The sequence below is a fragment of the Enhydra lutris genome, unplaced genomic scaffold, assembly GCF_002288905.1.
Source record: "Enhydra lutris kenyoni isolate GAN:26980312 unplaced genomic scaffold, ASM228890v2 scaffoldscaffold21, whole genome shotgun sequence".
Taxonomy (NCBI): Eukaryota; Metazoa; Chordata; class Mammalia; order Carnivora; family Mustelidae; genus Enhydra; species Enhydra lutris.
Window position 1 is genome coordinate 48,505,319 of NW_019154105.1, and position 247,187 is coordinate 48,752,505.

At 44.8% G+C, this 247,187-nt stretch overlaps 2 protein-coding genes across 2 annotated transcripts; one reads left to right on the forward strand and one right to left on the reverse strand.

Annotated features, from left to right (window-relative positions):
• Positions 1–71,162: 71,162 nt before the first annotated feature.
• LOC111149173 (small integral membrane protein 20) lies at positions 71,163–71,353 on the reverse strand. Its single transcript, XM_022506113.1, has one exon. The coding sequence runs from the start codon at positions 71,277–71,279 to the stop codon at positions 71,163–71,165; it is 117 nt and encodes a 38-aa protein (XP_022361821.1). The 5' UTR covers positions 71,280–71,353.
• A 50,708-nt stretch (positions 71,354–122,061) lies between these two features.
• On the forward strand, positions 122,062–221,934 carry LOC111149097 (SEL1L family member 3). Its single transcript, XM_022506013.1, has 24 exons — positions 122,062–122,226; positions 134,396–134,966; positions 145,387–145,513; positions 147,152–147,273; positions 147,654–147,769; positions 150,362–150,420; positions 157,975–158,107; positions 160,344–160,476; positions 162,010–162,150; positions 174,116–174,327; positions 175,569–175,748; positions 184,190–184,309; positions 186,028–186,168; positions 189,749–189,811; positions 193,754–193,930; positions 196,067–196,194; positions 198,530–198,613; positions 206,117–206,207; positions 206,342–206,426; positions 207,431–207,540; positions 212,217–212,344; positions 213,153–213,255; positions 213,336–213,408; positions 221,680–221,934. The coding sequence occupies exons 1-24, from the start codon at positions 122,062–122,064 to the stop codon at positions 221,817–221,819; spliced, it is 3,402 nt and encodes a 1,133-aa protein (XP_022361721.1). The 3' UTR covers positions 221,820–221,934.
• The last annotated feature ends 25,253 nt before the right edge of the window (positions 221,935–247,187 follow it).

The following is a 247,187-nucleotide window of genomic DNA, read 5'->3' on the forward strand; positions in this document are numbered from 1 at the left end:
TCATCTTTGTATGCCAAAACATTTCTTAATTTAGCTGGGGATAAAATTGAGGTTGTTAGTTATTTTCCCTCAATACCTTGCACGGTACCTCTTTTTAGTGAGAAGCAATATAGAGTAGTGGTTGTGAGCATTTGGAGCCAGATAACTATGCTTGGCTTCCAACTCCTGGTCTTACTACATGTGAGACCTTGGAGAGGAAGTGCCGCGCTTCTCTTCTGCTCAGTTTCCTCCCATAAGATGGGTACAGTAGGAGTCCTGTCTCGTAGAATTCTTGTGAGGATTAAATTAGTGGGTACACCTGGTGCAGTGCCTGGCACATCATGCCATTCAAGTGATAGCTCTTACAATTTCCACCCCTGACTTCCTCTGTTGCTAATGAGAAAACTATCGTTGGGCTAATTGTGGCTCTTTTTAAAGTAATATCACTCTTCGTCCTGATTGCCTCTAAGATTTTCTTTCTATCTTGGATGCTCTGCAACTTTACTCAGGATGCACTTTTCAGTCCGGGATTAGGCAAAGTCTTTCTACTGTTCTAGAAAATTCTGTACCATCATTCCTTTATTTTCTCTACTATCTTTCTCTCTGAAACTTCTTTATGCTGTATGTTGTCACCTCTCAAACTACCCTCCATATGTTTTAATTGTTTTTACATACTTTTAAACTTTTGTCCCTCTGTGCCATGTTTTGGGTGAACACTTTCAATTCTTTTCGAGACTGCATCAAGTTTAGATTCTGTCCCAGTTCATTAGATTTTTTTGCAGGGATTACAATTTATATTTTTAAGATGCCTAACTAATTCTTATAATTTATAAAATATATATAAATATATTTATACTATATTTATACTAGAGAATATAGATTATTAATTTTAATAACTAAAATTATTTTTCATAGCCATCTTTTAAATTTATATTTAATTCAAATCCATCTTTTTAATTCATTTAATTTATATTTAATTTGTATCATCTCTTTAATTAAAAAATCTATCTTTTAAAATTTAATTTAAAGAATAATTTAATTCATTCCTGCCTAGTTTTGTTTCACAATTTTTAATTCTTATTTATTTCTTATTATTCCTTCACTTTCTTAAATAAATGCCTTAAAATAGTTAACTTATTTTTCAGACTGCTTTATTATTTTAGTTTCACCTGAGGTGAACAATTTATCAGTAGTCGATTTATTGGTTATTATCAATTAAAGATAGATTTCTTTGTGTCTTTCAGCCTTGTGGTTGACAGAGTCATTTAAGCTTGATACTTTTCTCTCGTCTCCCTTTTCTTCTTTTTTTCTCTCCACTCTTTTTCTTTCCCTAAGTTTTATAATTTCTTCCATCACCACTATCTCCATTTGAACCTTATATTGATGAGTGAGGGTGGCTCACTCAGCCAGTATGAGGCTCACTTCAGGTCCTGGTTCCTGTGTTGTGCTGATCACTGTCCACCAAGGCATTCAGAGAATAGATAGACCTGAGCAGTGGTTAGGAGGAGCATTTATCAGTCTCTTGTCCTAAGTGAATAAAACTCAAGTTCTACCTTCAACCTTAAGTTTTGTCCTGGCGCATGCCTCACCTGGATGATGTTTGCTGTTTTCTGAGAGCCAGACTAGCTCAGTTACACACAGGAGCCAGAGCTTGTCCACCTCTGCGTGCTTCTGTCCAGGAGCCACCGGGACCAGGGCTCAGCCTTGTTCCCTGCTGTACGTTTCTCTTCTGTTTCTGGTCTACAGAAATGATCTCTTATTTGTGAGTTCAGTTACACCTTTTGAAATCTTCAGTTTTTAAAACCTTTACCTGTAGCTGCTACATGTTGACAGCAGAATGCATGCCCCAAATGGTTGTTTATACTAACACCATCTTGACCAGAAGTGCTTTCCTAATCTTTTTTTAAAAACAATGAACAATTACTACTGTGTTACAACAAATACACAGATGTAAGGGCCACATCTACTGGCTTTCATAATAGCGACATCATCTGTGACCTTAGTCAACATGGATTCCTCGTTACGCTAGAGGTTGACACCAAGATGCTGTGGGTTGAAGAAGGATACGAACTGGAAACACTAAGAACAGGCAACTCTTTTGAAGACATTTCCTTAGGAAGCAGAGGAAAGAGATAATGACAAGTCTTTGTTTTGTTTAATTAGAGAGATTTTAATGTGTACAACCACAGAGCAAAAATAGGGAATATGGAGAACAGTGGGGAGGTGATGTAGATTACAGATTAAGAGCATAATCTTCTAATTTAGTCAAACCTAGCTTTGGATAAGAGCTCTGCCACTAATGGTGTCACTTAATGTCATTCTGTAAAATGGGAATAACAATAGGGTCTGCCTCATGGGGTTACTGGGAGGATTAAATAAGATATTGTATGAAGTGGTGTATAAGTTGTATAAATGCTGAACCTAGAATGATGACTGGCACTTAGTAAACACACAGTGAATGTTGACAATGGTTATGACTGGTGGTGTGATGGTTCATATTTTATGTGTAAACCTGGCTAGGCCATGGTACCCAGATACTTGGTCAAACACCAGTCTAGATGGCACCGTGAAGATATTTTTTATATAAAATTAATAAATTAATAAATTAATATTTGAAACAGTGGACTTTGCGTAGAGGTTACTCTCCATAATATGGGTGGGTCTCATCCACTCAGTTGAAGGCCTTAAGAGGAAGAGAGTGAAGTCCCTTAAGGAAGAAGGAATTCTGCCTCCAGACTACCTTCAGTGACATCAGGTCTTTCCTGGGTTTCCAGCCTGATGCCTGCCTTATAAATGTCACACATGCCATCTCCCACAATGACATGAGCTGGTTCCTTCACATAAACTTCTCTGTAGACACAGATAGATGGGAATAGATACCAATCAGATATAGATATAGATATATGTACACACACACACACACACACACACACACACACACACACACACAGGCTACTGGTGGCTCTGTTTCTCTGGAAAACTCTGATAATACAAATGGTGTAAGAGGGAGATAATACAAATGGTGTAAGAAGAGGGGAAATCATAAATAACAGCTGGCTTTCCTGAGAAGTCAGAGCACTGGCATCTTAGACAAGAAGAGGAGCTCCCTAGATGGAGCTCTGGGATGGAAGGGAAGCCAGGAGGGGTGGGTAAACAGCTTGTAGAGGCTTGTGGGAAACCAGGAGGTGCTGGTGCTCAGAAGATTCCCTGGAAGCACTGAGACCATACTGAGGTCATGAACCATGATCTGTGATGTGCCCATCGAGGGAACTTGGGACCTGGGTGTGAGGACAGGACAGCCTAAATTGAGGGCTGGTTTCTACAGCAGAGGGAGCTGCAAGTCTGTTAGCAGGTAAGGAAGGAGGGTTGGCAGGAGGGTGGAGGCTGGAGCATGGCCCTCCTTGTCAGTACTGTCCTGAAGGCCTGCTTGCTCTTTGGGACAGAAGGAGAGCCAGAAAGAGGACTGCCATGGAGGGTTGATGACTGGTCATCCTTGGCATAGACAAGGTGTTCCTCAGCTGTTTCCCTCACATGCAAACTGGGAAGGTTGTCAAACACTAACTGAGGCGTGGGGAGCCAGGTGACTGCCTCCATGGTTACAAATCCAAGGAATCATATCTGCTCAGAGTGCTTGGGCTAGAAAAGTCTGGCAAAAGCCAGAGAGGTCTCACAGGCAAATCCCAGATCTAGCGAGTCCCAGGCCTCTATAATCAGGAATCAGAGTTCCAGTCCTTGGGTTTGAATCTGGAGGGTCATGAGTGACCCAGAAAATTCCCCTGGGAGGGGTTTGATGGGATGGTGCAGTATTCCAGCCTCTGTGAGCAGCTTGAGGACATTTGCCTCCCTATTCTTGGCTCTTTGACCACTGAGGCAGCCCTCAGCTAAGGAGCAGCTGCCTGAGAGAGTCTGTCTCCTCTAGTTATGGCCATCTCCCTTCACCTTCCACACTCTGGGCAGGCTTTTCCCCTGGGCCTCCTACCAAGTGTATGTCCCCTCACTTCAGGGATGTCTTCATTTATCCTTGTGCCTGGGGAGGCCTTGGAGCTCAGCTGGTACTTATGAGCCTGTGTCCTCTGCCCCTCTGAAGGGGGCAGATGCAGGGTCCCCTCATCCTATCTCCTTGGCCCAGCAGATGGCAGCGAGGGCCAGTCAAAGCAAAGATGCTGGCTGTGTGGAATTGAGGCAGGGGTCCTGCTCAGCCCCTACTTCCAGGACTATAAACATTTCACAGATTACTTCTTTGAAATAGAGCTCTGAAATATTAGTTGATACTCAAATACAGAAATATAGGAATTTTTAAATATAGGAATGTTTAATCTACGTAGATGGAGATAGGTTTGCATACTGGCTCTTCTATTTCTTCCATTTGTGACAACCCTGAGCAAGTTAGCATGAGTGACCATTACTTATTATATTTAGGCTTAATGTAGGAGGAATTGTGAGTTCTAGATTGTGTTTAAAGGGATTTCATCATTTGGCAAAGCTATGATGCCAGACTTGGACCTGGTGGCCTAGGGATTGGTTTGCATATGTTGGTTTGCTTAGGGGTAGCTATTTTAATGTGACTATGGGAGAAAGAAGTTTTGTGCACAATATCTGAAGAAGAAAGAACAGTGCAGGTGCTAGGACACTTTGTGTTGCCAAAAATCAAAGACTAAGTAAAGTGAGCTTCGCCAACTATTGGGGGTTGATTGCATGGATTCCAACGTGTCCACTGAAGTCCAAGGTCAGGTCAGGGTTGCAGCAGAACTTCAGGAAAGATCTAGACCCAGGAACTACATGGGCTGTTGCTAAGATTCTGTCTCTTCTCTCTGGTCCTCTCTGTGCATCTTTTCCAACCTGATCCTCTGTAAACCAGCTTTCTTGGTGCCTCCATCCACTTGATAAAACACAGGTGATTCACAGCTCCTGGATTTTCTTATTAGAGACAGAGCCCCACAAGTGCCAGTTTAAAAACCATAATGAATAAAGAGTATGGAGCTTCTGAGTTGATGAACATATGGAGGTTTGGGGGGAGTGGTGCAGTTAGAGAGGGCATGAGAGCTGTGCATCATTTCTGCCTACATTTTGCCTAATGCATCTCTCCCATCTGACTCTTCCTGAGTTATATCTTTTTATAATAAACCAGTAATCTAAAGTTAAAAAAAAAAAAGCAAGAGAAAGAGTATTTTTCTCCCCAGGTCTCAGGGTTCAGTCCCAGGAAAGGGGCCTGGTGTGTCCTGCTTCAGTCCCATGTCACTACCACCCACTGCTGTCAGGAGAGAGGGAGCTCTGACTGACCAGCCCTGGGTTCTGGATCTCCTCCTATGGCCTGAGTCATGGAATCTATTAGCAGAAGAAAGGAAATGGGGAAACTTGTTGAAAAGAGAAGGAAACACAAATACTACACCCTCTGTAGGGTGACTCCCTTCCCTGCTTCTCCCACCCCCACAGGCCTAGCCTAGCTCTGATGTCCAAGGTCAGGGCAGCTACTGCAAAGGACAGTTTCAAGCAGAGGACCAGTATTTCCCCACAGAGTCCAGGGCAGTTGTGAAGTCTCCAGAAGGAAGCCAGAGCTGAAAAATATAAGTGGGCCTGTGCTTGAACTTACATGGGAACCACCGTGGGGACCCCCAGACATAACTATGAGGAACTCTGGATGGAGATGAACTCCTGACCGAGGATCAGAGTCATGGCATTAATATTATTAGGCCACAAACTCATCAGACCTGGGAACACTAGGGTAGCGTACAGATGAACAGTCCATTTGTAAAAGAACATCCAAGTTTCTTCTGAAGTTTTTTCCATAGTAAATAGCTCTGCAGTCAGTCTCCTTGTAGTTAGATCGTCACGTGTATTCTTGATTTATTACTATTATTTGTGAAAGTCACAAGTGAGAAAAGCCAGAGCAACAAGCGGATAATAACGTCTTTGGAAGTGGGAGCAAGTCTTAGCCAGAACTCATTGGGTTGCAAGCAACAGAAACTCAAGACAAGCCAGTTTCAGCAAAAAGAATATTTATTGACTCTAGAAACTGGGAGATCCTGAAATGGAATTGATTTCAGGCATGACTGGATGCTGAGACTCAATATTATTCTATCTGTGTGTATCTTTCTGTGTCCATTTCTCATCATGCCTTTCTTGGGATATTGGGCTCATTCCTATTGCAGAAGATAAACTTCCTCCCTGTGGCTTTGACAGGGGAGGGGTGCATATAATCACAGATAGGTTCAGCTTCACATCATCCAATCTCAGTAACAGGTAAGCTCCTCTCTCCTAATGCCAGACATGAAATTCCAGAAGAGTTTGATTAACCTTACTAGGGTGACATTCCCACCCCATGAACCCATCACTAGATTCCTGGCCGGAGGAAGTGGGCCTTGAGATCAGTAGCCTCATACAGACCCATGAGGAATGCAGGAGTGTCAGTGGCCAAAGGGAGGAGGACTATGACCAGAATAAATAGGTAAGGGTTGGGGGCACCTGGGTGACTCAGTCATTAAGCATTTGCCTTTGGCTCAGGTCATGATCCCAGGGTCCTGGGATCGAGACCCGCATCGGACTCCCTGATCAGTGGAGAGCCTGCTTTTCCCTCTCCCTCTGCCTGCCGCTCTGCCTACTTTTGCTCTCTATCTCTCTGTCAAATAAATACATAAATAAATAAATATCTTTTTTTTTTTTTTAAAAGTAAGGGTTGTTGGCAATTCAAAAGAAAAGATATGCAAAAATTGAATTCTGTAGGCTGGCCACCAGTGTGTCCTGCTGTAAGGGACCCAGGGTGGGGACAAACAGGAAGTTCTCTCCCTAAAAACAGAAATGAAACCTACTTCTGGGCATCATGGCACACAATGTAAACCACACTAATGTGTGGCCTCTGGTGGGTGGATATAGGGATATGTTCTTGCCCTCTGGTCAGTGTAAATACAGTGAGGGACCCATCCCTTACTTGAAACATGATATGATTTTGATGAGAATGTTATTCCCCTCCCACCCAAAGCCATTCCATGGCTTCTGATTTCCTGTAAAATCCAAATCTAACTCTACTATAACGTGCAATTGCATTATGATGCCAAGGGAAGAGCTTGAGCTCTGGGGTCAGGCAGACCAGTTCGGATTGTCTTATAGGACCTGAAAGCAAGGGACCTTAAACCTTCTGAAGGGAAAGCTGGCAATGTGGTATTAGATTAGGGTACTTGTTTCTGAAGTCACCCTATCTCCACCACTTCCTGGCCACACGCTCTTGAGCACATTATTTAACTTCTCTGTACCTCAATTTCCTCACCCATAGAATGGGTATGATGATAAGAGTTACTTCACAGGCATGCTTAGAACAGTGTCTGGCACACCATAAGCACTCAATAAATGTTACTTATTAATAATAATAATACATAATTCAAATATATTATACATTTGAATATATATAATATTGAATATATTATATATTTGAATATATATATTATATATAATAAAAATATATAATATAATATTATTATTGCTCTTATCTTTGAATTCTCATGACCTATCAGAGTACCCAGCCCAGAATGAAACGTTTGTTGAATCAACCAGTGTGCTTCCGCTGTGCATAACCTCGTTTTCCTTATGTATAACATGTGAATAGTATTCACCTATTAAAATGATTAAATGAGATGATGTATGTAGAGCCTCTGGCACAAAGCCTGCCTTACAACAGGCAGTTTATGTTGGTTCCTTTTCATGCTCTCTCTTCTAGTACCTCTGGGACTCAAGGTCTGCCATAATTGTATGGGTCAAGTCTCTTTGAGTTGCAAAGTGCTGAGATCCAATTTAAATTGGCTTGTACTAATAAAGGAAAGATATTGGCTCAAGAAAGAAAAAACCCTAAGGTAGAGCTGGATCCAGGGACTCAGATCCAGAAACTGGAATGACATCATCAGGAATTGGTCTCCTTGCAACTATTTTTTCCTTTAATGTTGACTTCACCTCAGACAGAATTTCTCTCTCTAGTGGCCTCCAGATGCTCCAGATCTTCACCTCTTTGCACCTCAGTGTTGTTTTGTGTTTTTTTTTAAGATTTTGTTAATTTGTTTAACAGAAGGAGACACAGCAAGAGAGGGAACACAGCAGGGAGAGTGGGAGAGGGAGAAGCAGGTTTCCTGCCGAACAGGGAGCCCAAAGCGGGGCTTGATCCCAGCACCCTGGGATCATGACCTGAGCCAAAGGCAGAGGCTTAACAACTGAGCCACCCAGGCACCCCTGCACCTCAGGGTTCTTATCTATAAAAAGGGGGATAATTGATAATAGATTATTAAATAATAAATTGGTTATTATGCATAAGGTGTGTACAACACTGTGTAGCACCCAGTAAGCTTTGGTATCTGTTATTCTTACTGTTGCTGTTATTCTTTAGCAATTCCAGAGGAAAAAGAGCTTCTCCGTCTACTTCTGGAAAACCTCAAGGATGAATCTTATTGGATCAACTCAGCTCTCCTGCCCTTCTTTGAGCCAACCACCATGAGCAAACGAGGTAATAATTTGATTCATCTGGAGCTCCAGCCAGACTTGGGGTCAGCTACTCTTTTACATGGACTAAGAATTGGAGAGAGGGGTCTCCCTAAAAAGGTCACAGCACTGCTAACAGAAGAAAGTGAACCCTGGACAGGGGGGAACCGTCAGTGTTCCAGTGGTTAACCCTGGCTCCAGGGTTGGAATTGCTGTGACTTCCACTTCTGCCCCCAACCATCTGTGAGACCCCAGACATGTTACTTAATCTCCCAAAGCCTCAGGTCTCCCATTTTAGAAAGGGGACACTACTTCTTTATAGGTATTTGCTTTTCAGCTTTTTATTGTAGAAATTTTCAAGGATATTCAAAAGTAGACAAGATAGTAAAATGAGCCCTAGACACCCATCAACCAGCTGTAATAATTATCAACACATGGCTGATCTTTTTTGATCTATATCCCCCACTTACTCTCCCCACCCCTTGCTCTTGGAATAGTTTGAATATTGCAGATATCGTATCATTCCACCTATAAAATGTTTCAGTATGCATCTCTGAAAAATAGGTACTCCTCTTTTCCTTAAACATAACTACTATACCATCATACACATAAAAAATATTAACAATATTTTCTTAATATCATTCAAAAGCGCAGAGTTCAAGTTTCCCTTATTGTCTCTGGCATTGTTTCTGCCTCTTGAAATCATTTGTATCAGGATCAAACAAGGTTTGTACATTACATTTGGTTGCTAGTCTCATAAATCTGGTTCAATCTCTAGGTTCCAACAACTATCAACACAAACTCAATCTTATTTCATTACCTTACCCCTTGCTCCTTACCCCTTGCTCACCCATCCCCTCTTCTGGAGTTTTTTGAAGTAAATTCTAGACACCAGCATCATAAATTTCATCTCTAAATATTTCAGTTTGTACTGTTAAGACTCTCACTCTCTCCTTTTAAAACACAACCACAATACCGTTAGTATGTGGTTACTATATTATTATAAAATAATAATAACAGCAATAATTTAATATCATCAGAGGTTACCCAGCCATTGTTCAAATCTCTCTAATTGCTTTTGCGAAGAGTTGATTTTTTTCAAATCAGGATGCAAACAAACACAATCATTTCATTTGGTTGATTCATCTGTTAAGTCTCTTTCCCTCTTTGGACTCCCTTCCTTTTTTTTTCTTCCCTTTCCATTTTATGTGTTGAAGAGGCTGGGTCATTCATCCTGTGGTGTTCCACTTGGGATTTTGCTAAATTTGTTACTGTGATGCCTCTTAAAGCATGGGATGGGAAGCCTCTAGTCTCTGGCACCACATAGCCCTGGGAGGGAATCTGAACCTGCAGCTCACTTGTTGGGTGACTGGGGGAAATTCCTTAATTTTTCCAAGCCTCAATTTTTTCAACCTAAAAGAAGAGGTTAGTCTTAAAGATATTCCTAAAGATATTGGGAAGTTTAATTATATAATGCATGCTAGGAATTGAGTACTCTGCCTGCTACATAGTGAGTGCTAAATTAATTTTTTTTCTTAAAAAGGGCTGTTGGGGGTGCCTGGGTGGCTCAGTGGATTAAGCCTTTGCCTTCGGCTCAGGTCATGATCTCAGGGTACTAGGATCAAGTCCTGCATCGGGCTCTCTGCTCAGCGGGGAGCTTGTGTCCCCCTCTCTCTCTGCCTGTCTCTCTGCCTACTTGTGATCTCTCTCTCTCTGTCAAATAAATAAATAAAATCTTTTTTTTTTAAAGAGCTGTTTGTGGAAGCAATCCAAGTGTTCACTAAGAGATGAATGAATAAACAAAATGTGGTATATTATAATGGAATATTATTCAGCTCTAAAAAGGAAGGAAATGTTGACACAGGCTGCATGGATGAACCTCGAAATGATTATGCTAAGTGAAATAAAAGCCAGTCACAAAAAGACAAATATTGTGTGATTCGTCCTATATGAGGTACCTAGAGTAGTCAACTGTATAGAAACAAAAAGCAGGGTGGTGGTTGCCAACGCTGAAAGGAGAGAGGAGGGAGGGGGGCTAGTGTTTAATGGGTACAGAGTTTCAGCTGGGAGAGATGAGGTGGACATGGATGGTGGTGATGGTTGCACAGCAATGTGAATGTACTTAATGCCACTAAATGTACACTTAAAAACTGTTAAAATGGTAAATTTTTGTTACGTATATTTTACCACATTAAAGAAAATACATAGCTGTTAAGTCAGTTCATGTTGTAGAGAACCATTGCCTCCAGCCCCACCCCTGCCTTTCATTTCCTATGACTTAGAGACCGTTGGCACACTTTACGTGACGGGCTGTGATCACAGCTGGAAATGAATGTAACCCATCTGAAACCCTGGCCCCCATCCTTGAATCCACAAATGTTCACTGAGCATCAGCTCTGAGCTGGGGCCATGGTTCAGGTGCAGAGGACAAAGGGAGAATGCAGAGAAGGCTGATGCACAGTCCCTGGGTTTCAAGACCTGTAATTCTCATCAAATTGAGGAAATGAGCAATAACAACACAAGCTAGCACAAGACAAGTGCCTCCTGATAGTAAACGGGAATGAACAGTGTGTCCTAGGCTTCCATTTTGGCTTCAGTAAAATGCCAAAGAGTTGACGCAGACTGGTGGCCTGGAGCACCTCACCACATGTCCTTTCCTCCCCCACTGCGCCACCTAGAGGCCTGGCGGAGGCCCACCCCTGACCACTTGGGCGCTCAATTTCTTGAGATTTTGAATGAAGAAACCTAGAATGGAATGGCCAAAAAGGGATGACTAGCGTCTTAGGCTGGGTAGGACTGGTCCTCTTGAAGGCACCTGCAAAGAAGAGACTACAGAGAGAATAGGTCTTCAGGGAGAATCTGCAGACTGAAGCCAATGTTCAGAGAGAAGTGAAGGTAAGAGAGGAAGTAGAGGAAGACAGACAGTTAGGCAGGCACTAGAGACCAAAGACACTGTTCCCTATTAGCTTCCACTCCCAATTTCAGTCCATGAAGCCTGTGAACTCCTCACCCTCCCGTATCTGAGATCTCTCCCCCATATCATCCCAATAGCCCCCACTGTCCCTCAGCTAGAGTGAGTGGAGGCCCGGATGGGGTCCCTAGAAGCCGACTCTGAGATGGAGGTAAGGAGGTGCCATGTTTTCCAAGGACTTTTCTTGGGATGGACACAGTGGCAGGAAGGGAAGGAAGCAGAAGTGGTCAGAGGGAGGAGCCATGCTGGGATGCAGGCTCACAGCCTCAGCCAACACATGTGTATTAGTTGGCTGGACCACCATAATAAAACAAAGACTGGGGGGCTTAAGCAATAGAAATTTATTTTTTAGATTTTTGGAGGCTCAGATTTCTGAGATCAAGGCACCAGCAAAGTTGGTTTCTTCTGAGGCTTCTTTTCTTGGCTTGTAGATGGCCACCTTCCTCGTATCTTCACACAGCCTTCCCTCTATGTGTGTCTGTATCTTCATCTCCTCTTTTTATAAAGACACCTGTCATATTAAATAAAGGCCTGCCCATAAAGCCCTCTTAAAAGGTCCAATCTCCAAACATAGTCACAGTCTGAGATTCCAGAGTTAGGGCTTCAACATGTGCATGGGGACAGCTGAGGGGGAGATGTTTATGCATAATTCAGTGCATAACACTGTGGGAGGTTCAGGAGTTGGAATGAGCTTTCAGAATTGTTTACTTGGGCCAAAATGGCCAGATCTATATAGACCAGTCATTGGGTATGGGACTATCTGGGCATGGCATGACTTTGGATGAGGCCACTCTCTGCAGCTGAGTCAATCCACAAGGGGTCTGACCACTGAAGACAATCTGCTAACTGGCCCAGCAGCTGGGACAGCAGATCCTGCACTGAAGAAGGCTCTGGGTAGTGCATCTCAGGGTCTACTACACTTGGGTTCCACTTCTTACAACCAAACAAACCTCAAGACAGGGTTGTTATGAGGGTGAAGTGAGACAGTAATGCTCAGCTTCCTGAGGTCAGGAACCGTGTGTCAGTCACTGTGTGTGTACCCCTGCCCATGATAGACATGGGTGACTACCCAACCCAACATTCACACCTAATCCTCTACTGCCTCACCCACCTCTACCTCAGAAGCAGGAAAACTCAAGTCTCATAGTCTCAGTCTTTCCTCCAGAGGAGGAGATGTCTGCTGGGTGTCCATGACCTGCAACCTGTGAATGTTACCTTATTTGGAAGAAGGAACTTTGCAGATGTAGTTAAGTTAGAGATCTCGAGCTAAGGGTGATTGATTAGGGTGGGTCCTAAAGCCAAAGATTAGTGTCACAACAGGAGAAGGAGAGAAGACACAGAGAAGTTGATATGAAGATGAGGCAGAGATTGGAGCAGTCCATCTACAGGCCAAAGGATGCCAAGGATTGCCTGCAGTCCCAAGAACCTGGGAGAGGGACATGAGATGGATCTCTTCTGGAGAGCCTCCAGAACAACCCAACTCTGCTGAAACCTTGATCTCAGACTTCCGGCTCCTGAACAATGAGAGAATACATTTCTGCTGTCTTAAGTCATTGAATCAGTGGTACCTTGTTATAGCAGCCACAGGAAACTAATACACACTGCATACTATATTGTGTTTTATGTGTAGCCTGTCTTTGTCTGTTGAGGCTGTTCTAACAAAAATACCAGAGACTGGGTGGCTTACAAGCAGATCTGGATGCTGGAAGTCCAAGATCAGTGTGCCAGCATGGTCAGGTTCTGACAAAGGCCTTCTTTTTGTGTAGCCTGCCAACTTTGTTATAACTTACCTGCCAGAAGGAGGGAGGGAGGTCTATGGGATCCCATTCATAAGGGATCAACCTTCATGACCTAAACACTTCCCAAAGACCCTACCTCCTAATACCACACATTGGACATTATGATTTTAGCATGCAAATGTGGGGGGACACACACACTCAAAACATGGCACAGCCCAAGTCCCAATAACCTAGCAGTGCATAGCATACAGTAAGCATTAAATGAATGAACAAACATACTTAGAGCATGTGTGGAAGGTGGAGAAGGTCATGTTGGAAAGGCAGGCCCTGAGGGCTGACTAGGAGGACATTGATACAATTTCAAATGTGGCATTTGGCCTTTTCCCTGTGGGTAATGGGCTGTCATTGCAGGGTTTCAATCCAGGAGCAACATGATGGAAATGGTGCTTCAGGAAAATGAATCTGCTCTCATTAGCATCGACTCTAGACCTGCTGAGACAACAAGGCATAGATAAATGGTCCACATCCATCGTTGGAAATGCAAGCAGTTGCCCAAATGAACCATAATCTACACTGGCTGAGCCAATGAATTAGTTCAGATCTTCCGGTTGGAGAAGTCTCAAGAGCTTTCAATTACAAAATGCAATCATTTACAAAGACACAATGGGGCATTACAGTAATCACTCAATGAACTCCTATAAAGCTGCCAACTATCTGTCCTCCCACCAAGACCTTGGACCTGTGAGCCTGCTTCTCCCACCCACCAGCCTTGCCCTGGGGCAAGGATTCCCAGCATCTCCCTGGCTGGTTCCAGACCTGGAGTCACTTCTCACACACTCTTGGCTCTGACTCCATCTCAGTTTCTGTCTGTGGCCCTCTCTGGTTGTCTGCGACAGATTCAGGCCCTTCTCACCCAAGCTTCAGGCCCACAGAATCAACCCATGCTCCCAGCTGTAAGTGAAAAGTGACTCCTCACCCCATGGGTCGGGCTCGCTGCTAGTGCCTTAAGAGAAGCCGTACAGTGGAATGACCTAGCCCAGACTTGAATTCAACCCTGGCTCAGCCACTGAGAGGTTTTTTTAAGTCCTGTGAACCTCAGCTTCCCCAACTGATCACAATGGCCCACTCACAGAGCCACTGTGGGTATCCGGAGGGGTTCAATCCGTGAGATGAGACGTGGACTCTACCCTTACAGAACTTACACTGACACAGAAGAATAGAACCAAGTTATTTTCATTTATGAAAAGGTCAAATTGAGTCAAGTGCATTATACCAAGGGCCTTTGGTCCAAATCTCATTGACAAATCCTTCAAAGTAAGCCGGCTTTTAAGCTGACCCTACAGGTGCCATCCTGGATTTCAGTCTACTCTCATGCAGAAGTTACACGCAGCCCTCTGACTTTGTTCCTGAAATATGATCTTTGCTTAATTCAACACATATCTACCACTCCCGCCAACCCAAATGAAACGAAAGTGGACAGAGGATTGGCATTTTTCTCAAGCTTCCTTGGAGAAATGAGATGTGGCGGGCACACCCCATGGGAACATGCAGTGAACGGTATGCACCTGCATGTAACCTGGACAAGTCCTTAAAAAACATAGTATATGAGACTGAATGCTTACTCTGTGCCAGCCAGCATTCTAAGTACTTGACATGGACTAACTCACTCAGTCTTTACAAATTCCAGCAAACACACAGACATCCTTATTATCCCCAAAGCACAGAGGCACGGAGACGTTCAGTACGTTGTCCATGTTATATAGCTAGTAAATGGAGCTGAGATGTGAAACAGGAAGTCTACACTTCATCTTAATACAGTACTCAATATGCACACACATGCACACACACTCACCCCGAGGTCTTTAGCACATCACCATTCTGCCCATGAACTGCCAGTTTGTTCTCAATCCATCTCAGCTCTTTCCTGAGCTCTCTATGTCACTGGGAATGACAAATTCCAGGTTCATTTGCCTCCAGCTTCCAGGTCGGTCCAATAGGAAACTCTGACAGAAGATCGGGGGTGGGGGTGTGGAGGAAGGGAGACCCAGGGTGCTCCTCCTCTGTTTCCTGTAGTATCTCCCAAAGCCCCTGTGCCTTTCCTGTGGTTGTGGCTCCTTCCAGATGGTCCCTCGGCCATTGTTTCACATGCTCCAGGCAGTACCCCTTGGAGCCCAGCCAGAAGCCGGAGCTCCAGGCCATTAACATCATTCATGCTTTTGTCCTGCCAGCCCCAACCTGGCAGTGGTGGTTTCCTGTGGTAGATAATCCCTGGGTCCCCTCATCACCATGGTTATCTTCTCTCTCTCTCATCACTAGTCAAATCAGTTCCCTGTATTAAATTACCTCTGTGTGAAAGACCTAGAATTGTTTCTGATTTTCCTCTTAGATCCTAATAAATTATTTATGTGAATTAAAAATATATGCTCCAGTGGAAGAACTGGCCCATGAGTCAAGATGCCTGGTATGAAGGCCATGTTTTCACCCAACCTCATGTGAAACCTTGAGCTCTTTGTCTATCCTCCTCAAGGTTTGGATTTCTAATTCACAATGTTGATGTTGGATTAGGGGTGTGTAAGCATGCGTGCATGTGTGTGCATGTGTGTGTGTGTTTTAAGCATATTCCTCCTCAAATGCATAAATATACACATACATATTCAAGAATACAACACATTTTCCACGGATAATGTGAATTCAACGGTATCTGTGAAACACCACAGTTGCCCATGGAGAATGAGGATAAATAACAGACAAACAGAGAGCCCTAGTACTGATCAAGAAAGATAAGATGACATAATTACTATCTGAACTTGAGGTCTCATACACATAACTCTCTATGCCCCATTGTGCATGGAGACCCCTCCCAAGTTTGGGGAATAATGTCTGAAACCAGACCCAGCATTCATACCACAGATAGGAAGCTGAGAACTGGGAGGTGGGCAAGCTGCCCCCGTTGAGCCTTCCACAGAGCCTCTCAGAACCTCTCCCTGTCCCGTGGGTGGTGACTCCCAGGTGCTGTGTGAACCCTGGTTGCTTGAAGCCCCAAACAGGGGAGAAAGAGAAAATACCTATTAGAGGACACCAAACAGTTTCTACCAAAGAGCGTGGAGACCTTCCTGCAGGGAAGATCTCTGGTAGCTGGGGGAGAGTAGGCTATGCTGCTGAGGAGACAGACAAGATAAAAAGAGTCTTGGGGAGGAAACCTGTCCTTCCTGGCAAGGGTCTTAGCAACAGGAAAGCAATGCATGGCAGTGGAAAGCAGTGGTTCTTCACCTGCCGCCCAGGACACATCACTGATCACCTTACACACCCACCCTGCGTCCTCCGGAAGCAAAGGGAAGTCCTTGGGGGCTTGGATTCACAGTGGCTTCTTGATGGACAGCCCCCCACCTCTGCCCCCCGCCCTGAGAAAGCCTGCTCCTCTGATCTCGTGGAAGGAGGCAGTTCGGCCTGGTAGGCTGCTGGCGCCATCTAGTGCCCGAATGCAGAACCGGCTGGGCGCGCAGCCCCGAGCTGGGGTTTCCAGCCACCACCTCTCTGGGCTGTCCCACACCCATAGGCCTTCTCGACAAGTTCACAGCTTGCCAATTTGCAAATATTGGGAAATCACTTTGCCTTGCAATCTTCAAGGAGTAAACCTCCTGAGCCCATTGCCAGGAGAGCCTGAAAAGGCTGCCAGACCATCATCTAGCCCCCAAGGGGCTCCCTGCAAATTGGACATTCTGGGTGTGTAAAACCCACCATTCACACGCACGGAATCACTGGAAACTTGGCATCCAGATTTCATCTCCAGGATCTCTCGGTTGCTTACCTGAGCTGCTTCTAAGAGGAAAAATAATCTCTCTCCTGAGGTGTGAAGCCAACGGCTTTCCAGAGTGCCCCCCCCATCTCTAAATAACAATTTCACAACCAGTTTTTGGCTCACACTTGAAACTTAGAGCCCTGTGTTCTCTTCTCCTTGTCGGGAAGAAGAGGACAGCTGTTTCAGGGTTCATTAAGCCCCAGTTTCTTCACCAGGATTCTGAGCGTAAATGGCTTAGCTGTTCCACCTTGCTTGTTAAGACACTCAGCAATCAGGCTTAATCTTGAAAACGAATTTTCAGCTGCAACTGCTGGAAAGCGCCTTGATTTACTTATAATCAGCTAATATTGTCATTCAACAGGAAAGAGTAATAATAATGGGAGGAAAAAACTTGAGCACCAAGGCAGTGTGCAAAATTTGGAAGCCCACAATTCTTTGTTCGCGTGGTTCAGAAATGGATGAATTTGTACCTATCAAAACAACTTATTTTGCCACTGTTCTTCCAGGCGAGGAAATAGGATTTTTGTGCGTGTGCCTTTTTCATCAAAGACCTTATTGCTATTTTGACCATCCAAAATGTGTCAGCACCATCTATCCCTAACACAGGCAGTGATTTCATTTGGTCCCAAGGCCACGCTCACTTAGCAGTCCATCCGCCTGCTCTCCAGTACCCCTCCCCCAACAGGAAAAGGGAGGCATAGGTAGGGCTGGAAGTGGGAGAGACTTCCCTCTCCCCTTTCCAGCATCAGGAACATGCTCAAGATGCTAGAAGGAATTGCCTTTTGTCTCTGGGTTTAGGTTGGGCTTTGATAGACCCGTTTTACTTTCCCGTCAGCTTCTCAATTCAGGCAATTTCACGGCTCCTGTTCTGCTGCTGAGATGTGTGTGGCAGCCGGGTTGTTAGAAGCAGCCGTGGGCTGGGGAGCAGTTCAGTTGCTAAAGGGCCTCCCTTTGACTGCAGCCCAGCCCCGCTCTCACTCCGGGAGGTGGTGCTGGCAAACTGAGAACAGCCCAGAGTTAATGGGGTGATCTGGGCAGCCTGAAGGGGAGCAGTGTGTCCTGGTTAATTATTCAGCACAATTGGACAGCTGAGAGCTGTCCGTATACTTACTTTCAATGAATTGAAATATAATAAAGGAGAGCTCATTCATTCATTTAACGGGAGTTTATTGAGATCCACGCTACAGCTTGCTGCATGTCATTAGCCAATTATAGGGAACTTTGCTAGAGGGGAGGAGAGTTCCAGGCAGAGGGAGCGTCAAGTCCAAGGTCTAGGTCTCATGCTTGGCCTGTTTAAGGAAGAGCAGGACAGCAGTTACAGCGAGGGCTGGGGGGAGCTGGAGGGGGTGAAGGGTGGAGGGGGTGGGGGTGTGGAGGAGGGGGGGTAGCCAGCGAGAACAGAGGAACAGAGGAGTGGGAGATAAGGCAGGGAGTAGGACCCCCGGCTGAGAGGCTTCATCGTCGTGGACAGCATTCCACGCTACTGCAGACACTTGGGATTTTGGTCTCAGTAGGAGGAGCAGGTATTACAGAGCTGGAAGATCAAGTTGCTTTCAGTCTCATAGGGGCCTTAAAATGCCATGGTCTCTCAGGTGAACCCCCCCCCCCACCACTTCGTAGCTTGGCACCCCCAACTCCTCCTCCGGACTCTCCTCCTACCCGCCCTACCCCCCAGCTCTACACACACCAGTGGTGAAATACCTTTCCTTGCCCAGCAAACTCCTGTTCCTTCAAGACCCACCATATACATCACTGCTCCTCTCCAGTCTCCCTTGACTTCTGCAGATGGGGAATGCCCCCCTTGACTTCCACAGACAGGGAATTCCTCTCCTTGTCCCAGAGCATTGGGACACACTCCTGTTATGCAGGGTCTGTACTGTCTCTTTAAGGGCTCTCCTGCCCTCCATGACTAGAGGCCCTAGAAGGAGGAGCCAGGTGCTGGCCTGGGCCATGACAAACAGAGGAGGTGCCCGAAGTTCTCAGTGGACAGATGACAGATGAACAGTGAAGGAGTCATAGGGAAGAGGTCGGCCACTAACTCACTGTCAGCTGTGCCCCTCCCAGGGTGCAGGAGGAGACCTAATCTTAGGCTGGGAGCCAGCTGCCTGGGTTTCCATCCAGCCTCCACCAAATCCTCCCTCAGGGATTCCGGCCAATTGCCATGCCTTGATTCAGTGCTATATAAAATAGGGGTGATAATAATGCCATCCCGTGACCTGTAGAGTCACTCAGAGGATTAAAGAAACGAACACATAAAAATGCTTAGCACACAGTCATCATTCAGAAAGTGCTAGTATTATTATGGCAGCTCTTGCTGTGGCAAGGCAAGAGGGCAGCAGGTAGCAGGGCGAGGGAATCTTGGAGGGAGGTGAACTCTGCTTCCTTCTTCCCAGCTTTGCCTGGGGCAGCTCTGAACCACAAGAACCATTCATAAAAGGCTCCTGTCAGAGGCTCTGGAGGGAACCACATTTTCATTAACCTCCCTGTAATGTCAATGTAAAAACTGTTGTATTCCAAGACTTGCCCTTGACTTCGTGGGACCAATTACCAGCCCCTTTTCCTACAGAAAGAGCTGCTTTAGAGAGACAGAGGTGGGGTGGGGCCATGGAAAGACATTGGACCCCCGAGCAAGAATACTGGGGTTAGAGTTCTCACTCCATCACCTGTTGGCTAAGTGGCCTTGGGCAATTTGTTTCACCCCTGATTTCCTCCTGGAAGAAAGAGAGAGGCTAATGGCCAACACAACCTCTGCTGGCTGTGGTGGGGTAGGGACAGCACCCTCTGTTAGCTGTGGGCCTCGGTGAGTTCCCCAGTCTCCCTGCACCTCAGTTTCTTCAACTGAAAAATGGGATGATAACAGCACCTACCTGGTTATGGGCTGAATTGTGTTCCCCTCCCCCAAGTTCAGCCTTTAAGTCCTAACCCTTAGGGTTTCAAAATGTGACTGTATTTGGAGACAAAGTCTTCAAAGAAGTAATTAAGGTAAAACAAGGTCATTGGGGTGGAACGTCTTCCAATATGACAGGTATCCTTATAAGAGGAGGAAATTGGGCCATACACAGAGGGAAGACATGTGAAGACACAATGACAAGCATGCCATTCACAAACCAAGGAGAGAGGCCTCTGAAGAAATCAACCCTGCCAACACCTTGACCTTGGACTTCCAGCCTCCAGAACTGTGAGAAAATACATTTCTGTTGTTTAGGGCTCCCAGGCTAGATCTTTCATTACGGTGGCCCTCGCAGGTGAAGATGCATCCCATTGGATGGTTGTGAGGGTAAGTGAGAAGATGCATGTCATATGCTTTGAGTCGGGCCTGGCAGGCAGTGAAGGCCCACCCATGCCAGCTCTGCTCATCATAGGAAAGTCCCCGTGCACACAGGGCTCACTGGAGGTCTGCCATATCTGAAGGAGAATCCCTTCTCTTAGTTCTACTCAGACCTGAGGACACTTTCGATATTTATCACATGCCTACTGTGTTCCGGGCATCCACGGGGCAGGTGGGGGGACACTGCCAGCATGGAGCTTGCAGTCCAACCTGCAGAAAGAGAGAAAACAAGGAAACCCTGGAATAGATCCTCACTGAAGGAACTAGAGCACACACAGAAACGGGGGCTGTGTGACAGAGAAATAGGGGTCTGACAGGGGCTGAGAAGGTGCCCAGGTGTGTTGAAATGAATCTGGGGGGCAAGGCAGACCAAGGCAGCAGCATTTTAAAAGCCTGAGGTGGGAAGGGGCCGAGAATGCTGGGGTAAGATTAGACCAGTAGTCAGTAAGGAGTCAGGATGCCCTCCTTTCTCCTTTTTCATGGGTGTGGGGCAGAAGCCAGGGTTGGGGCCCAAATGTGTCTCATTCTCCTTGTCAATAAAATGGGGAGATAACAGTAGTAGCCCTCGGATTGTAAGGATAAAGACTTTATACATGTTGGAGACTTAGCACAATGCTTAGCATGCAGGGAGGTCTCTAAGTGTTAACTGTATTATTATTACTCCATAACAATAATAACAAACAACATTTATTGAGTACTTACCAGGTGCTGGGAATCTAAAAGTTTTACCCAGAATATATCGTTTAGTCTTTATAACAGCCTTTGGAGACAGCCATTGTCAAAATTTCTATTTCACTGGTGGGAAGCTGAGGCACACAATATTGTACCCAAGATCACATAACAGCACATTACCCAAGGCAGCCAGACACCAGGAAAGGGCACCTGGCAGCTGAAGCTAACACAGTCCTGGCAGGTAATGACACCTGTTGGTGTCTTCATTCAAGGAGTCTCAAAGCACACACGCGCGCACACACACACACACACACACCACCACCACCACCACCACCACCACCACCACCAACCGATGTCCTCTCCCAAACCTCCAAAGTTTGCTCTACATCTGCAAGGGAAGCATATCTTTCTCTTTCTCTTTTTCCAGAGGCTTAGGAGAAGGCAAAGCTGAATTTTAAATCTCTAGCAAGAACAGAGCCTCTGCACCTTGCCTTATCAGTCTCTGTTGAAGAGATCGGCGTGTTTTATTCTTGCACTGCCAATGGGCAAAACCCGGAGGAGCAGAACAGAAGGTATTTCCTCCTCATGCTCACCGAGAAGAGAACTCAGTGCTTGACAGATTCCCTCATTATGGTTTTGGTGACGTGCCATTTCTTTACACTGAGAAGAGGAGAGATTGGGAATGGCTGTGTGGAGCCTTGATGTCTTTGCTGGCAGCTCCTGTTAATGCCATAAACTCAGTGAGCAGGGCCGGCCTGGCAGAAGGGGCAATGACGCAAGTCGGGGTGAGTCGTGGCTGGCAGAACCCATTCAACGTCGGTCTCCCTGACAGTTCCAACTGCTAGGCTCTCCAGGGTCTTTCTGTTTGGTTCTTAGAAGCAAGGCCATCCCTGGGCACTTCTGTGAAAAAGGCCAACTTTGCTTCTGACACTCCATCTTCATTCTTGTACTGTATCAGTTAGGATTACATTTGGCTGAAACAACAGAGACCCAAAAGAGTAGTGGCTAACATTAGACAACTAATTATTTCTCTCTCACATAAAAGCCGGGAAGCCGGAAGTCCAGGGCTGGTGTGGTACTTGGCCAAGCCCCCAGGGACCCATGCTTTTTTCAGTTTATTCCTTAAACTTCTCAAGGGCCAGGATCATCCCCATGGCGCAAGACCACAACTAGAGCTCCAGACATCACACTTGTGTTACTGGAAGGTAGATGGAGGAAGGCATAGAGAAAAAGGGGCTCATTAACCACATTTTAAGCAAGGTTCCTAAAAGAGCCACATGACAATTTCACTTAATTACAAGGCCACATGCTCTTGCCAAGCAGACTAGGAAACATCACCTTTATTTGGGACAGTCATGGCCCCGCTAAACATGGTGGGATCTATGTTACAGAAGAAGGGAAAAATGATTATAATTTCATGGGGCAATGTATCAATCTCAACCTCACGTCGTCACCACCAAACTTCCCAACAGAAACAAAACTAACATTTTGTGTAATGTGCTAGGCATCATGAACTTTCCCATGAGCTAAGTCACACTGGGTCAATGAAGAAGTGTAGAGTGGTAGGTAAGTGCTGGATTTCTAATCCCGACCTAGCCATTTACATATGGTGATACCTTGGGCAGATAATTAAACCTTAGTGTTCTAATAGACAAAGTGGGTATTATGAAACTCTATGAAACGTCCTTGGGTCGTCATGAGGATTGAACAAAAGGGCAGGTAAAGTTCTTGGCACACAATATGCGACCCTGGCTTTGCCAAGCTTCTGCATCATCCGAGCCCGAGATTCTTCACTGATAAAATAAAGACCTGCTTCATAGGGTTTCGAGGATTAAATGAGATGAAAGATATAAAGCATTGGCATAATGCTTAGCTCTTAAGAAAACAGGTGGGGGTTGCTATTGTTTGGAACACTCAAAATTCCTGCAAGATGTCAAAATACGATGTTTACGGAGTTAAAAACATGACTCTTAAAAAAAAATTCCTCTTAGAAAATATAGAATGAGCACAAGTCAAAGTGTTACTGAACTCATTAAATACTGAGGGAACCAGTATGGTGACAAAGCTGATTTATAGATTATTTGAGGTATTTGTAGGCAAGAAAGAAAGAAAGAAAAAGGATATAGAATAAGATCATCCGGTTAGGTACAAATGGTTAATGTGGCCGTGAAGTCCTAGGTTGTCTTTTCTACAAGGAAGAAGTCACCTCAACCATCATCTCTACTGGGCAGAAATCTACAAGTTAATGTGCAACATTTAGTGTCTGGGCTCCCTTCAACAGCAAACAGCAAAGTCAAATGTGGGCACGTTTTCCCAGGGAACTGAATCATCCTTGAGGAAACTGGGTGCCTCGGCACGACACTGAAAGGGGATGCAGTCGTTTTCTTGCTTTCTTTCCATGTTTTGGAAACTTTTTTTTCACAGAAGTAATTCTCAATGATTGGAGAAACAATTGCTGAGTCCCTAACGGTGACCTGGAGGAGAGCAAGAAGGAACCTTTGCCCTCCAGGTTCTCCTTGTCTGGTGTGTGTACGTGGCGGGGAGAGGGGTGTGAATTGTTGAGTCGACTATGTGAACACAGTTGGCCATCTGACCCCGGGCAGACATCCAGGGCAACCGAAAGATGAGAAGGAGTCAGGTGGAAAAAAGGGAGAAGAACTTTCCAGACCAAAAGGTCCCTGAGAAATGGCACGACGATGGGGGTGGGGATGGGCACCTGGGGGCAGCTGTAGGCAGCGGAGTCTGGTCAAAGCAGAGCTCTCGTGTTTTTACAGATGAGAGGTTAATTAACTTGTTCAAAGTCCCACGGGGAGTAAGAGGAAGAACTGGGCTTGGATAAAGTCCATTCATTTCCCCACACCTCTTCTCCTCTCCTGGCTTTTTAAAAATCTGTCCTCAAGGGACCAAAGGTCTGTGCTAGTCATTTGCACTTTGGTATTAATTCAAACCAGTATATTGCTTCTCCTGAGGCAGTTTGAATTCTAGGCCTGTCCTTCTGCAATGAAATGAAAGGTGCTGACCTGCATTAAAGGAATCCCTGGCATCCCAGGGGGCTAGAGGAGAGGGAGCGTCCCCCTGCCCCTGAAATCCCAGCACCCCCAGAGGGTCAGACCCAAGCTGCTCGGCAACCAGAAACCAGAGCCAGGAGCCAGGAGACTGTATGTCTGTTTATTTGTCATATGGAGAGAGATCACAAGTAGGCAGAGAGGCAGGCGGGGAGGAGGGGCGTCGGGGGGGTGGGAAGCAGGACCCCTGCTGAGCAGAGCCCGATGCGGGGCTCGATCCTAGGACCCTGAGATCATGACCTGAGGTGAAGGCAGAGGCTTAACCCACTGAGCCACCCAGGCACCACTCCACCGTTTTGTTTTTACTCTAATGCGCTGCCTCTCAGTCAGCCCCGGGACCCATCCCAACGCGGCATCCAGCCTGGGGAATCTGGGAGGGCTCCACAGCCTGGCGTATAGGCACCTGCCAGGGTCCTCCCCCAGCTACCAGAGATCTTCCCTGCAGGAAGGTCTCCATGCTCTTTGGTAGAAACTACCCAGATGTCAGCTCCTCTTACAAGCCCGTTAGGTTTCATGAGATGTTGGCCTCCGGGTCCAAAGATGGAGGTAACAGAATCCTCTGACATATTCAGGCTGATAAAATTGGATGTGGTTTAGTTGCCTGAGAAGTTATTTCAAGACGTGCCCTGGCCTTTGCAGAGCCTGAGATCGCGGGTGATACTGGAGGGGTAGGGGCGGGGAAGCAAGCTAAACCAAGTAGCTCTTATCGTTCCACACCTTACATCATTTGTTTATTAGTGGTGTATTAGTGAAGTCCCTGATGCACATGGCTGGGAAGAAACTGTGTTTCATTTCACCTGGCATTTAAGTAATTCATAATCAGATGCAACCAATCTGCACCTTTGCCTCTGGGTGCTAACCTTGTTCAAAGAAGTCAGCTCTCCTCATTTTGCAAACAAGCCTCGCTCATTGTCACCGCACTTGCATGCGCAGCCCATCTCTGTCTCTCTGAGCTAGAAAGCACCCCCTTCCTTCTCCCACCATCCCAAATCCTCGCAGGTCCAGTTCAGGTGCAACCCCAGCCTTCCACAGCCATTCATTTTGCAGAGCAGGGGACAGTGGGGTCTCCATCTATCCAGCAGCCTTTTCCTCACCCCATTCATTTAACAGATTTTTTTTTTTAAGATTATTTATTTATTTATTTGACAGTAGAGATCACAAGTAGGCAGAGAGGCAGGCAGAGACAGGAAGGGAAGCAGTCTCCCCGCGGAGCAGAGAGCCTGATTCGGGGCTCCATCCCAGGACCCTGGGATCATGACCTGAGCCGAAGGCAGGGGCTTAACCCACTGAGCCACCCAGGTGCCCCTCATTTAACAAAAGTTTATCAAGCACCTTGTTTGGTGCCCGGCAAAAAAATGGGAATGTGGCAATGAATCAAAAGACCGTGATCCCTGGCTTTCACAGAGCTTAGTTCCAGTGGAAAACCTGTTCCCACTCCAACCGTGAGAAGGAACTGCCAACTTTATGTTAAGCTTCTCATTTATTCAGTTGATGAATATTAATGAGTGCCTGCTATGTGTCAGGCACTGTTGTCGGCACTGGGGCTGCAAAAGGGAAGAGAACAGACGAAGCTCTTGCTCCCTCCAAGTTTACATTCTAAACTAGGTGGGCTAGACCATAAGCCAATAAATGCATCAATTAGTCAGAAATCAAGGGAATGAGATAAGGGGGATGTCAAGGTGCATGGCTAGTTTAAAGGCGGTAATCTGGGAAGCTTGCTCTGATGTGGTGGCATTTGAGCAAAGAGCTAAAGGAAGGGCGGGCTGGGTGGATGGGCGGTGATAGCACTTGTGCACAGGGCTTCTGAGGGGCGCAAGTCCGGGAGTGGACCCTCCCAGGTATTCCTTGAGAGAAGGAGGGCAGCTTCCATGACCTTGTCTCTTATGGATGAGGAAACTGGGTTTCAGAGAAATGATCTCACATGAAGGAAAGGAGTCCGCAGCCAGGCCGTCCAGCCCAGATCCTGCATGTCCCTCTGTAGAATTGCTGAGTTGTTTCAGAGTGCCCTGGTCTCAACAGGTGGGCTCAGACTTCTTTTTTTCCCCGCTCACCGCATCCTGTGAACAGTGCTGCTTTGTGTCCTGGGTGTGGGTGCCAGCTCTGCTCTCCGTAGCTGTGTGTGACTTTGGCCAAGCTTAACCTCTCCGGCTGTCTGATTTCTCATGTGTCCAATGGAGATGGTAGAACCTACTTCCTTGGGTCAAGGTGAGGCTCACAGGACGAACAGAGCCAATGCACTGGAAATGGTACCTTACATGTCCCTAGCAGTATCCTGATGGAGATATGGGGGATACTGCGGGTTGAACTATGTCCCCTAGAAAAGGTACGTTGAAGTGTTAACTCTCAGTACTTGTAAATGTGATCTTATTTGATAACAGGGTCTTGTTTGTAATTAAGTTAAGATGAGGTCATGTTCAGTTAGGATAGGCCTTCAGCCAGTAGGATGGTGTCCACAGAAGAGGATAAGAGACAGAGATGAACAAGGTGAACCCCGTGGGACCCTGAGGCGGAGACTGAAAAGCTGTGTCTACAAGCCAAGGAATACCATGGATTTCTGGCAGCAGAAGCTAGGAGGAGGGCGTGGAACAGATTCTCCTCCAGAGCCTTTAGAGAGAGCATGGCTCCGTGGACACCTCGACGTCGGGTTTCTGGGCTCCAGAACTGAGAGAGAATATATTTCTCTCATTTTAAGCTACCCGGTGGTGGTACTTTGTGAAGGCTGGTACGGGAAGCTAACGCAGGTAAGACGGCGAGTCTCTGGAAGAGCTGGGTATCCAGATGGGGATGGGTGAGCTGGAGCCTGGCACGTGTGTTTGGGGATCAGTTCCTTAAGAATCTGCTGGTATGTGAGGCTTTGGTGCCAGATAATTGCATCCTTGGGGTCGGTTTGGAAGTGGAGAGAGAAACCTGGAAAAGGTTCTAGTTAAATCCTAAACCAAAGCTCCGTCAACCTGGGGCTTTTGCCCACAGCTTCAAGGGTAGAATCTTGGGGTTCAGTCCGAGTGCAGGGACTGCCACAGACTTCTTGGATCAGAGAAGGTGAGAGTCCATGAGCTTTTCTGGACATGAGGCCAGAACTCACAAAGCCGTCTGTTTCAATGCAGATGAAATCAGAAGCATGGGCTCTCAGCAGCGCTTACATAAAACCCAGATTGTCAAATTCGAGAGAGAAAGAGTCAGAACAGCCTGGCCAGGGTCTGCGCCAACATTCCAGAGGACTGATTCAAGATAGGGAACAGATTCTGGGGGCCCCTGGCCATCTCTAAACTGTCTGTAAAAGTATCAACACGAGCTCGGAGTGAAATCGTCCAGGCAGACACGGTATCATATCCCTGTGAAGATTCAGAGTTACAGCATCTTGGGGTGGGAGGGACCTTAACAATCAGTCTGTCTGGTATGGCTGTTGGAAGCGAGGGTTTTGGAAGCAGCTGGACTTGGGTTCAAGTTCCGTCTCCTTGACTCTGAGGAGTGTCAGCTTCAAGATCCATGATCTTGTTCTTCTCTCCTTCTCCTCCTTCTCTGTGGAACAGGCACCAGCTACTGGCATCCCGGGATCCAATGACGCTGGTATGGCACTTAGCTGAGACCCATGACAAAGACCAAGAGAGATGTGACTTGTGTGACTCTGATTGTTATTTAACTCCACTCCACAGCGGTGTTGGGTTTTCCTCTATGAAGGGCTCTCCTGCCTGCTTCCAGTGTCTCCAAGCCGTGCGTCTCCTAATACCTCTGTTAGAACATTCTTTGCTACAGAGAGATGGATCCTTGTAAAGAAGTGTCCCTTTGATGGGATGTGCTCTATGTTTACAGTCAAATGGCTTGGGGTTCAGGCCACTGGGCCTGCATGCAAACCTGTCTCCAAGTTAGGAGCTCCATGCCTTTGAGCAAATTACTAAGGCTGTTGCTTAACTAAGGGTCATGAAGGTGACATTCCTTTCCTTTACCTTCCAATAACTTGGTGTCCTCCTCTGGGAGATGAGGATGATGATGATAGTCCCTGCCCCCTACAGTCATCCTAAGATTGAACTGGAGAACATACACTTCATTAGAAGAAAGCCTGATGTATAGGAGGGGCTCTATAATTAGCTATTACAGAGATAACATCCATCCCTGGGCTTAATCTGATCGTGTCCCTCTGCCAGGTTTGTTTGTTTGTTTGTTTGTTTGTTTGTTTTTAAGGATTTTATTTGTTTATTTGTCACACGGAGAGAGATCACAAGTAGGCAGAGAGGCAGGCGGGGAGGAGGGGAGGGGCGTGGGTGGGGTGGGAAGCAGGACCCCTGCTGAGCAGAGAGCCGATACGGGGCTCAATCCTAGGACCCTGAGATCATGACCTGAGGTGAAGGCAGAGGCTTAACCCACTGAGCCACCCAGGCACCACTCCACCGTTTTGTTTTTACTCTAATGCGCTGCCTCTCAGTCAGCCCCGGGACCCATCCCAACGCGGCATCCAGCCTGGGGAATCTGGGAGAGCTCCACAGCCTGGCGTATAGGCACCTGCCAAGGCCCCACACTTGGTTCAGTACTCTGCAGTCTCCATTTGGAAGTTCCTAACAAGTTTTGAACACCGGGCCCCGCAGTTTCATTTTGCAGTGGCTCTACCTTGTTGGTCCTGCCTGGGAAATTGGCCGTATTGACCCCTTGCCTTCCCGAGTAGGCAGAGCTGGGCAGGGTCTGCTCCTCCCCCCCACCCCTGCCATTTCCCACTGCATGCAGCAGGACTGGTGAATTTGGGATTTGGTTGTCCAGTATACCCCCTCTATTCTTTCCTCACTCAACACTCCTCGCCATATCCCTGGCTCTCCACCCTGTCCTCCAACTTTCCCTGCTTCTGCTTGGCCACCAAGGTCAGAACCCCCTTGTGCCAGATCAGGTGCCCCTGGCCTGTGAAGAGGCATCCCCCTTCCTTCAGAGGGGCCTCTCTCTTTTCTCCACCGTGACGGTGGGAACAGTCTATGTGGGTCGGCTTGCTGGGGTGAAAATAGACACTGTCTTTGGCAGAGTGGGAGTCACAGCATCCTTTTAAAATTCATAAAGATGGTAGAGTAAGAATTCCAGTTTCTGAGCCTGGACGTCAGGTGTGAGGCTCAGCAAAGGGCTCCAGACTGAGGGACGCCCGAGAGAAGATTGGTGGGCATCGAGCTTTGCATCCAGTCATCAGGGAAATCAGGAAGGATCTATCCCTGTGCTTTCAACTGGAGAGCTGGCCCATCTCTCATGTCCCCAGGGTCCGGCATTATCTCACTTCCCTTGCCTGTTAGAGGATCAGAAACTGGGTTAGCGCTTAGCAAATGAAGTGGCCACCAGGAATGTTCTGGTCCCGCTTACCACATAAGATGTGCATGGAAGCAAGCAGATTGAAGAAACAAGGCAGCGTGTGCCTTAAGCAGAAAAATAGCGAATGGGTCTGAAGTCGCAGAAAACTCCTATCCCACCAGATGGGTCCCCCTGGAAGAAAGACCCCACCCAGCTAGACGACGGGGTAAAGGCAGCCTGTATCCCTAAAGCAGGGCAGAGGGTGGGAAGGAGACTCCTCGCTTGCTGTCAGGATGCGGAGAGCACTTGGCCCAGCTCTGCCTCAGTCCTGGGCCTTGGGGGAATCTCTGAGGCTGGGGTTCAAGCTCTGCAAAGGGGGGACATAAGGCCTGGAAGTCCACTTGTGCTGCTTCGGATCAAGGCCCCCAGGCTCCTGCGATCAGGCACAGAGCGCGCAAGATGCCTGAGAATGGCAGATGGGGTGCTGGGATAAACCTTCTTCCATTTCACACATAGGGAACTGGCTTTCAGCTGGATGAACTGCTCCCCAAGGGCTCACTCCTCCTTTAATCATGCTGGGCCAGAGCCTCCTCTGGGTTGCCCTAGTAACCAGAGACTCCTACAGGGGTGAGGGCAACTGGCCTAGGCTGGTCAGGCCCGAGGGCATCTCCGAAGGGCAGTGCATCTGAAAAGCTGGGGTGTCCCTGTCCCTGACTCCTGGGACAGCTCCAACCCCTGCAGTCTGTCCCCTGACTCAGAGAGCCTGGAGGCTGGAAGAAAGTCCCTGGGGCTTAGCGGCAGTCATCAAAACGGTGCTTTCCTTGCTTCTCCAGAGCCCGGAGGCTTCACCAGCAAGGGCCCTAGAGACAGGAAGGCCTGTTGTCCGGGGATTGTTTAGTCAGCCCTGAGGCACAGTATCTGCAGGCTAGAAAGGCAGCTGCTCTACCACGCCACACCCAGGGATCTGAAACCAGGACTTGATCCAGAAGGAGGCTGGGAAGGGGAGCGTGCAGGAGAGGGACAGCCGCATGCCCCAAGGTCCGTCTTTGGCCTGGGGTTTTAACTGGCCAAGCTCTGACTGGGGCTGGGGAATGCCACGGAGACCCGGCCTCATGAGGAGAACCCCAGCTCCTGACAGGTGCTGGGATGGGGGGTAAGGAGAGACCAGGCTTGGCCACGGGGACAGGGGCTTGAATCCTCACCTTGCCACCCACTCCCTGACCAAGTGTGGGCATGTCACCTCCCCTCTCTGGGCCTGGTTCCTCATTTCAGTCTCCCATGGGAGCTTCCAGCTCCAGTTTTGTGATGATTTGAGTTTACCATGTCCTGAGCTGGCTTTGCAGAGAGCATGTGGGGAACGAGGAAGCTGCAGAGAGCTGACTGGTGATTTCCCCGGAGGGTCTGGGACTGGTGGGGAAGCTCCCGCTGCCTGGGCCCCACAGGGCAGCCGTGGGCATAGGATTGGCTGAAATGGAGAAGATGAGCTCATTAGATTTTTCCATGTCCATCGGTGCCTTTCACAGCTCAGTGTCCTGGGGAGGGGAAGGTTGAGAAGGCAGCTCAGCAGGGCCTGAAGCCCCGTGCCTGAAGTCTGGGCTGACACTAAGATGAGGCTGTAGGAGCATATTTAATGACACGGAAAAGTGTTCAGTGATAAAGTGAAAAAAAAGCAGGTTATAAAAAGCAGCATATGTAGGACAATCCTCTTATTATGGGGAAGAAATATTTCCCTCTAAATGCACACACAGACACACACAAGGAAAAGGTTCTAAAACGCAAGGAGTGATTATCTCAGTGCACTGGGACTCCCTGCGGCTTTTCTTTTCTTTTTTTCTTTTTCTTTACCTTTTTTTCTTTTTTTCCTCATCTTTCTTTCCTTCCTTCTTTCTTTCTTTCTTTCTTTCTTTCTTTTTTTTTCTTCACAGCAAGCTTGGGGTACTAACCCTATCAAATATATTGGCTTCATTATATGCAGGAAGTCCTTGCCCACAACTTGGCTGAAGATCCAGGTCCTAGGTGGTCGGCCACGTGTTAATTTACACTGACCCATGTTGGCTTTAGAATTTCACCCCTGGAGTGATCTAGAGGGACAATCGGATTTGGAACTTGAAGTTACATTCAAAATAAATGGAGAAAACATCAATTGTCCATATAAAAGACTATGGGAGAGGCTAAACCTTCCACAACTTTCTCCTCTGCCACGGCCATCAAACCTTCAGGCATTTCCTGTCCCATCTCCTTGCCTCCGCACAGCTGATTGCACGGGTTGTGATCAGCTGACCCCACTGCAGCCAATCTGTGCACTGGCCAAGTCTCTATACAAAAAAGATGAGCTGGCCCATCAAATTCCAACAAAGGATGTGAACTGAGAAATTAGAAAAGAGTGAGGCAGTTGGCAGTGGGAATAGTAGGTGAAAGGAGACACAGCAGCGTGACAGGGAGGGCCAGGAGGAGTGACAGACGGTGTGGAATATGAGAAAGTATAAATAATCATTAAAATGAAAAAGCAAAAGCCGTGAGAGCTGACCTATGAGTTTTTGGAAAGATTGCAGAGATTAGAGGCAAGGAGAACCCAAATGATAAAAAGAGAAGAGAGCAGAAGTTCAAGAGACCAAAGTTGCCATGTTTCTTCTTGGTTCGTGTTCTGTGAGGAGCATACTCTGAGACAAGGATCTGAGTGCAAATCTGCACTCAAAATATTGGGTCAGTGGTCCCAGGAAACTGCAGAAGAGGAGTGGGAAGGGATATGGACAAGGAAAGGCAGCCACGAATGGTGCATTGTCAAGCCTGCCACCGAAGTAGGCAACGAGGTCTTATTCCAGGGGGATATCTGAATACGCACACCTGGGTTAGCCCTAGCCAAGTGATAAGGGGGTTGGGGCATCCATACAGCAACTTCTGGAAATCACTGGTGGAGGGCTGTGCCCTCCACCCCAGAGTTTGATTCCTTGGCACTCTGACCCGCTGCTTGTAGAAAGAGCTGCCTTCCAGGCACCTGGTGTCTCAGTCGGTTAAGCATCCGACTCCTGGTTTTGGCTCAGGACGTGATTTCATAGGTCTTGAGATCGAGGCCCCCATCGGGCTCCACACTCAACAGGGAGTTTGCTTGAAACTCTCTCCCTCTGCTTCTCCCCTCACTCATGTGGGTGCTTTCTCTCTCTCAAATAAATAAATAAATCTAGGAAGGAAGGAAGGAAGTTAGTTTAGAAGGAAGAGGAAGGAAAGAAGGAAAGAAGAAAAAGAAAGGAAGGAAAGAAGAGAGGGAGGAAGATGGAGGGAGGGAGGGAGGGAGGAAGAACGGCCTCACATGGCCTCAGACAAAAGCTCCCTAGGTACAGAGATGATTATACTGGCTGTGGAAGGAACAGAAGCACACTGAAAGATCAGAGAGCCACAGACAAGGTGCCTGAGGTATCTGCCTCACTAAGAGGGAAGAGTGACAGCTCGGTTGTGAGGGAGATGATGATGGAATGGTCAGCCCCTTGAGCTCTCTATTTCTTATAGTTACCTAGATCTTGAGCTTCATTACAATAAGTCCCCAAGATTTGGACAAGTACAACCAAGACATTGAGAGGGAAGACAGAAGGAGTCACTCCTCTTCTCCAGAACTCCGTACCCTCCCCAGCCTCCCACAGGGAACGGGCTACCCTATATCGTCCAGGATTTAAAAACCATAAAAGACTGCCACCTTGGATTGATTCTTTTTTTTTTTAAAGATTTTTATTTATTTATTTGACAGAGAGAGATCACAAGTAGGCAGAGAGGCAGGCAGAGAGAGAGGAAGGGAAGCAGGATTCCTGCTGAGCAGAGAGCCCGATACAGGGCTCGATCCCAGGACCCCAAGATCATGACCTGAGCTGAAGGCAGAGGCTTTAACCCATTAAGCCACCCAGGTGCCCCTTGGATTGATTCTTAAATAATAAAGTTTGAATCACTGACATAATCCCTCAATCCCTCTTCTAATTCCCAGTCACCATGCTAAAAAATTATATGGGAGTTCGCTGGGTATGGTTGAGAAACCCTAAAAGGCTCTATGCCTGCTTTCCATCAATGTCACCATTATGACCTCCTTGGGCATATTTAATCAAGTCTACTTTAAGCCAGGCACCGTGCCTAGTCAGCGTGGCAGGACCTCCTCCTAGTCTAGTAGGCAGTGGGTGCAGACACTACTAATTCCTTCACAATGGGGCAAGTGTTAAAATGGAACTGTGTTCACAATGGTGGGGAATATCAAAGTAGAAGAAATGAATTCTGCTTATGGCCATTAAAAAAAGCTTCACAGAGGAAGTGGCCCTTGAACTGGGTCTTGAGGGATGAATAGAAGTTCACTGGGGGATGGGGAAGGCTGGGGGATAGAGGAAAGGAGACAACTCCAGCAGGGAGCCCAGCTAAACAAAAGGACTGAACTAAGAAAGAACTGGCTGGTTTGGGGAATGGGCAAAGACAGCAAAAGCTAAATGGCAGAAAAGACTAGGAAAGTACCCCCACCCTTGACTGTAAAGAACTTTACATGTTGGGCTGAGTTTTAATTTTCTTTGGTGATCACTGAGGACCCACAAAATATTGCCCACGGGAACTATTATAATGTGGAAGCTTTAGGAGGGCAATAATCATCAGTTTTAAAGGGAGTGAGCCCATCAGATCACTCTCCCACCAGAGAACAGATCCACCAGAGCATTGGGCAAATATGAGAGCAAAGTTTATTTTCTATATTTACTGAGGACCTAACTATGAAGCATAGCTTTGCACTAAGCATGGCAGGGGTCCGGGGGATAATGTCACTTCAGAATAATTGGAGAAACAAAACTAATAGGCCTAAGAAATTAAACAATTCCTGTGGTGAGAAGAAAACAGATATTACTTTAGGAGCTAAAAGGGGAGTTCTTTTTAGAGAGAAAACTAGTCTTTGCTCAGCAAAACATGTTATAAACCGTTTGTACTGGGTCTAATAGTGTCTCCTCAAGACTCACGTCCACTGGTCAGGTTAAGATGAAGTCATACCGGCCAGGGCAGGTCCTAGATTCAATGTGACTGGTGAGCTTGTAAGGAAAGGAAGATTTGAAAACACACCGGCTCATACAGAGGGAAGAATTCCACAGGACATGTGACACTGAAGCAAGGACTGGAGTGAGGCAGCTGTAGGCAAGGAAGGACAGGGATTGCCAGCAACCACCAGAAGCCAGGAAGATGCCAGCAAAGATTCTTCCCTAAACTTCAGAGAGAACATGACCCAGTTGAAGCCTCACTTTTGAACTTCCAGTCTCCAGAATTGGGAGAGAATCTGTTTCTGTTGTTTTAAGCCCCCAGGTTTGTGAAAGATGTTACAGCAGCTCTAGGAAACAAGGACACCATTTGATTGAGAAAAGATCCTTGGAAAGAACTGGAAACAGAGAGGTCTAAGCTGCTCCACAGGGAGGAGGACAAACAAGTGAAGTAGAGGGGTGGAGGTTGTAGGGAATCCAGAGGGAGTAAAGGCTGATCCCCCCCTGGCAGGAAACCGTGCGAGGGGAAAATATGGTGAACGTGAAATTCGTCACTGGCAAGGATTGCACAAGGGCTTTAAGAAAAGAATCTGTAATGTGTCTGCTGAATTTAAAGATGGTGGAATCAGGCACTTTGCCCCTCCCTACTTGTGCCAAAAATCACTCTCTGCGGGCGCCTGGGTGGCTCAGTGGGTTAAGCCTCTGCCTTCGGCTCAGGTCATGATCTCAGGGTCCTGGGATCAAGTCCCGCATCGGGCTCTCCACTCAGTGGGAAGCCTGCTTCCCCACCTCTCTCTGCCTGCCTCTCTGCCTACTTGTGATCTCTGGCTGTCAAATAAATAAATAAAATCTTTATAAAAAAAAAAATCACTCTCTGGGACACCTGGGTGGCTCAGTCGGTTAAGCATCTGCCTTCGGCTTAGGTCATGATCCCAGGGTCCTGGAATCAAGTCCCACATTGGACTCCCTGCTCAGCGGGGAGCCTGCTTCTCCCTTTCCCACTCCCCCTGCAGTACACTCTCTCTTAAATAAATAAATAAAGTCTGAAAAGAAAAGAAAAGAAAAGAAAAGAAAAGAAAAGAAAGAAAAGAAAAGAAAAAAACACTCTCAAACAAGGAGAAGGAGGAAAGCAAACAAATACATCTTAGATGCACCTTTGTCACCCTGAACTGCAATATACGAAAATGGAAACCAGACGAAGGAACTAGAAGGAGGAATGGATGGACAAATTTTGTGGACAGATTTTTAAAGAAGGAACTCCTTGTGTACCCAAAAAAGGATGCCATTAGATAAAGCTTAAAAATAACTGTATCAAGAAATAGTGGATATGGAAATGTATACCTGAAGAAAACCCTAGAAGAATGGCTGACTTTCAGAAAGGAACAGGGTATTACTATTATTTAGTTTGGGTTTTATATATATATATATTTTTAGTTGTTATTGACTGTTGAAACTTTGATGTGATACTTTGATTTAAAAAAGCAATTTAAAACATGGATTTTTGTTTTTTTAACATCTCACTGTTGCTCCATTGTAACAGCCCAAGACTTCAATTCCAGTTATACATGCTGCCATGGGAAACTCCGGGGAGAAGAGTGTTCTCAAGACGGGGAGGACAGAGGGGGGCCAGCTGCTGGAGGGGCCGAAGGTGTGAGGTGAACTCCAAACCTGAACCCAAAAGGACAGTAACAGGAGGGCCACTCTCTGGGTGCAGCGGGTAAAGCCAGTTTACGGATTGGCGAGGACCAGGGGAGAGCAGTCCAAAAAAGAAACCGATTGTGTAAGTTTAGCTCAGTATCTCTCAAACTGCAATGTGCATACAATGTACCTGTACAGAGCCATTCAAGAGGATTCTGCATTTCTTTTTTTTTTTTTTTTAAAGATTTTATTTATTTATTTGTCAGAGAGAGAGAGGGAGAGAGAGCAAGCACAGGCAGACAGAATGGCAGGCAGAGGCAGAGGGAGAAGCAGGCTCCCTGATGAGCAAGGAGCCTGATGTGGGACTCGATCCCAGGACGCTGGGATCATGACCTGAGCCGAAGGCAGCTGCTTAACCAACTGAGCCACCCAGGCATCCCAGGATTCTGCATTTCTAATAAGATTTCAGGTGATGCCAAGGTTCCTGTGCACTCTAGTTGGCAGGGTTGGAGGCTGAAGGTGTTTGAGAGGGGAGCAAGGGCTTGGCCGAGGAGAGGGAGGAATGGATTTCACGGGTGCCAAGTCTGAGTTCATGGGACAAAGACCCTAGTCTTGTGGGCCTAAGACTAGACAAGCAGGACATCAGAGGAATTGGGGGACACATCAAAGACAACTTACCTCTGAGGGGTTACTTCTAGCCAGCTCTGACAAAGCTCTCAGTGTTTTGTTCCGGGCAAAGCTGGCCCGCTATGGGGCAGATAAAGAATTGCCAGACAGACCTTGGCTATCTGGCCTCACCCTCCCCTCACTGCCCTCGCTGCGGAATGACATACGCTGATGATCTGTGCAGGAGCCCTGACCCAGGGCCGGGGGATGGCATAGGAGAGGATGTCAGGCTCCTCAACTTTCCTTCCTTCCCCGCAACTGTCAAAACCCCAACCTTGTCTCCTCCATCTTCCCTGTGTCATCCGCCCTTCCACAATGGCTTCTGTTGGGGGCACCAGACTCGTTCCTGCCTTTCCCACAGAAACAGTCTAAATGGTGGTAACATGGGTGCTCTAAGTCAGTTTAAAATAATAGACCAGTAAATACAATGGCGATGACTCACATTTAAAAGAGGGTCTCTCGGGGCACCTGGGTGGCTTAGTCAGTTAAGCATGTGCCTTTGGTTTGGGTCATGATCCAAGGGTCCTAGAATGGAGTCCCACAATGGGGGCTCCCTGCTCAGCGGGGAGTCTGCTTCTCCCTCTCCCTCTGTGCTCTCTCTCACTCTCTCATGTAAATAATACAATCTTTATGAAAAAATAAATTAAAGAGTGCTTCCCTTGTGTAATCATTCTCTTAAGCACTAATTTATTTCTCCTAACAGTATCATTATCCTCCCCTTTCGGATGAGGAGACCTAGGCAGAGAGAAGGCAGTCCCCGAGGACACGGAGAGTGGAGCTGGGATTCAAGCCAGGCAGCTGGTCTCACCATCTGCTTTCCTAAGAGGCTATGGCTCCTGGCACAGAGAAAAATTGCATCACAGGCAAATTTTCATCTGTAGGTAACAAGAGATAATGAGAGAGAGAAACACTTTTTAAACTGTAGACAATTGCCTGCCATTGTTCCCACTTAGCCATGCCCTAGAGAGAGTGTGGCACCTTCCAGCTATAAATCTGAGGTTCCCTTGGTCCATCCCAGTTCCTTCTCGCTTGTCAGACTCTAAGGGAATAACATCCCCAGGCACTGAATTTCATTCCATTTTAAAGGCACATTTCAGCACGCGGTACAAATCCTGGGATGCAAGCCAAGTGCTTCATCCTGTGCCCGGGTAAAGAAATGGTTACCTGCTCTGGGCTGGAAGAAAAGCTGACGTGTGGGACTTACCAACAGACAAAGTGGCTAAGACTCCCCTTTAGAATTCTCTACTGTTGTAAACATCTATAGTCCTTCAGGTCCATATTGTACCCCATGGGCTAGCTTGGGCACCTGACCATCCCTGAAAGCACCCCACCGCATTCCTTCGCCTCCCTGCCTTCCGCTGACTGGTCTCTCTTCTTGGCTTGCCCTGATTTCTTTGACTGGGTAATACCTACCTATCCTTTAAAATCCAACCCCTCTCAGAAGCCTTCCTTGGTCCACTCTGGATGAATTGAACACCCTGTTCTGTAGCCACAGCCCGCCCCACAGAGAATCCATTGCTTTGCTTGGTCAAGTTCTCCTGCCTGCTTCCTTCACTGTTAGGGTCAATTCCTTGAGGGTAAGGTTCTTGTCTCTATAATTTGCAAAGACTAACCCGTGCCTGGTTCTTAATACGCTCTGAACAAGTGTTTATCGAGTGGACACGGAAAATGTCTGAGGAGGTTCTATGTGCTGCCTCTCTATCTGGGGCAACTTACTCTTCTCCAGTGTGCACTTGCTTCTCTCTCTCTCTCTCTCCCCCTCTCTCTCTCTGTGTCTCTGTCTCTAATCTACATTGTATTTCTCCTTCAGTCTTCAGTTACAGTTTCCAGGTCCTCCTGCCACAGGTGCCCACCGCACACCATACTTCCCTTTCTTTAAGACGTGTCTCTCAGTTTTGTTTTTTTTTCCCCCACGTTTGTCTTCCTGGCCAGGCAGTCAGCTCCTTAGGGACAGAAACCTCGTCTCTGCCCCTTCTGGCACCTACCACAGCCTTGGGTACTCAGGAGGCACTCAGTCAACGCTTATTTAGTAAATGAACAAACAAATGAGTCAGTGGGTGATTATATTTTTGAGTTCCCCAGAGTCAAACCTTTCATTTGTAGCTGGGGCCGGGGAGAGGAAGGCCCAAGAGGCCAAGGGCACAGAATTGGAGAAGGCGCTCACTTCAGAGGCCAACTGTGAACTTGCATCAGCCTGGCAGGGAGGCCTCCTTCCCTCCAGGCCCTTGGGTGCTTGTTGTCTCACCCGAGTCCTGGCCCAGTTCCCACTTCCTCCTTGGAAAACTCTGGCCTCTCTCCATGCAGGCAACAAAAATCAAATACAACCCTATTAAGCCAAAAGCTGGAATTGATTCACTCACATAAAAGGAATCAGAAGAAGGGGAAGGCTCGGGGATTCCTGGAACCAGGAATTCCAACGTAATTGGAACTCTCTCTACTTCCTTCTCTTTCCCATTTCCCTCTGCTCCCATGTATCTCCTCTCAGACCAGCTTACTTTGGATTCTAAAATCTCCTGTTGGTTCTGTTTCTCTGGAGGGCCCTCCCTAATACAGTGCTAATGCAAGTTTCTTGAGAAATCGGATTCTTACTCTCTCCCCCTCAGCCAGCTCTAACCCCACCCTGCATTTTGGGTGTGGAGAAAGTGGCAGGAACCTGCCCAGGCCTCCCCCGTGCTCTGAGGCACGGGCTTTCATCCCTATCTCTTAGATCACGGTATTGAGACCATCCAGAGGGCACAGGCCCCGCGACGCAGCAAGGGGAGTGCAGAGTTCCTCCGGTCCGGGACACCTGCTCCACATAATGCAGGGGAACAACCGACCAAGGTTGGCAGGGAAGTCAGGGCTGAGATGAAAAGGAACAGCTGGCACCCTTTGAAAGGCTCAGTGCATCGGGAAGCAGCAGACGGGTTTAGTCATTCCTAGCAACCCGCCCGGAGGCCCCCGGAGTGTGACTGCTCTTTAGAGACAGCGGGGGCTGGAGGAGAAGGGGGAACCGAAGCCCACAGAGCTGCCCTGCCGTGTCATGCCCTCCTCACACTGCCCCGCCACTAGCCCGGGGCATTTCTAGATTGTTAAAAAATAAATCAAGCCCTTGCCTCAGAGCGGGGGGCCAGGACCCTGGGAGCTTTCTGGAACTCCAGCTCCTGCCCGCTTGCTGGCTGTGCCCTCAGGTCATTCAACATCTTGAAAAACTAAAACGTTCGTCTTAAGAGCTACGTCTTAGATATGTTGGGAGGTTTATCCAATCCCATGAGGCACGGCAAGCCCTTAGCTCAGCAGGGGTTGCACAAATGCCGGTGGTCGAGGGCCGCGCTGTTCTCCCGGAGGGATGGCGCATCCCAACACGGGGAGGCAGAGCAGGCGGCCGACTCTTCACCCAAATGTGGGGGTTCTCCAACTTCACTGTGCCTGAGAATCGCTGGGGGACTGGCAAAAACCGGTGGCTGGAGTCCAGCCCCAAAGCTTCGGATTCAGCCCAGTGGGGCGGGGCCAGAGAAGGGGTTTCCCAAAGAGTGCCCCAGGGCTACCGCTCCCCGGGATCACAGGGATCACACTTTGAGAACCGCTCTTCTCCCGAGCCCTGCAGGCCCAGCTGCACCTGAGAGGTGCCAGGGAGGTTTATACACCGCTGAGATTCTGACTGAAGGGATTTGGGGTGCGACGTAGGTATCAGCAATTTTTAATGCTTTCCACATTTGTCACCTGTGCCGTGCACGTGGAGAACCGTGCTTCCAGCGGCTGTGTGGAGACCGTGCGAGGCTCATGATGTGTGGGTTAGGACACTGGGGTTCTGCCTGCTTAGGCCGTGCACCTTTCGAGAGAGAAAGGGCAGCACCCACACTCAATTGGGAAATTTTCCTCTCCTGGGTGCTTTCTCTCAGCCTTGCCTCCCTTTTTCCAGCACGGCCATCTCCTCTGCCCATATCAGGGTCCCGGGAGAGCCCTACCAAAGGCGTCAGCCCCAAGGTCTAGGTCAAGGCTCACTGGCTTCTGTTTCTGGGTCCAAATCTGTGTGTGTGTGCGTGTGTGTGTGTGTGTGTGTGTGTGTGTGTTGGGTTTCTGGGGTCGGGGCCCTACCACTGATCACTGGACTCCAGGTTCTGACCTGTGTGGGTCCAGCTGCCCTATGCCTCCTGCTGGGCCTTGGGAGGGGGGTGCACTCACCCGCTGGACTTGACCCAAGGACTGCTCCCTCTGAGCCCAGGTCATGCTGCTGGACTTCTGCTTCCTTTGTGAATCCTGTGATGTTCTGGGCATTTAAAATGCCAGAGGTAAAGCCTTATATTTAAATTTCAGAAAGGGACCCTCCTTACCCTTTGATGTTCAGAACACAAATAGATCTTCAAAGGGTATAATACTAACCTCAGCTTCTTGGCTTCTTTAAAAAAGAAAAAAAAAAAAGTGTTCCATTGCTGAAATGCATCATTTCTAATTAGGGCCCTTGCCGGGCTGAGGAGGCTGTGGAAATGCTCCACCCATGCCCTCTCTCAATCCTCCCCACCCTGGCTTAGCTCCCCCATTGCACCTTGAGTCGAGTCCCCCTGATTCTCTGCTCCCAGCCTCTCCTTTCATGAGACCCACTCCCTCTGACAACATAACAGCTAGGATCGTCAGAAAGCACAGGCAACTTCCCATCACCCCCAAGGATGGAGGTAGGTAGAGTGATTTCTTACCATCTCTGATATATATCTAGGTCTCAACTGGGACTTTTCTCCCCTGCCTGGCCATCTCCATATCCAGCTAACCTCAGGACATGATAGGCAATGCTGCTGTAACAGGTGCACCTCCAAATCTCTGAGGCTTCTCCCCAAAGAGGGCTTTTTACCCACGTAGGTTAAATCTAGGCTGGACAGCCTCCTCTGGCTTGAAGCTGCCATGTCTGGAAACCGTGGTCTCCAGAGCACCTGCGTCACTGCTGGAGAGGAAGAGAGAGACAGAGGAGGCTCAGTGGCTCATAACCACTTGGGCTAGTAAGTATCTCTGCCCCCAGTCCTTTGGCCCAAAGTAGGTGTGTGGCCCCAAACTGACTGTAGGAAGCACATGGAATTTTGGGTGAGCGCTAACTGCCACATCGTCCTTTCCAGGCGAACATACACTATTTTCATGATAGTGCCTTAGATTTCCCAGTAAGACAAGTCCAAGGTACAGAGGGAGAGCTCTTAACTCTGCATTTAACTTCCAGATCCATACTCTGCCCTTCCCGGACTTGGAATCTCCTGTTCCTTCTGCTCCTCGACCCTCCATTGGGTTCAGTCAGTGGAAAATGAACACTGGGAAGTCGGCAGCAGCAATGGGAAGTTACCACCAGGAAATCAGGAGGTTGGAGGAAAGAGAGTGCTTTCCCATATTGACCTATTAAATCCTTGTGACAACCCTTGAGACAGATTCTACTATTTTTCCCAATTTTCAGATAAAGAAACCAAGAAACAGAGACTATGGAACTTGCCTGAGAACACACAGCTCTAAATGGTAACATTTGATTTTGAACCAGGGAGTCTAGCTCAAGAGTCCTTGCTCTTAACATCTATCCTACTATGCCACATTCTGACCCACTTATGTTTCCATTGAGCCCAGCCTGCATAGGTCTGTGGGCTTGCCAAGGGTTCCTTCCACCTTCATCTCCTGGTTTCAGTGATTGTTCTGGTTCCCAGACCCCTCAATATCTAGGTCCAAGGAGGCTGTACTTGTGTGATCTCTGAGCCTCTGTCCACTGTGAGACATCTGTTTAGCCTATGATTAAATAATGTCTTCTTTCTCCCCTTCATCTTCCTCTTCCTCCTCCTCCTCCTCCTCCTCCTCTTCCTCCTCCTCCTCCTCCTCCTCCTCCTCCTCTTCTTCTTCTTCTTCTTCTTCTTCTTCTTCTTCTCCCTCCCTCTCTCTCTCTCTCTCTTAGCTCCTTAGTTCAGCACAGTATTGCCTTTTTTTGGTCTGTGCTCTCCAATAAGATACATTGAAGCCCTAACCCCTAGTACTTCAGAATGTGCTTTTATTTGGAAATGGGGGGGCTATACATGTAATTAGGTAAGATGAGGTCCTATGGGAAGGGATATGATGATGTCTTTAGCAAAAGAGGGAAGTTTAGACACAGATTCACAGGGACAACACCGTGAGAGACAGTGGCAGACACTGGGGGGAAGATTCTACAAGCCAGGGAATGCCAAGGATCAGCCATGGCCCCCAGGCGCTAGATGAGAAGCAAGGGATGGGTGCTCTCTCCCAGCTTCCAGAAGGAACCAACCCTGCTGATGCTTTGATTTTGGACCTCCAGAACCATGGACAACAAGTTGTGATTGTTTGAAGCCATCCAGTTAGCAGCACTGGTGAAGGATCAACCTCTGTCACCATGGCAACCGCCTCTGTCCCCATCCCCACCTCTGTCACCATGGCAACCACCTCTGTCCCCATCTCCACCACTGCCCTGCCTCGGAGTGGCACTGCAGTCCCACAGTCCCCTCCAGTTGGGACTCCAGGCAAGATCCTACTGTAGGACCTTTGCACTCACTCTGCCCTCCTGGGGTGATTTCCTTCAGACATTCACATGGCCCCTTCCTTCATAATACAGTCTTAGGCGAGTAGAAAGACTTAAAGAACACCACTCATACTTCAGGTTCTCTGGTCCTCAGGGAGATTACTAAAATCTGCCCATACTGTAAAAAAAACAAAAACAATAACAAAAAAACAACAAAAACCAAAAAACAAACAAACAAACAAAAAAACCCCCAAAAAACAAAAACCCAAATCTCAACAAATATTCACTAGAAGAAGCAAACCTCCAGGCAAAGGTACTGCTGAGAAATGGATGCTCTAGAATTAGCTGGAACTGGCTTTCCCACCCTGGATCTTCTAGATCATCTCTTCCACCACTTCATGTCAGAAATCAACTATCTAAAGTGGAAACAACAACATGTCTGTCAGAAAAGTCTTTGGCTTCCAAAATTTGTAGAGAAGCCAATAATGAATGCCTTGGACCGTTTAGTAAACACCAAGTGCTGAAGGAACTGACAGACTTGTTAAGGACGATAGCAAGAGAGCACAACTGAAGACGAGGAGTCAAGAAGAAACGGACACCTCATATACATGAAGATAGCTGCCATCAAAACCAACCAACCAACCAACCAACCAACTAACAAACAAAAAACAGAAAAACCCAGCAAATAAGTGTTGGCAAAGATGTGGAGAAATTGAAACACTTGTGCACTGTTGATTGGAGTATAAAATGGTGTTGCCACTCCAGAAAATAGAATTAGTGTGTGAGCCAGCCATTCTGCTTCTGGGTATATACCAAAAAGAAGGAAAAGCAGGGTCTTGAAGACATATTTGTACACCTACGTTCATAGCAGCATTATCCTAAATAATGCTAAAAGCTAATATAGCCTTCAATAGCTGTATTATATTTTAGCTCTAAAGTAGCTAAAAGCAACCCAGCCACAGATAAATGGATACACAAAGTGTGGTATACACTCACAACGGAAGGGTGTTCAGCCTTCAACAGGGAAGGTGCTCTGACACCTGCTACAACATGAAGGGACCTTGGAGACATGATGCTCAGTGAAATAAACTAAGCACAAGCGAGATTCTGTGGTTCCACTTCTGAGAAACACCGAGAGCAGGTCAGTGCATGGCGGCAAACAGCAGAACACTGGTGGCCAGGGGCTGGGGAGGACAGGGAGGTGCGGTTCATGGACATGGTTTCAGATTTGCAAGATGAAAAGCATTCTGGCGGTTGGTTGCAGTATGGGTGTATTTAAACAACTGAATTCTGCACTTAAAAATGGTTCAGGGGCGCCTGGGTGTCTCAGTGGGTTAAAGCCTCTGCCTTAGGCTCAGGTCATGATCTCAGGGTCCTGGGATGGAGCCCCACATCAGGCTCTCTGCTCAGCGGGAAGCCTGCTTCCCCCTCTCTCTCTGCCTGCCTCTCTGCCTACTTGTGATCTCTCTCTGTCAAATAAATAAATAAAATATTTATAAAAAAATGGTTCAAACAGTCCATTTTATGTGATGAACATTTTACCAAAACTAAAAATTCCATTTAATTAAAAGGAGAAATATGAGACAGAGGCCCCTGTGTGCACAAAAGAGACAGAGACAGAGAGATGGAGAATGGGGGTCTGGGTCCTTTGTTCAGCTTGGTCGGCGAGCTGTGGTGGCAGCACAGAACGGTGTCTCTGGGGCCTGTTCCTTCAGGGTGTTCTGAGAGAGGTAGGACTTGAAAGCCTCCCCCAAACCTAAGATCCTTCAAAGCCCAAGACCTGCTCTAGACTACAAATGTCCTGCTTAAGATAGAGAAATAAATGCATGGCTCTTTTGGGGTTGTTTTTCTTTGAAATTGTATTTTTTGAATAGGTAAGACCTGCACATTGTCCCACGTTCAGAAGGATCACAGGGCATATGGTGTACACGGAAATGTCCCTTCTCCCCTGGCCCAGCCACTCATTTCTCTTCTTTGAAGCAACCACGGATTTGTGTCCTTTCACAGGAAAGCAGATTTATTCCCCTGTCCCTCTTTTGTTTTGACCTGAGTAATAGTATTCTAAGCCCATTATTCTGTCTCTTGCTTTATCTTGAAGGTGTATCCCAGAGATGTTACATATCTGTGAGGTAGACAGGCTTCCCTCTCCTCTTCTTTCCCCTGGGCAAATGTATTTACCAACTGACATAAAAGGGACCGTAAATAGCCTGTGGCCTAACACCCACCTTCAGAATGACCAGCTTTGGAAAGTCACCACCACTTTCCCCTCCCATTGTTTATTGTATTTTTCATTTCAAACAGAACTAGGGGAGCTAGTACAAGGAGCCCCATCTGCCCATCACCCAGATGCAATAATTATCAAGATTCTGCAACATTGACTTCATCTTTATCCTTTTAAACATGCTCTTTGTTTTTTTGTTCTTGGCTGATGTAGCCCAAAGCCAACGCGGGCATCAGATATTTTTTCACAACTACCCTCTTCACTGTGCAGCTCTAAAACATGTCCATGCTGTGTCATATAACCACAAGTTTGTGACTGCACCTAGCGAAATGAATAGTAATTCTCTGATATTGTCTTATGCCCAGGTTATAAGCAAATTTCCCCAAGTGTCTCTTTTAGAGTTCATTTGTTTAAGAAGATCCATATGTTTTGTTTGGTTGTTATATCTCTTTATTCTCCCCCTCCCCTTTTTAGAAGATTTTATTTATTTATTTGAGAGAGAGAGAGAGAGAAAGCATGAGCAAGGGAAGGGGCAGAGGGAGAGGGAGAAGTGGATTATTTGTTGAGCAGAAATCCCTATGTGGGGTTCAGTCCCAGCACCCTGGGACCGCGACCTGAGCCGAAGGCAGCCGCTTGACCGACTGAGCCACCCAGGCGCCCCTCTTCATTCTCTTCTAATCTTGAATACTTCTACCACCATCTTCATCTAACACTGCTAACTTGTAGAAATTGGGTCAGTAGTCCTATAAAATCACCTACATTCTGGATTTGTCTCTGCCTCTTTGCGGTCTCATGGAAGTTGTTTTACTTGCTCCATGATGCCTCCCTTGTTCCTATAAATGACAGTTGTCTTCAGGGTCTCAACTGGCATTTGTGGCAGACACACCTCCTGGTTTAGCGCAGGCTGCCTATTGCAACACTTTGGGAAACACACGACATCCTACTTTCTGTGGCTCTCAGATGGATCATTGGTTCAGAGAGCGCAGCCCGATCCCCCCATGGTCACGTCCCCCATCAGTCTCTCATCTAATGAGTTCATCCACTGGTGATCACTGCCTGGACCAATTATTTCTCTATGAATTACAAAATAATGATTTTCTCATTCTCTCCTTCCTTCCACATGTGTCAGACTGTGTTTTTCTGCCTGATGTTATAAGGAACCAGAGAATGCCTCTTATCCACAAGTCTTGCTCTGAATGAGCACCTTGGAGATTCAGACCTACAAAATCTCATTTCTCAAACGTGGAAAAAATTCTGAAGACTCAGCCTTCAACTCAGAAAGCAAGTCTGAGAGGGGAATTCTAAAAATTATTTCCTCAAGGTGGCATTGCTAGTATAATTATGTGGCAGTCCAAGGTAGCTGATCATTTGGTTATTTAGCTTCTGAAAGTTGTGCTTAGAACAGAAATCAATCACACTGTTTACTACCATACCCACACTCACACCCACACTCAGCTTCCCCCACCACATGGATTTTGCAAAACTAGATCAAGGATTAAATCCTAGTGCAGGATTTCCTGTGTGCAATGTTTTTCCAGAAACCTATGGTTCCTTCCTGGAGCACCCACTTTGAGAGAGGCCAGGGCAAGGTGGTGATATAAACACCTGCTAAGATTTCTGGGAAGATACTGGTAAGGAACAGGACACCCCATGAAGTTCAAAAAAGCACCCAAGGACAAGGCTTTGAAAAAATTCATATTTCCTCTTGCTCGTAGCCTTTCCTAGATTTGTCAGAGCAAGTTCTCTAGTCTTCCTTTCCTCCCTGCTGTCACATGGATGAGAGTAATTGTCCATGGATCACCTTTGGCCGAGAGGAAATAGATTTCAGAATGTCCCTGCTGTGGTCGTCCTCACTTCTGTTTGTCTACTTGACACTTCTTTGCTCATCTCTTGAGCTTCTTGCTTGGGATTAGCCCAACTGAAGGGAAAGTGTCATTTTATTTTTACTTAGGTTTAAAAAAATCAATCTCTGAAACAAATCAACTCCAAAACCAATAAAATCATAGATTGTGAGAGCTGGAAAGGGATGTGGGGACATCTAGGCCATCGGACTCAGAACTCTGAGCTAAAAGACATCTTAGAGAGTTTGAAATCAATTCTCCATTTATAGTTGTGGAAAACTGAGGTTAACCCCAGAGGGATGGATTTACCCAAGATACTGTAGCAAAACTTGGAACTTCAAACCAGGTCCCTGCACTAGATCATGAGGTTCCCCCTCCCCAAATTTTATACATGAGGACAAAGAGATCTGGAGGGGATCATGTCATTTGTCCAAGGTCAAAGAGTTAAGGCACTAGAAGCCTGCTCTGTTCCAGGTACTGTGCCAGGCATGTAATTACACTATACTGCTTCCGGAATGAGTAAATGTGTCCTTAGTACCATTCTTCATGTACCATGCAGCTGTTTCCCACAGAGAAGCTCATTAGATGTAAATACTCAGCATTTTGTCATTGCAGCTTATTTATCTCCTAATGGGTAAAATGCACTCACTGTGCTTTTTAAGGAAAATTTTGTCTCTATAAAAATATCCTCCAATGAAACAACAATCCTAGATTCTCCAAAGTATGCCATTTCCTTCCTGTGTGGAGTAAGAGTGTGGAACTGGGAGTCTAGGGCCCAAGTTATAGTCCAGCCCCTTCGCCCCCAGCTGAGTGACCTTGGCCAAGTCCCCAGACGCCTCTTGTGAAGAGCAAGGAGGTTGGGCTGGGTTGGTTTAGTGGTTCCACTGTGCTTACACCAAAAGCCTCTGCTTAGAAAGATTCCTTCAAACACCAATGCTCTTGATGAATGAGCAATTGTCTCCTTACTTGGTAAAAGTTAATCTTAGCTCCATAACTGTAATAGCTTTTGGTCAGAATAATATACCATAAGAAGGATAGATGCCTCCAGCCCCTAATAGTGCATGTCAACATTTAGTCTGCATGGTTTTGTCATTGGTAAGTAAATGATTTCTTTCAGGCTTATTGAGAGCAGTTCTAAGATCTCTATTCCCACTGTGATGGAACATCCTTAACCTGTTCCAAGAAGTCTTGCCATCCACTTGGCTGAAAGCTTTAGACAATCCTATGGTTCTAAAATTCTTAAGGGAGTAACTCTTACAATTTTCCTCAGGGGTAAATATTTGGAGTTTCATCTACTGGTCAGTACAAAGCTTGTTTTTAAGAATGTGGTTGACAAACATAATACTCCAAACCGGGAGACTGGCTTAGTCTACATTTCTTTCGATTGAAGGCAAGGCTTGAAACAAGGATTCAGGATCATGTCAGTTATTTGGGAGGTGATGGGAGAACGGGAAAGTGGGATGGGGGAAAAAAGGAAGCCAGGTAAGGGGTATCAGTGAGTGGATTGGTGCTATGCCCAGTTGGGGGCTGTCCCATGGAGAGGCAAGAGAGCAGCAGGGTTTCTCCCCACCAACTCCCATGGTTGGGGGCTGCTCCTTGGAGTGAATTCCCTGGCAATTCTGACTCCGCCCATGAGTGTGCAGTCAGAGACCCAGGATGCATCTGCTTTGGGGGAACTACCTAAAGGTAATGGAGGGGATGCCAGTGGGACACCAACAGCTTTTCTGCAGACACTAAACCAAAAGCCTCTCACTGTTGAAAGTCATAACAAATATCCAACCATTCATTCAACAAATATTGGTTGTTAGGTTCTAGGTGCTTGGATACATCCGTGAACAAAAGGGACGTGGATCCTGCTTTTCTGGAGTATAAATACCAAGAGGAGAAGGAAACACATAATATATATGATAAATACATGAATTATACATAGTGTTACAGATTAATATTCACAATAAATAGTGTAAAGTGTACAGTCCTGGAGGAGGGTAAAGGGGAGCGGGGGTGCCAGGTTCTGTGAGGAAAGGTTATACTTTTAAATGGAGAGATGAAGGGAACCTCTTGAAAAAAAATTTCTAGGAGGTGATGGGAGGAACCATGGAGGAATATGGTGGGAGAGAACTCCAGGCCAAGAGAACAAACTCCGTGAGGTAGAAATATGAGCAAACCTGATGCATTCATGGAGTAGTGAGAAGGTCATTGTGCCTGGAGCAGAGAGAACAAGAGAGAAAGTAGGAAGACATGAGGTCAGAGGTCAGAGGTCAGAGGTGGTAGAGGTCAGAGCATGGAGGATGTCCTGGGCTTTCGGCTTTTGTTGCCAGGCCAATAGGAGACATTTCTGAGAGAAAGAAGGACAGGCATGGTCTATTCGCATTCTGACAGGATCACTCTGACTAGTGTGTGGAGAACAAGTGGGGTGTATCCATTCTTTTTTTTTTTTTTTTAAAGATTTTTTTTTATTTATTTATTTGTCAGAGAGAGAGAGGGAGAGAGAGCAAGCACAGGCAGACAGAATGGCAGGCAGAGGCAGAGGGAGAAGCAGGCTCCCCGACGAGCAAGGAGCCCGATGTGGGACTCGATCCCAGGACACTGGGATCATGACCTGAGCCGAAGGCAGCTGCTCAACCAACTGAGCCACCCAGGCGTCCCGGGGTGTATCCATTCTTTGTGCCACAGAACAAACAACCACAAAACAACTACATTACCAATAGCTTAAAACAATACAAGTTTATTGTGTCAGTTTCCTTGGTCAGTAGTCCAGTATGGGTTAGCTGGGTCTTCTGCTAAGGGTCCCACCAGGCTGAAAGCAAGGTGTCCTTTGGGGCTATGATCTCATCTGAAGCTCCTGGTCTTCTCCCAGGCTCTCTGGTTGTTGGCAGGGTTCATATCCTTGAACATCAACTTAGTAACCTAATCCCGAGCCTGACATCCATCATATCTACAACTCCAGCTCACACTCAGAAGGGGAGTACTCTGCGATGGGAGGATCTGCCTACCACAGGGGATAAAGATAGAAGCTGATAGTTCTGTTAGGAGGCTGTCATCATCACCCAGGCAAGGGCAGATGGTGACTTAAACACTGACTCTAACAGTAGAGAGGATGAGAAGGTTTCAGAGGTGTTTGGACAGTAGAGTCCATTGGTTTCCTGTCAGGTTAATTGTTAGATATGAAGGAAGAGAGAGGAGTCAAGGATGATGCCAAGGGTTTTAAGCTGAGCTGAAGGTGGGAGGGAGTTGCCATCCACTGGTGATAAAATCACAATCCAAGGAAGTCCTGCCACTCTATGCCACATGAGTGGTATGAACCCCTAATAAGCCAGAGGGGAAAGTAAAGGTCAAGGAAGCCTTGGAGAGAGAGTGGGGAAAATTTTTTATAGGTCTGGAAATTACTGTGGTGTTAGGTGATGGGAAGAGGGTGTTCCATAAGGAGTGGAGGAGGGCAGAGGGATGGGGAGGGGAAGGAAGGAATTAGTGGCACCCCGAGGAGCATGAGTAGATCAGAGGACTAGAATGGAGGGTCATGTGGATAAGCAGTATGGGAAAGTAGGCAGGGGTGAATCTTGGAGGAAGTTCAGCCTCAAGCTAAGGCCATGATCCTATACAATAAAGAAATTGAGTTTGAGAGAAGTGTATTCACAAGAGATAACAAAATGGCACCAGGCAGATGTGTACCAGGCGGCCACTGCATTAGTTTGCCACAGATTGGGTGGCTCCAATAACCAAAATTGATTTCCTCACAGTTCAGGACCCTAGAAATCCAGGACCAAGGTTATGAGTAGGCTTAGTTTCTTCTGAGTCCTCTCTCCTCAACTTGTAGATGGCATCTTCTTCCCGTGTCTCCACAGTCTTCTCTCCCTGTGAGTCAGTGTCTTTATCTCCCCTGCTTCTAAGGACATCAGTCACACTGGATTAGAAGGACCAGCCCTGATGTTCTCGTTTTATCTCAATCATCTCTCTCGGATCCGGTCTCCAAATACAGTCACCTTCTGAGGTGTTGGGGGGTTAAGACTTCAACATATGAATTCTGAGGGGACATGACTCACCCCACCATACCGACTATGTTTATGTAATTGTGTTAGGCATTCTAGACACTGGAGAACCAACTGCCCTTACTTGTCTTCCCTTTCCTTGGCTGGAAGCTTATCCAGGGAGCCAGAGCTGGTGGGGCAGGCTGTACCAAGTTCACTGATGCTCACAGCAATCTCTCTCTCCTCATCCCTGAAAGCCACTGTGTTTGGCAAGAGCTGGTATGAAGTTCACAGAGAGACCAGATGAACCAAGGAGTCATGAGTCTGGTGAGCAAACAAAAACAGAAAAACAAGAGCAACCCTTTTGGGATTCTCAATTTTTTGCCTAACTTGCTCCCCAAAGCCACAGACCAACGTTCAAAAGGAAGGCACTAGCAGAAACTGAGTCCTGCTCTCTTGATTACAGAAACCAAATAATGGTTTTGTGCTCGGGTATTTTATATCTGTAATGGGAGTCCACATCAAGTGAGAGCACAAATAAAAATAAAAATTAGCCATTTTAGAAGGCAGATTCTGCTTACTCCACAAGATAAGTCACCAGGGCTGCCATTTTCCTAGTAATCTCAAAACCAGACTTCAGTTATATTTTTTTTCCCCTAAACACAATCATCTTCATTTGAGCTCCTCAGAGAAAGTGTGCCCCTCTGGGTTTTCACTCAAGTTAGCAAGGGCAGCTGGCTGCACGCCCCTTACAGATGTTTACCCAATACTCAGCATCACATTTATGAGGCTTAAGTGGCTCCGATGTGTTCCAGGGTGCGTATACTTAGCAGAAAAGTTCAGAAGCTGGCAACTCACATTTGCTCAAATTGATTCCACATCTGCCTTAAGGGAACCGCTCTGGTACAAGCGTGCTTGGTTTTTTTTCCCCTCCCTTCACGAGTTAGTGTATGTGATTAGAGGTTGAAAAGAAAGGGGTTATTTTAGAAAAGAAGCAAAACAAGTTAAAGGTCAACATGGGGTTCAGAATATTGCTGTCAGTTACTGTTCCTGCTTTGAAGGAAACTGAGTTAACTTTGCTAAGTTATAAGACATTTCAACCCTGGCTCATTTGCTCACACTGTGTAATCCGTTAGTGCAAAAATCTTGTTACAGTAAAAATCTCAACCAGCAGAAAAATCAGGAAACCTCATCTATCCAGAACCATGCAGAAACAAAAAGCGAATTCCAAAACTATCCCCGGGACAGCCAAAATGTCACAAAGCCCTCGAAATTCATCCACACCAGAGCCTCCAAATCCACATTAAAGGCGTTTACTTTCATTTGATGCCAGATTCCAACATTTTGGCTAACTGTTTTCCAGTCTTACTGCAGACCAGAAGCAAAAAATCCGAGATGAGTCCCGAGCCTGCTCCTTACAGCTGTGAGGCAGGGCAGAGATAAGAACCACAGAAGAGCCAGAAAGCTCACAAGCACAGCAGGAACATGCCTGACCCGTCCCGGCAGCCCCTCAGGGACATCTGTACAGTTACAATAAGCCCAAATTATAAGGAGAGGCGGAACTGTGTTGAACAGCCTTTATTTAAGGTGGAAATGACATGTAAAACACATTAGGAGAAGTAATTAAAATATAAACTGGAGGGGGCGCCTGGGTGGCTCAGTTGGTTAAGCATCAGACTCTTGTTTTCGACCCAGGTCATGATCTCAGGGTCATGAGATAGAGCCCCGCATTAGACTGTGTTCTGAGTATGGAGCCTGCTTAAGATTCTTCCTCTCCCTTCCCCTCTGCTCCTCCCTCTCTCTCTCTTTCAAAAAAAAAAAAGGCAACATAAAACAAAAACAAAACAGTCCCCATAACTTTTTTTTTTAATGAAAGATTGTATTTATTTATTTGACAGAGAGAGAGAGCGAGCACAAGCAGGGGGAGTGGCAGACAGAAGGAGAGGGAGAAGCAGGTTCCCTGCAGAGCAGGGGAAGCCTAATACGGGACTCCATCCCAGGACTCCAGGATCATCACATGAGTCATGAAGACAGTGACTTAACCCACTGAGCTACCCAGGTGCCCCACCCCATAACTCTTTAAAATATAAAATTGAGGCGCCCTAGTCAAAGGTCCAGACAAAAACCCAATTTAAAATGGTGCAAAAAAGGAACATATTAACAGTGTTTATTAATCCAGAGGTATCCTTCCTTCAGACACAAATAGATCCAGGAGGTGGAAACAACAGCATCAGGACCTGGCTTCTATCTCCTGCTGTTTCCTCCTCCAATGGTGTTAGCCTCAGACAGGCTCCAACCTCATAGTGGCAAGACAGCTACCAATACTTCCAAATCTGGTGAAAAAGACACCTTCCTCTAGTCTGACCATACAAGCCCGCAGGCAAGATTAACTCCAGCCAGACCTGATTAGCCTGGTTTGGGTCACATGCCCAAGCCCAAATCAAATCCCAGGGGTCAGGAATTTGTCCAACTTTCTGATTGGCCAAACGTGGACCACGTGCCTGCTCCGGGACCGTGGGGGTAAAGTCAGCTTCACCCAAAGCAGGGAGATAGAATCAGCGGGGTGAACCCATGGGGAGTGGGGGGTGGTGATGAAATGTTCCCATGAGAGAGAGAGAGTGAGGCGCTGGGTAAAGGGAGCAGGTAATGTCTACCAGGGGAGGTAAAACCTTTAACTGTCTAGGAGATCCAACGGGCCTCTTCTTTGAGACTCGGGCGGTAACACTTTTTACATTCGCAAGTGATTGTGACCTAGGACGTTTGTATTTGAAAAAATGACCCTGATAATATAAACTGATCGTGACTCTAGAGTTTTCAGTTACACGACTGAATTCCCTTTTGCACCATTTCCGGTTTGGTTTTTCTGTCACTTGCAACCAAAAGGGTCTGAACAAAGCATATTTATTTATTTATTCATTTACTTATTTTTAATTTAATTTTAATTATGTATGGTCACACAAAGAACCCCAGGAAGAGGAGAGGGCTGCAGAGTGTTCCCCAACTTAAAAAAAAATTTTTTTTTAAGATTTTTAAAATTATTATTATTCATTTGAGACAGATACAGAGAGAGAGAGAGAGAGAACAAGCAGGGGGAGAAGCAGAGGGAGAGGGAGAAGCAGACTCCCCGCTAAGCAGAGAGCCTGACATGGGGTTTGATCTCGGGACCTGGAGATCATGACATGAGCTGAAGATGGAGGCTTAACTATCTGAGCCACCCAGACGCCCCTGTTCCCCAACTCTTGTGAGGAATAGCCACCCCTCCTTTCTCCCCAGTGTGTTCAGATGATCAGTGTTTGGGAAACACCACTTAGGGGAGGAGCGAAGAGCACCCTGCTGCTTTCCATCAGCTGGGAGATCCTTAGGGTAAGCTAGCTGCTCCCCGGCCCAGGCTGGGAAGCAATTCTCCAGGGACGCTGGCAGCCGAGTTCAGGTCCCTCTTCAGGCACATGCTCAGTGGGATGCCCCGTCAGCTCCCCAGGGGGTCCCCCACCATCGCGCGCACGCACACACCCTGGGGTGGCCAGGGAGCTGTGCATTACCCTACCGACAGGCAGAATCAACAGCAGAAGGCCTCAGGCACAGAGCAGGGGCAGTCTGGGAGAGTGAACTGCCTGGCTATCCAGGAGTATCGCCCAGGGCTCAGGGCAGGTGTTCTCCTCCGGTGCTGCATCAGAACCAAGGAGCTTCGGGCAGGCAGGGCGCGCTGAGCACGTGGGACTTGCGGCCGGGGACTGGCGTGGACCTGAGAACAGGAGATCTAGCCCCCAGCTCAGTGCTTTTCAACCTACCTGGGGCAACGCTCAGCTTTTGTTTCTGAGTACCAATCCCATCGCGGACCTGTAAACTACAATACAATTAGTTTCATCAGAAATTTTTAAAAAGCAAAAAATATAAAATGCAAGCTCATTGTTTTAAATCGGATTCCAAAGATTAAAAACTTGTCCGTCACACTGCATTAACCTAAGTGCTTATTCTTTGTATCTGTACTTAGCTCACGTGGACAGCGAATAGGGTCGCCCAGCTCCGAGCACCAAAGTGATTAGCCCTGCTCTGGGGCGAGCACCTTGGCTTTCTTTTAATGCTTTCAGACCGCTTCCTGCTTCTGATGCTTCATGTTTATCAATTAAGTAGAACTTACCAGCTTGACATTCCGGGGTGTCCTCCACATGGTCGAAACTGCCATTCCCTTTATCTTTTCCTCTCTCATTCTTTTGGCCGATCATTCAGTCCACCCAAACCCTAATGAGCGCCTGCTCTGTGCCAAGACCAGGCTGTGGCGCACAGGGCAGGCAAAGCCCACTGTTCAGTTGTTTCCCCACATACACCTGCCCCCAGCCCAAGATGCTCTCAAAGAGGGGCTTAGTTTTGCTGAGTCCACACCTTTGTCAGTCACCGCACGTCTGAATCCCAGGCGGTTTTCAAAGCTCTGTTGGAATGTCAGCTGCTCCACCAGTGATAACAGCTCTCATTAATCTGGCCTCTATTGGCCCAGGTGTCTGCTAGGCACTTTACCTACAGAGTCCCGAATATCCCCAGCAGCTCTATGCCCCTCCTAAAACTGCTGCTCCTTCCACTGAACAGCGGGGCTCTCCAGAAAGTTTCCTGATTCCACTTCCTGCTCTTTTAAATCACATTCAACTTGTTTTCCTTCTAAAGCCAATCTCTGCACCACTTTTTTTTTTCTTTAAACTTTGAGTATGACTTACATTTAGAAAAGAATGTGCACTTACATAGCTCAGGAAAGTAGCCGAAAACTCAATATACCCATGGAACCTGCACTCAGATCAAAAAATTCTAACCTATCAGCACCCGTGAAGACAGTCTGTATCACATCCCAGTTACTAGCCCTCCCTCTTCCCAAGAGTAGCCACCATCCTGACTTCTAACTGTATGGCTTAATTTACCCTGTTTTTTATTCATCTAAATTAAATCTAAAAGTACTTTTGCAACTGGCTTCATTTATTCAGCATTGTTTGTGGAATTCATCGTATAGTTCATTCTCGTTGCTGTATCGTATCCCATCATGTGACTCTATTGCAGCTTATTTATCCATTGTACTGTGGGTGAGCATTTAGCTGCTGTGAACATTCTGGTCCATTTCTATTGGCGAGTCTACAAATGCATTCTGGCTGCATCCGGAACAGAACTACGGGGACACAAGACTGTCAGAAGACACTGTGAACATCTTGAAAGGCACTTCTCATGTTCTACTTCTCATGTTCAATCTTGTTTGTGAATTCACTTCATTTCCCTTACTAGATTATGCATGGCTCTTAACTGAAGAAATACTGTTTGGGTCCTGCCTCATTTTAACATGAGGGGTCTATCTAACATGCAACACAAGATAGAAAACTGGAGTGAGAAAATAGAAAAGAGAACAAAGTCAGGGGGAAGAAGGGATAAAGTGAATGCAGTGGTCTCCATTCAACTCCACAAGGGTTTAGGGACTTTGTACAAAGCTGGGCCACAAATGTGGCTGAGCTTCCTGTCGGCCCGTACAAAGAGGGAAACAAGTTACACACACGAGGCTCACAGGATAAATGTAGTGACTGCTGGGCAGTGAAGCTGTTTCTGGTTCTGAGAAGTAAAACCTGTCAGCCCTGCCTTCCTAAAGAGCATATTGTTTGACATTGAAAATGAAGGATCCAACAACTTCATTTTGTAGTAAGATTAAAAAATCCTGTATCTCTCTTAAAAAATCCTGTATCTCTCCTCATAATCTCCCGTAACGTAGACATGACAAAGCACATTGACAAGCGACTATTGGAAGGAACTGATGCAAACAGATACACAATTCTCAAGAGATCTGACTTAACCCAAGAAAAACAACTAGATACAGAGTGTGGTCTAGGAAACTTTAGGGGTCTCTGAGAGCTTCTCATGTCTGCACAGTCGAAACTATTTTTATAATACCACTAAAGTTTTTTGCCTTTTTTTTTTTTAAAGTTTCAGAGGTAGAATTCAGTGATTTATCAGTCGCATATAACACCCACTGCTCATTACATCATGTGCCCTCCTTAGTGCCCCCCACCTATTTACCCTATGCCCTCCCTCCCCTCCAGCAACCCTGTTTGTTTCCTAGAGTCGAGTCTCTTATGGTTTACCTCTATTTTGATCTCAATTTTTCCTTCCCCTCCCCTACATTCGTTTGTTTTCTTAAATTCCACATGAGTGAAATCGTATGGTATTAGTATTTCTGACTTACTTCACTTAGCATAATACCTTCTAGCTCCATTCATGTTGTTGCAAATGGCAAGATTTCATTCTTTTTGGAGGCTAAGTAATATTCTATTATATATAATACATTTTCTTCATCCGTTCATCTATCAATGGACATCTATCTGGGCTCTTTCCATATTTTAGCTCTTCTGGACATTGCTTCTATAAACATTGGGGTGCAGGTGCCCCTTCGAATCACTGTATCCTCCGGATAGATACCTAGTAGTGTAGTCGCTGAGTCATAGTGGTTCTATTTTTAACTTTTTGAGGAAACGCCATACTGTTTTCCAGAGTGGCTGCACCAGTTTGCATCCCCAAGAACAGTGCAGAAGTGTTTCCCTTGCCTTTTACTTTTTTTTAAAGATTTTAATTAATTTATTTGACAGACAGATCACAAGTAGGCAGGCAGGCAGAGAGAGAGAGAGAGAGAGGAGGAAACAGACTCCCCACTGAGCAGAGAGCCCAATGCGGGGCTCAATCCCAGGACCCTGGATCATAACCTGAGTCGAAGGCAGAGGCCTTAACCCACTGAGCCACCCAGGTGTCCCACCTTTTATTTTTTTTTTTTTTTAAGATTTATTTATACATTTGAGAGAAGCGGGGAGGGGCAGAGAGAGAGAGAGAGAGAATCCCCAACCAGACTCCCTGCTGAGCATGAAGTCAGACACTGGGGCTCCATCCCAAGACCCTGAGATCATATCCTGAGCTGAAACCAAGAGCTGGTCGCTTAATTGACTGCATCGCCCACGCACTCCAGCTATCTTGCCTTGTTTCTTCTCATCTTCTTATGAGTATGTACAGTGGAGTTTTCGAGAGGCCATAGGACTTGTGATAGAGCAACAGATCAAACGCAGAAGCAAGTATTAGAATCTAGCTGTTAAAAGAATTTATTATGCCAGACATTAATTTGCAAAATTATTTCTTATCTTGGAAAACAAGTTTTTCACACAAAAATATGTCATGTCATTCTATATATGGGTTTGTTATTAATATTCTTAAGTAAATTAGTAAACATTTTAAAATTTTGTTTTAATTTCTAATATAGTATCTACAGGCATAATCCACTTTGGGGTCCTCAAAAAATTTTAAGAGTTTTAAAGGGTCCTGAGATCAAAAGTTGGGGAACCACTGATCTAGAGAAAGATTTCCCAAAAAGGATGTTATCCCAGAAGATAATCCACAAAAAATATTTTGTGATCAAATACATTTAAGAAATGGTAAGCCTCTTGGAAATCATCAAATTAGAAGCCAACAGGCCAAGTTTGCTTTAACTCTGTGTTTCCTAATGGTATCCGACCAAGATCCCTCTTCCAAGAGCTTCCATTATTGTCCTGGAGGCACACCGGGGCACCTCGGGATAAACTCCAAGGCCGTCAGGCAGTCCCCAAGAGAAGCATCTCTTACAGCCCAGCTTCTGTCAAGCCTGGGCAGCAGAGTCTGATGTGACACCTCGGACAACATGAAGACTGATCCTTTTATAAACATCAAGGCAGCTGAGCAGGACAGAGAGTTCCTTTTACCTCTACAAAGAGGTGTACCAAGGGCAGGGTCAAAGCCAGGACAAAGATCCCACTGAAGAGAAAAAACAGAGTCTGTTCCATCTGCCAAACAGGCAGGCGAGGTCCCAGAGTTCTCGACGACATCTTCCAGAGCAGATGGTCCATGCGCTTGCCTCCGTCATAAAGAAATCTCAATTAAGCGCCCACAGAATGCCAGACTTTAAGTTACACAACTTCCTGGTGCCTCCTCCAAGGAAAATAGTGGCCAAATATACCCTGAATGAGTCAACTTCTTTTATCGGGTTATTAGCCGTAAGTCAATTAAATGTTAGGGAATGTCTACCAAAAAAATGATGCCTTTGGTTTCGGAACCATCAGTCTGAGTTCTTTTTGACAGTAGTCACATAACTGTGTCAGTTGTCCATTAAGCAAACTCCCAGTTCACAGTAATAAAATTATGTCATCAGGCAGCTCATCTAAAGAGAACCCACAGTAATGTGCAAGGCACTCTGGGAAATCTAAAAATGAAAAAGAGGTGTCTCTTCAAAAGCATATAATCTAGTAAGGGGCCAGACAAAGCACCAGAGAGAGAGAGAGATAGAAAGAAAGAAAGAAAGAAAGAAAGAAAGAAAGAAAGAAAGAAAGAATTCTCACGCTCATTTCTGCAGCGGCTGGTGAGAAAGCTGTTAGAGCACGGCAACCAGTAAGTATCTGTCTCAACAAATTTGCTATTTACCTTTAAAATGTTTACTTGAACACAAACGGAGAAACGCCACACAATCGAATATCTTATCAAATAGAAACTAGTCAAATAGTGCTTCTTAGTGCGATTTAATGAGTTTATATAGGATTTAAAAAAAAACCACCACTGTGAATTAAAAACAGATCCTTTTAATATACATATTTTCACTTCTGTTAATTCAACACTGCTTTCTACTATGCATGCACAGTCACTGGGTTGAACTTGCTTCATATTTATTTATTTTCCAACATGCAGCAACAAGACGGCTAAGCTGAACTGGTTATTCTTAAAGAGTACAATGTACCTTGTCCTCAGAGTTTTATCAACTCTAATGTTTCCAAAGAGCCCCATGGGGCTGCTCAGCACGCTGGCTTTTCACTGAAATTTCCTATCTGGAGGACGGCAAGGCTGATTAGGATCTTCCCAGGTCTACTGGCTGCTTGCAATCACATCCCAGCTTGGCTGGGAAAGCAGTAGAGACTGAATAATAAGTAGATCTCCTCCAACCACAGCTGGGTGAGAGAACTTCATTTTTAGAAAGTAAATCGAATCATGAAAACCTCCCTAATGGTGTGATTTGCTCCAGGGTTCTTTTGATACTTAAGAAGGGAAATATTAATCCTTGTGCACAGTACTCTTATGTCCAGCTTCATAGAGTTTTCTTCTCCAGCCATCCTTCTGCAGTGAGGCAATTCATTGTACTTGCGGCAGAATGGAAAGCATGAAGATGTCTTTCATAATCGAGGTGGTGAGAGCCTTCTCATTTCCTGCCAAATGGATCAGACCACACTTTTAACCCTATAGAAAGAAACATGAATCAAAACAGGATTCACTTTTAAACTTCCTACCACTTCCCCCAGCTGCAAACAAGCAAAATGACATCAGAATTGAGTTGTGCAATTTCCATGTAGTTTGAGACAGTGCGGGCAAGCTGCCGGAAGCCTGGGATGCTACGGCTGGGCAGCCGTGGCCGCCGTGAGACTTAAATGGCTCACAAATTGCCCCACAACAGGAAGGAAGCTATGTATCTGGCCTAGTCAAAACATAAATAATCATTAAAAAAAAAAAAAAAAAAGTTGCCACAGATTACAAGAGCTTTGGTTAATAAACTGGAAACCTCTCCTTCTCACCCAACTGGGATCGTCTGAAAGTAACTAACCATTTCAGCCACAAAGGGAACTTTAGAGCTTCTGGAATAAAGCAGAATCCTGCCTCAATTAAAATAGCTCTCAAGTAAACAGCCTTTATTCCCGCGAGGGCAGGGTTTAACTAGGTGCTTGGTCTATAGGTCTACAGGACAGCCATTCACCCTTGATATTTGATAGCACACTTGTCACACTTTTATGCCCATTTATCAAATGCACAAGAGGAATGTGCCAACTCGCAAAATGTATTTCGGGGTGAACTGTTAAAAATAAGTCTTGGGTGGCTCCTATAAAATAGCAACTTCTGTGCAATGAAAGGCACAACCACCCGCCAGCCTCTGCACTCAAAAGATTTCTTCCACCCAGGGCAAACACCCCCCCCACATACACAATGGCACAGATGCGATTCTGTTTTGATTTCTAAGTTTACCTGGCGGCTGCACATTTTCTTGAATAATACCGGCTCGATTTATGGCTTGCTCCTTCTCTGAAAAACACAATAGAAAAACTGCTTTTACAAAGGTGGGGGGTGGGCTGTGGTGGTGGAAATCTTTCTATTTATGTGGGACAATGACATGGGACAATTCGGAAACAATATACACAGGACGCAAATACTCAAAGCTTTTAGGTTATGGACGTCAGATCCTACAGAGCAGAAAGACTGGGTATTTTCAATAAGAGCAAAGAAAGCCGTATTTCAAAAGAAAAGCTCTCGACTAACATCTTTTCTTGGTGATCTCAGCATTTTGGAAATGCAACAAAACAACAGAAAAAGAACAATTTTGAAAGAGCTGGTGGGCGTGATATTGTGAGGAGAAGGCTGCTGAATTGAAGGAACAAGCACAATTAACAAGAAAACGATGTAGTTTCTATGTCTCAAATGTGCTCTGCTGAAGGACCAGACCCAGAGCTAAATATGCTATGTTTTTGATAGGAAATAGAGCAGAAAATTAATCTTTGGGTGGGTGGCTTTGGTTTGGATAATTGAAGCTTCCCTAATTGATTGCAGGTGCTGTGCCAATTAGTAAGCGTGTTCCAGCTACAGCAGCTCAGCCCATCTCTTTGGAGATGTCCAACAGGCAAGGGCCAAGAGAAATTGGGCATTTTATGTCTGTGGGCTTCAAGCATTCTGACACATCCTTATAAGTGGTTTAGAATAAACCATAGGTCTGTGAAAACAAAGACTTATTATTTTAAGTATCTTGACAAACAAATGGTGACTTTTTAGGGGAAAGACTTGGAGCCAAAGGATGTTTACTACTAAATTATAGTAATTAAATGTTGTAATCAGACCTTTGTCTTAATCAGGCTGACACTGTTTCTTGAAATCCACATTTAGCTCTTATTTAATATTAGGCTGCTTCCTTTATTCTGGCCTCTGGATTCTCATAAAGTTACAAGAAGCATAAAGGAACAAGGAACAGGGATTTGCCAAATCGAATATTCATTGAACTCGCTTCTCCAGTGATGTGACAGAAAGTCAATCCTAAGTGACCTACCTGATAGTTTTATCAATGCTAAGTTTTGCTTTGGCAAATAAAACACTGGTCAATAAGGATTATGTGAATCTTGATATCTAATTCTAAGACAGACAGAGGGAAGACACAGCATAATGAAACCCATTACAGACAATGGCCCGATGGTTTCCCTGGGCCTTTCTGAAAGTAGCAGGTAAGTGATAACCAAGACCCTCAGGACAAGCTATGCCAAAAAGCTTCTTCCATCTAGAGTGGATAATGGAGCTCTCAGGTGTCGGATTTTCTAAAATAACTCCAACACAAAAGGTGATCTCATTTCCTAAGACATTAAACTGCTATAGGATTGAGCCCTCCTGTACTGTCAACATGTAAGGTCTCGAAGTACGGATGTGTCTCAGATATGCTCTTAGAAAATGCCAACCAATGAAAGACTACACTGCCATCTATGGTGCCAGGAACAAAAATAGATACGCTTTTCCATGCCTAAAAGGTCCATTTGCCAACATTTTGGAAGAGGTGAATTTTTTTTAATTTTTAAAGACTGCATTTATTTATTTTAGAGAGAGCATGCACACACGCCAGTGGGGTGAGAAGCAGAGGGAGAAGGACAGACAGACTCTGGGCTGAGTGAGGAGCCCAATGTGAGGCTCCATCCCACGACCCTGAGACCAAGACCTGAGCCAAAAATCAAGAGTGAGACACTTAACCAACTAAGCCAGCCAGGTGCCCCTGGAAGAGGTGAGTTTTTAAAATAATAATCAATTGCCAGCAAGCTTTCTACCCATAGATCTAAGAAAAATCAGACAGCCGGTGTATTGAACACATTCTCCAAGATGCCGGTACTGGGAAGACACTGGCAGACTGCCAAACACCAAAGGAAGTTGACTTTTGATAGCAAGGACAGAATGTCTAATTGTATCCTAACCTCTTACAATGCAACAGAAAACCAAGTGAAGGGAAAGGAATCCCTGTCTTCACACTTTCTTGCTAATTGCTAATGAGGTTCAAGAGAGGCTAAGGATTTATTTAAAATAGACCATAATCTCTTTATAATCCTTGTCCTTATGCAACTACCTCTGTTTTTTTGGCTTGGACAGCCAATTTAAACCGATTTGCTGAACTAGTTCCTATCAAATGATAACCGGTATTAGCATCCTATCTACATTCCCTGGTTCTTTAATCCATTAATGTTTTATAAATATTCTAAAGCCAAAGCAGTGTTATATAAATTCATGATATAACACAAAGGCACTTTATAATTTGTGAATGCGGAATATGCTAAAAGGAAAACAAACAAGTCCCTCCGGATTTAGCAGTAGGTCTTGTTGAAGTTGACAGCAAGTTTTTATTTTGTTATCATTCAAGAAACAGCAAGTATCTAGAAACATCAGGAAAAGGGCAATGCTGAGGTCAGAGGTTTAACTATGTGAACAAGTCAGGATAAGCTAATTACTGACTTTTCAGTAGTGAGCATGTTTCTACCAGGAGTGAAATGATTAAGACGCAAACAGGCAATATTGGGCCTGGAGATTCCTGATGCCCGTTAGAAAAGGCCCCACTCTAGTGTCTCAGCAAGCCCGACTCTGCCCCCTGGTGCTAAGGCAGTGGTGTGATTTGTAGTTTTAATTGAGGATCGTTAACTCTAATCAGAGGGCCAAAGTGTTATCATTATTAAAACTAATAATGCGTGTGGGCGGGCTGATTCTCCGACTGAAGTGACATAATTCACTTTTGAAGTCTCTGGAAATGAAAACATATCTTGATATTAAATGTCCGCACTGTCTAACAGCTCTACTGTGTGACTTGTTACTTTCACATCCACAACCACGCAGCAAAGGAAGACACTGTTCCCCAGCGCCCGCTGACAGCTGACTGCCTGAGTGTGAGGGCTTGAGGCTTGAGCGCAGAAACGGCATCTAGAAACCAAAAGCAGGTGCAGAAGGTCAGGACCCCGGCACCCTGCCCAGTGAGACAATGGCCTCAGGACCTCTCCCCGCCGTCTCCTTTTGGTCACAGACAGTTAAAAATAAAAGCAGCTTTTTAAAAATAAAAGCAGCTTGAAACTTGAAGTAATTGGACAAATGGCAACATTTGAGTATGGACTGTATATGAGATAATAGCATTGTGTCAATATTAAATTTCCTGGCTTGGTTAACTGCATTGTGGTTATGTAAGAGAATGCCCTTGTTCCTAGGAAATCCAGGCTGCAGCATTTGGGAAGGAAAGCTCACAGAGTCCTGAACTTACTCTCAAATGGTTCAGCAAAATAACAGAAATAATTATACGTATAAGTAATTATGTATTTATATGTGTATGTATGCAGGTATGTACAAATCTGTAACAGAGCATTTTGGGGGAAGCAAATGCATCAAAATGTGCGTTGATAAATCTAGATGACAAATAAGCAGGGATTTATCGTACTATTTTTAGGTCTTTTCTGTTGGTTTGGATTTTTTTTTTTAAATAACTGAAATACACAACTGCAAAACAAGTTTTTAGGAGGTCCTTACACTTCCTTGTGACTGTTCTGTGATTACCTCACATACTTCATGTAACTTTGACTACTTCAAAGGACCTCTTTTTAAACAGTAAATAAAAAAATTAAAAATTACTTGTTCAGTGTTCCCATTCTGCTGCTGTTACCTAGACACGTCCTCTGTCTGCCTACGGATGGGGTCAACCAGGACCAGCAGCAGAAGGGACCCAAGAGCCGTGGTGGCAAGTGTGAACCAGTGGCTGAAGGGGACCAAAGGGCCAATGGAGGCACTGACTCCTCCCAACACTAGAAACACTTTGGCTTCCTTATCAGAGAGTCTGGTTGAACCCAGGGAGCTCTGTAATGCTGGTTAGAAAATAAGACTTTAATCTGTCCCTATACTGCCCTGGACTCTCCAGTGAAAGAAATAAAAAGCACATTCCAGTACCCGGCATGGCATAGGGAAAATGCCCTTCCGAGGTAAGAAGTATTCCCAGGTCAAGCGATTTCTCACAACCCTGTTCCGACTCTGTACAACAGACTTCCAGCTGCGGCAGAAGGTGCAGCAGTAAGGCGACCATGTGGGAGAAGGACTGAGGTCCCCTCACGGCAATCCTGAGATCCCGTGCAGCCTTTCCCTCTGCTAGTACACACTCTGCTGTCTTCAAGGCATGAGAAACGGGGTATTATTAAGCAGCAGACAAGGTTGGGGAGTCAGGCTCTAGTGTCCACCCAGCAGTTAATGTGCTCAGTGACTTTGGACAAGTCACCTAAGTGAGGAGATTGAAGGAGCATGGGTTTTCTGGCAAAACTCAGGATTTTATGCTTCTGTGCATCTACTTAAAAATGAACAGGATCACCGAAAGCGATCCTATTCTGTCTCATCTCACAGGCTGGTATAAAATACATGTTATTTTTAAAAGGCCATATTCAGGATCACAGTCTAGTTCTAGGACACAAAGCCAGATTAGGCTCTGAGCTACAGCAGCTGTACTCTCCCTGAAATGGGGGCTCTTCCAACAAGCCATGCCGTGCCAGCAGGATGAAAGCTAAAAAACATCACCTGGGATTCCTTCCAGGAGCACAGCAGAACTGTCCCCATACTCCTGGTTTAGGCTCGCTGACCACCAGTGCCAACGCCGTCTCCCCAGGGCTCATTTTGGACTCAAGTGTCACGTGCAGGACTGACCTTGTCATCCCTGTAACACTTAGGAAAGTCTGGCTGAGTTAGCGCAAGAGCTGAAGATCACACTGAATGTCAACAGGAAATCCAGTGAGGCAGTCTTGTCAGAGCAGCTTGCCTGCTTTTAAGCATAGAAGATCGTCTTGATTTTATATTATCTAAGCAGCCTTCCCCTACTTCCCTGCTGCCTCAAGATGTCCCCACCATGGCCCGTGTCCAGGCTCACCAGAATTAGTCAGACTGGCTCTGGTAAAGGGTCAGTGCTGACCTGACCCTCGGGCCCAACATGGGAACGTGGGTTCCTCCCTTGCCAGCCACAGGCCCTACTTCTCCAGGACTGGATGTCTGGCCTACCTTGTCCTGCACTTCCAAGAACTGTGGCCTTCTCCTTGGTCTGCCCAGAGTCCTGGGGAATACAAATGTATGAAGGATGGTCGAGAGAGGAAGACCCAACAAGAGAGGCTAAGAAGGAGTGGCTGAAAGGCAGGAGCAAAAGAGCAAAGGCTAGATGACTGGCAGCAGGGGTGGTCAAAGCAGCTCAGGGTGTTTCAAGAAGAGAAACACTGTCTTCCTTCCAAGAGGCCTCTCTTGGGCCTCTCACACTCACAGATGACCACGCTTCCTGTGTTACGAGAATGGAAGTCATCACGCGAAAGTGCCCACAAATTCCCAACATCAAACCTTTATTTAGCTGCATCTGTACCTGCCCTTCCTCCTGAGCTGGTGGAAGAGGTGTCCTGCCTTCAGTCCAAGGCTTTCCGCCACCTGATCTCAAGATCCCCTACCACCTGTCACTCTATGGATTATCTTCATCCTTCTTTGTTCAGAGCCTTCTTGGCTGCCCCATGTCTCCCTAAAACACAACTCTCCCTAGGCCCTCTGACCTGCTGCAAATACACTCTTATCATCCTCCTCTCCATACAAACACCTTTAAGGAGCTAACTGTGCAGAGCAGCCTGCGCTCTGCCCACCACCAAACCACTGAATGTATTCTTAACAAGCTAACTTTGACCTTCACCTTCTTTTTCATAAATCTACTGGATATTTCTTATTTGTCTCCAAGAAGCCCAATCCTGCTGACCATAACCCTCTTCATCAAGAGTTGTTTTCATGGGACTTGTGACTGCAGCTTCTTCTGATTTTAACCCTCTTGCCCTGGCTGCTCCTTCTCCATCCATCTCCTTCGATGGCTCTCTTTCCTCTGAACTAGCTCATCCTCCTCACTCCCAAAACCAATTCCTTCTTGTGTTTCTTAGTTAATGACCAGCGCCATCATCTACTCTACTGCTGGAGCCTGGAAACTGTCATTCTCCTTCGTCTCCTCCCTTCCCCTGTGGAGTTGACTTTTTAAATACAACTCCGCAATTCAGTACTTCTCCCCAGTCCTATAGTCACCACTGGTTTGGGCTAGTCACCTCTGCCGACTCTCCTGTGACCACGGCAAGTACAACCTTCCTCTATTTGGAAATCTCGTTGACTCCAAGTGAGAGTGGATCTGATCGTCTCACTTTCCCGATTAAAATACTTCCATAAGCCTCTACGGGTTAGACGCTGGGGACAGCAGAGGGCTGTGGAAGTATTTTAATCAAGCAAGCAAGACGATCAAATTCAAAGAGCAAATGGCATGACAACAGACTTTCTCAACAGCCGTGGGGAAAACTGGAGGTTCTAGACATTCTTCTGACAAACAAGGATGACTTTTGCCAGTGACAAACGCTCCTGAAAGAAATATTATCAGATGCACCTCAGAATGAAGAAAACAGATAGTGGAAAGGAGTGAGATGTAGAGCCTGGTGAGTAAAGAATGCAGGCAAAGAGAAACCATCAGTGAGTGCACAAACCCTGCCAGTACTAGATGACCGGGGAGGAATAAACACACAGTGGCATATGTGGTAGGAGGACCAAGGCATTCTCCCCAGGTCTTTGTATATTTCCTAGGAGGATAAAGATACTGACTAACTTGAAACAGTAAACAGGAAAGAATAAAAATACAATGTAGAACTTTCAAAAGAATAGAGGAGAAAAAGAAAGCTTGAAGTTGCAGAAAAAGATAAAAAAATGTTATAGAAATAGACAAATAGAAAACACAAGGTAAGATGGGGCAAATAAATATATCAGAAAACATATATGAAAATGAACTCAATCCAACAGTTAGGAGAAATTATCAGATTGGGTTAAAAAATCCAGTTTAGGCTGGTTATGAGATTTGAAGACAGATGCCAAGGGGCCCCTGGGTGGCTCAGTCAGTTGAGTGTCTGACTCTTCGTTTCGACTCAGGTCATGATCTGAGGGTTGTGAGATAGAGTCCCATATCGGGCCCCCACTCTGTGGGGAGTCTGCTTGCCTCCCTCTCCCTCTGTCTCTCCCCCGCTCTTTCTCACTCTCTCTCAAATAAATAAATCTTTTTTTAAAATTTTTTTTAAAGATTTTATTTATTTATTTAACAGACAGAGATCACAAGTAGGTAGAGAGGCAGGCAGAGAGGCAGGCAGAGAGCGAGAGGAAGGGAAGCAGGCTCCCTGCCGAGCGGAGAGCCCGATGCGGGGCTCGATCCCAGGACCCTGAGATCATGACCTGAGCTGAAGGCAGGAGCTTAACCCACTGAGCCACCCAGGTGCCCCTCTCAAATAAATAAATCTTTAAATAAATAAACAAAGACAGGCGCCAAATCGAAGAGGATAAATATTAACTAATAAGAGGAAAATACTAACCAAAACAATGATGGTAACTCTAATATTGATAAAATAGAACTGGGGAGGAATAGCAGGGACAAAGGGGACCCTTCATATAATGGTAATTGGGAAAAAAAAAAATCTCCAGAATATTTTCTATTGTGTGCACCTAATAATACGGTCTAAATATACCTCAGTAACAGAATTAAGAAGTTTGGTCTGGAATCAACATATGCAGAACTCTGTACCCAACGATGACAAATACTCACTGCAAGCACAGAAGGAACATTTCCAAAACTGACCTGTACTAAGCCACAAAGCAAATCCTGACCAATATCAAAGAATCAAAAACATACAGCCCTCATTCTTTAACCACAAATGCAAATAAGGTAGAAATCAGCAACAAAAGAATAACCAAAAAGACAACTGTGGCCACTGAGTGGAGAATGAGTTGGTAGCTGGGGCCTGGCAGAAGCAGGGAGACCAGCTTAGAGTACAAGGAGCGGGTGAGGGAAGTGGGTTGGAGGACAGTGGGGACAGTGAGATGGACAGAATGCTCTTACCATCTGGTCTGGTTATGTACACCTGGCACCTAACACAGTACCAGGTACACAGTCACTGCTAAAATCCGAGTTATAAAAAATGCAAAAGAAGCTACATAGATTCTGGTTCAAGCGCTGAAACAAACTGCAGCTTCATCCATGGCCTGGTCACCAATACCTCACCTGCCAGGACCCCAGTTTACTGCCAGGTCCGACAGCCCTGCTTACATCTCGTTGTCTCACATCCCTGTCTTATGGCTCCTTATTTTTAAAACGTTTTTATGGGACGCCTAATATAAACCATACTAGGTGTTTCTATACCTATTATCTCATTTAATATACCCCCCAACTTATAAATTGAGCCCTATAAACTCCACTGTTGGATGAAGAAGTGACTGAGCACACTGGTTGAAATCCCAGATCTGACTCATTGGCTGTGGGTCCTTGTACAGTCACTTAACTGTTCCATACCTCAGTCTGTCCACATATAAAGTGGGGGTGATAATCACACAGCAGCTACAAAGATGGTTGTGAAAACTACACGGGCTAATATATATAAAGTGCTGGGGATACATGGCACAAGTCCACACCTTCATCGTTGGATGGACAAGCATGTCTCAGCCCATGCACATCCTGGGCCGGGTGATTCTGTTGTGGGGACTGTCCTGTGCACTGCACACGTTTAGCAGCGTCCCTGGCCTCTATCCACTAGATGCCAGTAGCACCCACACCACCCCACTCCGCCCTCAGCTGTGATGAGAAAAAATGTCTCCAGATAGAACCAAACATGCCCTGGGGGACAAAATCGTCACCAGCAGAGAGTCACCGCTTTAGTCTTCATAATGGAACTTTTCCCAGCGGGACCCAAAGCACAGCCCCCCGTCCCAAGTTCAATTCTAGATGCCTTAAGAAGACAGCCTGGGGCATGGATCCAGGCAGGATGATGGAAGCAGATTATGCGGGGCTTCACCCCACCCTCTGTCTACTGCACATGTGGTGCCTGAACGTAGGCTGGAAGGCGGAATGCACAGGGCCATTTCAATGCTGGGTGATGAAAGAAGCTACCAGGAAACGTGACTGTGTACTTAAAAGGCTCTGCCTCCAGAAACCAAATGTTGTAGCATTTGTAACAGGCAGAGCGTTTACACAGAGCTTTTGTCTTCAAATCGCCAGGCTTTCAGCCTCTGCTAATATTCTCCAGGGGGCAGGGCTAACCCTCTTCCATCTTCAAGATGATTCAGGTTTCCTGGAGAACAAAATGAGCCTCTAATGCCTAATATTTTCTCTCTGACAGATGGTTTCAGATGTATCAAAGTGCTAATCTTTGCTGAGGTATAGGTCTCCAGGAAGGAGAGTTTGGCTTTTAGAATGATAGAACTTGAATGATTAAGGAGGAAAATTACTCCCAGGGTATTCACCATTGTCATGTGAGCAACCCGCTTAAAAATGAAGGAAGACAGAAGAATCTGAAAAAAGACCTGAGGAAAACTCAAAAACCCAGGATAACAGTTTAGGTCTGAAACATTTCCGCTTAAAGCTGTCTCTGGGAGTGGAAATGGAGTGCAATAAAAACACCTTCAGGCTCAGGAAGATTAGGGCTCCGTCTGCCTCCCTCCAATACCACCATTCCCAGCTTCCGAGTGTGGGAGAAGCCCTGCAGACACTGGGCAGGGCTGGAATATTCGCCTTCCAACTTACTAGCTCTGTGACCTTGGGCCTCTTATTCAACCTCTCTGAGCCTCAGTTTTCCATCCTGTGAAACGGGCATTAAAATACCTACCTCGAAGCAAGGTTGTGGATATTAAAAGATCCAATGTTATGCCTAACCTGACACAGTCAGCGTTCCACGAATGTTACCTGTGAGCATGAACTAGTATTTAGTGTCAACTTACTATGTGCCGACTGCTTTCGTTACCACCTGGGAGTCTCAATGGACACTGAACGGTCTTATTTTACTGATTACAAATAGCAATTTACAGATGCGGATGCTGAGAGTACGAGAGACTGAGTCAAACTTGTCCACAGTCACAAAGCCGCACACAGCAGAACTCGAACCCGGCACTGCCTGACTCCCGAGCCAAGCTCCTTCCACGGCCCCACGAGCAGGTGTGGGTGGGAGGGGTGTTACTGAGACCAGGCCACCGCGCGGGGTCACAGGTCACTCACGGTACTCCTCCAGCCGCATGAGGGGCCGGAAGTAGATAGGGTAGAAGGCGGCGCCGATCAGGGAGATGAAGCCGCCGAAGATGAGCACCGTGCGAAGGTTCCGGGACATAGCGCCGGGTAAGGGGTTGCCCCGACCCGCTGAGAAACCCGCACACTGGAAGCCGCCGTTCACGCCGCCGGGCCGTGACCCCACCCGGAAGAGGCGGAGCTGCTTTCGCTTCCGGGCCTTGGAGGCGGGGCTAGGGGGAGGGCGGGGCGAGATAGTGCAGGGGTGGGGCCGGGGGCGTGGCTATGGGTGGGCGGAGCCGGCGGGAGCCGGCGCGGGGCGTCTGTGCGGCTCACCGCTTCCCCAGCGCTGCCTCGGTGGAGGTTGCGCCTGCCCAGCGCCCGCGGCGTGGTGAATGGGGCTCTTGCTTGGCTGGATCCTACCGGCCCTCTTCTGGCCCCTGCGCAGCCCGCAGCCCAGTTCCCCCTAAGTGCACCATTCTCCTGACCTCTTTTATCACCCCCTCCTTTATCAACCAGGCTTCCTCATTCTCTCCCCACCCCACCATTTGATTTTAGTGCCTTTCTACCTCAAGCTGCGTGTTCTCTGTGACTCGCTGATTTAAACCTCATAATATCAGTTGGCCCATTTTACAGATCAGGGAACCCCGGCTTGGCCGCGCGGCTTTGCACAAGTCATTGGGTCTCCTTGAGGACTGTTGGAAGAGATGAGAGACGAAGGGGCGACTGGCCTGCCCCAGGACGGCCTGCAGGGGGCTTCTAAACGGAGCCACAGGGACTTCTGGACCAACAGTAGCAGGGGAGCAGTGTTGTTTCAACGTCGTCTAAACTAAAGGAAGATTTGCTCTGACTCCGTTTTTCTATCCCCCTTCTCTCTCGCCGTTCCCTCTTGCTGAATGTCTGGGTTACCAATGAGGTAAGGATAAATACGGTCAGTGCAACTCAGAGAGCCAGTGGCCAGTCCAATTGACGGGATCTTAGGGTTTTGCCTTACTGCCTGGGGTGGGGGCTACTGAGGATAAACATCCTGTTCCCCTTCCTATGACTCCCATTCTCCATCCTTCTGGGTGGGCTATGAGAGCATATGAGCTACCCAGAGGTATTGAGCAGCTGAGAGTAAGGTTCCTTGGGCCTTCACTCAATCCTTTATAGATAAGAATGCTACCAGCAGCTGGAGGCTGGGGAGCAAGCCGACATTCACCCTGACCCCAGCAGTATTATTGAGTCTGGAAAAGATCTATGATCTTTCCAAAACGGTGTGGAGAGCACAGGTTTCCTCTCTCTCTGTAGCTTTGTAGTTCAGTCAAGCTACTGTGTACCTCTGTGGTTCCAGAAGCATATAAATCAGGTGTTCGATCTGTCAGCAGATTTATGGACTAACTGCCATGCCCCCAAACACCAGACAAAGTGTGACCAGGGACACCAAGATGAGTAAGATGTGACCCTTGCTGTCCGGGATCCTGCCACGTGGATGAAGAGACAGGACATCTACATAAAAAGATAACTAATGACCCGGCGCAGCTTGTTACCAATGAGTGATAGGGTCCTGAGGGCTGCAGAAGTTCAGTGGAGGAAGACAGATGACTGTAGGGTGAGGCGGGGGCTGCTCCGAAGCTAGCAGGAGCTTGTTAGGGGGAAAACAGAGGACTTCCCTGCAGAGAGGGGAGCTGGGATGCATGCTTTCTGTCAAGTGATATAAAACCCCAGGTGTAGTGTGCCTTTGTCATTTTAGCAGCTCAGCCTCCACTTATCTTTCTATTAATCACCCCAGAATATCTTTTGGCAAACCCCTCCTCTCCCATCTCAGTCCGTGAAACTGGGCTTCTCCTCAGTGCCCCCTGCACCCCAATGATTTTTTTTTTCCAGCTCTGAGAGTTAAGTATATAACCAAGCCTGACCAAGCTCCCACACCACGAGGATCAATCGGGACAGGACCCAGGCCTGATCACCCAGTATCGCTGCATCCTCCTGGCTACATGACCTACGTTGAGCCAGTCATAGTGTTTTCCAGCTGCTGGAAATCTGATTGAAAATTTGACAGGATTGGATGCTGGAATCCCTGGGCAGCACCATTTAGAGACTGAGAATGAGGACAGTACGGCAGAAGGAAAGCTAGGGAGTGGAGAGAATCAGTTGCTGACATTACATTTGAGCTCCTGGAGGCAGCTGTACCTGAAAGGGATTCGCCTTTGGACTTCCTCAGTAACATGAACCAATGAGGTTCCCTCTTCACTGAAGCCAGTTTAGTTGTTTTTTCTGTTTGTTTTTTAACAATAGGAGTTCCAGAGGAAGTCACCACGAGTGTGATTTCATTTGCTTTAACAATTCTATGAGCTGCAAGTCAAGGATTACCCTATTTTATAGAGCAGGTCACTGAGATCCAGAGACCTTTCTTAGGGTCACACAACATTAGCTGAGCCAGGACCAGGCTTTGGTTTTCTTGATTCCTAATCTGACTGGCTTCTCCTCCCTGAGACTAGGCTGTCTCCATGAACAAGCTCTCCAGATGGCTGGATGAGCCCTACCCACATCCTGAAAGCCAAGATGTCCTCATGAGCCACCAGCAGTGCCTCCAAGGCAGACACGGACTCATGTGGGACAAATGAACCACCCCCATCTCCAAGTGGCAAGTAACCTGGTGGCTTCTCTGTCCCCTCATGTGAATCTAAAGAGTTAAGTCTGACCGGTGGCCGGGCCACAATCTATACAGATACAATAATCACCTTATTCGCATGATCACACCAATAATTAGTTACCGAGCACTTGCTTGCCACTGAGTCCTACCAAATAGAGGTTCATCTCTTTGGTCCCCATGTTCTCCTCGTTTCTGAGGATCCCACTGACTCACAGATTCAATCAGCAAATACTTATTGTGTGCCAACTCCAGCAAAGCACTGCACTAGTTGATTGGGAACACGAAAAGGAAACATCAGCATTTGTGTATTTGACAAAGGTTTACTGAGCCAAGCACCATGTGCCAGGCACATTTCAAATGCTGGTGACTGCAGCCAGCAGTGAATTAACAAGAGAGTCTGTTGTCCTCATGGCATCTCTAGTGTGGCAGAGGGATAAGATGCGGCGGTGGATAGTAATTGCTTTTTGGTCCCTCAACCTTCTCTAATAATAGCTCCTGATTCTGCATTTGCATAGGGAGGAGCTGGGGGCATAGCAAGAATGACTAGCTCAATAGCTACTAAACGGCTGAGCCAGGATTCGAATCCAGTCTGGCTGGCTCCGGAGACCTGTGATTATCACCAGTGTACTCTGCCTTGCAAAGTCAGTGAGTTCATATTGTCTGAGTGTGGGTCCAATTCCAACCTGGTCCAACTGTTTCCTTTCTCCCAGAAATAAGAATTGGGAGTTTGGTGACCCTGGGACAGACAGACAGTACTGTTGCAGTAGATTTCTTTCATTGCTGATGTCCTGATAAGATGATTGCTTATCTTCCACTTGCCTGTATTCCTAGAGATTTTTTTTTATCCCCCCTTGCAGTCTTATTCTCCGTGGTTCATTATATTTTGCAGGCCACCCATATACTTCCAGTAAACTCTTTTTGGATTTTAGTTCGTCAGAGTCTATTTTGGTTGCATACCAACAGAAGACCTCATAGATGCAGAAAGTCCCACAGTCACCTCCAACATGTGGCATAGACAAGGGGCCAGGGACTTCATAGCTATGCTAATGTTTACCAAAGCCGAAGGAAATTTGGATTGGTGGGGGAGAGGTCTTTGAGCAAAGGGGGAGAGAGCTCAAGGGATAGAAGGAGACAGGATGCAAGTCAGATATGTCAGGAGGCCTAGGGTGCATATTTTCATCTCAATCACTGAGAAAAAAAAATTGGTTCAGACTCCTATCTGGCACATTTCTCCTTCTTCCCTTGGATGTGAAGATTGAATGCTTGCAGGGAGCAGACCACCAGTGGTGGCTCACATGGGGTTCAGACAGACATCAAAGTTAATCCACTCTCTGATCTAAGCAAAATGGTGATGAGGGTTTCCTGGGACAGCAGATCCACTAATTGTGGCACTGTAGCCCGGCTGATGTATTTTTAGAATATTGTGAATTTTCATAAAGTACATTGCTTTCTGCAGGCAGTCAGACTAGAAGCTTGGGGTTTGGAATAGAGTGGGATCTAATGCAGGGTCCTCTGGATCTGAACTTTTAAGAATGAGAAAATAAGGACAGGAAACACTTCCTTGTTTTTATCAGCCTCTGTGACTCTCTGAGTGTCTACTTATCTCTATAAATATTTCTGATTTCGATCATTTTTCAAGCTTTTCTCCTTTGATGTGTTCTTTACATCCAAGAGAGTTCCCCAAATATCTGTCTTGGCTTACCTCTTACCACACCATGCACCCTATAGTTTTAACTAATCTCTTTATGACTTTGTAGGGGCCAAGAGAGGGAGGGTCCAAGGTGGGTCACTGTGGCATGAACACTATTTTGAGTTAAAAGGAATCAGGGGTGCCTGGCAGCCTCAGTCCATGATGCTTTGACTCTTGATCTCGGTTGCGGGTTTGAGCCCAAGGTTGGGTGTAGAGATTACTTAAAAATCAAATCTTAAAAAAATTCTTTTAAAAAGCGGTCTAGGGGCGCCTGGGTGGTTCAGTGGATTAAGCCGCTGCCTTCGGCTCAGGTCATGATCTCAGGGTCCTGGGATCGAGCCCCGCATGGGGAGGGGGGGTCTCTGCTCAGCAGGGAGCCTGCTTCCCGCTCTCTCTCTGCCTGCCTCTCTGCCTGCTTGTGATCTCTGTCTGTCAAATAAATAAATAAAATCTTAAAAAAAAATAAAAAGCAGTCTAAACCTAGCAGATTCAGGAAAAGTTTTTTTTACCTCTTTCTCAACTGCCTGCCTGTACCAGGAAGAACACTATTAATAAAGATTCTTCTTTACCTAAGAAACTGATTTGCATAACAGGGCACCTTTGTTTTCCAAAGATTTCTTCTCACCTTCCTGCTAATGGTCCTTCTCACCTCTGTGTCATTGGATCCCTGTCCACCTCAGCTCCTGTGTCACTTCCCCTCACAGTCTTTGGGATTTCCCTGTGTGGATTCCCATAACTATCCTATTAAATTTGGTTTTCTCTTGCTAATCTGTCTCATGTCAATTTGATTCTTACTCCAGCTCAAAGGACCGTGAAGGGCAGAGTAAATTCTTCCTCCCCAATGACTTCAGGAGCTGCGTGTCTAAACCAGCCTTTCTGATGAACTCCAACCTCCTGTGCCTGGGAAAATCCTCAGGTTCAGGACCCACTTGCTTCTGCCCTCTCGCCTTGACTTTCCCCGTGGCTGGTTTGGTTAGAGGCATTATCAGCTCTTCCTGGCCGTGGCTTCCTAACTCGCCTCGGGGTGCCATCCCCTTCCACCATTAAACTGTCTCATTCATGGGGTACCCGAAGATTGATGGAAGACCCAAAGCACCTCTGGAAACAAAGATCTGGTTCATCACTGTTTTTCTCAGAGAACTTCAGGTTCTCCCTAAAGTATGAATTACTCAGCCTGGAACTAGGGTTTTTTGTTTTCTTGTTTTTAATTTAAATTCAATTAATTAGCATAGTATATTATTAGTTTCAGAGGTAGAGTTCGGTGATTCATCAGTCTTATATAACACCCAGTGCCTGTTATACCACGTGCCCTCCTTAATGTCCATCACCCAGTTCCCACATCCCCACCACGCCCCCTCCCCTCCAGCAGCCCTGTTTGTTTACTATGATTAAGGGTCTTTTATGGTTTGTCTCCCTCTCTGATTTCATCTTGTTTTATTTTTCCCTCACTTCCCCTATGCTCCTCTGTTTTGTTTAAATTCCACATATGAGTGAAATCATATGGTAATTGTCTTTCTCTGATTGACTTATTTCGCTTAACATGACACCCTCTAGTTCCATCTATGTCATTGGAAATGGCAAGATTTCATTCTTTTGATGGCTGAGAAATATTCCATTGTGTATATATACCATGTCTTCTTTATCCATTCCTTTGTCAATGGACATCTGGGCTCTCTCCATAGTTTCCATAGTTTGGTTATTATGGACATTGCTGCTATAAACATTGGGGTGCAGGTGCCTCTTTAGATCACTACACATATCTTCAGGGTAAATACCTATTAGTGCAATTGCTGGGTCATAGGGTAGCTCTATTTTCAACTTTTGAAGGAACCTCCATACTGTTTTCCAGAGTGCTTGCATTCCCATCAACAGTGTGAGAGTGTTCCCCTTTCTCTGCATCCTCACCAACATCTGTTATTTCCTGACTTGTTAATTTTAGCCATTCTGACCAGTGTGAGGTGATATCACATAGTGGTTTTGATTTGAATCAAATGTTTTGATTGTTGAATGATGTTGAATGATGTTGAGCATTTTTTTATGTGTCTTTTGGCCATTTGTAAGTCTTCTTTGGAGAAATATCTGTTCATGTCTTCTGTCCATTTCTTGATTAGATTACTGGTTCTTTGGGTGTTGAGTCTGATAAGTTCTTTATAGATTTTGGACACTAGCCCTTTATATGATAAGACATTTGCAAATATCTTCCAATCTGTTGGTTGTCCTTTGGTTTTATCGACTGTTTCTTTTGTTATGCAAAAGTTTTTTATCTTGATGAAGTCCCAATAGTTCATTTTTGCCTTTGTTTCCCTTGCCTTTGGAGATATGTCAGGCAAGAAGTTGTTGTGGCTGAGGTCAAAGATGTTGCTACCTGTGTTCTCCTCTAGGATTTTGAGGGATTCTTGCCTCATGTTTAGGTCTTTCATCCATTTTTAGTCTATTTTTTGTGTATGGTGTAAGGAGATGGTAGAGTTTCACTCTTCTGCATGTGACTGGCCAATTTTCCCAACTCCATTTGTTGAGGAAACTGTCTTTTTTCCATTGGATATTCTTTCTTGGTTTGTTGAAGATTAGTTGACCATAGAGTTGAAGGTCTATTTCTGGGTTCTCTATTCTGTTCCATTGGTCTGTGTGTCTATTTTTGTGATAGTACCATATTGTCTTGATGATTACAGCTTTGAAATAGAGCTTGAAGTCTGGAATTGTTATGCCACTAGCTTTGGTTTTCTTTTTCAACATTCCTTTGGCTATTCAGAGTCTTTTCTGGTTCCATGCAAATTATAGGATTGTTATTTTTATTTGTTATTTTTATTAAAAAAGTTGATGGTATTTTGATAAGGATTGCATTGAATGTATAGATTGCTCTAGGTATCATAGACATTTTAAAAATATTTGTTCTTCCAATCCATAAACATGGAATGTTTTCCCATTTCTTTGTGTCTTTCTCGAATTCTCTCATGAGTTCTATAGTTTTCAGAGTACAGATCCTTTGCGTCTTCAGTTAGGTTTATTCCTAGGTATTTATGGGTTTTGATGCAATTGTAAATGGGATCAATTCCTTAATTTCTCTTTCTTCTGTCTCATTGTTACTGTATAGAAATGCAACTGACTTCTGTGCATTGATTTTATATCCTGCCATGTTGTTGAATTCCTGTATGAGTTCTAGAAATTTTGGGGTGGAATCTTTGGGGTTTCCACATACAGTATCATGTCAACTGCAAAGAGTAAGAGTCTGGCTTCTTCTTTGCTGATTTGGATGTGTTTTATTTCTTTTTGTTGTCTGATCGCTGAGGCTAGAACTTCTAATACTATGTTGAACAATAGTGGTGAGAGTGGACATCCCTGCCATATTCCTGACCTTAGGGGAAAAGCTCTCAGTTTTTCCCATTGAGAGTGATAGTCGATGTGGGCTTTTCATATATGGCTTTTATGATATTGAGGTATGTCCCCCTACCCCTACACTGTGAAGACATTTAATCAAGAAAGGATGGTGTATTTTGTCAAATGCTTTTTCTGCACTTATTGAGAGGATCATATGGTTCTTGTCCTTTTTAAATTAATGTATTGTATCACATTTGATTTGTGGATGTTGAGCCACCCTTGCAGCCCAGGAATAAATCCCACGTGGTCATAGTGGCTAATCCTTTTTATGTACTTTTGGGTCCTATTTGCTAGTATGTTGGTGCAAATTTTTGGATCCATGTTCATCAGGGATATTAGTCTGTAATTTTCCTTTTTGGTGGGGTCTTTGTCTGGTTTTGGGACCAAGGTAATGCTGGCCTCATAGAAAGAGTTTGCAGACCTCATGTTTTGATCCACAGGCCACTACTGCATCTGTGTGTCCTCAGCTGAGTGGAATAATCTATGTCTACATTGCCATGCTCTGTGCCTATGGACAGATGTGATCAAATCAACATGGACATGTGACCTAGAACACAGTCAAAGGTCCAAAATCTCTGCCTAAATGGGAAATGGACTGACCCAATGAGATTCTCTGCCTCTAGAATTTCAGCTGGAAAGTCAGGGAAATTGGGAGATTGGCAGAGGGAGTAGAAGTTGGACAGATGCACAGGGAGAGACAGTAGCAGCATGGGGGGAGCTGTGAGTAAGTCATGGTGATAAATCAGCAGAAGATGTGAGAGCAAAGTTTGGTGAGTAGATGCTATTCCCAGGCAATGAGAGAATTGCCTGGGAATACCAGGAATCAGAGAATGAGGGAAGAGAATTAACATGAAGATCTACAGATCCCTGCTGCTAAGAAATAACAAGTTACTGTAAGCCCTCAGCCTGCCTTGGATCCATTTATTCATTCATTGTTTTCTACCATTTTCTGTTGAACATCCAGCATATGCCAGACCTCATTCCAAGCATTAGATGAAGTCCTTGCCCTTATGGATAAAGAAGTAAAACAACCTCATAGATACAGAGAACACATTGGTGGTTGACAGAAGTGGGTGATTGGGGGAGGGCAAAATGGGTGAAAGAGGTCAAAAAGTGCAAGCCTCTAGTTATAAAATAAATAAACCATGGAGATGTAATGAACAGCATGGCAACTATAATCCAGAATACTGTATTGCATATTTGAAAGTTGCTAAGAGAATAAACCTTAAAATTTCTCATCACAAGAAAAAAATTTGTCACCATGTATGGTGATGGATGTTAACTAGGCTTATTGTGGTGGTGATTGTTTCATAATTTATACAACTATTGAATCATTATGTTGTACACCTGAAACAAATATAATATTTCATGTCAACTGTACCTCAATAAAAAAATAGACTAAAAAATATATGGGACAGTTTGACATTTCTTACAAAATTAAACATACTCTTACCATACAATCGAGCAATCACACTCCTTGGTATTTACCCCAAAAAAAGCTGAAGACTTGTGTCCACTCAAAAACCTGCACGTGGATGTTTACAGCAGCTTTGTTCACAATTGTCAAAACCTGGAAGCAATCAAGATGTCCTTTGGTAGGTGAGCAGATAAAAAAACTGTGCTACTTCCAGACAATGGAATATTATTCAGTGCCCCAAAAAATGAGCTATCAAGGCATGAAAAGACATATTGAAGAAATTTGAGTGCATAGTACTTGGTGAAAGAAGCCCATCTGAAAAGACTACATACATGTGATTCCAACTATTCAACAGTCTGGAAAAGGCAAAACTATGGAGACAATAAAAAGATTAGTCATTGCCAAGGGTTAAGGAAGAGGGAAGGCTAAATAGAGCCCAGAGGAGGTTTAAGGCAGTGAAAAAATTTTGTATGACCCCATGAAGATGGATATATGTCATTATATCTTTGTCCCCACTCATGGAATGTACCACCAAGAGCGAACCCTAAGGTAAACTATGGACTTTGGAGATAATGAACTGTCATTGTGGGTTCATAGTTTGTGACAAATGTACCACTCTTATGGAGGATGTTGATGATGGGGGAGACTGTGCATGTGTAGGGGCAAGAAGAATATGAAAACTCTCTGTACTTCCTGCTCAGTTTTGATGGGAGCCTAAAACTACTCTATAATATAAAGTCCATTAAAGAAATTCATGTTTTACAAAAAACTGGAGGAGAGATGACTCCAGATTAAAAGAAACTAAAGAAGCATTCCGTAAGTAAGTAGGTAAGTAAGTAAGTAAGTAAGTAAAGTAAATGAATGAATGAACTAATGGAGTCATGAGTTCTAGGAAGAAAAATAGAGCTGGGTGTAGGGGCAACTATTTTTACTTAGATGTCAAAGAAGGCCTCCTTGGGAAGGTGACAGAAACCTGAATGAAGAGAAGGGGAAACCATGTGAATATTTTAAAAAGGATGAATAATCCAAGTGGAGGGTGGAGGGACTATGAGTGCGAAATCGCTGAGCCCACAGTGGGCTTACTCTTCAAAAAACAATAAGAAAGTTGATGTGGCTGAAGGAAGTAAGCAAAGGAGACAGGGAAGGAAAATTAGGTCATGAGGATAGCCAGGCAAGAGCACTATGCCATGGGCCTCACAGGCTATAAAGGACTTAAAATGTTATTATGTGTTGCCTTGAAGGGGCACATGAACCCCACTGCTTATAGCAGCATTGTCTACAATTGCCATAATATGGAAAGAGCCCAGATGTCCATGTACAGATGAATGGATAAAAAAGATGTGGTATACATATATAATGGAATATTACTCAGCCATCAAAAAGAATTAAATCTTGACATTTGCAATGACGTGGATGGAAGTAGAGGACATTGTGCTAAGCAAAATAAGTAAGTCAGAGAAAGACAATTATCATATGATTACACTCATATGTGAAGTTTAAGAAACAAAACAGATGAAAATAGGGGAAGGGAAGGAAAATTAAAATAAGAGTAAAATAGAGAGGGAGGCAAACCGTAAGAGACTCTTACCTATAAGGAACAAAGTGAGGGTTGACGGAAGGGAGGGGGGCGGGGGGCATGGAGTAACTGGCTGGTGGGCATTAAGGAGGGCACTTGAAGTAATGAGCACTGGGTATTGTAGGCAACTGATGAATCTACCTCTGAAACTAATAATACATTATATGTTAATTAAAAAAATGTTACTGTGCGTGTGATGGGGAGCAATAGGGGGATCCCTAGCAACCTTCTAATTTCAGTGCCTTCTGGGAAGTCCAGCTGCTCTATGGTTTTCATTCTATAAATTCCTGTCTCCCTTACCTTATCTATAGAGCCCCATTGTTTCCCATAAATCCCTTTTTTCAGAAGAGCAGAAATGAGTTTCCTTTCTGTCAAAAAAGGAGGCCATCCCCAATGCTATCGTGATTTTACCCTGAACACCCCTTTCAGCTTTGTTTTCTTCATCTACCCCATTTCTTCCCTCTCTCATGAATGACTTTCTCCCAAGAGATTCTTTCCTCCCTCCTTTCCATCCTATTCTCCAAGAAAATTTCAAATCCCATTTGTGCAAGGGACATTTCCATGATCACTTGATGTGACATGGACTCTTCTCTCCTAAATTCCTGTTTGGATTATTTTTGGCCATATAACTAATTATCCCAAACTAACTGCTTAAAAAATTTAAAGACAATTTATTATCACTCAGAAATCTGCAGATTTACTAGGTGTTCTGCCTCACAAGATGTGCCTGGGGGCTGGGACAGCTGAAGTCACCTGGAGGCTTAACTGGACTGACCCATGCAAGATGGTTCACTTCCATGGCTCAGCTGGAGCAGTTGACTGCAGCAGCCATTAATGACATCTCGTAGCATGGAAACTCTGCCCATGAGGGAGCACCCCAAGAACATCTGAAGGAAGCCATAAGTCTTCTGATGGCTTAATTTGGGGAGGCACCCAGAGTCATTTCAACTGAATTGTATTGGTCAAAGACCAGATCGGGGGTCAGTTTCAAGGGGAGCTCTAGCTCTTGATGGGGGCACTGTTGAGAATTTGCAGTTCTCTTTAATCCACCATAGCTCCTGCGGTGCTTTTTTCCAAATACTGATTATAGCCTTTGTCACCTTTTGCCTCATATTATAATTATTTAAGTGTTTCTTTATCTTACCTAGTAGATTTTCAGCCCCTGATGAGAGATTACGTGTTACTTAACCCAAATCTTTCCATGTAATAATAACAACTACCACCACCACATTTATTTATTAAGTGCCTACTATAGGTTAGACCTCATCTCATCAAACACATGATCTCATCGTATCTTTGCCCTGATAGGATAGACATTATCCCCACCATCCAGATTGGGAGGCTGAGGCACAAAGTGATTCAGCCTTGCCTAAAGCCAGATAATTGGTAAGTGGCCAAGCCAGGATTTGAACCCATTTAAAAGCTTATGTTCTTATTCCCTATCTTCTATTGTCATCTCACAATCTGTCTCCGCACCAGGGAAATGTGCTTAAGTCAGTCTGTGTTGGTGTTACGAAAGCGTCACTGAGCCAAGGCACAAAGGGGAAAGGGAAAGCAAGCTGTACAGGAAGGGGGGAGGAGGTGGGGGGGGGATGAAGTGGTTGTCCAATGCTCCAGGTGGCTCCACACACGGTCCAGAGGATCAGCGCTGAGTGTCCTTCGCAGCCTACTAGACAGAGCGCAGAGCATTTGGGAGCTCAGCAAGAGTGAGAGTATTTATTTGGTTTGAGTGCCTGATTCGAAACTTTCCTCCCAGATTCCAATTTTCTCTCTGCCAAGATAAGTGATGGAGATTTATGGTTCATGTTCTAGCACATCCACCCAGGCCCGAGAACTACAACTTTGAATTTCTGACCTGCTTCCTCCCAGCTCAAAGTGAATCTAGATTTACTTCTCATCAGGAATAAGCACCATGAGATCCTAGTTTTAGAAGATTCTGCCTTTGTTCTGGGTATATCCGTCTAAGTGCACATGGCCCCTCTTTGCAGAGAGGGAGATCCTTAAACCTACGGTAAGTGGAAATTTCACGTCCGGGCAGATGGCAACTAAAATCTCAATGCTTTTTTACCTTAAACCATCTCTTATACTTCTGTCCTATTAGAAACGTAAGGGCAGTGATGGGGCGGAAGTCTGAAAGGTCACCTCAGGTCCTGCCTTAGATCATTTGGGCTACCACAGATTGGGTAGTTTACCTCAGATTGGGTAGTTTATAAACAACAAACATTTATTTCTCACAGTTCTCGAGGCTGGGGTGTCCAAGATCAGAGTGCCAGCTTGGCTAGGTATGTGCTTTTTTTTTCTGGTCCACAACCTGTGCCTTCTTGCTCAGTCCCCACCTTGTAGAAGGGGCAAGGGAACCCTCCCGGTGCCCTTTTAGAAGGCATAAGTCCCATTCATGAGGACCCTTCCCTCATGACCTTAGCATTTCCCAAAGATCTCATCTCCTAATACCAACACCTTTGAGGGTTAGGATTTCAGCATATGAATTTGAGGGGAAGACAGGACACCCAGGCCACAGCAGTTCCTCCGTGCACATGTGAACAGTCAATGCAAAAGATGCAGCTGAGATATTTTGGCCACTCTCCCCCATAGCCCTCACACTCACAGGGCTGACCATCCTCTGCCCACATATGCACCATTCCTGAAGGACATCACCTCTGAATGGTGACCACACTCTTGGCCATTACAGAGCAAGTGTGTCCTCACTGCTTCAAGGACATAATTACAAGACCTTTACCCACCTTGGGAACTACAAAAGTATTTCACTGGTCAGCCCACATTCTTAATTCTTTGTAGCCAATTCTCCTTGCTTTAGGTATATTCCTGAGCCCCTAGAAGGATATGACCTAGTCAGCCCAGGTCTGAGGACCCAGAGGACGTCCTTGGCTTGGTGCAGGATGGAAATCACAAGTCAGCTAGGAGGAAGTGAGAGCAGAGTTTTTAAATAGTGTAAGTGATAGAGTAGCGTGGACGGAGTGTCTAGGAGACTCAGAAAAGAAGCAAGTCTTATTGTCGTTTGGGGCTAGGGGTTATATTGGAAAGGGGGTCCAGGGTACATCTTCTTTTGGGCATCCAAAGTAGGGTGTGATCAAAAGCAAGTGTCAGGCATTATTCCACGAATCACTGAAGCTAGGGGGTGTTGAGGCCGGTGTCGACTGAGGTTTGTTTGAAGCTAATGTCCTGGAACATGCTTGGGATCCAGTTCTTAGATCTTATCATCTGTCGTTATCAGGTGAATAGATGGGGCCTAGGACGAAACTCAGAGAATGACTAACTTTCTCACCTTCCCTTGGAGTAGGAGCGTAGCTTCTCTGGTTTACTTAGATGTGAGAGACAGAACGTGAGTAAATGGGGCGTCACAGGAAAACAGCAGAAATACTGCCTTTCTAGGGACATTTGGATGGCTCAGTAGGTAGCGGATCAGCCTTCGGCTTCCGTCATGATCCCGGGGTCCTGAGGTCAGGCCCAGCATCGGGGTCCCTATGTAGCAGGGAGTCTGCTGCTCCTTCTGCCCCTCCCCCTGCTTGTGTTCCCTCTCTTGCTGTGTCTCTCTCTGTCAAATAAATAAATAAAATCTTGAAAGAAAGAAAGGAAGGAAGAAAGAAAAGAAAAAAGGAAGGAAGAAAGAAAGGAAGAAGAAAGAAAGAGAAATGGAGCCTTCCTAAAATGGAGTCCTGGGGCTCCTGGGTGGCTTAGTCATTAAGCATCTGCCTTTGGTTCAGTCCATGATCCCAGGGTCCTGGGATCAAGTTCAGCATTGGGCTCCTTGCTCAGCGGGAAGCCTGCTTCTCCCTCTCCCACTCCCCCTGCTGTGTTCCGTCTTGCGCTGTGTCTCTCTCTGTCAAATAAATAAATAAAATCTTTAAAAGTAATAAATAAATAAATGAAATGGAGTCCCTTCTGTTTCCCTATCTCAGGTAAAAGGATACATCAGCCTAAAAAATACTGCCTCAAGACCCTAGGAAGTCTGAAATGATAGAACTCTGCCAAACAGCAGAGAAACCCATTCTGAAAAATGCCAACATTTTGTGTAGTAAGGTCAATAAATGTCATTGAGTCATATTAACAGCAATATTATCTAATGTGGATATTAGCCCTACTGAATATTTTCTCTCTGCTACTCCCTGCCACCTACCCCCATAACCACACTCCACACAGCAGCCAGGGCTAACTTTTAGAAATCAAAATCAGATTGTAGGACTCCTTGCTAAAGCATTCCAAATGCTTCCCAACACTTAGAGCAATATCCAAGCATCTTACCATGTACCAGAAAGTTCTAGATGATGTGTCCCTGCCTGTCTCTTCCACCTCCTCTCCCTCCCTTCTCCCACATTAACTGGTCCCAGCACACAAGTTTCCAGTTTGTTCTTGAACACATCCTATCTGATCTGGCACTGGGCCTTTGCACTTGCACTTCCTTCTGTCTGAAATGCCTGGGGCCCCCTGTTGACCTGGTTTTATTTGTTAATTCAAACATCTGTTCAGAAGGCATCTCGTCAGAGTGCTCTCCACCATTGCCTAGTCTCCAGGAGCTTTCATTCCCCTTCACTCTCCCATTCGTCCCTCAACCCGCCTTGACCTTCACTCTAGAATATAAACACCATGAGTGCGGGAGCTTTCTCTGTCTCCCTGCTGTGTCTCCAGGACCTTCCAGAATATTTGGCACACAGTAGATGCTCAGTAAATATTTGTTGACTCACTGGTGATCCTAATTCCTTAACATTTTCCATGCATTTTAGAGACAGTTTTGCATGGGGAAGATACTCAGAAACTTAATCTCCCTTGTGAAGGCAGGGAAAGACTTGCTTCTCCTTAATTATTTAATTATCTTCGAAGCGTGGAATTTCAGGAAGATTAAAAATCTTCCTTATTCCAGTTGTCACAGCTCCATGCTTCCAGGCCCAAGGGCAGAAGCTGTGACTCTGATACTGAGAGCTGGTGTCTGGCCTTGGGGTAGGGTCTGCATAGCAAGAAAGCATCCTCAGACTCTTACCACCAGCACCTTTGGAGCTTTTAATTAACAGGGTATTTTCTGTTTCTTTCTATTCATAGTCAGGATTTTGATGAACTTGTAAGAGGGAGCTCTGTTACGTGGAGGAGGTTGGAGGAGTGCTTGGGGCTGAGAGGGGCCAGGTCTGCCCTTAGTTGCCCGGTGGAAGAATCAGTGGTGTTCCAGCTGCCTCAGCCGGGATCTGTGCTGGCCACACCCCATGCAGGAGGACGGCGATGTACCACTTGTTAGCTGCAGTGCATAGCTGCACTTGCTGGGATGCTCTGCCTACCAGACATTTCTGTCTGTCTACAGCATCTTTATGGACATGGGGGTCCCCACATTTTCAGCAGGGGAGGTCAGCAGGTAGCAGTTTGCTCTGGTGTTTTATCATTTGGGCACCTTCATGTCAGCATTTGGGCTGCATCCAGGCTGTCTCAGCACTTCTGAACAACCAAGGTCTGGAAATAGTTCATTCACAGAGCTGGCTTGCGAAGGCGAGAGAAGGCTTCTCAGCCAAGCAGCCGTGCACATCTGACCACTCTCTACTCTGTGGCCCGAGGTCCAGGCCTGGCTTCTCACAGCCACGTGCTCCAGACCTTTCAGAGCCAGGGAAGGTCTGGAGCAGAGTTCAGCATTTAGATGCAACAACACAGTGAGAAAGATTTGGGTTTGAGTCTTTACTGATACATCGGAGCCTCCAGGCCTCAATATCTTTACTGTAAAATGATAAATATTATCTACCCCACAGCCTTTTTGAGAAGAATTAATGAGGCGCTGAGCACACTGTTTAGAATAGTAGATCTCAGCTGTTATTATTTGGGTTCAGGTGTGTATATGACACCTTAACAAGCTCTCTGGGCCTCAGTTGCCTCATCTGTAAAATGGGGGTAATGCCTCATGGTTGTGTGACCATGAAATGAAAGTGTGAGATACATGGTCAAGCACTGTGCAAATGCCAGCACATTCCATCAGTGAGCTGTTTTCATTCCCATCCAGCCCCACCATGAAGTTAAGTTGACATTTTCTCAAAACCCCACACATGAATATGTCATCTGTCTTACTCATTAACAAATGTAGAAGTATACAATAGGGAAGGTTGTATGCAAACGTTGGGAAGCTAAAAAAGAAGCAGAAGAAGAAGGAGAAGAAGAAGCAGCAGAAGCAGCAGCAAATAGCATTAAAATAATTACTGCATGAGTGACTGGACTATTGTTCCTCAGGGGAAAATATTTCCCAGTTTGTTTAGAATAGCAAAAAGAGGGGGAAAAAGACTTCATGGTTATTTCTAATCTGTCTCCCCCAGGGAAATTAAACCTGAGTTATGGGGTATTTTTTATAAAGCCAGAGTCTAGTATAAAATGAACAAGTTAAAGAACTTCTGTGAGGCGAGCCTAAGGGTATTGGGACAGGCTGTCCTTGGGGCACGGATGTCTGGACTCATGTCATTCCTGTTACAGAACTTCCTCTTCCTTGTGTCCCACCCCACCACCATGGCCCGCTGGCACCTGGGTATGCCCATGAGGAGTTACCTCACCTAGCCATGTTCCAGTCCCCTTGCAAGGATGTCCCAAGCTCATAGCTGAAACGCTGACAACTCTCTCAGCCCATGCCATTCCCACCAGCCCTCCTCACTCCTAGCATAACTGATGCTGCTAGGAGGACCACCGAGGCAGCTGGGCATTTGTATATTAAAGTAGCATGTTATTATACATAGTCTCGTTTCTGTTTGTATATTTTTAAAAAATTATACTGAATAGTTTTACAGGACTCTGACTGTTTTTAGCTTCATCTTTTGTCTTCTGTCCTATGGGCAGTTTCAAGTGTCAGGGGCATTTCTTATCTAAATCTCTCCAGCACCCCCTTCTTGAAGGAGAATCCTCTTCTCTGTAAGGACCCCATTCCACCGGAGGCTAACTCTGCCCTTCCCATTCACATGACCCAGAACTGATCACTCTATGGGTCCAACGCTCCTGGCTACTGTGACTGGTTCCGATGATTCAGACCAAGCAAATCAGAATCTTCCTGGGACTTTTTTCTAATGTTATAATCAGCAAAAGCCATATCTTTCCTCTGGGGTGGTTGGGCTGGGAGGGTTTCGGCCTGAGGTTGCTGGTAGCCAGGGGATGAGGGCCTGTTTGAGGGACAGGAGATCCCTGATAACATTGCACACTGGATCCAGCCCTTCCCGAAGCCACCTAGCCGGGCATTGTGTGAGCTAATAAATACCTTCCATGCTGCTTTTTTTGAATGGGTTTCTGTCACTGCTAACTGAAAACATCCTGAACAATCCAGTCATATTAGCCTTGTGTTTTGAAAATCTTGAAGACTTTATAGGATGGAATGAATGTGGTATAAAGAAATGTGAAATGGAAGGTAGCATGTAGGGTTAAGTTTGGAATATCCTTTTAAAAGAATACCTCTCATTTACTGCATACCTACTATTTGCGAAGCATTTTATATACTCTATCTCCTTGGCTTCATACCACCATTGTGCATGTTGTATTATACCCATTTTAGAGGGAAGAAAATTGAGGCTCAGAGGAACCAACAGACTTGTCCAAGACCCTCAGGGAGAAACTAGTGGAGCCAGGATTTTGCATTCAGGGTTTTGGTCAAGTAACCTATATTGTAGAGAGCTAAGCCTATTGCTTACTCCTTCATCCAGCACTTAGTGGACATTAGCTATTTGGCAAGCATGGTGTAGGCACTAGGGATATGAAATTAATAAGCTAGTGCCTGTTTTTCATCTGTTTACAATCCAGCTGGGGAGACCCTCACTAGGGTCATTATTATGGGTTGAATCATATCTCCCCAAAGATGTCTTGCAGTCTTAACCCTTGGTACCTCTGAATGCAAGCTGTTTTGAGACTAGGATCTATGCAGAGGTAATCAAGTTAAGATGAAATCATTAGGGCCGGGCCTTATCCAGCATACCTGGTGCCCTTATTAAGAAGGAAGTTTAAACACAGAGACACACAAGGCGAGTGCCATGTGAAGACTGAGGCAGAGATTGAAGTACTATCCTCTGCAACCCAAGAAACACCAAGGACTGCCCACTGCTGGCAGAAACCAGGAAAAAGGCACGGAACAGATTCTCCTTGCAAGTTCTCAGAAGGAATCCATCTTGCCGACACCTTGATTTGGGACTTCTGGCCTCCCGATACAGCCGTCCAGGGTTCCACCTCCAGGAACCTCTATTTATTTGAAACTTGCCTAAGATTGATCTTCCTGTGGCCACCCAGCTGCTGCCGTGGGACGAGCCTCTGCTGCCAGAGTCCTTCTCCGTCATGACAGCAGGACCCACCCTGTATGACGACTCTCCCTCCCTCTGCCCTGTCAACAAACTCTGGTCCCGAAGGCTACCAGGGGCTCTCCTGTTTGTTTTGGACCAGAAAGTGCTTCTGGGCAGCAGCTGTCAGCTAATGCCAGGGCGTCAGCCGTCCTTTCTATTCGAAGGCCGTTGTTTCCAGGATGCAGGTCTCGTGATGTCGCCTTTGTGATTAATATTGAAGCCATTTCTTGACATAGTGTGTTAATAACATAGGGCAGGCACAAAGACTTTGGTTGCACAATGTGACAGCCCTTTAATCTGACCTGTCCTCACCCCAGCTCATTGCTGGGAGTCAGGTAGGCAGTGCAGATAGGCAAGAAGGTGCAAGAAGAGGGGAACAAAAGTCTGAATTAATCAGCGATTTGCCTTGGGTAGTGATTAGCTGTGATCTGGACCTGCTGCTCAGCATGTCCAGCATCGTCTCAAATTCCTTAATTTTCAGCTTTTTCACAATGCCGACAGGACTCTTCTAATGACGGGCATTCACCTGCTGATGTGTTTGGAGGGCAAAATACCAACTCATTAAAAGTGGGGAAGTCCCTACTACCTGAAGCTTTCCCTGTGGGTGAACTTCAACTTTCCATACTCCCGAAGGGGACAGTGTCAATCATAATTATCTGCAAGTAAGTGTCCTCCTGTCAATACCTCAAGGTCAACACCCCAATTTTGCTTTTTTTTTTCTTCTTCTTTTCTTTTGGTACCCTTAGGAATGTCCAACAGAGTGGGTGCTTTTGGCTTGCTGGTAGGCTTGATTGGTATAAAGACTTAATATGGCCACAGTGTCCTTAGTTTATTATGTATGGTGGTTAAGACTTTGGGTTTTGGGGGTTGGGAGCCAGACAGCCTGGATTAGGATGATAGCTGGCTGTGTGACTTTGAGAAGGTCAGTTACCTTCTCTGAGCTTCAGTCTCTCATCTGTAAAATGAGTTGTTAGAAAGCATCAGTGAGGTAATATCCCCGAAGTGCTCAACATTCAATAGAAAGGCAGCCATGTTATTAGCTGGTGACTGGCAGAGGGCTGACCACCTGAGTTTGTTCGGTTCCAGAGCCCAGGCTGTTTCCAACTTGAAAGCTCAGCCTGACTTCCATTGGAATTTCTCTCCACCATGGGACAGTTTGCCACAACCAGGTATAGACCAGCAGCCACCTGCTATAGGAGCCACACTGGACATTGCTACATCCTTTCCACAGATGCCTGAGCAGAGGGCCTGAGCCCCCAAACTCACAGCCAAGAAGCATCCCCTACTCCCAACTAGTTGGTGATCCAGAAATCTCAGGAATGACTTTGCCTCTTTGGGGGGATGGGTGGGACTAGAAGCTTTCCTGACTCCTTTCAGGTCTCTCTTCCAGGGCTTGTCATAGGCCCATGTTGTAAGGACAGGAGTCCAAGGAGGAAAGATGCATATTAGGGTTTTACTCTGCTACCTCCTCCTCCCCCACCCTGAGGCACAGGTGACTGTGGTCTCAGATCTGGAGGCAGGGCTCCCAGCTACCCATCTGTGTTAGTTTCTTAGGGCTGCTTTCTCAAGGTACTGCACAGAAATCGATTGCCTCATAGCTCTAGAAGCTGGAAGTCCAAATATCAAGGTGTTGGCAGGGCCAGACTGTCTGTGATGGCTCTAGGGGAGAATCTCTTCGGGCCTCTTTCGGCTTTCAGTGTCACTGGGTGTCTGTGGCCTTATTTGGCTTGTGGCAATAAGCTGCCTGGTCACCTTGTCCTCTTGTCTCCACATGGTCTTCTCTCTGAGCGCATCTGTCCATGTGTCCTGGTTTCCTCCTTTTATAGGGACACCAGTTGTATAGGATCAGGGTCCATCCTAATGATCTCATTTTAGCTTGATTACCTCGGTAAAGATTCTTTTCCAAAGAAGGTCACATTCTGAGGTCCTGGGGGGTTAGGATTTCAACCTAAGATGGGAGACACGCTTCAATTCAACACACCATCTGTGCTGGTTAATTTTATATGTCAACTTAGTTAGGCCACTGTGACCAGATATTTGGTCAAACTTCATTCTAGATATTTCTGTGATGGCATTTTCTAGGTAAGACTAACGTTTAAATCAGTGGACTTGGAGTTAAGCAGATTACTCTGCATCCAGTCAGTTGAAGGCCTTAAGAGAAAAAGACTGACTTCCCTGGAAGAAGAGGGCGTTCTGCCTGCAATCTACCTTTGGACTCAGACTGAAATCCTTTCCTGGATCTTGCAGCCTATCCTGGAAGACTTTGGACTGGTCAAGCCTCCACAGTCATGGAAGTCAATTCCTTAAAATAAATTCTCTCTCTCTCTATGATATTCTTTATATCTCATATAAAATATATGTACATATATATGTATGTACATACAGATGGGTCTATATACATGTGTATATACATATATATCTGTACCGTTTATAGACATACCTATATCTACCTGTCTATATATACACATATATAATATATATATATTATATATATATTGCAAGCAAGAGATAGTTGGCTCTATTTCTCTGTTGGTTCTGTTCCTCTGGAGAACTCTGGTAGCGCATCCAAGGATCCCTGTAAACCAGAGGCCCTCCCTTCAGCCTCAGGTTTTGGCGACTTGGTGCTACAGTTATGGCAAGGCTGGAGAAGCCTCACTTGGACAGTGGAGGAGGCCACGTGGCTCTCAACCCACCTCACTGTAGACAAATGATTCATCAGCCATTGAACAAGCATTTCTGAGCCTTCCATTTTTATTATTCCCTTAGCAAAGGAAGGTTGAACAGTTCAGTCTCAGCATGAACTGCTATAAGAGATGATGGGGAAGAAATGAGAAGAAATTTCTTAGCTTCAGAGGATAACACAGCTCTGGAAACCTCTCTCGTATACAAGGAGTTGGAGCAGCATCACTCTTTTAAAATATTGCAAAGCATTTTAAAGCCTAGCACATTGTTCAGTGTTTCGTTACCTATTGCTGTGTAACAAACTGCTTCAAAATTTGATGTCCTAAAATTACACTATTTTATTTGTCCCTGACGATGAGGGTCAGCCGTTCATGCTGGGCTCGGCAGGGTGGCTCTTCTGCATGATCTCTACGGGAGTCACTTATGCAGTTTCTGCCACCTGGCAGCATCCCTCGATCTTAGCTCAGGCTTCTGTAACACAGGTGCCACAGAAGTTGTGGTTTAAACAACAGAGATGTAATTCTCACCGTTCTGCAGCCTGGGAAGTCCAAGATAGAAGTGCCAACCAATTCTGTTCCTGGTGAGTGCCCTTTTTCTGATTTGCAGAGGGACACCTTCTCACTGTGTCCTTTCACGGCAGACCCAGATGTTCTTCCATGTTCTTCTTAGAAGGGCACCACTTCCATTCTGAGGGCCCTACCCGCCTGACCTAACTAACTCCCAGAGGCTCTACCTCCTAATATCATCACACAGGGGGTTAAGGCTTCCAAATATGACTTGCGTGGGTGGGGAGGGACAAAGACTCAGTTTCTAGCACTAAGACTAGATGTTCCAAGATGGTCTCACTCACACATCTGGCAATTGGTACTGACTGTTGGCGAGCTACTCTTTCCATTCAATCTCGTGTTTTCAACATCATTAGTTAAGGTTCCCTCCCCTGGTTGTTCTCTGTTCTAAGAAGGTGGCAGTGGAGACTTCAAGGTCCCTTAAGCCCTAGGCTTAGAAGTCACCAAAGCATCACTCCCATGGTACTCCTTTGGCCAACACGAGTTACAAAGCCTTCCTATGTTCAAGACAAGGAGGAACAGAAGCCACCATTTGGCAGGCTGTGGTGTAAAGTGATGTGGCAAAAGGATGTGTACGCACTGATGGGAGGTTTCATTACGGCCAACTTTGCAAACAACCTCCCACATTCACTAAGCAAATTAAACTATTGAGTGTAAAGGGTGAATTATGTCTGGCTATGTCAGGGAAGGTGACAGCACCATACTGATCAACACCAGCGATCAGAGGAGCATCTCCGATGTGCCCTGACATGGCTCTATATTAAGCCATTTGATTGAGAACCTGGCATGGAAGTTTTTTTGGACTCTGCCTGATTCAGGGTCTAGTCTATCAATTTTTTTTCTTATGAAATTAGGTATTTGCTTCATCTCTGTTACAACACAGCCAGGAGCATCTGGCTGAGCCTGCTAACTTATGTTCCTAGATTTTCCTTGGCAGAAATTAATTTTTTTTCCTTAAGAAATGTTTTTTTTTTTTCTTTCTCGAGGCTGAGTCTTTGGGTTAATACTGGGGATCCACAATTCATAAATTTGTTCCTCTTGGTTCATAGTTTCAAAATGAGACTTTTAATAGATTCCAAAGACTTAATAAGAGTGCTGCCTCATCACATAATGAAGTTACTGTGCACATGGCTGACAGGTGGTAATTTATTATTATCCTTGTCCCTGATAAGAGTCATGCCATGCACAGTGGGTGCCTAATAAATATTAGCTATAACAACACAAACGAGGGAAGAAAGTTTGTCCTTTTGCGTCTCAACCAACCGTTCATAACACATCTTTCTATTACTACCGTGTCTATTGTCTGTTAATTTTATCAATTATAGGTAGAGGGAGACTATAGCAGAGTGTCCTTATTATTGTTAGTTTAAATGTCCTAATTTATCCTGCCACCATGTTTTGCTTACTGCAGCAAGTCACAATATTTTTCTGTCCCTGCCGTGAAAGACTGCATGAAGTAAGTTGATCTTGCTAACAAGAGATAATTATTAGCTTCCTCAAGAATATTACTGTCTATGCATTGCTAAGCGTGCCAGGAGGATTAATATTTCTATGAATTGTGGTCCAGATGAGGTGGCAACCAAGAAAGAGAGGGCTATTTTAATATTTGTCCTTGTTCCATTTGCATATCCATCACTGGCAATTTGTTAAGGCCGCATGTGTTTCGCTCTGTGGTCACGTGGAGAATTAATGCCTCTCTGCCACCTAGTACGCCCAATTCCAAAGTGAGAAGTGGACAAGTCAGAACATTGGACCGTTCTGGAGTCCCGGGCTTTGCATCCAGGAGGAACTTGTGCGCAGGGTGATGCTTTTCGGAAAAGTCGGCTGTGATATGGTAGATCTGCAAGCACAGTTCACTGATGTTCAAGGATTTCTTCCTCACATGAACAGAGCTGTTCTGGCACTAGGAATTGTACAGGTTTTTTGTTTTTTATTTTTTTCCAGCTTATTTATTTGTTTTTAATCGTTGTTGGGAGCAAACAAGGGAAGGTGAAAAGATTTAAAATTCAGCAGATGATTGTCGATAGAAGTCAGTGGGGCTAGGGAGACTTTGGCAAGCTAAGGGTCCAAAAGAAGCGAAAACCTCCTGAAACGTCCAAGCTTGTGTGTATAGCGATTACATGGGACACCCTAATCAGAGTGTATATATGGATGCATTAAATACACTGAATTCTCTGAAGACATTTCTCGTAAATTCTATTTAGGAAAACTTCAGGAAAACGGCAGATTTCAAATGTTGATCTATTAGTTAATAGATGGAGTTTGGAATTTGGCCGTCATTCCTGAACATTTGTGGAATACCTAGTTTGGTCATTCACGGGTTCGTTTCATCAACCAACAGATAACTGTTGAAGATCTCCTGTGAGTCAGAGGCGTGGTGGGCTTTGGAAATATCAGATGATTTGCTGTCCAGAGAATGAGAAAGACAAGCAGGCATGCAGTTTCGATAGGGTGGAATTTATGGTAGGGCTCAGCACGCAGAGCTGTGTGCACGCACGGAGATGCCCCAGGCCCAACAGAGGGGTCTGGGTGGACCTCTCAGGAGGAAGGATCCTCTCTGGTGAGGCAGAAGGTGTGAGGAGAGGTGAGGCAGGAGGGATAAGCTGCTCCATGTCTGTGGCAATCAGACGCATGCTGTCAGCTTTGGCCAGTTGGAGGCTTGGCGGCCGTAAGAAAGGAAGTGGCATGACCAGGGAGAGCTGTTCAACGCTACTGTGCTTATAGCGAGGAGGGTGGGGAGAGAAGTATCTTAGGTTGGGCTGCCCAGAAGATGAGATGGGCTTCTTGGGCAGGCAGTTTCCTGAGGGGGTGTTCGCAGGCAAAACCTCCAGGGGTGTGTGGGAAATGTGCAGAGGGCGGGCAGAGATGTGGTCTAACCTCGGCCCGATCCCATGGGAGCTCTGGGGCATGGGGGTCAGCCTCTAGCCTCATTCTCAGGCAATCCTGGCCGTGGGCTGTCTGTCCCCAGGGGGAGGCGAATTCTCTCAGGGCCGGTCTCAGGACAAGGGAACAGCTGTGAGCTCTTACCCACCCCAGTCAGCAGACTTGGTGGGGCACAAGGAGCAGCTACTTCCAGAGGGAGGGGTGAGCAGGGTAGGGGGCTCTTGATGTCCTCCACATGGGGGAGATTGCAGCTTGCCATTGCTGGTAAGGAAAAGAGAATCAGTTCTTGTAATGGAAAATGCATTAGGCTTTCTGAAGGGAGCCGCTAAGTACTGGGTGAGAACTGCAGGACATTACCGGCGGTTTGGCTGAGGGCAAGACCTAAGAAGTATATCTATCAATCACAAAGAAGAGAGCCCCACAATTCAGAATTAATCAGAAGTAGAGGGAGTGGGATTTGAGTAACATTGAGGGATATGTGAGGCAAGGCCAGGATGTGGTTCTGCTAACGTTCTGAAAATAAATAATTCTCTCCTATTTCCATTAGAAGCGCTCAAGGTAATTTGCAAACATTTTCAGGCAAGTTTTTCATGGGGGCTGAACTGCAGGCAAAGCTCCCACTGACTTCACAGGAATCTCCCAGGGGACATGCAGCAAGATGAGGCCTTGGTTCTGGGTAATTAAGACTTATGGCCCCCTCGTCAGAGCAGAAATCCCCACTCACATCATTGAAATGCAGCAGCCCTGAGCCTTGTCGCTTCTCAGTGGCCAGCGGCCATTAGAAGCCCACTCAAGCCATCATTAATTTTGCTATCCTTCACTTTCTGAAATCAGAGGATGACTTCACTTTGATTAAGAGGGACAGTCACGTTATAATCAGTGGAGCCTGTGCTGGTCTGTGGCCTCCGAGCTGCCCACTGCTGGTACGGCTAGTCCTCCAGGAAATAGGAGTTGGCAGAGATAGAGCCAAAATCACCATTGCTTCTGAGTCAGTGCAGTTCTCCCCAGATGGCCCACCTGCACTTGTTTCTTTCTACATTACTGTCCTGTTCTACTTCCCTTCCTGTCCCCCTCTCTAAGACACCAAAGTGCTCGTAAGTGGTCAGACCTGGACAGGAAAAAATGTCTCTAGAACACTTTTCCAATCCACGCTCTGGATCGGGATACAGAGGTAGAGGTAAGTGATTTAGCTGATGTCTATGAGACTTTACCATGTGTAAGAGGCTGTGCCGGCAGTTAGGAAGGAGACTAAGAATTCTGTAGCTTGTCCCTGATCCTTCAAGGGCCTAAAATCTTAAGAAGAGGCACATCTCTACCTAGAGTAAGATACTGACCAGCTAGGCTTAAGCAGGACAGCTTTGGAGGCAGACAACCTGAATCTGAATCCTGGCTCTGCCACATTGGCTGCGTGACCTCAGACAAGTTATACAACCTCTCCATGCCTTGGTTTTCTCATCCATAAGATGGACATAACAATAATACCTACTTCATAGGGTCATTGTGAGGCATAAGGGTTTGAAACATGGTCATTACTCAACAAATGACAGCAAAGCAACAAATATTTATAGAGCATTGACTAGGGGTGCCTGGGTGGCTCAGTTGTTAAGCATCTGCTGTTGGCTCAGGTCACGATCCCAAGCTCCTGGGATCGAGTCCCGCACTGGGCTCCCTGCTCTGTGGGAGGGCTGTTTCTCTTTCTCCCACTCCCCCTGCTTGTATTCCCCCGCTCTCTCTGTGTGTCAAATAAATAAGTAAAATCTTAAAAATGTATAGAGAGATATTGACTGTGCTGAGTGCATTGTATCCCTTATCTCATCTAATCTGTAAACAGCTTACGAGGTGGGTACCAACATTATCCCCATTTCACCAACAAGGAAGGAGAGATTCAGAGAAGTTCAGTATCTTGTACAAAGCCACAAAGCCAGAAGTGACAGAGCTGGGATTTGTACCCAGAGCCAAGGCACTTAGCCATCATTCTATAATGTGTCTCCAATAAGAAAATTGATGAGGGCCCAATGCTTTAGGTACCCAGAGAACCAAGAGCTCCCTGGGAGCCGGGGCAGTCAAGGAAGTTTTCTGCTGAGTCTTCCCCTGGCACGTAGAAGGCTGTTTATTTAATTGGCCAATATTTATCAAACGCTTAATGCAATCACACTCAAAGCTAGAGACACCGTGTGTAATACATGGTTTCTACTGGTAGTTTAAAAGGGAAGAGGGAAACCATCAAATGCTACAATAGCAGGGATGGGGCTCTGTAGGGCCCATAGCAGGACCTTGAAGAGAAAGTGGCCAAACCCTTGAGAATGGGAAGATGTAGAAGAAGGGAGTGGGCAGGAGAGGACCGCCAAGGAGGTGAGGGCTTACGGCACAGTGGGAGCAGAGGCTCGGAGAGATAAGGCGACAAAAGGAAGCCCTAAGTGTTTACTTGGCTGAGGCCAAAGGTGAAAGTGGGTCGGATGGTAAGAAGTAACTGTAATAATCCATATCACTTGAATACTCACAGTGTGTTAAGCACATCGCACCATCTCTTTTATTCTTTCCCTGGAATAGGCAAACTATGGTCTGTGAGCCCAATCTGGCCCACACCTGTTTCTGTTTTTAGCCCACAGCTGACAATAATGACTTTTAAGGGTGAACATTGACCACAGATTTTGATGATTGGGAACACTAACTTTAAACATTCATTAAGCAAAATGTTAACTCTCTCCTACCCTCCCCCCAAAAAAGAATTTCACTGTCTCATTAGTAGACCTGTATTATTTAAAAAGTGTCCTTGATTATTATTATATTTTGAACTTTGTCAATGATATAAGCTGTGGAAATTTATTTTCTCTCTAGTTTTAGAAGTACCTATATAATAGCCTTCATTTTGCATTTTGACCTACAAAACCTGAAATATTTATTACCTTGTCCTTTATAGGAAAAGCCTGCCAGCCCTTGTTCTTTCCAAATGCCCGCAAGACATCATTTTATTTAAGGATAAGGGGACTGAGGCACCGAGGATGAACTGACGGGACTCAAGCCCCAGAGCTAAGACTGGATGGGGATAGGGTTTGAACCCTGGTAGTCTAGTTCCGGGCCCGCACTCTGAACCATACCTCCTCCCAACGTTCGCAGAGCTCGGGAAACAAGCTAAGCACCTGAACTAAGTAAGTCAAGGGGAAAGGGAATGGAGGGGGACAAAACTGCCCAGATGTGGGGACCAGCAAGAAGGAGGAGGCTCCCCTCACTGACCTGGTGTGTGTGGGCCTGCACTCAGGCTATGGACACAATGCAAGTAAGCCTTTGTAAGTAAGTTTCCCAGAAAAGAACTTCTGTTCAGGGGCATCTGACTTCTCTCTTGAATGACTGGGCTTACTCACAGGAAATGCAGGAAATGCAGGAGAAAGAGGGCTGGTGGCCAAGGGTGGGACAGAGGGGACGTTTGTTTGGTTTGGACTAGTGGCCCTGGGCCGGCTCGGGGATAAATGTGTGGAGATGCCCAGGAGGAGGAGGGTGGATCTCAGGGGCCAAGAGGACAGTTGGGGGCCGTTAGCAGTGGCGGGGGGGGGGGGCGCAGCCTCCGAGAATCAGAATCCATACACTAAGGGAAGAAATTACTCCCTCTGTTAACAGGCATTGAAAAGTCTGCCTTCTTCGAGCGGGGGTGGGGGATAGAGCAGCTTCTTATTTTTGAAGCCCTGGGGCGGACTGGGGAGGGGGCCATGGTTCTGGGTTCAGGGGATCTGGGAGAGGGAAACGAGGTTCTTTTTGAAATGAGTTATCCATGTCATCTTATGACAGCTCGCATCACACACATGCACACACACACGCTACAAAGGATCTTAAAAGACATATTTTTCAAACTCCAGTGTGTGTATGAATTTAGACGGAATTATCTGATTAGCTTCAGAGGCTGCTGACTTGAGCATGAAGATTTCCAGGTAAAAGCAGAGTGGAAAATGCTCAGTATAATCGAGAACGCGAGGAGAATTTCCTTCCAGTGAAGTTTCAAAACACAAAGCAAGAAGCAGCCTCTGATTACATAATTCTTACCTGGGAAAGTAAAAATCTTTGATTATCTATTTATGCCCTGCCATACTCAGGGCCCAGAGGAAATCAGGCAAGCCTAGAAGAAACCAATTTCCACCTCTTCTCCCTCTCCTCTCTCTCGTTTCGTGGCCTCCGCAACCTTGACGAGCTGGCTTGCATGAACCAGGCAGACTCGCAGGTCCACTGAGGCAGAGGCTTTGCCCAGAGGCCAGCGCTGCCGGCGCCGGAGAGGCCAGAAGGAAGGGACCGGGGGTTGGTCTCTCTTGCCCACTGAGGGGATTCTTGGAGACCAAATGTTTCCCCAAGAGTTCTCAGGGCTGATAAAGCAAAAAAGACGAGGCGGTGTGACATTTTAGAGGAAGTGATGGTTTATCGAGATCCGGGTGGGGTGTGCCCTGTCTTTGCAATGTTTGCCTTGGTTTTCCTTGAGGCCAGTCCTGATCTGTAAGGTGCTTGTGTGTAAATTATAAAAAGGTGGCCCTAAGAGAAAAAAATATATATATTAAAAAGGTGGCCCGGCTTCCCAGTCTCCCATCCCAGGGCAAGCCTGAGGTGAAGACTAATGAATGGCAGAGCAGGGAGAGGAGGCTTGCACTTGCCTCCTTGGGTGAGCCTGGTGGCAGGGCAGATACCGCCGGCCCCCCAGTCCTGCGCGCCCTATTTATTCATTTGCAGAAAGAGCGGCATCTGGAAAAGGGGTGCTGCAGGCACCTGGATGTGGCAGTTTCAACTAATAGCTTCACGTGTGTCATCTCAAACACCGATTCGTCCTTTTCCTTGGGTAACCGATGTAGAAGTCAGCCTGGGGACACCTGTCATTTCCAGCCCCCGTTCTCCCGGCATTTGACCCTCGGAGGCGCTTCGAGGAGCTGCAGCCACACTCGGAGTGGCTCACCCACTGAATAAATGATCCCTTTGGTGTTCTAAATGGAGCTTCAGATCAAATCAACAAGATCTAGGAAATTCATTAAAAGAAAGGAAAAAAAAAAAAAGGAGAGGCAACCTGGTCCCCTATCTAATATGAGAATGAGATTTTCATGAGATGTCTTTCCAAGAGAAAATGCATGTGCATAAATACACAACAGCTGTGTAAACTAAAACAATTATCTCTCCTGATTTGAAGGGAGCATATATGTAGGTAGAGGAGAGATTGGTATATTTACCTCTGAACCTGATTTGATTTTAATATCATTCTGTCACTTATGAATAGTTCCCAAGTGCCTTGTCAGGAAGAGTCATTTATTAAGCAACGGAAAGTGTCTTAGAAAAACAGCAGACGGCGGAAACTGTGAGTCATTCCCCAGAACCCTGGTGGCCCTCAGCACCACCGGTTTCTGCACTGAACTTAGAGTTGTGCCAACAGGTGTTCATGCTTTCCTGGGCGGTCAGTGATAATCCCAGGGGAAGGAAGAGTCACAAGGCACAGCCTGGTTTGCAAGGAGTTCACAGCCCAGTGGGGAAGGAGTAAGCAGATGTTTAAAATATGAGAGGAGATAAGGTTAAACCATTAGATATCAGTTAGAAGCAGTTACCCCAAAGTTGTCCTGACAAAGTGTAAGTCTGTCTAGGGGGCATCAGACGGGAACAGAGAAGAGCAGACATTAACCGAACCTCAGGACGCCAGGAAAATGCCGAGGCAGAGACATCTGAACAATGTCTTCCAGGATGAATAGGAGTTTGAAAGCAACAAAGGGAGTCTCGGCACGGTCAAATGTTTGGAGACAGGACTGAGCCCAGCTAACAAGGACACAGTGAGGAATTCTGTGCAGCTGAACAGCATGGTGTATACGAGAAGGACACAGAATGGGAAAAGGCAGGGTGACCGAGCCAGACCCCCAGAGACTGCGAGCCCCAAAGGTTTTCAGGCTGAGAAAAGCTCAGCTTGGTGTTTTCGATGAGCTCTTCTGATGCCCTCTCACTGAGATTTGCCTTAAGGGTGATACGTGGTGATGGTGTTGTTTTTCTCACTGACTCAGAAAATTAATTCACTTCCTAAAGTGTTTGGCTTCATCTCAGGGGTTGTTTATACCCTAAAACACTCTACAAACCGTGACTTGTGGGTGGTATCTGGGGTATCCACCTATTTTTATAAATAAAGTTTTATTGGAACACAGCTGCATCGTTCCATTCTCTATTGTCTGAGCTGCTTTTGCACCATGACTGATTTTGAAACAGGGTTCAGTAACTGCAACTGATGACCCTGGGGCTTGAAATATTTATGATTTGATGCTTTGCAGAGAAAATCTGCTGACCCTTCCCCTGAATTCTTTGCCATCTCTCTTATCAGACCAGACCCTTCGGAGATCACCGTGAAGGCTTGCCTCATTACTTTTTGTGCTGTTCACCTCTGTCTTTATCAAGGGGCCAAATCCAATTGCCAGTAGTGGGAAATAGAGTGGAGAATCATGCACAGAAGAGGCAGTAAGATGCTGAACACCAGGAAGCAGGTAAGTTTGCCCAACCACACCATTCCTGCTCTGCAGGGGTCCCTGAGTCTGAGATCAGGGACACCAGGTATATTGGTTTCAGCAGAGTTTAAAAACCTTTCACCATGTCCTTACAGGCAGGACAGAGCCAGCTAAGTGGTCATGTTGATGGTCAAACCACTCCCCCCGCAGTATATAGACTACTGTGCGGACATCAGTCTTAGGGTGATCTCTTACGTGTTCCTGCAAGACTCCAGACTTACTCCTGTCCCATTCAGCATTTTTATTGGCATAAATACATCTGTTCTTTGGTGTTATCAATGTGGAGTTTGCCCATCTCTGGGGACTGGGGGGAAGCTCATAACCAGCATTGATATGTCAACATCAGTGTTCCTAAAAATTCTAGAAAAGCTTGAGCAGTGACCAAAATATGCTATCTGCCAGAGAAGCTGTTTCCTCTATGGGAGGAATATGAAGCTTTAGAAGGTCCAGCCCTAACATTGATAGCCCCTGGGTCGAGAGTACAGTGAAGGTCAGCATGCCATACCCCCCAAAACTTGGAAGCTATAAATCAAGCTCACAAGCAGATAGACAAAATGTGTTCTATCCTCCTACCTTGACAAATACACCTTCTTCACCACCTAGAAGCCCAGACTCAAATTCTGATTTCTCTGATTGCTGGGGGTTTTAATGCCAGAACATGGCAGCATGAGGAAAAGCAGCCCTAGCCCCCGGCCCCCAGCTCTTGACCCATCTTCTCCTTTCTGACCTGCTCTTACAGTCCTCAGCACCTTATCTCCAGTTACTTCCTCTACACTGGTTTGCTAGTTAAAACTGTCCTTTGGTGTCATTTATTGGGCTCTGCCCTCTGGCTTCTCTACTTATACCCAGTTTCTGCCCCCATGGCTGATTAATCTGTTTCCAGTCTCTTCAGGTAATCCCGGTTTAGTGCTTACATTTGGCACAGTTCCCGGCAATAGTGCTCCTGATGGATTCTTCCCAGGGCTAGGAAATAGAACCTGGCCAACTTTCAACTACCTTCCGGCTTCCAGGTCTTACAGGATAACTCCTCTCCCTCATCACCACCCGAGCTGATGCCTCTTGAGCTTAATTACAGAGGATGAACACGTACTTCTGCAAACTCAGGGCTGCTGGGGGTGGGATGTATTCTTACCCACAAGTAATACATTTCTTTGAATGCTAGTGTTTTATATTTTCAAAGGGCCACGTGCTTTAAGAAAAGGTTTCAATCACTGAAATACGATTATACGTTCCAAAAAGTACGCAAAACAAATACACAGCTTAATGAATTATCACAAGGCATATGACCTCCAGGTAAGCAAATATCCAGGCAGCCCTACCCTCACCTCTTTGTGCCTCATTATCTTCTTCCTGAAGGAAACCAACCATTATTTAAAGAAATATTTATCTATTTATTTTAGAGAAGGTGTGAGCTGGGGGCAGGGGCAGAGGGGGAGAGAGAGAGAGAGAGAGAGAAGCAGACTCCCCATTGAGCATGGAGTTGGATGTGGGGCTGGATTTCACAATCTTGAGATCATGACCTGAGCCAAAATCAAGAGTCAGATGCTTTACCAGCTGAGCCACCCAGGTGCCCGAAACCAACCATTATTTTGACCACTGATGTTATTGTTCAGTTTTGACTGTTTGGGGATTTTATGTAAATGGAATCAAACCCTATTCCTTTGTGCAGGTCTTTGTCCGCTTAACATGTTTTTGGGATTCATCTATGATGCTTTGTGTAGTTCTCATCTGGTAATTTTCATTGCCGGGTGTCTATTATACAATACACCACAATTTACTTATACATTTCATTGTCGATGGGGGTGTAGGCTGTGTCCAGTTGGTGGTTATTATGACCGATACTGCCATGAATACTCCTGTGAGTACCATGGTGCTCCTGGACATGAATTTAGGATGGTTTATATCAAGAAGTGGATTACTGGATCCTGCGTTTTGCATATTTTAACTTAGTACTTCCAAACCATTTTCCAGAGTGGTTGAACCAATCTGTACTCCCACCTTCCGTCCACCTTTTCATGGCATTTGTTGTTGTTCTTCTTCTCCATGACATAGCCGTGTTTGTTTCCATGTTCAAAAATGTTATAAATTTTATGACCAAGAGGGGAAATGATGTTTCTGGACAACATACCAAGTTTATCCTGAGGTTTCCCTTGTCCAAGTTGGAGGAGTTCAACCAAGCTACTTCTTAGAGCTTCTTCATTCAGGGTCACGACTTTCTAGGCTTTCATCAAACTGTTTAATATTTATGGAACAGCTTTCCCCCGCCTCTGTCCGGTATAGCATCTGAGTCGTATTGGCTGAATGTGAAGAGGATTTGCTGTTGACCTTCAATCCATTTTGCCAAGATAGTATTTATCTGAACAATCTTATTTTGATTTACAGGTTCATCTATTTGTCACTTAGGTAAGCTTCTAAGTCCTTTCGAGGAAATGGACCATATACTTCTTTAATACATACCTTTCTCATCTATAAGAATTCTTGGGACCCCATGGGGCATAATCAGTATTTGCTAACCAACTGACTGGCTCAGTGTAGCTTAAAATCCATCTTTATTTTTATATGATAGCTTAAGTGATTTAATGAGTGGCTGTCACTGACAAGGCACTTGGGGACTATGCATAGAATGACACAATAATATAAAAATAAAGCTTTGCTTAGAGACTGATACATAGAATTGCCTTCTGTGTACACATTGCTCTTTATACGAGAGGAGGCAATTCTTCCTTTGGTCAAGTGCAGTGGCTTTCATTGATAAAAGTTAAATCAGTCCACATTCCCTTCGACTGCCTTATTTGAATACTTCCCAGATCAGGAATCATATATAATATTCATTTCAGCAATGAATATGCAGGAAGTGCTGCATCTCTTTATTTAGGGATTTTAAACATTGCAGTCATGTTCATCATGGTGACTGTAGGCTTTTATATCTAAGACAGACTCATTTCTCAAAGTCATATTTAAATATCTCAAATGGTAGTGCTGGCCTCTTGGGTTTTGCACAACATAGAACTGGAGAAGGAAAGTTGACCTCGCCCCAAAAATGTAACGAAATGGCGCAGCTGTGGATATTTCACGTTTAGGAAGCAGTGGGATGAGGGAGAAGAAGAAAATTCTAGGAATTCTAGGGAAGCTAAGTTTGCAATGAGAATCTGGATGTTGGTTTCATCTTAGAGCAGAGTGTGGGAGTTGTTCTCTAACTTAATGATGCTCCAAGTGAAGTATACAATTTTTTTTCATTTGCATCTTTTGTAGGCAAGGTTTCTCTTCTGCTCCTTTCAATAATCTAAGTACCAAGTACTGACAGTCCAGATGCCACACATACAGTTTCCTATCTATGGCTCTGTTCTTGATTTTAGATCTTAGGATTGTTCCATTCATTCATTCGTTTGTTCATTTGTTCATTCATTCACTTGTTCATTTGTTTAATTAGATGATCAGGCAAGAGATACCGAGCACCAACTATATGACAAGTGTTGTGCTTGGTGCCTGGGGTACAGTGATATGTACTATTCAAATAATTGTAAGACCTCATCAGTGTGAATACTTTGAAGGAGGAATGTGGTATGATGGAAATGTGTGTTAGAAGGATTTGACTTAGGTCTGGGAAGTGTCTTTGAGGAAGTGTTGCCTGGGCTGATATCTGTTAAATGAACAGATGGGTTCACTAAGTACAGTGGGGGAGGTGAGGGGAGTTTGAGGAAATGAGAACTGCTTATGCAAAGGCCCTGTGGTGGGAGAGAGTATGACTTACATGAGGATTAGAATGATGGTCAGTGTGGCAGGGGTAGAGTGAGCACAGTGAGGGCAGGGCCTTGGGATCTTAATGGAGCTTTGCCCTTAAAAGCACAGGGGAGAGTATAGGTGGAGGACAGGAAGAGATCTAATTTCACAGTGGGGCCTGTGGGTCTCAGAGATATATGAGGAAGAGGGTTTTAAAAAGTTCTTATTCTTGCCTTTACACAGTCCCTGGTCAGCAGCTTGACTCAATTACAGGTGTCCCCTGACAGCTGTGAGCTGTCAGGCAGGCTGGTCTCCCAGGCCTGAGTGGATAATAGGGAGGATGCTCAGGGGTGGCAGAGGGACATGCTCCACTGGTCCGGATATGCTCTCTCCTCTGCGCACAATGAGCCATTTGGGCAGGAAGCTCATGCTTGCTGCTTGCAGATCTGAATGTGTTTAACTGTAACGGCCTGACAGGGAATCCTGGTTTTAACTTTAATAGAACACAAGGCACCCAACCAACTGGCATAATCTCTCCCCTGAAAGGTGATGTGTGGCTTTTGTGTGCTGGGGCTTCAATTTACAATGGAGATGAAATACAGATAAATTCAAAATATAAACTTTTTGACTCCATTTATAATGCTAATAATAAAATGCATTATATTAGCCTTCTCAGCCTCCAGGTAGTCAACACTTGGAGATTCAAAAGATCTGAAAAAACATTTTTGGTTCAAGCTATTACAATGCCTAGCGTTCTAAGACAACTATAAACCTTGAATGGGCAGAATTCCAGGCAGGGGGAAGGGAAGGGAAAGGCAACTATTTCCTGAACTTTGACCATGATTGTCATAGAGCAGGATTTCTCAACCTTGGTGCTGGGGACATTGTGGCCTGGATCATTCTTTATTGTGGTGGGCTGTCCTGTGTATTGGATGTTTAACATTATCTCTGGCCTTTGCGCATTAGAAGGCAATAGCACAGCACCCTGTCTTCCAGTGGTAACAACCAAAAATGTCTTCGGTCATTGCCAAATGTCCCGTGGGGAGCAGTCACCGCCCCCCCCTTGAGCCCCTATAATACAAGAGTTATAACTAAGACACTGAGTGCAGAGGGTTTTGTGAAATAACAATAAGCATTGCCAAAAATTGGAAGATTTACATAAAAGCTTTAAAAAAATTATACAGGATATGGCTAGAGATTTTTCAACCTCAAATCAGCTTTCCTTCTCACACTAGTGAGACACGTAGCATATATATGAAAATGACCCATCGCGAGCCTTCCCCAAAACTCCCAGCGAAGGGGCAGATCCCTACCTATTCATTGAGGGGAGCTGAGCTTGTGATTCTGCAAGTCAACTTTGAAATTTTAAGTTTGAAATGCACAAACAGCTTTCCCATTTCTTCCTTTGCAGAGGAATAAAAAAAAATGGAAGCGATTGTTCGATCTCTGTGCTCTTGAAACTTTAAACATTTCTCCCCAGCTCAGTTTTGGTGGGATATGGGAAAGTATTAAGAGCTCTAATACAATCATTTGAATGCTTAGCCGGAGTTGGGAGGAATTAGAAAGGCTCTGTAAAATTTCCCAAGAGGATGAAGTCTCTGACAGGGGTCCGATGCCCCCCGTCCTCTGCGGGGACAGCTGCCACTGGCCAGTGGGGTTACTACCGCCCAGCAGACCCATGGTGTTTGGCTGCAGCCTCTTTACCATGCTATGTGTGAGTGACCTTGAAAATTGGCTAAATCTCCTTGGATCTCCACTGTTTTTTCTCTGAAAAGAAAAATAAAAGCGGTGACTGAATCCCTTGTCCGAGTGTTGTGAAGTTTAATGAGATCACAGTTGGGGAACCCGGCATTATCATTTGAAGAGTGTTACTTCTCACATTCAAGGCTGCCAGGCTTCCTCGGTATTTTGCCTATTTTCTTTTTGTTAAATTGGTTAGGTAGACAGATGTTTCTTTTATATAATTGGAGATGCAAGATTTAGAAATGTCACGGAAGTACCTGTTAACCACCCTAAATTTGAATCTGGGGAGTTGAGATTAGACATACACAAGTTTAAACTTACTTTGTGTACATAAAAAAATAGATGAATTATGTAAATTTATTATATACACAAAATATGTTTAAGCTCATCTCTAATATGCATCATTGCTCTGTATATGCAATATATAAAAGAGATTCTATGTATGTATGTATGTATGTTTGTTTGTTATAGATACAGCAAATATCACTGAATAGATTTCACAGTACAAATAATAATAATAAAATACTGCCTAAAATATCGGCAATACCATGGCTTACACAATGGGAAAAAGCCTTTGGTAGTTTAGTTTAGAAGGTATAAGCAATCTGTACTAAAAATGTGAATGGAGTTAGAAGAATTTAGTTGGTGTGAATAACAGAAAGCTCAGGACAGAATTCAATCCAGGCAGTCCGCCTGTTTATCTCACGGAAGGAGAATTTATCTCTAGCCCCTGGAGGAATACAAAGAGAAGGCTTGTCTTGTTGTGCCCTGTCGTGTTTTGTGGTCTATGCTGTGAAAGTAGGAGGATTAGGCAGGAAAATGTTGGTTTGTTTACATTAAGGCTAAAGACCTATCCCTGACTAGTGTTGAAATGAACCAGATAAACTGGGGTTGTCTGAGGGGGGAAAGCAAGTAATTATGGGAGATCAACATCTCTAAAACTGGAGCATGATTCTGGAACATTCCAGTGGCAGCAGCATGGGATGTTTGTCTTATGGAAGGAGGTGGGAGGAGAGACCTGCGAGTTTTCAATCAGAAACTCAGAAGTGTGTGCCCTGGACAGTAAGCTTTTCCTCCCTTTCCAAACTGACACTAATAACCCCACATTTGTGTCACTTGCAAAGCACATCCCCGGCCACCATTTCCTTGAATCCTCAAGACAATCCTGAGAGTGGCTGTCATCATTTTCAATGGATAGAGCTGGCTCAAGGGAATTGTTCAAAGGCCCTCATTTGCAAACTGGTGGAGAACCAATTCTATCTCACACACCAACTCGCTTCTCTTTAAGAAAGATAGAGAGAAGGGAGGAAGGGAGAAAGGAAGGAAGGAAAGAAGGAAGAAAGGAAGGAAAGTAGGAAGGAAAGAAGGAAGGAAGGAAAGGAAGGAGAGAGAAGGCAGGCAGCAAATTATTTTTAAAAAGAAGGTAAAATAAAATAAAAATTGAAAGCCATCAAGGCTCTAGGTGGGGTTTGGAATCAATAGAGTGGTTTTATTTGCTTCTTAAAAAGCTTCTTCTCTTAGACTCCCCACCCTTCCCTTTTTTATCTTAATTTCCTGATGGTGGTCGTGGGCTGAGGCTATTTTCCGTTTTAAAAAAGTAAGAAGGCCTGTCTTCTTTATCAGTGGCTCTCTCTCACACTGAAACTTGCCATAGGTCAGTTGGCCACGTTTCCACGTTAGCTGTCGGGCGATGTGTTGCCCGGCTATCTGTACATGAAAATGGCCTCTGCGAGGAACAGGCCTGTCCTCCTGCGTGGGCGGAGTCCATTCTACCAGTTTTAAGATGCAATGACCAGAAGTCCATTCCTGTAACTGATCGAGAGCTCTTGGACCCCCAAAGGCAGGAATCTTTTGCCGAGTATGGGGTTACCCCACGCACCCCAGCAGCTGCGGCTTTCACTTCTTGTTTTTGTTTTTCTTTTCTAATTCCCTATTTTTTTTGTTGTTGTTGTTGGTTTTTGCCCTCCACTGATCTGGCAGACACATTTATACTTTCCAGAAAGGTATTTAAACCACTTGTGTTAAAGGTATTTTTTTTTTAAGTGTCCTGTCAATGATGCAAACGATGCACTGAGGATATAATTTCAGAAAGTCAGAATTGTTTTAAAAACAACTTACTAAATGCTATTGCTCATCATTTGGCATTTGGCCCTTGCAATTTCATTTTATTTAATGCCACTTTTGATGTTCTTGATTTGAAATACTTCTTAATTTTCTTTTTTATTTTTATTTTAGGTGGGTTCCCTGGCCAATGTGTTGCTTGAGCTCACGGCCTTGAGATCAAGAGTCACATGGTTTTCCTGACTGAGCTAAGCAGGTACCGCAATACTTTTTAACTTTTATTTTTGTCTGGAAGGCAGTATTTTTTTTTAAATGCACTCCATTTGACTTTCTTCTGCTAACACCCTTTCTCAAAATATACTGGATTTCTACATAATTCACCTCAATTTAGATGTCGGCCTGCTTGTCCCTCTGTCATCATTTATCCAATTAACAAATGCTGCTTAGTCTGGAAGGTGCTAGGACAGATCACCATAGTGATCTTAGCTCCTAGAAGATGTCTTCTATTGTGTGGTCACTGTTGGGTATCCCATGGGATTGCCTTTTCAAAGTGACACATTCATCACTCACCAACCTGCTGGTCCTTTTTAGGAGTAATTTTGCTCCCTCTCCACTTCACTCAGATTTGAGACAGTTAATTATTCAATATGTTTGCAAAGCACATTGGGTTCCCAAGAGAAAGTGTGCCACATAAATATATATAAATGAATAATTAATTAAAGTTTAAGCAGATTACTTGGTGAGGTTTCCCTTAACTGTCCCATTTTCCTAACGAGGTGTTTTGAAGTTCCGACTTCCTTTGGTACCTCGCCCCTCCTCGTTTCCCGCGTCTTCTCCCTCTTCTTCTTAATTTCCTCCTGTTTAATTCTTGTTCCCCTCTGTCCATTCTATCAGTGCCTACCACATTGCGGACTCTCAGTCAATCAGTGATTTAGCGCCAGATCCACAGGTAAAAGCCTTCATTAACTTCAGCGGGTGTCATAAGCTCCTCGGAACTCTAGGGTGAGATTAATAATTAGATAATGAATCTAACGCGCTGTGAAAACGAGAAGCCAGGCTCATGAAATGCTGAGCACGGCGCGGTGATCAGTAGTCAAGAAAACCCTTGTTTACTGACCCCTTTTCCCTGATCTGTTTCAAGTAAAACAAGAGATCCCTGATACTCTAAAAATTAATATAAATCAAATCAAATCCCTCCTGCCATCCAGACTCCTCTCAAGGGCTAAAACAAAACAAGGAGGTTGCCATTGAAGAGCACGGTTTGGAGGTTCGTTGGATTCTCTTTGAGGGAACAGCAGACTAATTTAGATCGTGTTTGAAGGAGCGGCATAATTGCTTATTGAATGTTGACGTTCAAATCCTAGTTATTCCTTTACCAGCGATTAAGGGGAATTAGGGAACAGTTCACGTCCATCCTGCTAAACCTGACCCAGTTTATTTACACTGTAATCTTACTTCAGAGGATGAGAGGTAAAATGAGCTGCTCTTATCAATTAATAGCTGGAGAAAAAATTAGATTTCAAGTTCAACATAAGAGCTATTTATTCCAAAGCACCTCAGAAATGAAGAGGGGCTCCCTGTTACACTGGAGAGAGGGGCTCTGGGTAGAGTGGAGGGGAGTGCTGAAGTGAACTTTTTTTTTCCTTTCCTTCTTAAGAGTTTGAATTACTGTGCAATCTTGGATTTTCTAGTGACCTGTGTTAAAGCCCTGGGGCTAAAGCAGACCTATAATGGATCTATTTCTGAATTGTTCAGCAGTACTGGAGTTTAAAACAGCGGTCGTGGTACATGCATATAATGAGGCCAGCGCTTCCTTCTCCATCTGAGAGGGCACTGGTCACAGCCCTTCACCACCGCTCAAAGTACAGAGGACAGCAATCTCTTCCTCAGCCCCCTCCAGGATTCTCTGAGGCAGCCAGTTCTATCCTGAGCAGTCACTGAAGTTGCTCTAAGGATCTGAGATACCCAGTCAGTGAAAGACCCTACCCTCGCCCCCAAATCTCCCTGTCTGGCTTTGCCCAGCCCAACCTCCAGTGCCACATTCCGTGGTCAGAAATTCACGTCTCTGGGTTCAGGCATTGTCTCACTTTGAAGCACCCCAGGGAAGTAGAACACATTCTCGTTATCAGTGATTAATAATTTAATGCTCATTCGACAAACATTTGTTGTTTGTTGAATTTATTCATAACATGAATTAATCAGTGTCAGGGAGTGAGAAGATGTATTGGAGATGGGTGTTGCCTTTCTACTGCTAGCCCGAGCCCTCTGCACCTCAGGAGGCTCAGCTGGAACACCGAGGGGTTGGAGCGGATCCTCCAAGCCTCTTTTAGCCCCAGCACTGCCTACCTCTAGGAGAGTTGTGGGACTGGGCATAGACCATACAGTGGGGATGGATGGAGATGGTCCCTGGGCATGAGGATGCTGGGGAAGAGAGCCTGAGACATAACAGAATGAGCATAGAAACTCATCAGAGGGCTTGGGTCTTTGATGTGCTTTAGATCAACCTGAACTCTTGGGTCTGAGTTCCAGAGCTTAGCTTAGAGTCTGGTACACAGTAGGTACCCAATAACATTGCATTAAAAAGTATAGGGAAAATTACAACACCTATATATTAGTTTTCTAAGGCTGCTGAAACGAAGTGCCTCAAACTGGCACAGGAATTTGTTTCACAGTTCTGGAAGGTAGAAGTCCAAAATTAAGGCACTAGCAAAGTCGTGCTCCCTCTGAAGCCACAAGACAATCCTTCCTTGCCTCTTCCAGCTTCTGGGAGTCCCAGATGTTCCTGGAACTTGTGGCAGCATAGCTTCAATCCCTGCCTCCATGTTCATATGGCCTTCTTCTTTCTGGGTCTTCACGTTGTCATCCCTCAGTACATGTCTATGAGCAAATATCCATCTGCTTGTCAGGACCCCAGTCCTATTAGGTCAAGGCCCACCCCACAATCTCATCTTCACCTGACTACATCTGCAAAGACCTTATTCCTAAATAAATATTTGCAGGCACCCAGGGTTAGAACTTCCAACGTATATTTTTAGAGAACACAATGCCACCCATAACAGGATTATTTCACAGGATTCCACAGAAATTGTTGAGACATTGAACTGAAATATAGACGTGAAATGTCTTGGGGATTGGAAAGCATTTACACAAATGTGGGATAAAGAACTCAGCTGGGATTTGAACCTGGTCCTTTCTGCTCACCTTTCGGCTACCCACAGAGCAGTTCACCATAGGGACTCAGAAGTCCAATTTAGGGGTGTGAAGATAAATAAGGGGAAGAGAATAGAAAACGAGGTCAAGGACCCAAGGATGAAATTCACTACCTTCTTAGGGTTGCCTGGGCCTCGTTCAGGTTCCAAGTAAGTGAGGTGACCTCAAATACCCCATGTGCTAACCCAGTCTTTCCAGGACAGGACCCGTAGGCAGACAACACGTATTCACTGAGGTCACACTGGAGAGAATGGAAATCACTGATTTACACTCAGCTTTATGTTTTTTATTATCGTAGACTTGGAAGGTCACTTAATGAAGACAAGTTTTAATAAGCACCAGGAAGGCATTAAGCATTGTGTTATTCAGAAGACGGATATGGTTCCTGACCTCCCAGAGCATGGGTTCTAGAGAACACAAAGACTGTCATGTGTCTATTTTACATATTTTTCTTTTCCCTTTCCTTTTTAGGGGGGTTAGCACCAGGGAAGGGTTGCATTCTTAGGAACCACAAGTCTAATTTCCAATTCTAGGCTGAATAGTAATTTTTCCTGAAGGTTTGAATAAATCATCCAATCTGCTTCAGTTTCAACTATTTTCAGCGTTTCTATTTTAATCATTAATTTTGGCTGCTTAGGACCCCGGAGACACTGAGCCCGTTTGTGACTTAATTTGGGATGGGAAGGAGGCAGGAGGCAGAAGATGATGCACTGAGAACCAAACAGGAGAAAATGGGCTTGAGCTACAGTGTGAAAGATTTGGGCCAGATGCAATGAACACTTTCTCGTGAGTGACAACTGCAATTCTTTGGTTTGCTCTAGCCAGGTGGATGATAGAATTCGCACAATTGTAATTTTGGGAAGACAGAAGAGATTCTCATGTAAGAAAGAGAGTTTAATTTTCACTCTGATTTTCCTACAAGGAGAGGAGTCTGATGAACTCTCCATCCTGGTAAATCATAGTACTCAAGATAATAAGAAGAGCACCCAATCCATCCTGCTCCCCTTTTTGCTTTGAATGCCAGGGAGCTCAAAGCTAATGAAACTATTCAGTTATCAAAGTAAGATTAGCCTAGGGCACTGCTTCAGTTACCCACTGTGGTCAACAAACCACCCCTAAACTTAGTGGCTCAAAGCAACAATTTATTTTTACCTTTCATGGTTCAGCGAGTTGACAGGACTCGGCTGGGCAAGTCTTGCTTGGGAGTTTTAGTCAAATGGCGACTGGGTTAGAGTCATTTAAGGTTTGACTGGGGTAAATGTTCAAGACGATTTGTTTGTTCACACGTCTGGCCCACACGATGGCTGGAATGGCTGGAAGCCAGCAGAGCATCTCTCTCCCTTCACATGGCTAGCTTGGACTTTCTCAGAGCATGCTGGTGGTCAAAGTTGACCAGGGCAGCTGGCATCCCCCCGGGAGAAAATACCCTCCCTACTCCAGGGTTAGTATGGAAAAGTGCTTCATGGGTGGGGTCATCTTTGGAGGCATGCCACCACAGGTATTTATAAAATTTTTTTCTGTTTTTCATAATTAAAAAAATTTATTTATTTTTTTTTTTAGAGAGAAAGGTGGGGCAGAGGGAGAGAGAATCTCAAGGAGACGCCCCACTGAGCCCAGAGTCCAATGCAGGGTTCAATGCCATGACCCTGAGATCAGGACCTGAGCCAAAATCAAGAGTCGAATGCTTAACCAACTGAGACGCCCAGCCACCCTTCTATTTTTCATAATCTTATAAGGGATGTATCTTTCTTTGTGAGCCTTTTTCAGAAGTAGACAAGTATGAATAATATACAAATGGCACTTCATTCTTGTCTAGGGCTTGACAAGCTGCCGTGTGCCCTCACCCATGCTTCCTTGATGGCCTTCCCAATGCCACATCAGTGGCCAGGTTAGTGACTTTATCCCCAACTTAACAGAGGAGGAGACTCGGGTTCAAAAAGGGTTTGTGACCCGCCCAAGATAACATAGCTAGGAGGTGGTGGGATGGCCTTGGACAGATGCTTTGACATTGTAATGTGTGTCCTTAACTCCATCAAGCCCTGACAGACATTTAAGTTTCAAACCCAGATATGATCCCCCCCCACACACACATACATCTCAGGACACCTGTTGCCTCTCCACCACTGGTTGTCACAGCAGGAGTGGAGCGGAGTGCTGGAAGCTGGAGTCCTTGAGCAAAGCTGCCTAAGCCAAAGTGGCTTGGCCCCCTCATGACCATGAACTTGAAGTCTTTCAAATGACTCCGTTCCTTCCTCTGTAAAATAAGGCTGCTGCTGCCCATGTCATGAGGATTGAATGAATCAATGCATCAAAGCAACACTTGATAAGAACTTTAAAAAGAAATCTCCCAGGGGCACCTGGATGGCTCATTCGGGTAAGCGGGGTAAGCGCTGCCTTCGGCTTAAGTCATGATCCCAGGGTTCTGGGATCGAGCCCCATATTGGAGTCCTTGCTCTATGGGGAGACTGTTTCTCTCTCTGCCTGCTGTCATGCCCCCCCCACACTTGTACGCACGCTCTCTCTCTCTCTCTCTCTCTCACAAATTAATAAATAAAATCTTAAAAAAAAAAAAAAGAAAGAAATCTGCCAGCCAAAAGCTGTAGCAATAAGTAGCTATTAAGAGAACCCTGGTCTGGCTTCCTCTTCTCTAGGCTATTCTCGATTTTATATGGACCTCACTAAGTATCCATATGTGTACCGCTGATCTTGACATTTCATTTTATTCCATATTGTTTATTACCGGATAGACTGAAGGCTCTCAGTCGATATTAATGCCTGCCTAAGGATCGCAATGTCAGCGGCAGGATGCACTTACAAAATCTGTCAGGACTTGTAGACAGCACCCGGTTCTCCAAGGTCTCACATGGACTCTCTTTCCTCAATTATTTACTCTCTCTCCTAGGTGCCCAGTCGATATCCGCCCCCCCAACCCCCTGCTCCCTGTCCCAAGTGGATCTGTACATCCACACCCAACTTCCCTCCACCCCTCTTTTTCACACACATGTTCTTAACATGCTCACCCAAAGAGATCTTTCCAAGCACGGACACGTGCCCTTGACGTTCTGCCTCTCAAGGTATACAGAAATTTCTTTACACCCTCGGTATACAGACACTTCTGTGCTCACTGAGCCTAAAATGTACCCCTACCATCCGAGGTCCCCCAAGGATGGTGGGAGGAGTTTCGCAGCCACGGCCAGTGGGGCAGGGCTCAGACCTCTATACGAGTGAAGAGGCCCTAGACACCTAGCTGCTCTGCCCGGGGATGCTCAGTTCACAAGTCTTGCCACCAGTAGTCTGAGGGGCCTGGGGAGGGGACTTCCCCTCTTTCTGGGCCTGGTGGATGCAGGGATCCAGCAGGGATGCAGTCCAGGGCACTTGTGATAGCTGCTCCCTAAGGGGGCCAATGGTCCTGACTTGAGGGGAGGCTTGGCTAAGGAAAGCTGCCTGCTTTTTCCCAGCTCAGGGTCGGGGGAGAATTGAGCTGAATGTGCACCTATTCAGAAGGGCAAGGAGCCAAAAATAACTGGGAGCAACAGCATTTCATCTGACAGGCCCAGAAATAGAGCTCATTTAGGACTACACCAAGGCTACAGAGTGGGTGATTCTGAGACCTTCAGCATTCCCACAGAAATACATGGAAAAAGTCCCAGCTCACACAAGGGCTTCTGTCCCCTCTTTGCACAACTTCTCAAAGCAAGGGTCCCGTGGCCCACAGGAAAGGAGTCTGTAGAGTCACAGAGACATAAGGCTCACAAAGGATGGAAAGTGGGGATGAGGAGATGAGGATGGTATCTGGTGGAACTTTTTAAGGAAGGGAGGAACAGGAAGTATTTGGTAAATATGGAGGATTCAAAAAAGGAAGAACAGAGATAGGAATGGATTTAGGGAAGCCCAAAGCCTAGGTTTCTCAAATTTTTCATGAGAAAAATGGAAGTACTAAATGCTGAAAAAGGGTTTTGTTTTGTTTTGTTTTGTTTTGTTTTTGCTGCAAACAGGATTTAACTGGATCCTGAAGGTCAACCTTAGCAGAAAAAAAGGCCGTGGTTTTCCAATGGGGATGGGCAAGTGTTGCCTGACAGCAATCTTCTCTTCTGTTTTTGTTTTCCTCTCTTTTATGTTGATGTCAAAGGCAAATGTCACAGTTCATTTATCTTTATCCTGCATATCTGAAGTTGCAGAAAGGAATGGAGGGAGTGGGAGTGGACAGAATTCCAGAGAACTCTGGAAAAGCCAGGTACTAACAGGAAGGAGATGGAGAAGATGACACTGACTACTGAAGGAAAAAAAGGCAGAGAGGTGATAAGGGGGCAAGAAGAAAAGGAAGGATGGAAAGAAAACAAAATGAAAAAGGAAGATGATGAAGTCGATTTTATGGAGTGACTAAGTCTAAGAACTTTCTATGTAGAAGGCATGGGGGCAGTCCCCAGGGCCAATTAAGAAACAATCCCTGCTCCCAAGGAGCTTTTAATCCACTTGAGGAGAACAGGCCAACAGACCGACTAGAACAAGATGCAAGCTTAGCCAGCTGCCTAATGGAGCTGCAGGAGAGAGAGAAAGGACTGGTTGCTTTTTAACTGGAGGTCACTAGGGAAGGTTCTCTAGAGCTGGTGGCATTTGCCTGGGCTCCAAAGGTTTATGTAGGAGGGCAGTGGGCAGAAGGAGATTTCCCCACTCTTATGTAGTGCCCTCCCTGCCCTCCCTTCTTATAACTCAGAGATCAGGTGTCTCTGCACAGCCAGATTGCTCTACCTGAGACATCCTTGGGACCTAGAAGTGTGGTTTCCAAGGGCCCCTGCGTGGACCATGACAGCCCGAAGGTAAGTTTCTACGGGTCCACAGCAAAATAAGAAAATGACCCATCAGGAGTTTTTCACAACTTATATTCAGTTTAAAGGACTTTTCTTTTACTATATTAGGTCCTTCCTAATTTTTTGATGGTAAAAATACCCTGTCTTTTGGATGAAATAATGTTGATAAAAGACAGCATATTGGGGCAGGAGGGTTGTTTGTTTTAAATATTTTTACTTGGCAAGTGAATAGTTGGCCAAATACATTGGTCCCTGATATTTTACAGATTTTATTTTTTAAAAAGATTTATTTATTCACTTATTTCTTTATGAGAGAGAGAGTGCGCATGTGCGCAAGCAGGGGGGAGGGGCAGAGAGAGAGGGAGAAGCAGACTCCCTGCTGAGCAGAGAGCCTGACTTGGGACTCAATCCCTGGACCCCAGGATCAAGACCTGAGCCAAAGACAGATGCTTAATCTACTGAGCCACCCAGGCTCCTGATTTTACAAATTTTAAACCATTATAGCATCCAAGAACTACTGGCTTTGGATACCATTCTATTCCCACTGAGGCAAGCACGTTCAGTGAAGTTTCTGTCTTTTCCCTGCAGCCATGACCACCTTCCTCCAGACCTCTGATTGCTCCAACCCAGAAGCCTTGTGGAGGGAGGCTACCATCCTCCTTCTGGACTCTGTCCTGTTCCATGTTGAAGTGTGGTGTTGCTTTCTCACTGTCTCTCAGAGGGGATGGGGTAAACGGACTCACACTAAGGCAGTAATGAGCCATACTGGATAAATACGGTCCCCAGGGACCTTCACAGTTTAGCAGAGCATTAACACTTAATTCAAACCAATAAATCATAGAAGTGGGAAAGAATGATATTTTTGGAATGAACAGTCTTCTTCTATAATCAGACCACACCCTTCAAATTATTGATACAGACAGCTGGAGAGGAGGCAAGGGCAAAAACTGATCCTGGCTTCTGGATCGAAATGTCACAGACCGCTGTGAATAGAAATCCTGACCTTCTCTATTTCTGCCCCTCTCCAGTACAAAACTGATCAGTCAATCCCTCCATCCCCCTGGCCTGGGCCACAGAGCAAGCTGAACATCCCTTTTTGAGGACCAAAATTATGTTATGGTTAGTCTTCTGCACGCCAGCTGCTCCTCGCATTAAGGGATGACCAGTCACCTCTGGACTCTGGAGCCTTGGGTGGGGCCTGACGCACAGTAGGAGCATAGCCAAAGCCTAGTCAGTCAGAGATTTGATACACCAGGTTAAAAATAGCCCAGTGCCCTACAGGGTGCCTCCACAGCGACTATAGTCAAGGAAATTCAAACTCACAGGCTTCTAAAACTTCAATTCCATGAATCCTGATTACAAACAACCAGAGGAAACCATTTCATTCCCTGAAGACCAACTGAGTCCGTGGGCAATGAAGGGGGAGAGAACTCCAGAGAAGCCTAGGAAGACAGGTTCCAGAAATATTGTGAAGCCCCATATCCTGGAACTGGCCAAAAATTTTCCTTCCACATACATTGAAATGTATAATTTATACTTTGACCTGACTATATATATATATGTATGTGTGGGTGTGTATGTATGTGTGTGTGTGTGTGTATATGTATATATATATATATATATATATATATATATATATATATATGGACATAATCTGGGACAAGACACCAAATCTTTCATCTCCTTAGACACTCAATAGAATAAATGATTTTCCACATCACACAGGAGAATTGTAAGTGCTTTGGGTCTATAGAAGTGGGACAGTGTTGGAGACATCTGTCAAAAAGAAGCCCTCAGATGCTTTAAAGGGGTGGCTGCTGGATGAGGTGGGAGCAGAATGACCCTTTCTATCAGCCAGTGGTTCTGGAAATGGGGTCTGTGGACCAGCAGCAGCATCCCCTGGAAACTTGTTGGAAAGGCAGCTTTTCAAGCCTCATCAGGGCCAACTGAACCTGAAATTCTAGTGGGATTGTCCAGCAATGTATACTTTCCTAAGTCCTCGCTGCAGTTCAGACGCACGCTGAAGGTTGAGAACCACCGACAGAAGACATTATCTTGCAGTGAGTGTCTGGGAGCCATGAGCCTGACCCAGGACCACAGCCCTCAGGTGATCTAAAAAGAGAAAGGGATGACTCAGCTGGGTTGCTGAGTGTGCTGAGGCCTATCCTGAGATGGCTGAGGGCATATCCAGCCACAACCCCTGGGCACCCCATCTTCACTGCCAGCCTCCCCTGTCGCCTGGCTGGACTTGACCTACTGCTGTGGCATCTGCACAGGGCAAGGGCCATATCCTTCCAGACTCCCAACTGTTCTTAGCTGCAATATGCACAAATCCACCAGTGCCTAAGGGAAGATTTTGAGACCTTTCGAAGGTGGGTTAACTGTTAACTGTTTTGAGCAGCAGCTCCGGGCCCAAGCAGTTCTCTGAACCTCCTGACGCAGGCCCACGCTTCCCAGAGCACCGGGGAGGCCGCAAGCTGGAGGTATTGCGGTCCAGCCGCGCCCCTCGGACTGGTGGCAGAACACATACCGCCAACCGCCAGTCCCAACCTGGGTCCCCAAGACCCAGTGCGTGCCGGGTTTATTTTTTAAAATTGTTTGTGCACTTCACGAGCCTTACCCTTTCATTTAGGGCTTCAGTCAACTTGCATTGACCTAATTAATTTATTTTCTTTTCGGTCCAAAGTGGAAGCTGGGGCACAGCGCTGCAAATCCAATGCAAACCCGCTTTGGGCGCCGATACTCTGGACAATTAAAACAAAGAGCGGTGGCGGTGGCGGTGGCGGCGGCACCGCACAAAACCCTCGGGAAACATCCAGAACGTGCCGCGTACCAGCCGGCAGGGCGGGGCGAAACCTGGGTTAAAAATGTGCCGGAGGGAGGCGGCCCCACCCCTGCAGGTGGACAGGTGGAGGTTGACAGGGGTCAAAATCCAGCCTTAAAGGACTAGAAGCTGGGCCGCCGCGTGGCGCAACTGCAGGGGGCACACTCGCCCAGCGCCCAGCGGGAATGGCGCCCTCGCCAAAGAGCAACGAAACAAAACCCATTGCACGGGCGGGAACTGGGCTGCGGGACCCCCAGGAGGAGTGGGTGGAAGCCGGAGAAGGCGGGAGGGGGGACTAGAACGGGAAAGGGAAGGAGAAGAGGGAGAGAAAGGACAGGGAGAAAAAGCAGAAAGTGGAAGGAAGAGGGGGTGAGGAAAAGAAAGGTGCGAGCAGGAGACTGGGGAAAGGGAAAAGGGGGAACGGAGGGAGGGGAGAGAGGGCTAGCGGACAGGAAGCGCCGAAGGGGGGCGGGGGAGGAAAGCGAAGAAAGGGAAAAGGGGGGCGGGGGCGGGCGGGGAACCGAGAGAACCCGGCGGGGGGCGGCGGCCAGGGGGGCGGGACCGGGGTCAGTCCCCACCTGCCGGGGCGCCGGCCGGCCCGGGAGGTGGCAGCCGGGGTCGGGGGCAGCTGCGGGAAGGCGGGCTGGGCAGGGAGGCAGAGGGGAGGGAGGGGACGGCACTTGGAGGCGGGGAGGAGCCGGCGCTCGGCTGGGGCTGCGGGGGCGGCGACGGCGGGAGCGGCAGTGGCGGCGGCGGCGGCGGCGGCGGCGGGCGGGTCCGGCGGCGGCGGCAGGTGGCCCCGCGCGCGGCGGCCGGCCCGGCCGGGGGCGGGCGGGAAGGTGGCGCCTCGGGCGGGGGCCGGTCCCTGCACCAGGTGACCTGCTCTGGCCCGGATCCGGGCGGCCTCGCCATGCAGCGGCGCGGCGCGGGGCTCGGGTGGCCGCGGCAGCAGCAGCAACAACCCCCGCCGCCCGCGGTCGGTCCCCGGGCCGCAGCCATGGCCCCCCCGAGCGGCAGCGTTCCCCCGGGCCTCGGCGGCCGCCCTGCCAGCGCGCTGCTCCTGTTCTGCTACCTGGTGAGCGCCGGACCCTATCCGGGTCCTCCCCTCCGCGCGGGGCCCCGGGGGACGCGGGCGGGGGCGGCCGGGGACCTCCGCGTCGCGGGGCTGTACGGCGCTGCTAGTTTGCTCGCTTCCTGGCCGCTGCGCCCCCGGCGCGCCGGCACCTGGGATGGGGACCCGGGGCGCGGAGAGGGGTGCGTGGATCGGACTTGCGGCGCGGCGCTCTCGCTTGTCTCCGTTCCTCTCCCTCCCGAGACGCGCTCCAGAGCCGGGCGAGGTTCCCCTCGAGACCCCCCTCCTGTACCCCGCTCCACCTGGAGCCTCGCCAGCCGCGTTTCCTCCCCACCCGCCGCGCGCGGCTCTCCAGCCCCCTCCCTCCCCGTCCTGGGCTTCCCTCACAGTCTCGCAGCTCCCTGCCTTCCCGTGCCCAACTTCGCCTCCCGCCTCGAACCTCGGTTTAGTTTCCGCCGGGTTCTCACGGCCCGGACCGTTTTCTGCCAACGCGCTGGCGACGAACCCTCGCGTTTCCAGCGCTCTTCAACTCCTCCGTGGTCACTCCAGCCAAGTTGCGGATGCCGGAAAGAAATCGAGTTCTTTGTAACACGCTTACCGTCTGAGTGGTGACTTTAGCTGCGACTTGAACATTGTCATTTAAGAGAATACGCTTGGCTTAGGCACGTCAGTTTACCATTTGCGCTCTTCTTGGCTTGGGTTTCAGTCATCAACTAAATGGCAGTAACCTATTTTACAAAACCAGCTCGTTTAGAATACCAGAGTAATTTAGACCCTCAGAGCGAGGTGGGGGAATAGTCCCCAATTCCTTTGATGGCTTGCTTTCTTCTGCTTTGAAAGCTCCTAAACAATAGTAAATTTACAGGAGGCGACACCCTTCCTGTCCAGCCTACCTTATGTTCCAGGATCCTGCAGAAACCTTGGGTTATCTCGCCATATATTACTGTAAATAAATGAAATCGAAAATGCTGAATCATGAAACTGATGTAATAGGAAATTCACAGAATGCTTAAAATTGAGCAGTGTCATTGTCCAGAATTGTTCTCATTTATATGGTCTCGCCGTTATTTGGAGTCTTCCTTTGTAGAGGATAAAAACTGCTTAGGAGACATTGTCAGCCATCAGGATCTGATTCCAGAGAAATTGCCACCCAGCCCAAGTTTCTTTTAACACTCTTTACTTCTTGGCTGTTGCATTTCTTGAAGCAAGAGGGTGTAGAAATGCAAATTGTAATTCGGCTTTAGCGTCTACCTGTTGAGTAATCCATGCTTCTCCTCCCGTTTTAAAGTTAACCAGCACCAAAAATTTGGTGGTTGGATTTACTTGCTGTCTTCAGAAGTTGTCAGTTAACATGCGTGGGTTAAGTAGTATTATTTAATATTTATGCCACTGGGTTAGAGCTCACAGACTTATAAATATAACTGCCAAAACAAATGACAGGGTTTCAGTTTAAACAGATGATCCCCATCCACAAGGCGCTGGTTACCCACAGAGGCAGAAATGATGTAGTAGAATAGTGTGTGAAACATTAATGTCCAGGTTGTCTGAAAAGTTCCACACAGAAATCTGAAGACCTGGCAAGGAGAGACCACTTCTTGACAGTTCTGAGAAATCAGAGTAACAGGAGCAAAGCCCAAAGGCCTAGTGGTCTGTGGGAACAGAGGCAGATGAGGGAGCAAATAGAAAAGATCTGTTGGGACCCAGGGGGATTTAAGGGACCGGGTCACAGAGAGGGGACAGAGGTGCTGTGCAGAGAGTACAGTGAGATAGTGAGGTGGTGAGGTCAGGCCTCTGAGGAGAGGAATTAGAGGAAATACTGTAATGTGGGAACTAACCAGAGCACAGCTGAGTGTCTTGGCTGATGGGGAAGGACTGGATTTCAGAACCACTGTGAAGAGGCAGTGTCAGTTGCTTCCTGCTGTGTGTTTCCTTCAGATGGGCTTCAGATAGGCGAGTGCACAGGAAAGACTGGCAAACAAGCAAACCATTTTGCAACTGAATGAGAAGCTTTTGTCAAGCCTGGGAAAGCAAAAGTGTGATTTGGAAGATGGGCTTCACCTTTTGTTTTAAAGGTCTGGCCATTTCCGTAGGATTCTGCTCTAGAGGTATGTGCTATCTGAGCCTCTGGTGAAAGGTGAGGCTTCCTGACCTTGGAGAAATTCACTGTGCGAGGTGGGGAACATCTGCCTGAAGCACGAGATACAGAAAATGACAGGGGAAAAAAGGCATAATCGTGTCCATTCTCCTCATGGAGGAATACTGCCTAGAGAAAGTGATTGGTCAGGGGAGGTGAGATGTGCAGGTGGAGGGTAGATGTGGAACAGAATAACGAAGCAGGATCTCAGGCACATGTAGACATTAGGGGGAGAAAGCTATCCCATAATTTGGAAACATAACTAATAATATTAGTTTGTATTGTACTAAGTTGTTTATATCCATTATCCAGTATTTTTTTAAAGATTTATTTATTTGAGAGAGAGCATGTGCGAGCAGGGTGAGAGGCAGAGGGAGAGAGAGAGACTCCTCAAGCAGACTCCCCACTGAACATGGAGCCCAATGCGGGGCTTGACGCAGGACTTGATCCTAGGACCCTGAGATCATGACCTGAGCTGAAATCCAGAATCGGACGCTTAACCAACTGAGTCACGCAGACACCCCTCCATTCTCCAGTATTAACTTTAACGACAACCTTGTAAAGTGGGAGCTGTTATGATCCTTATTCGGATGAGGTAACTAAGACCCCGAGAGGTTAAGTAAGTTGTCCTAGGCCACACAGGTAGTCTAAGATAGAAACCCAAGTCTGTCTACTTCCAAAAACCCAGTTCTTAGGCATGTTAACGTACTGCTTTCTGTATGTTGCTGCTTTCATACATAGATGCGTGGGCCATTACCAAACCTCTTACAATTAGCAGCCACTGTGCAATTGGCCAGGATGTGAGGTCATGTCTAAAGTAGCCTAAAATACACAAAGCAGGAAGCACAGGCCACACACTAGAAGCAGGATGTTAATGAGAAAAAAAATAGGTGAAATCAGAAAATATTTGCCATGGAGTGATAAAAGATAGGGTCTCTCATCCGGAGGCACCTGGTGGAGGTTGGCACTTGGCGTTTGTATGAATGTGTGTCCAGGTGTAGAGCGAGTATGCCTTGGAATGCATTCTGTGCATTGGCTGTGATTTGGGGGTCGATTACCACTCTGTGTCACCCCCACCTGTGTTCTTGTTCTCTTGACTGGAGTTGAGAATGGTTTTCTGAACAGAAGCCTTTAAGCCCCTCCCCTCATGGGGAGCGAGCTTCCCAGAGCCAGGGTCCTGAGGCAATGGGCACCTTTCGTCCCCATTGGCTGGGACAGAGTCACCTTCAGTGGCAGCTCAAGAACAGTACTGTGACTGTAGCTAGGTTACTGCCAAAGCATGAATAATTGTGACGAGGCCTGAAAGATAAGTCACGGAATGATGCCAAGCAGATTTCTGAAAAGATGATCCTTGGTTCCAGCAGCTGCCAGAAAATTCTAAGGTCACCAAAGGTCAAGAGGCAGAGAGCCTCCTCAGAAAGGGTGAGGGCCCGGAAAGGAAAGGGTAGCAGAATTGCTTCCGCTGAGGTCCCGGGTGCTGAGTGGTATGGTCTGGGCAGGACTTGCCAGCAGACCCCTTTGGCATTCCCGTACGTCATTGCCTCGTACCTTTCTCCAGACTTGGCCAGCCCAGCGGGGGCTGCCCCAGCCCCACCTGGGATGGTGGCACTTGTGGAAGGCATTTCTGTCCTTTCCGAACGCTGGTCTCGAATGTATAATTTTTTCTTTAATGAGAAAAACAAATCTCATAATGGCTAGTATTGATGTCAGCCATAGAGTGGAAATATTCAGAGTGGACGTTTGCATTTGTTAGACAATCAGAGGACAAAAACGCAAGGGGTCATTAGTGCCACAGATGTATGTGGTGATTGTTAGCAGATCTCCAGTGGTTGTGACAGAATTCCCCATCAGTGGCCACAGACCATGGGTTATCCCTCTGGTAGTACTGGTGAACTCCTTACTCTGTGTCTAACACAGGGCCTAGGAAGATCAAAACAAGGAATAGAGCCTCTCTATTATCTTGTTTGTACAAGAGTGAAAATGGATATTTGAAATACAGAGCTCAGCTTCAGACTTCTTGTCAGACAACAGAGGCCACATTCACCCCGACCAGAGCTCCTAAAATCCCCCAAGCCATGGTATTTGTCTCTTGCTTTCTAGACCTATTCCTCTTGGCAAAAGTGTGGGAATCATGAATTGGCTGAAGGAAGCAGGTGGAGGAGAGGCAGACGAGGCATAAAGAACCCAGGCAGTTCACAAAGATGGATAGACTTGAGTAGACCATAAATAGCCTCAAGAGAATTACCCTGTTTATTGGCTCATCCTATTCCCCCGAGAAAGGACCCAAGGGACAGGAGGGCTGTGTGGCATGGAAGGGATGGCTGAGGACATTCTGCTTTGGCTGCTCTTATTTGTCTGACATCCTCATCCAAAGAAGGGCTTAACTGATCTGGGGAGTTGGCTCAGTGCGGTGTGAATATTTGTGGGTAAGATGATATCTACCCTCCCCAGGCACAAGGTATACCGACCTGGTAGGATCTTAGCCCTCATCCTCCTGCCCCCCTCCACCTTCAAGATGAGAGTGAGCAAAGTCTCACTTCCCACACCTGTGGCCAGAAAGTGGGACAGGTGTAGAGGTCAGTTGGTGAGTCGAGGGCCTCATTTTGGGCATGTCTGGAAGGCAAGAGGGACACCATCATTGACTATGGAGTCAGGAACTTGAATTTTGGTTCTGTTTTTGAGGAGCTGGTTGACCTTGGGCAAGTGACTCCCCCTCTCTGAATCCATTCCATTTTCTCGGCTGTGTCCCTCCCAGAGCTGTTGTGAAGATTCGATTTGAAGGGAGAAGTTCTATGAAGTTCTTTTTGAGAGGATGAAGTCAGAAGTAAATGAGAAGAGGGGCTTGCCGCATCTGTCCCAATGACCAGCTCATAGTTATTCAATGAAATTAAACCAGACCAAACCTTGGTTACCTTCACGATTTAAATTAAAAAGGAATAGCATATCAAACAGTATTAAAGAGAGGAGAGGAGCCGATTCAACTAGGAGTCTTGCTCGTTGTCGTGATGGTATTTCTCCAGCCAGCTCTCAGGTTTGCGAAGGCATATTCGTCAACTGGGAAGTATTGCCCAAGGCCCATCTTGATTTTGGCGTCCATACCGACATCACCGCCCATTCTGTTTAATTGCATGCGTTGTTGACATAAACAGGAATTTTGCTTGCTTCTAGTCAGCAGAAATTGGAAAAGTAGGCCTCTTAAGCCAATACCATGACCTTTTGACTTATGGAAAGTTGGATACAGCCAGTTTGGAGATAAAGCACTCATGGGCAAGGTTTCCTTTGGTGATCGATGGGGTGGATTGGGCAGGAATGAGAAAAACAGATACTCCGTAATTGTTACATGAACCCACCACATATACGTGTTAGTGTAAATAAATTTCCCATGACAAGACGTGAATGATTTAAGATACGTCAATCTCTTGGTCCCTTCCTTAAAGAACAAGTGGTCCATATAGAGAAAAGAGCCAAGCTTTCTCAGCTTTTTGGAACAGGGAGGGTTATTTGAATAGAATTTCTTATTGATTTTGTATAAGGGCATCAGATGCAGTCATCCTAAAAGAAACTTAGATAGAATTGATAGATTCTTTTTTCCCATCCAGAAGATACACAAATTCATCTGTTTCTCGACTCCCAGTTTGGATTGAATGCATTTTGATCTCTAATTTGGGGTTTTTTATCACGAACATGACACCAACTGACCCATTTCTTTCTTTATAAAAATTTACAATACATACACAACTAGACAAACATGAGAAAATCTGTTTTGAGAGTGTGTGTGAAATTGTCAAATTTGACTTTGATTAAGGCTTACTTCTGATGTAAACAGATGTTTGAGGGCTCAGCCGTCTTTCAGAGCCCGGCTCCATTGTGTGCAGAGCAGATCAGTAGCTTCCGAGGTGGAACATGTATGTGGCTGCCTAAATGGCCTAATTTGAGGGGCACAAAAATGCGCCCACTCACCTCCCAAGTCTTGCTTAAAGCTGCAGTGCATCTGGGCTTTGCTTTGAAGGCGTTATCTCCCCCAGGCTGGTAGAGAAATGCAGATATGTGACACCACTAAAGTCCTTTTTCATTATCACATTAACACTGATGAGCTTGCCAGACAAACAGGCGTCCAACATGGGGTAGAGGGATAGGACATTTTAAACATTTAATTTGTATTTTTGGTGTGGAGAAATGGAAAGTTCTAGAAGGTAGGGCGTTTGTCTGAAAGGTCTGGAGGGACTTGATAGCTGAGAGAAGCCCACCCTAAATGGGTAAGGTAGGTGCCGGAGCACCACCTTCCCTGACCTCACAGTCCCCATATCAGCTGTGATCCCCTAGGGGCCTGGTGAGAGGCCAAAGGGTAAGGGTTCTTCCCAAGGACTTTAATGAGGCTAGATAGAAAAAGAGAAGTGGAGAGGGTCCCCGTCACAAAAGAACTGGTGAATGTTGGGAAAGGATGGGGAGGAGTCGGGATTGGATCAAGAGCCCCTGGGAGCAGTGACCTGAGGCGGACCACAGAGGCTCCTGACAGAAAGGCTCTTGCCCAGGATTTTACTTCACCAGGAAACACTTAACCAAACTCCTTCTGTGTGCCTCGTTCTAGCTGAGAAGCCAGAGACATAACAATGAATAAGACGTGGACTCTGACCTCATAATTTCTAAGTAAAGGAACAACTGGGTAATTTCTCACTTCCGTTAATGCAACCTGGCATGTGAAAATACCTATGAAGGTTGGACACGTGTCACTGCCTGTAGCTGAAACTCTTCAAGTTAATTGCCTTATTTTCCTGGCAGGAAACAGCTCATAACTACACACATGACTTGAGCCAGGAAATCGGCCTCAGCTTAATCAATATTTAGAGTGTGATGTGTTGCTAATCGGTGTTGGTTTTGTACATAACAGAGGTGGCCACAACTCATGGTGCAGCAGCTGCCCACTGGGTCCTCTCCAAGCCACAGGATGCTGGCTTCCTACGTTGCATACGAGCCCAAAGACTGAAGACCACCGTGCCTCCTTGAGGGATTTAGATCATGCCCCTATAGCCACATACAGTGATTTTGAAGTCCCCTTTGGGGCCAGCACACCCCCCGTCATATTACAAAAACATTGCCCGTTCCAGAAATTGTTCTTCTCCTGTATTCATGCTTCTCCCCTACTTAAGTTCATCTTCCTCAGTCCGTGAAATTTTTCTGCACCCAGCCTAGCACTAACTTCTCATCCCACTTAGCTCACAACTGACAGAAACAATAGCAAGATGTCAACACCATTGCCCGGGAACCTTAGCAAAATAACAAATCAAGCGCCATCCACGGCACGTCTATGAAGTCATGCCTAATTGGGTTATTCATCTCTTTTCTCTCACAAGACCATTCCTTTGGAAAGCATATTTTTTGTCATGTTGTGTTTTCCAAAACTCTTAAGTCTAGAATAAAAAGCTCGGTAATCTAGAACAGTAGCCGGCAAGCTATGGCCCACGGGCACAGCCAGCTGCCTGTTTCTGTAAACAGAGTTGAGCTGGACCACAGCCGTGCTCCTTCGCTTCCGAGTTAGTTGTCTGTGGCTGCTTTCTTGATACCACAGCAAAGCTAAGTAGTTTTTCACGGCCACCAAGTGGCCTGCAAAACCTAAAATACTTACCATATGGCCCTTTTTTACAGGAAAAGTCTGCTCACTTCAAATCTAGCATAGCACCATCCAGTAGAAATATAACATAAGTCACAAATATGAGCCACGTGTGTGCTCCCAGATTTTCTAATAGCTGCATTTAAAAAGTAACCAGTGAAATTAATATTAGTGATATGTTTTATTTAACTCACTGAATCTCGATATGATTGTTTCAATGTGTAATTAGGATAAGAAATATTAATGAGATATTTTACATTTTTAAAAAATTGTCTTTGAAATCCAGTCTATATTGTACACTCACAGCAATTTGGACCAGCCCCTTTACCAGCTCTTCCTAGGACTTGTGACTTCTGTATCAATTAGCATCTAGAACAATGAACCTTGGATTTACTTTTCCTGCACTTGAAGCTTTGAAGTAGATAAAAATAAAATAATCTTCATCTGCATATATAGAGTTTACCTTCAAAGCTGAATTTGGAGGGAAGGGCCAGGAGGGAGAACACGGTCAGGTGTCCTATACCTTCTTCTTTCTCATCTGTCCCTGCTGATCTCAGCGATGATGAGCCCAATGTCTGGAAAGTCCTGGGTCATCGAGTGAAGCTGGAACTAGTTTCAGCACGCTGTACTTATTAATGTGGGAAAGTGGACCATGCATGTTTAGCACTAAGATGTAAAGTAATGAACATTACTAGTAACGGCACTTTGCAGTGAAATCACGTAGCCTTTCCCCCAGAATTCTGTTTAAAAGAAGTATTAACCCGGAGTTCTAGCGTCAGCAATAAAAACACGATTTAAAAAAAAAATACTGAAGTGGAGAAGAGGGCTGGGGTGAGTTTTTAAGGTATCATAAGAGTATTGAGGAAGAAGTGTTAAGTCATTCTTTGAGAAAGAACACCAGGTGATATTCAGTGTTACTACAGTATGTCCTAGACTCTGCCCTCTGTTGCCACATTAACTGGGCCAATGTGGAATTGAGTGACAGAGGCATGAGGGGCAGTTGGAATGAGGAGTGCCCGCCTCTCTGTCTTCGGCTGGCCTCCGCGGTGGGCTCATTGGCTGGATTCTCATGTTGAGAAGGGGGCCACATCTTGGCATATCTGGCTGAATGAAAAACCACCGCTTGTGGACAAATGGTGGGGGTATCTTTAGTCACAAGAAAGCAGAATTCCACCTGGCCGCTCTTTATTGTCTTGCTGTTGTGTGCTGTGGGGTGGGGAACGTGGGAGAGGGAGTGAAAGCCAGGGGCTGGGCTCCTGGGCTTGCCTCTCGGAAGCCACCAGCTGGGTGATGTTGGAGAACATCACTTCTCAATGATCGTTGCCTTGGCGGAAGAATGGGGTGGGCTGGCTCATCACCAAGGGCTAGTCCGCTCCAACAGTCACCAGTTCTAATTATAAGATTATTTTTATGTTTGTTTTCCCCCCCTGTAATTTGGAAGTATAAATGAGAGCATAAAACAATTAAGCCTCTCATTGCGGGGGCAGACAGTTTGGACTGTACCCACCTCTTTACATATTTCTTCCCACAGTTTTCCCATGACTAATCGAAAGCAATGGCCAGCCCTTCTTACTCCACCACTTGGAGAAGCTACATTTTTTATTTTCATCTTTAGGACAGTTGCTTTTCTTTCCATCCTCCACCCCCCCACCCCAAATCTGTCCCCCCCCGGTATTCGTGTAGTACAAAATTCAAAAGATAAATAAGGCTATATAGCACACGTCTGTCTCTGAGCCTATCTCCTGATCACCTCATCCTTCTCCACGTGAGCAACCAATGCTAAACATACTCAAGCAAATGTGTAGATATTTTTCCTTTTCTTAAAAAGAAACTCAAATGGTACTTCTGAACCTTGTTAAAAACAACAACAACAACTACAACAAAACTTCAAATTTTAGAGATCATTTCATTATCTGTCCATGAAGCTCTTCCTCGTTTGAATAACTGCCTAGCACTCTGGGAGTGGATGTCCTATCATTTACTGAACCAGCTCTGTCTTGATGGACATTTAGTTTTGCATCATTTGTTGTTACAAACTTTGCTGCAATGCAAACCTGCACATCCATCATTTTGCACAAATTTGAGTATATGGGTAGGATAAAATCCTAGAGGAGGAATTATTGGACCAGAGGGTGGGTGCATTTATATTTTTGATGGATACTGCCTGACCACCATCCACAGAGATCACTCTCACCAGCAGTACATAAGAAGCCAATCTGGCCGGGACAGCCTGTTATCTTGGACTTTTTGATCTCTGTGAAGCTAGTAAGTTCAAACTGATTTCTTCGGTGTGGTTTCAACTTGCCGTTCTCAGACTATCAGTGGGAATTTACTTACTGATGAACTGTGTCATTTGCTCGTTTTTCTTGATTGTCAGCTTTGTTTCTAATTCATGGTCAGTGCTTTCAAATAGAAACACTGTTCCCTTTTCCAGAAACTTCCATTGATTCTTCACTGTCTGTAGAAGGAGAGTCCACATTCCTTGGGCTGGGGGATTCAGTGGCCTTCAGAGCTGTCTACCCAAAGAACTTTTCTTCTCTCCTCCAAGCCCAGCTGGAATACCATTCCTTCCATAAAGGTTATTCTAGACACCTCCCCCCTGCCCCGCCGGTAGGATTACCCTCACCTGGGACTGGATTCCTTTAGGACTTGCTTATAGTTTGACAGGAGCCCTGATCATGTTCTGCCTGGGGTCACTGCTCTTTGTAAACACAATTCCCTGATACCCAGCTTTGTGTCTTAGCCCCTTTTGCGTCTCCTGTAACCCTCAGCAGGAATTGAAGAAAGGGGCCTTATTTCTTCCTTCTTTGGGAAACTGACCTTTTTCTTTAAACTTGTAAAAATATTCACAGCATAAAATTTACTGCTTTTATCACTTAAAAGTGTACAGTTCAGGGATGTTAAGTACATTCATATTGTGTAACCATCACCACATCCCTCTCTAAACTTTTATAAAACTGCAACTCTGTGTCCATTGAACAATACTTCCTCATGATCACCTCCCCCACCGCCAACTCCAGTCCCTGGCAACCACCATCCTCCCCCTGTCTCTGTGCATTTGACTGTTTCAGGTTCTTCATAGAGGTAGAATCATGCAGTAGCTATTCCTTGTGACTGGCTTATTTTACTCAGATTGTTTCCTCAAAGTTCATCCGTCTTGTAGCATGTGTCAGACTTCCTGTTCTTTTTAAGGCTGAATAATATTCCATCATGTGTACATATCTGTTTGTGTATCCTTTTATTCGCTGAGGTCATTCCTACCTCTTAGCTATTGTGAATAATGCTGCTATAAACATGGGTGTATGTCTATGAATGTATCTCTTCGAGTCTCTGTTTCCAACTATTTGAGGCTTTATAGCCAGAAGTGGAATTGCTGGATCATGTGGTAACTCTAGGTTTAATTATTTGAGGAACTGCTGCACCATTTTACATTCCCACCCACAATGCACCAGGAGCCCGGTTTCTCTACCTCCTCTCCAATGCTTGTTATTTTTGTTTTGTTATTGTTTTTGGATAATAGCCATGCTAATGGGTGTGAATGGTCCAGAGTAATCTTTTCACTATTGTGTTTTGGATGCCTGAATCACAAAGTTATATTTAGAAGAGCTCTTTGCACCTGTATATCAGTATCTTATGCTCAAAACATTGCCTTGATCTCATGACCAACTTCCAAGAAGTCTTCTGCAAGGAATGTCTGTATTAAGAGGTCTTTGTATTTAGAGAACTAGAGAAATCAACACACAGATAAAATCTTTCTTGGCCTATGTAGCCCCATCCATGGTGAAAGAATCAGACGACACAGTCTGTGGTCCAAGCCTGCCTGTGTGTGATTTGGAGCAGTGGAAACTCCTGCTGGTCCATCCATCATGCGTGCTTGTCCTGGCTCAGAACTCACGGGGAAAAAGGGGCCAGGTTGGCATCCCTGTCATGTTCCCTCTCGGGTGCACTTTGAACTCTTCTCCCACACTTTGATTTGGCTGCATGTGTCACCGTTTGAAGTCAGGACAATGGTCTGGAAATGTCTGAAGCTGGCTCATCTCTTTTTCACACTAAGGCAGGCTCACCGCTCCTGGATTTGTTACGAACTAGCTCCTCCATTTGGAAACCAACTCTGAAATGATTGCCACGTAGCTTTGAAAGGCCCATTTTGATCAGCAGATGCTACTGAGTCTGGGGAGAGACTTAAATGTGGCCTAATCTTCATTTGTGTGTGTGTGTGTGTGTGTGTGTGTGTGTGTGTGGGTTTTTCTCTAATTGTTTGGGAGTGGTTTTGCCGTCTTTTATGTTCCACATTCAGTGCTTTTTGTAGAAAAAAGGAAATGATTCGCATATCTGTTAATGTGATGATTTTTAAACTTTCTATACCTCTTTCTTTCTTTCTTTTTTTCTTTCTTCTTTCCTTCCTTTCTTTTTTTTTCCCCCCTTTTCAGAACGTTATGCCGTCTTTGGGCAGGCAGACTTCCCTGACGACGTCGGTGACCCCCAAAGCCGAGCAGAGCGTGGCTTACAAAGACTTTATTTATTTCACTGTCTTTGAAGGGAATGTCCGCAATGTTTCTGAAATCTCGGTTGAGTATTTATGCTCTCAGCCTTGTGTTGTCAATCTGGAAGCGGTTGTTTCATCTGAGTTCAGAAGTAGCATCCCTGTGTACAAAAAGAGGTGGAAGAATGAGAAGCATCTTCACACCAGCAGGACACAAATAGTACATGTGAAATTTCCAAGCATCATGGTTTATAGAGATGATTATTTCATCAGACACTCCATTTCGGTATCCGCGGTGATACTACGCGCCTGGATTACTCACAAATACAGTGGCGGAGACTTGAATGTTAAATGGGAGGAAAATTTGCTACATGCTGTAGCGAAGAATTATACTCTGCTGAAGACGATCCCGCCTTTCGAACGCCCTTTCAAAGATCATCAAGTGTGCCTTGAGTGGAACATGGATTACATTTGGAACCTTTGGGCAAACAAGATTCCCCAGTGTCCTCTTGAAAATGGTAGGTCGTTTGCCTTGCCAGGGACCTAATGCTCATTTCTTCAGATAGTTTGTATCACGAGAGGATGGCAGGAGAAGGTTCTTACACTGGCCGTGAGGAAGGGGCAGGGAATGGCAGGTACACCGAGTGAGTCTGTAGTTTAGGACTCTGGGGAGAAGGGGGGTCGGAGGTAAAAAGGTGATGAGAGAAGAAATAAAAGAAGAGAGTAGACTGCATGGGAGAGTCACAGAGGTCACGGGGGGCCCTTGAGAGATTTGGTTCTCAAGTTGTAAAGGAGTGTTAATGCCACCGAAACAGCACTGGGAAAATCTTCTTCCCCTCTCCCTTCATGAATCCTTTGAGTGTCAGTTATTTTTAAGTGGAGTGTTTTGACCCAGAGGAGGTGAGAACCAGAGGCACCTTTGTGCCAAAGGTGTTATCCCACGGTAGTTTTCAGCCCAGAGCCCCTGGGTTCAACTCCTGACTCTGCCACTTTCTGCCTTGGCATTCTAAGAGCCTCAGTTTTCGGATCTGTAAAATGGGGATGATAAATAACAATTCCCTCAGGGCCGTGTTGTGAAAATTAAATGAGATGTAATAGCTTAATGCATGATCAGCACTCAGCAAAAAGTAGCCACGATGCTGACAGAGTCCAAACTCTGCATCTTATCCTAAAAGCCACATGGTTACAGCCACCGAAGGACCCATGCAGGAGGTCCCTGTGCCCTTCCATGCAGGAGGTCCCTGTGCCCTTCCTTAAGCACCGGGGCTTGAGGTCTCTGGCTTGTGTGCTCTTAGTTCTCTCCATTGGTATGAAGGGCATCTCCCTATGTGGATGCTGAGGGCCTGCTGGCTCTTCTGCTGATCTGGCCGTGCTCCCAGGAATTCACCCGGCATCTGACAGTGTTTCCTGAGGTGTAGCTCCAGGACCAGCTGAGACAGAATCAGGTGAGGCTCTTGTTGTCAATGCAGATTCCCAGGCCCCATCCATATCCTTCTCGGTCAGGATCTGTGGAGTGCAGGGCCATGAAACCAGCACTTTAAACACACTCCCATGACCCTGATGCATCTTTAAGCTCCAGGATCTCTGGAGCAGCGGCAGAGCTGGTGGATTTTCCAACTTGAGTAACTGCGACTCAGCCCCCATGGGTCTGGGATAGCAGACCCATCCGCGGTAGGTGCCTGACCCATCATGGTCTTTGAGAGGACTGCTTTGGGGCAAGATGACTTAAGAACACTGAGAAAACAATGGCGACAAATATTTCCCGGGACCACCCCAAAATAGTCCTGTATCTGTCGGGCGTTTTGAGAATCTGTTTAACCATATATTACAGTTGGTCACAGACCACTTTCCATAGAATGAATGCATGTGGCATTACAAAAAAAAAACCTCTTTATTTTGACATACTTATAGATTTGCAAGAAGTTGGAAAAATTGGAGAGAGTCCTGTGGATCCTTCCCCCAGCTTCCCCCTAATGGTGAGGACTTTCATAACTGTAGCTCACTAGCAAGACCAGGAAAGTGACATTGACCTAGTACCTTTGAACTAGACTGCAGACCTTACGCAGAATTCACCAGTTTTTATGTGCTTATGTGTTTGTGTAGTTCTATGCACTCTTACCCTGCACTTGGTCTGAATAGCCTTGTTCTGTGGCTAGCACATGCTATGTCTGTGTGGGGCTTTGAACACAGATAACGGAGAGGGAGAAGGGTAGTCCTTCTCTGTGTGTATGTGGGTTGCTGGTAGGGTGGTGCAGGTGATTAAACGTCTGAAACCCGCGAGCTTCCAGCGTTTAGATGATCGGGGGACAGCCCTCTTCCAGGAGGAACCCCATGCTGGCATCTTTCTGGAATGCCTTCCACAGGGAGACCTCATTTATTAAGGAGAAGGAAGCACAAGGCACATACGGCCAGCTTTGATTTGCCTTCGATTTTGTCAGGGAGTAATGATTCCATTTTATGTGTGGCAAATCACATATTTCTCATTGAAGAATGACTAAATTGAAAGCTGGAAGTTTTCAAATGAAGTCGTTTATGAACTGGCTGAGGTCTTAGGGCGCCCCGCACATACCCTTAAAATACGAACCACCTTTCCTTTCTTTTGTTGTTCATTCCCCTATTCACCGAGCTTCAGAATAGTGCGGTGGGATTTTTTTCTCCCCACCTTCCTCCGAGTGTTACTTTTGGGGTAAGAACCAAGCTAATAAAAGCATAATGCCGAGGAAAGCCTTCTCTAATCATTCACGTCACCCAAAATGGGGGCTGGGGTGCTCATGTGCTCTCAAAGCCAGCCCTGTTTGCATGGCTGTGATATGTTCACCAAAAAGGGGAACATTTCCTCTCCCTCTCTTTAAAAGAGGAATCAAAAGAGCGTGTGCAGCAGCCCTATGGAAAGTGTCCACGACCTTTGTTCTGGATACGGCTGAGAGATGGAAGGGGGCCAGGCCTCTGGCTCACTCTTAGCAGGATTTCTCTGTTCGGCTCTTGATGAACAAGAGTCAAGTCAGAACAACAAGATGGCATTAGGGAGCCAGGGTGGTGCCTTTCATGCCCGGTCCCCTTGCAGTTTGCAGCCAGCGCCAGTGTGGGATGTGGGGGAACGTTTTCTGTGTCAAGTGCCTGGTGTCTTACGAGGGCTCCACGTCTGGCTTGCTTTCATTTTCTTTTTTCCTTTGTAAAGAGAGAGAGAGCAAAAGTCTCCATGCCCAGGGCTGTTCTGTGAGTATTGTTAGAGTGCCCCTCCACCAAAGGCTCCCAAGGGGATAGCTGAGTGCACCCGGACACAGCCCTCGCCCTCGCATCTGGCCCTTTATTTCCTTTGCCAGGACTGTGCCAGGCCAGGCCGTTGGTCTGATTTTTGGTGCACACGCGGCAGACCCTTGTCTGGCCCTGCTGAGAAAACATACCCCAGATCAGAAGTCAGCAGGTCCTTTTAGGACATGTGTGTGTCCAGGCTTGGCCACGTATCCTTTTGGTGCACCTGTTCCTGCTGCATTCTGGGCACGTGGGCACCTGTGGCTGAACTTTCCTGGGGGAAAGGGACCGGGCATTAGCAGTTGTCCCTCACCAGTTCCCCGTGTGCCTGACTCACGCATGAGCTCATCAAGAAAAAAAAATCCACCACAAAGGCAACAAGCCTAGGCCCACCTGGGCGGCTCCCACTGCCTGTCCTCCCGTAAGAGGTCAGCAGGTCCAGCAGCCTCCATCTTCAGACAACGTTGCATATTCAGTCATTCCTCATCTCGCGGATTGCTGTCATACTGGTGGATGTCACAGCCTGCAAGCGGCCCCCTAGCTTTGCCCTCACACCCCACAGGGCAGCCAGGGCAGACATGTCCCATTTATCCTACCCCCTGGAGGTGGTTCCTCCCACTGCAGTGAGGAAGAGCCCCCCCCCGCCCCCGCCGCCCCCCACCATGACCCTTACCATGGCCTGTACCAGGGGTCCCTGTCCTCTATCTTGCCGCATCTCCTGCCATGCTCCTCTTTGTCTACCTGCTCCAGCCACTTGGGCCTTCCAGCTTCTTCTCATGCTGACAGGTTCATTCTCGCTTTGGGACATTTCTGTGACGGCTCCCTTCCCCTCACAGCTTGCTCACTGATGTCATGCCCCTGGGCTAACGTCATCTCAGAAGAGAAGACTTCCCTGACTACTTTATCTCCGATGGCAGCCCCACCCCTGCCATTCCCACCCCCTTGTCATCTGTCGTTATTTTCCTGCATAGCCTTATCGTCCCCAGACATCGTAATTAAATATGTGGTGTTGCTTTGTTGCCAGTTGCATGTCTCTGGACCAGTACGCAAGCTCCATGATGCCAAGGTCCTGCCTTGTTTCGTGCAGTGCCCAACACTGCAGCCCCTAGCGCACAGCGGGCGTGCAGTGACTCTTCGTGAATTGAGTGATGAATGCTCTCAGCCAAGGGGCAAGGACCTTTTTCTCATATGCCTGCATGTGACCGTCACACGGGGACATACCCACACAGCTGTGTTGCCACATTAGGGAGCACACTGGGGTAGGGGGTGGCTGTGTGCCTTCTCAAGGCTCACACACACACACACACACTGCAACTGCCTGGGGACCGCCCATCTGGGCTTTGCTGGTTAAGGATGCTGTCTCATGCTCAGTGATTCTCCTTTGCAACCACGCACAAGCCCACCTTTGCCCTGCCCTCAGAGTTTGAGTCTGGGATTGCCCATACCCTGCCTTGACTTAATCAATTCCTTTTACAAGGGATAGCCTTCCCCACTGCCACACCACGTGGTAAAATCATGCCCATATTTTGGTAGCTGGCTCAAATTTCCACTGTTCCCCTGCTCACCCCTTTCCTTTCCTTAACCTTACGTTACCTTGCCTTACCTCGCTTTACCTCCTCTCCTCTCCTCTCTCCTCTCCTCTCCTTTCCTCTCTTCTCTTCTATTCTCTATTCTTCTTTCTTTTCTCATCCCCACAATCAGAAATTAACTCTCTACCCTCTAGCCTTCCCTAGCCCTCTGTTGGTACCTGTCTCTCCATGCCATGTGTATCATGTTTAAGTCAATTTCTTTAGAGTCTGGAGGCTAGTAGTTGCAGACATGGTCCCCTCTGTCTTTAGGTGCTTATGGGGGAGGGAAAGCCAGCTGCCAATAGTAACAGCTACCTTCCGTTACTGAGTACTCACCATGTGTTAGGCTCTAGGCTAAGAGCTCTATGTATCTCATTTAATCTGCCCAGTGCCTTACTATCATATTTACAGAGGGGGCTATTGACTCAGAGAGGGAGATTGACTTGTCTAAGGTCACACAGCTCTTCATGATAGAACTGAGATTTGAACCCAGGTAGTCTGGTTCCCAAACCCCACATGTAACTATTAGCCTATACTGCTGAAGGATGTCATGAAGCTATTTATTTATTTACTTGAAATCCTTCATTCATTGAAAAATGTTACGGAGCAGTCTTTATGTGTTCCGAGCTTTGCTTTTTTCACAGAGGAGCTGACTTTTGAACAGAGACTTGAAGGATGAGTAGAGTTTTCAGAGTCAGAAAAGGAGTAGGGGGAAGGGCATCCAGGTGGAAGGGAAGGCATGAACCACGGCACACAGAGGAGAAAATGCAGCCGAATGTCAGAATGGTGATGAGCTTGCATCTCTTGATGGGAGGGGTGACAAATAGGTTTCATCTTGCATTCCAGCTAGGAGGGATTGGGGTGGCCACGTAGAATGTGATGTTGAGAAGGATTCTGAGGCTGAGTCTGTGCCTAGTGAGAAAGAGTGGCAGGCAGATCGATTACCAGTGTCTGCCACATGGTGGAAATGCTGAGTAAAAACTTCATGCTCTGTGTTTGTTCACCCAGGTAGACTCTCAGGTGTGAGTTGGGCGATTCAGGAAATCAGACTGGAAAAGCAGGGAGGGGGCCACCCTTTGAAGTCTCTGAAATGCCATGTGGAGGTGTATTAAACATTCTGCCCTGCTGTCCATCTATAGGAATGTTTTTCTGAGCTTCCAGCTTAGGTCAGAACTAGGGAACATGGCAGCTTCCTTCTTTTCCACTTTTTCTTCCTTTTGCCAAAAACCCATTCTCATCTTCAGATCCAGTGGATTAGAAGTGCGATTTCTTATAACATAATTCCATTACAACAAAGTCATGGAAGGGCTGAGTCAGATAGGGGAAGCCAGGCTTTACCTGTCTCTGTGAAAATACCAAAATGCAGTGAGACTATTTAAGTCAATGTCATGATGATACTGTTTATAACTATGGGAACAATGCATTTAGCACTTTCATTAAAAGAGAGAGAGAAAGAGCCTTAGTTCTTTTTTTCCCTGCAGTTAATCACGGTGGTCTCAATTTCTCAGTAATAACACCAATTAATGCCTCGCATCTGTGTGTCCCTTTATGATTTTCAGAACACTTTTTCCATGCACATTGTCTCATTTAATCCTCGTAATAGTCCCATGGGAAAGGGTATTATTCTCATCCTTTCTTTTCAGGAGAGAAAAACCAAGGCTCAGCTTGTTTTGCGGGAGTCCAAACTTTGCTCTGCCGCCTCTCTGAAATATGCTAAGATATCCCTAACCCATGTTTTAAATTAGAAAGGAATACACTTTTTTTAAGCTGAATTTTTACTGATGTGAATCATCCTGTTTTCCTCACCCACTGGACTTTGTGTCTTTGAAGCAGATTGAATAGCCGCAGAGCCCAGGGCTGGGAAGGCCTCTGGATGTGGCTGGCCCCTGCCCGCGGCCTGCACGGGAATGCTCAGACCTTGTTCCCTGCGTTTTTAGCCTAAAAAGGAATATATGTACCTGGTAAAAAAACAAAAAACAAAAAACAAAAAAACATAGAGTGTAAAAGGGATTGGAGGAAGAGCTAGCTCCCACTCACCCTGTGTTCTCGTCTTTTTCCCAGAGGCAAACACACTCACACTCGTTTCTTGCATTTCCTCCCAGAAATGTTCTCTGCTCCTATAAGCCTTAAGTTGAGAGCCCCGATCTTCGTATACCCATGGGAAGACCCTATAAACTCTGTCCCGCACTCATTAGCAATACGGCAGAGATTTCCCCCTAGCAGCATGTGCCACCCTACCTCGTTCTTTTCAGTAGCTGCTTAGCTTCCTGTTGCCTGACAGCCCGTAATTTATCTCACCTGTCCCCTGCTGATGGTCACGCAGGTCATTTCTAGTCTTTTACTATTAGCAACAAGGTTTCACTGAACTTCCCTGTACACATATCTTGGTGTACACCTACGAGTATATTCGCAGGGTAAATTACTGGGAGTGAAATTTATTTTATTTTTAACACTCCTACTATTGAATATGCCACTGACTTCCTTACTCGCCCACTTCACTGCCTGGTATCCTTTGGGGGGAAGTTCTGACCTAAATCATACTTGCTAGAAAATTGACTTTTAGTTCTCAGGCTTTGGTTTTAAAGAAAATGAAACAACTGAACATTCCTGCCTTTTAATGTCTTGCATTTGGAAAGCACTGTTGAGTTACCTGCACTCTTTCCTTCTCCAGGTTAGAACATCTTAACTTCTTTTCCTCCTGTTTCCACTTACAGACTTAAAGTTACTTTTTGCCTCAAGACTGTCTCTTATCCCCAAATGGGCTGAGGTCTCAGCTGCACTGTTGTGGTTGTGTTTGAAGCACATCCCGAGTAGGGTTTTGTTACATGGACATGGGACTATCTCCAGAGCAGGTGTCCATGTCAGAGCTCTGATCACCCTGCTGACCTGGAGAATGGGCTACATGACCGACCCCAGCCACCGTGCTCGGTGGTGACGTTCAAAGTATTTAACAACCAATTATTAGACAGGGTCTCCTGGTCAGGCTCTGTAGGCGCTAGCCATAGTGCTGAAACAGGATGGTGCGGGAGGCCTTTCTACCCTGAAGGAGAGCCAGGATGGGTAGTGGTTGTGGAGTCCTGGAGGGTGGAGGCAGCACCCATCTCTTTGGGAAGACTTGGGAGATGTGATGTGGTTTAATAACAAGTCCATTAGTTTTTAGTGGGAGATCAGCTTTGACTCATTCCTGCATCTCTTACTAGGCCATGCAACCTTCAGTGGGACACTAACACTGTTCTTGTCTCCAAATGAGGGAGTTTGTGCCATACAAAATTTAATGCCTCTTCTTGCTCTAAAATTTAAGGAAATAAAACAAGCAAGAATAGTCAAGGTGGTGGGTTCTAAATCTGAACTATCTTCCTGGTATTTTAGGTTTGTTGTCATGATGAGTTTTTCCTACCTAACTTCTTTATTCAAAGTTAGCCAGAGAAATGGGTTTGAGAGAAGCATCTGAAGGAAGAGAGACTGTGATCTAATTTGGGCAGCATGGGACACATTATGGCGTTGTGAAAAGAGCTGGGCAAGAAGGAGGCAGGTTCAGATCCTGACTTGGCCATATTGTGCCCATTTGTTCATTCGGTCATTCATTCAATCATTCATTCATTCATTCCCTCAATATTTGTGGAGCCTCTGTCAAGTGTCAGGCACTGCTCTGTGCTCGAGGGATGGGATAATGATTGAAGTAATGTCCCTGTTTTCTTGGGGCTTACATTTTAGAGGAAACCGGGAAAGTCTCTCAACTTCTTTGGACCTAAACTTTGGACTTAAGTTTTTCTACCTGTAAATTCTTTCATGAGGAATGACACTGGTGCTGTTAACTCCCCATTCTAGGGCCCATGACAGCCATCACTAATCAAGCATGGTGCTCCAAGCAGCCACAATGACTTAATAGAAAACAAGCCTCTATGTTATCCTGGGCTAGCTGAATTCTAACATCCTTTCCTGCTCTGCAATTTCATTCTTATTATTTCTAACCTAAATGGAAAGGCAATATTATACTGAAGGAAAAATTGCTGTAGAACTCCAAATCATAGAACTATTCAAGCTGCAGATTTTACAAGAAAGCCACCGCAGCTTTGGTTTTGTTGGGTACAAAAGGTATGTGTTTTTGTAAAATTTATTTTAGATCTTTCAGTCTAAGATTTTTTTCCTTCCACATCTTTTGCTGCAAGTTCTCCTGCTCAACCCGATTTACTTTGATCCCTGGATAAAGGAGAGGCTCATCAGCATTGACTTTTAACTCCTTTCACTTTGGAAACCTCTTTATGAAGCCTCCTTTTCCTGAAGTCAGGTTGGACAGAATCAAATCCTGCTCCTTTTGATAAATGTTTCTACTGCATACTAGGTAACTCACCAGCAATCACTAGCAGAAGGCCTCCTAGGGGGCTACCGTGGCCATCTGGTCTTTTATGTTCCAGTCCACACAGTGGAAGCCAAACCAAGGTTGGGCTGACAGCAACTGCATGGTGATTTTCTCTCTGGATTCCAAAGACACCCTTGCGGTATTTCCATTTCTAATCCCCTCTACCCATCCACATAATAGATCAGCAAGACTAGTGTCCCCAAATTGAGCTCAAGTTGTAAAGGGAAAAAAAGTTTGCATTGTTTCTTTTGGAATCGATAGCTCTATCCTTCTGAGTTTCCAAATGCCTCTCTACCTCTCACCAAACAGGGAGATTTGTGGACACTGGGGACAATTTGGCTCTAGTTTATTTAATTCTATTAGGTATACACACAGGGTCTGAGATTATGAACACTTTGCTCTTGTGATTTCTAAGTTTTAATGAACCAGAGGTACCTCTCTCTATAAGACATTTTTCTCCATTGAAGAATGAGAGCTGGGGTCTCTAGTATCCCAGGCTGAGGCTCCCATAATTTGTGCCAATAGAGGCGTTTGGTGACTTGCACAGAAGTTAACTCTTCCCTTTCCAAGAAGCCCAGGAAAATAGATGAATTCTACCATTTAATCACAGACATTTAAACCAAAGAGCATTTTAAGAAAGTGAAAAAGGTTCTTTATTCCTCAGTTGAGCTCAGTGATTTTTTTTTTCTTTGAAGGGGGATGGGTATGGAAAAAAAATATATCATTCTGGCCTCCTTTAAAGCAGTAGATATTAAATATAGATGAGATAAGTCAGTTCTCCTTTTAAGACTTATTAAGGACACCCCGTCTTCTCTAGGGCCACAGAATTCTCCCACATTTGCTAAATAAAGTGGAAGGCTCCCTAGTTTTAAGGGGTTTGGTTGGTCATTTTGCCTAGGGTAGTATGTGGAGTACACTGGAAAGTCTGCACAGAAGGAAAAAAAACCTGTGCACTTCTAAAAGCATGGATTCTGAAACCAACTGCCTGAGTTTGAGTCCCAGCTCCATCTCTTATTACTTAATCTTCTCTAGGGCTCAGTTTTCTCATCAGTTGAATGGGGATAATAATAGCACCCATTTCATAGATGGTTGTGAAATTAAGTGAGATTGCTCCTGGAATGGTATGCTTAGCACATTGCCTGGCATATTCTGTGTTATACAAACATTAGCGACCATTTTGGCAGCTATGCCTCCATTTCCTCATCTGCAGAATGGGGATAATAATGAGGATGAGAATGAGGATTACGTGACTCTCTTTCTAGGTAGCTAGCTAGCTAAATGAGATATAGATCTATTTATAGCAGTGTGGATGGTATAGAGGGCTACTCACATGATAACTGTTACTATTGTTGCACAAATTGTGAATGTTTTCCTTAGCCCTGGAAGGGCAGCATGTGAAATGGTTAAGAACCTAGAACCCGAGCTTGGACGTCAAATCTGACTCTACTCTCGTTAGCTGTGACCTCGTGGGAGTTAGTTATCTTACCTCTAAGCTTCGGGCTTTTCATCTGTAGATTGGGACTCACACTACAATCTCCTTTACACGGTGGCTGTGAACAAGGATTGAGACAGCTCTCTATAAAGGGCTTAGCAGGCACTCGGCATATCATCAGTGTTCAGTAAACGTTTGCTAATATTTTCAGACGCTTTCTTGTAACTGTTTGATGGGAGTTAGGCAGAGGGTTCCGGTAAGAATGTGATTTGGGAAGCAGCGCTTTTCTGGAGATAACTGAAAGGCAGCTGTCTTGCTGTTTGCAGATGTGGTCACCCTCCTGGGCTTTCTCTATGCCTCCAGTGGAGAAAACACAGGCATTGTGAAGAAGGTCCCGAGGTTTCACAACCGAGAGCTGGAGGCCACCCGACGTCAGCGGATAGATTACCCCGTGTAAGAATGGGCGGATGATGGGGGCTGGTGGGGTGGTCCTCTGTTTAATCTGAAGACCAGGCAGGCTCGTGGAATCCCTCAGGAGATCACACCTTGGTAATATGTTTCTGGAAAATGTGGAGATCCACACAGCTTGGACAGTATTTTTGGCCCAAAGCGTTCTTGAATTATTCTTGCCACTAGCAGTCCTCAGTTTGCCTTGGACTTTCTGTGTTGGTCCCAGGAATGACACGAACAGGGGAGCAAGGTGTGGGAGCCTCAGGCCTTGCAAGCTTTCAGGTGCAGGCAGCCACAGCCAGTGCCCACTGCTGCCTTCACTTTGCTCTTTTGGTCTTGAAAGATTGGATGAGCTGCTTGAAATCTCACAACTTCTGATCTCCTTCATTGATTTCAGCAAAACCCAGATATATATATTTTTTCCTTCTGCTGAATTGAAGATGCTGAAAACAGTTCCTGGTTCACCTCAGACTGGATGGATTTAGCAGAGTGATTTAATTCTTCCCATGCTGCTGGCTGTAGAAAGATCTTGAGTCACTTTACTGAGCGTATGTTCTTGCTAAGCTTCCTTGTAATAACTTATCTTCATGAGCTTGCTCAGCTGGGTGGGTCAGGAGGGAGCTGTGTGGCACCATCTGTTTGCATATCTTACCAACTGATTCTGAGGCCAGATTAGAAAGCCCAGAAAATTCTAAAGGACTTGTTTGGATATATCCCCAAAGAACCTGGGGCCACGGCCCGGTTAACCCAAACTGTGAATTGCTTACTGGGGTCATGGTGAGAACTCTGTGCATTTGTTTTGACCTTGATTCCTATTTTGCCTGCAAAATGCAATGACCCCCAGCTCCCCATCTTGGAACTGCTGGTCACTAAGACAATGTGTGGTGTCAAGTAAGTGTTGAGCTAATATTTGCTGAGTGACGGATAGATCACACATCTTGGCTAAATGTGTCCTAGTTAAGTTGACTACTGTTATTTTATTCTCACCCCACAAATCACAGATGTACAATACTTTTTTTCAACTAAAATAGCTCCAGTCCAGAAATGGAACAATTAGATTAGTTGTTCCATATGGGTCAGCCGGAACTGTGATCCTGAACAACCTAATGGATGCATTAAAATAGTATCTACGTGTCCCAATTAACATATAGCGATGCCATTTGCAGATTACGACACTTTTCTACCTTAAGGCTTTTATCTTGGAAGGAAACAAAATTGCTCAAAAAAGCCTAATTATGTTTTTTTTCTTTTAATCATTGAAATTAGAATAGCTTCTTATCAGATCACCTCTTATTAAAATCCAGATTTTTATTTTATGTCTGACTTTCTCAACCTTAATCAAGAATTTAGATGGCAAGCATGTGAGATTCTCCAAAAGACACAGAAACAGAGTTTTTGGTGCAAGGCACAATATCTGCTAGTTTTGTACAATGATCTTTAACTCCCGTCTTTCGCAGTTACAATAACTACCTCCTTTGTTTCAAAAATCAAGCTTTGCAAGCTGATCTCCCATGATGAACATGAAGGCAAATTCATCCCTTCATTGGAAAGAAAGCAATTTACTTGGTCATTGTTAACTATAATTACCTGTTCTTGGATGATATCAATCTGCAGATTTTTTTTCTCTCCTCACTCTTGTAGGTTTACTGTTTCATTGTGGCTTTATTTACTCCATTATTGCAAGGCCAATCTCTGTGGGATTCTGTACTTTGTTGATTCTAATGAGATGTATGGCACACCGTCTGTATTCCTTACTGAAGAGGGTGAGTATGAAACGGAACATTTAAACTGATAAACTGATATCGTGGTTTCCTTATGCTCTCTTGGCAGGTGTGTCAGGAATTAAGGAAGATACCGTCAACGTGGCGGTTCAGTGAGAGCGATGATTTTCAAATGCAGCTTCCCAGGAACCTCTTTTTTTTCCTGGAAGCTTAAAACACGTGTCTTCTTTACGAAGGAATTCACTTGTGTGGTCTTTTGTTTGCTTTGTTCGTGTTTGCAGGGAGAAGGCCCATGTTCTGACTGTAGAGCTCCTTAGGCCAATTGTTCAAAAAAAAATTGTAATCACTTCATGCCTTCCTAAGTTTTTGTTTTGTTTGTTTGTTTTTTGGTCATTTCTCACGAGTTTTAATTTTCCTTGTAGGCCACTTGCACATTCAGATGCATCTTGTCAAAGGAGAAGATCTTGCCGTGAAAACGAAATTCACCATGCCTCTGAAGGAGTGGTTTCGACTGGATATCTCTTTTAACGGAGGCCAGGTATCTGTGTGCACGCTCCGTGAAACCCTTCATCTTAGGCACTGCAGTAAAGGGAGGGAGCGGGGGTGTCTGCGGGAATAAATGTGTGCTAAAGGATAAGCTCTTTACAGCTCTACACTTCTTCAATCAAACTTTTATAGATGGATGTTTATTTTTTTTTTTTTCTGATTTTGATAGAATCCCATCCCATTTAATTAACTTCCAAAGTGCTTCTTTCGACCGTATTGTGAATGAGTAAATAATATAGTTGCTGTATGTCCACAATTATCTGAGCAATTCAGTTTTTGGTTTTTTTTTCCCCCTGTCTCAAGGGAGATAGGCTTTGTGGAGATAAATGTTAAAATAATATCGGTCATGTTTATACACTGTTATCAGATCTATGCCTTTTCTTTTCTTTTTTTTTTTTTTTTTTTTACAGGAAATTTATTAGTTAGTTCAGCCAAGAAATGGTTTGACTGTTTTTGGCAGTTACACAACTGCTGACGTTTGGTGTTAAACAAATAATAACCAACAAACCTAAGTGATCGTTCTGGTGGGACAGAGGGGGTTTATCTACTGTGTACTATAAAACAGTGCATATAACTGTTTCAAACTCTCATAACGTAGATTTTATGGATTATGGCAAATCTGTTTTATAATTGAAGACCATTCCATTTCTTGATATACTTGATGCCGATATGCTACTTTTTTCTCGCTACTTTACTTCCTCATCAGCTTTTCTTATTGATTTGTGATTTTCCAGTAACAGAAGTGGAAGAGACGTGTTATTTGTCTCATGTATTAGATAATAGACAGGCTTCCCTTGGTGTTTAGGTTCATCACATTTTCTTTTCCCGGAGAGACAAGAAATCAGGTCAATCCTTGTTGCCTCCCTAAGAAGAATCTGTAAAAGATTAGCTGGAATTTTTTGTGTGTGTTTGTTGGTTTCCTTAACAATGTGAGGTGACCTAGCTCTGGTCTGTGGTCCAGCCTTCCATTTATATAAGGATTAGGATAGCATTAGAGCTTGGTTGCTGCTTGCTCCTGAGGTGAAGGTCAGCTCAGTACTCTGTGTCACTTAAATGGGTCTCAAATCATCAGAGCAAGTCACAGATTTATTGTGCACCTTATGTATGCAAGGCTCTTTGCTCACGGAGCTTATCGACTGTTTATGGGAGAAGCATTAAGCAGGTGAAGGGATGTCATAAGGAGAACTTAATTACCAAATGATTCATATTAACTCAGGGAAGAGAGGTAGCGCTTCATGCTGGGATGCTCGGGGAAGGTTTCACAGAGAAGATTCTTACGGATTGGGTGGAATTGAATTGGAGGGGAGGGGAGAGAACATTGTAGCACATCATTGGGGTTATTAGATAAACCAGATTGGAGTAGAAATTGGCAGCCTGTAGAAAACTAATAGGAGAAAAAAAATGTCTGTAGGGCTAGAATGTCGACAATCTTGAATATTAAGAAATCTGGATTTCTATTCCCAAGGTGGCAGGGCATCATGGAAGATTTTTGAGCCAGAGTAGAGCAAATCAAAGTAGTCCTTTAATTACGGAGATGAATTTAATTTAGCAGAGTACACGATGGGTAAGGATTAGAAAGACCAGATGGGAAGGAAAGAAAAAAGAACTAGGGTTGGGTGGATTTTTTTTTTGTTTATTTTTGTTTTTGGTAGACTTTTGCCTTTTGTCCTACTTTATTTTCCATCCTATCTCATCTCCCTAATATATCTGTAAGTCCCCAAAATAGTATTATTGTTTTTCCACATGACATCCGCCACTCTGGTGGGACAGCCATCCTCATTGTTTGGACTAAATGGACCAGGGACTTAAAGCCGGTGGCTGGTTTAGAGAAACAACTGACTGGAGTCATTTTCTTCTCTGAGCCAACATGCTGCATATGGAGAATTGGGTTGGTTTTTATGTGTTAGTTTGTCTCTCCTAGACACAGTGTTGTAGCCATACCTCCGAGTCCCTCATTAGCTCAGCACACGTTTCCTAAATCCTTGCTCTGTGCTTGCACTGGATGTTGGGGGCAGAAGGAACTCCTTAGCTCCAGGGGCTTATGTTGTAGTAGCCGTCCAAGACACATGAAGAATGCGTGACAGCTCACAACATTATCAACAAAAACATTGTCACTGTTGAAACGACAGTGACGATTCTCCGCGCTTAGGGAAAGAAAGTGGGGAACAGCAGTGCGTGAGGAACGCTCAGCACCCACTTGTTTCTCCCCCTAAGGCTGTCATGGAATCAAAGGAAAATTTCATAAACCCCTTGTAGTATCTTACGCACTTCCTTCTCTTCCTATGCAACAGACGTTTGAGCAGAAGTACACCAAGCAAAACCATGGCTTGTAGCTTGGAAGTGTCTGAACCCCACTGGGGAAAACTGTGTGATGGATATGGTTATGATGTGAAGTCATTTGGAGAAATTAAATTTCTTTAATCTTAAAATATACACAGGGCTAGTAAAGTATTCATTTTATTTCTGCAGAAATGGATCAGGTGAGAGACTACGCAGCCCATTTTATGTGTAATTAATACCCAGGGCTGTATTTATGCTGTGAGGTGTTGGGGCCTAACTGATCTTGTGTATTTCTCCCACACAGATTGTAGTCACCACCAGCCTTGGACAGGATTTGAAAAGCTACCATAATCAGACCATTAGGTAAGGGCAATATTTTCTTTTTATTCAGCATTATGTTGGATAAGGATTAGGAAATCTTCTAACGTTAGCCCTCAACCCTAATGTTCTTCCCACACTTCCTTATTCAGTTCTTGAGCATGGACTGTGTCGCGGCTGCCCTATAGCTCAGTCTTTGCACTTTTTTTTTTCCATCTGCAAACTCCCCTCTCTTCCCCCACAACATTTTTTCTAAGCAAGAGGAACTATTCCTCTCTCCAGATCTCATTGTGAATTCTTCCTTTCATGTCACTTGATAATTCATTTTCTTTGAAAATTATCTCCTAGGAAGGATTCTGAAAAATAAATAACGTATTAATGCTGCTTATTGAGAATGGTTGGTAACTTTGGCCCTAGTATAAAACATAAAAGCAGACAGTCTTCATATTTATGTTCATAATCTAAATTTGAAATGCATGCAACTATTGATATTGGTGTAACTTTTCATCCTCATGTAACCATTCTCCACAAGAGTTACAGAAACTGAGAACTGGGTCCTTTGCCTTGCATTTCATAATTTTTACATTTGCTTCTACACTTCTGTCTGATAGCGGGGTTTCTAGTGGTAGAACCATGGGGCAACCTCCTTTGGGCACTCAGGATACCTCAACATGGCTAGACCATATATATATAATATATGTGTATATTATATATGCTCTATCTATCTATCTATATATATATACACAGTCAAATGCTTAAGTGTAAAAAACAGACACAAAAACTACCAGCTTTGTATGTATAATTTAGGTATATGTGTATAATACACATGTACCAGCTTTGTCCGGATAATTTTAAAAAATGTATCAGGTGCTTTGGCTGGGTATGGGGAGGCTCATGCCTCCCTATTGTAGTTACTTTACTACAGCAAGCAAGAAGCTGTCTCTCTGAACAGGCTCGTTCACTCAGACTCTTCACACAATCCAGATTTTCTTGGAAACCAATTATTGAAGAAAGGAACACAAGGAGAGGTAGAGACAAGGGAATGGGGGGCCATACACCCTACTTTTCTCCACCCACCACCACCACCACCCCCTTCCCTCCCCTCCCGCCATTCCAATTTACATTTAAGTCAAACTAATGGCTTTTAGGCGCTGAGCCCATAGAACAATTCTTATTTTCATGGCCGGATTAAATTATTACAGTTATAAGAAAAGGCTAACAGGGTGTTATTCTTTAGCCTGCAAGGAGAAGGTTAGGGGCGACATTGACAGCTGTATGGGAACTGAGAGGCTGAGGCCTGAGAACAGAGGGGAAGCCTGAAAGGGGACCATGTGGACTTAGGCCAGTCAGAAAGAGTTCAATGGACATGAGTTTTATTGTAGAACAGAGTTCAGGAACAGGAGAGGCCTAGGAATTTGCTTTGGAGAAACAATGATGTGTCTGGTGTCCCTGCTCTGCACAGTGGGCCCCAGAAATCGAGGGTTTGCATTTGGGGATGTGAAGGCTGAAATAATACCTTCTCCTTTCTCTCCTGACACCCACCCCTGACCCCAGGACGTTTTTGACAAAAGATTGATTTCATAGGCTCTTTTTCATTTTCTGTGTAAGGGCTTCTTTTCACGGTACATCCCAGGGACCTAGATGCTGGCCTGAGTGAACTGTAGATGGAGAGATCACAGGGTGAGCCAGGCCTGGGCCCAGGAGGTGGGGAGGGAGACCCAGGCCTTCCACATAGTATTTAAGGAGGTGCCAAAAAACTCGGTAATTGTATTAGTTTGCTGGGGTTGCTGGAACATAGTACCACAAGCTGAGTGGCTTAAACAACTGAAAATTATTGCCTTACATTTCTAGAAGCTAGAGGTCCAAAATCAAGTGTCGGCAGGGCCATGCTCTTTCGGAAGGGTCTGGGAAAAGAGCTGACTTAGGCTCTGAGCCTGCCAGGCCTCTCTCCAGCTTCTGACAACTCTGGGGGCTGGAGTGGCAGGGCCCCAGTCTTTGCACCATTTTCCCTGTAACTGTGTGTGTGTGTCCTTCACATTCTGCATTGTGTAAGGACACCAGTCATGCTGGACGAAGGGCCCATTCTGCTAGTGTGTCCTCATCTCAACAAATTACATCAGCAGTGGCCCTCTTTCCAAATAAGGTCACATTCTGAGAGTCTGGGCATTCAGACTTTAACATAGGAATCTGGGGCCGGGGGTGGGGGGGGCGCAGGGGGGAGATAAATGACATTTACTATAATATTGTAAGAAATAAAAAATTAATGTCAGGAATATACAATGAACAAAAAAATAAAAGTTTTAAGTAAATACAGACTCCGTGTGATCATATAAGATCCAGAGAGGAGGACCAATGTTCAGATATAGACCAATTGGACATTCTTCTTTGAACATTGAAATGATCCCTTACCTGGTAATGGGGCAGTCCCCAGACCCAGGAGTGTCCCTGGCCACCTCCTCAGTTGCCTTTCCTGTACTCCTGGGACCTCACCCATCAATTCAAGAGCTGAAGAGTTAATGTCAGGCCTACCTGGCATTCCTGTGGTTGGATATTTGGAATCTCATCCATCAGAGAGGTTTTAGAGTGGGCCAAGCCCATGAACTAAACATCAGATATTTCAGATGGTCATAGGTTTACTCCTTGTTGTCATGTAAACATAAGGATAGCTGCTGTCCCGCCAAGGTGGTGTGGAAAGATCCATAATTAAGTGTTCAGAAGTGCAGTGCTCCACACAAATGAAAGGCTGTCAGTGACACTGGGTGGGGGCAGGTAACAACTTCACACCTATACAGTGTTTATCCTTCATTCATTTATCCAATATATGCTCATTCGTCCAACACCTCGACCACAAACCTGACCCAGTGCAGACTCTAGGAATAAAATGATGAACAAAAAGGATACAGTCAGTCCTTACCTTCAGGAAGCTAAAAGAAAGGCAGAAAGGAAGAAAGAAAGAAAGAAGGAAGGAAGGAAGGAAGGAAGGAGAAGGAAGGAAGGGGAAAGAAAAAAAGAAAGAGAGTGAGAAAGAAAGAAAGAAAGGAGGGAAGGAAGAAGGAAAGGAAAGAAAGGGGGGGGGAGAAGGAAGGAAGGAATGGGAGGTAGGAAGGAAGGGAGGGAGGAAGGGGCAAGGGTAGGAAGGAAGAAAGGAAGGAAGGAAAGGAAGGGAGGGAGGGGAAGGAAGGAAAGGGAAAGAGAAAGAAAGAAAAGAAAGAAGAAGGGAGGGAAAGAAAGGAAGAAAAGAAAAAAAAGAAAAGAAAAGATAGAGGGAGGGAGGGAGGGGAAGGAAGGATGGAAGGAAGGAAGGGGAAAGGAAAAAAGAAAGGAAGGAAGGGAGGGAGGGAGGGGAAGAAAGGAAGAAAAGAAAAGGAAAGAAAAAAAGGGAGAGAGGGAGGGAAGGAGGGGAAGGAAGGAAAGAGTACCAGTGGGAGAGACAGATCTTAAATTCATAAATAAATATAAAATTACAAATCATGGGGAATTCTGGAAAGGAATTGAACAGGGTAGTTTCAAAGGACACTCAAGAGGGTCAGAATTTACAGCAGGTCCCAAAGAAGTGACATTTGAGATGATGATTACTCTTAAGGGCAGAGAGGGTCAACCCATCTGCAGGTTTAGGTTTCCCCTATTAAAGAACCGTGGAGCTGGAGCTATTTTCTGGTTGTGAGTGAGGTTTATTTAACAACATCAGAGATTCGTTCAGGCTGCCGGAGCCAGGCAGTAATAAACCAAGGTGGTCTCCTATGTCCAGATAAGTGTAAAAATAGTTTGCCAGTGTGCCCAAGGTTTCCAAAAGGGATGGCCTGGGCTTTGGAACTGTCTAGCTCAGCTTTTATGTCTGTGAAATTGATGACCGTCAAACAGGGCACACGCAGTACAAGGAAGTGCTTGCAATCCCTGGCAGCCATGGAGGATTTTAGAGGAGAAAAATGTAGAGGCTCTGAGGTGGATGGAGAGCAGGCAGGAGAGATTTCCTATTTCGCTGTTCCTTTTGGATTCCCAGACCCAGTTCCAAGATGGGGGAGGGCTTCTCTCGTACCCACACCAAGCCATTCTGAGACATCAGCAGGGTATCCAAGAATTCAACTCAAGCCCAACACTGTCCATCCAGAGATAGCATCAGATGCCATAGGGGAAGGGTCAGCCCTACAAGACAACCCTCACCCCACTTTAGATGCTATCTGCAAGCTCTGGAGATTGGAGGTTCCAATGACCTTCTCCTTAGGTTCATTTGATTTGCTAGAGCAGCTCCCAGAACTCAGAGAAGTACTTACTTATATTTATTTACCCATTTATTAAAGTATCTGCTATAGAATACTAATCAATAGCCAGGTGAAGAGATACATGGGGTGATGGCTAGGAAAAGGGCACAGAGCTTCCATGCCCTCTCCAGGTGTGTCACTGTCCCTGGCCTCAGTTTGGTCACCAACCTTGAGGCTCTCCCCCAGTCCTTTAGGGTTTTTAGAGAGGCATCATTACATAGTCATGGTTGGCTAAGACATTGGCCATTGGCTGGTTCAATCTGCAGCCCTTCTTCCCTCCCTGGAGTTCAGGGAGTAGAACTAAAACTTTCAATCCTCTAGTCACCTGGTTGGCCCACCTGGTCCAACTCTGACGTTGGGCAGAGTCACCTTCTTTGATATAACAAAAGACATCTTTACTACTTTCAAAACAGGAGATCCCAAGGGTTTGGGGAGCATTGTGAGCCAGGAACTATGGACAAAGACCAAATACATCTTTCTTTCTTTCTTTCTTTCTTTCTTTCTTTCTTTCTTTCTTTCTTTTTTTAAGATTTATTTATTTTGGAGAAAGAGAGGGAACATGTGTGTGCACGTGCATGGGGGGCAGGGCAGAGGGAAAGAGAGCGGGAGAGAGAGAGAAATCTGAAGCAGGCTCCACACTGAGTGCCTAGCTTGATGCAGAGCTCGATCTCACAACCCTGAGATTGTGACCTGAGCTGAAATCGAGAGTGGGAAGCTTAAACAACTGAACCACCCACGTGCCCCCAAATATTTATTTCTTATAAACCACAATGTTGCAGTTGTATTATGATAATGATTAAAAAGAAAACAAAAATTACAGTCCAGAACCAGGGGGACCAAGTAATTTATTAATTAGTTGAAAGATTCAGTTAAAGCAAAGATCCATTTAAAAAGATACCATAAACATTTTATTTTAATTAGAAAAACCCAGAAATGTACATTCATCTGCCAGTCTTTCCAGATAGAGCCTTTCTTTTGTTCCAAATCTACCGATTGGAGTTCCCTGTGGTCTTCCTGGCATAAATGGCACCCAATTCCCATTTCTTACAAATAGAAAGAGAACAAAGACACTCGTGAAACTATCAAAGCCAAGATATGTCTAGATTTCTTACATTTTTTTCCTAATCTTTTACAGTTGTCCTAATTCCACCCTTTTAAAGCAACCGTTCTTTTCTGTGTCAACCCAAAATATTCAACTTAATTGTTACAGAATGAACAATGCTTTCTTCCCAATCCATATTTTATTGAATGACATCATAGTTCATTAAATTGTGTAATTACAATGACCATACAATTGGCACTGTCAAGTTTGGGAATAGACACTTCTCATTCTTACTAAGTTTGCATTCCGGCAATGGATTAGGTTACTAATTATAACCGTAGTTACCAGTTATGGGGCCTACTATGTGCCAGGCACTGTTCTAACTGCTCTGTTTAAATATCAGTTTATTTAATCCTCACAACAGCCCAGTAGGTAGGTACTACCGTCATCTTTATTCAAACGACAGAAGACTAAGGCTCCTCCGGAGAGTGGGCTCTGACCAGCGAGCATCCAGCACGTTGCAGGGATAGCCAGTAGGGGCGCTGGAGAGCTGGTTGAGCCGAGTTCCGTTAAGCGCGCTTCTATTGTAGAAGCCTTGCGTTTTGTATCCATCAAGAGCCAGGTATTAGTGGTGACGGTGGCTGGAATGTTAAATCTTTCTACGGTCTTGAAAAACAAAATCAATTCACAGCTCTCGGAGATAATAACTTTGTGGTCTCTGTGGAAAATAAAGAGAAAGACCATCAAGCCCGAGATTCTGAAATGAAAAATATCGGGAGAAGCAGCTCTCCTTTTCCATTTTAGCTGCATTCGTGTAAAGCTAATTTCTAAGCATTCACTTCTGCTGCCTTCTGTTGACGTTGTCAGAGTCTCATTCCTTCTCCCTTTTGTCTTCCTCTCCAGCCGGGTGAACCTGCTACAGTTCGGGTTCCTTGGTAACAGTCAGTACATCCCCTCTCTTGGGATAACCCCAGGTTGCTTGGCTTTTCTGATCTAACTGCTGGTATCTCCCTCCATCCCTGTTGGCATCACCCTGGCCCATTGCTCTCACGACTCGCCGGGCTCCTGGCGGCTTGCCTGACATTTTGTTTTCTTTCCGTCTGCTTCCATCTGCCCTCTGTCTTCCCTGGCTCTTTCCTCTTTGCCTGACTTCTCACTTGATGCTTTTCTTGGTCCTCCCCCAACCTGCTGTCCTCGTAGGTCTGATACCGCCTCCTTCACCTACCCTATTTTAGTTTTTAAATAGGCAATAAATGGGGCTGTTTAAAAAAAAATCAAAATGATACGAAAAGATAGACAGCTAGATGTCTTGCTTCAAGCTCTGTCCCCATCCACTCCATCCCCTACCTCCTACGCCCTGGGGAAATATTATTAATTTCTTGCAGTATGTACTTAACAGAGTTTTTAAAATGCAAATACAACAAAAAGATCCATTCTCCTCTTTCTTGGATAAAAAGTATATGCTCTTTTTTCCACACTTTTGTTTTACTTTTTTTCACTTTAATACACTGGAGATCCCTTTAGTACACAGAGCCCTCTGTTCCCTTTTTAAGCTATATATTTTTAAAAGGCTCACATTTAGTGTCCATTGGATGGCCTGACAGACGCCTGGGGCGTATAAACAAGGCAGTAAGGAACAAGTTTTTGCATTTGATTCTTGCCGGCCCATTTTGTCCCTTTTGTTTTCCTTCCTACTCCTTCAAGTCTTTCAGGACAAAGCAGATTTCCAGCACACCACCTGTGCTGAGCTCTGGCATTCAGCCTCTTCCTTCTCAGTCTGAATTTTCCCTCAGGTTCTGATCTAATAGGATATGTTGTTAGTTTTCCTTCACAGCCACCTTCTGTCCATTCAACAAGGTGGGTTTTTTCCCCCCTTTTAGAGCAAAACATTTCCAATTAAGACTAGTGATTCCAAAGAATTCCAATCCCAAACCATTTTACCAATATCAGAAGCTGGCAGGTACTGAATATTTGTGACGGGCAAGGCACTCTGCTGGGCACATGCCTTTACATTTCATGAATCCTCCTAAGAATCTAAGTATTGGGGAGATAATTTACTAATGAGAAAACTTGGTCTCAGAGAAGGTAAGGGACAGGCCCAAGGTCACATGGCTGGTAAACAGCAGAGTTAGGATCCTAGCCCAAGTGTGTCTGACCCACCACGGTCTCATCTGCTAGAATTCAGTGTGAAGGACGTGAAGAAATTTGGGGGTGTAAGTCGAGGAGGGTCAATAAAAGAGTCTTTTTTAAAGATCTGCTTCAGACCAAGGGCTCTCTTAATTCCTTGTTCTCCTGTAGCTTCAGAGAGGATTTCTATTATAATGATACTGCTGGATACTTCATTATCGGAGGGAGCAGGTATGTGGCCGGCATTGAAGGGTTTTTTGGACCCCTGAAGTACTATCGTCTCCACACTCTGCACCCTGCACAGGTGAGCCCTGGGCATCGAGAAGTTTCTGGGAGTTCAGTCATGATGGGCATGTGGCTGTAGGACGTGGAAGCTCATGTAAACAAAAGATTTACCCAAGCTGGACCTCGCGTTGGCTCTGTCATCAAAAGTAATTAATATGGAGGCTTTTCCCCCAGCAAACTTGATAATAGATTTCTGTTAAGATTTGGTTCATTTAGTACTCATGAAATGGAAACCATTTACTTCCTATGTTTTAATAACTACTAGCTTAATTATAGAGTAGATTTTTATCAGGCTGTTGCCTATCCAGTGATTAAGCTAATGAAAGGAGAGAATCTTAGTTATTTGGTAGAGCTTCTTTTATGTGCTATTATTTAAAGTATCAAAAGAGGAGACACTCTAGCAAATTAAAATCTTGGTTCCATTCGCTGCTGTCTTCAGACACACAGGCCTTGGACTCCCACAGTGGGTTGGCTGTACTTGTAGACATTGGGGAGGACGGAACTACTATGCCGTGACCCTCACCTCCAAAACCCACCCACAGGTGGGCTTGTCCAGCTCTCCAGGTCAGCTCCCTAGGGCTGGTGCAGGGAGGCGGGCACTGCCTCCCTTCACAGAGGTGTGTTTTTCCACCATGTAAGGAGATCACCAGACACCTGAACAAGGAACCTTGATGCATTCCTGTGACCCCGCGAGATTTGTTCTGGGGAAAGCTGGAGTCATTAGGCAAAGGAAAGGAAGAAAAATGCAGAGCCCTACTATCCATGGGCACATGTCAGAACCCCTATGGAGAGATTTCTGTGAAGAGGAAAACAAATTAATATATTAATGTATTCCTTTTGCAACAAATACTTCCAGAGCACCTACTATGTGCCAGGCCCTGTGCAGATGCTGAGGCGTCCATGATGATGAAGAGGGTAGCTCTCAAATTTTTTTTGAGGGTGGTTCACATGAGAAATCTATGTAATAAAAAAAAGAAAGAAAAGAAGAAATCTATGTAATGTCCTGAGCACACACATACATGCACACACATATGCACATACCTATATATATTATATATATGTATAAAATACAAAACCGAAACCCAGATTTTACTGAGAATACATGCCTTTCCCTTGTTAGACGCACTCTGCTATTTCGTGTTCTATTTTTTTTTAATATTTTATTTATTTATTTGACAGAGACAGAGATCACAAGTAGGGAGAGAGTCAGGTAGAGAGAGAGGAGGAAGCAAGCTCCCTGCTGAGCAGAGAGCCCGATGCGGGGCTCGATCTCAGGACCCTGGGATCATGACCTGAGCCAAAGGCAGAGGCCTTACCCCACTGAGCCACCCAGGCGCCCCTGGTGTTCTATTTTATTAGAAAAAAAAAATCAGGGGCACCTGGCTGGCTCGATGGTTTAAAGCCTCTGCCTTCAGCTCAGGTCATGATCTCGGGGTCCTGGGATCGAGCCCCGCATCCGGCTCTCTGCTCGGCAGGGAGCCTGCTTCCTCCTCTCTCCCTCTCTGCCTGCCTCTCTGCCTACTTGTGATCTCGGTCTGTCAAATAAATAAATAAAATCTTTAAAAAAAAAAAAAAAGAAAGAAAAAAAATCACTTCTGTTTACAACCTGTTGAAATACTTTCATGACCCTCTAATGGGTTACAACCTGGATTTTGAAAACCATTGAGTTGAGATAAGGCCTCTGTTTTGGAAAAGCTCCCCATCTGCCTCTTAAACACCAAAGTCATGAAGGAACACAGTACATGCTCTAATTCGCATGCAAGTGTTTTTGGGTGGCTGAGGTGGGGACATCCGTATCTGCACACACATGGGGGAGGTGCCCAAGCAATGACCTTGGACCTGACTCTTGGAGGTCAAGTAGGAGCCTGCCCAGTAGAAGGAGGGTTTGCAGGGCTTGGCACAGCACGGGGAGAGTTGGCATCCCTTGGGGACTGAAGGAGAGAGGAACGTGATTGTCTAGGGACAGCACGTGATGAGGGGAAAGAAGAGGGTGGAGGCCCGGACTCTGGGAAGGAATTTAAGATGCTCTTGCAGAAAAGAAGGTAGCACCAAAAGCAGCGAGAGGGAACCAGACCGAGCTAGTGTGCCCTTGAATTATACCCTCCTGCTGCTGATCCAGAGTCGACAGTCTGTGTGCAGGCAGGCCATCTGGTGACACCAATGGGAGAAGAAAATCCGCCTGAACACAGCCTCCGAGGTATCGATGGGAGTTTGATGACAGTTGTTGTTCATTCGATTTTCTTGCCTTCTTGTAGATCGTTAATCCCCTCCTTGAGAAGCCACTTGCTGAACAGCTCAAATTGTATTATGAAAGGTGTGCTGAGGTCCAAGAAATAGTGTCTGTGTACGTATCCACGGTGCAGCAAGGGGGCAGGCAACAAGAAGCATGTGAGTACTGAGCTCCAGCAGGGCAATTTTTAGCTCTGCGTGTTTGTGTCAACATGTTTGGCTCCTTTCTAACGCGGTTAAAATAGAATAAATATGACCTGAGTGGCGCGAACAGATACGACGTGGAGCCCTTCACGGATTGAGGCGGGGGACCCTGTACGTTCCACCTGGATTCCAACCAGATCAACGGCCAACAGGAACCCCACACCTGCTTCTTAGCTTCAACCATATGTGATTCCTGTTAAGAATACAAATGAGAGCATGTTGGGCCTCGCGTTGCTTTCTTCCCATCCATAATGGGATCTTTGGCCAGTCTAAGAAAATAAAAGTGAATTGGAAAATAAATTAATCATTGGAAATGTTTCCCCATCGGTGCACTTTTGTCTTGGACCATTAATATCTGAATATTAGCTTTCAGAAATGTTGAACAGTGACTTTGTTGTTTGGAGCTCGGTTTTATTTTTTTTAATCCTTGAAATTGATTCTTTCTGGAAGACCCCGTTAATAGCCAGCAGAAGGAATGCATTTCAAATAGACTGCTTTCAGGCCTGTTCATATTTGCAGAGGCATCCTTCACTCATACAGGGTGGTCATTGATTATAAAAATTGGTTCCTGGCCTGTCTTCCAATATTCTGGCTTGGATCTGCACTTGTAAATTTCTCTGTGCTTAGATCTTCTTGCCTGATATGGCGGCACTAGATTTAGTCCCATATGTTCCTTCTGGAAGAGAAATTCCCGTGGGGCCTTTGCCATCCGCAAAGACGAACGGAGTAGGGCGATCCTGCCCACACGTCTCCCTCTCTCCAGAGCTGAACTTCCCCAGCCCCGGCAGTGCAGGGATGGGTGCCTCTGGAGCACGCCTCAGTCCGGGAGGGTTCACAGACCACAGTCTCAGCAAGTGAGGAGACGAAGCTGTAGGGAAGCGTGGAAAGCCAGTGCCTCTGCCGTTTAATTTAAGAATAGGCAATCCTGGTCCCCAGCTGCTGCGGGTACAGCTGACTCATCCAGAAAATATGATGCTGTCAGAAGAGGGGGAAGATATATAGGAATAGTAATATCCCAAACAGGAAAGAAACTGATTTTGATAACTGATGTAATTTCAGGAGAGATACTCTGAGTTGGAAGGCCGTCCTTGCATGCTGCTCTGCTTGGTGGCATTGGAAGGTTTTCCTAACATCCACCGCCTTTCCTCCCTGGGGGTCCTTGTGCTTTGCTCCTCAACTCACACTGCCAACAAAATGGCCTAGATATTGGCCTCCTGGGGAACAGTCTGAGGCCAGCTGCTCATTCTGTGGAATTATTCAACAGCCATCAGCAACTTTGGCACATTTCCCTTGGACATGGCTTTGAATTTGTGACCTCGAGGCAGAGGCATCAGAGCCAATGGCGAATCCCTAATGGACCCAAACCAACATCCAGGAACATTAAGTCTGACCTCTGATTTCTAGTTCCTCTTGGGGAGGAGGGATTTAGAAGGATGAGGCCTTCCCTCTTCTGAGGGGAGGGCTCTCTTGTGCTTCCCTTGCCTGCAGGTGACTTCCAGAACTCCTACCTGGACCTGAAGCTCAGGTACGGGAGACCCTCCACGTGCAAAGCCTTCCCCTGGGAGAAGGAGCTGAAAGACCGGCACCCCAGCTTATTCCAGGCCTTGCTGGAGATGGGCTTGTGGACAGGTAATTGTGTCTTTGCCTCACCTTTGGACCCTGGCTGGGAAGGCTCCCTCTTTTCTGGTTCTGTTCACCCTCTTTGGTGATGTACGCCTCAGAGTGATTTTTTACCCTAGAGTTCTAGGTTAACTTCACATTTAAATTCTGCCCTTGTATGTCCACAACAGTCAGTGTATCTGTGCATACAGATACAAATACAACCCCAAATACAACAACAAATTTAGGAATCACTCCAGCCATTCTTTTAAAGCCAAGGCCACAAATGACAGCCGGCAGCCAGAGCTGGCCACCAAAGGCAATTGGTTTGGCATGTACATGACTGTCCATTTTAAAGAAAAAAATTAGTTGCTGGTATCTAAAAACTTGCATAAAAATGCAAATGTTTAGCTTTTCTTGAAAACCCCAAAGATCTGGCAACGCTGGGTCTCCTACATTAGCCGCGGTTCCAGAAGTGAGAGTTGTCACAGGTGTGGCCTGTCTATTTCCAGTCCTTCCTACCCCCCCAATCCAGCACCTCCCGCTTACTTCTTTCCTGGAGCTTACCTGCCTGGGCCCTTAGGCCCTGGAACTTGAGATCCTTGACATGAAGTACACACTGTAAACGCATCTCGGGAATCTGTCTATAATTCCCAAATATGGCTAGCTTCTGCTTAGGCCCATCACAGTTGGGGTTGGCTTAGTAATTAAGTGCACGCTGTAAGAGCCACAAGGGATCTTGAAATGATAACAGACATCATTAGGAAGAGGAGGGAAGCTGGAGGTGTTCAACCTGGGGAAGGAGAGAAGAAGGGGGGTGATGATAACTCTTAGTGGTGAGACTTGAGTCAAGGCTTCTGTGTCATGTAAGGACTTCCTAACAATGTCAGTGTTCAATGGAAGAGATTCCCTGCTGCAGACAAAGGGCAAAGGGAATCTATTCTGGCCTGAAAGAATCCAAACCATACCAGATATTTCTTCTTTGATTCATTCAATACTTGCAGAGTGTCTGCCCAGTTACTTGGCTAGGCTTTAGAGAGAAGTAAAATAACACAAGTTCCTTGCCCTGAAGGGACAGACTTGAAAACAAAGAAAAATGGTGATGCATTTTTAAAAAAGATTTTATTTATTTATTTTAGAGAGAGAGAGAGTGTGAGTGGGGAGGAGGAGCAGTGGGTGGGTGGGTGGGGAGAAATCTCAAGCAAACCCCATGCTGAGCGTGTGGAGCCCAACATGGGGTTTGAACTTATGATCCCAAGATCATGACCTGAGCCAAAACCAAGATGGGATCTGCTCAGTGGGTTAAGCCTCTGCCTTCGGCTCAGGTTGTGATCTCAGGGTCCTGAGATCGAGCTCCGCATCAGACTCTCTACTTGGCAAGGAGCCTGCTTCCCCCTCTCTCTTTGCCTCTCTCTCTGCCTACTTGTGATCTCTCTCTCTCTGTCAAATAAATAAATAAAATCTCAAAACCAAGAGTCAGACATTCAACCAACTGGGCAACCCAGGCGCCCCTGGTGATGCATTTTTAATAGAAGTGGTGGGAGTAAGTGGTAGAGTCACAAGGAAGGGAGTAGTCAGGGAAGGCTTCCTGGAAGAGGGGACAGTGGGATTGATTCTTGAAGGGTCAGTAGGTGTTTGCCAGATAAACAGGGTATCTGGATATCAGAGGCAGAGTAGAGACGGAGAGATGGGAATAACATCGCCTTTGAAATGATATGCAAGGTGTTTGGGAGGCAGGAGAAGGCCCGGAGGGTATGATTCTGCTTACAGTTCCGATGGCATCCTGAGAATTTGTGCTTCACCTTATAGGCGACAGGGGCCTGTTGAAGGGTTTTAAGCAGCAGTCAGAGATGCAATCAGACTTGGGTTCCGAGGTTACTCAGGTAACAGCGGGAGGTTGGGGGAGGTGAACAGGGGGGTGTGCCTGGAAAGCAGCGGGTCCTTGGTGGTCTGTGGTCCAGGCCAAGGATGCAGGCCTGAATGGGACAGGGTGGTGGGGACAGAGCTAAAGGGTGTAAAGAGGTTGGCTCTCAAGGATGTGTGACTGCTTAGATGCGGGCAAGGAGGACAAGGAGAAGGAGGCGTGTGGAATCGGGTGACAGCGTAGCCTCTGCAGCCAGGAGGCTCGTCTACAATTTTAGCTTAGCAGGTACTAGCCGGGTGGCCTTGGGCAAGTCATTCCATGTCCCTGCACCCCCTTCCTCACCTGTGCAGCAGGAATGATAATGGTACAACCACTCTCCTACTGTCGACTTGATGAATTGATGCATATAAAATAGATGAAACAGAATCGGCCTATGGGACGCTCAGAATAAGCAGTGTTTCTCAATCTTGGCACTAGTGACGTTTTGGACTGGATAATTCCTTGTCGGGGCGGGGCGGGGGTGCTGGAGGGGAGGTCTGTCCTGTGTGTCAGCTACATTTCTGGCCTCAATCACTAGACACTAGGATCCCCCTCTCCCCTCTCATGACCCCGGTCTTGAGTTGTGAGGGTCCAGAGTTTGCCAGATGTCTGTAAGGAGGCCAAACTTCCCAACAATGAGAACCATTGCTGTGTGAGTGTTACTATTGTCACCCGGCAGAGACAGTCCCCAGGTTTCCGCTGCTCATGCTGGACCCGCGTGCTGGATAGGTTAGGCTCTATGGGCTGAGGCCACACCCACATCAAAATAGGCTTTCTGAGATTTCTGATCATATTTAAATATAGTTTTACTGACTGGGAGCAGGAGTGAATCATTTTCACAACCCATTCTTTTTAAAGGAAATACTCTCAATAAAAATGTTTTCATGTTATTTTTAGAGCTCAGAAGTTTTGTTTATAAGAATTTAGAATTTTTTTTTTCCTCCGTGGAGGCCTGGAAACAGAATCTAATTAAAAACCCAAATTGTGAGCTCCTATACCTCACAGTGTCCCGAGCTGTGGGACTGGGGGGGGCCGTCACCTCGCAGCACACAGCATGTTCTGCTGACCCCTGCTGGGCCTTCGGGGGGCTCCATCTGTGGTGAGCAGGGAAGCCCCAAAGCCGGATCTGCCACTTACAGCCCACTGCTGGTGCCGAGCCAGCCGTTCGAGTGCCTCTGGGGCCAAGTCTGCTTGGGACGGCGCCAAAGAATGTCTCCCGAGGGGCTGTATCTTTCACCAGGGTCTCTGCCTCCCTCTGGCACCCAGCTACCTGCATTCCTTCACCCCCTCCCCTTTCCTAGAGCCAAGGACCAGGCCGAGAGAGAGCGTAGGAAGGGTGGGCAAATCTCCAGAATGAACCTCAAGCCCTCATTCCCCCTTCAGCTCCAGTTTCTCTAGGTTATGCTGTCCTGTCCATAAGGACCGGGGAGCCTTCTGCAGAGGTCAGGCGCGCACTCTTCATTAAAATTCGTCTCTCTACCTGGCACACTGCCCTTGCTTGGGGCTATCACAGTGTCCTCCTGCTCACCCTGGAGAGAGACCAGGGTTGAACATTGTGTTCAGTTTCTAACAAGGCTGAGCGAAATGCAGAGCATTTGATTTTGTAAATTGAGGTTAAGAAAACAAGTTTATATATATATATATATATATATATATATATATTTTAAAGATTTTATTTATTTATTTGACAGACAGAGATCACAAGTAGGCAGAGAAGTAGGCAGAGAGAGAGGAGGAAGCAGGCTCCCAGCTGAGCAGAGAGCCCGATGCGGGGCTGGATCCCAGGACCCTGGGATCACGACCTGAGCCGAAGGCAGAGGCTTTAACCCACTGAGCCACCCAGGCGCCCCCAAGTTTATATTTTTTTAAAGGTATCTTTACTTGGGTCTCCTGTAAAAGGAATAGACGTAGACCAGTGTGGCCTTCTGGGTTCATCTTGCCGTAAGTGTCTGACTGGATTTGGAGGCTTTGGACAACTCTAGTTAGTAAGAACTATGTCTACATTCTGTTTTCTGCCATTGCCCCGAGCTGTCCCATCCTGTTCACTAGTAGACTTCATTAGAACATCCTTATCATATCACATTTTTTTGTATCTGAGATAAGCTCTGGGAATGGAGTCAAGTATCAGATGCTGGGTGCTTGGAATTCTGGCTGCGGGAACTCCATGGATGCAGGAAGAGAGACAAGGAATTTATTTAACTGTGTGAGAAACTTTTTCAGTTGCTCATGGCACAACCTTCCATCCATTTGATCACTCCACAGATGTTGACCAAGTGCCCCCCGTGAGCCAGCACAGAACAAAAATGGGGCCATGTTTTGAATGATAGTTTTTACGTCAATAGAAAGGAAAACTTCAGCTCCATTGTTCCTACCAAGGGGATGAATTTGTGGAATTATTTTTTCCCCCAGCACTTTGAAAAAAGAAAACCACTTAAGACAGTGGCTTGTGATTTCTGGTTCTTTGTGACAGAGTCATTTTTTTCTTGGCAGCCTGTCACACATACACGGCCACTCCACTCCCAGGCCACTACACATGCGTGTTTCAGACCTCAGAGTGTGGTTTCCCCGCACTGTGTGATTTCAGACGGATCGTCTGCTCTCTCGCTAAGCCAACAGCACCTTCAAAGGAGAGATGAGAACATTGCAGGGGGTGGGCAATCGGGAGCACTGGCTTCATCCACGACCAGTAGGGAGCAGATACAGCATTCCCTGCAGCCAGCCTGGCGAGCTCAGGATTGGCCACCACCTCTCCGTTGTTCCCGAAAGTCTGAGCTGTGTTTTCCTACTGCCGAAGAAAAATCACCATTTTTACCATCACTCCTACAGGACTGTAATTAAAAATATATTTTTTGTGGTTAAAAATACATGTAATATAAAGTTCTCCATCGTAACCGTCTTCAGTAGTGTCAAGTGTATCCACGTTGTTGCAAGATCTCTAGAACGTTCTCACCTTGTAAAACTGAAACTGTGCCCATTAAACAAACTCATTTTCCCTCCCCACAGCTCCTGATAACCACTCTTCTACTTTCTGTCTCCATGAACTTGGCCTATTCTAGATACCTCATAGACGTGGACTCATCCAGTATCGGTCTTCTTGTGACTGGCTTATTTCCCGTAGCATCAGGCCATCAAGATTGTTGTGGCATGTGTCAGAATCTCCTTCCTTTTTAAGACTGAACAGCATTCCATCATTTGTAGGTACCACATTTTGTTAATCTGTCGATGGATACTTGGGTTGCTTCTGCGTGTCCGCTGTTGTGAATAGAGCTGCTATTCCAGACTGAGCTTTCAATTCCTTTGGCTATAGACTCAGAGGTGGGATTACTGGATCATATGGTAATCCTGTGTTTCATTTTTTGAAGAACCTTCGTACTCTTTTTCGTAACAGCTACACCATTCTATGTTCCCACCAACAGCACACAAGTGTTCCCATTTCTCTCCTTCCTTGCCAACACGTGTTATTTTCTGCTTTTTTGAGAATTGGCCATCCTCGTGGGTGTGAGATGTAATTTATGTTTGTCATTTATGTACTGGGGCAAGTTTGGTTCAATGGCAATTAAGGATGATGCCCTCCTAAATGACATAAGGCTATGAGAGAGCTTCATGGACAGCGAAGCACCCATATGGCCATGAGGGATAGGGTCGCCTGAATAGAGCTCATCTCACTCTACCTTGAGTTGTAACTATTGGATCCTGTTTGTGTCTCTATCACTTGCGTAATCACAAGCTTATTGAGGGGAACACAAGTAGTGTAAGTCTCCCACTTCTACTTCCAGTCCACGGTGTGTGCAGTGGTGGTGCTAGCTGTGTTAGGTGCTTAGTTATCGATCCTTCTTCTGTATGACCCTACACAGCACATTTCTGTACCCTTCCCCTCCAAGAGCATACTTCATCCACCTGCATTCCTCAGCTAACCTACAAATAGTCTTCAAGTCCCAACTCAAATACCGCCCCCTCACACCACCTTTTCTGGGTCCCCAGGAAGATGACTTTTCCTCCCATGCTCCCCTTGCCATTTTGTGGATATTATCTTCACAGGACCTGTCCTACTGCATTATAATTGTGGAATTGCCTGGTTCCACAGTGGAGCTTATAAGTCTTCAAAGACAGGAATGGGATCTATGTTTTCTTTGAAGTCCCTCAATAAGTATTTGTTGAGTGACTGAATGCACTCCAAATGAGTAAGTGATCTCATTTTCAGTACTAAAAATGTCTTCGTTGGGTCAGTGAATCACTGACTGGATGAGAAATTTGACTAGTTGACTAGTTGACAGGTTCAAGATCTACGCTGGCCAAGCCATGACACTAATCCAGACAAATCGAGGTCTCTGGGCTTATTCATCTTCTTTCTACATTTTTCTCACTTCTTGCACACTTCTTCAGCCTGTTCTCTCTTAGGAGCTGCTGTCCTGGCTCTGAGACACCTCTGCAAACACAGTTCTCTTTCCCAGGTCGGCCAGCAAGTTGCTTTCCAATTTCTCCCCAACAATAAAAGTAGCCCAGAATCCTTCTTAGGCACACCCATTACAAAAGAATTCCCCAAATGTAGCCCTCATGGTTCTCACTTTCATATGTCTGGTATTGAATTGCTGAAGTAGACAGGTGCCCGGATGTAAGACAGCCCCAAGCAAGGTTTGTGCAAACCCAGTTTGGCACCCATGCATTGGATCCCTCCAGCACTGTGGTGGGCCCCAGGGCAACCGTAATGAAAGAACTACTCCAGCCCACACAGAACTCTCTGCCAAGTGCCAGGGGTTGTGGAGGAGGGAGGCTTCTTAAATGTTGACAGCTGATGTGCTAACCTTGTATAAAATTCAGCTGTCCCCACTGGTGGTTCCCACTCTGAAGAATCACAGGACGTGTTCCTTGTCTCCCAGAGTAGGCACACCTTTGAATTAAAGATGGCAGTGTTCCTCGGGGCACTCATCTGCCGTGCGTATAGATGTGGCAGAAACCCTTCCTGTCTCCCGGCATTCCAGAGCCACTGCTCTGCATCTTGATTTCCTGCCTTGGCACGGAAATTCTCCTGTGCCGCTCTGTCCCCAGGTCCACAGCGGTCCAGACTCTGGGCGGCATCCAACAGGAGACCCCGTGTTCAAGACTTCAGGACTTCTGATTGGTCACCCTCTGTGTCATTTCCTGGGGAACCTCCAATTCTTTAGGAAAATGGCTGCTGTTAGAGCATAGAAATTGCCCTATTAGCATTTGGGCTTTTTCCAATGCTAGGATAGTAGGATTCTAGGGTGTATGCTTTTTCATTATTTAAGAGGTGTGCTGGCTATTTCTTTTACTCTCCTGTTGCAACTTTCTCATCAAAATGGAACCCTTAGAATTCAAAAACCCTTTGAGTGGGGCTCCAACATCCAGGGAGGAGAGATGGTGGGGATGTGGGGTTGCTGGTCAGAGGCTGCGGGGATGCAGGGATGGGAGTGGATGTGGGGCTCAAAGCCAGAGAGCTGTTTTGGGTAGAAAGGAGGGAGGAAAGCTACAAAGACTGAGTTGCAGGTGGGGTGCCAAGACAGGGAGGGACAGGCAGGTGGGACAGGTGAGCTGGCCAGCAGGCCCCTGTGGACATCTGCCCTGAGGCCAAAACTGTTTACTCCCTTCCCTCCCTTGGTTCTGGACTGGGCAGCTCTGAACCCACGAGCTGTGGTTACAGGAAGTCCAAGGTCTGCCAGCAAATAGGTCTCGGGAGGAGGCCGAGTCTGAGGTGGGCTCGCCTCCCAGGCTGATGCCATCTGCATCTTGCTCCTTTTGTTTTTGTTCCGGACTGGCCTGCCTTGCCCCAGGCTTAGGAGTGCTGAGTGCCGAGCAAGAGGAGGCCCCACGCAATATGCCAAGGGGATGCTGGCCTTAACTGGTTTGCTTTTGACTGTTCCTATTTTCCCCAACAATTGCAATGTATATTTGGAAACACTAAAATGCAGAGCACGGAAATGGTAGACATACAGTAATGTTTCTTAATAACACCAGGATACTGTGTCCTTTAAGAGCTATTTTCAGTGCCGTTCATTGAAAAACCCTCATCTTTATTTTTATTTAAGAAAGCATACATTATCGTTTTTTAAAACAAATACACAGAAGCACAAAGAAGAAAACAGAGAGAGCCACACTGTTCCTGCCCAGAGGACCCGTGATGGCAGCCCTGGGGGAGGAGGGGATGGAGAAAGGAGGGAGAGAAATTACGGGGACAAACCCGGAAAACTTGCATACAGAAGAATACAAGCAGTTTACTTTTTTTTTTTTTTTAAGATTTATTTATTTTAGGGAAAGAGAACTGGAGGGGCTGGTGGTGGGGGTGGGGGTGCACAGAGGGAGAGACACAGACTCCCCGACTCCCCAATGAGCGTGGACAAAGGACTCGATCTCAGGACTCTGAGATCATGACCTGAGTCCAAAATCAAGAATCCGAAGCCCAGCCCACTGAACCACCCAAGCTCCCCAATCAGTTTACTCTTGAGAAATAAGCCTCTTCCTTGGGGCTTTGGGGCTCATGGGATCAGGATGCAGATGAGGAATATGCTGTGTTTTTTTTCTTACAGAGTAAACTGGGTGAGAACTTCCTTTTCTGGTTACATGACATTTTCTCCTTTCACTTCCTCTTCCCTCTCCAACTTGCACTTTGGATGTGTTCCACCTTTTGGAGGCTTGAAGCTAAAAATGACTTTCCTATTGATACCCCCCATCCCTCTCACGAGGAAGGAGTCTGCCTCTCTCCTGAATGCTCCATCAGATGCCCACTCCAGCTCCCCAGCAAGGGCCCACCTTCTCGTTTTCTGCTTTTTGCCTCCATTAATGATGAACCTGCCAATGACCGCTGTATGGTATTGGTATCGCTGTAGAAAAGAAAAACTGAGCAAAACAAACAATGCCGCACTCCTGGGGAAATAGGAAGCGTTAAGGAGTTGGGGCGCTGGGCTCTTGTTTCCTTAGCTTCTGGGGCAGGAAGCCAGAAAATGGGAACGTGGCTCCTTCTTCTATTGTGTGTGTGTTTGTTTCAGTATGCCCGTTCATCTCCATAAACAAGCATGTTTTTTAGTTACAGATCGACTAGAAAAAAAATATGCATATGCTAAACCAGATGGTAAAATTAACAATTTCATTAAACTAATTTTGAAATTGCCAGTTTACTCACCACTGGTAGCTTGGCTTTGCTTCTCTGCTGCAGTTGGAACTTGAACTTTAAAGAATGTGCAAAAACAGCAGTTTGACTTTAGACTTTTTTTTTTTATTATTAGATTCACTAGTGCAGAAACTTGTTTAGATTCTTCTGCAGAGGAAATACTGATTGGTAGTATTTGGGGGAGGAGTTAGAAGTTTTAATATGTAAAAGAAATAATGAAGCCTTTTCAATCTGCTTCGCTTACAGTCTGCAGGTTTTTTGTGCTAAGGCTTTGAGTTTGGTGAAGGATTCCCCTTTTGCTCTCTGTTCTCCAGCAATCCCGGCTACCTGCGCACTCTTGCTAATGATTTCTGGGGTTCTGTGCCAGGGGTCAGCTGGGGCAAGTGTTTCATTTGGAGCTTCATTTGGTTTGAAGTCTCCTCTCTCCTCCGAGCCCACAAAACCCATGTCTGCGGGTACTCAGGCAAAACTGATCATCTTGGTTAGGTGTTTGGCAGAGCAGGTGAGGTGGGGATGAATCATTAACAAAATGTTAATGTTGCTTTGCTCAGAATATGCACAGAGGTGCATCTGAGATGAGTACATATTTAAAAGTAAGTGTATGAATAGGTAGGAGTAGGATTTATTTTGCAACTTCATCTGAGTGCTGCAGTGCATAATAAATCCAGTGGAGAAGGTTCTTATCCTGCCTAATGGTTGGGTAGGATGGAATTCTCTCAACTATTCAAAGGGAAAATCCAAAATGAGATCCCCAGACTCCTGGTGAAAAAGGGTGTTATTATTCAGATATATCCCAACAGATGAGCAGAGGGAAATGTTCAAGGATGTTCACTGCCACGTTGTTGGTTATAGCAAACTCACTGGAAGCAACCCAAGGGTCTAAAAATAGAGAACTGTCTGGGGACACAGCACTGCTACAGAATGCAATACTAGCAAAGCTTTAGAAAGAATGGGCTTCTGAGAGCCGCAGACAAATACTCATGATACGTGGTTAATTTAAACAAGAAAGTTGAGGGTCAGAATTATAGGAGCTTTCGGAAAGAAAATGCATGTGTATCAGTACAGATAGATGTGTATATGAGTTTTAGTCTGTGCAAAGGGAAAATTCTGGAAGCATACACACCAAGCCTTTAACAATGCTTGTCTTCACTATTAAAGAGGGATTGGGAAAGAGGGCACTTCTGATTTTATTTTATACAAATCTGTATTGTTTGATTTTTTTTTTCATAAACAAGCAGCTATTTCTTTAGGGATTAAAAAATACAGAAAGAGAAGTAAATTCCATTTGTTCAGTGAGGTCATTTTTTCATGTTCAGCAAGCATCTATTGCTTGGGATCGAGAGAGTAAAAGTAGACCCCGCTGTTGCTTTTTGGAATCTAGGAGATGGCTGGGGTGAGGAGTTCCAGGAGCCAGGAGATGAGACTGCCTTGGTTTGGGCAGGGGTGGGCTCCTTTCCCGCAGCTCAGCAGGTGGAAGCACGTGTCCCCCACTCGGGGCAGCCGGCCCTCTTGTGTGCTCAAAAGGACTGGCACCAGCTCGTAACCAATGGCTTGGCTTTTGCAATATCATCCTTGGATCCCAATGGCCTCTGTTTTTAGCATGGACTCTGCGAGGGACTTGCCCTTAAGTAAATCCAATCTCAGACCTGCCCATTTCAGTTTTCCCACATTGGAGATTCATCACTGTTTACTCCTTAGTTGAGTGCTGATAGAATGGGTCTCTTGTTGCCTCCTAAAAGTTATTAGTAACATTTTTATTTTGGATAGAATAAGAAAAGAAAAGAAAAATGTTGGACATAACAACTTTTAGGCAGATGCAATTTTAGTCTTAGATAAGTTGACTATGTCTCCTTTTTTTTTTTTTTTTAAAGATTTGACCATGTCTCTTTAAACGTAAATAATATCTATACAATCCTGTATGGTCCTTTGTAACATATCATCTAATAGATACAAAGATTAGAAAGTAAACATTTGTTGCCTAAATTAAGGAACGAGAGAGATGAATGGTGTAGGCATACTTTGGAAGACTGTCACCCTTACGTTATAAGGCTATGGCTTGTTTATAACTTGCTACTTTGGGCTTAAATGTTTATCAGATTTATGGGATGGTTAGGTGAAAGGAAATATCATACAGCTGAAGGCAGTTGCATAGAGAAGGTTCTACCCGTAGTGGTAAGGTACTTATTAAGACGTCTGGTTGCCTATTCATCAGCAAGTCGGTGCAGCAGAGTAAGTAGGAATGGCTTTCATGCCTCGCAAAGCTGAACTCAAAATTGGGCTCAGCCACTGGCTGGGTTTTGTAATGTTGGACAGGTTAGTTGATGTCTCCAGGCTTCAAACTCCTAATTGGAAAAGTGAGGGCACTAATAATAGTCCTACCTCATAAAATTGTTCGGATTACATGACATAATTTACATAAGACACCTAATCCAGTATTTGGCATTTTGTAAGCCCTCCGTAAAAGTTGACTCATTCCTTTCGTTGTATTTAGAAACCCTCAAGAAAAGCTGGAGGCGAAAGATAAGAAAGCACCTCAAAATAAGTTTCGTTTGCTCAACTCTTTAGAGCAGCACCTAGGAACTATTTCTGAGGTAAAACACGTTCTTCTTCCGAGAGTCTCAGAGAGAAAAAAAGTCTCTCTGGAACTTTTGGTGGTCCTGATTTGGTGGTGAGTTACACTGAGTAAATTACTCTCTGGAGGCTCTTTCTCAGCTATATATAAGGCATATCCTTTTTCCCAGGATACTAGGCTGTCATTCAGTGCCAAAGAAAAAGCTATTTGCAGAATGACACGTGGCATCCCTGAAGGGTTTAATTTACCTCCCTGGAAGGTGGTATATTTCAAGGCTCTGCCTAACCAGCCATATTAATAACTCAGGTGGTTTAATTGGCTTTTCCCTCTTCTTTCTAAAGCCATGTCGATCCCATGGTAATTAATTGTGTGTGCTGTGAATTGTGGTTATTTACAGTGCCAAGGAACCAAAATGAATCTGTATTAGAAATCGGCGGGAGGATATTTGAGAAGGCTGTAAAGAGACTCTCCAGTGTTGATGGTCTTCACCAAATTAGCTCTGTAGTCCCCTTTCTGATGGATTCTAGCTGCTGTGGATACCATAAAGCATCCTACTACCTCGCAGTCTTTTATGAAACTGGATTAAATGTGCCTCGGGATCAGCTGCAGGTAGAGTATTTCATGGGTTCCAGGAACATCAGTCACCGGCGTTATATTTGCAGAGTGATGCTGTCATACCCCAGGTGGAAGATGGACCTGTTCATGCTCCGTGGAGTCCTTTAAAAATATTGACACTCAAGAAAAACATCCTAGAGCTCTGTAAAGTTCAGGATCTTCTTCTTTCAGAGAGTGAGAAAGGGCACTTCCTTTCTGGACACAAGCTGGGAGATATGACGATGTACTCTAAGGAAGAGTTGGGACACTCCTTCAAGAATAGGGGCCTCTCACCCAGTTCTTCTAACTACTTAACTCTTTTGGCTATAGGAGCATTATCCAGCATGACTGGATAGCTTAGTGAGCTAAGTGAAGTCATTTGGACCTTTAAGCAAGGACCACCAGCCTTCTACCATCAATACAAAAGCCATAGCAGACTGTTCCCTTTGTGGTTCTGAGACCCAATTAATTACGCCTTTTGCCAAACATTTGCGATCCCATTTATATAAGTGCTGCGATTGGTTCCTGACCACTTTAAGTTTTCAAGTCTGCACATAGGATTGTTCATCCAGGATTTGAAGAAATTCATGTTGTTTAAATCTGCCCAGGGAGTTCCATGTTCCTTCTATGTGACTGCTTTTTGTATGTCTCTGGAGGCTTATTGGAGGTTGTGACTGATAGGATGCTTTCCTGAGTCCCCAAGGCAGTCCCCAACAAAGGTAGAATAGTGAAGAAGATTGTAGCCTTGTCTCTGTCACAAAGTGGCTGGTGGGCCATAGACACATGACTTCAAGTCCCTCTCTCCCCTCTTTCCTCTACTATGCAATGAGGCTGTTAGACCAGCTGACCTCCAAAGACCCTTCTCAACACTAACATTCTGAGAGTGTAAGGCCACTATTCATATCATCTGCCATAGGTGAGGTAGGTGAAGAGGACCAGGAATCCTTAGAATAGTTGACAGATACACAAAAAGATTCTATGAGAGAAATCAGGGGACAATCCCTGTTTTCATGGAGGGAAGGGCCAAAGTCAAGTAATCATAATATTAGGCATTAAGAAGGACAGAGAGCTAGAATTTGTAAACCATTAGAAAGTTGCTGTGGCTTCTTTCCTAAAAAATATTTTTAAAGCCTGTTAACTTGTTTCTGGAATGACTAGGTTCATATATAGGAATAGGGCCAGATGACCTTTCAATGTGAGGATTTTATGACCTTTTCTACAATCCTGTGAACACTTGGTAAATTTCTTCCTAACAGGGCATGTTGTACAGTTTGGTAGGAGGCCAGGGCAGTGAGAGGCTGTCTTCAATGAATCTTGGATACAAACACTACCAGGGTATTGACAACTACCCCCTGGACTGGGAGCTGTCCTATGCCTACTACAGCAACATTGCCACGAAGACACCCCTTGACCAGCACACGCTACAGGGAGATCAGGTAAGATAAAGAAGTGGGTGGAGATGGTTATGGCCCTGTTTACGGGGGCTTCCTGAACAATTTTATATAGCGTCTGCACCTGTGGCTGGCTCATTTTCAGGTCTTCAGAGGATGAGCATAATTGAATGGAGAGAAAAGCTATCTTGCACTCTCCAATTCATATTTCCTGGCTGTGTTCTTAGGCTGAATGCAGGAATATTCCTACACGCATGCATGAAAAGCTCTTCACGAGCCAAAGGCCTAGCATGGGAAGAATAGATTTGGCCCTGGACAGATTCTGATTTTGCAAAAAATGTGTACAAGAAACATAGACACCTTTTCTTTGTTCCAAGACCTTATAAGGGGGTGGGTCTGGAGATGTTAGGGATTGGGTCAAATTGAGCAGGGGCAGTAAGCCAAGGGCTCCCATCAATGTGCAGCCAGCAAGCAGGGTCTGCTGTGAGGAAGCGAGCTCCATCCCCAACCATGTTCCCAGTGCTGGCCACCTTGAGCAATATCTGTCCCCATCGTATGAGCCTTGTTAGCTCAGTGCTTCCAAGTGACTGACATGTGATATTTGAAGCCTGCCTCAGCCTGATTAAGGTTACCTAACTCTAGCCTTTAGTTCTGTAAGCTCCCAAATCTTATTGACTCATTGGGCCAAGATATTAGTGGCTCACATCTGCCAAAAAATACATAACATGTTACATTGGATCAACTGATGGTTTGTTTTGAGGACCATGAATAAAAGGGTGTAAGCAGATGGTGTAAGAATTCAAGGAAAGCTGCCTCTACTTGAGGCAGGTCTGCATTCCGTGGGAGTACACTATGGCATAGTTGGCTTCTTGGAATGTATTTGTATGTATCCTCTTTATCCAGGAAGGGTTTAAGAGGTTGTGATGGTCATAGCCTTTGAGGTGGTCAAGTTGAGAGGAAATGCAAGCCACCTCTACCAGGAGTTGGCAATTTTTTCTCTGTAAGGGACCAGATAGTAAATATTTTAGGATTTGCTCATATAGCCTCTGCCAGGGAAAATATATGAGCAAACGGGAAACCTGGGTTTGTGCACTGTAAATAGTACATAAGCTGCATGGCCGTATTTGGCCCCAGTGGTGGCCATAAATTCTTGATTTCCCCTGCTTCTGTTCGGCGAGCCCAGGGGATATGCCCGGCTAGGTGAGGATCGTGGAACTTTAGCCTCAGCGGCTAACTGGGAAATTGCCCACTCACTCCTCCCCAGTGCTGCCCCTGGATTGCACTCAGAAATCCATAGTGCAGAAAACTTGCACTTTGATGATTGGGAATGGATGGCACCTAGAAAGGAAATAATGAAATCTACAGTGGCCACCATATGGTTTCAAAATAAATGACTCAAAGGTATATGCTGTCAGTGACCATTAAAATTGTGTCAAACTATGAAACACCAAATGACCATCTCTAGAGCCATTCTAATTCCATCAGAAAATGGTGATTTATACTGAATAAACTCACATAATCTTGTCATTATTGTTTGTATTCCCTCAGTGTATATAAGCTATATGAAAATTGGACCTCAGTTTGACAGGAATTAATTTATGAATCCATAAAGTTGTTGTTGTTGTTTTTTAGAAAGGAATTATTCTGAAAAAAAAAATCTGTACAAAAAAACGAGCCACAAAGTCATAGTGTGGTTATTCTACTCAGCTTAAATGTGTTAATAATGTCCTCTATGTATACATTATACTTTTAAGAATTCTAATTCAGCATAAATTAGCAATGGAGAATGGCATGTTGCTAACAAGCTCCTTTTCTTTTGAAGATTTGGCACATGCAATGTTACGATTATGAAAGAAAATGTTTAATTGGTCAGAACCAGGGAAGATGAATAGAGGAGGTCCATCTTGCAGCTGAAAGTCGTGTGATTAAGAATCACAGATAAGAATTATACGGTTAGGAGAGTTGTATCCTCGCTCATTTTCTTAAGAATGTGTAATTAATGGCTTCTTGAGAATTTAAGCAGGTGTCATACATTGATTTAAATGTCCTTTTGTTGAGAAATCTATTAATTCACCAGCAGCACGTAACAAATGAGGAGATGCGGAAAACCAGACCTCTAATTAACAAACCAAGGATTCGTCAGTAACTCCTTCCTGATTCTTGCTTCATTTTCTCTTTTATGTAACTTGTGGCTTACATCATTTCATCTTCTTTATTCATAATCTCGCTTCATGTCCCTTCTCTATGATTTAGCAGGACTCTGCCTCAGGTGAAAGAGAAAGAAGCTGCTAGGTTTTGTTTGTTTTTGTGGCTTAATCGCAAATGAGTTTCTTTCATTCTCTCTGCTCCTGGGAACGTGCTTTTCCACTGGGTTTGGTCCCTAGCTTCCTCACTGTGCACCTGCTAGAGGGGCAGAGGTCTCATCCACATCCCTGGTGTCAACTGCCTTCCACATACTGATGACACTCAGACCTTCTTCTCCAGCTGAGATTTTCTTTCTTACGTTCCCCCACCTGCAATCATAACACACTGTGACGGCAACACACCACCTCCCCTCTCTGTCCCCCAAAACTCCTCCATGGGTGACACCACTGTCCATGGTGCTGGCAGCCAAGGAGCTGCCCTGCCCCCCATCATCCCATCAGTTACAGTCATCCTACCTTTACCTGCCCATTCTCTCCAATCCGCAGTCCTGCTGCCCCACATGACATTTGTCCCTCGTCATCTCTGCCGTGAGCCACTAGACAACCCCCTGGTCTGGGCTGAATCGTGCCCACCCTTTCCCATCCCTGTTGAAGCCCTAACCCCCAGTACCTCAGAATGTGACTCTCCTTAGAGGTAAAGGCTTTAAGGAGGTAACTCAGTTGAAATGGAGTCATTGGGGGGGAGGCTGGTGTAATATGGCTGGAGTCCTTACAAGAAGAGGGAAGTAGGACACAGATAAAAGAGCAGGATGACCACAGGAGGACACAGTAGAAAGGTAGCCATCTGCATGGTAAGGAGAGAGGCCTTAGAAGACACTAAACCTGCTAATATCTTGATCTTGGACATCTAGCCTCTAGAACTTTGAGAAAATAAATGTCTGTGGTTTACGCTGCCCAGTCTGTGGTGCTTTGTTGTGGTGGCCACAGCAAATCAATACACATCCTGACTGGTCTTTCTGTCACTGGACTTGTCCCATCCATTCTCTTCTCATTGAGGCCAAAGCAGGCTGTCCACAGTTGAGGGTCTCAACCTGGTGGCACATCACATTCACTTGGGGGTTTAAAGAATAGCTCTGCTCGGGCTTCACCCCATGGTCTTGAAGTGACAGACTGGGGAGGCCGGGGCATATGTGTATATGTGTATGTGTATTAGTTTGACCTTTGAACAATGTAAGGGTTAGGGGCCCTGATGCCCCCACATATTTAAAATATGTTTTATTTAAAATACTTAAAATTTTATAAAAATATTTAAAAGTCCACGTATAACTGACTTCCCCGAACTTTGATAGCCTACTGTTGACCAGAGCCTTACAGATAACATAAACAGTCCGTTCACACGTATTTTGTATATGTGTATTATATGCTGTATTCTGACAATAAGGTGAGCTAGACAAAAAGTGTTATTAAGAAAATCATAAAGAACAGATATTCATAGTACTGTATTTATTGAAAAAAATACAGACTTGTAGGTTCAAGCCTTTGTGGTTCAAGCATATTTAAAAAGCTCAGATGCTCATAATGTGCAGCCAGAGTTGAGAAGTGCTGTCCCACAAGATCTCAGCTCAGCTGGTCGCTTGGTATAGGAGGCTTTTCTTGATCTGCCTTCTCCAGCCTCAGCTGTCAGTAATCCCTGCTCAGCCTGTCTACTCTGGTGACACCATACTTTTGGCCACAGGCTGCTGCTCTCACCTCCTGGCCTGGTTTGGTCTCCTCTGCCTGGTTTGCTTCTCCACACTCCTCTTTTCCTGCCTGCTGAACCCCCTACTTGACCCTGGGCTCAGACATCACCTCCTCCTCCAGATGTCCTATTATGGGGGGAACATGGTACCCGGGTATACCCCTGTGATTGCCTTTAGGATGGGTGCGAAGGACAGGGTCACAGAGCTGACTTCCCCAGGAGACTGTAGGCTCCCCGACACAGGCTCCTCATCTGTTCACATCTGTAACCCCAATGTCCAGCGCTGTGCTTGACACACCGTTGGCACCCAGGGTTTGCCGATGGGACACTAGATGGGGTAAGAGTGTGGTGCATCCAGTGACAAACGTGGAGTCATTACACTGTCCTATTGACTCTCTGGTGCTATTTGATGCCACCAGTGTTCAGTGGACCGCGAGCACCCGGAGCTCTAGGCCCCTCTCACATGGAGCCTTTCTATCCCCTGGTTGGGAATCTGGGGTACTTATCCTTACAGCTGATATCACTCCATTCTTACTTGAATAAAAATCTCTAAAATGTTAAATTTTAACAAAGAAAACACACACCCCTTCTTGGGAGCCAGGCATTATAGCTGACTTTAAACATCCCGAGAGGCAGGTTCTGACTGGCGGTTCCCACGGGGCTTGTGGGAAGTTAGTGGAGGCAAGCAGTTTAAGTGTAGGCTCCTGAGTCCCTGGAGGGTGGGGTGGAGGGGGATCTGGCTAAGCCATTGTATCTCGCAACTCCAGAGAATACAGATGCTCGGGAAAATGCAAGCTACCCAGTTGCAAAGTCGAAGAGGTTTTCAAATTCCTGCCCTGTCTTCCTTCCTCTCTCTCTATCTAGTCTATCTCTGTCTCTCTCTTCCTCCCACTTCTCTCTCACACATTTCCCTTGCTCTGTCTCTTTTCTTTCTCTCTCCTCCTCTCTTCCTGTCTCCACCACTTCCCTTGCCCTCCCCAACCCCTCCCTACCTTCCTATCTGCCCTGCCTTGTGCCCTGTTCTGTGCTCAATGGCAGATAGCGGATACGGTGTGAGCACGGCCCTTGTAGCCTGCAGGCTGAGCAGAGGGAAAGAGCATAAAGCACGGGGACGGGCAGTGTGGCATCTCCTCTGACACCGGATGTGGGGGCTTTGAGGACAGCACGGTCTCCAGACAGTGGGCCCCCTCTGACCTGTTCAGCAGTACGGGATCTGAAATATTCATTCTAGAGACCTTGATTTATAACACAGCAACAAAAATAACCCCTCAGAAGCCGCAGAAATCCCGGCACTGGTCAGGGTGGGGCCTCTCGGTCCCTGGCCGCCTCTACCCAGCTCTGGCCCCCACCCCCCACACCGTCACTCTGCCCAGCACAACTTCTCCCTGGCTTGGGATGTCTCCATCTGAAGCATCATTCTCCGGTCACAAAACATGGTTTGAATGAACGAACCACCAAGCGTTGCTTGCTTGTAGGGGTTGTTCCTTCATCGGATGTCCTTGTAGGTGGTGGGCTTTCACAGAAGGCCCAGGCATGTGGCTCTGATGTGGCGCTAGTGGCCACCATAGTGATTCCAGCACCAAGGAGAAGCCATAGGGATCCCAGCACCACGGAGAGGCAACCAGCTGCCCGGGAGTGGCAGACAATTAAGGTGTGGCCCCAGGGCCAGATTTGCCTCGTTTGGGTCCCAGGTCTGCGGTTCACTGGGTGTGAAATCTCGGGTAGTTTTCCTCACCCCTGTCTCTGTACAGCTTTTCACCCTTCAGGTAGGTGCCACAATGGTGCGCATCTCATGTGGTCACTGCAGCTTGAGTAAGTTAGTCCACATGATGTGCGCCTAGTGGAGCCCAGCCCATGGTATGAGCTCTCTGAAATGTTTCCAGCCCCACCGCCCCCTCCTCAGATTCTGTTTCTTCCATCTTCTAAAGCATAACATTCTCTAGAAAGACCATCCCCACAACAGAAGGCCAAGAGCTGCATGAAACCGCAAAGTCCACAGGCGGGTGGATGTTCTGAACTGCTGTCAGCCTTTGTCATGTTAGGGCGAACTAAGGACCTAACAAATGATGAGTTCCGTCGCTGAGAGCTTAGCATATGCCATCCTCTCTGCGAAGCTCTGTATATACCATCTCATTTGAGCCTCACTCAGCCCTATGAGGTCAGCTCCCATTTTACAGAGCAGGCAGCTGAGACTCAGAGAAGCTAAAGAACTGCGCAAGGTCACATAGCAAATGAGTCATGGGGCCTCAGTTTGAACCTAGGCCTTTCTATTATAAAAAATAATGGCTGATATTATAAAAAAATATAAAAAATATTTTTTTAAATTATAAAAAAATATTATGAAAAATAATGGCTGATAGGTTGAATGCTTTTGATATAGCAAGTACCGTGCTAAGCTCCGTTTTGTGGATGCAGAGACTGAATCTCGGCTCAGTAAAGTTAGTGGCCCAAGGCCCATGGGTAGTTAGTGGTGAGTTAGAGTTCCCCTTGGTCTGATGTGAAAGGTTGTGCTCTTAATGGCCCCGTCCTGCTGCAAAGCTTGATGGCACGACCCAGATGAGTAGAAGGGGCTGGTCCAGGGGACAGTGATACAAAGGACAGAAGTGTTCCTTCTTCTTCAGAATTATGCCCAGCTGCCCAGGATCCCCCATAAACATGACCTTTGCCAAGACCCTCCTCATGACACTGTTTGAATTCACTATGTCTCCGGGAAGACAACGGAACAGTCTACCGTTTGCTTCCTCTCAGATGTATGAGCCCTTCACTGGTGGTGAGGCCCATGAGCCCCACTGCTGGCCAGCCTGAGTTTGACTCCTAAGTTTGAAGAACTAAATATATGATCTCGGATGAGTTACTTAACTTCTGAGCCTCAGTTTCTACATCAGAGAAATGGGAATATTGGCAGTCATATTCTTATAAGGTTGCAAAGATTCAAAGAAGCAATGCTTTGCTTGGGCAAAGCAATTAGAACAGTGATATATCATCAGTGCAACATTACTGATATATCAGTGACAAAAATTAAAGAGAAAGAAACAAAATGAGGAGAAGAAAAACAACCAAAAATCAAAATACCCGAGTTCTCCTGTTGAAAAAAGAATTCTAGCTGGGAATTCCATTATTTGAATAACTCAAGCTTCAGCCCATTTCCAGGCTAATCACAGATAGTAGAGTGTCCCCTGGAGTTTGAGCTGAAACGCCAGCTCATTGGTCACACCCTTGTCGGAGTCAAGGAGACAGAGTGGATTCTAGGGCTTTCTTGCTAGAGGGCAACACTATGGGGAGCCGGAAAGCACTCTGTCTTCAGAATTAAGCCAGCCTGGCTTCCGTGCCTGCTCTACAAAGGGACTGTGAGCTCATGGTTTTACCTTTGGAGCCTCAGTTTCTTTGCCTATAAATCGAGGACAGTGATATTTGGGTCGCAGCCTTTGGTGAGGATGAAGTAAGAAATAAAAATTTTAAATATCCGGCACAGAGATGGTTTCAATAAAAGGTAGTGGGTGTCATTTTTCAAATTGTTATTATTCACTTGGTGGCCTCTCCAGGTGAGACACTGAGCAGGATGTGATACCTGCTGGGTGCTGAGCTCCAGCACCGTCCCCACTTTCCAGCTCCCACCCCGCCCCCTTGCCCCCGGAAGGGACCTGTCAGTCTCAGGAATGGGGCTGCAGGCCAGAGTTCGTGAATATAAGGACGTTTCTTAACTAACAAACAAAGAGAGTCAGAAGGGAAATCAGGCCTGGCTCTTTGTCCTCTGAGGCTTCTTTCCCAAACTCATGCAGATCCAATTTTTTTCACCATCTGCCCGTGGCATGTGCAGGGCGTGGGAAGCCCGTTCCAGTACCCCTCATGGCATTGTTAAAGAGAGTTCATTATGTGTAAGGAGAGACCGTGAAACAACAGAACTGGTCTCTTGATAAACAGCCAAAATTTACACATCAAAATGAGTCTGATTTTCTTCAGAGGAGTCGGCTACCTCGGAGGCTGTGTGCCAATTCAAAACATTTTGTGAACTCTCCCTTTGGGTTCATCCTTAGAGCCTCTAACACATTCTTGCTCGCGTCCTCAGAGTGAACATGCCCTCTTTTTTTCCAGGGTAGATTTAATTTTTGGAAATAGCCAAAAGACATTTGAAGCTGAGCCCGCTAAATAAGAAGGGTTAGTCATGCAGGATAATAACACTTTGGGATAAAAAAAAAAACCCAAGGTTATACTTAGAAAATATTGATTTACCCTTTTTGATGCTGTGTGTAATCTGGCTCTGAAATCAGTAGCGTGAAAGTGGTCTTCTGAACAAGCTTGAGCAGCAGAAGCAGAAGTGGAGGAAATTTTGTCCTCCCAGGGTAAATGCTTTGATAGGAACAAAAATGCCCATTTGGATAGATGTGATGTGATACATTCATTTAAGAAGAATCTGATCTCGTGGCATCGTGAGCACACCTCATATTTCAATTATTCATATAGTTTTTTACTTGAGCAATTGCTAGTTTAAGAATAACGTCTGGCTCTTGCATGCCCAAATCATTTGGACATTTCCCTTCTCCCCCTCCTTCCCTCTCCTTCCTTCTTCCCTCCCTCCCTGTCTCCCTTCCTTCCTTCCTTTCCAGGCGTATGTTGAAACAATTAGACTGAAGGATGATGAAACGCTCAAGGTACAGACCAAAGAGGATGGAGATGTCTTTATGTGGTTGAAGCATGAAGCCACCCGAGGCAATGCGGCAGCTCAGGTAAAAATGTGGTCCACTGCTTTGGAAAGCCTATCAATTATAATAGCCCAGGTTCTGCCACAGTAAAAAAAAAAAAAAATCCCAAACCTTACTGGCTTAAAGCAACGTGGGTTAGTTTCTTACTCCCGCTACCTGTCTGATGGGGTGAGCATGTGCTGTGCTCTCGTAGACCCCTCCCAATGGAGCTAACGGGGGCTTCACTGCAACACAGGCTTCCATAGCCATGGCAGCAGGATTCTGCTCAGAAGTGGCCATCTCTCACATTTTACCGGCCAGCGTAAGTCACGAGGTCTCTCTTGACTTCAGTGTAGTCCAAAGTCTGCACCCAAAAGGAGAGAGAGCTGCAAGGTTTGTAATCTGTCCTAAAGACTACCATCAGACACTTTAGGGCACTGATAGAAATAAAAAAGAAGCATCTTGGGGTGCAGGAGAGATTAGATGGGTATCAAGAAGAAAGCCATGAATTCAGCTAGAGGAGTAACAGAAATCAGGTGCAGCATGACCCATGGACAAACCTTGGCTCTTGAGCATGTCTTGTTTCTTGGATGGACTTTTCTGAGGTACCAGGAAGGGCAGAAAGCTGGGAGAACTTTTTCTTTCTGACTTCTTGCCTTGACTGCACTATGAAGAGAAACCCTTGATGGGAAGCAGTTTAGGCAGACTGAACCGGGAGGGAGAAAGCTTCCTGAAGAATGGCCTTAGCTTTTGCTTCGAGCTCCTAATGAGCATACAGTGTGGGGAAGGGCCTCTGGGTCTGCTAAGCAGGCAGAAGCCCAGCGATGGGAAAAAGAAAGAAGACAGAAAAGACAAGTGCATTGGCAAGCAAGCATTTCAGAGACCCTTTAGTAATGGGTCTCCCACCTATCTGTGCTGATCTTCCTAGCATTGTCAGGAGATACTTTGCTGGAAGTTGGAAGTCCTTGAGTGGGGGTAGAAAGAAAAGGAAATAGAAGAAGAAGCAGAAAGGAAGAAAGACCACAAGGGTCCAGAATGGGGCCAGAATGTTAACAAACATTTCTCTGGCTCCCTTCTTGGGCGTCCATCCCTAGTGTGCAGTCTTTCTAGTGCAGGAAGGAATTCCAGTGCCTGGTTCTGGAAATGCCTTGGTCAGAGTCATTTCCCAGGTGTTCCAGGGCTTGTATGAACTTTCTTGTCTTCGTTCAGCAAATCTTTGTTGTGTAGCTTCCACGATCTTCTACTGAGCTTTGCTGAGTGGGGGCCAAGGGGAGAAAGGCAGACAAATCACATCGTGAGGTTCTGATCCTCAGAGAACTCCCAGCCTTGAGTGTCATGGTGGAATGAACCATGTGGACAAATGCTGGGGTGGAGATGAGTACCTTTTGATACGGATGTGCACACACCTCCAGGCCACTCATGAGGCTAAGGGGACAGCATATACCTTCCAGAAGAAAGGTGCTTTGAAGAGAGGAGACAGTCATTGTTGACCAAGTTCCATCTGACTCTGGCCCTGGGTGCAGTAGACTGATTGACGTTCACGTCCAGACATGCATTGTTTCCCACTGGGGCTAAGGACTTGTATTTACACAAGTTCACCTTTCAGGGCTCTAGCCTCCAGTTGGAAGAGGTCATGTGTCTGCCTAATTCCTGGTTCTTGATATGAAAACATTTTGAACTGGGTTTGTCCTTTCACCTTTTAAAGCCTTTTGTTAAGCATTACACAGGAAAGTAATTATTCTCAATTTGCTACTGTCTTGAAGCAACGATTGGCCCAGATGCTGTTCTGGGGCCAGCAAGGTGTGGCCAAGAATCCTGAGGCAGCGATCGAGTGGTACGCCAAAGGCGCCCTGGAGACTGAGGACCCTGCGTTAATATATGACTATGCCATTGTGTTGTTCAAGGTAAGAGTCCCTCAGTTTGGGCTGAAATTACGCAGGCTTCCGGAGCAGTTTCCCATAGGTGTGCAGGCAAACAAGGAGTCTGTAACTGGAGAAACTCAGTATATGCTTCTGTCACTCTTGATGGAAAAGGATATTTGCTGAAAAGGCAGAGACAGAAACAGTCCCCTGGTCTCATTTTTAATCATTAGTCTTATGTTTGGCACCTGAATTCTCTTTGCTTTTGCAAGAACTGTCTAGAGGAAGCACCCCTATTTTATGGATTGGAAAAAATGGCCAACCATCCCCTAGAGGTACTGCAAGTTGTCATTGAATTACAGCTTAACCCAAGTGCCCCTTTGGGCTGGCTCCCAACAGTCTGGTTGGTCAAAAACAAAGATCTTGTTTTAAGCCAACAGGAAAACGGGGGATGGGTTGAAAGAGCATTAGCCCAGGAGGCAGAGAATGGAATTCAGGTCCCTCCTCCACAGTCATCAGCTTGGTGTCCTTGGAGTTACTTGATCTCATGGGGAAATGGTGATGACCAGGGACTGAATGAGATAACATAATGAATGGGCTTCGAGAAATGTAAAATACTGTCTTATAGGAAATCCTCCTAGTTTGCACTGATTGAGCACGTATTACCTGATTTACACACGGGGAGGCATTAGGATTGCTGTTTGTATATATATGTGGTAATCGAGGTCGAGAAAGGATTTTTAACTTGCTCAAGGTCACACAATTGGTACATTTTAGAGATCTGGGACTGGGATCCTGGCACTATGGCTTCAGAATCTGTGTTCTTCACCCCCAAACCCAAGACATCAACTCACCAGCCTTGGAGAAGCAAATTTCTGTTGGTCCCGGTGTGGAAGCCCCTGGGCCCCATGTCAAGCCCAAAGAAAGCAGCTGCCCTCAGATAGCAAGTGTCTTCAAATGAGGGCATGGAGTCACGTGGCCAGGTCCATCTTCAGAACCACAGCTGTAGCCACTCACTGATTCACAGCCATGGCTTTGCTACATTCCTAATCCTCTAACACCTTAAAACCTATTGGATCATACCATACGGTTTCCTAATTTAGGGTCTGGACTTTTCCTTTTTCAGTTGTCAAGTCAACATAGAAATGGTTAGACTCCTAGCCATATGCTGATTCATCCACGTGTTTATTCAATAAACACCCATTCCAGGCTGACCAAATGCCACACACTGTGCCAGAGGGAGGGACAGATGGATGTGTATGCCGTGTCCCCGACCTCAAGAGGCTCGTGCAGTGGTGGGGAGGGCAGGCACAGAGAGGCACTGTCCGCCAGACCTGAGGCTGGCCCCTGTCAAGGTCCAGAGAAGATAACAGCATGAATCAGACATTACTTCTGCCCACCAGGAGCTCACCATCTCGAGGGAGAGGCAAATACAGTAATAAATGACTCTGGAGGTGACACAATGTCTGCTTTCCCAACCTTAAAGATTTTTGGTTTTCCTGCATTCTAACGAAGAATCCCTCAGGGGGATAAAAGCCCCTTATCGGTATTTCAGTAATGGGAAGATTTTACCTGTGGTCAGAAGGTCCCTTTAAGTGTGTTCCATGTGAAGGAGTCCCATGCAGAAGATGACCTTCCAAAATGTGAAGAACAGCCATGTGCTCTGGAGCTCCGTGCAGGCATTTGGCGTGTCGTATGATGGCGCCATGGTGACTATGGCTTGTCCAAGACAGTCCAAGCCATCCCCTCTTGCATGACACGAGGATAGCACTTTGACATTTACTGTAGCAGCTGTTTTCCATGAATTCACCCAGTGGACATTACTGAGCACTTACTATGTACCAGGACTTTACATTTCTATCACTTAACAACTTCCAGTACAACTCAGATCTGGGCCTAGTGCAGAGGCTTTGTGCAAGAAATTATCCCACTTTGGTTTCCATAACAAATATTCTGGAAAATGTTTGGCACCTAGAAATCAGAATACCTGAATTCTAGTCGCAGATCTAACTGTGAGGCTTTGGGTAAAGTCATCCTCCTGTTTTATTCCTTCAAAGCAAAGAAGTTGATGAAGATAAACCTCGAGTTCTACCAGGTTCTAACATTCTGTCATCTTGTTCTTTCTGACGCTTTTCCAGAAGTCCAAAAAGGTTGTCCCATGGCCCCATCCAGTTATTCCAAGTAGCCTCCATGTCCTTTTTCCTTTCCTCTTTCTCTCTATTAAATGAAGTAATGTTGCATTTCTGAAAAAATATTTTCATCTTCCAACTTTGCTTCAGCTCATCAGTTTCATTAAGTAGGTAACTTCAAGGCTAGGAGAAACTTGGTGTGTATAATTTGACTTTTAGTTGGATTCACAATTTTATTTGGGGTCCTGAAAAATACGGAGACAAACACATCCTGCACAGTTTCTGTAAGGAGGTTATGAGTCATTATACATTCTGAGCACAGAATGGGAACGCACGGGAGGAAGGAGAGTGTGCTAGTTATGAGCTTAGAGCGTGGAGCCTGCCTGCTTGGGTTCAAATCCTACCTCTGCATCTCACTCACTGTGAGACCCTGGGCAAGGGTTCAGAAGGGAACACTAACAGCATCTTCCCAGGCTTGTGGTGAGGATTAGATACAGCAGCACAGTGCTGGGCACACTTCAACTAACACAGGGATGTTTGCTTGTGCCGTCTTCAGTAGAGTTAAAAGCTATGTTCCTTGCAAAGCCCCCCCGCCCCCCCACTCCAAAATTATATCACATGTTATGCCATCAACTGCTTCATCTATGACCAGGAAGACTCCATGGGGCACATGCCATGTATTTGTCAACACAGACGCTTGGTGAGTTCGGTAGCGCCGATGGTTTTCATCCAGCTGGCCTTACCCACCATCTTTATTGTCAGTCCTATAGTAAGAGAGACCATGAGACCCTCTCTTGCCCTACCCTCAGACCTGCTGCTCCTCCATGCCATCCTCCCCACCCCTCAGTGCGATCCCACAAGGTTCCCCTCTTGTAGCAAGAACCCCAGAGCCATTTCTCTCTGTGGCGGTGCTCAAACCACCTCTGCTGGAAAAGCTTCATTTTGCAGGAGGAACCTTGTCCGTTTCTGTCAACATCTGAGTCGACGGAGGCCAAGGGGTCCTATCCCCTTCCCGTCTGGCTCCTGAACTGGTCTGGACTCCCAAGAGGACCCAGGAAGGCTGCAAAGTACAGCCCAAAAACTTCTGGCTGTCCATCGCAGATCAAGTGTGACATCAGACTCGCAAACGAGGCCATCTGCAGGAAACGCATCCAGGATGACCAAACTCATTTCACTGTTCTTCAGGGCTTCTCCTGTCAAATCCACAGGAACGCCATTCCCTTGGTGATGATGGGGGGTTTGTAGGGACGCTGAGCTGGCAAGCTGAGGTCTGCTGGCCCTGAACCACACATACAAGCAAAATCATAGTGATGATGATGAGGAGGATGGTAGACGAGCTCTGCATGTAGAAACCCTGAAGATAAGGCTTTTGATGAAGAAGGCTTGTGTTTTCTTTTTTAAGTATTGTTTGTGGAGCGCTGATACACCTCTAGGATGTTTCTGAGAGCGCTCTGCATTTATTTTCTTCATGCTCATCGCTGTTTATCATTGTTTAGGGTCAAGGAGTGAAAAAGAACAGACGGCTTGCTTTGGAGCTGATGAAGAAAGCGGCTTCCAAGGTAACACTTCTGCATATTGTCAGAGGGAAACATTTGCGCCACACACACCCACACACTCACAAGTCTGCGAGAGTAAATGGCCATCCCGTGGCCCAGCCCCTAGAAAACGGAGTGAGGTGGGAGGGTCACTGCCATCGCGGTGATTAGTCACTTCGAAACTGCGACACAGACAGAAACCCACCACAATGGGGACAGCAGACTTCAAAAGCTGAACTCACCTTCCAGTCAATAGAATGCAGGCAGATTTTGTTGGAAGGCTAAAATTATAATCACAGGCTGCTCTGATAACAAGCAGTGGGGGAGTGGTGCTCCTTGGAACTGAATGGATATGTAGATATGCCGCTGAATTAGGGAAACCAAAAGCCTAATTCCTGTAAAGGTTAACCCTGTTGTGTCCAATCCCTGTGCCCTGCCCGTGCTTTAATAATGAGGATGTTTAGGGGCGCCTGGGTGGCTCAGTGGTTTAATCCGCTGCCTTCAGCTCAGGTCATGATCTCAGGGTCCTAGGATCGAGTCCCACATCGGGCTCTCTGCTCAGCAGGGAGCCTGCTTCTCTCCCTCTCTCTGCCTGCCTCTCTGTCTACTTGTGATCTCTCTCTGTCAAATAAATAAATAAAATCTTTAAAAAAAAATAATAATGAGGATGTTTAGCAAGTTGACAGCCAGGTTTAAAAATTGCTTTGTTTTGGTCACTATTTACTCTAAGATGTTGTCAAGTTAGCCGGTTACATGATAGCACTACAGAATGGAGGTTAAATACCGCTTGCAGGGGGTGGGGTGACGTGTACACGTACATACAAGGCGTGCACACCCTCACAAGCAAGCACGCTCACAGGTGCATGCGTGTGGATTTGCATATAAATTTGTAGAAACCACTATAATTCTACAGCCTTGACGGATTCCTCTATAGCCCTTCTGGCTCTTGAAAGAGCCCCCCTCCCCAAGGCCGCTAATATTTGCCTCATCAACAAAGACTCCTGAAGCTGATTTCCACCTCCTCATCCTCCCCTGAGAAGTTCAGAGTCTCTTTTTGTGTGTGTAGAACAGGAGGTTGGAACACGGAATAAACCGAGAGGCTTTCCGTCCACCGTGGTGGTGTCAAGAGGGCACATGACCCAAGAGAAGGGAGCCCATTGAAGGGCACACCAGCTCCTGCCCCCTTACAGGTTAAAGGGCAGAAGTAGCGAGGCTGTTGAATGGTGGTCCTTGAGGGCGTTTAGCCCAAAGCCCCCTAAAACAGGGCCGTGATGGGCTTGCCATGGCAGATGTGAAATTTGCATCTCTTCAGCCATCCTTAGTGGTGAGCTGATGTCTAATGTGCTTTGTTTGGAAGGGATTCTTTTTTTTTTTAATTAACATATAATGTATTATTTGCCCCAGAGGTATAGGTCTGTGAATCATCAGGCTTAGACATTTCACAGCACTCACCATAGCCCATACCCTCCCCAGTGTCCATAACCCAGCCACCCTATCCCTATCCCCCTACCCCCTAGCAACCTTCAGTTTGTTTTGTGAGATTAAGAATCTCTTCTGGATGGGATCCAGATGAAGGGATTCTTAGCAGAGCTTCGGTGAGGATTGGGAAATGCTGCGTTATGGCCTGGAGTCATCACATCCTTAAAAGTGTAGTGTGATTCTCACTTATTCACCCGGCATGGGATTTTGAGGCCCCTAGTCTTTGTCAGGCACTGTGGGGAAGGTCCCACGCAGTTTGGTTTTTGGAATGAGCGAAAAGTCACATGGGAGCAAATCTGGTGTTCAAGCTGTATATGTCCAGAGCGGAGTCTGATCGGTAAGATAGAAGACAGGATTTCTTGTGAGGCTCCAGATGCGATTCCTCGTGGAGTTCTGCAGATGTTTTGAGGGATGACAGGTGCATTTGAATATGCCTGTGGCCTCTGGCTTTGTAGCAGAAGTCACTGTGATGTGTACCTTCCATAGGCTTGTCCCAAAGCTGGCTCTTGCCACTCTATAGTATGGCCTGCTCTGTTACGTGATTGAGAGGCATTCTGCCAGACTTTCCAGGAGACCACCTTGCACCCTGTACAGCATGCAGTCCGGGAAGAAGGCTTCCATGACTAGGTCCACAGCACTGACACCCTTCCTGACATCAGCTGGCTTGGGAATCAGCTGTCTCGGGGGCCTGCAGATCCCAACCCTACTTTCCACCCTCAGGGTGTAGGATTTGGATTCCATTTTGTTTAACACCGCATGCGAAGGGTGGTTTTCATTCATTCATCAAATATTTATTGAACGTCTGCTCTGTGGCAAGCACTAATATAGGTACTTGGGACACAAAACAAAGATTCCTGCCCTCATGGAGCTTCTATTTTTAATTTATTTTATTTTTTTTTAAGACTTTATTTATTTTTTTGAGACACAGTGAAAGCAAGAGAGATCACAGAGCTCCAGAAAGGGAGAAGCAGACTCGCCACTGAGCAGGGAGCCCAATGTGGGACTCTATCCCAGGACCCTGGGATCATGACCTGAGGTGAAGGCAGATGCTTAACCGACTAAGCCACCCACATGCCCTAGAGCTTCTGTTTGAATGGGCTTTGTTCATTTCTTTCCCTCTGGTCTTTCTGGCAGCTGGAATCTAGGAAGAAATCTAGGAAGCCTAGCTTTTTAGGATCTGTTGCAGACTGAAAAGTCTCAGCCTGGTATCTTTGCATCTGTTCTCAAGGGACACCCATTCTTCACTGGTGAAAGGTGGTGAAAGAGGTTTGGTTCTGTACTTGGACTCTGATTTAATAAGTCTCACAGGTGCAAGGCACTGTTTGACCCTCGGATCCTTTTCCCCCTGCTTCTTCATGGTTTGGTGGGTCCGGCAGAAAGGGAGACATGAGAACCCTGCATGCCCAGGTCTACACACAGGTATCTCACTGTGGGCCAGAGCCTCCTTCCACAGCACTCACACCCCTGCGGGGCTTCCGAGCCCTCAACAACCAAGCTGCGGGCTGCCCTGTGGAAGCACGTGGGAGCATCTGGGGAAAGCACATGCGGGCACCTGATAGGATGAAATCACAAGGAGGCTCCAGACTCCATCCACATGAAGCACTTCCTTGGTACCAGCCCCAGGTCTAGACACAGTTTTAAAACCCTCCTTCCGGAGACGCCTGGGTGGCTGCATCAGTTAAGCATCTGCCTTCGGCTCAGGTCATGATCCCAGGGTCCCACATCAGGCTCCTTGCTCAGCAGGGAGCCTGCTTCTCCCTCAGCCTGTGGTTCCCCCTGCTTATGCACTTGCTTGCTCTCCCCCTCTCTCTTTCTCTCTGACAAATAAATGAAATCTTAAAAAAACAAAACAAAAACAAACCCTCCTCCCATCCCCCACCTCCCTCCCACTCTGCCTCAGCCCCCTCTACCCCCACTCTCCTGACTCTACCCCCACCCACACACCCTCAGGGCTGGGACTCTTAGTAGCCTCGAAGCCCCTGTGCTTTGCAAGTAGGCTGTTGCAGCTGCTTCCCTCAGAGAATTTGTTGATGTTCGGGCAGAGTAATCAACAGATGGGCAGGCGGGTCACCTAGAAAACTGTCCCAGTGGCAGGGGCTGTCAGTTCTCCTCTCGCAGGTGAGCACTCATGAGTTGCAAGGTCACTGTTGATACTTCGGGGCAATAAGAGACCTTTTGGAGACGAGGGCTTTGTGGAAGAGCCCTCAGGAGCTGAGCCATGATTTGGGGGCAGCATGACTGCGGAGCTGGAAAGCAGGAAATCCTGGCAGCAGCTGGGTGAAACCCCCCCAGGGGAAGGTTCTGAGAAGGCCCTTGGTTTTAACACTTAGCTTTTCTTCAATGCTATCTGCCCCCAGAAAGAGATGGGAAGGGTTTTGCTCAGACCCAGGCAGAGTGCTTTCCCAACAATAGATTCTGTTTAGGTTTCATTAAAAACAAACAAACAAACAAAAACGTCATTTTTTTTTTTCTTGTTCTAAAATCTAGGGATTACATCAGGCAGTCAATGGCTTGGGATGGTATTACCACAAATTCAAGAAAAATTATGCCAAAGCAGCAAAGTACTGGTTAAAAGCCGAAGAAATGGGGAATCCAGATGCATCGTACAATCTTGGAGTCCTGTATTTGGATGGCATTTTCCCAGGAATTCCTGAAAGGAATCAAGTAAGACTTGACGCCAGCTGTGCAGCTGGTCACTGGCTCGTCTGCTGTGTGTCTGGTCTGGATGAGGCCCCGTGAGAGGTGCAGACGCCACCCAAGGCACAGACCCTGTCCTTAAGCAACTCAAGGGTCCAGTAAGGAAGATAAGATAGCAGATGGCAAAGGATGGCATCTAGCCAAGTGTCACATGTGTGCTCGTTGCTATGACCCAAATAGTTCTGGACAGGGGAAACCGTGAAGATCAAAAGCAGTCAGGAAGGCTTCATGGAGGAGGGAGGCCTGAACTAGGGAGGAAGGGGAGGATGATACGAGATAGAGTGAGTGAGAGGCAATACAGAGATTGATCTCATTAGGAGCAAAGAGAGCTGGGTCCAGATGGGTTTGCCTGATATGAGACCAGACTGAATAATAGTGAAAACAACAGTGACAATCTTCAGTGTTTGCTAAGCACTTCCTCTGTGATGGATACTCAGAAATACTTGACATGCACCCCATGTCATTCTAACTTTATCTTCTGGAATAGCTGCTATGATTATGTCCATTTTACAGAACGAACATCAAGGTTCTGAGAATGTATATAACTTACTCATAGTCATATGCTTAGTGGAGGCAGGACTGAGATCCTTACAGAAGCTGGAAGCCCCTCGTTAGCTCATTAGCCTATTAGTCCACTAATACTATTGATGATGGTAATTATAATTTCTGCACCGTCACAGGCCTCAGATTTCCCTGAATGCCCACCCTATGCCAGGCATTCTTCCAGGCACTAGGGATACAAGAGGCTTACATATATCTGGGGGAAGAATATTCCAGAAGGAGTGAGCAGTCAGGGCAAAAGCCCTAGAGGAAAGCAGGAGTGGCATGCTCTAGGGATAGAAGGGAAGCTGGAGCACTGGGAGCAGGAAGCAGGGGAGGGGCGAAGTGGGGGAGAGAAGGTTGGGCAGGCAGATGTGCTGGTCCTTGTGAGATCTCAGCTGCTCCAAGGAAGATGGGAAACCGCTGGGCCGCTTTGGATGGGGCAGTGATGTGCTGTGTTTTAAAAGGATCCTAGCAGAGACTAGGATTAAAGAAGACAGGAGGAGAGCAGGGGGTTAATGTATTGAGTCCAAGTGAGAAAGGATGAGCGACCCCAGAAGGGGGACGGAAGTGTAGCTGGATTATGCACGTACTTTGAAGGTTAAGGTGACAGGGCTTGCTAATAGATTGGATGTGAGGTGTGACAGGAGACAGGGTGACTCTGAAGTGTTTGGCATTTATCGAAGTAGAAGAGTGGAGGGGGCATTTCGTGGGATGGGCCAGACTGAGGCAGCGGCAGGTTTCTGAGGGTAGGAAACTGGAAGATAATTTTTGTGAAGCACCGTGCTAAGCCTTGAGAATCCATCTCATTTAATCCTTGAAAGAGCCTTTCGTGCTAGGTACTCTCAGAAGCCACATTTTTCAGTTGAAGAAATCTCGCAGTTGGAGAGATGAACTACCATGCCCAAGGTCACACAGCTGGGAAGGAGCAGAGCATGGATTTAGACCCAAGCCCGTCTGACTCCAAATCCCTGGCTTACGAATGGCATCTAACTGCCTCAGAAAAACAATAGTGACCAGCAGAACATTCACCCTTCTAAACATTTGTCTTATTTTCCCCTCCACCTCTCTCTGCCTGCATAAGAGGCTGTATATTTTTATGCATTGCTAATGTCTGGTCACCCACACACATATATGCCAGTGTGGATTTTTTATTGTCATATTCTACGGGAGGTGTGGTCTTGGCGCATGAATTTGAAGAAAGGTATTAAGCAAGGTTATGAAAGCCAATGCCTGAATTTTCACCTGGTGTGAACCTGGCCTGACTTCTGATACATTCTTCTGTTTCGTTTACAGGGGTTATGGGATTCATAGCTATGTGTTGTCTTATTTGTTTATTTGGTAAACTTGACAGAATAGCTTACTGTCAAGGTTATCACACCCAGAGGTCGGCTTCTGTGATGGGCTGTCTTCCTGGAGCTTGACTTGGTTTTTCTAAAGATATCAGAAGTGATTAGCTGGTGAAAATATCGGGTTGAGTGTCTCACGTGTTGGCTTCCATGAAACCAGCCCAGCCGGGAGAACTCCTCACCAAAGGAGATGACTCTGTTTATCTCTCTACAGACTTTAGCCGGTGAATATTTCCATAAGGCTGCACAGGGTGGACACATCGAAGGAACCTTGTGGTGTTCTCTCTATTATATCACAGGAAACCTGGAGACATTCCCTAGAGATCCCGAGAAGGCTGTCGTGTAAGAACCTGTCAGCTGTTGTGTACAAAGGGAAAGCCATGTACTTTATTCACTGTGCCTGGAAATGGAGTTCCCGTTCTTTGTTTTGCAATTTTGAATTTCACCTTTATTTTTACCTGTTGTGCATGCACAAACTTTCAAAAGCCACCTCATTCGACAAAGTGAAAATAAGTACATTTTAATGGAAACCCAAAAATAATAATTTGACATGGGAAAAGCAGAAAATCTGCTACCCCACCCAAACTACTTCTTGTTCTCAAGAATAAGTCACTTTCAGTCTTTTCATTATTTCTTTACTGTTTGCCCCTCTCTTTCAACGACACGCTCATACTATTTCTTATTAGTTTCATTACAGGCTTTGTCTAATGATGTCCCTCTATGAAAGATGTAGTTCCCTCTCATTCTGCCACCACCTGCTATCCCACACATCCACACTTCCCGCCTTGTGCCATTTTCCCATAAATATATCATTATTTTGGTTAGATTAGTATCAGGGTGCCCATTATTAGGACCATGGGAATCTGAGGTACAGTTGACCCATGTGTTAGGCTATGAGTACTTTCTTTTTCTTACACAGATTTTTGTGTTCTGTGGAGTAATAATTATACTTCATAGTTCTTCAGGTGCTTAGCTTTCTGCATACTTATCATTTTTCATATGCTTAAATCTCCAAATTCTCCCACAGTTGTCTAAATGTCTCCTCAGTATGTCTAGACCCACCAGGTATTTGATTAACCTAATCTCAGTGACATCTCTTCTGGAGTCTTCCCTCAGGACAGAGCTGCCCTGATGAAGTTAACCCTGTCATCACTGTGGGGGGTTTCCTTCCCCTTCATCTCTGTCTTTTTGGGTTCTCCTTGCTGGACCCTATTTCTTCTTCTTTCTTGGTTTATGCCTATGCTTTTGTAGAGCACATCCTACAGTAGCTTCCTAGAGAATGGTGAACAGGAGGCACATTTCTGAGACCATTGCATATCTGAAAATGTTTTACGGAGGTTGGCAAATAAAGGCCCATAAATAACATGCGGCCCACCCTCTGTTTTGTGTGACCCCCAAGAGCTAAGAATGCTTTTTGCATTTTTAAAGGGTTGTAAGACAGTTGCACACACTAAGATGAATACAAATAGAAACCTTGTGTGGCTCACAAGGCTTAAAATATTTATTATCTTGCCTTTTACAGGAAAAAAAAAACAAGACTTTGCAGACCTCTGCTTTAGACCACCCTCATACCAGTAGTCTGGCTTTACAAAAGGTTTTGTTTCATAAGACATTTGAGAGAAAATCCAACCTGACCTGAACTCACTGATAAAACTTGACCTAGACAGACTTGAAGCTTTTTATCAATATTAGTTAGAATGTTTGATGTGAACATTCATATGTTTCATAAATTTTTCTTTTGTTATTGATTTCTAGCTTAATTCCACTGCAATCAAAGAATGCATTCTGAATTACTTCAGTCCTTTGAAATTTGTTGAGGCTTTCTTTATGACAGGATATGGTCAATTTTGCTACACCTGATTTTTTTTGCTTGTTAGAGTTTTGTTATTGTTGTTGTTGTTAGAGTTATATCTTTTTCCAGCCTTTACTTTTAATCTTTTCTTCTTTTAATTTTAATGTGTGTCTCTTCTAAGCAGCAAATAATTGGGTTTTGTGTACTTTTTATTCAGTTTGACAAGTTTAGTTTTTTATTGGGGTATTTAGACCATTTACATTTAATGCAACTGACAGAAATATTTTGTTTTAAATCTGCCATTTTATTATTTATTCCTTATTTTTCTCATCCATTCTTTGTACTTGTTTCCCTTTTTCTTACTTTTCCTTTACATTAATCAAGTATTATTTTTTTATTTTATTTCCCCTTTCTATTAGCTTGCTAGTAATATATCCTTATAATATTCTTTTAGTGGTTGTAAGTCTAAAGATTACAACAGGCCAGTTCATTATTAGTAAAAATTCTCCAGGATAGATTAGAGAACAGAAAAAAAAATGGAGAAACCTTAAAATAAATCAGTAAATACGTTTTAATGGAGAGAGTACTAACTCTTGGTGAAGATGATCTATTTTCGTATCGGCAGGTATTTTTCATTAGGTACATTTCATGTCCTTATTTCCATACATGATATTTCCCAAGCACTTATAAGAAAAGACACTGAAAGCAATGTTCTCAAAATGCATCTTTCTTTACCTTCTTAACGTTCAGTTCTGGTTTGTTGCTGTGTAAAAATTCTAACAAGCAAAATAATCCCCAAGTGGAATTTATTGAGATCATATGAAGAAAAAAGCAATTATTTAATTTGCCATGGTTTGGGTATTTTCTCATTCCTTTTCTTTTCAGATGGGCAAAGCACGTAGCTGAGAAAAATGGCTACTTGGGTCACGTCATTCGCAAAGGCCTCAATGCCTACCTGGAGGGCTCATGGTAAGCTGGGGACCCACGTTAGAATGAACTTTCTCAGCCCGCAATTTGTCAGTGTAGTCATATGAGATGGAGTCTTAAAATACAACCGAAAAAGCAATTTGCAGGGAAATCACGACCTCCCAGTAATGATATTCAGAGTATCACAGACTGATTGGCTGTTGATTAGAAAACATAGCATTTCCATGTTTAATTATACACAAAAATTAGTTCTCTAGGGGAAGTGTCCACATTCATCAAGTTGAGAGACACATGCATGTGTTGACTTTCCTCTCCTTCAAGCTTGTTCCTTTTGGTTTTAGAGTGGAGACAGCACAAGGGGTCTTAGCTGAACCTCTGCCTCTCCCTGGCAGGGCACAGAAAGTTCACAGGAAGCAGAGAGAGCAGTGTGTTTAAGGCTCAAGCTACATCCTTCCACTGATATGTGACTGCATCTTTTGTGGCCAAAAGCCTGGGATTACTGGAACTCACTCAGCAGACCTCAGATGTCACAGCCAAACAGATTTTCCATTTTAACTTTCTTCTGATAGAATTAACAAATTTCATCCTGTACCCTATGGGATGAGATACTGCACTAAGGACTTGGAGATGCTCCCTATTTGCTGTGCCTTGATTTTACAAATAAGGGCACATCTTTCCAAACTGCAGACTCCACCTGATTCCATCTTTCTGTTTTCTTCTGCCAGCCCTGCCACTCTGTCTTACTTTTCCACTGGGCCATCTTTTCTTGGCTGGATTATTGCCTAAGTGATCTGGGTATTTCAGTAATAACTTAAAAGGGTATGCAAATCAGCACATATCCCATTGGTCCACTGCCTCAAAAACATTAGACCAGACCTATCATAGAGCATACTCTGACCTGAACCTTAATTAAAAATTAAAATACAAGTCCAAGAGAACATTATTTTCTCCTTTGGTCCATAGTGCCTGCATCATCAGCAGATAGCATGTCAATGAAAATTTTAAAGGAGGCAGGGAAGTAAACCCAATGAAAACAGCACCAAAAGGAATGTTTGTTATTATCATCCTGTGAAAGTTTATTATCTGTGGCCTCACTTCACACAATTGGGAAAAAATTTTAATGAAATTATTATTTTCCACTTGATACACCTTATAATTTTCCAGTGTTTTATCTTGTCTCCCAAGTGAGCTTCACTTTGTAAAACTCCCAAATTTGAATTTAATTTATTCTCTACTTCTCATCTTCCAAACTTCCCACCCTTTTTTCCCCACAAGCTTTTTAGGGGAGAAAGGGCATTCAAATACTGAAGTGCATATGTAGGTTTTCCCAAAGAAGGAGCACATCTGTAAACACCCCCACACGGACATACACACACACACACACCCCCGAAGATGCTTGACACTATTTTTCCCATAGAGTGTCTATTAATAGCTTACATTTCTTGCCTGCTTTTGAATTTAACATCACAAAGCATTTCAGGTAGCACATTTTAAAAACTGGCTGGGAAGGTCAAGATGAATTCAGATTTTTGTGACCTTTCGTCTTTCTTACAATATTCAGCCATAACACAAGATTGATTTTTTTAAAAGACTTTATTCATTTAACAGAGAAAGAGAGGGCACAAGCAGGGGGAATGGCAGGCAGAGGGAGAAGTAGAATCCCTGCTGAGCAGAGAGCCCATTGAGGGGCTCCACCCCAGGATCCTGGGATCATGACCCAGGCCATAGACAGACGCTTAACTAACTGAGCCACCCAAGCACTGCACCTCATTTCTTTCTTATGCTGAACTATCTGCAGTTTTTTCACATGGACTGTGTTTTGTAGGACCTCTGGATCTTTGAACTTGCTGTTTCCTTTGCCCAGAAGGCCTCCCTAACTCCTTACTCCTGTTAAGATCAGGATTGCTCTTGTTGATTGCCTGGTGATTTGTACCCCAGGGCCCAGCACCTGGTGGTACCTGGGAAATGCTCAGAAACAAATGAGTGCATGATCTAAGGCAAACAGAACAACCCTAACTCAAGATACATGAGCAGTATATAAAGGGCATGAAGGATTCTGTGAAGGAAAAGACACTATCTGGTTTGTAGGACTTAGATCAGCCTTCATGATGGGGGTAGCAGATGACATGGCCTTGAGGGGTGGGTGAGATTACCCCTTGACCATGCAGGGAACAGCATTTCTAGTGAAGGGAACAGCAGAAATGAAAGGAAAGAGATAGGAAAATTCTGGATGAGTCTGGAAAATTTTAAGCCACTAATTTGCCTTCAGGTAAGATTTGTAAAAGGGAGTGACAGATAACAAGAGCAAAGAGATGCTGCTCTATGGAACTTTGAATGTCAGGTCATACACTTTTTACTGAATTTATGTGGCAGTGGGGAGCTATCGATAGTTTGAGGAGAGGGTAGTGACATGACAGAGCTGGGTTCTGAGATGTCTAACTAGATGGCAAAGAGAAGGGAGAGTTTGAAAGGGCATGCTGGGTCAGAATCTGGGTAAAAAGAGCTGACCATTTGAACTGGAGATGTGGCATAAGCCAGTTGAGTTGTTGTTTTTTTTTTTTTCTACTTCTGTCATACAGTAGTTGATACATATGAACTGATATGTGATACATATATATAGATTCTCAGGCATAAGGATAAAATGAACATCTGTAGCCCTATGTGAGAAAATGAACAGGGTGCCTGGGTGGCTCAGTTGGTTAAGCAACTGCCTTCAGCTCAGGTCATGATCTTGGAATCCCAGGATCGAGTCCCGAATAAGGCTCCCAACTCCATGGGGAGTCTGCTTCTCCCTCTGACCTTGTCCTCACTCATGCTCTCTCTCACTGTCTCTCTCTCAAATAAATAAATAAAATAAAATAAAATAAAAAAAAGAAAATGAACAGTTGAAACCCCCTGCATTTCCCTCCCAAATTAAACCCATCCCACCCTTGGTCCCCAGAACTAACCATCACCCTGAGCCTTGTTGTTGATCTCCCCTTGCTTTCTTTATAGTCTTGCTCTACATGGATTTATTCTTTTTTTTTAAATTTATTATAAACATATAATATATCTTTATCCCCAAGGGTACAGGTTTGTGAATCACCAGGTTTACACACTTTACAGCACTCACCATCGCACATACCCTCCCCAATGTCCATAACCCCACCCCCCTTCTCCCAACCCCCCTCCCCCCAGCAACCCTCAGTTTGTTTTGTGTGATTAAGAGTCACTTATGGTTTGTCTCCCTCCCAATCCCATCTTGTTTCATTTATTCTTCTCCTACCCCCTTAACCCCCCATGTTGCATCTCCACTTCCTCATATCAGGGAGATCATATGATAGTTGTCTTTCTCCGATTGACTTATTTCGCTAAGCATGATACCCTCTAGTTACATGGATTTATTCTTAAGCAGTAAAGTTGTTTGGCTTGTGTCTGAGCTTTCTATTATTAGAATCATATTACATATAGTTCAACTGCCTTTTTTAAAAACCGAACATTATGTTTCCGAGATTCAGATCCCTTGTTGCATGTATCTGTAGGTCATTCCTTTTTATTTCCGTCATTGACCATGCTTTACTTATCAGTTCTTATTTTAACACGTTTGAGTTTCCCTTTTTTTGTTGTTTTTAAGAACAATGTGGCCATGAACATTTTTTAGGTATATCGTGACATACATACGAAAAGTTTCTCTAGAATATAAACTTAGGAGTAGGGTCACTGGGCAGGCACCTTATAAGATAGTGTTCACCTTTATAAGATAATGCCAGCTGTTTTCCCAAAGGATTTTACCAATTTACTCGCCTGCCAACCATGTATACATTTTTGTTTCTCCATATCCTTGCCAATCTTGGTGCTGATGCTAAGTATTAAGTTTCAGTCTGGATCCAAAGCCTTTTTCCTATCAACAGGAAGAAATATCTAGTATCCATTATAATGACAAAATCCTCGTCAAAATATATTTGAGGCAAAGTGCTTCTGTTTCCTCCCATTCTCCAAGTCTGAAGCCCACCCTGAGGTTAAATAGGAAATATAGGGATGTTGGCCTCCCCACACTATGATGGGGCTTTTTTGGTACCATCTATTCTGCTGTAATAGAACTAAATCATCCATCAATGTCCCAAGTCCATCCCCTTTTTCATTTTCTGTGAGTGAATTCATTCTGGACGTTATTTTCAAATTACATGTGTCAGTTTGATGAGCTTCTGCTTTTCTGTGTTGTTCCAAGATTCATACAGGATAGTTTAAAAGAGGAGCGTGATTGAGAAAAGTGCTTTTTGCTGTATAGGCATAATACAGAAGATACTATTGTCATGCCTCAGGCTGTCCTCGGACACCAGAAGTCAGTGAAGGAGAGGCTGGCTGTCATGTTTCATTTCTCTGCCTTCCCCCATGTGTGTTTTATCTGTGAGCTATGTGTTTTATTGTCCTTTGTCTTAAATATGCCCCAAATATTTAACCCAGGAGGTTAGCCAGATTATGGTGGGCTTGAGGCAAGACAAGTAGGCATGCCAATTTCCAGTTGAAAGAGATTCACCTTTCTGCAAGAGACCAGGGGGCCTGAGTTCCATGGGGAATCCCAGGATTTTTTTTTTTTTTTCTATCTTTTCAGTTTGAGCTGCTTCATGCATTGGCAGAGAAAAGCACAAAGAAAATCATATAATTGTTTGGGAAGCTGCTCAGAGGTACTCAAATTCACAATTCACAGCAAGCAGCCCAAGGATTGATTATTAAGATGTATCATTATAAAAATTCTCTATGTGTATATGCTGAGGCGGAACTGGGAGGATAGCAAATATGTCCCCAAATGTGTTCTTTACCATAAATCCCCTCCTCTCCACGTCCACCCGCCACCCCCATCCCTGTCAGGATGACTGCCTGGGGGACAACTTTACTTTAGTGCCTTGGAAATAAAGCTTGAAGCTCTGGTGAGCTTCCTAAGCCTTGAGGAAATTCATGGAAAGGACAGTACAGCTTTGTGGCTTATCTTTGGGCTTCCTGCCCACAGTTAAGTGCTGCATACATGTTTGTTCCATGAATATAAATATAGAAATATCTGTAATTGATACTTCTGGGCACTCTCTGTTAAAACACAATTAAATAAGAACAAATCACTGGGAGGCTAAATGTGGGTAGGATTTCTGCAGAGGTGTCATTTCTCAGAAGTCTTAATAAGCTGAGAAAGTCTGGCCTTGAGAGTTCTAACCTTCCCCCACGGATGGTGGCAGTGTGGGAGTGCACGGCATTGGAGGATTGCTTCTGCAGGAGGGAAGACAGAGGTGGATTTCCCTTCAGTGCTTCTGTTGACATCAATGTTTCATAGACATCTCTTTCTGATGTATTTCAGTGTTTCCTCAAAGGAAATGCTTGGGAAATTCTATGACATTTCCTCTTGGCTTATACAATAATTGGACAGTGGAAGTCTTCCTATGAAACTCGCCCCCCTTCCCCTCCCCACCACCAAAGTAACTTTGGAGAGACGATCTTGTCTTTGTAAAGTTTGTCCTAGTGACTTAGTTCTTCTGGGAAGTGTCAGCCTCATGCCTCCCTCGCACATTCTAATCATCTGCCCGACTGCTGTCAAAGAAAACGTCATTTTGATTACATTTTAATAATGTGAGCCATATCCCATCCAGTTACAGTAGCAGAGGGACCTGGCCTGACATGTGACCTTGAGTTGGCAAGTCTACACCCTCTCTTTCCTGTACCCATTCCTGGGGGAGACAGGCACTGGTTCCAAAGAAACGTGAGATTGTAAGACCTTGGGAATGGGTCCCTGTTGTAGAGGGATGGGGACTTCTGACCAGGCCTCCTTTGCATGCCCTCCATCTGGGGTCTCTTCTGAAGATTCTTGTCACAAAACATTATTTTTGCCAGCTGTGTAAGAAAACACCTGGGCATCTTTTGTGTTATTCTTACGGCTGCCATTTTGGGCTTGTTATCTGGCTTGCAGTGCAGGGGACAGCTGCCCAGCCAGCCTCGTCTCTCTTTAGCATGAGTCAGGGCTAATTGGTCCACTGCCTTGGGTGTCTGGGAAGCCGAGAATCAGCTCGCTCAGCAGTTACATGGCCCATGACCTGCACTGTGTCCAGTTGAAGGTCTCACCATCCTAATTTGATGCCCAGTCACCTCTCTCTGTCCCTAGGCAATGGGCCATCAAAAGCTACTTTAACAGTGTAAAGAGCAGGATTTCAGAATCAGCTCTCCTAATTTCCCCAGCCCTACCAGAAGCCAGTTTTGGGGTGGAGGTACAATCAAGAAAGAGTTAACATCAGCTCCTGAGAATGCCAAAGAAGCTTGAGGAACAATGATATCTGGTCAAAATAAAATGTCACTCATAACCTGGGTGACACAAAGAAAATGGAGGAAATCATAGAAGTAAAAAGAAAAAAATAAAATGACTCAATTTTCACTACCTAGAGGAAAGTACTATGAGGATTTTGATGAACAGTTTTTAGGTTTTATTTTCTTTTTCTCTGCCTATATGCACCTGCATGAGCTTGTGAAGGTGTGCGCTCGGTTTTATTTCTGTATTACAAAAACGGAACCACTCTGTTTCTCATCCTGCTCTTTTTTTTTTAAAACTGAATGGAAAATTTTGCATAAACATCTTTCTATGTTTTTGAATTCTCTTCTACAATATCATTTTTAATCGCCTCATCTGAATGTGGCTGCACTCGGGGGTAATTTAACTACTCACTGATTTTCAGATACTTAAGTTGCTTCCAGTGTTTTTTGTTCATGTAAACAGCTCTGCCGTGAACTCTGTTGTCACAGAATCTTTGCGCACGTTTCTTGCTTCTTTAGAATAAACCTTCACAAGGGAGAACTGTTGGCTAAATGATGTGTGGATTCTTAAGTCTTCCTGCATTTAACGGTTGGAGTCACCTGCCCTCCCACAAGCATTGGCCATAGGAATATGTTCGTTTCCCCCAAACCCTTGCTTTTACCCTGTCTTGTGAATCTTGTGCCAGTCTTTCAGCAGATCAACAGTCCTCCGTCATTGTTTTGCCATCATTAACTACTAGCATTATCAAACATTTATTTTTTTCTCTGTGTGTTTGGTCATTGGTATCAAGCCCCTTGTAAACTCCCTCCCCTCTGCCAAACTTCTAATGCATCACAAAAACTCAGCTCTAATTAAGCTTGCTCAGAATCCTAAGCCCAATGAAGCCTTTCACAAAACAGGGACCCGAACACACAGGGCTTTTTCTAAATGCCACTTAGCTCTTCTAAGCTGGGATGGAAGGATTCAAGGACAGAAGGCAATAGACAACCCAGCCAGCATGCCACACACCGTTCGGCCAGTAGAGGTAGCTGTTGCATCAACTAGCTCTCCAACCTTATCAGTGAGTTCAGCCTTTAAGATAGAAAATAAATCAGTGCAGGCAGTATTTTTAACAACAGTATTTATTTTAAAACACACACACACACACAACAAACTCATGATTTTGTGGCTTTAAAAAAACTGCTTATTTTGTGCCCTCTTATGCTTGAATATAAAGCTCTCCGTGAATATTAGTAAGAGCCACTGTATGAAATTTATTATTAATCATCTATTTTTAGGCACGAAGCTTTGCTGTATTATGTTTTAGCAGCAGAAACTGGAATTGAAGTGTCACAGACAAATTTAGCACACATCTGTGAGGAGAGGCCAGTAAGTAAATGTATTCTTCTTGGAGTGGAAGCTCTAAGGTTAAGGATGATGAATTGGGTTTTATGAAGGCAAAATCAGTCACTTAGCTGAAATATATTAATGAATTAACTTTTTCTCCCCCTCCATCCCCTTAGGACCTGGCCGAGAGATACTTGGGTGTTAATTGTGTTTGGAGATACTATAATTTCTCTGTTTTTCAAATCGGTGCTCCTTCATTTGGTATGTATAGAAAAATGGGTGCTAAATTGAAGCATTGGAAGCTTTTAATCTTTAGTAACAGGGAAGAGATAACAGCTTTGTGTGAAGTATGATATTTCTAAACAATTAGGAAAGAGTGTGAAAAATCTCTACTATTAAGATCATGAGTAAACTGCTGTCAGCCTCCAGCAATGCACTTCTCCTCCTCTGTTGTCCACTGAATGCTTGAACCCACCATTTCTTCAGAGTTGGTGAGAATTCAAAAGAGAAAGCTATTCTGGAGAGATCCTCTGTCAGTCATTGGTGTTTTGCCCTCAGATACATCCCTGTCTTCCTCTGCTCTGCTCTGTATGGGAGAGGTTTATCCCCAGGAACTACAGTTCCTAGACTCCTGTGTTCTTGGGCATCTGATTGGTTTCAGCCAATGGGAGGTCCCAGCAGGAGATTGCTGGGTGGGAGGAAATGAGAAGTCCAAGTATTTCTCCTCTTCTCTCTCTACTTTGGGCTGTGTCTCCAGCAATGGCTATACACCCATGGTTCCAGTTCCTGCCTGACAGTCTTGAAATCTTTTGAACTACTTGGCATAGATTCTATTTTTCTGACTAGACACTGAGTGATATATACACCATTAGGCAAAACTTTTTCCAAGGGAAAAAAATAAAACATATGGCTTAAACAGAATGAAGAAATGCCCATCAGTCATAAGACTCAGGCAACAAAATTTCAGATGTCAAATAAAGTGCCCCAAACAATCTTGGCCAGTTGGACTGTAAGATTGCAGACTGGGATTTTCGCAGACGTTTGGGAGAGCTGCCCAGCAAAGCAAGAAAATGTGTCTAGAAATGGTGGTGCTCGGCACAAAAGGTTTTCGTTCCCCCACTTCCTGTCATACCAAGGAAACAATGATGTTGTGTGTTCAGGTCCTGGTAGGAAAAATTCTCAGTCATGTGACTGGGCCAACCCTTTAAAACATTGGTCTCAAATAAAACCACTTCACAAATGGGCCTGTGCTTTCTGTCCTGCAGCATATTTGAAAATGGGAGACCTTTACTACTATGGCCACCAAAACCAGTCTCAAGACCTTGAGTTGTCCGTGCAGATGTACGCTCAGGCAGCCCTGGATGGAGACTCACAGGTAACCCACAGAAAGGAGCCCTGGGTGATGTCTGTTTGTGAAGTTGCAAGACCTGGCTGGGGTCTTCCCAAGCCCTCCCGTCTTTATCTGCTTCCCCTTTCACGAAGTCATTTCTCATCCATTCTCACAGCTCTGTGAGGACATGAACCCTAATGGGGAACCTTTATGGAGCATTTGCTATGGTTGCCACACCATTTTCATAACCATCTCATGAAGGTGGAGATGACTATGACCATGTTATAGTTATAGTGGAGGATAGCAAGACTACAATCAGATGATAAATTGCTCAAGGCCAACCAATCAGGTAGCACGCAAAGCAGCCCGATCCTAAAGCCACGTCTGCTGGCTCCATGTCCAGAAGTCTTTCTACAAGATCCCATCAAACTAACTCCTCCATAGAAACTGAAGAAATAGGAAGTGTGGTCCAAATGACAAGTGATTTGCTCATAGAGTTGGACCCACACTTCAGTGATAGGAAGTTGCTCTTGGTGATTTTTGGAGGGGGGGTTCTTATTTTAGAGGATTTTTAAATGTATAGCAAAGTTGCAAAAGGAATACAGGGAGTTGCTATATACCAGTCACCCAGCTTCCCTGAATGTGACTGTCTTGCATATAAACACAATACCATTATCAAACTAAGAAGTCAGTCTTGCTTCAGTACCATTAGGTATACTTGAGGCTTTCCCCTGGATTTCACTCATTTTTCCACTAATGTCCTTTTTCTGTTCCAGGATCCCGTTCAGGCTCCCACATCACATTTAGTTGTCCTATTTCTTTAGTCTTCTTCAATCGATAATAATTCTTCAGTCTTTGTTTGTCTTCCATGACCTTGATACTTTGGAACAACACTGGTTGCGTATGATGTAGACTGTGCCTTAATTTGGCTCTGTCTTCTGCTGCCTCATGAATGGAATGAAGTTATGCATTCTGAGCAAGGAAAGCACAGAAGTGATGTGTCCTTCTTGGTGTATCATATGAGACATATATGACGTTAGTATATCTGATTACTGGTGTGGCTTGGTTATGTTAGCTTTTGCTGGGTTTCTCCCCTATAAAGTTAACATTTTCCTTTCTAATTTATATATACCCTGAGGAAATCGTTTGTAACTCTGCATGTATTCTGTTTCTCCTCAAATTTCTGTCCACTAGTTTTAGCATCCTTTAGTAGATCTTGCTCGCAACTATCATTAGTGTGGTCATGATGATCCTGTGGTTCCCTCTCTCTGACACTTGCTAATCAGAATTCTCCTGTGAGAATCTCAGGGTCATTTTCACAATGGAAGTCACAATGGTTGATGCCTCCTTTTTTTTTTTTTTTAAGTTTTTATTTATTTATTTGGCAGAGAGAATGAGAGAGCACAAGCAAGGGGAGGGGCACAGGGAGAGGGAGAAGCAGACTCCTCACTGAGCAGGGAGCCCAATACCTCCAACCCAGGCCCCTGGGATTATAACCTGAGCCAAAGGCAGAAGCTTAACTGAGCCACCCAGGTGCCCCATGCTTGATGTCTTCTTAGACACCAGGTTTCTGGTGTTGTGCTTCAGGGTTTGATTACAGAGCAAAGGTTGGAATCTCATCCCTATCTTAGTTTTTGTTTGTTTGTTTGTTTTTGTTTTTTAAGGAGGTACTATATCTGAGTGTTTCTTTACTTGGGTTAAACCCCATGTCTTTACCACTTCATTGCTATTCCTACCTGGCAAGTCACTGAATCACCAAGTTGGTGTTTTCTCATTTGGAAACGGGTTAATAATAGCATTTATCTCATAGGGATGAGGATTGAATGTTATTAGACATTCAGCACTGAGTACACTCAATGGACATGACCCTTCCTATAATTATTTCTTCTGGAACTAATCAGAGTTGATGCTAAAAGGACTAGGTATAGAGCCAACCTCCCTTCAATGATATCTGTTGGCACTCAAATTTAGGGGACCTATTTTATTTTCGATTCTGATGTTTATTTTTTGGACAAACAATGTTATGCAAACATTAAAATGTAATTTTAGAGGAAAATAAAAATTAAAGGATGCAGCCCATTTCCATGGTGGGGGCTTTACTCCCTCCTGTCTTCCCATCCCCCTCCAGCTGCTGTCTACAAGCAAGTTAACAACAGTGTCTGTGCCCCTTAAGAAATGCATCTCTTTTCTCATATTGCAGGGATGTGTGCATTTTACTGCATAGTCTCTGTAATTATTGATTATTCTTAGCCTCTGCCCCGTATTTTGTTGTGCGCATGGCTGTAATTTATTAAGTTTTATCTTATTGGTGGACGTTTATTCCCATTTGCTAATTTATTCATTGATTTAGCACCCATTTATTCAATCCTGCCATGTCTTAGACACTTCTTCGTGGTGGGGATGGGAGAGAAAAAGATAGACAATATTTTTGCCTTTGGGATTTATAGTCTATTAAGGAAGACACGGAGGCCTTTTCCTGTTGTTTTGCAAAGCTATTGAGTGCTTTAGTGGACATGTTCATACCTCCATCTTTTATCTCCATTTGAATAATTTCTTTATAATCTGAAGGCTTGTATGACTGAGTCAATCAGTCGAAATTATCTCATGGCTACATAATAATAGCATATGGCTGATATGCTTTTTGGAAGGGTTTTCCAAGGAATACCTTACCAAGCAGTGGTTGAGTGTGAGAAGAGAACTGAAATCTTGTCAGCATGGGATGTTTTCATGACTTCACTTTCAATTATTCTAGTGAAATATTTATAAGTTGATAACTTCCTTATTGTTTTATGTCGCATTGGTTTGATTACTAGTGGCAATGCACATTTTTACATAGACTTTATGATCATTTACTCATGATACATGTGGATTCTCTATTCATGTTCTTTTCCTATTTATCTACTGGAGGTTTGATAGTTTTGTTTTTTTTAAGATTTTATGTATTTATTTGGGAGAGAGAAAGAGCAGAGTAAAAGGGAGAGCAGGAGCAGGGGAAGTGGCAGAGGGAGAGGGAGAAATAGACTGCCCTCTGAGCAGGGAGCCTGATGCGGGGCTCAATCCCAGGATCCCGGGATCGTGACCTGAGCCAAAGGCAGACGCTTAACCGACTGAGCCACCAAAGCATCCCTGATACTGGTTTTTTTTTTCCCCATTTGAATCATAATTAGTTCTTTATACATTTGCCCAGTAGATAATGGACCTTAAGCTATTACATTGCATACAAATATTCCCCTAGTCTATTTTCCCATTTATTTTAATTTGCTATTTTTCCAAGAGGCATTAAAATCATAAAAGTGATTTTTTTTTCTTTTCTTCTAATATCTCAAATTTAAGAGTACGTTCCTTTTAAAGAGTGGAGAAAGAGTCTATTTTCTCCGTGTTTGTAAGTGTGTATTTTGTGTACATCTCAAAGATTCAACACTTTCATCTATTCAGAGGTTGTTTGACAGAATAATGAAGGTAAAGATTTCAGGCTCTGGACCCTGTCTGCTTGCATTTGAATTCCAGGTCTTGCCCCTGTCCAGCTGTGTTACCTTGGGCAATTTCCTTAACCTCTCTGTGCCCCAGCATCCTCACCTATAAAATAGAGAGGCTAATAGTACCTATCTCAATTTGCTGTTATGAGCATTAGGTAAATATACACACACACACACACACACACACATATGTGTGTGTGTATATATATAAATAGAACTGTGCCTCACATATAGCATCACTCAGAAAATGTTAGCTGCTGTTATGTTTTCATGATTATTGCATAGGATGGTAATGAGAGGCCTCGCATATAGAACCTGCTGGGGGTGATTTTCACTGAGATCCTTGTCTGTGGCAACTGAAATGAAAGGTCAAAGGGAGGATATAAGTCATTAAAACATGACCATGAATTCTTTGAAGGGCAACAATCCCGTTTCACTTGTAAATCCCTAGTGGTAAGTAACACATCATTTTTTGTTGATTTCTCTGTCCGGCCACATGCTCTGTTCCTGATGGACTGTGCCTCTCCCCAGATAGAGTAGCACCTCCCATTCTTTATGAAGCTCCTCTACTGTCAGGCTCTTAACTCTGTTGGTTTTTTACATTAGATCTGCACAGCCCATTAAAGCAGGTTCTACCTCAGAGGGTGGAGAACAAGGTATGTAACAGGAAGAGGTAGGGAATTGTATCTGAGTGGAGCTGTACCAAGAGGATAGTGAGAAGAAGTTTTCCACACTGGCCTGGGAGAGCAGAGACAAACCCCTGTATGTGACTTTGTGCAAGAGACAGATTCTCTATGTTAGAATGCCAGTCAGGAGAACATTCTGTTCAATTTCTGACATGCTGATGGTATCCCAGAGTGTAATCTGTAAGTGATAGACATTGCCTTCAACTTGGTATTCTGGTTTGTTGATGACACAAGGGCACGTTTTCCAGGGAGTTCTGTCTTGAGGGAGTGAGCAGGAAAGGACAGATTCCCCTGGTTGACTGGCTTCTGAGCAGATGGGACACAGCATTTTCTGAAAGCCTCCTGGTTCTCCTGCAAATAAATTTCTCAGATGCATATATTTAGGGAAACAATCCATCAATGAAGATGACAAAACCATCTGGCTTGAGGGACTTAAAAAAAAAAAAAAAAAAACCAAAACAACAACCTAGAGGTTGTAAAAGTTTACATTCTGATGAAGGGTCTGTGTCTGGGGTTTATTATAAGGAGTTGATGAGTTTGGTCTGTGGCTTGTTTTCAGGGTTTTTTTAACCTGGCTCTGCTCATTGAGGAAGGTGCTATAATCCCACACCATATTTTGGATTTCTTGGAAATTGACCCAACTATCCATTCTAATAACATCTCCATCCTCCAGGAACTGTATGAAAGGTGAGTCTGGAGCCTTCTTTAATGCTGTGGAATCTGGGGGAACCCAAGTGGGAGGTGTTCGCTTCTTGGTTAAAGTCAGTTTCTCTTATTATGTAACACCAGTTGTTATGAAGAGGGCTCAGGATTTGTTCTGATTCGAGAACACTCAGCTGGACCCAAACTATTTCCCTTTTTAGCATCTGAGGCTTACTATACAGAATGTGCTTGATCAGAAGTTAAAGTGCTGACCAAGGTTTTCCATGAGAATGGAAAGAATAATGTGTCTGATTAGACCATGCCTTTCTGCAGGATAGGGAAGGGTTCTGGTGTCCGCACTCTGGACCAGCACTCAGACAGGAGTATTGCTCTGGCGGCTTCTTGACCCGCTAGCTTTTTTTTTTTTTTTTAAAGATTTTATTTATTTATTTGACAGACAGAGATCACAAGTAGGCAGAGAAGCAGGCAGAGAGAGAGAGAGAGGAGGAAGCAGGCTCCCCGCTGAGCAGAGAGCCCGATGCGGGGCTCGATCCCAGAACCCTGGGATCATGACCTGAGCCGAAAGCAGAGGCTTTAAACCACTGAGCCACCCAGGCGCCCCGACCCACTAGCTTTTTATTAAGGACAGGACTGATCTTTTCCAGCCAGGAGCCTGGAATCTCAGGGTGGGCCCCAACCCTTTAGAATGGGCTTCATGTCTCTGTTTTTTCACCTCAAGCGTGCCTGTTTCCCCAAAGCAGGAGGGGAGGATTGAGGATCTGACAACGTGGGTCATGGGCGATGCCCCTGAGGTTTGCCGATCCCTCCGGATTCCCTTTCTTTTTGTCCGTAGGTGCTGGAACCAGAGCAGCGAGGAGTCCTTCAGCCCCTGTTCCCTGGCCTGGCTTTACCTTCACCTGCGGCTCATCTGGGGCGCCATCTTGCGCTCTGCCCTGGTAGGTGCCGTCTCCCCCAGCCCTGCCCTTGAGGTCCCTGCCCTTCATCAGCCATCTGACTCGTGCTTCGGATTCTGCAGATCTACTTTCTGGGAACCTTCCTACTGTCTGTACTGATCGCCTGGACCATGCAGTATTTCCAGTCTGTTTCAGGTAAAAATTTCTAAGAAGCTGGGGCAAGATAAAAATGGAGGGATTCTTTTTCCCTACCAAAAAAAAAAAAAAAGAGAGAGAGAGAGAGAGATGATCTCCCTCCTCATGCCTTTGACCACGCTATTTCCTTTCGTTAGATGGGTCCTTCATGGCGTGGTGGGCTCCCCCAGGGGGTACCATCATCTCTGGCTGATGGAAGGTCCCAATTACTGTCATATTTGTCAAAGTAAGCAAGGATTTTTTCTTAAATAAGAAGCTTTAGAAATTGAACAAAAGATGTCTTCTCCCATTGAAAATACATCCAGCATCAATATCCTACCTCTATTGCCCTAGAACCCAGCTTCTGAAGCCCCCTCCAGCAGGAATTCTTCCTATTTATTCCAGTCAAGGAATCAAATGTGTGGGATGATAAAGAAGCCCTCACAATGAGTAAAAATACCCAGCCATGTGGATTCAGAAGGAGGGGCTGAGGAGGAAGATGAAGTGACAGTTAGTTTAGTGTGATTTCCTCCGGTCCCTGTTATTTTTCCAAGCTCACGTAGGGCCATCGTTAAAGAGATGGACACCCACCGTAGCTTGGAGTAGCGGGCTTGGAGTCCAGGCTCGGCTGCTCATTCGTGGTGTGATTTACGGCGAGTTATTTCACCTTCCTGATTTCCCAATTTTCCAAGAGTAGAATTAGGTTATAATAGTTGCTATTTCCCAGGGATGTTCGAAGGCTTTGGTGAAAAACACACATGACAGTTACCAAAGTGACTACTGCAGGTAGTCTCGGCCGTTGTATTTACCTGGTGTATAAAACCCTCTGAGCAAATGTGAACTCACGTTCGTCTCCCCTATCAGGACATACGATGGAAGGCTTTAGTGCATCGTGTGGGATATCTCACACTTAGTAGGTGCTCAAAGTTGCAAACCTCAGTCGGTGGAGAATTACAATTTGCCGCCCTCTTGGACGGCTGCAGGACATTTACAAATGGGCAAAATTAGGACTGGACATGGCATTGGAACACGCGCTCAGCCCCTATCCATGTAGCAGATAATGAAAAGCCAAAGGAGTGCGTCTCGCCACAGATTTGGCGGTGGGAAGGAAGTCTCTGTTGCAAGAGGCTAGCGCAGAATCATTTCCCTCTGATTTACCTGAGGAGGTTAACAAGGAGCCATCAAAACTTGGCCAGATTTGATGCCCCGTCATATGCTGGCTTATAAATTTTCCTCATGCAAATTCTGTCCCGTCCCTAAATTTGTTGCCAGGTAGAGCACATTTATTTTGCATCTTGTCAGTGTTTTCCATTTCAAATTATCTTTGTCATTTTTACTCTGTAGAAATATTGTTATGATTATTACAAATGCAATTCCGTTAGAGGAGCTGAAAATTGTCTTTATGGTTTTATGCCAGCTGGTAGCCATGAAAATTCATGGGCTGGTGGAATTGCTTTTATCAGAAGCCATCTCTTTTTCCTGTCTGCATTATCAGTCTCTCCACATTCTCGCCTCCCTGTCCCTCCTACCCTTTGATAATTCTTTTTCCCCTTTGCTGAGTATCCTTTGCTCTTTCTCACGTTTTCTTCATTTTTTGCCAACCCGTTCACTTCCTGTGGGTGCCTCCCTCTGTGTTGCTGGCCTTAGACAAGTCTGGACAGGTTCTTAAAGTTAAGTTAATTCTATGCCCTTCATTTTACACATGAAGAGATTGAAGCCAAACACATGAAGGGATCTGCCCCAAATCACAAAATGATATCCAAGAAAGGACAGAGGGCAGCAGGATTTCAAACTTTTTCAGACTCGTGATACAGTTGACCCTTCAGCAACTGGGGTTGGGAGGGGGGTAGCTAGGGGCACCGATCTACCCTGTGGCTAAAATTCTGCATGTAACTTTGACTCCCCTGAAACTACACTACTGACTCCTGTTGACCAGAAGCCTCATCAAGAACATAAACAGTCGGTGAACACATATTCTGTCTGTTATACATATTACATTCTATATTCTTACATTAAAGTAAGTTAGAGAAGAGAATTCGTTGTTCAGAAAATCAGAAGGAGGGGAAAGTCCATTCATGGTGCTGTCCTATGTTTATCAACAACAACACCACAAAACATAACACAGAAAACAAAAAACTTGTGCAAGTGGATCCATCCAGTGCAAACCTGAGTTATTCAGGGGTCAACAGTATTTTAAAACAGCGGTTACCATTCTGCCTTTGACCTTGTTCCCTTGTATGAAAAATATTTCGTAGCACATTTCTGGGACCTTGAAATGAATGATAATTATCCTGCCTACCACACACATATTTTAAAAAGTAGCACCCTAACAGCAATATAAAGGAGAAATAAAAAGAAATGAATTATATTAAAATGACCCATATTTCAGTATGTAAATTCTAGCCCCATACTTCTTTACTATAATGTGCACAGGAATCACCCCAGGAACTTGTCTAATGTGAATTCTGATTCAGTGAGTCCAGGGACTGGCTCTGGGATTCCACATTTCTAACGAGATTTGAGGTGGCGTCCATGGACCACACTTTGACTAGGAAGGGCCTAGAAGTGTAAAAAAAAAAAAGGTCTCCACATTGCTTCCAAAACGTGCTATAAGTGGTGCCTACCAGCCCTCTTAGAACTAGTGTAAAGAGTTAAAATACATAGTACATTATTTTCATATTTTTAAAGTCTTCAACATAAATGCAAATTTGTCAGTAACTTAGAAATAGGGGGAACCCGGGTGGCTCAGGCAGTTAAGCCTCTGCCTTTGGTTCAGGTCATGATCTCAGGGTCTTGGGCTCGAGCCCCTGAATTGGGTCCCTGCTCAGTGCATAGTCTGCCTTTCCCTCTGACCCTCTCCCCTGCTCATTCTGTCTCTCTAATGAATGATTTTTTAAAAAAAAAAAACTTTTTTAAAAAGCCAAATTTTGAAATAGGAAGGTGCTCTTTCAGTGCCTGGGCAATGGGGCAGGAGCCAGAGGGGTACAGAAGAGCAGGAGAGTGGGTCAGAGGGCAGAGTTGCTGGGATTGGTGCCTGGCCCATGACCAGGATGATGCCTGAGGTCTCCTGACCTGCCCTGGGGAAAGGGGTGCCCTCTAGCGGATGCTAGTGTGAAGCAGGCACAGGAATGAAGTCTGGGTGCTGAGTGACAGTTAAGAGGGACCAGACTGGAAAGTTAGGAGCTTCCCTTAAATGGCCTTGTATAAGGATTCTTCTCTAAGTGAGGCATCTTTGTCATTTCGCGATTTGCATTTTTCTGGTCAGTTGTTTTTAAAAATTAGTGATTTATGGCCAAACTTCTAAATTGAACTGTCTATCCATTTTGCTTTCAGCTCCAACTACCTTCCTTTGCCTCCTGAGTTTACATGATCTGTGATATATAGTCCACACTTCACCGCGTTTGTCACACTAAATTGTCCCGTGTTCAGAAGGCTAGCAGTGTGAGACAGTAGCTAATACCACAGGCTCGGGAGTCATGTTGCCAAGGTTCTGGCCCTGACACTCACTGCATGACCTTGGGCAAGGGAGGGAGCCCATCTGTGCCTCAGTTTCCCTTTCTGTAAAGTAGCAGCAATAGCAGTACACCTACTTGCCATTGTAGTTGAAGGAAGCCAATAACCAGGTTACAGGGTGTAAAGTGCTTAGAACTCAACAAATGTTAGCTGGCAGCTAATACCCTGGGGGCATCCCACTTGCAGTTAAAGCACACCGACACCAAGTGGCATCTGTACTTACCTGGCTTGGGCTGAACCAGTAACAGACACAATTCCCAGAGCCCCGTGGGTTTTTCTGTGTCGTTAGACTCTTTCTAAAACATCAAACTCTTTTTTTAAAGCATCTGAAAGATATTGACCAGGCTCTCAGGAGAACCAAGACAAATATATGAAAAATATCGCATATCTCTTGTGCCCTTTAAGGGGACTTCTTTTTGTCTCCTGGCTGGCATTCTACCAGGCAGCTCAGTCTTTCTTGAGACCGAGGATCTCAAGAGTTCCAGGAGTTCCAGGATCCCTGGGTCTTGGGTGGCGCCAGGACCGCTCATGTGACCGCCAGCCTGATAGCAGAATGCACACTGCCCTGGGCCGCCTCTGTCCCTCCAAGTCCACTGGCTTTGCAGCTTCTGGTCACCAAGAAGTCCCATCGGCTTTGCAGTTCACCTTTTGTCCCCCCATGCTTTCTTCCTGAGATTGCTGAGGGGCCACGAGGTGAGGACTTTGCTGCCACCAGGACAACACACAACCAGGCTCAGCCACTTTCCCAGGCTCCAGACACTCCTCTGCCTACCTCGCTGAGTCTCTGAAGCGCTCTTCCTCTCCCCTCCCTGTTGGGGCCACCAAGCATAATTGCCTTAATGGACTCGGGCTTTTGGGGGGGAAAAAAAAAACAACAAAAAAAAATTCCCAAGCAAAGTATGTCTAGAACAATTTCCATTTCTGTCCCTACCAAACAAAAGTCCCCCCAGAGACTGAGAAAGCATGGGGGCTGGCTGGCTGCCCGGAGGAAGGCAAAGAGAGGATGGGGACAAAATGGAAGGTACCCCTCCAGAAAGAGTCCTGCCTTACCAGTCTTACCGGAAACTTGATGTCTCGGTAGAATGCACAGCATAGAGCGAGACCTGGCTGAACTAGCAGGCCCTGGGTATGACGAGGTAACCTCTTAAACCAATGTTGTTCTATTCAAAACAGCCAGAATTGAGGCCGAATCATTCTTTCTGCCCAAGTGGTTAGTGCAGTGGACTTTGAAAACAAGAAGGATGATATGACCAAGATTAATGAAACTGTTTCTGCTCTTTTCCTGTCATCTACATTTCCAGTGAATGAGGCTGCTCCTAAAATTACAGTGAAATCTCAGAAAGGGGCGTTCATGAAAAAAGTAGTAGCTTTCAAGTCAGAGCTATTTAATGGAGAGATTTCACTTTTCTCATCACCCTTGGCGCTGACCCAGTAGCTTTCCTCATGAGAAATGTTGAAATGACATGAATCTTATACTTGTCCTGGGATCCCGCTAGATCCAGAGGCCCAGGTGAAGTAGGCTAGATCTTCATTGCGTAGGATTTCTGGGGCTTCCCCCTCTCTGCTCCCTTCCCCTTGGACGCCATCTTTGCAAACATTCTATTAACTCGGGACTGACCCAGTATATTCCCTCATACTCTTTACTTTTATGCTCCCATCTGGCCACCTGGCAAGCACAACTCTTTCCTACAATGGTCCACAACAGGGGTTGGTAAACCTTTTCTGCAAAGGGCCAGATGATAAACATTTGGAGCTTTGAGGGTCATCTCAACTACTTGGCTTTCATTATAGGGCTAAGGTGGCCATTGAGCGCGCATGAAAATGAGTGGGAGTGGCTCATTTCCAGTTAAAGTTTACTACAGATGTGAAAAGCAAAATCTCTTTTGTTTTCACCTGTCACAAAATATTACTCCTCTCTTGATTTCTTTTCAACCATTTAAAAATGGAGAAGCCATTCGTAGACTGCAAACCATCCAAAAAGAGGCAGTGAGCCCTGGTTGGCCAGTGGGCTGGAGTCTGTCCCACCTTGGTCTACCCCTCTTAGGGCCAGCTTTCAGTTAGTCTCACTCAGGTACAGAAAATGGTCCCCCTCCCCCAAGTGTCAGGTAATACAAAAATCACTTCGATTTGGCTCTGGAATATGCTCTGTAATTTTTGAAACGGCACGCTTATTTTCCTGGTTACCTTGATTCCAGGCTGGTAATCAAATTAGCACACATTTCAGGTGAGCAGACACAAAAAGGCCACTTTAAAATTATGATAGGCTGTGGGGGGCTTGATCCAGTGATTGCGAACCCCCTGTTGGAAGGGAGAGTGTTCTCATGTGGGTAATAACAGATTCACTGTAGAAACATCAAGCGTTTTTATTATGTTCTTTCTTATGAGAAGATTTAAATGGTGGCAATGCTAATTACGCATTCCTTCTACATTTACACATTGGCACTTTTTTGTTTTAATCAGAAAACTGATTGCTGATTTATCTTGTTACCATGGTGATTCAAACTTTTTTTTTCCAGAGCTTGAAAGGGAAAAAAAAAAAAATGCTTGCCTTAGTACTTTGTGAACTCCCTCAGAGATCATCAGAAACATAAATCTCAGGCCCCAAGGGGGTCTCGGACACCATCCAATCTAAGCCCTTCAGTTCACAGATGTGGACATTGAGACCCATGAGATGCAAGCATTTTAGTACTGAAATGTCTGCCACTCAGTACCTACCCCAAAGTCACTCTTAGTGGCAGATAAATGAGACTCGCCTAGACCAGGTCTCCTGACTACAGCCAATGGTCTTTGTGCCATGTCACTGGGTCTCACGCTCCCTGCCTTGGTGAGATCACCCACCAAAGTGATGGCTTTAACCTAGAAACATCACATCGTTATATAATACCCTGGTTCCCCATCCTACCAACCATCATCACTGTCCTGTTCTTTCAAAACCATCTCCGGATCTGCAAAATATTCTGTAGCTCTGAGAAGGGGTTCCTAGGAAATTCCATATCCAGAACATCCAGAGGCTTTGGAGCTCGTTTCTGAAGTCTCTGGAATGGCCTTGTGGAGATGGAACCCTCGAAGAGTTTATCTAGAAGTCAGGTTGTCCATGTGGTGTCATCTTCTTAGGGTTGGTACAATCCAGGATGGACACTGGGCACCATTACAAACAGCCCCACCTACTGAACATGTCTAAGACTTGGGGACCGCTGAGCTTGAGTGAGATCCCCAATTAAAGACTCGTGAGCAGTCGTTTGCACAAACTCTGGCTACTGTGTTAGCCATGTGTCACACTGGTCCTCAAACTGCCTCCTCTGGGCACTTTGTATACATTAACTCATTTAGTCCTTGCAACAATTCAGCATGGGTGTAAATACTTTTATTTTCCCCAGTTTTTTCAAAAATTTTACTTATTTATTTGACAGAGAGAGACACACACACACAGCAAGAGAGGGAACACAAGCAGGGGGAGTGGGAGAGGGAGAAGCAGGCTTCCCGCCGAGCAGGGAGCCCAAGGCGGAGCCCCATCCCAGGACCTGAGCTGAAGGCAGACGCTAATGACTGGAACCACCCAGGAGCCTCGTATTTCCCCCATTTTTTTAAAGGCAGAAGGAGAGCAGGGTTTTGTCCAAGTCACATAACTGATAAAGAAGAGTGGCCAGTTTCCAGATCCCACGATCTTATGAACCAGGGTGCCTCTCAGCCTCGGTCTAGAAAGCGGGGTGTGCCCATTTCAGAGCTACTGATATTTGGAGCCAGATCGTTCTTTGGTGTAGGCAGGTTACCTCATGCATTGTAGGATCTCTGTGACCTCCCCGGCCTCTACCCACACTCCGCCAGCAGCAGCCTGCTCTCCAGCTGTGACCACTAACAACATCTACCAATGTTGCCCACTGTCCCCTGGGAACCCAAATTGCCCTTTGAAAACTGCTGACATAAAGTACAAAACTTTAAAGCTTCCCTAATAGTTACGGTGGTTCAACCTTCTTACTAAAGGTAGATTGATAAATAATTAAACCTAATAATTATAATTTCTAAGACTTATATGCATTTATTTAAATAACATAATTTAAACCAAATTTGATACTTCATCCAGCGAGAGTAAGAATGTGAATAAAATGAGCATTCCTTTCTGATTGACTGGTATAATTCGTGGCTTTCATTGTGTCAACACCTTTGGAAAAAAAGAGATGGCCAAGGAAACATAGACCAGAGAGTCTTTCCCTTTCTCTCTCTCTTTCTTTCTCGCCTTTTCTCCCTTTCCCTTTCTTTCTTTTCTTTTTCTTTCCCTTTCTTCCTCTCTCTTTTTCTTTCTTTCCCTTCCTTCTTTTTTCTTTCCTCCCTCTCTCTCTTCCTTCCTTCTTCCCTCCCTTTCCTTTCCTTTCCCTTCCCTTCCCTTCCCTTTCCTTCCTTCCTTCCTTCCTTCCTTCCTTCTTCCTTCCTTCCTTCCCTCTCTTTCTCTCTCTTCCTCTCTCTCTCTCTCTCTTTTTCTTTCTTTCTTTCTTTTTTTTAATGCAGACATTTGCCTGGACATCACAGCATAAATCCAGAACTTAGAATCCCAAGACGTCAGAAATGGTTCAGAGATCCTTGAACATCTATTCCAGTCCTCCATTTTATAGGGGACACCAAAGTCCAAGGAACCTAGATAACGGTGTAGAGTTACTCATCTCTTAGTGTCAGGGCCACTGGACCAGAAGCATCTGCCCTGGCTTGCAGGGTCTAGATGTGGTTGTGTGTCCTGCATTACACTGGTTTGAGTACTCAGCACCTGCTGTCCATGTGTCTCTGCAGCCAGCGGTTCCCATCCAACACCAGCCCGAGCCTCCGCAGACCCCACACCTCTCTCCACAAGTCCAGCTGTGACTCCAGCTACAGATGCCTCTGTTCAGGACCAGCCCACCGTCTGTAATAACGCAGAGCCTCGAGAGTAAACTGTGCACTCCAGGTCTCTCCCGATGAGAGAGAACCCCGACAGCCGCTGGTATTGGAAAGCTGGGGCTAGGGCATTATACTGAGAAACACATTACATGTCTTGTCAACTGGATGCGAATTTTGCACTTGGTGTCTTTTTTTTTTTTTTTCCCCATCAAATCTGATTACAAGGAAGTACCCAGTACAGGCAGTGGGTAAACCAAAGGTTATCAAACAAATACAAGGAACATCCTGATCACAGGGGTGTGTTGGCGAGGTTGACTGGGTCACGGCAGAGTCCCTCCCTAGTGACTATGTGTATGAGGGGGTTATGGTTTGCCCTGTGGCATATCTGAATCCTTATACACTGAGATGTGTTTTAAGAACCTTAGCCACTTATTTGTTTCCTTTCATTAAAGAACAGAAAATTGTGACCTCTCTATCAGTTTGAGAATCTTTTGGGATGTGTGTTGGCCACAGCACTGCTCCTCTAAGTCCAAAAGGCAGATTTCAATTGGACTTCCAAGACCCAGCAGTTCTAAGGCACCTTGAAAGAAATCGGTTGTGGCTGGAAATGCAGGGAAAGCAACGGCTTTGTAAATGGGTTTACATTTTTCTCCTTGACTTTTTCTAGGATTGTGCTTCCGAATCATTTAATGACATTGTTGGATATCATTTCCTTTTCAATTGACTCCATAAAATACCACTTAGAAAATTCTTAGTATTTACCTGTAGTCTTCTCCATGAATTACCCGTTAGAATAGAATGGTGGCAGTGGAATATGCAGGAAATAAGCCTTTAGCTCATAGTTCCATCCCTACCCTTATGCCTGCCTGAGTCTGTGTAAGGGGGTTGTGTATGCGTGTGTGTGTGAGAGACAGAGAGAGAGAAGAAGAGGAAGAGCAGACTGTCCATACACTGTATGCTGCTAAGGTAGTAAATAAATCAGTAATGCAATATTGTGGGTCCAAACTACTCTTTGCACTACTTTATTTACAGTAGCAAATAAAAATTATTTTTATACTGTTGACTCCTGGGACGTGGCTTGCTTTCTTTTTCGTAGTTACTGTTGTCCTCCTACAAAGTCCATGGACCTCCTACAAGGTGCATGCATGTTCCTCAAGGAGGCAACCAAAAAAAAAAAAAAAAGGAGAGTCCTCCTGATGAGAGGGATTATTTCTGGTAACCCATGACTGTTTACAGATGGAAGAGGACTCCCCTCCAGGGGTCCCATGCTCAAAGTCGGCCCCCTGCAATGTCTTTATGGTACCGGACGGTATGTCAGGGCTCCGGGTATGTGGGGGCTGTATTTATATCCGTTCTGGGTGACGTCTGCCGTCCATGCTCTTTCTCCTCTGTGTACCGTGTAGACTGTTCTTGTATTACCAAAGGTTGTCTTCCCTGCTTGCGACAGAGCCAGACTTTGGAGTCAGATGGCCCTGGATTCAGATTTCAGTTCTGTAACTTTTGAGGTCAATAACCTTGGATGAGTGATGAATGCCCTCTGGGTCTTGGATTACTGTTTATAAAATAAGGGTAATAAATTCCACCTCTCCTGACCTGTCATGTGGCTTAAATGAGATAACATAGGTAAAACCCCCAAGACAGTGTCCTGAACATGGTTGGTTATTATTTTTATTAGAAGGAAAAGTCTGAGTGGCATCTGGCCGGTGCAGCTGGTAGAGCATGCAACTCTTGATCTCAGGGTAGTAAGTTCGATCCCCACATTGGGTGTAGAGATTACTTAAAAATAAAATCTTTAAAAAAAAAAAAAAAGGGAAAGGAAAGAAAGAGAAGTCTGACGGTCCAGATAAAGGGCTCTTTGCTTTACCTGGACCCTCCCTTCATGACAAACACTCACTCTTCAGCTGCTGGGATCATAAGACGTCAGACTGCTCACTGGGAATTGCCATCAGCTCTAGGAACCTACCCAAGGTTATGTCCTTGCAAGAGCACATCATGCCCAATGACTTGTTGATGTAGGGCAGGCTTTCACAACCTCAGAAATATGGACTTTTGGGACCAATGGCTCTCTATTATAAGGGCTGCCTTGGGCATCATAGGATACTTAGCAGTGGGATCCCTGGGGTCTACACATGAGATGCCATGCATGCACGCTTCCCCCACCACACACATACACATACACACACACACACACACACACACACCCAGTTGTGACAGCCAAAAATATTTTCAGACCTTCCCAAATGTTTTGGGGAATGGAGTGGTGGGGGGGAGGAATCACCTCGCACCACCCTTCACCTTAAGAATGACCTATGTAGGAAAAAAGCTTTCTTGCCTTGTTTTGAAAGAGCCCTGAAGGGCCATCCCAACTCCAGAACACCACCTTGGTGGCAACCTCATTATAGTTCAATTTCTCCCTCTACCTCATTCTGCCTTCCTTGTTTTTGTGTAAGATTTCCTGACACTGGTCCCGTAAAACTCCAGATGCAACCCTGCATCTCAGAGTCTATTTCCAAGGAACACAGCTGTATTAGTCTGCTAGAGCTGCCATAACAAGGTATCACAGACTGGGGGCTTAACCAACAGAACTGTATTTCCTCACAGTTTTGGAGACTGGAAGTCCAAGATCAAGGTGCAGCAGGGCTGTTTTCTTCTGAAGCCTCTCTTCTTGGCTTTTAGATGGCCACCTTCTTCCAGTGTCTTCACACAGTCTTTCCTCTGTGTGTGTCTGTGTTCTCATCTCCTTTTATAAGAACATTATTATATTGGATCAGAGCCCACCCTAATGACCTCATTTTACCTTAATGATCTCTGTAAAGGCCACATCTCTGAATACAACCACATTCTGAGATACTGAGTATTCGATTTCAATGTTGGAAGGACACAATTCAGCCCCATAATACCAACCCAAGACACTGTGGGAGGTGGTTCACTTCCAGAACATGGGCTCATGGCAGCCATCTTGATCTGAGACAGTTGTCCAAACATGCTCATCTCCAGGTCATGCTGGAAAGAGCTGGAATTGCTCCAGCACCAAACTACTACAGGTGAAGCTGGTAGGCAGGTCATACATCAATTCATGTCCCAGCTTAGGCACTTGTTCTCTCAGGAGTTCTCAGCCTGTATGATCTGGGTCTAGCTCACACCTTCTCAAGCCTCAACCTTCCTCCTCTCCTCAAGTTCTAAATTTACTTCCTATGAGGTTAGTGTTAGGCTGACTGGACTAGAACCCTGTACAATGAAGTCAACATGGGGTGAAGGTGGGGGAAAAGAATGGAAGAGTGAGGTCCAGAGTTGATGTTCACTTACTTCCCTATTACTGTCCCTCCGTTTAGAACATTCTTAGACCAGGGGGTGTAGACCAGCAGATTGTGAAACAAATCTAGCACACAGATGCGATTTCTTTGGCCCATCCAATATTTTTAAAAATTTGAATAATTTCTTAACATCTTAAAATCAAAGATTTAGGGCTTCTCCTAATAAAATCTGAACACATAAAAAAATAGCTTTCTCCTTCTTCTCTTAAGAGGGCCAAGAATTTCCTCACACGGTATTCAGGATCCATCTGGAGCGACATCTCGATCAACATCAGCAGCTTCTTGATACCTATCCAGACCTTCACTCAGCTTGCTCAAGATCCTAGGCAAAGTGAAATGTTCCCTGCCTTCAACACGTGCTCACTCTGCATGATTAGTGCAATAAAACTCCCTTCCTTGTGAAAAAAAAAAAAATAGCTTTCATTGCTGCATGACAAGAATTAGCTGAAGCTAAGTGGGTCTGCCTCTTTTAGATAGAGGCTGTACTTTCTTATTTACCCCAGTCCCACAGTTCCCTACTGATTTACACCTCGGTGATTTAGCCCACCTAGGTATTTGAGTTTACAACCCATGCTTTAGACTTCCTTCTCTTTATTCTTAGTGACCACATTTTGGCAAAGCTGAGAGCAACTCCCAGATTCATCTACTGCTTAATCATTGTCAAGCCTCAGTTAGCTGGGGAAGTGGTAGTCTTTCTTTCCATTATTTGGTAGAAGAAGATGCAAAGTTGTAACTCATTTGAAGTCCCATCAAAGTGTCTTAAAAAATGTAAGATAAAATGTCAATTAAAAAAATAGTGTTTTCCTATACCAGCAGTATAGAATATTTAGGATTTCCTATACTAAAAAATACTAAATAATTAAAATATTAATTTCCTTTATAATACCAACAGTTTTTAAATGTCCAATAATTAACCCAATAGTAAATTCACTAGATCTTTGCAAAGAAAACTAAAAAATATTGAAGTACATAAAAGAAGATATAAAGTAATATGCCATGTCCATGGATAGAATAATAACATAAATATGTTAATCTCCTCAAAATTAATGTGCACATTCAATATTTCAGTCAAAGTCCTGAATTTGTGTTTATGAGGAACTGACATACTGCTTTTAAAAAATATGGAAGGGTGCTTCCCGGGTGGCTCAGTGGGTTAAGCATCTGCCTTTGGCTCAGGTTGCGGCCCTGGGGTCCTGGGATTGAGCCCTACATGGAACCTGACATCGGGCTCCCTCCTCAGCGGGGAACCTGTTCTTCCCTTTCCCTCTGCAGCTCCCCCTGCTTGTGTTCCACTCACTCTCTCCTTCTCTCTCCCTCAAATAAATAAATAAAATCTTTAAAAAAAATAAAATAAAATGTGTATGGAAGAATATAAGTCAATGCACAAGTAAAGAACATTTGAAAAAGAAGAGGAAAGAGAATTGACTTACCAAACATCATTTTACTACAAAGCACAGTAAAGCAAACGGTGGGTGCCGTTATGAAGGAATGGACAAATGGTTCAGAGGGGAACAATGGAGAGCCCAGGAACAGGCCAGTTACAAATGGACATTTGGTGTATGATAAAGTATCATCACAATCCAGCTGGACTAAGAATGGAATATTTAGTAGACAGAGTTAAGAAATTGGCTATTCATAGGTAGAAAAATAAGATGCACACTGTATGTCCTTTATAAAAAAAATGTCAAATTTAATTAAAGACTTAACTGTATAAGGAAGACTTGGAAGTCTAGTAGGAGTAAATGTAGGACAGTATTTTACTGATTTTGAATTAGAAAGGATTTTTTAAAGAGTAGATAGATTTCTTTTTTTTCAAAAGTGAAGGATTTCTGTTCTGATGACCATAGACAAAATTGGCAGATTGGTGACAGATTAGGAGAAGGCATTTGCAATATCCATCACCACAAAAGATCAATAACTACAATGTGCAACGAGTGCACACTAATCAACCACAATAGAAAACCTAGTAGAAAAAATATTCAAAGCATATGATCAGATAATTCATGGAAAAAGAAAAATCTAACAATTCACAAGTAGATAAAAGGCAGCTCAATGTAACTTGAAGTCAAAGTAATACAAATTAAAATCAGAAGCTATTACTTCATATCCATATATTCGCAAAATGAGAAAGACAGATAATAGTCTGAGATATGGGGGAATAGAAGCTCTCATGCCTAGCTAGCAGGAGGGCAAACTGGTATATAATATGGCAGTAATGTACTTAGTGAAAATGAATTGTTTATTACCCAGCAAGCCTACACTTAAGGATGGGCTCCACAGACTGCACAGGTGTGACAGGGGATGTGTATGAGAGAGGATATTTATCACAGTGCTATCTCACAGAGCAAGGAGATGGAGCAGCCTGGATGTCCATCAGTAGGACAACAGAAGCAACAGATGTATGTTAGTGGAAAACAATACAATAGTCAGAAAGAAAGGAACTAGACTTATGAGCAGCCACATAGAAAGATGTCAACAAATATATTAACACAGGAAAAAAGTAAGAAAATGAATAAGATCTGTATCTCAACACTATTTATGTAAGTTAAAAATCAAAGTCCCAGAGAGTATTATATACACATGCATTTGTATACACACATAATATATGTATATATTTCTGTGTGGGTATATTTATACTTTTTTTCCAGATGCGTAAGTAGTTCTCAGCCTTGGTGATATCCACGTTTGGGTTTCTAAACGTCTTTGTTGTGGGGGTTTGTCCCATGCATTGTAGGATGCTTCACAGCATCTCTGGTCTCTCTCTCCTAAATGCCAGTAGCACATTTTCAGGACAACCAAAAACTTCTCCAAACATTTACAGGTGTCTCCTGGTGGAGATGGAGGAACTACTGGGGATTAAGAATCATTGGCTCAACTCATGTATCACTGGCTCAAACTATTAGAGTGGCTAGTGAAGTATTCAGAGGCAGGGACTGGGAGAAAGACTGCGTGGGCGAAGGAAAAGTATTGCAATAAAAAAAGAGCAGTGGTGGTGTGCCATGAACTGAAGAGAATGATTAATTCAACTTCGGGTACCTGAGGTCCAAATACAAGCAATGAAGAAACACAAAACAAACTAAAATTGGCCTTAGTGCTCAGGATTGGCAGGTGTTAGTTGGAGTTCAGTCTGTTACCATGTGAAAATTTTTGAAGGGAAAAAAAATGAGTAGACACTGTAATATTTTGGCTTTCACTGTGATTCTAGCCTTGGCTTTCCTTTACTAAGTCTGTGCTAACGTATATTTTGCAAAAGCTCTAGTGTTATGAAGACAGTGTTGGATTAACCAATAGACAGACAAAGCACATGCTGTGATCAGCAAAGCAGAGAATCAGACACTGGTGAGAAAAAGTCAGCCCTGATGAAACTGCTTGGATTTTAAAATTAGAAAAAGCTAGAAAGAAACCTTTAAAAATAAATAATATTTTCTAAAAGTAACACATTACCAAAAGATACAAATGAGGAATAAAAAAGCTAGAGTAGCTTTATTAATATCAGGCAAAACAGACTTTAAGAAAAAGAGTGTTACAAGAGACAAAAAAAAGGACACTTCATTACATTAAAAGGGACAATAAATCAGATAGAATATAGATATAGAAGATATATAGAAGATAGAATAAATAGAAATAAGGAGAAATAAACAAACCCACAAAATGTGAACATTAACACACTTCTTTCAGTAATGAAACAACTAAAAATAAATCAGTAAGTATACAGAAAACCTGAATAACAAAACACTTTATAAATGTTTTAACATAAAACACTATACCCCCAAATCACAAAATACACATTCCTTTGAAGGACACATGGAATGTTTATGAAGATAAACTATATCCTGAGTCATAAAACAAGTCTCAATAGAATTCAAAATATAGAAATCTTACAGAATATATTATCTGACCACAGTGGAAATAAATTAGAAGTTAACAAAAATAAAGCAACTAGAATAGCCGGAAAAGAAACAACACATTGTTAAACAAACCATTCATCAATGAAGAAATCTCGAAGGAAATTAGAAAATATTTTGAACTGAATAATAATAAGCACATAACATCAAAATTTGTGGGATTGTATGGCATTAACTGTTTGTAAGAGAAGAGGTAGATCTTGGGGCACCTGGGTGACTTAGTTGGTTAAATGGCCTCCTCTTGATTTGGACTCAGGTCATGATCTCAGGGACCTGGAACTGAGCCCCAATTTGGGCTCTGCACTCAGCAGGGAGTCTGCTTGAGGAATCTCTTTCTCCCTCTGCCTCTGCCCCTCCCCCTGCTCATGTTCTTTCATGCTGTCTCTCTCTCTCTCAACTAAATAAATAAATCTTAAAAAAAAAAAGGAGGTAGTTCTCAAATCAATGATCTAAATTTCTACCATAAGGAAAAAGAAGAGCAACATAAACTCAAAGTAAACAGAAGAAAAAAAATAATAAAGAAAGGAGAAGATATTAATGAAATTGAAACCAGAAAAGTAAAGAGAATCAATGAAATCAAAGCTGGTTATTTGAGGAAAAAAAAATCAATGAAATTCATAAGGCTCCATAGAAAAGACAAAAAATTGCCAATATCAGGAATATATGAATAATATCACTACAGATCTTACAGACATAAAAATAATAAGGGAATATCATGAAAACTTTACACCAATAAATTTGACATCATACACAAAATGGAAAATTCGCTAAAAGACATGAACTGACTGCCAAGGCTACTGTAAGAATAGATAATGTGAACAGTCCACAGCTTTTAAGGAAATTGAATTCATAGTTTAAAAACATTTTCAAAAAGAAATTTCCATGCCCAGATGACTGTAGTGGTGAATTCTATCAAAAATTTAAGAAATGGGAGCCTGGCTGGCTCAGTTATCTAAGCACGCAACTCTTGATCTTGGGGTTGTGAGTATGAGCCCCACGTTGTTTGTAGAGATTACTTTAAATTTTTTTTTTCTTTAAAAAAAATTAAGAAAAATATAATGCCAACTCTAAACAAGCACTTTCATAAAAATTAAGCAAAGGAAATAATTCAGAATTTATTTTATGAGGCCAGCATTACTTTGACATAAAATCAGCCAAAGTAATACAAGAAAAGGAAACTAAACCACAGATCAGCAACTCTCATAAACACAGATACAAAAATCTCTAACCAAATATTAGCAAATTGAAACTTGTAATAAATAAAAAAAAAATACATCATGACCAAATGTGGTTTATCCCAGGAATTCAAGGTCAATTTAATAATTGAAACCAATCAATGTTGGTTAAAAGACCATATTAAAAGACAAAAAAATATAAAATAAGATCATCTCAATAGATGCATAAAAGACATTTGACAAAATCCAACATTCCTTTATGATAAAAACAGGCATCAAATTAAGAAGAGAAGGGAAATACCTCAATTGCATGAAGGGTGTCTACAGCAAAAGCTATAGCTACAGCTACATTTCCCTTAATGATGAATGCTTCCCAGAAACAAAGCAAAAATGTCTGCTCTCACCATTCTATTAGTATTGTACTGAAAGTCCTCTGTAAAATTTCTAAGAAATACACAAAAAAGATACCATAAAAACTAAGTGACTTCAGTAAGCCTGTAGGACCCAAAGTCAACATACAAAACCAGATTATATTTTAACATATTACCAAAAAACAATGGAAATGTGAAGTTTTTTTTTTTTTTTTTAAGATTTTATTTATTTATTGGGGTGCCTGGGTGGCTCAGTGGGTTAAGGCCTCTGCCTTCAGCTCAGGTCATGATCCCAGGGTCCTGGGATCGAACCCCGCATCGGGCTCTCTGCTCAGCAGGGAGCCTGCTTCCTCCTCTCTCTCTGCCTGACTCAGCCTACTTGTGATCTCTGTCTCTTTAATAAATAAATAAAATCTTTAAAAAAAAAAGATTTTATTTATTTATTTGTCAGAGAGAGAGATGGCAAGAGAGGGAACACATGCAGGGGGAGTGGAAGAGAGAAGCAAGCTTCCCTCTGAGCAAGGAGCCTGATGCTGGGCTCAATCCCAGGATCCTGGAATCAGGACCTGAGCCAAAGACAGATGCTTAACCACTAAGCCACCCAGATGCTCCGAAATATGAAATTTAAAAAAAAAAAAAAAGCTATTTCCAAGAGCATCTGATAATATGAAACATCTAGGAATAAATTTAACAAAAGATTTATAAGATCTGTATTCTGAAATTAAGAACATTACTGAAAAACTTAAAGAAAAGCTAAATAAAATGAAGAGCTAGATCATGTTCATGGATGAAAAGATTTAATATTTTCAAGATGTCAATCTTCTCCAAATTGATTTATAGATTCAAGGCAATAGCAATCAAAATCTCTGCAAGACTTTTTTTTTTTTTTTGGTAGAAATTATCAAGCTGATTCTAAAATTTATATAGAAATACAAAGGACCTAGAACAACTGAGGCAATACTAAAAAAACAAACAAAAACAAACAAACAAACAAAAACAGAAAAAGAAAACCTAAAGGACTGATGCTACCTGATTTTAGGACTTATGATAAACCTACAGTTATTAAGACAGCATAGTAATGCCATAAAAATAGACATATAGATAAGTGGCACAGAATAGAGATTTTAGAAATTCCCACACATATATGTCAATTGGTTTTCAACAAACTGGGCAAGACATTCAACTTCCTTGGAGAAAGAAAAATCTTTTCTTAAAAACAACACTTGATAGTCATAAGCAAAAAATTAAACCTGTACCTTACCTTCCACCATAGATAAAAATTAACTCAAAGTGGATCATAGATCTAAATGTACAGGCTAAAACTATAAAACTTCTAAAAGAAGATATTAGTAATATTGAACTGTCAAAGATTTTATATAAAGGACAAAAAACATGAACTATAAAAGAAAAATATCAATAAATCAGATTTGATGAAAATGAAAAATTCTTGCTCTTCAGAAGACACTGTTAACACAAATGAAAAAAACAAGCCACAAACTGGGAGAACATATCTGCAAAAAGTGTACATGACAAAGGGCTTGCATGTAGCATATGTAAAGAACTCTTACAACTCAATAATAAGACATGAGAAGTTCAATAAAAAAAAAGAGGTGGGGGGGGTAGACGAACTGAAGAGACTTTTCATCAAGCTAGCTATAGGAATGCCAAATAAGAACATTAAAAATAAACTCAGTATCAATAGTCATTATGGAAATGCAAGTAAAAATCACATTAGATACCACTGCGTACTTACCAGCATGGCTAAAATTAAAAACTTTTATCATACTAAGTGTTGATGAGGACATGAAGGAACTAGAACTCTCATTTACTGCTTGTGGGAATGCAAATGTTACAACCACTTCAGAAAAAAAGTCTGGCAGTTTCTTAAGAAGTTAACAGTGCTAAGTGTTCATTTAATTAATTTAGTGTTTTCAGATAAAATAGAGGATGTTAAATTGGAACTTCACATAAATAATAAATAATTTTTAATACAGGTATGGCCTAAAAATTTAACAAGACATATATATTTAAAAAGTTACTTGCTGTTTATCTGAAATTCAATTTAATTGAATTAATTAATTTAATTTAATTAATTTATATTTTTGTTTACTAAATCTGGCAATTCTACTTCCTGTACAGCCCAATCATTCCATTCCTAGGCATTTACCCAAGAAAAATAAAAATGTATGTCCACTTGTATATATAGTGTTCATAGAAGCTTCCTTTGTAATAGCCCTAAACTGGAAACAACTCAAATGTCCATGAACAAAAGAAGGGATAAACAAATATGGTATATCCATATAACACATTACTACCCAATATAAAATAAAAGGGAATTAACTATGGATACACATAAGCTATTGATGAATATCAAATTAATTATGCTGAGTGAGAGAAAGCAGACAATAAAGAGTACATACCAAATTTTTCCATTTACATGAAATTCTAGAAAATGCAAACTTACCTATAATGTCAGAAAGCTGATCAGTGATCGCCTAGGGCAGGCAATGGTTGAAGTGAGATGCAGAGGCAGAGAAGATGCCTTTGAAACTTCTAGGAGTGATAGATACATTCATTATCTAGATTTTAATTTAATTTAATTTATTTATTTGACACAGAGAGATCACTAGTAGGCAGAGAGAGAGGGGGAAGCAGGCTCCCTGCTGAGCAGAGAGCCCGATGCAGGGCTCGATCCCAGGACCCTAGCATCATGACTTGAGCTGAAGGCAGAAGCTTTAACCCACTGAGCCACCCAGGCACCCCCATTATCTAGACTTTGATGATGGTTTCGTGGGTGTTTACATATGTCAAAATCTATCAGATTGTATATTCTTTAAATACGTGCAGTATGTTGTGTGTCAATGACACTTTGATGAAGCTATAAAATTTTTTTTGAATTTTCCTGTGTGAATTTACTCTGTGTATAACAGTGTGTGAAACTCTCCAGTGGATAAAACAAACGTTTTACTTACTTGGAGAGAGAAGACCGACAAATATAAAAAGTTAAATAAAAGCATAAGCGTTAAACAAGATGTAATTTGGGACAGTATTTGCAAATATTAAACCGATGTATTTTAATTTATCCCACAATTTGTGTTCCTTTGAAACTTTCTCCCTCAGAGAGGGACCTAAATCTTATAACCAGAGAGCGGAAGAAAACAGATATTTGACTTCATTAACAGGATAAGGGGCTTGCCAACTAAGCCTGGGGAAAGAATGGGTTTCTTACATTTCTTGAGTTATATCAAAGGGTAGATTTGGAGAATTAGCTCAAGGATTTTTCTATCAATAGTGGAGAGCCAATATTCCTTCCATTTGCGACAACTAGATATTATGATTGAAAGAGTATAATAAGAGAAAAAAAATCACACTTTAAGCCAACGATGGGTAAAAGAAGAGAGGAACAGAGTTTGAAAGCAGATGCCATGGTTCTCCTTTTCTACATCCTCTCAACATCCTCTGTGTCCTGCCAGTCTTGCTGACCCTCTTGCCCGTACCTAAGGTTCAACCAGTGCCTTTGTTTGCTGTAGCAAAGGGCAAGCTTCCCTGAGGCTTCTTGGCTTTCTGTGTGATTTGAAGATGAGCAGAAACCTATGCGTGCCCTGGGAGAAATGGAGAAGGTAGCTGAAATTGCTGGCTGTCTTCTCTAAGAGGGGCTGCAGCTATGGAATCTTTATTTATTTTGTTAAGGAGGCTCTGACATAGTAGGTGTGAACTCATGACCCTGAGTTCAAGACCTGAGCTGAGATCAAGATTCAGATGCTTAACTGACTGAGCCACCCAAGTGCCCTAGTTATGGAAATCTTTAAACATCCGTGAAAGCCAGAATGGAGGCCACTGGTGAGCAGCAGTTGGAAAAGATGTCTCTGAAGCACTGCCCGGACCAAGGGAAGGGACCACACGTGTGCTGATTGCAGATGTTTGCTTCGGAGGCTGGCCCAATGACTAGATAGTATGAAGACTTCACACACCACCGTAAGCATCCTACAGGTTCTACCATTCTACCATCTTGCAAGGGAATTTGGGGGGCGGGGGGTGATTCTGAAAGAGGAAGCATTTTACCTAAAGAAACTGAACATCCCCCAAAGATACTCTATTAGTTTATTACTTTGGAGTAAATAGTTCCCCCACCCATCCCCATCAATAATACCCAGATGATGTGCACTCCAATGTAAGTCTAGACTATAGACAAACTAAAGAAAATTTATTTCCACTGCACATCTTTGTGTGATGTACGTACCTTTGCAACCCATTACCAAGATAATACAAGATATGTTTCAAGGCATTCAGTGATGGAGAGCAAGAGTGGTAGCCAGAAAGTGAGGGATAGTCACAGAGGTGGGGACTCAGTCCTATAGCCTGCAAAAGGTTTTAGGCAGAGAGGAGGAGCATGTCAGGTGGGGAGAGCTGCCTGAATGAGGATCTGCAGGTGAGGACAGGCACATTCACCTCAGTAGATGAATGGTGAATGTAGGTGAATGTGGGGGAGAGGGGAGCAGAGAGTTCACGTTGACCGGAGGGTCTCTGGTGCCCCACTTGGTTAGCATGACTGGGAACTCAGCAGTGAGTGAGCTCAGAAAAGGCTGGTTCTGAACAGGCATGGACCTGCCTTCTGGAAAGTTTGCAAAAAGAAAGCCAGAGAACGTGGCCACCTGAATGTCACTTGGTCTCTCAATAGGTCAAGAAGCTGAATGTGGTCATGTGATAGCTCCTGGGGCTTACAGAGTGGCAAAGAGTTTCAACATGGCACTGAGAGGGACTGGGACGATTCTTTAGAGGGCAAGTCTAAGGCATTAGAAACACCAAGAGTCATTCTCCTAGGAAGTCAATCTACGGAAACCAGGGACTCAGAATGAAGGCTGGCTGGCACCCAGGAAAGAGAGCTCTTATCTTCTTGTTTCTATTCAGTCCATAAAGAATGTAAGCTGGCTTGATCCTTGAGAACTGGCCTGACTCATATTTCATGTCCCTTCCTGAGGCTGGGCTACTCAGCCAGGCAGAACTTGCTGAGAGGTTGTAGAATAGGAAGAGGGTTTCTCCTTGCAGCTCTGATGCCTGGACATGGCCTGCCCCCACCTCTCCCTCCCACATCTTGCCTCATGTGTTTTTAATCATTCGTCACTTTCAGGCACACTTCTCCCTCTGCCTCTCTGACCTGGGCCTCCTGCAGCAGGCCATGTAGCCATGGGACAGACAGCAGGCCTCCTGTCTGCACCTGGAGTCCCACATAGCTCAGGTGAGTGCTGGGCTGAGAAGCCCTATAGCTTCCCCCAATGTGACACAAAGCCAGATTGTATCCAGAAGGGCTCATCTCTGTGGAGAGGAAGAACAGAGTTGTTTGGCCAGGACCCCAGGCCAGGTCAAGTGGTGCCCAAACTGGTCATATGGAAGAGTCCTACTTTGACCCCAAAATAAAATAAAGCAACAAAAAGCTTATACCCATTAGAATGGCCCAAATTTGGAACACTGACAACACCAAACACCAGCAAAGAGGCAGAGCAACAAGCACTCTCATTCATTGCTGATGGAAACATGAAACAGTGCAGCCCTCTGGAGGACAGTTTGGTGGCTTCTTACAAAGCTGAACGTACTCTTAACATACAATCCAGCAATTGCATTTGGTATTTACCAGACAAATTGAGAACTTCTCTCTGCACAAAAACCTGCACATGGCCATTTATGGCAGCTTTATGGATAATTGCCAAAATGTGGAAGTATACAAGGAGTCCCTCAGTGGGTGAATGGGTAAAGAAACTTTGGTAAGCCCAGAGAGTGGAATTATATGCAGGCTAGAAAGAAATGCGCTGTCAAGCCATGAGAAGACATGGAAGAAACTTAAATGCATAGAACTAAGCGAAAGAAACCAATCTGAAGAGGTTACATACTATATGATTGGAACTATATGACATTCTGGAAGGGGCAGAACTATGGAGATAGTCAAATTTAGTGGTTGCCAGAGATGTGTGACAGGGAAGGACAGGGATGAATAGGTGGAGCATAGAGGATTTTTAGGGCAGTGAAAATGCTCCAGATGATACTCTCAAGATGGATCCATGTCTATACCTTTGTCCAAACCCAGAGACCGTATAATACCACGAGGAAACTCTAATGTACACTATGGTCTTAGAGTGAAAATGACACGTCACTGTAGGTTCATCAACTGTAACAAATATATCACTCGGGGAGGGGAAGTTGATTCTGGGGGACACTCTACAGTATGGGGACAAGTGGTAAATGGGAAATCTCTGTTTCTTTGCTTGAATTTTACTGTGAGCTGAAATTGCTCTAAAATTTAGTCTTGAGGCACCTGGGAGGTTCAGTCAGTTAAGATCTGACTCTTCATTTCTGCTCAGGTGATGACATCATGACCCTGAGATCAAGCCCTGCATCAGGCTCTGCGCTCAGTATGGAGTCTGCTTGAGATTCTCTCTCTCCCTCTCCCTCTGCACCATCCCCTGCTGGCACTATCCCTCCCCTTCTTTAAAATAAATAAATAAACCTTAAAAGAAAAACTAGTCTTAATTAAAAAAAAATAAATGATTAAGCTAATAGGGGGTTAATAACAGTTTAAATGAATAATGTTCACTTTTGGAGAAGAGTCACAGTATAAGAAAAACAGTACTCACTAGGACTTTAGGAAACATTTATAGGAATTCTGGGAGGCCTTTTAATAATTTCATCACCAAAAGGGTATGTGAGACACACAGGTCTGCAGTCACCCACAGGTCCGCAATCACCCACAGCAGGCCCACCTGATGTACATGACTTTCAAGGAACCCTGAGCAACCAGCAGACCATCTGGGCTCAGTTCACTGGTCTCATTCTGTCATCTCTGAGCTGATGTCAAGGTCTGATATACAAGCATTGGGCTTTTTCACTCACACCAGACACAGAAACTTCAGACCCCCTCCTTTTCTCATTTCAACTATGCCATAATCCAGCTCAAATTTCTCGGCCTCTGGAAACTGGAAGAGAATTGACACTCTTCACTATTTGCCATTTATTTCGTACTTTCTGTACATTATTCTGTCTCTGTAAGCAGGGATCCTAGCAGGACCCGATCTACCCTTGAGAGTGGTCGAAGGATACCCCACCTCACAAAACACTGTTTGGAGACTTGGATTTGCATGGAAGCTAGAATGTCTTCTGGGAACATATCTTGATTGCTGTTCATGGCTGGGGTTCAGACAAGCCTGACAGACTTGAGGGCTGTGGATTGGCCAGGTCTTATAGAAGGCAGGGAATAAATTGATCCTATGGACTCAGACTCAGTCAGCAAAAGGACCAAAGGGCTGCACAGGAGAACTAAACTGGGTTTGCTGTGGTTGCTATCAGAGGGCATCTCTTAACTCTGCAATTCTAGAACATTCCACACTTGAAAGTGCTGTTTTGCTAAATTCTGACAAACTTCTGACCAGGCTGTGTAGTTCACCAATTGAGTATAAATGAGGGAAAGAGTATTTTCTATCCTTATAAAAGCAATTACCCCAAGTCATGAATCTAGCACAGTGTCCCACTGTAGTACACCACTCAGCAGGCAATAGAGAGTTGTTAAGTTTGTGAGTCAAGCTGTCCCACACCATAGAATTTGTGTCCTCTCCTATTTCTCAGTGAATCTCTATTGCAGCCGCACCAAACAGCCACTCTGAGCTGCTCAGCCAAAGCAGAACTCAAGCTTCAAGTGGTACCCTGGCAGAGTTCTGGGGACCAGGGGCTGGTGGGGGAAGGGGGCACCCCCCCACACACACTGAGAAACATCAAGACTATTGATAATCTGTTTTTGAGGAGGGAATTTCATCTTGAGTAGAGGAGCTATTGTAAATCGGGGATCAGTATGAATGCACCTCAGTTGCATCCTCAGGGGATTGAAATTTGAGACTTTTGGCTTATATTCCACTTAATGCTTACAGTACCACTGGAAGTCAGACACATATTTTCCCCATTTTACAGATGTAGAAACTATGTTGCTAAGGAGCAAGCCACTGTAGAGCTCGCTGGGATGCAGCCATAAGCAGCTATTCCTCACTCAGGCACCTGTGGGTTGGCTGTGGTTTGGCTAATCTAGGCAGCACTCAGCTGGGCTTGTTTCCAGGCTGTGGTGTACATCCAGGCATGCTCCACATGTCAAGCCCATAGCAAAAGGCTCAAAAATCTAACAGTGCAAGTGCATTTAAAGCCTTTATTCCGGGCTGCCTGGGGCTCAATTGTTGAACGTTCCACTGGTCATTTTTAGGTCACAATCTCCCCCGTGGTGGCATCGAGACTGGCATCGGGCTCCACGCTCAGCAGGGAGTCTGATTGAGATTCTCTCTTTCCCTCTCTCTCTGCCTCTCCCCCAACTCTCTCGCAAATAAATAATTATATCTATCTATTTATGTATTTATTTATTTATTATTTTTTAAGGTTTTATTTATTTATTTGACAGAAAGATACAGTGAGAGAGGGAACACAAGCAGGGGGAGTGCAAGGAGAAGCAGGCTTCCTGCTGAGGAGTGAGTCCCCCTCCCCATGTGGGGCTCTCCATCCCAGGACCCTGGAATCATAACCTGAGGGAAAGCAGATGCTTAACAGGGCCACCCAGACACCCCCCAAAAATATATCTTTTAAATAATATATTTTTTAAATAAAAGCTTCATTCACATCGCTTCTCCTAACACCCCATTGGTTAAAGCAAGTCACGTAGGTAAGCCATGTGGGCAGGGAAGCAGATGCTTCCTGTGGAAGAGGGAGGGGGGTTGCTTTCAACTCCTGCTTGTCTGAGGCCAAAGCTAGAGATGCTTTCTTGCAGCCTCTGCTCATTGCCCCCTCTAAAAATTCTCTGGTTTGTTGTCTTTACCACTGAATGAAGCAATCAATTTCATACTTTCGCCCTGTTGTTCAGGTCTTTGTGCTTTGGCATTTGCTTTGTCTCTGCAGTGGGACTGTTTAGTATTAAAGCAGGGACACTTCTGGGTCACCCCCCACCCTGCACGATGCTGACACAGAGAAGGACCACAGTAAGTAATTACAGGACTGGTCAGGTGTATCATCATACCAAGAAGCCTGCGGTAAGTGCCACTTTGAGTATTCTGGCAGATTATGTGAAAACAAGCCCAAAAGAGCTGAGTATGTAGCTGTGCCTGCCCTCCCCACCATGCTGGAGGAAGATGACAACTCTGTTATTTCTGAGGATCTGCCACCAGCAGGTAGAGCTGGATTAATCAGCACTGTGTCCTCCTTGCAGACTTAATTAGCAGCTCTAGTTGAAACTCAGCTTCTTGTTAAAACCAGACTTTAAAAAAGAAACTGTTCCAAGCTTATATCCTAGCTTTCCTAGCCATGTCATCCTAGCCATGTCATCCAGATATGAGATGAAATCTCACTGTTTTAAATTGAGTTGTAATTGACATATAGCATTTGTGAAGTTTAACGTATACAAAGTTGATTTGACACACTTATACATTGCTATTTGATAGCTACTATAGCCTTAGCTAACACTTCCATCACATCACATAATTATCATTTCTTTTTTTTTGTGGTGAGAACATTTAAGATCTAGTCTGTGAGTAACTTTCAAGTATATAATGCAGTATTGTTAAAAATTAAAAATAGAACTACCATATGATCCGGCAATCTCACTTCTTGGTATATAACCAAAAGAAGTGGAAATAGGATATAGAAAAGATATCTGAACTCCCATGTTTATTGCACCATTATTCACAACAGCCAAGATAAAGAAGTGATATGTGCCATCAGTGAATAAATGGATGAAGAAGACATAGTGTGTGTGTGAGTGTGTGTGTGTGTGTGCATGAGTGCATATATAATGGAATATTATTCAGCCATGAGAAAGAAGGACATCCTTCCATTTGCATTAATATGGATGAAGCTTGAGGGCATTATGCTGAGTGAGATAAGTCAGACAGACAAAAATAAATATGATATTACTTATATGTGGAATCTAAAAAGGCAGAAATCCTAGAAACGAAGAGTAGAATAGTGGTTACCAGGGCCATGGGGGTGGGGGAATTTGGGATGTGGGTCAAAGGCTATAAATTTGCAGTTACAAAATGTATAAATTCGGGATGCCTGGGTGGTTCAGTTGGTTAAGCGTCTGCCTTCAGCTTGGGTAATGATCCCACGGTCCTGGGATCAAGTCCGGCATCAGGCTTCTTGCTCAGTAGAGAGTTTGCTTCTCCGTCTCCCTCTCCCCCTGCTTCGACTCTCCCTGACAAATAAATAAATAATATCTTTTAAAAATACATAAATTCTGGGGATCTAATGCATAAAATCTCATTTTCTAAAAAGAGTCAAGAAATGAGGGTCAGAGTGATTCCAGAATGCCCTTCCCCTAGTCAACTGAGATGATGATAATGCAAGTTAATACTTAGCTAAGCACTCAATTAGCGTACAAGGATCATGCATTCACTACCTTGCTCAATCTTCATCTTCCTTAACCTTATAGTTATTACAACTGTGTAATATTATAATTATTACCCATTTGGCAGCTGGAGAAAATGAGTTTTGAAGAAGTAAAGGGACTTGCCCAGTGCCCCAATGTTACAAATAGTAGCTCTGGGAAGTAAAACCCTGACAAAAAATAAAAATTTAAAAAAAAAATGCTGTGCTCTTTCATACTCACTGCTCAATCCCTATTGCATTCTTGTTTATTTTATTGAAATGATTTCAAGTGCTACAAAGTATAGTAAATAATATTCGTGTATCACTGATCAGTTTTGTAAAATGTTACCTTTTTCTTTTGTCTTTTGGTGATTGGTTTTAAAACACCAAAATACTACAGACATAGAACATGCCCCACAGCCATCCCTCCTCTCTATTCGGGGTAGCCACTTGAATTTAGTATTTTTAATTCCAGCAAATTTTTTTAATGTTTACTACATATGTAAATAAAGACAAACATTGTATAGAATTATTTTGAATGTTTCAAAATTCTATTTACTTAATGTCCTTCTAAAATGTGTTTTTCATCCCACCTGATGTGTTTGGGATTTCTCCATGTTGATGCATCAGGAATATTGCTATATACTTCATTTTGTAGTTATATCACTGGTTACTCATTCTCCTCTTGGTTTTTGTTAGGACAAAAAATACATCAGTGGATATTTCCTGTCTGAGTTTCTTCATGCACATTTGCCAGAAGTTTCTGTGAAAAGTACCAAAAAGTGATACTCATGTGTTGAAGGGTATATTTTGTACCTGATTCCTGTGTGAGGCTCCAATGAGGTTATACCAGTTTCCACTGCCACTAGCAGGACCTGGGAGCCCCACGTAGCTTATATCCTCACCCACACTTATGATTGTTAGAATTTTAAATATTTTCCAATCTAATGGCAGTAAAAGGCAGCTCATTTTAATTTATTGCCTTTGATAGTTAGAAGAAGTGCATCTTTTTTTTTTTTTTAGTTTTTTTTTTAATTTTATTTTTTATAAACATATAATATATTTTTATCCCCAGGGGTACAGGTCTGTGAATCGCCAGGTTTACACACTTCACAGCACTCACCATAGCACACACCCTCCCTAATGTCCATAATCCCACCCCCCCAACTCCCCTCCCCCCATTAACCCTCAGTTTGTTTTGTGAGATTAAGAGTCACTTATGGTTTGTCTCCCTCCCAATCCCATCTTGTTTCATTTACTCTTCTCCTACCCCCTTAACCCCCCATGTTGCATCTCCTCTCCCTCATATCAGGGAGATCATATGATAGTTGTCTTTCTCCGATTGACTTATTTCGCTAAGCATGATACCCTCTAGTTCCATCCACGCCGTCGCAAATGGCAAGATTTCATTTCTTTTGATGGCTGCATAGTATTCCATTGTGTATATATACCACATCTTCTTTATCCATTCGTCTGTTGATGGACATCTAGGTTCTTTCCATAGTTTGGCTATTGTAGACATTGCTGCTATAAACATTCGGGTGCATGTGCCCCTTCGGATCACTACGTTTGTATCTTTAGGGTAAATACCCAGCAGTGCAATTGCTGGGTCATAGGGTAGTTCTATTTTCAACATTTTGAGGAACCTCCATGCTGTTTTCCAGAGTGGTTGCACCAGCTTGCATTCCCACCAACAGTGTAGGAGGGTTCCCCTTTCTCCGCATCCTCGCCAGCATCTGTCATTTCCTGACTTGTTAATTTTAGCCATTCTGACTGGTGTGAGGTGGTATCTCAGTGTGGTTTTGATTTGTATTTCCCTGATGCCGAGTGATATGGAGCACTTTTTCATGTGTCTGTTCGCCATCTGGATGTCTTCTTTGCAGAAATGTCTGTTCATGTCCTCTGCCCATTTCTTGATTGGATTATTTGTTCTTTGGGTGTTGAGTTTGCTAAGTTCTTTATAGATTTTGGACACTAGCCCTTTATCCGATATGTCATTTGCAAATATCTTCTCCCATTCTGTCAGTTGTCTTTTGGTTTTGTTAACTGTTTCCTTTGCTGTGCAAAAGCTTTTGATCTTGATAAAATCCCAATAGTTCATTTTTGCCCTTGCTTCCCTTGCCTTTGGCGATGTTCCTAGGAAGATGTTGCTGCGGCTGAGGTCGAAGAGATTGCTGCCTGTGTTCTCCTCAAGGATTTTGATGGATTCCTTTCTCACATTGAGATCCTTCATCCATTTTGAGTCTATTTTCATGTGTGGTGTAAGGAAATGATCCAATTTCATTTTTCTGCATGTGGCTGTCCAATTTTCCCAACTCCATTTGTTGAAGAGGCTGTCTTTTTTCCATTGGATATTCTTTCCTGCTTTGTCGAAGATTAGTTGACCATAGAGTTGAGGGTCTATTTCTGGGCTCTCTATTCTGTTCCATTGATCTATGTGTCTGTTTTTGTGCCAGTACCATGCTGTCTTGATGATGACAGCTTTGTAATAGAGCTTGAAGTCTGGAATTGTGATGCCACCAACTTTGGCTTTCTTTTTCAATATTTCTTTGGCTATTCGAGGTCTTTTCTGGTTCCATATAAATTTTAGGATTATTTGTTCCATTTCTTTGAAAAAAATGGATGGTACTTTGATAGGAATTGCATTAAATGTGTAGATTGCTTTAGGTAGCATAGACATTTTCACAATATTTAGTCTTCCAATCCAGGAGCATGGAACATTTTTCCATTTCTTTGTGTCTTCCTCAATTTCTTTCATGAGTACTTTATAGTTTTCTGTGTATAGATTCTTAGTCTCTTTGGTTAGATTTATTCCTAGGTATCTTATAGTTTTGGGTGCAATTGTAAATGGGATGGACTCCTTAATTTCTCTTTCTTCTGTCTTGTTGTTGGTGTAGAGAAATGCAACTGATTTCTGGGCATTGATTTTATATCCTGACACTTTACTGAATTCCTGTACAAGTTCTAGCAGTTTTGGAGTGGAGTCTTTTGGGTTTTCCACATATAGTATCATATCATCTGCAAAGAGTGATAGTTTGACTTCTTCTTTGCCGATTTGGATGCCTTTAATTTCCTTTTGTTGTCTGATTGCTGAGGCTAGGACTTCTAGTACTATGTTGAATAGCAATGGTGATAACGGACATCCCTGCCGTGTTCCCGACCTTAGCAGAAAAGCTTTCAGTTTTTCTCCATTGAGAATGATATTTGCGGTGGGTTTTTCATAGATGGCTTTGATAATATTGAGGTATGTGCCCTCTATCCCTACACTTTGAAGAGTTTTGATCAGGAAGGGATGCTGTACTTTGTCAAATGCTTTTTCAGCATCTATGGAGAGTATCATATGGTTCTTGTTCTTTCTTTTATTAATGTGTTGTATCACATTGATTGATTTGCGGATGTTGAACCAACCTTGCAGCCCTGGAATAAATCCCACTTGGTCGTGGTGAATAATCCTTTTAATGTACTGTTGAATCCTATTGGCTAGTATTTTGGCGAGAATTTTTGCATCTGTGTTCATCAAGGATATTGGCCTGTAGTTCTCTTTTTTGATGGGATCCTTGTCTGGTTTTGGGATCAAGGTGATACTGGCCTCATAAAATGAGTTTGGAAGTTTTCCTTCCATTTCTATTTTTTGGAACAGTTTCAGGAGAATAGGAATTAGTTCTTCTTTAAATGTTTGGTAGAATTCCCCCGGGAAGCCATCTGGCCCTGGGCTTTTGTTTGTTTGGAGATTTTTGATGACTGTTTCAATCTCCTTACTGGTTATGGGTCTGTTCAGGCTTTCTATTTCTTCCTGGTTCAGTTGTGGTAGTTTATATGTCTCTAGGAATGCATCCATTTCTTCCAGATTGTCAAATTTGTAGGCGTAGAGTTGCTCATAATATGTTCTTATAATTGTCTGTATTTCTTTGGTGTTAGTTGTGATCTCTCCTCTTTCATTCATGATTTTATTTATTTGGGTCCTTTCTCTTTTCTTTTTGATAAGTCTGGCCAGGGGTTTATCGATCTTATTAATTCTTTCAAAGAACCAGGTCCTAGTTTCGTTGATTTGTTCTATTGTTTTTTTGGTTTCTATTTCATTGATTTCTGCTCTGATCTTTATGATTTCTCTTCTCCTGCTGGGTTTAGGGTTTCTTTCTTGTTCTTTCTCTAGCTCTTTTAGGTGTAGGGTTAGGTTGTGTACCTGAGACCTTTCTTGTTTCTTGAGAAAGTCTTGTACCGCTACGTATTTTCCTCTCAGGACTGCCTTTGTTGTATCCCACAGATTTTGAACCGTTGTGTTTTCATTATCATTTGTTTCCATGAATTTTTTCAACTCTTCTTTAATTTCCTGGTTGACCCATTCATTCTTTAGAAGGATGCTGTTTAGTCTCCATGTATTTGGGTTCTTTCCAAATTTCCTCTTGTGATTGAGTTCTAGCTTCAGAGCATTGTGGTCTGAAAATATGCAGGGAATGATTCCAATCTTTTGATAACGGTTGAGACCTGATTTAGGACCAAGGATGTGATCTATTCTGGAGAATGTTCCATGTGCACTAGAGAAGAATGTGTATTCTGTTGCTTTGGGATGAAATGTTCTGAATATATCTGTGATGTCCATCTGGTCCAGTGTGTCATTTAAGGCCTTGATTTCCTTGTTGATCTTTTGCTTGGATGATCTGTCCATTTCAGTGAGGGGAGTGTTAAAGTCCCCTACGATTATTGTATTATTGTCGATGTGTTTCTTTGATTTTGTTATTAATTGGTTTATATAGTTGGCTGCTCCCATGTTAGGGGCATAGATATTTAAAATTGTTAGATCTTCTTGTTGGACAGTTCCTTTGAGTATGATATAGTGTCCTTCCTCATCTCTTATTATAGTCTTTGGCTTAAAATCTAATTGATCTGATATAAGGATTGCCACTCCTGCTTTCTTCTGATGTCCATTAGCATGGTAAATTCTTTTCCACCCCCTCAATTTAAATCTGGAGGTGTCTTCAGGTTTAAGATGAGTTTCTTGTAGGCAACATATAGAAGGGTTTTGTTTTTTTATCCATTCTGATACACTGTGTCTTTTGATTGGGGCATTTAGCCCATTAACATTCAGGGTAAGTATTGAGAGATATGAATTTAGTGCCATTGTATTGCCTGTAAGGTGACTGTTATTGTATATTGTCTCTGTTTCTTTCTGATCTACTATTTTTAGGGTCTCTCTTTGCTTAGAGGACCCCTTTCAATATTTCCTGTAGAGCTGGTTTGGTATTTGCAAATTCTTTCAGTTTTTGTTTGTCCTGGAAGCTTTTAATCTCTCCTTCTATTTTCAATGATAGCCTAGCTGGATATAGTATTCTTGGCTGCATGTTTTTCTCGTTTAGTGCTCTGAATATATCATGCCAGCTCTTTCTGGCCTGCCAGGTCTCTGTGGATAAGTCTGCTGCCAATCTAATATTTTTACCATTGTACGTTACAGACTTCTTTTCCCGGGCTGCTTTCAGGATCTTCTCTTTGTCACTAAGACTTGTAAATTTTACTATTAGGTGACGGGGTGTGGACCTATTCTTATTGATCTTGAGGGGGGTTCTCTGAACCTCCTGGATTTTGATGCTTGTTCCCTTTGCCATATTGGGGAAATTCTCTCCAATAATTCTCTCCAATATACCTTCTGCTCCCCTCTCTGTTTCCTCTTCTTCTGGAATCCCAATTATTCTAATGTTGTTTCGTCTTATGGTGTCACTTATCTCTCGAATTCTCCCCTCATGGTCCAGTAGCTGTTTGTCCCTCTTTTGCTCAGCTTCTTTATTCTCTGTCATTTGGTCTTCTATATCACTAATTCTTTCTTCTGCCTCATTTATCCTAGCAGTGAGAGCCTCCATTTTTGATTGCACCTCATTAATAGCTTTTTTGATTTCAACTTGGTTAGATTTTAGTTCTTTTATTTCTCCAGAAAGGGCTTTTATCTCTCTGGAGAGGGTTTCTCTAATATCTTCCATGCCTTTTTCGAGCCCGGCTAGAACCTTGAGAATCGTCATTTTGAACTCTAGATCTGACATATTACCAATGTCTGTATTGATTAGGTCCCTAGCCTTTGGTACTGCCTCTTGTTCTTTTTTTTGTGGTGAATTTTTCCGCCTTGTCATTTTGTCCAGATAAGAGTATGTGAAGGAGCAAGTGAAATACTAAAAGGGTGGCAACAACCCCAGGAAAATATGCTTTAGCCAAATCAGAAGAGATCCCAAATTGTGAGGGGAGAGAAAGGGGATAAAAAGAGGTTCAGAAAGAAGAGGGAAAAAAAAAAAG

Coding starts and splice junctions, on each gene's coding strand:
- LOC111149173 (XM_022506113.1), bottom strand. CDS start 71,279: ATGTCCCGGAACCTTCGCACGGTGCTCATCTTCGGCGGCTTCATCTCC.
- LOC111149097 (XM_022506013.1), top strand. CDS start 122,062: ATGCAGCGGCGCGGCGCGGGGCTCGGGTGGCCGCGGCAGCAGCAGCAA. Junction 158,108..160,343: donor ACACTCTGCACCCTGCACAG/GTGAGCCCTGGG, acceptor GCCTTCTTGTAG/ATCGTTAATCCCCTCCTTGA. Junction 213,256..213,335: donor CCATCTTGCGCTCTGCCCTG/GTAGGTGCCGTC, acceptor CGGATTCTGCAG/ATCTACTTTCTGGGAACCTT.